The sequence below is a fragment of the Pezoporus flaviventris genome, unplaced genomic scaffold, assembly GCF_033815535.1.
Source record: "Pezoporus flaviventris isolate CSIRO_AGI_PZ_B2104156 unplaced genomic scaffold, CSIRO_AGI_Pfla_v1 ptg000006l, whole genome shotgun sequence".
In the NCBI taxonomy this organism is placed as follows: domain Eukaryota; kingdom Metazoa; phylum Chordata; class Aves; order Psittaciformes; family Psittacidae; genus Pezoporus; species Pezoporus flaviventris.
In genome coordinates, this window is record NW_026892554.1 from 806558 (window position 1) to 1085936 (window position 279379).

At 50.3% G+C, this 279379-nt stretch overlaps 8 protein-coding genes, 1 long non-coding RNA gene and 1 other non-coding gene across 22 annotated transcripts; 8 read left to right on the forward strand and 2 right to left on the reverse strand.

Annotated features, from left to right (window-relative positions):
- The first annotated feature begins 1259 nt into the window (after window positions 1-1259).
- On the forward strand, window positions 1260-23814 carry GOLM2 (golgi membrane protein 2). Of its 2 annotated transcripts, XM_061446517.1 has the most exons (10): window positions 1260-1747; window positions 7847-7901; window positions 9023-9125; window positions 10091-10181; window positions 11076-11220; window positions 11837-11917; window positions 12257-12355; window positions 13739-13912; window positions 18117-18284; window positions 22199-23814. In XM_061446517.1, exons 1-10 carry the CDS (start codon window positions 1421-1423, stop codon window positions 22267-22269), a joined length of 1314 nt encoding a protein of 437 aa, XP_061302501.1. In that variant the 5' UTR covers window positions 1260-1420; the 3' UTR covers window positions 22270-23814. The 2 variants fall into 2 exon arrangements, with proteins under 2 accessions (XP_061302501.1, XP_061302502.1); XM_061446518.1 differs by lacking the exon at window positions 18117-18284 and having other exon boundaries at window positions 1261-1747.
- Window positions 23815-32492: 8678 nt separating this feature from the next.
- Window positions 32493-67248, forward strand: CTDSPL2 (CTD small phosphatase like 2). Of its 3 annotated transcripts, none has more exons than XM_061446514.1 (13): window positions 32493-32720; window positions 50060-50268; window positions 53969-54107; window positions 54814-54963; window positions 55387-55602; window positions 56419-56497; window positions 56767-56878; window positions 57744-57830; window positions 62786-62848; window positions 62944-63023; window positions 65116-65242; window positions 66017-66112; window positions 66561-67248. In XM_061446514.1, the coding sequence occupies exons 2-13, from the start codon at window positions 50083-50085 to the stop codon at window positions 66624-66626; spliced, it is 1401 nt and encodes a 466-aa protein (XP_061302498.1). In that variant the 5' UTR covers window positions 32493-32720; window positions 50060-50082; the 3' UTR covers window positions 66627-67248. The 3 variants fall into 3 exon arrangements, with proteins under 3 accessions (XP_061302498.1, XP_061302500.1, XP_061302499.1); XM_061446516.1 differs by lacking the exon at window positions 32493-32720 and adding an exon at window positions 33454-33544; XM_061446515.1 differs by lacking the exon at window positions 32493-32720 and adding an exon at window positions 35947-36681.
- Window positions 67249-72537: 5289 nt separating this feature from the next.
- On the forward strand, window positions 72538-80742 carry EIF3J (eukaryotic translation initiation factor 3 subunit J). 2 transcript variants are annotated; one of them, XM_061446528.1, is made up of 8 exons: window positions 72538-72656; window positions 72731-72831; window positions 76884-76941; window positions 77165-77256; window positions 77584-77698; window positions 78727-78885; window positions 79178-79251; window positions 79772-80742. In XM_061446528.1, exons 1-8 carry the CDS (start codon window positions 72629-72631, stop codon window positions 79901-79903), a joined length of 759 nt encoding a protein of 252 aa, XP_061302512.1. In that variant the 5' UTR covers window positions 72538-72628; the 3' UTR covers window positions 79904-80742. The 2 variants fall into 2 exon arrangements, with proteins under 2 accessions (XP_061302512.1, XP_061302513.1); XM_061446529.1 differs by having other exon boundaries at window positions 72600-72656; window positions 79775-80742.
- Window positions 80743-81548: 806 nt separating this feature from the next.
- Window positions 81549-110412, reverse strand: SPG11 (SPG11 vesicle trafficking associated, spatacsin). The gene is made up of 40 exons (XM_061446496.1): window positions 110097-110412; window positions 108964-109145; window positions 107979-108206; window positions 107399-107597; window positions 107109-107246; window positions 105950-106413; window positions 105566-105711; window positions 104932-105064; window positions 104415-104570; window positions 102957-103135; window positions 102613-102789; window positions 102031-102102; window positions 101477-101604; window positions 100138-100313; window positions 99485-99692; window positions 98772-98975; window positions 97768-97874; window positions 96847-96992; window positions 96537-96698; window positions 95741-95807; window positions 95128-95293; window positions 94098-94303; window positions 93396-93504; window positions 92720-92879; window positions 91856-92113; window positions 91447-91647; window positions 91038-91145; window positions 90299-90461; window positions 89697-89911; window positions 88596-89337; window positions 87688-87830; window positions 86048-86246; window positions 85600-85737; window positions 85015-85148; window positions 84232-84339; window positions 83700-83868; window positions 83330-83418; window positions 82716-82871; window positions 82300-82451; window positions 81549-82138 (listed from the first exon to the last, which is right to left on the reverse strand). Exons 1-40 carry the CDS (start codon window positions 110306-110308, stop codon window positions 81958-81960), a joined length of 7281 nt encoding a protein of 2426 aa, XP_061302480.1. The 5' UTR covers window positions 110309-110412; the 3' UTR covers window positions 81549-81957.
- A 400-nt stretch (window positions 110413-110812) lies between these two features.
- Window positions 110813-115495, forward strand: CIAO2A (cytosolic iron-sulfur assembly component 2A). 5 transcript variants are annotated; one of them, XM_061446530.1, is made up of 5 exons: window positions 110813-111030; window positions 111959-112123; window positions 113567-113616; window positions 114168-114213; window positions 114938-115054. In XM_061446530.1, the coding sequence occupies exons 1-5, from the start codon at window positions 110904-110906 to the stop codon at window positions 114955-114957; spliced, it is 408 nt and encodes a 135-aa protein (XP_061302514.1). In that variant the 5' UTR covers window positions 110813-110903; the 3' UTR covers window positions 114958-115054. The 5 variants fall into 5 exon arrangements, with proteins under 5 accessions (XP_061302514.1, XP_061302515.1, XP_061302516.1 ...); XM_061446534.1 differs by having other exon boundaries at window positions 110815-111030; window positions 115028-115495; XM_061446531.1 differs by lacking the exon at window positions 113567-113616 and having other exon boundaries at window positions 110814-111030; window positions 115028-115495.
- A 4834-nt stretch (window positions 115496-120329) lies between these two features.
- ADAMTS7 (ADAM metallopeptidase with thrombospondin type 1 motif 7) lies at window positions 120330-158979 on the reverse strand. The gene is made up of 24 exons (XM_061446497.1): window positions 158875-158979; window positions 158006-158358; window positions 156464-156635; window positions 154193-154389; window positions 153104-153187; window positions 152315-152439; window positions 151190-151339; window positions 150216-150359; window positions 146343-146487; window positions 145758-145850; window positions 144782-144927; window positions 142274-142443; window positions 141913-142046; window positions 141039-141159; window positions 140300-140544; window positions 137683-137824; window positions 136101-136227; window positions 135070-135283; window positions 130707-132503; window positions 129994-130146; window positions 129421-129594; window positions 128655-128801; window positions 128357-128516; window positions 120330-121022 (listed from the first exon to the last, which is right to left on the reverse strand). Exons 1-24 carry the CDS (start codon window positions 158960-158962, stop codon window positions 120865-120867), a joined length of 5439 nt encoding a protein of 1812 aa, XP_061302481.1. The 5' UTR covers window positions 158963-158979; the 3' UTR covers window positions 120330-120864.
- A 554-nt stretch (window positions 158980-159533) lies between these two features.
- TRNAK-CUU (transfer RNA lysine (anticodon CUU)) lies at window positions 159534-159606 on the forward strand. The gene has a single exon. It is a non-coding gene; the product is annotated as a tRNA-Lys (tRNA).
- Window positions 159607-159797: 191 nt separating this feature from the next.
- On the forward strand, window positions 159798-180686 carry MORF4L1 (mortality factor 4 like 1). 5 transcript variants are annotated; one of them, XM_061446519.1, is made up of 14 exons: window positions 159798-159946; window positions 162799-162845; window positions 164184-164251; window positions 166047-166112; window positions 166534-166620; window positions 167157-167237; window positions 169757-169819; window positions 174963-174988; window positions 175579-175667; window positions 175951-176052; window positions 176882-176970; window positions 177751-177923; window positions 178268-178352; window positions 180028-180686. In XM_061446519.1, exons 1-14 carry the CDS (start codon window positions 159907-159909, stop codon window positions 180110-180112), a joined length of 1101 nt encoding a protein of 366 aa, XP_061302503.1. In that variant the 5' UTR covers window positions 159798-159906; the 3' UTR covers window positions 180113-180686. The 5 variants fall into 5 exon arrangements, with proteins under 5 accessions (XP_061302503.1, XP_061302504.1, XP_061302505.1 ...); XM_061446520.1 differs by lacking the exon at window positions 169757-169819; XM_061446521.1 differs by lacking the exon at window positions 166047-166112 and having other exon boundaries at window positions 159799-159946.
- A 12541-nt stretch (window positions 180687-193227) lies between these two features.
- Window positions 193228-224868, forward strand: UACA (uveal autoantigen with coiled-coil domains and ankyrin repeats). The gene is made up of 19 exons (XM_061446499.1): window positions 193228-193376; window positions 207496-207629; window positions 208118-208206; window positions 209167-209231; window positions 209823-209880; window positions 210372-210442; window positions 210540-210646; window positions 211605-211786; window positions 212224-212261; window positions 212670-212756; window positions 213876-213983; window positions 215040-215072; window positions 215568-215666; window positions 215861-215897; window positions 216562-216614; window positions 217986-220673; window positions 221241-221393; window positions 222241-222306; window positions 223024-224868. The coding sequence occupies exons 1-19, from the start codon at window positions 193320-193322 to the stop codon at window positions 223093-223095; spliced, it is 4197 nt and encodes a 1398-aa protein (XP_061302483.1). The 5' UTR covers window positions 193228-193319; the 3' UTR covers window positions 223096-224868.
- Window positions 224869-256563: 31695 nt separating this feature from the next.
- On the forward strand, window positions 256564-273568 carry LOC133265759 (uncharacterized). Its single transcript, XR_009742095.1, has 3 exons — window positions 256564-256675; window positions 270152-270329; window positions 271955-273568. It is a non-coding gene; the product is annotated as an uncharacterized LOC133265759 (long non-coding RNA).
- The last annotated feature ends 5811 nt before the right edge of the window (window positions 273569-279379 follow it).

Genomic DNA, 279379 nt, shown 5'->3' on the forward strand with positions numbered 1-279379 from the left:
CTTTAAGGTCCCTTCCACCCAAACCATTCCCTGGATCTGTGATTTTATGCAGAGAGATTTCTGAGCGGACTTGCACAAGTTGGTAAGAAACCAGCACACCTCAACCCCCGCTGTTCTGAGCTCTAACTCGTTACGCTTATACTGCATTCACATTATTGAGACAAACATTTCCTTCCCCACAGCTTTCAGGTTTGCACAGAAGGGCTGCACGGGGCAGAACGGGCTGAGCGGAGCCCTGTACGGCTCAGCTGCACCGCGAGCTGTGATTCGCCACGCTACATTTAGCACACGAACCGACACCGCCATCTGCAGCAAGCAGATTGGCGAATGAATTGCCTACCAGCACAGAAGCCATTAGAAGTGCCAATATGCAAATACTGGCATGCGAATATGGTATAGAGTGAGTGCAAGAAAGGGATATATACACACGGTGTGCCACCACCACAGCCGACAGGTTCTGCATGGTGCATGGTGCGTGCTGCACCTCAGCAATGTGGTTTGCACGTTATTCCTTACACGGTGTTCTTTTTCTTTCTTTCCGGAGGAAAACCGCTCCCCTTGGCTCTCCACATCCCCCCAGCACCGTCCTGCAGCCTGAAGGGCTCCGGTTGTACAAAGCGCTTCAAGCCCTCCCTCCTGCCCGAGGCGCCTGGCCACAGCAGTGCAGTGGAACCGATACCACTACGGAAAGGGGTGTATGGGGGTGTGTGTGTGTGTGTGTGTGTGTGTGTGTGTGTGTGTGTGTGTGTCCCCGTGTGTGTGCGGGCCCTGAGGCGGTGCAAACTCCCATGCCCGACTTTGTTGCCATCCGCCTCCCCTCAGGAAACGCGTGTCAGGAGACGCGCTAAGCAGCCAACACCGCTTCCCCCCCGTGGTTTCGGCCCAGCCCGCAGCCCCGGGTCCCGGTCCCGGTGCCGCAGGGGATGGACGTGTTAGTGCTGTTAGTGCTGCTGGTGGTGGTGGTGCTGGTGCTGGTGCCGGTGGTGCCGCTGGTGCCGGTGCCTTGTCCCTGTGTCCCGGTACAGAACCACCCCCGCCGCACCGCCCTCCCCGTCCCTCCCGCACAAGATGGCGGCGCCGCGGCGGGCGGAGGCCGGGCTCTCGCGGGAGGCAGCGGCGGAAGGGGCGGGACGCCAGGCGGAAGAGCCCGGTGCCGGCCGGCGCGGTGCGGTGCCGCGGTGGCGGCCTGACCCAGCTCCGGCGGCGCGGGTAGAGCCCGGCTCGGCTCCGCTCCGTGTCCGCCCGCCCCGCGCAGCCGCTTCGTGTCCCCCCGCCGCCGGGGATGCCCCCGGTCTGCCGGGGCAGCGCCTCTGCCCGGCGTTGGGCTCCCTGAGCAGCCCCCAGCCTGACCCTGCTGCTCCCCTGTGAGGCTCGGGCGGAGGCGGGGAGCGGGTGAAGGCCCCGCCGGGCGCTCTCCCCCATGGTGGGCTTCGGGGCGAACCGGAGGGGCGGCCGGCTGCCCTCGCTCGTGTTCGTGGCGCTGGTGGTGGTGATCGCCATCCTCGCCTTCAACTGCTGGAACGCCTCGTCCCGCCAGGCGCTGCTGCAGGAGGAGCTGGCCGAGCTGCAGAGCCAGGCCAAGCGCACCGAGGTGGCCCGGGGCCGCCTGGAGAAGAGAAACTCGGACCTCATGGGCAAGGTGGACTCCCACAAGAAGCAACTGGAGCAGAAGGAGGCCGACTACAGCCACCTGAGCAGCCAGCTGCAGGCCAGGGACGGCCAGGTGAAGAAGTGCGAGGACAGCAAGGTAAAGAAGGGGAGACGGGAGGCTCTGCCCGGTGGCCGGGCTCCCTGCGGCCCCGGGCGGGTGAACCGAGCCCCCGGAGCTGTGTCGGGCTTGGTCGCAGTTGGAACATTCGCAGTATGCTCGGGTTTCTGAAAGCATCCCAGAAAAGAGCTGAAAATGCCCAGCACGGGCAGTGTGTGTGCGGACAGTGGAAACCCGAGAGCCCGCTGATTTCCAGACTGCTGTTTTTAAATGTGTTCATTTTCCTTCAGCTTTCCTCGTCTGCTGACCTTATGTGATCAAAAAGCTGTTCACAGCCTTAAAACGACGGTTAGTTTGGCCTCAAGGAAAATGACACAAGTCTGACGCCCAGGTGCAGCGCCCTGAGCTCCCCTGGCACAGCACAGCCTGGTCCCTGCCTGTGCTTGGGGCATAAAACCCTGCTGCTGCTGAGGCAACGTGTCATTTTCCTTAGCTGGGAAGGAACAGGCCAGTGTGAAATCCAGCCTGCCCTGTTGTGTGCGGGCGGCATGGGGATTTCTTTTGTTGTGGAAGGGAGGAGGAGTTCGTGCATCAACTTTCATGATGATCCCAGGCAGCTGGTACAGAGGAGTTACACGGGCGAGCTCTTGTACTCAGCCGTGCACGGCAGCGGGTACTCTGTTCGTATGCAGTTCCCGGTTCTGCTGGGTGAACGCTGTTTCTCTCCATGGGATTTATGGAAATGCCTCGCTCTCAGCCTCGTTACTCTCTGAATTTGTTTTTCTTCCCCTTTCATGAGACACATTTGATGAGCAGTGTAAGAAAATGCATTTAATTGTCCCAGAAGCTGAATACGTGCACATCTCATTACAGAATGAGCCTCCTTCAAGCCGATGAACTTTGTGTTGAAGTTATGTTTTCTTTCCTACCGAACCATTAAAATGAACCCATTTGTGTGTTCAGCAAACGTGGCACTTTGAGTTTATTTTTGTTTTCTGAGATTGGAATAAAAAGCCTGATCAGATTTGTCACAGGGGACCAGTGCTCTCGGCTGGAAACTAATGCCACTAACACCAGGGTGAATAATCCTTGATAGTCTGAAATCTAGATTTAATTAATAAATAGGTATTCTATCCATGTCAAAGTCTGAGTAAGAGCTGAACCGAAATTGAAGCGGTTGGATTCCAGCCTGAACGATTCTGTGATTCCAGAGCAGTTAGGTTGTAACAAAGCTGTTTCCCCTTGCAGAAGGCAGAAAACCAGCAGTTTTCAAAACGTTTGGGTGTTTTGGTTTGGGCTTTTTTTTTTTTTTCATTGTTGGCTTTTTTGAATTGAACTTCCGCATGCAAATAGAGGACAAATAGGTATAGTTGTTCTTTGCTCTCTTAGTAAAAGCAAGCACCCAAAGGTGGGAGTAGCTTGAAAACAGTACAGGTGGTGGTCAGTGCCCTGAGCTGGAGCTCCCTTTCTTGGGCTGTTGAGGGTACTAAAATAAGGGGAGCTCACAGCTAGGCTGGAGAAATCAATGGAGGAAGGCTGCTGATGGTTGGTAGATGCATTAAAACTGTCTCCAAGCTTCAGGCTGTTGGAGAAGTGGCCAAGGATCTTCAAGGGGAGTACTGTAAGTGGATGCTGGTGGTGTGGCTGTTCTTTCTGTGGATGAGGTTGGGTTCCTGTTACTGAGCCTGCATTCATAGGGCAACGAACTTGTTTTGTGCATCATTGGCTGCCAGGCGTCCAGCTCCTCAGTGACATTCAAGTAAGCCATCAGTCACTGGGCTGTGTGGCAAGGCTGGCTTTTAATACAAGACATTTTGTACATTTCTGTAAGTCTGTGATGTTTTACAATAGGACACCAGGCAAGGAAATGAGGGGGTGAAGTGAGGGTGCCTGGCAAGGGTTGCTGGAAGCCAGAGCCTGCTCTGATGCATGATGCAAACCAAGGCGCTGTTGAGCTGCACCTGCCTGCTGACCACTTTGTTCTCAATAAACCTGGCCAGTCTTTGGACACTCCGAGTCAGGAGGGGACCAGGAGAAATGTGAGCAGTAAAATGCACCACTTAATTTTATTGTTATTGTGTGCATACTGCAGTATATGCCTTGGATCCTCATTCTTTGTTCTAGAAGCTGCCACTTAAGGCCAAAGGAGCCAGTAGCTTTTGAATATCCCCTTTTGTTCAAAATGTTCAGTGGGCCTTAACAGGCAAGAGCAGCAGCCTGGTTTATCAATAACCAGTCCCTGTCCCTTTCTCCTTTCCTCCCATGTGAACTCCTGTAATGTTCTCGGTGGCAACAATCCTGGCTGTTGTTTTTCCTTCTAAAAAAAAACCTTTAAGTGACTAGAGAATAAAGCTCTGCTTTAGGGATTAAAGATCTGTCATAGAAAGAAGTAGTGAGTAGAAGGTATAAAGTGTCTGACCAAAAAAGGCTTGAAGGATAACTGTTTTTCTCTGAAAATAGAATTTGGCAAGGATGTTCTTGAACAAACTGGGTTTTACCAACAATCCATTTGTGAAATGCAAAAGCCAGAACCAAACACCATCACTGGTAACTCCCAGGTAGCAAGTGATCACAGCAGGTCTTCGCTTGTTTCATACAAAAATCCTGTGAGAGATGCTTTTCTGGTGGTTTCTTTAAGGCTTTCTTTGCCTTGTGGTAATGCAAACTGGGTGTTCATTTCCCAGTGTTGAAGCAACTTGGGTTTCTGCAGGCAGCTTTCTCCTCACTCAGTGGTGTCTGTAGTCGAGCCCAGACCCTTGTGTGTCTCCTCCCTCCTGCCACGTTTGCAGCATGCCATTCACTGCACCAGGATGTTTGCTCTTGGGACCAAGTGTAGGAGTGTGACCTAGTGTCTTGTGGGGTTTCAGTTAGAAAAGAAAAAGCCTGAGTTCTTGGGGTTTTCTTCTCCTGTCACAATGTGATGAGCTCATGGTGGTCTCTTGGACCCCGGAACAACCAGAGGAGTTCTGGAGGCAGGCGGGCAGTGATTGCCCTGCTGTCTGGGAGGTGATGTGTGTGGGTACCATTAGTTTCCTTTGCAGCATACTGCTTCCCCCCCGCCATCACTTTGCACATCCCTTTGCAATAAGCTCAGTAAGATGAAGGGCAGGGATGTCTGGTGGAGAGCTGCCAGATGGCAGCCACCCAGTGTGGGGGGGTTCAGAGCTCTGTGGTTGCCATTGCGCCTGTCTCATCCCAGAGCTATGGCTGGTGCCCTGAGTGGTGCTTCACAGGATGGAGCTGTGGGGTAAAACATCCTTGGGAGCAGCTGGCTATGTTATTTGTTGCCAGAACTCCTTGATAGCTCCTCAGTTTGCAAAGCTGTGATACTGAATGATCTTCCATGCTTACCACATGTTCCTGATGCTCAGTGTCATCCCTGATGCTGTACTAATAGCATGGTCATAGCAGAGCCTATTCTGAAAAAGGCAGTTGGCAACATTAGAAGAGTCTTATGCAAAGAGGCTTTTGAGCAGCTCTCCTGTGCTGTTCCTGCACATGCCTTAGCAATGTGTTGGCATGAACACTCGCGCTGCTTGGACAGGCACCTTGGAGGGTGCTCTTGTTGGGTGAGGAAATGCCCCCCGGGGAAGTTACTGGGTGACTTTATCATTATCAGAAAGCAGCACCATCTGTGTTCTGTCCCCCCATCCATAGAGAGAAGCTCCAGCCTGCTCCCGACTTCCTCTTCTCACCTCAGCTTTCATTACAGGACAGTGTGTTACCCTCCAGGCAGCACTGGGAGGGTTGTCTTGCATGTACAGAGCTCTGGCATGCGCAGGATTTCCGATGTTTCTTCCCTGTGTGGAGCTCATCGGGCTCCAGAGAATTTCTTTTGTACATCCCAAGTGCTTTGGAATGGATCTGAGAAGCTGCTGAGAAACAGAACATACAAATAGGACTAAAGGGGGACACAGCTCAGAAAGAACTGGACTTGTGCCATGGTTTGTGGAGTGTGTTTTTTTGCATGTGTAGGTGGAACAGATCCCATGAATCATAAAAAAGCTTCTTCCCTTCCTCTCCTTCAGATGAGGGACATTTGCTGTCAGCTGAGCTGTTTTGGATATAAATCCTGTCACTTCTCTCTGGAACTCAACATCACCAAGATGAAAGATTGTGATAAAACTGATGCTATCTCCAAATCAAACCGTGTAGCAGACAGGCAGCCCACCCCCAGCCTCTGGCAAGCCCAGTGTTTTATGGGATGAGCAGAAGCAAGCCAGGAGGAAGACTTCATGTATGATGAATTCTGATAGCTGAAGGTTTGAAAACAGAATCTGCCACTTCCCTCCTTTGTTGGTAGATTTACTGGGCTCTGGGAAAGAACCACTTTAGAGCGGAGGAGAGGGAAGACTTGGTCATTATTGTCGGTGGCTTTGCAAAATAGGAAAGGTGCTTTTGGTTAATGCTCAACCATCATGGTTTGTACCTGTTCCCCCATGGCTTGATGGAGAGCTGAGTGCCTGTTGGAATAGAAGGGCTCAGTGGTTACTTCTGCCTGTTCTTCTGTGTGAAGTCCAACACAGGCTTTCATTTAATTGAGTGTTGTTCTTTGTGCATCCTGTAACTGGAGTGCCCTGAACCTCTTGGTGGGCAGAGCATGTGTGTGACTGTTGCTCCAATGTGTGGCTTGAACGTGCGGAGGCTGCTCCTCAAGCATCCCTGGGCTGTTCCCATTTTGTATGTGTTTCAGAGCAACGTGGTCAGGGATCTCTGGTTACCAGGAGATTGCATCATTTGCCATTCTTCCTAGTTTTGGGAAAAGCCTGTGAAGTGGCTGAGCCTTCCTCCCAAGGTGGGAGCGTGGTGGTGGTACCTCTTGGCTTGGTTCTCAGCCTGGGCCAGGGTTTGCTGCCAGCATTGCCCATGTATGCAGTGCTGAGCCAGGACACTGCAGTCTGGCACAGAGCAAGTGCTGGCCGGAGCACGCTGTTCCGTGAGGAGCCTCTGGGATGTGGCTGGAGCTCTTCCCTGGACCCGTGCCTCCCTGTACGCTGTGTTCTGCGGAACATCACGGCTTCAGCAGTGCTGGTACGGCCGGAGAGCTCCTGAAGGTGGAAGTGCTGCCTCAGCCATGTGGGATGCATTGAATCCCAGGGTCCAGAGTGTGTGCGTCTCTCAAAAAGCCTTCATGCATGGCTTTGTGTTTAAAGACGTGAATAATTTGCTGAAAGGGAAGGCAGAGGTGGGTGGGGAAGCCTTAAAGTAAGGACATGTCTCTTGTTTGGTCCAACAGGAAATGTAGCTAACCAACTCGGCCACTGAGCTTCAGGATCCCTGTGGGAATTGCAGTAGCCTGAGTATGTCCCATGCCAGAGCAGGGCTGCTTGTGCCTCAGTTTGCTATTCAAGAGGTAGTTCTGACCTTGCAACCTGAGAGTCACAGCCCTGTTTCAGCTCCCTTTCTAGAGTTACTGCTTACATCGATCATGAAGCTGCAAGAGAAAGAATTACAGCATCAGTGTTGCCTGATGAGTTGTGGGGTTTTTCATCCTTTCTCAGTATGTTCTACATGTGCATCTTTCTCTTTGTTTCTGCTGTGTTTTGTCTTTACATATGTCTTTGTGTAAGAACAAGGCAAATCATCTTTACTTAATGCACATGCATTTCTCATTTCTTGTAACTGCTATTTATTTCCTTACTAAAAATACCCAATGAAAAGCTGGTGTGGAAGGCTGTGGTGTCGGATTCCCTCTCAAAAATAAAGCGTGTGTGGTGAATATTTGGTAGCATCACATCACTGATTTACTTTAAATAGCCATTAGGTAAAGAGTGGCTGTGCTGCTGATGCTGTGCTTATTTTTATACCCTTGCCTTTGACACTGGGGATGCTCCGAGGCCTCCTGCAGTGTCAGGATGCAGTGTGCTTCTTTAGTGCTGACAGAATGGGCTTTTTTGGATAGAAATACGTTCTGGAAATCAACTGAAGTCCTTGTTAGCAAGGCCTAAAGACAGCGCTCAGGTTGCTGATATCACTTACAGGTAACTAAATATACATCCCTTGTGTTTACAGGAGCTCCACACGTCATTCTGATAATCCTTTATGTACAGTGTCTTTACAAAGCAAACAAACATGCCTGAGCCTTCAGCCTCTGACCTGCTGATGCTCTGTACTTACACCACTGTTTCTTCCTTTCAGATTAAGCTGCAGAACAACATATCCTATCAGATGGCAGACATACATCGTTTGAAGGGTAAGGAGCTCGTGGCTCAACGGTGGTTTGGCAGGCTGGGAAGTTGTGTGTTTTCACTGCCTGGGTACTGCAGAAAACATCTTAAATGAGAGACCAAGTGGTGCTGGAGCATTGTATAAAGTGAAATGCCCCATCCCTGGCAGTGTTCAAGGCCAGGCTGGACGGGGCTTGGAGCAAGCTGCTCTAGTGGCAGGTGTCCCTGCCCATGGCAGGGGGTTGGAGCTGGATGAGCTTTAAGGTCCCTTCAACCCAACCATTCTATGAAATGTCACTATATGTGTTTATTGCCTACTCTGGATAAGCAAAAGGTTGGCTTTTGCTCTACTGTCTGCAGAAAGAACATGTTCTGACACTGCTCGCTTCCAAGAGACTAGAATAATTTTCATGACCAAATACACAGTTCAGCCCAGTTTGGATCAGCAGCATTGTGATACTCAACGTTTGAGTTAGAAAAGGTCCAGAAAACATCTGCTGGGGCTGTTCTATGCAGCCATGATGACAGTGCCTGCAGTGCTCCTGTGTGGGTTTCAGAGTGACCTCGAGCAGCTGATGCCAAACTTCGAACACGCCTGCAGACAACATACTTGGCACTTCTGCCTCTGTCTCTGGAGGTGCTACTTAAAATAGCAGGAAGCATGACAATTATTTGTAGCCTGAGGACCAGGGAGAGGAACTTCCAGAACAACTGTGAAGACAGGAAATATGTATTGGCTTTATGGGTAGTGTGAAGGTACCTTCTGTTGTACACTTTCTGCAGCAGCAGAATATTTCATCATCACCAACCTAGTAGTACTTCTGTGTCACTCAGAATGGCAGAATCTTTCAGGAAATTAAGGAGATTTCCAACAGATGGGTGAACTAGCATTGTGTGAGTCTTCTGAGTGAAAAGGTAAAGAAAAACTTAGGGGTTTTGGCATGGTATGAGAATTGTTCTATAATTCACACTGACATCTGGCAAACACGAGTAAATTGGCATCTTTGTCAAGTTACTTAAAGGATCTTTAAAGTATATCTAGAAGGAATAACATAAAGCTTGAGCATGTTTTTAACTTACTTGGCAATACTGCCAGTTGTAGCTTCTTCTCTTTCTGTTTCGTGCTGGTTTTTGCTGTTTGCTCTAGAACAACTGGCAGAGCTGCGTCAGGAATTCATTCGCCAGGAGGATCAGCTGCACGAGTACAAGAAGAACAACACGTACCTTGCAAGGAGGCTGGAGTATGACAGGTAGGCCTTCAAGAACGGTGGTAACTGTGGGTTTCTGTGTGTGTACTGGAAGTCTGTGCTTAGTAAAAGTGCAAATTAATGCTATTTCTGCTACTCCTCGAACTCGCGTGTGCTCACTTGGTGATGTGACCGTGACTTAGCTGGTTGTTTGATTTCAGAGTTCTCTTTCTTGTGGTGTTCTGCTCCTCCCTCTAAAGTGACTCATGATCCAAGAAAAAGCTCACTTACTGGAGTTGTTCAGCATTGGACAATTTTAAGTCAATGCATTTTTTTCTAAGTTGGAGATCTTGGTTAGCAAATGCTTGGAGGAGTCCAGTTGAGTGTTCTATGATTCTCTAGGACACAGCTCTAGGAGTGTAATTTTATTTCTTTCACTGAAGTAGAAAGCATTGTGTAGATTGGAATTTGAAGCTGACCTCAGCCTTTGTTTGTACTCTTTATTCTTTACTCTTTGTATGGTGTTGAGTATTAGTGGGTTTGTGGGAGACAGGAGTTTTGTTGAATTGGGTTGATGGTGATGTGGCTCATTGGAAAAGTTGGGATCCTGAGCTGTGTCATCCAGATCCTGTTATTTGAGTTGGTATCAGTAACTGATAGTGGTAGTTGTGCATCTTCTTTGCTGAGAGCCATGAGGGGAGATCTTGCTTTCCTGGAGGAGTTAATGTGTGCTGACAGGTTAACTGTGGAGTTCGACTTTCCCGTTGCTTTCCAGGGTTTGGAGACACATTCGAGGCCTTTCTGTTTCTTTTCCTGTTTTACTGCTCTGTCCCTGTTTTTATCCAGTTCTGCTTGCTTTCTGTATTCAGTCCATTTCCACTCCATTCCAGGGCAAGACTGTTTGGACACTATTCTTGTTCTAACTCAGGTTTGGCTTTCTGTGCTGCTTCATATTTTTCCCCTTATTTTATTTATGGGAGAGCAGATGCAACAAATGAAATGTAACTAACAATGTGTTTCTAATCAAGTCTGCAGTGTGGGCAGCAGATCAAGGAAATGAGACTGCAGCATGAAGAAAACATCAAGAAATTAATGGACCAAGTTATGCGGGAACAGAAGGTAATGCACAGCAAAGTTTTGTTGGGTTAGAGTCTGATGTCCTGTTTGTTTGACTGAGCATTGCAGATATGTGGAGGCTTTGGATATTTCTTCCCTACCTTTTGGTTAAGTATGTTCCTGAGCAGCCCTAAATGAGTATCAGAGTACCCACATCTGCCTGTTCTGCTGTCAGTGAACTGAGCCTTGGAGATGGGGCTTAATTCCTTGCTCTGCTGCAGCCTTCCTACATGACATCATTGTGAAGGATTTCAGTTTCTTCTCTGTAAAATGGATATTACTTTACAGCTCTCTAGGGCAGGATCTGTGTCCTTACAGCCTTGTATAGGTTACTGCAAAGGGGAACCTGATCTCTGTTGAGGCCTTGAGGTGCTAACGTGATGCAAATAACAATGGCGTTTGAATGGTATCAGGGGTGTAATTATGTGGTGCAAGCTGCCACTAGAACACGGGCCTCTTTCCTACAAGCAGATGAAATAACCTGCTTTTCTTTAAATCTAGTTTCCTTACTTGTCTCTGTTTACAAACAGGCAACGATAAGGTAAAGTTAAAGTAGATTTCAGTCTTAAAATCTAGAATAGTTTCAGAGTCTCTGATCTGAGGCTCAAGGCCAGTGACACCTTAACCTGTTTGTTTTACACTTGAGCCACATACACCAATATAAATGTCTCACAGCCCCGCTTTATTTCACATTTTGTGTCCTGTGTCCATCCTGTCATCTCCTACCCCAGGAGTTGGGTTTGTAGGTGGAGGAATTCTGCTGTTGGTCACTTTGATGATCATGTCATTCAGAAATGCCGTTTTGCTTACCTAAAGTAATCCTGAATTTGAGGGTGTTTGGTTTGTCATTTTCAGGGGTGTGTTTAATGCTGGTTCCTTCTGAATTTGTTTTAACAGGACACACAAAAAATTCAGTCCAGTAAAGACACTGAAGTAAGTCCCAATAATGATGACCAGCCGATACCTAAGACTGTTCCAGAGACAGAGGATAAAAACACAGTAAAGAATGAGCAGCCTTCAGATCACGTTGTAAATGGCAAAGGTATCTGTTAGGTTTGTTATTTCTGATGGATAATGAGCCAGTCTGTGGTGTCCTCATACAGAATCCTGCATTTCTCTGAAGTAGAACAGTGAGTTATCTCGGGCTGAGCCAGGGAAGGAGCATCCTGTTGGAGAGCTGGTGGCTGGGGGTGAGAAGCCTTGAAACCACTGAGCAATGTCTAGCTGGGAGGAACAGTGGGAACCTCTGGTTATCAGCAGCTGTACAGAAGGCTCCTAATGAGTAATTACTGTGGTTGTGTCCTCCCTGAAGGCCTCGTTAAAAGACAGATGGGGGTTCCCTCTGTTTCTACTTGTGCTGCTGAATCAGCACATTTTGGTATCAGTTCAGTGTCTGTTCCAGTCAGCTTCTTGCAGCAGGCTTTTTGACCTCAGCTCCCAAGAGCAGTACGTCTGTTTCCCATCCTTTTCTGGAGACTGCACTGATTTTGGGAGTGCTGCTCCAGAGCAGTCTGCAGTGCAGCACAAGGAGTATTGTAGCTGTGTTATCAATATCGGATGTGTTCTGTGGATAAAGGACTTTTCTCCTGGTCCTAGAGTCTTCCACAAGAGGGAGATTGACTGTTAATAAGGCAGCCTATTCTATTCTTGTCTTACAGAGAAAATCAAACCAGGAGGAGATGCAGGAATGCCTGAAATAGAGGATAATGACCCTGCTAAAGCTGAAGACACTCCCACTGGTTAGAAGTATTCTCATACTTTCACGTTTGGGTTCTTGGTGTTGTATATATTCTGTTTGAATACCATGTGTTTCATAGTGAAAGCAAAGTTTTAAAATTTCTCTATGGTAATAATATTCAAGTGGGGTGTAAAATGGGGTAATTTTTACTGTGCTTTTGAGGTTTGAGTTCTCAGCTGAATGCTGATAACTTCATTATTTTTGTCCCAGAAATCTTGTATTTTATATTGTAATCTATGGCTTAAAACCAAGAAAACAACAACAAAGTTGGCAGGGTTGTTAGGGGAAGATCTGGTATACACTGCCTGTTTCACGCTTTTGTCCTTGCATTTTGTTTTAGCTTTAAAGAAGCCACTCATTTCAGCTCCTAAAAGTGAAGCTCATCAACCTGTGTTAAATCTTCCAACTGAGCAGCCTCATGCTCCAAATCTGGCACCAGGTAAAGATCTTTCTAGCAGGTGGCAAGTCAGCATTTTGTAGGAAACCCACTGTTAATGTCTGCTGCCCTGAGTGTCAGATGTGCATAGCCAGACCCTTCGTGGTGTTTGATGTGCTTGCAAAAAGCAAGCCAATGATCAGTCTCTGCAGGACACAAGGCTGCACGTGTCCTTAGTCTGGCTTCCTGTGGCACTGAGGTTCTGTGATCTTTTTATCCATCCCCCATTAATTTCTGAGTCTTTTGACCAACTTCAGCCAAATGTGAGAGTTACAAGTTTCAAAGAGAAGTGCTTCAAGATTTCTGCACTGGGCAGAGGAGAGTAATTGAAATTGGTATCTCCCCTTGGGGGTACTCATTACCCAGGGCTGCAACACATCACCGGGAGGTGATTGTAGATCTGTTGGTAGCCTGTTCTATTTGGAGATTAAACAGTGGTTAAGTTGCTCAATGTCCTCCTGCTCCTGTGAGCAGCTCACTTGAGGGTGACTGGGGGAGAGTTAGGATATGAGAGAATTAAAAGTACTGCGGTGACGGGTTGGAAGAATTGCAGTTAGAAAGGGCATGAATCCATATAAAATACACTGAAATTTAATGCTTGTGGATCAAGTCACTTTGCTTTAATGTCAAAGATAAGGTTAGATTCTATCTGCACCTTTGGCAAGTTCAAATACTGCCCTGCTAACAGCCATTCAGTGTAACATGCTTGTTACATGTGTGTGACACAGCAAACAGCTTCAAGTTTATTACGCCCATCCTTGGGCCCTTTGGAAAAAGGGGCAGCGGAAGCATTTCTGAATTTCTTTCCTTTGGCAGTGGCTGCATAAGCAGATGAGAGCACCAGAACTGGTGAGCTCGAAGCCTCTGTACGTTTTTAGAGTTTATTATTTCTAAATGTCAGATCTTTTAAATAGTTCCTTTCCTGTTGTTCTGAGGCAGTGCTTTTTGACTTTGATTAATGAGGAAACATTAAAGACAGCAAGTGAAGAGCTTGCTGAAGAAAACTTGGAGTTCAGCAGCAGCAGGTTGATGGGGATTTCAGGGGGGACCAGGGCTTTCTGTACTCCTTGGTTATGTGTTATTATAGTTATTATTTGCAGCATAACTGCTGTGACCTTCTGCAAGCTTCTTCTCATATCATAGCTCTGAAACAAGAAATGATGCTCAGTAGACTTGAAAAGCTGAATTTTACCAGGAGGATAAAGAAATACATGAACATATTATTGTTCTGGGCTTCATCAAGCACTTAAGTACATACAGAAAATCACCTGAGAAGGTGATGACTTGGATTGATTGTGTGTTAACTGTGAGGAATTCTCTTTTGCAGTAGCTTTACAGCCTGCATTTGGAACCACGTAAAACCGAACATGCTTCCTTGCTCTGTAGGTGTGCACAGTGATGCTGATGGAAACGCAGACATTGTCAAGCAGATCCCTCCCAATTCTCTCCAGCACTTGAATTTTGAAGAAAACATGGAAGGCCAGAAGGAACACAAAATTGAGACAGACCATATCAAAATCCCAAAGAGCAGAGTCAGTGACTTGCAGAAGATGAAGCAAAGTAAGTTGCTAATATCATATGCTTCAATAGAGTAAAATCACTTCAGTTTCTGTCTGTAATAGTGCGTGTCTGGGAAGTGGGAACCATTACAGCAGGTGGTCTTCTGGAGAGTAAGCCTGAAATGTAATGTGCTAGTGTGTAAAAGATACACCTTAATGAGGCATCTTTCATATATATATATATACATATATATATATATATATGGATCTGTATTCAGGCATTAAGAAAAATATTTGCTTACAGGAATTACACATGCTTTTGGAAGTTGCTACACATTTAAATAGATTAAGTCAAAACCTTTGACACATGTATGATAGTTACTTATATTCACACTATTACTTAAATGAAGTTTTGGACAGTATTGTAAGAGTTCAGCCCTTATATAGAGGGTCTTTGGGTGGTGCATTTGTACTGGCCAGAGGTTTGTCCTTCTCTGTGAGAAGTCTTCCAGAACCCTTCTCTTCCGTGCCTGCTCAAGGAAGGAGCTGATAGACAGGACCAAATCATGTGTGTGTTGTGTGTGATGGTGGTGATGCTGCTGAGGCTTAGTGGGCAGGCAGCAGGTAAGAATTGCACAGCCGTGCACAGCTGTGAGATGTCTCTGTCATAACACCGGGAGAGTATTACACCTACAGCATCTTCCTGTGGGAACGTCACACTGAAGTTTCCTATGGTATCAGTGGAGATACAACACTCCTAAGTATTAGTATACAGTATAGTATAGAGTATTCTGACTGGGTATACTGTAACCTAGTTATTTTAAAAGAACTAATTCTGATTGTTAAGCATTTGGGTGAGGAAGGGGAACTTGGAAGGAAGAAAAAACCCCTATGCCGAAAAATCTTTTTGGGTTGTTTTGTTGGTTTTTTTTTAAAGCCAAGTAAGATTTTTCTTTCTATAGCTATTATAAATTCAACTTCTTTGTGCTCACAGCTAAGTAGTTTCCATTTAGGCTTTGGTTTCTACTATTAAAATCATTCTGTACTCCAAGGTGGCAGGTTGTTACATCAAAGCAGCATCCTCAGAGCCATGAGAATTAGGAGGCTACAGAATCCTTTTCTCACAACAGAGGCATGTATGAATGCTGTGGATCAGATACACAGTGGTACAGAAATCCTGAACTGGTTTCAGTGACCAGTGAAGAGGATTCTGGAAGCTGGAGTCACTCTCGGGCACATGAAATGGTGAATTCACTTCCGTCACAAGTTTTAGCTTGGGCAGTTCCCTTCCTTAGAGTAAACCTGTAGATAATTGAAAGTGCCTGAGAGGTTTAAGAGGCCACCTGGAATGGCTTCTGAACCATGAACAACTCTGTAGTGTGATGGTACCTCTCTCAGAAAGACATCTTTAGAAAGTGAATGGAGGGAGGATGTGAGGAATTCCAGAGACCCAGCAGCTCTGAGGCCTGGAAAGGCACCAGAACAAGCCCTCCATCAGTTTAAACATGACAAGTGGTTAGCACAGATTTCTCAGGAACAGACTGGGACCAAGGGAAGGGATCTGAAAGTGTGTCTTCAAAGGAAAGAGAGCAGCAAAAGCAGGAACCTGGCTTTGTTGTAGGCAGATGAATGGAGACCTGGTCAGGAATAAACCACTATTTGGTGGGTGCACAAAAGACTGTTCCAGGCATAGGTATTGCTAATGGTTTTATTTGCAAAGCTTCTGTGAGGTTCACAAAGGTGCATCCTCTGCTTGGTGGTGGTTGGTATTTTGAGTGCTGGATGACCACCGATGTAGGAGATGCAGCTTCACAACATAAAAGCTGGTGAACATGAAGCAGTCTGCAATCAAGAACAGGGAAGTTCCTGCCCAGAGTGAGTGATGCAGTTCGGGCAAACCGATGTGGGCAACAGTGGGTGTTGGTCACTAACAAACGTTTGAAGTGAGGTTTTCCCCTGGGATGTGATAACAGGATGTCAGGATGATGAGATGCAGTAGCTAACTCTGTTTTACCTAGGCCAGCCTCTGGCTTTAAATATCAAAGATGATGGGAAGCTGGAAGGAATTCAGGGGAGAGAAAAAAACAGGGTTTAGTATGAGAGGAAAAAGCTCTGAAAAGCAAAGGGCTGAAGAGGTAGGGAACAGGCATCAATTTACTGTTGTCTTTCAGAAACAGATCTTTTGGGAAGGCTTCAGGGATTTTAATATCCCTCATGGATGTTCTGTTGAAGCGGGGATAGGGGTATTCCAAACTGATGTGCAGCCTGGCAAGCTGTGCTTCCACCCTGTATCCTGAGATGTACAACACAGTTTTATCCAAGGAGCTGCTTGAAGACCCTGTGCTTGCCAGGTGCCCACAGCTGAAGTGACAGAGCCTCGTGTTTCAGTGGTTGGGGTGTTCAAATGGATGTGCTGTCCTCCCTGGGAAAGGGGGAATGAAGGGACCTGGCTTTGCAGGCAGGAGCAGCGAGTGGGATGGCTCCACTGCAGGCTGCAAGTCGGTTATCATCACATTTCCTTTTCTCTTTGCTCCTTCATATTTGGAGTAGCTTCGATGTAACTATGCAGTGAGGGAGAAACTTTTTCTCTATCACCCATTCAAATAGCTGCTCCAGGTTTGTGGCAGATTTATTTCCCAGGGGTCAGCAGTGGCTGTTTGGAAAGGTCCATCAGTGACACGTCCATGCCCCTCGTGTGGAGGAGCCCAGTATGGCACACAGCTTCCACTGGAGGTGATTACCTGGCTGGGTGTTGGTTACTGAATGCTTCAGACCTTGTTGTGCACCCAGCCCCTGGACCAGTAAGCAGTGCTCAGGGGATCTGTCCTATCTCCCTGCTTTCAGAATCAGGGAATTTCTTCCCAAAATGTGTTTTCATTTTAAATTTTGATAGCGAGGTGCAGAGCTGGGCACACTGTTTTTCAGTGCACTTGGGTGTCTTCCATGGCTTGTTTTATATTTGACATGTGTGAATTGTACAGTTCTGTCTGCTTTTTATATAGGATGTAGTGGCCAAAAATACAAACAACAGCAAGGATTACTCGGCTGGGGATGAACAGAGAATAAGACGCTACACTTCTCATTTCTAAGCAGATCATAGTTTCTTCTAGTTTGTGAAAATAACTAATTCCTGTTTCTGTACACCTGAGCCTCACCAGATGCGATTCCTCTGCTTTTCCTCCCCATCCAGACAGCAGGGTGTTACTGGTTCTGTCCTGGGCTTTGTGGGCTGCCACATCGGGGAGTTTTCATTAAGAAATCGTTTCAGTTTTACATCTGTCCATTGCAACCCCAACCTCTCTTTAATCCTGGTGCTAAACTCATGTCCTTCAGCTTTAATTCCCTCTTTAATTGCTTCCACTGTGAACTGCTTAACATCTGCCCCTCAGAGTGTGTTCTCAGTCCCTTTCCAGCCTGTAACGATTGTATCGCACTTTAATCCTGTTTTGTTTCATTTCCACATTATCCCTCTGCACTTGGATCCTCTGCAGGCCCACTGTCACATTCCTGAAGCGACGGGCACGCAGAGTGAACTGCGTTGACTTGAACAGATCTGCTTGTACCCCATTAACCACCAGCTCTGAACTTGACATCACACCATTAATCTTTCATTGTGTGCTTGGGCGACTCTCTCGTCGTTGCGGAGCTCCAGCTAATTCTTGTGGCTTTTTGTGCATTGTTTCAGTGTCTGGAACTATTCTTAATTCTTTGCTGGGAGACAAAAATACTGGATTCAGAACATTTTGGAAACTGTTGAAGCCTAATAGGAAACCCCAGTGTAAAGCCAAATCAATTAGGTACTTAAAACCAGTCACTTCAGAGGCACCAGGCAGAGCTTTGCTGGGGTTTCAGCCTTGATGGTGTGGTGTGTGCTCAGCAGAGGGACCCGCATACAGGGTCTGCAGTCTGTTGCTCTGCTGTAAGTAGGAAAATGCTGGTGGTCCTCAGACATAAAGCCTGGGTACAACCCCCTGTGTCCGCTCTTCAGCGTGTTCAGAGAACTTGTGCTGGCGTTTGGGTAATGGAAGGTGGAGGTTTTGTTTGGGCTCTTACTCCAGCCCTTGCCTCTGAGAGCGAAGCTTGTGATGAGCCAAATGCTGAGGGACTCAGCATGGAGATATTCCAGGACTTGCTTCTCCCCTGTCCCCCTTCCTCCTCCAGCTGAAGCTACCCCAGCCCTCTCCTAACCTGCCGTCTGCTTTCATTTAGAGTCTCCCTGTTTCTTTTCTCTCTGCTTCTGACTTAATCCTTTGCCTACTTCACAGGCCGATTCTTTGATGAGAATGAGTCCCCTGTTGATCCGCAGCAGGGCTCTAAACTGGCAGATTATAATGGGGATGATGGTAACGTGGGTGAGTATGAGGCAGACAAACAGGCTGAGCTGGCTTACAATGAGGAAGAGGATGGTGATGGTGGAGAAGAAGACGTCCAAGGTGAGCTTGGGCCTTACCTCCATCCCATTGGGACAAAATCCATTCTGAGTTTCCTTGTTGAATTTGTGTAAAGCCTTTCTACATTGACCTGATCACAAACTTCCCATATGAAATGAATGGGCTTTAGGCAATCCTTCAATTTGGTCCCGCTCGTGCTTGAGAGCGACGCTCTGGCTGTGGGCAGTGAGAGGCTTCTAGTACCTTATTTTGGTTGTGCAGCTTCTGCTGGAGAGTCAAGACACTCAGATTTCCCAGATGTGGTTCCCACCTCCCTGGGATGCAGCCTTGGATGCTCCTAAAGCCATTTCAAACACAGAAGTGTCGTTTTTGTGACTACTCCTTTTGTCGTATCCACCCTGAGGCCATACACAGCAAGGCCTCAGCTGGGGATCCCCAGTGTGATCTTTGTGCCTTGTACACAGATTCAACAGGCTCCTGCTTTCCTCCTAACCCACCCTGCGAGCGGCTGACCCGCTGCAGCCTAACACCCACCCGTGCATGTCACCACCTCTGCATGCGCTGCTGAGCATCACCTCCATCGCTGTGTGCTGTGGACCCGCCATGCTCTCTGCCATCCTCCACCTATTGTTGGTCACAGTCTGTGAGAGGTTTGCATGTCTGGAGGGGAAAACATTTCCATAAGCATATATATTTCCATTGAGTGCAAAATAGAGGGGAACCCTCCACTCCTCTCCCCAAACCCTGATTGATGTTCTGTGGGCATCCTGATTTTTATCCTCGTAATGCAGTTTCTCATGGTAGTGTTTCAGACACGTATTCAGTTGCTGTCCAAGCATAATTAATGGGGAAAGCTGGTACAAAGCACCTGATTTCTGTGGGCACGCATTAAGCTGTGCAGTGTAAGCGGGTTTTTGGCCAGGCTGGTGGTTTGAAACTCATGAGCAAGCAAAAGGAAAGTGTGGATCAGAACCAGGGCAATTAGTGCACTTGGTGATAGAAATGAGACCTGTGCTGCTGCTGTTACACTCTGCTCTGAGCTAGCAGTGCATTCTGGTGTTACCCTCAAGCAGTGGTTACGGTTGTGTCACTGGCAAGGGTGGTCACTGCGTGTCTGTGTGTCCAAGCTCTGCCCTGCACATTGAAGTAGCCGGTGGCTTGGATGCTTCAGCTTTAGGTCAGTTCCCCTTGGTGAGCAGGGGGTGATGCTCTGCTCCTCACCGGGTCCTTAACTGGACTTCACAACTCTTGGCACTTAACCAAGGCCAGGGAACTGTTCCTGAAGCTCTCCCAACTTCTACCAGCTGCCTTAGTCAGCCCTTGGGCCTGTCTTTACCAGGAGTATGGGAAGAGGCAGGAGGAGGCCTCAGAGCTCCCCACTCGTGTCCTTGTTGGCATGAGGACATCACTACAGTGGCCTTTGTGGGGAAACTATGGGCTTTAGGTAGCAAGAGTTAATCCCATGTGTGTTACAGCTATTGCCAGCAATGTGAACAGTGTTCCTGTACACCATGTACAAAAGGGGAGGGAGGATACAGGCATTAGTGGAGGAAGAGTGTTAAAGACCACAGAGATTGTGCTCATGTAGCTTGTTGTGCAAGGGATGTTTGTAAAAATAAGAGCTCTTGATGAAACTGGCTTCGTAGAGCAGGCTCCCCATAGATGTGGTACCTGTCAGCTCACTGCTGGGCTGGCCTTACGATTGGACTTGGCGAAAACCTGTTATTTGATCCCCTGCCCTGTATCTGTACAGAGATAATGGTTTAGTACCTGGTGGTGAAGACAGAGTGACTTCTGGAATCCTTTTAACCAACAGTGGTCTGAGCAGTGCATGATACTGCCTCAAACCCAACTTTCAAGCCCTCTGTTGTGCTGTTCCCTAATGACTTGCTGTTGACTTGTCCCAAGGCACAAGTCACACAGCGCAGGGAGAGGTGCCTCCAGGGACAGTGTCTCAGGGAAAGTGTCTGTTCTTCACAGGGATGTGTGTGAGGGTGGGATCATGGAGGGGGTTCAGGAGCGGGTTGGACTCGGGTAGGGGAGGAAAGAAACAATTCCTGTCGAAAAATGATTAGGAAAACATCACCTGGTTCTGCATCAGGCTGGAACGAGGCACACGGCACATGCAAACAAAGCAGCTCCATCAAACATGGTTTCTGTGGCCACTAGAAATGTGTGGGCCTTGGGCTGAAGTTATGAGAGGCAAATACACAAACCTGAGGGATGTGTCCAGCCTGGCAGCCCAGTGTCCATCCCTGCCCCTGCCTGCGGGGATTTGAAGTGTTGGCTTCTGCTGTAGTCAGTGTGGTTTGTGGTGGCCAGGCAGGGGAGGAGTCGGTCCATGCATCAAGTGACAGCCTGTGCTGTGCGAGTGGCTCCTCACTGAACAGCAGCACATCTGTAGGTAAGCTTCAGGCTCTCTGCTGGGAGGAGGTGCCCACCTCGCTCAGGGGCTGGTGGATAGTTGTTGTAAGAGCGTTGAAGGGCTTCAGACAACTTCACACCAAAGGAGATCTTTGCTTTCCATTCCTGTGAACCAGCATCTTTGCGACCGTAAAGGCACAGCCCAGCTCTGAAGCACAGGAAGGGCTGTGAAAGGAAACAAGGGCTTGGTCAGTTCCTGGGGGAAGGAGGCTGGAACCCACTCGGGACAGAGTGGAGTTAGTGCAGGCAGAGGGCAGAGTATTAGAATGTGTTTTAAAACCTCACTTGAAGAAACACTGAATGTGCATTTCCATGATGGATTTTTTGCACGTGCTGCAGGAAATGGGTGTTCTGAGGCTGCACCAGGTGTGGGGGGGTTAACTTTATGGTTTTTCATGAGGCTCAAAAACAAAAATCCAAGGAGCAGAAATCAAGAAGCAGGGCAGAGTAGAGTGGTGGAGAGATGGGCAGTGTGGATCTGAAAGACAAGGTGGAACATCTTGGAGATTCCCAGCCTGGTTTGTGTGGGAAGGGACCTTAAAGCTCCTCCAGCTCCAACCCCTGCCATGGGCAGGGACACCTTCCACTAGAGAAGGCTGCTCCAAGCCCTGTCCGACCTGGACTTGAACACTGCCAGGGATGGGGCATCTTCACCCTTCCCATCCAGGACAGAGCTGTAAATCCATTGTAAGGATGACCTGAAGGATGTGGCAGCCTGGAGAGAGGCAACGTACTGGCCTTGCTCTGTGTTCCCAGCAGAGCACGCAGCTACTCTGCAGGTCAAGAGGAGGCATCTTGCCTGGTGGGTCAGGTGTGTATCACAGTGTAGGCTTGGGCCAGCTGTGAAGAGCAGAACATGTTGCTGGTTCTTCAGCAGTGCTGGGAGGGAGAACAGGGATTTCACTGGCAAGAGCCTGGAAGGGGCTGGGAGCTGCCGTTCCTGTTTTTAAAAGCCTTTCTCCAGCTCTCACCCGCGGGTTGGAGGTGGGAGATGGGAGGTGATGGTGTGTGAAGCACTGACACCAGGGCTGGCTTCAGCAGCAGTGGAAGATGCACCGGCCACCTCGGTGTGGAAGGCACCGGTGGTCCAGCCCGAGCAGTGGGTGGGAACAGTGTCACTGTAGCCTGGAGGGGGTGGTACCACCCTGAGGTGCACATGAGGTGCCAGCCTGAGCTCCAGAATGGGCTGAAAAGTGTTACTGGAGCTTTGCAAAGCAGCTGAGCGTGGAGCTGGGCTGTAGTGGGGGAGTTTGCAATCCTCATAGGAAAACTCTCAAATCACAGCAGTGAGTTTAAACTGTTTCATCACCTCCTGAGTTACTCCATCTCTGCAGCAGGGTTGCAGCAGTAGAGCTGAGGATGCTGTCCCAGGAGCCGACAGCCACCCGAGGCTCATGTGTGTTCTCTGTGTGTTCCCCAGTGAGTTCATTCCCAAACCCAGGCACACACTCAAGTGTGGATGTATGCCGTAGCTGCTTAGATGTCTTTTCAGTAGCATTACATCAGGTTTGACCCGAGTGCTTCATTTGTAGATGATGAAGAACGGGACCTACAGAACGACCTTGACTATGGCAAGCCCCGCTTCAGTGACGGCGTCCTGTGAGCTGTGAACAGGGACAGGACAAGGCTGCACCCGTGGGACCCGACGTGCTGCAGAACTGAACCATTCCTGCTTTGGGTTCCTTACCTTAAAGGGAGCTGGTAACAAAAAGCATCACATACTCAGCAGTCAGCGAGTACCAGGAGGCCGTTGTGTACATATGTGCATAGTTGTACTATTGCAGATTGTATTAAAACTACATTTTTGTTGTTACATTGAGCCAATTACTTAGACTGTTCCTTCTCTGTAATAATCTTGACACTTCCAACTGGCGTTATAAATACGGGCTGACTTGTTTCTGCCATTTAGAGAACTTTGTAAACTGGAGAACTTGTACAGTTTGTATCTCATGTAACAAATGCACTGTGGAAACACTGTACAGCCAAAGGACTCCTTTTCTACAGTACCTATCTGAGGGCCAGCACTCCCACCTTCCTCATGCGTGCCGTGTTGTGTTCCGCAGGTGAGCTCTCAGTTGGGAATGAGAACAGGATGTTTCAAGAACTGCTCCCTCCTCCATGTATCCGAGGGAAGTGCCGCTCCCTGGCAGCACGAACCACCTCGGTTCTGATCACAGCGACCAAATCTCATAGCTAGAGCTGGAAAGCAGCAGTTATTAGAATTGCAGTGCTTTGAAACAGCCTGAAATAGTTGTGTAATAGCTTGGTTTAAAAGGTGATAGAAATAAAGCAGCAGGGCTTGTAGGAGACCTGTGTGGATGTGCTAAAGAGAGCACTTGTGGTAGGGAGAGGCGGGCAGGTCTGTGCGGCTCTGCAGGGACGTTGTGTGTGCTCCTGCTGTCCAGCAGCATCCATCCTGTTGTCACACGAGTTAATTTGCAGTTTAATGCTTTGATGCAGGTCTCTGTTTGCCACGTTCCACATTTTGATTTGCTGTAGCAGAAGGTTTGCAAGTTCAATACGTTTTGTATTCTGTGTTTCAGCACTTTCTGAATTTCCTGGGAATGATTCTGTTGATCTGCACCTGTGGAAATTAAGGTTCTGAACCCAACCTGCTTCTCCAAAAGGGCTACTGTGAACAGGGGGCCCGGGACCCGGGCGGGTGGACGTTCTGTCTGTACTCAGGTTCTGATCTGGAGCCACAGCGGAGGTTTGCTCAGTGCCCGTCAGTGAACCTCCAACAAGCCACAGGTTGTACAATTCTTTATTAGGCTGCAGGGATCTCTGACCCCGGCTTCACATAGAGAAGAAATAAAACCTTTCAGCCTCTGGCACGGCATCTCAAGGGGGTTTTGTTTGAGGCTCGAGTTCTTCATTCCACACTTCTGGGAGGCAGATGGGGAAGAGCCCTCTGCATGGTGCAAAAACCAGACACTGAACCTGCTCAGCATTAGCTCCCCTACTAAAACCCCACGAGAAGCAGGAACTTGTGCCAGGGCTCCAGGAACTGCAGCCTTCTGCAAATGCTCTATTTAAGCTCTATGATTTATTTTTTGTCTTACAATGTAATTTCACCCTGAATTAGGTGTTAACTTGAATTCTTCTAATGAAAGCAACAGTTATGGGTTCTAATAAATTGTTTAAGGTATGAGAGGCTTCTGGTGTTTCTCTTTGACTTTTTACAGTTGTACTAACTTCGGGCTTTGTGGAAGCTGAGGTGCTTTTAGCTGCTTGCCTCTTAGAACACTAAACCCATTTTGTGTTATTCCTTTGACTCTGCTTGAGTGGGGGCTTGTGAACACAACAGATGCCCCCCTTTTCTGTGTCACAAGCAGAGTGGTCCCTTGGTGCTCGGGGCCTGGGTTAGTACATTTACCACCTTCAGTGAGGTGGTAAGTGGCAGGAAGGATCCTTAAGGTGATTCTGTTCATTCCGACTTTCTCTGTAGCTTGGTTACTGCTGGACATGATGCAGAGTGACAAAGCTGTTGGATAACTGATGCTGGCAAACAGGTGAATTTTATCCTTATAGTTTTGCTATAACTATTATATGTACAATCAGTTTATTACATAGAACTTTTCTTGTCTTCTTGCCCCAGGCTGTCTCTTACTTTATATTTAGAAAAGCCCCACATTGTTTCTTTAGGCCAGTGACAATAAAAATGAAAAGGACACTTATCCTTAGCTTCCTGTGCTGACCCCCTGCCCCTCCATCGCTGAAACGGTTGCTGCAGCAGCCTTGCGATGCACCCACTGGGTCTGGGCATGTACTTACAGGTCAGAACTGGTTGGGCAAACCAAGAAATTGGTGTTTTTCATAGTATTTGAAGCTGGTGAAACAGCCTGACCCTGGCCCAGGGGGATGCTTGGCCTCAACTCCTACACTTCGTGGGTTTCTCTATTCTTTGAGAAACTGATACAGTTTTATGGCTTATTTCATGATCAGCCAAGGAAGGGGCAATACAGAGACATGAAGGTGACACACAAGCATCTGTCTTGGAAGAAGATTTCACCTCTGCCATGGTCAGTGCCTCCTTGGAGAGCAGAAGGAGGGTGGCTGATGACGCACCCCCAGGCTCAGTGAAGGTTCACAAGGGGTGAGTGCTACCGCTTCCCTTTCCACAAGCACTGAGCTCCTCCAGCAGCAGCAGCTGCTCTGCCTCTGTGTTTTGGGAAGTATCTGGCATTAGCACAGCCCCTACAGAAGCAGCTTGATCTCGGTGGGTATCCTTTTAAGGAATCCAATTTAGGTGACCAAGCACTTTACCCTTCGTTATTCGGTGATGCAGTGCTTAAAGAATTTTATTTCTAAGGGGAATTGTTCTGTCAAATTCCACTTTGGTAAAAAAAGCCAATTCTGTGTTCTTTTGGGAAGGGGCCAGACTGTGTTGAGCAACACTCCATGCTCGGGGTGGCTGTAGGTGGCTTCCTTATGGCTCTTGCTCCTTTTTCCCCCAGCCAGCCCTGTCCCACCTTGTCCTTCCCGGGGCTCCTCCAGCCTGCAGCGGTTCCTCACTGCCCTCCTCCTCCCACTGTGCCCGCTTCCAAAAGCTGGGACCATGGCTCCAGGGCATCAGGGCGCTTGCTTCAGTGAGGAGCAGCATCTGGGCACTGCTTGAGCTGGAAGACACCATCTGAACCATCATGCTGAAGGTGCAGGACCACAGCCAGGCACCTTCATCCTTCAGGAGCTCCTCATCCTCCAGGTCAGAGTTGTTCTTGTGCAAAATCCTGCTAGCTTAACCCTATTTGTGAGTGCTGTAGTGATGCTTGAATGGGGATAACCTCTTTGGCTGTAGGTGAGCTCTTCCTAAAGCAAGTATCCCCAGAGGCAAAGTAGCCCCCAGAAGTAGGGCTTGCTTCTTTCCACATGGTGCTAAGGGCTGCAGCCATCCAGTGATCCATCTGTGCTCAGGAGCCACTTAACAGTTCTTCACATGTGGAGCCATTACCACAGTTCTCACCCAACCCCTACTGCCCCTCCTTTGAGGAGAGTGCAGGCCTGAAGACGTGACACAAGTGTGATAGTGCAGAACAGCATGTGTTGAACACAACCCAACCAATGCCTGTTTCTCTAACAGAGGGTGAACAAACACCACCTCACCTTTAAAAGCATTAGTTTGAAACAGTCACTGCTCTGCTGACTCGCATGAGGGTACCCAGCCAAGGGCCAGGCTCTGCTCAGCACCACTGGCTGTGTTCATGAGTGAAAGTGCTGAACGTGTCAGGTTTTGGTTTATAAATGGGACTGAGGTCCCTGTGCCGAGCCCGTACCTGTTTCCATGGAAATGGCAGCACACAAAACCTCTCCACATTCCCGAGCAAGCGACTTCCACATCTGCTTCCCCCAAAGCACCAGCCAGACTCTGACATGAAACTGGCTCCCGTGTTGGGTGGGACTGGTTCACACAAGGAATCAAACACGGCTCCTCACCACAACAGCTCAGAGACTTCCCAACGACAGACCTGGAGCTGAAGGAAAAGGGGGGAAGCATCAGCCGCTGGGTTGTGACTGCACTGGAGAACTTGGAATGATGTCAGTTGTTGCATGACCACACAGAAGGGAACGGGCTTCTCCAGACAGAGATCCGGCCCTCTGCTGCGGTGCTGGAACATGGGAGCTCCTGAGCTACGGGCTCCTACGTGCCCAAACCAAGGAGGGATGGAAGCTGCACGGGCTCAACAGCTGTTACATGTGGTGTGAAGTGTGAGGACAGCCAGCAGCCTCGTCCTCTGAGGGACAAGGAGCACAGCCCCGGCCTTGGTACCCAGGGGGCTAATGGGGATATTCAACCAGGGCAGCCCGTGGCAGCAGGGTGAGCTGCTTTGAACACACTGAATTATCTGCGTCCATGTAAACACCAGCATCTCTACCCATTTTCTAATTAAAGAGCAGCAGCATTGTACAGCCTTAAAGCACAGACTAGGCAGAAACTCATGAACATGCACCTGGCTGAGGAAAATACCACATTCCTCCACCACCCAGAGCTGGTACCATATCAAAGGCCAAGAAAACTCTTGCAATTGTCCCATTTCCTCAGGATTTCAAATGCAAAACTATGGAGCAAACCACCTCTGCATAAAGAACCAAACCTGCCACCCCCATTACAAAGGGCTGTACTGGAAAAGCACTCCCAGGCCGTGTAAATGAATGATGAGGTGCCAAAACGGTTTGCCCAAGGTTAAACTAAGAAACTACGTATTCCTGAGTCGGTTTTGATCCGGCAGCGCTTTGGGTTTATGCCCAGCCCCGAAGAGAAACCTGATGTGAAGAGGCATTAGCATACAAATGGGCTCCGAGCTTCCTTAGCTTATGCAAGGAAGCTTATTGCTCCATTGCAGCTCAGATCAATCAGGCTGCTGAAAATCAGAGAATAAATCTGTGTTCCAGTTTAAAACACAGGTCCTCCCCTGTACCTCAGAGGTACATGGGGAACTTGAAGCTGATAAAGGCTGAGCTTGCTGAGGAGGGGAAAAATCCTCCCACCAACCAGAATTCACTTCATGTCCTCTCTGCCAGTTTTCCCCACCTCCTCCCCACTTCCATGGCCCTTCCTCTCCCCCCCAAAAAAGGATTGGAAGGAAACTAACTACTGATAATGCTAAATACTCCATTTGCCTCTTAAGATGATTAGATAATTTGACTCAGTCTTCGAATGTAGTTAAGCGTGAAACCAGAGGGGTTCATCCTGCCAGGGGGAAACCTCAGCACAGGCACGGCCACATGGCTCCAAGTATCTCTGTAACACAGACAGAACACAACAGCGAGCCAAGGACGCTGCTGCCGAGGCTGAAGGATGCAGGCACCTGCAGGGAGAAATGAGTCCATTTACTCCAGCTCCTCCCAGCTGTCCCACCTTGTGGTTTGCAGTACGCAGCTTTGCTGAGGCTTTCCCAAAGTCACACGGATCCCACAGAAGCCAAGGCTTGCCACTGAGCCTGGTTTAGTTTAAACATTTGGAAACCCAAAGGAGCTGATGGTGATCTCCCAGCAAAAGGTAAAACCGGCTCCATGTGAAATAGATCAAACCCAACCACAGCCTTCAGGATTTTAGCAGCTGCAAAGAGCATTCTGCTTCAAAGTGACCAGATGGAAATGGACACTGAATAGCTAATGGTGTACTTTATTAAATCTCATAATTTCACATTTCCATACAGCCAAACCCATCAACAGTGAAAAACCCAAAGCCTGCAGAACAAAAGCTCTCTCCTAAGCAAGTGTTTGGCAACAGAACATTGTTTTTGGTGAATCACACCACGATGCACCTGGAAAATAGGCTGACTACACCTGACACACGTCACCATCTGCTTCTGCTTCACCTTAGCACTGACACACGCAGGAGACCCTCTGCATAAACTCAGTTATAACATGCTACATTGAATCTCCTCCCCCATCCAGTGTGGCCTGCCCAAGGGCAAACCAGAGCTAAAAGAGGAAGAGGAGCCAGGTCTTTGTCTGTCACTTGATGTACACCCACAAACAGGCACTTCTCTGCACACCTAACTGTTCCCTGCTCACTTCAAGCTCTCCTGGATTTGCCTGAACAAGTGTGGTGCAAACTGGTGGTTGTGGAGAGCCTGCCACCGCTCCACAAGTTCACTCCTTCGAGGATCTTACTGCAACTAAAGGATTTACACCCCCCCAACAGAGCACAGCAAAAGCAATTCCTTCAACTTCCACATGCCACCAGAAAAGCCCAGGTTTCAGCTGAACTCCTGACATTGTGTTACTCAAAACACAGTGTGCATCAACGCTGGATGCACATCCTCAAAGCAGTGAATCAACAAAAGTGATTAAGAACTGTCCAAATGTTCTTACATGTTCCCAAGGGAAGAGAATTTAAGTGCTGGAGTGTACAAAAGGTTTTGCTCTATATATTTCATACAACTGTTTTCTTTACATATTGGAGGAAAGCTGCATCAAAAAATGCTGGTTTACTTGAAATAAGTTCCTTGAGGTCCCAAATTCGTCACAGATTCCATTTCACTGTTCAACACCAGCCTCTGAAAAAACATCTGTACCTGGCAAATAACTACTTTACCTGTATTGTGGAGAATTCCAGCATGCCACAAATCCAGCTGTCACCTGCAGTCCTTACTCCAGGATACATACGGAACTTAAAGTAACCTGGGATCCAAGTATGGAACTTTCAGTTAAACCTTAAGTAACCTGGGACCTTTCCTGGTGGAGAAAGATGAGAATATTGAATAGGATCAAAACATCTTGCCACAGTTAACTAGGAAATGTGAGATTGGTGCATTACACCACTGTGGAGAAACAGCACTGCTCTGCACTAGCTAGAGCTTCCCAGCTCACTCCAGGACTCGGGAGACCAAGTTATTTCCCTAGTATAGCACTGGACCAAATAAAATAGAAAGGAAAAAATCCCAAAGCAAAGGAACAAACCCCCCAAACCCACCCACCCAGTCTATGTCTATTGACTGGAATGCAGTGGAATTTTCAGGCCAGCCAGAAACAGAGTGATGGTATTTATGCAAGAACTTCATGCCAGTGCAAACCCCATAACATTCTAACGCCTCAGCCTCTACTAAACTCCAGCCACACTAGGGTTCCCAGTGTGGATACCCCTCAGTTTAACCTCCTAAAGCTGGCCACTTGCGGGTGTTCATTTCTATTCCCACAGGATTGTTTCATGATCAAACATGTGCTAGATCAAACACACATAAAGGTTCACTTAAAGCCGTGCTTGCCTTGGTTTCTGTCGGAGGATATGGTGCCATCTGAATCCTGACTCCCATCAGCAGGATTGTCAGCAGTGCAAACAGGGAGTCTCTGGCTGGACACATTGGATCCCAGCCGTCACAGCCTGGGAGTTGCTTCTCATTTCAGGGAGGCACAGGGCTCTGTTTACCTGGTGAACAAAATTCATTCCCCTCAGATAAGCAAAGAAACAACAAATACCGGGAATAGGTAATTTAAGGAATATAAACCCAGACAAGAACTGGTTTGTTTATACAACAGCTCTCAGTCTGTCACAGCTGCTTTCAGTTTAGCAAAATAAACTGCACGGAACCACTGTACTCAAAGCGCGAAGCATCCCTGCAACAAGGATGGGGAGATACCAGAGAAATCTTAAAGGAAGAGTCTTAACCCCCACATTACTCAGGGAATCAAACCTTTTTCACCTGAAAAAGAAAAGGTAAGGCAAGGTTTAGAGTTTTAGCTTATGGAAAAGAACTCGGAGGGACAATGTGATCCCTGCACACGGGTCCTGACACACAGAGGACTCCAGCAGTGCATGAATCTTGCTGTGAAGCACTGCATGGCAAACCAGAACCTGAAATGAAATACATCCTCTAACTGCAGGTATCTGAAATACCAGAGAAACTGGTGAACTCACCAGCACTTGATCTCAACAAGAGACAGGGACGTTGCTCTAAAGCACATCAGTTTACATGAGCATATAAACACAAAGCCAATGGATCAGCAAGACTTGTGGGGGGGGAAAGGTGAGAGGAAATTATAAAACCTCGGTGAGTGGCCCTTCCAATGAACATTCCAGGTACACCATCTCAGGGGTGCCCAACGTCCTGGCAACTACACATCCTTCCCTTCAGTTTCTCTGTAAAGTGAGGAAGATACACACCTAGAACACCTCAGACAGAGAGCGTGAAACCCACTGCCAGGGGAAACCCCACTGCTGCTGAGCCAAGTGCACTCTCCAAGCCTCTAACGCTTCCTGTGTCCGCAGGCAGACACGGCGTTATGCAGCCTTTTGCCGTTTCACACACTGAAGAGCTGATGCTCTTCCCCTGCTACCCGCTCCAGTGTGGGGAGCGGGTTACAGCAGGCAGCCCTCTGAACTCTTGCCTTCACAGCACTGCCCATCAGCAATAGGATTTCACATGTTCCCACCTGGCATGTGGCTCCCAGCCCTGCTGGTCCAGCCCCCTTCCTGACATAGCTCAGCACCAGGTAACACAGTGAGAGCACAACACCTCTGCAGAAGGTAGGCTTTAATATTCTGTATCTCAGAGAAGTACAACTCGTACCCACAGAGATGAGTCTGAACCCTCAGTCATAGGCTTTAATCTCTCCTCTGAAGGGTTTTTGGCTCTCATTATAAATGCACGCAGCTGGTTTGTTGTTCACACACAGCTCTGCTTACTTCAGATCCTGCTGAAGGATTTCCCCTGGCAGCCACTTTCCTTCTAATTACACACTTTGAGGAAGCATTTCCACCTACCAGTTTTCAGAACTCCTACTTCCTAAGCACCAGTGAATGTCCTTTTAGGTTTATGCCGTGAGCCGAGCCATCGCGCAGTTATCCCGCCGTACTTTTCTCTGAAAGGACTGATGCCCTTTGGGCAGGTCTAACATGTCCACACTCACCTTTTTCACAGCTGATCGCAGAAAAAACACTCAGATGCTGTGGGTAATGAGTGTGCTTAGAAATTCTTCACTGCTGTAATGGAACAAGGCTGCCTGTTCCGAATGAGGAAGGCACTGTTCCACTGCCTCCTTATTCCCTCTTTCCTTAGGAAGCTGGGGTAAAATTAGCTTTATGTCTTCTGCTAAAGAATACAGAGTCCTGTGTTAGAATTCTAAACCAAATCTTGGCTTTGCAGCTGCAGATGTGGTTCAGTTTAACAAGCCAATAAATGTTTGAAGTGATTACAGAGCTGGGACTGCCATAATATGACCCAGGTTTAAAAGCTAAGAAGAGAGTCAACGGGTACTAGAACAGGAAACAGGCAGCACCTGCGTGGGGTTCTGCCTACTGCTAAGTTAGGGAATGAGGATACAAGCTACTTCTGTAAAAGCATGCCATTCTGAGCAGCACCTTGAGGAGTTATCCTAATGTAACATGCTTTAACCTAAGAGCTGAAGAGTCCTGTTTAAAAAGCTTCATGGACAAAAGCGATCCCCAACAGAAAGAAAAATCAAATCTACAGATTCGGCAGGGTTCCCATTACACACCTAAACCTCGCTACATCCTCTTAAAACTTCGCTGAATGAGACGGTCAAGCTACTTCATTAAGTCATTCAACCGCTAAAGCCCGCAGCATCCTCGACACTTCACACGGAAAAGGCTGCCTAAACAACACAACAGAACAAAGAGAAAGTGGAACTAGAACTTCACACTACGCCCCGCTGGGGCTTCCAACAGCCGCTCAAACCGCAGAACCAGCGCTGCCTGCGCTTGGAAGAGATGAAGCCTCATGAGCCCGGAACGCCAGCGGCAGCTCCGGCCGGGAACCAGCCCCGAGGGAAGGCCGGGCCGGCCGGGGAAGGGAGGGAAGCGGCCCCTGACCGGGGGCTGCCTCCCCCGGGGCCGCCCGCCCCTCCGGCTGCAGCGGCCGCGACCACCCCTCCCACCGCTTCCCGCCGCGCCGCTTCCTCCCCGGGGAGCGCAGGGAAGCTCCTCCCGGCCGCAGCCGCGCCGCCCCTCCGGGGAACGCTCCCTCCCGGGGGCCGCCAGCGGCGGCTTCCCCTCCCCTGGGGCGCCCAGCGGGAGCGCGGCCGCCCCCCGCACCTCACTGCGCGGCCGCCCGCGTCCCCCCTCCCCGTGCTCCGCGGGGCCCCGCAGCGCTCGCCCCTCGCCTCACCTCAGGGGCCGCGGGCGGGCGGCTCGGCCCGGCGCCAACAGAGCGAGGCGGCCGCTGCTGCGCCGTGTGAGGTACCCTGGGTCCCGGCGCCCGAAGCGCAGCCTCCCGGCCCCGGCGGCGGCTCCCGGCCCGGGGAACAGGCGGCCGGGCCCTCTCCTGCAGCCCCGCCGGCCCGCCCGCCGCCTCGGGGCGCCGCTCCCCGCGCCAGGCCCCGGCTTCCCTCCTTCCCGGCCTGCCCCGGCGCCGCCGTCCCCGGGCCCCCCGCCCCCGGCCGGGCTGCGCCTGCGCGGCGGCCCCTCTCCCCATCCGGGTCCCTCCGTGCGGTGTAGCAGGTCGGTAGGCGGGAAATGGCGACTGGCTGCTGAGCGGCGGCGGAGCGCGGAGCCCCGGCGGCGGTGTAAACAGAGCGGAGCCCGCGCGGCCCGGCCCTGCCGCCGGGAGCCCGGACACCGGGGCCCTGCTCCCCGGCACCCCGCACCCGCAGGTAAGCGACGCGGCGGCTCGGGCAGCGCGGGGTCCCAGCCCGGGATCAGGTGGGAGGGCGAGGGGTGGCCGCTACGGAGTGACCGGCGGGAGCCTCCCCTCAGGGCCTGCCCCGCGGCGAGCCCCTGCGCCCCGCGGCCCCGGCCGTCCTCCCGCGGCGCTCTGCTGCCTGCGGAGACACCCCGTCCCTGCCCGCTCAACCTCCCCGCGCCGGCCGCGGAGGCCGGACAGCCCCGGCCGCGCCGGAGCGGCGGCGCAGCCCGCCCGGGCCAGCCCCCTGCCTCCGGAGGAGCGGGCGGCTCGGCTGTCACCCCCGCGCCGACACCCCCCGCCTCCCCCTCTAGGCCGAGGCCTGCGGAGCGCCTCCGCCTCCCGGCCGCCCCCCGTCCCGTCCCGCCGCCCCGTCCCATTCCTCGCCGCGGGGGCTGCGTTGTGTGCGCCGGGGGCGCGTCCGGGCCGGGTCGGGCTGGCTCAGGGGGCGTAGCTCCGCGGGCTCCATCCCGGCCCCTGCTGCGCACGGGCGGGCCGAGCCCGGCTCCGCGGAGCGAGCGCGCAGGACGCGCCTGTTGCTGGCGGCAGCGCTGGACGCGCCTGTCAGCGGCTCCGGGGGGGGCGGCTGCCGCCCCGCTGCCTCCCGGGCGGATGCCGGGCACCGGCGCGACGCCGCGGGCTGCCCGGGCAGAGACCCCGGGCGGCGGACACCAACTTCGCGTGCTGTCACTCGTGAGGTGGGGCCGGCGGCCGTGCTGTGCCGGTAACGTGCGGGACCACCGCCATCTCAGCCCGGTATTGGCTTCCCTGTCAGCACCGGGAACGCGGCGTAAGGTATTGGCATGTTGCATGCCGCATTGATTGTCTGCTCGCTTGCTAAGGAGGACTGTGCAGCCTGTTGCTCGATTTTATGGTACTTGGGAGCGCGTGAGAGGACAGGTCTTAGTGTTTCTTTGTGGCTGTTCTGGTGAGCTTCAGCCTAGGCTATTTCTTCCTCCGTGATGATGGTTGTAGCACTTGCTCTGATCCCAAGCCTGTTGTGTCTGGTGGGGTTTTTCATCGTCTTCAGTTGCTTGTGATGCACTTCTCAGAGTAATTTTGAGATTGTAGTTATTGCCTTTGCCTTTCTTGATAAGTTTCCACTGTTCCAATACATTAGTCTGTGAAGAGGATCTCTAAGTGTAACTATTCCTCTGTTGCCTTCGACGAGTCGCAGCCTCTTTTGCCATTTCTCCATCAGTAAAATGGGGATAATAATACCTCAGAGAGTTGTTATACAAAGTAGTTAATGTTTGTAGAGGGCTTAAAAGACCTAAGTGTTATTAATTAAGCCCCATGACACATTAAGGTAACAGTTAGCGAACCAGGTTTACACATGGATGAACCGAGGCAGGAAGAGATTATGATTTAGCTGGAGTAACATATTGGATCTGTGACAATAGGAGAAAACAAGTTGTAACTACTTCATGCTGTAGGCACAAGCGAACCGTTCTGTTTAACAGATAAGTTTCCAAGATTATTTGCCTCTCCCTCACTCCCCCCTTCCAATTTCAAGCTTTTCTGCTTGAGGAGGGTTTGCCTGTGTGACTTCCAGTTGACTGGATAGCTCCAAGGACACTTGTGGCTTGCCCACTTGAAAGTGTTTCAGCAGTTTCCATAACAAGATATATGTTCTAGGACGCAGGCCAAATCCCAACTTAAATTCCATAAAACATTCTCCACTTTTCCCCTGAAAACATTGTGTGGAACTTAGTTAAGACTTGATCCTGTTCCAGTTGGTGGAGTACGCACTGAAGCTGACATTCCTGCTTCCTTTGAGAAAGTTCTGTAGTTAGCGAACAAATTCCCTTGTCAGTGTGTCCCGGAGATTTAATGGCACAGTTGGATCACTTCTCCACCCGTGGAAACACCCCACAAATGCTGGAGCTGGACTTGGGTTTTCATCATTTAAAAGTAGTTTTCCACCTTCAGACTTCCACCACAAGTGCTGATAACTCCACGCTGATGTGACCACTGCTGAGGGCTGAGGAGCGTTAAGCAGTTAAAAAGAAAAGAGCCTGCTGAATTCAAAAGGAAACGTAGTCTTCATCTTATGGAGTTTTTCCATGCTGTACTGCCTTTTCTTTTCTTTGATCGCTTGTTGTGCTGCCGAGGTCGACACCAGCAAAAACAGTGCTTGCAGGAGACTTTGAGAATCACGTTTTCTATGCAAATATTTCATTCCTGTGGAAGAAGCTTTTTCCATAGGTATAAGTGGAATAATAACTTGGAATGGTCACCTATTTTTGTAAGAACAGGTACTGACAGTCAAACAGAATTATTTTGGCAAGAGCTCGCCAGGAAAGCTCGAGCAGGGGGGGTTGAGGTGACCTCCTGAGTTCCCTTCCAACCTCCACCATTCCAGGAGTCCGTAAAAGCAGGATGTGTGGAGTAGGGCTGGAATTCACCAGAAGTTCAGAATTCATGTGCATTTCTAGACACACGTGTGCTCCGACAGGAGCTTGTGATTTCTTGCCCTTTTGAAGGAGTATCTGGAAGTTCCAAGACATCATTGTCATAGCTGCAAGATCCCAGCTGGAGCCAGTCGGTAGGGTATGGGTTTGCAGCTTTCCCTGTTCAAACCCCGTGCAAGTCCTTCCCCATCCGTGTGGTTTCAGCCTCGTCCCCGCAGGGGAGCCAGTTCTATCTGTGATGGTTTTTGACTTGGATCATGTCCCCATAGGACTATTAAGATCATCCCAGATTCAAAGGCTCCCCCTCCACACACACACACTTCCCCTGCCACTGCATCCTTATTCCATACTTTCTCAGGAACATTCCTCTCTGTCAAGTGCCTTTCTGATTCATTACTGTGACTAGATCAGATATGATGGTTCTTACTCCTATTAGCCCAGAAAGTAAAGGACGAAGTCTGAATGAAATTCTTTCATTTGCTGGCAGCTTCCATTACCACTAAGTGCTGGCACCAACCTCTTGTAAATTTTAAATGGGAGCTTGTTTTCCATCTCTTGCATATGAAAAGTTCCTTTGATGTTTATAGATCCCAGTTAAGTCTTCAGGAAATGCACATACCCACCTGAAGTGCCCAGCTGATGCATCAATCCCGGATTGCAGTGTTTAGAGCCAGACTGTTTAAATTGAACCACACTGCTGCTCCTGTAAGGGAGCTGTAAGCTCTTTCCAGGCTCGTTTAAAAGAGGAGCTGTCTCAGGGAGAGGGTTTGGTGGTGTCAGACCCAAATGAACACGGGTTAATTTGCTCAAGTGCAGAGTTGAGTGCAGTGTGGTGCATCTCTTCTGGTTGTTCAGAGGAGAAGCTCCCATAGCGCGAGGTACCCTGCAGCCAATGCAGCGTGCTGTTTGCAGGCTGAGCTGCCTCCATGGCCATTATTTAGTGTTCTAGAAAAATAAATATTTTACATTCACAGATGAAGACATTTTCAATAGCACTTGAAAAATTAAGTGTGAAATCATCCACATCTAAAGCAATCAGTCTCAGGGGCTGGATAGTGGCTTCCCAGTTGGCAGTCGTAACTTGGTGTAAATAGATGACTTCCCAATCAGATCGGTTTCAGTAATTACTTTGATTAGTAACTGAAGGTCCTCTTCACTACAGAGAAGTTCTTTCATTGCACCTCGTGATCCCAGGAAAATACTTATCAGGACAATCTGGTGCAAGCAAGTTGAGTGTCACCACTGCCAGCCCCACCAGCTGTGTGATCACATATTGGTCCTCATTGCCTCAGTTTCACTGCATGATGGGTCAGTATTTGTGGTGATGCTGTGGTCTGTGGGCAAGGGGAGAGGATGGGCAGCCGCTGGAGGACAGGCTTAATCCAGCAGCCACATTGGGTTCTGCTCTATTGTGACATAAGAAATCCACCTCCCCGTGGGGAAATGTTTGAGAGCTCAACCCCATCAGAGCACCATGCACCTGGCTAAGAAAGACCCTGAAGGGCAGCTGGCTAGCTGGTGAGTTCAGTGCAATGAGGGTGCTCAGCCCACTGCGGGGTGGGGATGCCTGAGGTGCATGTGTAAGAGGGTGGATACTGGAGGGTGCCCAAATCCTGTGTGCAGTCAGAGCTTCTTTCTGTTGGGTGAGGAGTCTGGTTAGAAGACATAAAACACTTAAAGTTACACCACTACAATAAATATGAATTCCAAATGCAAGTATAACATTATAATGAAAGTAAGGTTAACTAGAAGGGGCTGTTCACTGCCTCTGGAAAATAAGGTGTGCATGCTTAAAGTAGTACAATGCTAAAAAGTGGATCCTGCTATTTATTGCCGAAGTGCCAAGTGTTAGAAGGAGAAAAAAAAAAATCTGACTGGAAGACGTTTGGATTAGAATTTACCTATAAATAAATTACTTTATTTTATATACACAACCACACGCAGTGGCAGCACAGCAGGAGTGTCATTATCGGCAGCGTGAGGCTCAGAAGGTGATACTGCAGGGCACATTGGCATCCTTGAAGCCTCATATGCAAGGAAAGGAACCTGTCCTTGTTTAGGCTACGTTTAGGAATAGCTAATTTACGTTAATAAATGAACAGGAACTCCCATCAAATCAGAGCAGTTGTTGGAAGCTTCAGCTGCACTGATTCAGTGTAAATCATAACTGTTTACTTGAGGCCATTCTAAACATGATTGCTTTGATTCACCCTGTATTTTAGAAGGTGCTAATTAGCAGAAGGCAGGTAATTCAATCTAAGGATTAGACTATCCCACAAGGACTTCCCTGGCACAGCCATACCAGCCTAGCTAGTGGTAAAACCCCTACACAGAGGGGTTCCTTTGGGCAGCACGAGTTGTACTTACATGCACTGGGAGGCTTGCAGCCCTAGCTGTGGGTGACTAGGGAAAACCAGTATTGCCCCCTTCCTTTCACATTTCTAACAGGCAGCATTTGGTTTAGACACAGTCCAATGTAGATTTCCTCAGTCTAGATAGAGCTTCAGAAACACTCAGTATTTCCTGCTTGGTACCTGGGGGCTGAAGATGCTGGGACAGACGGTCTAATACAGGTGAACTTATTTCTTACCCCTGTGGTGGGATCCTCATCCACTGTAGTTTCCTCTAGGCTCTTTCTTCTGTAGTTTATGTCTTATATCTGGTGTTTTTGAAGTATTCACTGTTTCAGGAAGGAGTGGGCTGGCTCTGAAGGTTCCGTGGTCTCCTTTGTCCTCAATTCATTTCCCAGTACCCTTTTCAAAAGAGATAACACTACCCGAGTTGCTTCTTGTTTCTCCCTTTCCTAGGTACTTCTCTCACTTTACTGTCCTGGGGGAGCTCATTTAGGTGCAGCAGGCTTCCTTTTATCTGAAATAATGCCTTTGGGCTGTGGTGCCATGCCTGGTCACCTGAGTCAAATCCATCACCTGGGGGGAGATAAATCCTGTAGATGAGGGCTCAGCTTGTTCTCTTGAATGTGTGGCTGTGCTGCAGTCCTGTATCTGTGTCTGTCTGTGCCTGAGAAATGATGAAGAAGAGCATCTGTTAGCAGTTAAGAAATAAATTAGGAGTGTAAGAGCAAGTTAGCTATTAGTAGTTACATGGGCAGTGATTATATTTCTGTGTTTGCTAAAGGGAAGCTTAGTATGGACTGAAGGTTTAAGGTATGTTTTTGGGTGAGGGGTGGGAGGTACAGATAGCAGAAATATCTGTGAGAACATTAAAGGTACTTTAATATTTGACTTGTGGGCTTGGTGTAGCTAGATTTAAATATAGGATGTTTGATTGAATTACCTAGCTCAATTTATTTGACACCTTAAACTCTCATCAAGACCAAGTAGTTGTAATTAAATCACTTTAAATACACTTGGGAAAGCTGGTGCATTTTGCATATCAAGACAGAACTGAGGAATATTAAAGAAGAAAACAAGAAACATAATGGAAATTTGATACTTTTAATACTTAAAAATATAGATTTAGAAGAAGCTTTTGAAGACTTCAGTGTAGCTGCAGTGATACTCAAGCAGCTGTAGCTACTGGATGTAGAGTTATTTAATTTTATGTTCCTGGGGACTGGAAAGCTTACTAGCACTCTTAAGAGAAAAGTCTTTGAAAGCTCAGTTGGAGAAATGGGCTCTGTACATACAGATCAGGTGAAGAGGTGTCATGTTTAATTACCCTCTTGGACTTACTTGAAGGTGATTCTCTTTTGATACAAGCTGGGTTTATTATGTACCTGGAAAATGTTTGATAATGTTCACCCTCAAAGGTCCTGAGTCAGTTAATGTAATAGGGTTCCAAACCATAGAATAGCTTAAGACTAGAAAATAACCACTTGTCATCAGTGGTCCACGCTTGCAATGGTAGGAAGTTTATTCAAGCAGATTGCTCTTTGTACTGTCTCCTCTTCATGTGTTTTCTGTTCCCTTTTAGCTCAGGTACTGCGAGGTTAGAGGCAAGCCTGTAGCTGTCCATGTGCTGTTTGCTGGACGTTTGGAAGCTCTGTGCCTCAGGTAGCTGGGACTTTGTCAGCATCACGGGGGAAACGGATGGGCTTTTTTTGTTTGCTGGGTTAGTTTTATTTTTAAACTAAAGTAATCACTGATGAACCCACTACTGTTACATCAGCTTACTCAGAGCGTTGTCAGTCTTCATCTGTATTGTCGAGTACTGTGGTGTGGGAGGAATGGGCCCATAGAATGCGTCTGTTGGTGCCGAGGACCTGATGTCCATGTTGTTTGCATTTCTGGAGGCTTTAATGTGATCTGGTCCTGTGTGCTTCAGTGGTTGATGTGTATGCTCCAGTTCAGTTTCAGTCTGAGCACTCCAGGTGATAAGCTGCTTTGTTATGGGCACCCAAGCACTGTAAAAGAGGATGGTAAGAATTGTTTCAAAAGCCCACGCTAGACCCAAACTGAAGAATTGGTGCAGATTTGTGTCAAACATCACCTTGCTTTATGGGAAGGCAGAAGATGCCTCGCCACTTCTAAAGTTTTTGTTTGTGTTAAGCTCCTTGTGAACGGAGAAGCACATGGCGGTAATGGAAGAGGAGATAAATCTGATGCGAAGAGGGGGTGTAAAAGATGGCTAAAAGCCTTCAGTCAACCATCCCAGGATAGAATCAGATTCCGTGAATCTGTGCAGAGTTTCCTGGATGTCTGAGCAGATGCCTTTTCATCTGTTACGTGAGTTCATAGCTCAGCTCTGCTCTTCTCCATGAGGATAGATGGACACTCCTCATCGGGGTCTGCCCACAGGCTGCTGAGCTAACTTGGTTTGAGATAGGTGCTTGTTTAATCAGGATGGACTTGGTTTATCCTCTGTGTTCAGAGAGTTTAGAAAACTAATTTCTGTGTTATAACATAGGTGAAGCTGAAAGGATGAGAATGATTCCCCACACACACTTTATGTACAGGTTTTGAAATGTGGTTGGGAGTTTTGACCCCTGTAGTGGACAGGGGCAAAAGATGTTAACCTTCTACATGAATGGTGTGCTCAGCATTTTTCTTCAAACTCTGCTTTTGAGTTATTGTCACGTTGCATCATCAATACCTTGTTAATAAAATAGTCACAAGCTAAAATATTCCAGCTTGTTTGATATTGTTTCTTGAACAGCAGAGTTAGCACAGCCTGTTGCACAGGCTCCATTCCTCTGCCTTCCAGCCCCTCCTCTCCTGTAATTCTGCTGAGTACCCTGGCTGCAGTGTTTTGGGTACCCCCACCTCCCCTGGAGCCCCTCCTGCAGTGCCTGCACTGGCTTAGCTGATGGCTGTTCTGGGAGTGGGTGTGTGGTTGTTCCTCCACTGCCCAGGCTCTGCTGGGAGCTGGCCTTTGGAGGTAGGCTAGGAAGTGTAGCCAGAGAGGATGTGGGGAAGGGCTGGGCTGGGGCCCTTTGTTGCTTTTTGGACGTGTTAAAAGGGTCTGACCTACCTACAGAGCTTCTGATTTTCCTTGAACTTGGAGGAACTTAGTTTGAGATTTCCCTCCTGTGAAATTGGTTGGTGTCGGTCAGTGGGTTCCACGTTTCCCAGGGGAGGACTGGCACACACTTATGGACAGAGCTGTTGTATAAGCCTTATTTTCTCTAGAAACAAGGCTGTAAAAAATCAACTGTAACAGAAAAAGCTTGTTCATGTTAATGCTAAAGAATGCAGCCCATCAAAGAGCACAATAAGCAAATGAAACCCATGGCATAAAATACTGTTGCTTAAAAAATCTGTGATGGATAGCCTTAGTTAAAATAACGTGCTGGAAAAGGAAAACTTGAAACCTGAATAGTTTCAGTGATCGCATCAGCACAAGCCCAGCCTCATGCTGATAGTGAAGCGGATGAGGCTGTGCTTCCAAAGCAGCCTGGAGCAGTCAGGCTGCTACAGTCCCACTGACCAGTCCGTGGTACAGGCCAGGATGTGCTCCTTGGCCTGGGGAGCACACAGTGACACAGGTTGTATCCTCCTGGTGAAGCTCTAAGCAGGGGGACCTCCTCTGTCCTGCAGCTCTCTCCTGTGTATTGCTGTGAGCTGCTCTGAGCCCCATCCAGGAGAGCCCTGTGCCAGCAATACCATCTGACTGTGCCAGAGAGCTGAGCACTGAGCACTTGTGTTAAGTTCTGCAGTTAGCCACGGGAGGCTGTGGTGCAGCTCGTCACCCCCATGCCATGGCCTTGCTGGTTTACTGCTGTGGCTGTCCTTCCTCCTGCCAGGAGCTGTGTTCCACCTCTTGTTCCTGTGCTGGAACATTGCACTTTACTAAGCTGGCCTAAAAATATGGCTAAATGGAGGGTCCCGAGTGCCAGCATGGCCTCAGGCAGGGTGCAGGGCTATGGTGGTGTTTAGATGGGCTTGGGCTGTGCCAGAGCTGCAGCCTGGCAGCAGCAAGCCCTGCCATGGGGTGAGAGCTGAGTGGGGACAGGAGATGAGCCCCCTGTGCCATGCACAGTGACAGCTCCTGTCTCAGCTGCGCTCTGAAAGGCAGCAAAGTCAGTGCAGAACTGGATGGCTGGCTCCTTGAACTGCCTTTCCCTTCCTTCTGCCGGGCCACAATGCACAGGGAAAAAGTACCCCCTGAGCTGGAGGGGGTGCAGGGGAGGGAGGGCTCCATTCCTGCTGTTTTCATTAGAACACTTCTAAATATCAAAAATACTTTGCCATGATTTTGCTAAATTGTTTCTGCAGTGCTTCTAATGAAAAGTGTTGGGCGTATCATCGTATCTGGCATGTGGCACATGGGTGACAGCTAACTTGCTTCCAAGTATTTGCTATTTAAGATAAATTAGCTCTCCTCAGTATCTGGAAAACTCTTCCAAATTAGTGTAACTGCTTCGGAATGGAATGAGTGAACCACTGTCAAACAGACTGGCATTGCTGTGGAACATGGCTGGGCCCTCATGTTCTGTGGGATCCCTGATGGGGAGGGCAGGTTTCCTCCTCATACCAGGGAATGGTTGGAAGAAAAACCCAGCAACTGTGTAGGTTTATGGGTGGTATCAGCACTTCTGGTTCTTGCACATTTCTCTGCTTTAAAATCTGTAGATACAGGTTAAGGGTTGAGCGTGGAGACGGAAGCTCCAGCCGCCTCTGTTCCATTCAGCTTTACTAGTGTGACAGATGCGTGCATGTTTCCTCTTAAGGATGTAAACCTGCACCACAAGGCATCACTGACAGTCACATCAATAGTTCTGTAGCTCCTAACTTTTGCTCAGATGCAGCTTTCCAATGGAAGGCATGAGGCAAACTGTCTTCTTGCTCAACAGAGCAGTTCCCTGTTTGCTTCCAGAGCCATATCTGCTGCTCTACAGCCATAAAGTTATTTCATTACACCTCAGGCATGTCAAAGTGGCAGAGGTATGTTAGACCAAAGTGGAAGCAATTACCTAGGGAAATAAAGAAGCAGAATTCAGGGTAGCATCAAAGAATGGAAGATTATAGTGTGGATGCGGATCGGTTCTGGGTACAGGACTTCTGCTGCTGTCAGTGGCTTGTGCTTGTTACACTTTGTAATATTGGCATATTGAAACTTCCCATCGCTTCCCACTGAGTAGTCACTGAGGTTTGTTTTCTTCTTGTGGATTTTTCACCCAAATTATAATAGGGAAAAGAATAATGAAAGAAAATAAGGTGTGTAAAATAGCCTCGTTGGGATGGGATCATCAGACAGGTCTTCAGCTCATTGAAACACAATGTGATTCAAGTTCCTAATGTCTCAATATTGTGTTTTTAAGGTTGTATGTAAAAACATGCCATCCCTCACTGGTAAAGCTCTTAAAACCTGAGCACTTGTTTTCATATCAGTTTTAACTTGTGTATGTGCACAAATGAGCACATTCATCTCAGAGACTGCAGTTTGTAAGAATGAAGTTCTCCGTGTGAGGAACAGGCCAGAAAGGGCAATGAATGTGTCAGGGTTAAAGTAGCACCTTCATGGGAAAGGGTGAGTTTCAAATGTGTGCGATAGGCTGATGGGAATCTTGGCTGGGATGGCATTTCCCTGCTTTTAACAGCAGAGTTGGTTGAGTTTTGTGTTTTAAATCAGGAAAGCCAGGTGTGAGAGGAGCATGGCAGCAGCCCCAGGCAAGGCAGAGAGCATGGTGTAAGCTATTTGTAAAAGTTCTGAAGCTACAGAGTGCACCAAGGAAAACTGTTTTCCAGGGCAGTAAGAATGGTATTATCATTTAAAGAGGTTTTATCCTACAATAAAACCCCTCTGCTGTTTCTAAGGCCAAAGGAGCAGCCAAAAGCCTTATCTAGCCTTTAAAAGATAGCAACCTGACAGAGTCCTGCAGGATATGTGATTGTGGTTCTGATCCCACAGGGAGATTAAGGTGAAGAACAGCAAGATTAGGGTTTCTGGAGCAGTTAAGCAAAATGCAGCTCTCTTCTCTGTGTGGACCTTGCAAAAATTACTAGCTTCTCATAACAAACATGCCAGTTACTCTGTGGCTTCCACAGTCCAACGCAGACTCAGTGGGGCTTGTTACTGCTGTTGGGTGGTTTAGTTGGGTTTTTCTCAATTAAAAAGAGAACTGGTGCGGGGCAGCAATTAAACAACAGTCAAACCCTGTAAGTCATTAGGATTTGTCTGTGGTCAGCCAGCATCCTGGAAGGGCTGTTCAGGAAGTGTTTAGCAACCTGGCTCTACCACGGCTTGCAACAAGAAGGAGATGACTTCCAAAAATAGGCTTGCTCTGTGCCTGCAGCATGGATTAAGTGTCCGGAGTGCCCCATGTGCCTGGGGACAGCTGCTCCAGCCCAGCCCAGGATCACTGTAGTTCTGGGGGGATTTGTTACCCTCTCGGCTAAAACTCGGGGGCTGCAAACTCCCATCTCAAACCATCGCAGCTACTGGTGAGTGCCAGGGTCCGGTGGTGCCTAATGTCAAATTCTTGTCTCAGCAACATCACTCGTTGTAAATAGGATCTGTCTTCAGCAGCAGGTTTTGGGGTTCTGCTCTGGCATTAACTGTCCTACAGCTAACCTGGCTCTCCATTTCTCTTGCTTGGTTAACAGTCAGACCCAGAGCGAGAAGACTGAATTAATTACAAGCTGCAAAGAGAAAAATATCTTGGCCACGAGGGAATAAACTTTTGGTTCCAAATGAGTACAGTATATTCAAAACAAAGCCTCCCTGGCAAAACAATGGCAGAACAATGGTGTCTAGCAGTATGACTGCAGGGGTAGAAAGTGAAGTACCAGAAAAGCTTTCTCCTGTTAAGGCCAGTGATAAAAAGCCTCCTTTGTTGTTTGGCAAAGTCTTTCTTAGAAAGTGTGTCTTTTAGGGGAAGTGCTTGAGCTCTGGGAGAGCAGAGGGATGGGTGTGAGCCCCAGGCAGACACCCTGAGGAGCAGGGGTTCACATGAGGCGCTGAAGACCAGGGGCTTCAAGCATGGCTTTATTTTGGATTGAGATGACTGTAACCTGAAAGATGGGGAGGAGGAGAGAAGGTGCTTTCCATGAAAGATGGAAAGTGAGGGGTGCGGGTTGCATTGCATCTTCCAGCATTGTAATTGCCAGCTACAGTTTTGAGGGACCTTGTGGTTTCTTTATACATTTATCCAGATTTCGTAACCAAGCACCACCAGCTGAATAGCACATACTGTGCTCGGCTGTTTTCTAGAAGTCATTGTCTTTTTGTTTTGCTCTTACCTACACTGTACTGCAGACTTCCTCGAATCATGGTTTCCTGGTTAATAGTTGTCTCTTTAGCAGACAGTTGCAGAAAAACACACTTAAAGATTCGAGCCGTGGCCAGTAATCCAGTGTGTTGTAAAAACCAAAATACGTTGGCAGGAGTAGCGTGAAATTGCTGTAGTTTTCCAGGGAAGGAGAGTAAGTTGGTTAAAGAAAGGCCAAGAGTGTCTGGGGTGGGGGAAAGTCTCAACATCTCTGAACTAACAACAAGCATTTCCTTGAAGTCTGTGAAGCACTTTGGGGCCTGTCTGGATGAAAGGCTTTATCTGTAAGTCGCTTTCCTTGGCTTTGTTGTGAGTCCAGGCAGGTATCTCATCACACAAGGGTTAGCATTTGTCCCATATTTCTCCCTCCCCACCAGGCAAAGGCTTACCAACTTCTTGTCCATTTTCCATGGTGCCTCAGGCTTCACTAGCATGAGATCTTGTGTTTCTTGAAAGCATCACCAGTGTTGAATGGACTTGAGCCAGCTCCATGAGCACATCGTCTTGTTGGGATGTTTCTTCATGCTCGAAATCTGGGTCACGTCACAGTAAGGAAATGTGCTGATGAAACATGACTGGCATTATTTGTTTAAAAGGAAACGGAAGAAATACTTGGGTTTGGCTCCTCTTTCTGTGGATCCGTCTGCTGTGCTCCAGCTTGTGTGTCCTGAAATCCCTGGGAGAAGTGAGCAGAGTTTCTCAGCAGTGAGGTCCGCATTATCTGAGCTGGTTGATGGTGAGATGCTGAACCTGCCACTGGTACCTCACAGATTCAAAGCCAGACATCAGTTGTCACTGATGCTGTTAGATTTGGGGATGGTTCCCAGCTTTGTGTGTTTTGGGCACGTATCCATCTCTGTCTACAGCATACGCAGCACGTGTTGACACTCACTCAAAATCTCGAAAAAGAACAAGTTTTACTGCCTTCTTGGCTTTGTGTAAGAAATGTTTCAAGAAATGCTGTGGAAGGAATGCAGGAAGAACATTGTGGTGGTTAATGGGATGTATTCCACAGCATTTTTCAGCATGCTTTGTTTTGCAGTGTGAATTTTTCACACTCGCTGGTCATCAGCCCCGTGATGGCCAAAGCTGATGTATGGGCACAGGGAGCCTTATGCCGTGTAGTTCCATCCCTTGGGAAGGAGGTGTGCTATGGTGGCAGGAAAACATACTCCCTCAACACAGGCCATGTCCACAAGGGGAGGTTATTGTCCTCTGTAGCAGCAGAAGCTCTCTTGCTGAGGGTCCCAGCAGAGCTGATGTGATAGCATTGTAGAATCAGCCAGGTTGGAAAAGACCTTTCCCCCAGCCCTGCCGAGGCCACCACTGCCCCATGGCACTGAGGCCTCGTCCCCACGCTGTGTGAGCACTTGCAGGGATGGTGACTGCAGTCCTGCCCTGGGCAGCCTGTTCCAGTGCCTGAGCACCCTCTGGGGAAGGAATTGTTCCTCAGCTCCATCTAAACCTGCCCTGGGGCAGCCTGAGGCCGTTTCCTCTGGTCCTACACATTCCATCCTTTCCTCTTCCATTTATCTCTCACCCCCCAGGAGAAGCTCAGAGTCCATCTCAGCCCCGTGGAGCCGGGCTGGGTGAGTGCCCAAGCTCTCTCCAGCTCTGCATATCCCTTTTGGTGGTGCTGGGGAACTTGGGACCTTCTCCAAGGTCCACGGAGGGTTTGTAGCCTCTGCCTGGGAGAGGCCTGGGCATTGCAGTGTGAGAGAAACTGATGAGAAAAACAAATGCACCCTTTCCATCCAATGTTCCAATGTATCAGAAGTCTTAAACCCTGTAATTAGATGTGCCTCACCTCATTTTCCTTTAGCGGTTTGGGGAAAAGCAGGTAAAGCAGTAGTACTGCGTGTGGTGGGGTAGCTCCCCAAGTGAAAAGCTCATGGAGGCATGCTCTTAGAGAAGTGAGTCATTCACAGGAATGTCTCTCCTGTAGGTACACCCTACCCATGCCGTGCAATAAGAGCAGTACTTACAGGGTGGTGTGCCTGACAGCTTGGGGTGTGGGGATGCAGGAAAATGGGGATTTACTGCAGCTGTAGCTCCTCTGCTGCTGCTTTTTAACAGCTCCTTCATTCCTTATTTTCCTGTCTCACACGTTGTTCAGTGAGAATTCCATTTAGTCCTTCTTTGCTGTGTATTTCTCTTTTGAAGAATGAGGGTTCTCTTTCCCCCCACTTTCTGGGTTTACTGGAACTGTAGAAGGAATTCAGGAAGGAAGGGGGTTTGAGAGCTTAACACATATAGAACAGAAACATCAGCTGGGTCTTTAAATGGTCAGCGTATTTGCTGCTCGTGTATTTAGTTGGCTTCAGGTTCATGATGTTGTGATAATAGTTCAGTAGCAACTTTTCTCAATGAGGAGGAATTAGAGGGCTTCACAGAGGGAGGATTTTGAGCCGCAAGCTCCCGAAAGAGAATCTGTCGACAGAGAACTAAAGAGAAGTCATTTGGGGTGGTTTGCTGCGATCCCCCCATGCACTGACTGTTGGGCTGTTGTCCCAGTGCAGGACCCAAGCACAGCCCCGTTGGGTGGCTGTGGCAGTCTGTGGTCACACAGCCCTTCAGGGGCTCACACTGATAGTGTGAGCAGGGAGACCCAGACTGAGTGAACCCAGGGAAGGAAATCACCTGCGTGTTTAGACTTGAGTGCTTTGGCTGAGTATGTGAAGTGTCTTAGTCTGCATTGTGCTGCTTTCAGGAAAGAAACACGGCTGTAAGTCAAAACCCATCCATGCCAAAGGTCTCAGGCTTCAGGAAAGCAAACTTCTGTCGCTGACAGGATTGTAGGGAACTGTTGCTAAGTCCATTAGAGATATTTATAACCCCAGGCTTGATATCCAGAGTGCGAAATGAGCCAAAGAACTCTGGCAGCAGTGTACAGATGAGTTGAATGGTTCCTTGCTGGATAAATACATACTTGCCGTTGACAGACATTATATTGGTTCATCTTGTGCCTGCCTGATAGTTCCTTCAGTTCTAGAAGAATTGGGCAACTTGCAGTATAGCAAATGAAGCAATAGTTTCATTCTCACACTGGAATCTCACTGGTGTCAGTTGTCTTTGAGTGTCTTACATATTCCTCTTGCGTTTTAAGCCTGCTGTTTCACACAGTCACGTTGCAGGGTGTTTTCCAGGTTTTCAAAATGTGTAAGTAACATTTTAATGCGTGTGCTTTACTTCTTTGAAAATGGGAAATCCCACTGCGGTTTAGTGTCATTTCCTTAACTCCTAATTCCCCATGGGAAGCAGTTGTTCATCCTCTCTCAAAAACTTGGAGTAATTCAGTGCAGCTCTCTTCTCACCTCACAGAGGTTTATAAACCAGATAAATAAGAATCTCACTTGTGTCCACGTTTATATATTCAACAACTATTTCAGGGATGAGCAATCTCTCTGACTGCTGCCCTTGTGTGTAACACCCCCTTTGCAGATTGCTCCCAGCACAGAGGGCTGACTGTAGTTTGTGCAGTTGGAGTGGCTTGAGACCACAGGTGATTAATTAAAACTTCACCTGGCAGCGCTTTGTGAGACAGCAAAGTGGAGATGCACGTTCTGATAACGGGCAGGGTTGGTTCACGTCTTGCTATAGGAACGTTTCTCTTTATTTTCCGGGTGCAAGGAGCAGGGACAGGAAATTGGATGAAAATCTCTGGGATTATTTTCATTATTTCTCTGCATCACTTTCCTCCATGGACAGTGGATCCTTTTAAACAAAGTGCAAATATTAATAATGAAAAGATGCTCTCATGGACCTCAGAGTTTTAATGCTTCTGTTACTAGAGGACACAAGTTTGTGAGAACCAGTTTTTATCAATGTAGACTATGGTTTTCTGTTGTCTTTCCAAGAACCTCACATACGAGTCCACTTCCACTGTAGCTTTGTCATTTAGGAAACTTGACGTTCCCTGAAAACAGTTGTTGTATGATCTGCTGGTGGAAAGTGCTGCACATGTGCCTCTGAAAACTGAAATCCCATGTTTGCTGGCAGTTAAATATTGTATGTAACTGCAGTACTTCACTCCTGACAATACCACTTGAGCCCTTTTTCTTCTAAGCCTTCCAGCAGTGGTGTCAGTAGTTATTGTATTCCTCATTAGCTGTGAACAGCATTTGAAAGCTGTTATCCCAGTGTGTCTGAATCATTCCAGTGCCACCATTGCCTTTTCCTGAACAGAAGAGCTGTTGTGACATTGCTTGTATTTTAAATGTTACAGACTATTTATTCTGTCTCTTCAGCAGGAAGATGCCTGCTAAATGAACTTCAGAAAAGCAAATACCCATTCCCATCAGGATAAGCATATGCTTTCCTTTAAAAAAAATGCTTTTTGCCATGAGTTCGGCTGGGAAATGCTTGTTAGTTGCTTACCAGTGTTTCTGTGCAGTACAGCTCGCAGGGATTTCTTACTGCTGCTTTTTTTCTGCTCCCGATCCTGTCTGTGCATAATTTTAAGCACAGGAGTAGCCCCCATTCAGATTGACCTGAGTGTGAGCTTCGTCAGCTGGAGAAGTGTCCCTTGGTCCAGAAGAGCAGTTATATTTGGCTGTACCAGCAGCCCAGGTAAAGGTTAGAGATAAATGGGACACATTCCCTGGAATGGTCCTTTACTCAGCTTTAATAAATATCACCCTTGCACAAGTTTTGCTGTGGTTGGATCTTATCCCCAGATAGAGTTGTATTGAAGATCAGTCGTGGGTTCTGTTGCTGGGCTGCTGTACCCTCACCAAGCTGAATGCACGGTCTTATTTCATTTCTTCTTCTGTGAACACTTGACATGAATATAGATCTATGCCTCAGCCCAAATTTGGTGTGGAGACTTAAAATGAAGTATTATGAGGAGCACAGGGCTGGAAAGGGCTGCCTAGGTCATTTGGTCTAGTCACTTGATGCTGAAGACACCAGCTACCACACAATGCTCATCCTAAAAGCAGGTAGAATTTTTGTTCCTACTACTTGGGTTGGAGGGTTATGCAAAAACCTCATTGATCTAATGGTTAGATGTATCCCCAGCCAGATTATACTCATTTGTTCTTCTGCCAGTGTTATGCTTTAACTTAAATAGCTCTTCTGTTTGATTTAAATTAAGCCATCTACATGATGTAAAAGCTTAGTGCATCAGAACACTGTCAGTGTTATATAATGTTTTGAATTCATGATCTGGAGCTCAGTTCTTTTCTTCAATGACTAAAGTATTCCTGGTGTTTTTTCCTTTTATAGCTTTACATGTGGTACACAGGAAAATGAGGCTGAGAACGCGGAAAGCTTCTCAGCAGTCGAATCGGATCCACACACCACGTGCTTTGAGGGCAAAGAGGAAACACTCGGAGGTGGAGGAGAGCTTACCTGTCAGTGGAGGCAGGCCCGCCAAGAATGACACCGGCCTGCTGTCGTCCATCAAAAAGTTCATCAAAGGAAGCACACCCAAGGTATGCACCAGTGGGCTGCTGCTTTTGCTGTTTCACTGGGGCACGTTCAGTTAGGTTTGATTTAAAACGTTGCTATAAGAAATGGTTCTTAATGTGATGGAAGCAAAAGATCCTTGTCAAGAGTTAGAAGACAGCAAGCCCCTGTGGTGGTTGTAGCAGGTATTAAACGAACCAAGCAGACCTGCAAAGCCTGCAGGAGTCAGTGGTAGGTGTGTTTAAGGGAGCTCAGGAAGGCCCAGGATTTGCCACCAAGGTATTGCTTTGTGAAAATGTTCACTGATAAATTCAGTAGATAAAATTTTAAGTTCTGTTTGAAGCATTCCCGAAACTTGGGAATTGCCAGAATTGGCAACTCAGAAAAGCAGTTCTGTAAGCATGAAGTTGCTCAGTATTTTAGCCATTCGATTCACAGTTGTTTAGGAGTTCCTCAGTCAATAAAGGTTAAACCTCACAAGTTCAACTATCCTGACATTGCTGTGACTACTGTGTATTACTACAGTGAATGCTGCCCCTCAGTGGGTCAAACAAACGCTGTCAGGGCTAAATCACTACATCTCAGCTGTCTTCATCCAGAAACCCCAACCTTACCCATTTCCACCTGTTAGAGCCTGTTGCATGTATGTTTGGAGGGTGAAAATTTTACACACACACATATATATGTAACTTTGATGGGCTGAATGTAGCCTTGCAATTGCTTCCGAAACCTTCAAGAAACTGTTTTTCTTGTGTGTGAAGGGAGGCCCCCTGAAAGAGGAAGTTTAATTTGGTGGCAGCAGCCCAACCATTGCCATTATGTAGCTGTAAATTGTAAAGAAGAGTAGCCACGAAGTCAGAAGTGAATTAAAATGTATCCCAAAGTAACTAGATGAGACCTAAAAATGACAGTATGAAGTGTTTTCTGGGTTTTGACCCGAGTGTTGAAACTGTAACTTTGTAACAAGCTGAAGTAGAAATAACTTCAACTAAAGTAACAGTGTCTTCTTAAATTGTAAAACTAGAGTGAAAGTTCATGTTTAGTGGCGTGTTAACTACCGTAGAAACACTGAGGTACCCACAAAGGAGCACTGCAGTGAGGAGAAAGGGTTAAATCACTTACATCTTGGTTTTCATTACGGCACGACAATTAATCTCTTCTGCATTCACCATCGATAATGTAGCTCAGCAGTGCAACAGTTTGGCTGCAAAACCACTGCAACAAATGCTGAAATCTAAGCAAAACATTTTAGGCTGGAATTTTAAGATAAGGGAAGTATGTCTGCTTTTCCTTCCCTTTGTCTCTGGGAGGCTGGGTTCGCTTTCCCTCTCCCCCGCTTCTCTTCCTCTCCCAAAGCTCTGGATTACGTTTCGTTCTTTATTTCCTTGACAGGGTTTTTAATATAAAGTGTCCACGTTTTCCTCTGTTTCCTTTCATGTCCTCTCCTAGCAGGACTTGGAGTGGTTCCAGTGGCATTAGCATGGCACGATATTGATAGTGCCGGGCTATCTTCCAGAGTGCTAATGACTTAACCAAGTAGTCTGGAGGCTGCCATGGAAACGTTATAACTCTTTGCGATAGTGCACGGGTATGACTTGTGGAGCAGCTCCTTTCTGGGTGTGCACTGAGGGCATGTGGATTTACGGCAATAACTGTCTTTGGAACAAGTATATCTCGGTTGTGATCGTAGTCGCAGGTCGTTCGTTGTCTGGTGTGGTAAAGATGTGTTGTTGGAAATACTCCTCAAACAAACAGACCCTGAAAAAGCCTCAAGATATTTAAGTTGGAGAAACCAGAGACTATCATACGGCTCTGAGTGTGGATGGTGACAGGTCTGGTCTCGAGGTCCTTTACTAACACACAGCCCACTGGCAAGTCAGCAACAGCATGGAGAGCACAACGGTGTTTGTCATTTCCAAAGCGTCAGATCTGATACACCAGAAAAACCAGTACATGGATGCCTGTGGGGAGTGCTATGAACGTTCCTAAATGTCAACTTTGGAGACGTTGTAGAGGTTCCTCTTAACTTGCCTGATTTGGGGCTCTAGCACTAGCACTGTCAGACAGTGCACTGACCTCGAGCATGTCATACTTGAGACTCAGTGTAGCCCATTCCCTGATACACACGGGATTTCTGAACCAACCTAACAACAGACAACATGTTTGTGTTGGTGTGACATCACCGTGTTTCTTATGGCACAGTTATTGATCATAATGGGTTATACTGAGTTGAATAGATCATAGAATTCAAATAGATTGTTATATAAATACATAAAATAGGTACGTTTAATCCTATATCTGTCCAATTAAATTTTCAGTGTATAAAGCAAGTAGCACAATAACATCATTCTGATCTCACCATTGAATTCTATTGACCAGTACAACACAGACACAGCAGTGGGAGCTCTCTGACCACATTGTGACAGCTCCTCTTCGGGAGCATGAGAGGGGCCTCCCGAGTCAGTGAGTTCTTCCTGCCTCTGCTGGTACCTGTTGCCAGTGTGATTACTGGAGTGTTTCTACACTTGTTTTCCATAAAGCAGACCAAGAGCACAGCTCATTTTATGAAGGCCAATTGATAGCTTTTACAGGTGAATTTCCCTCATTTTCCCCAGTGTTGAACTTTTGCACAGATGTCCTAGGAGCTGAGCTGCTGTCCTGTTCTTGTGTCAGGTCAGGGAGACACATGTCAGCCCGCTTCCATGAGTGTTAGTGTTTCTCTCAGCCACTGTACTCTTCACATGGGCTTTAGATTAAACTTTCTACAAGATCCAGTTACCTTTTTTGGAGCACACAAACTCTTTTTTCTTTTTAAAGCTGTGAAACTGCAGCTCCAGGAGGGTAATTCTGTAACTGAAATGGAAATGTTCATTGACTTTGGCATGGTCTGTGTCCTCATTTATTTTGATATGTAATTCATTTTGCATTGTCTCACAGCTCACATTTCAGTGTCCTCTATATGGTTCTGCTTTAGATTTCAGATTGCCGTTTATTAAGCTGTAGTAAGTGCTTTGAGGGGAAAAGGGCAAGAAACCTGTCTTAGAATCATGGAAGAAACTCGTAGAATGGTTTGGGTCTTAAACATGTGTGTCTATACCTATACTCATGCACAGAAAACGGGCAAAAGTGTTTGGTTCTGTATCATTCATGCAAGTGCCACAGGGAAGAACAGCCATTTACTTAAGGTAAGAGACTCACTGGGCCATAACCCTTGTCTACAATGTTTTTAATAGCTGAGTTTTGCCATCTGATAGGGATTGGATAGCAGCAGGTTCTGTCCAGGTATACAACTGAGGAACCCATTTTGTGTAGGGAGCGTGGTGGAGACCTCCACATGGGCTATTGTAAACTTTACTTCCTGGATGCCTCACAGGCAGAGAAATCAAGTTCCATGTCATTTTAGTTGCCTTGTACCTACAGGTCCCAAGCTGCACAGCGCTTAGATATTTATAAATGGGCTATCCAGAGAAATAGAACTTAGAGACAGTTTTTCTGCTACAGAAGTTCCAGGTTTTCTTTCCTGATATTCTGCTATTTACCTTGAGCTGTGTCAGTTTAAATGGCCAGCTGGCCAGATACATGTTGCATGTTGTGCATCTGGAAGTAGAACAATAAATGGATCTTTTGTGAAACTTTCTCTAAGAGCTGACATTTTCTGGTAGTATCCACTGGAGAAAAGAGGCACTGTTCAGTATGTTCCTTTTTTATCTCCTTTTCTATTTTAAGGAAGAAAGAGAAAATCCTGCAAAAAGAAGTAGGATTGAGCGGGATATCGATAACAACTTGATCACATCCACACCTCAAGCAGGAGAAAAGCCTAACAAACAGATCTCTCGAGTGCGACGGAAAAGTCAGATGAATGGAGGTTTGTGAACACTCTAATCCTGTGTTGCTGCACTAGTTGTACAGACAGCACAGAGACCTGTTACTGAGAAGTAAATAACTTCTCTTTATTCCAGGCTCAGAGCTGTGTCTTGGAGCTCAGCCCCGAGATGGCAGTTTCTAGTTCTAGGATGTACCTTGCTGTGCATGCACACTTATGGAAAACCTTCACTGTTATGTGTTGTTTTGTAATGTGAAGATTTATTTTATGCCCTTTGTTATCTGTGATAACAACTAAAAAGTATTTTACTTCGTAACTGTATTTGATGTGTGTTTGTGTGTGGGAACCGTTAATTATAGGGAAGCTTGGAGGTTCCAGGCACTGGAGTTCACTGACACTTTCTCTTGCCTCCATCTAGTGGAACCCCACTGATACTGTCAGCTGTGTGCTGGGAAGGGTGCACAGCAGCTTGAAGTGTCTTCCATTATCAAGCTCATTTAAAGGATTTAAACTTGTGCTGTTTGTTAATGTGTAGCATAATTTCTATAAACAACAAGTGCTTCCTAAATTGTAGGGCTGAGACGGTGCTAAGTTTTTATCTCAAGACTGAGAGGCTGCTGCTTTGTTATTGCCCAAGTTGAACTGTGAACAAGAGGGATCTTTCCTATAATGAAAATGATACTGGTTAAAGGGAGGACGTGTGAAAACCAGAAGCGTGGTATTGTACCTCATGAGTTTTCTTTTACAGAAGCTGGAAGTTATGAAATGACAAACCAACACGTAAAGCAAAATGGAAAACTAGAAGATAATCCTGCCACGGGCAGCCCCCCCCGAACCACGTTACTGGGAACCATATTTTCTCCTGTTTTCAATTTTTTTTCACCAGCAAATAAAAATGGTGAGTATTATCTGACCAGCCGATCGTATTAAAGCTCAGAATGATAGGGGTTTTTAAGAGCAAGCTGTTTTGAGTGGCAGTACACTTAACGTGCTGGTTTACAGACCAGGAGTTACTACTACCTGATAAAGGGCTCCTTAAGTCTTTGAAGGGTTGATAATTAATAAAAGAAGTAATAAGTTTATATGCATTAGACTGTTTCTTTTACAGGTGTAAGTACCCAGTGGTGTATCTTTCATTTAAAAAAATGTAATAGTAATTGGTATTAAGTTCCTTGTCCCAAACATAAGAGGCCTTTTGGGTCTTATTTTTGTAACATGGGTCAGATGTGGCTATCTTCAATTATTCTGATCAGTAATATCAGCATTCTGATGGGTAACTTAGCCTCATAATGACTGTGAATGTACTGAAATCTTAATCCAGGAACATCAGGATCGGATTCTCCAGGACAAGCTGTTGAAGCTGAAGAGATAGTCAAACAGCTTGATATGGAACAGGTTGATGAGATTACCACAAGTACTGCAACATCAACCAACGGGGCAGCTTACACTAGCCAAGCAGTGCAGGTCAGGTCCACTGTCAACAATGGTTTGGAAGAGGTGGAGGAAACAAATGACCGGGACCTGCCACCACTTACAGGTAAGAAACCTGTGCTTGCCTTGCCCTCATGTGGGAGCTGTGTGTGATTGTACTCTCAGGGAAACCCCAACGCCTGCATTCTCTAGAAACTGATATTTCACATTTGCTTAGGGCGTGCAAACAGTAGGAACAGTGCTTTTTACTCTAATAGACAAACCTGGTTTATGCACCAGAGACACGATTTTGTCAAAGCTTATCTCTTATTCCCAGTACAGCTCAGTAGGCTTCCTAACACTTCCTCAGATGGAAACAAAAGATTCCAGAATGCATACTGAAGCCTGCCACCCCATTAGAAATGCACATCCTGGCCTTGCTGCTCAGAGAAGAGCAACTTGCAGCATTTTGGTCTCTTATATTAGAGCCTCCAGGGAAGCGAAATCAACCTCTGCATAGAGGGGCTGGTGTGGGATACATGAGTCCGGTCCAGACCTTGTGGTCTGGTCTGTTGCTGTGTTTCCAGAGGCTCCCTCAGCTGTGGGAGCTGCCGGTGGAAGAGCTGTGCTACCTCCTTAGGCTGGCACATGTGAGCATCCAGCCACCATCAGAGGCTGTGTGGGGTCTCCCAGATCAGCCAGGTCATGATGTTCTGTGGCATGAGAGCACACTGGGCTCTCAGGTGGCTTCCCTGGGAGCGGTGCAGGCCGTTTCTGAGGACACATGGGGACAGAGGGTGGGCTGCAGGGAGAGATTTCCACTGCTGTGTGAGGCACTGGCGTACCAAGGGCAGACTGTCACTTCTGCAGACTGCACTAATAAGACCAGCTCTTGTGGTGTTTTGTTTTATTTTTTGGTTTGGTCATTTTCGTTGAATTTTAGCACCAGTATCTCCAGACAGTGGCTACTCATCAGCCCATGCAGAAGCTACGTATGAAGAAGACTGGGAAGTCTTTGATCCGTAAGTGCTAATGTTTGTACTGCAAATACTAAATTGGTGGGTTTGGGTGTTGAAATAAGGCATTCTTATTTAAGTTGGAAGATTTTTATATTATGGAAATGAATTCCAAAAGCTCTTAACTCAAAAAAATAAATGTAGATTGATGTGGTTTTTTTTCAATTTAAAATACTTCTTGTGCAGCCTTAAATATTTGAAATATTAAGTGGGGCTTCAACATCATGTAATGAATTTGAGATACATATCTACAGCCAAATCTGTATTCTTTCCAGGTATTATTTCATCAAACATGTTCCACCACTAACAGAAGAACAACTGAACAGGAAGCCAGCTCTTCCACTGAAAACAAGAAGCACACCAGAATTCTCCTTAGTTCTAGACTTGGTAAGTGTCTTTATAAACACATTCCAAAAGCAGGGGCTCTGCAGCATTTCTGTCATTTTGCTTGTTGCTGAAATTAGAAGTGTTTGCTTTCAACAAAAAGGCTTTGTCAATGTTACACAATTTTCAGTTAAATATAGTTTGCATTGGGAAAAGATGATAGTGGCAAGAGCAGAAAGCTTGCTGTGCAGGCTGCGTGCTTAACATCCTGCCTGAAGAAAAGCATTACAACTCTTATTGTCTCAAACAAAGAGTTATCTGTCCCCATAAAGCTTTCCTAAATCCAGTGTGGGAAAACTGAGATGGAACAGCTGGGAAAATTCAGCTTCATGTCTTGCATCAAGATTGATCAAGAACAAATCTTCTAATTCTTACAACGTATTTATGCTCAGAGGTCACGAGTTGATTTTTCAGATATCCATAGAAAATATATTTGTCTTGATAATAATTTCTCTTTGTCTCCCTGTTCGAAAAGTTGTTTCAGAGCCTGTTAATGATGGCAGGAACATCAGTTTAGTTTATCATGCCCAGCATCACTTGGTGTGTCCTCCAGTGCCCGTATAAACAGATACATTATTCACAGTGATGGGTGCAGGTTTGACTGACAGGAGAGCCTACAAAATGAAGATATCTGCTTATAACTGTGCCCCCAGCTCACAGTTGTAAGTGATTTAAAAAACCCTGCAAGAGTAATGAATTCATTCGTTCTAAGAGTTCTTCAATCTTGACAGCCCTTGCATAAAAATATTTTCCAGACTAAATAAACCTACCTTAAAATGAGCATAAAAATCCAGAAACTCACTTCTATTTTTAATATTCCTTTCACAATGTTTTCTTTCCTTTATGCCATCTTTTCTTGTTTTAATAGGATGAAACCTTAGTGCACTGTAGTCTAAATGAATTAGAAGATGCTGCACTCACTTTTCCAGTTCTTTTTCAAGATGTCATTTACCAGGTAATTACTGTGCATGGACAAATATGGAAGCTTTTATTTTGTTTAACATAGGAATTCTTGCTGTGTGTATTTGTTACCGTCTTGTTGCAGGAGAGGTAAGAAACTGTCTAGCATTTAACAACTGTTTGATTCTAAATGTATGGGCTTTGGCAGATTGGATTGTCCTGGGTTAGAGGTGCTGCAGGTGGAGGCAGGAACACCAACAGTTTAGCCATTCCCCAGGAGCAGCTCCTCACCAACCGTTAACCTTCCTCCCTTGGCAGGGAAAAGCAGTCCACATTGGCTGGGCGTTTCTCTCTGTAGAGAAGACATCTTCAGCACCTGACACTGAGTAGGTTCTGTCCAGTCATCAGTCTTGTTGCACACTTCACCCATGCCTTCGTTACTCCCCGGTAGTGTACCCAGTCTGCTGGGTATTAGTGTGATTGGACTGTCCTGTGGGGACTGCAGGGTTCAGGTTTGTTCTGCCTCAGGAGATGGTTGCTGTGTGTGTCTTACATTGACCTGCCCTAGAGGAACAAGTGGGAAGGAGGAACTGTCTTCCAGCAACTACCAGAGATGCTGCACTGATCCAGGCTGTTGTTCTCAGGTGCTTTTGTGGGGTGTACGTGGGAGCAGCCACAGCTTCCCCACCATGTAGTTCACATGGTATTGGACCCCACTGTAGTGTCTTTGAAGAATGAGGCAGTCATCAGGCACCTTAAAAGGACACTTGTCCAGGTATTTTTCCTGATTCTAAAAGTGCTTTTCTTTGCTGTTGCATATAAACCCCTTTGGAATCGGGAATAATCTTTAAACATGGGTTTATCTTACCACTTTGTTGGTGATGGCCATGCACAGTTTCTTCCCAGGATGACCTCGAAAGGAGCCTTAGAAGTAGTTCTTTAGAGGCTCTTGACACTGCTAACAGCACCAGGAAGACTAAAGCTTCAGTTTTAACTTCCTTCTCTTAGATCTCAGTATGATTCAAGTACTTTCTGTCTATAACTGGGTCTTTTAGTGACTGTGTGTTTATGCTTTTGCCTTTAGGAAATTGAAGTCAATGGAGAGAGTGACTTACAATATTTCTAAAGCTTTATTCAGTGGCATTGTACACAAGCCTATATAGATAGCCCTTGACACAGTACAGCTACTGTGTGGGTCCTGGAGTTTTCTCTTAGCCCTCTCTGGAGTCCAGCCTGGATTTGCTGAGGAACAGCAGCTTCTTGCAGGCCTGAGAAAGTCAGCTGCTATCTTCAAGCACACTCTCCTGGTCGCTGTTTGGTTTTTCCTGCTTTTTCATCACACTAGACACTGACAAACATTCATCTCTTACTAGGTAACAGCTAATAAGCAAGATGAGTATCTTATGGGTACAGTTAAGTTCATCTTTCACTAGGGTTTAATATGCAAAATCCAAATAATCTTCTGTGACGAAAGTTGGAAAGAAGTTTGTTATTTCATGCCCTTCTTAGCGGTTTTAGTCAGTGAATAGTTGTTTACCAGCTTATAAAACTTTCTCTTGCGTATTTCTTTTCCTTATCAGTCTGACCAGCACCTCTGGACCAGCCCTGTGCTGATTTCATATCTCTGCATTTCCTTTTGGCAGTAGTTTCAGCTGGCAGCAGAGAAGCAGCCAACTGAGCTGTCCGAGCAAAGTAGAAGCCAGCAAGTTACTATATATAAAGGATTGTGTAATATATCCCACTGAAAAAATACAAGATGTGGAAGAGACATTGCTGAAGATGTTTTCCATTAGTATTATGTACCACTCCCATGTAGGTTTTCCAGAAATATTGGACAGTTCTCTATTCATTCTTTTTAAGAAAGAATAAACAGCACTTCTTTTCCTGCTGAATATCACATCAGGCCTGGTTAATACTGCAAATGGGAGCCTGGGTTCATAGCATTTCCATTTTCTTCCCTATCAGAAGGCATCAAGCCAATGCTCTTGCAGCAAGAGTATGGCAAACCAGGCCCTTTCCTGAAAAGATGTTCCAGACCTGGCCATCCCAGGGTACTGCAACAATAAGAACCAGGCTGACTCAGGTTCTAGAAGGTCTCTTATAAAATCCAGCTAAACTCCAGTGGCCTGGGAGTCAAGCACAAGTTTTACGTCCAGGAACTTGGCTCTCTTGGTGCTTGTTTCAGTGACTGCAGGTGATGGTCTGGTTTTAAAGAAAGGTTTCTAAAAATAGGGGTTTGTTTGCTCCAAGTGGTTTCTCACAACTTCCCTGGGGTTGCGCAGAAGAACTGAGCGTGGAGCAGAGTTCTGCCCACTGAAAAATGGCATTACTGTGATTCCAGCACTGACACCCAGGGTTTAAACCTCGGGTTGAGTCACATAGCTGATTTCTATTAAGAAAGCTAGCGGTGAGATGGGCACAGTTGGGCTTGCTTAGGTCAAGCTTCTGAAGCAATGAATTTGTTCCTGTTTTCTGCATTGAAAAAAAAAGTCTCTAAATTAGGGCAGTTTTTAAGGTCTGGGCTTAGTAAAAATCCAGTCTTTGTGCAGCTGAAGTTTTCTTAAGCACTGCTAAGTGCTGCCTTACATCTGACTGGAGAACAAAAACCAATGACAGTTCTTCAGCTGTAGACTTCAGACTTTGTACTCTTTGTTGTACTTTACATAAATGAGATAAGCAGCATATCTTCTGAAGCAATTTATCTCTTTTTCCTTGGTAAAGAGGTTTTGTTTCTGTTGCTGACTTCAAGTCCCAGGTACGAGATCGTCTCATCCCTTTGTTCCGCTCTGGAGCTGCCTTCCCCGCTCCCTGCCTGTAGTCAAAAGGCAGGTCCTTTCTGTTCTTCACTGGAAGGGCATCTTTACTGATCTACCTCAGAATAATTCCCTTTGACTTTTGTGATCCTTGAAAGATGTTCTGGAGCTCCATAGGTCAGTTGTAGTTACTGCATACAGGGTTACACATGTTCCATGTCACCTATAACTTAACTGCTTTACTTTGTTACTGCAGTGGAATGAAGCAAGCAATGCTTGGGAATTCTGGCTCTCCCTTTGAGTGACCCCATCTCCGTTTCTGGGAAATAACAGAAGAGCCATAAAGCTTTGGATCTGGAGGCCAGGAAGCATTGGTGTGTCTTTGGCACGTCCACCAGGAAATCTGGGCTTAGGTTGGGAAGACACTCTCTACAGCTACCTCAAAGGAGGTTGTAGTGAGGTGGGGATTGGTCTCATGTTGATGTGGCACTTAGTGACATGCTTTAGTGGTGGATTTGGCAGCATTCACTCAGTGGTTGGACCTGATGATCTTAAAGGTCTTTTCCAACCCAGTTGATTCTACAACTTCATTTTAGTTCAGTAGAGCCTCTAGAATTCCACTTCTGGCCCTTGAAGAGCCACAGCTGGCTGCGCTTCAGGCACTTCTGTCTGGTAATTCCAGGGATTTTGACACCAAGTGGAACATGTGTCTTGTTCAGGTTTTCTAACGCAGGAAAGGAATACTGTTTCCTTCCAGTTCCACCTTGGAAGAGCTCAAGTCCTGTGTATTTTGAACAAGGAAGACATTGACAGTTCAGGTGTTGCACATTTAGATTTTGTTGCCGTTGAAACATGGGATGAGTTGATTGCTTGGGGGGAAGAAAAATAACCTTGAAAACCTGCTACAGAGCTGTGAGGGGTCTTCGCATACACGTTGTGCATTTGTGAGTGACTTTGAAGCAGGTGACAGCATGTGTTGCTGTTGACAAACTTTCAGTCTTTAAAACCACTGGAAATTACTGTTAGGCTTCTATTTTCAAAAGTGATCTCTCACATTTACTCATGGCAGGGAGGGATGTGTTTTGTTCTGCTTTGGTTACTTGATTCTTGTGCTTGGGTCAGAGTTCTGTGCCAGGTTGGTGCCGCTGGGGGTAGTGATGTCGTTGCCTTACGCTGTGCCAGTGCCACAAGCCAGAGAAACCAGAGCAGTGAGCCTGCACCGGGGGCACTGTTAAATGAAGCGTGTGTCTGGGCAAGCGGCAATGAGAAATACAGGTTCTGACAGGAAAGTGGGTTTCCTGGATTTCTCGTTTGCATTCACGTCGCCTTCTTAGAGAGAGATTGATACTGCGATAGAGAGAGGTTGTGTTGAGATAGATGCCCATTTATAACCGCTTGGCAGTAATCTCAACTAGAACATCTTGCAACGATGCTGCGGTTATCCCAGGACTAAAAAACCAAACTAAAAACCAAGGCAGGAGCAGTGTCCACCCCTGAGGAGCCCGACAGCCGTAACTGATCTCTGATCTAACGCAGTGATTCTAAACCCGTGTAACTGGCTGCTGTGACTGATACAATTCCATCCAGCTGTAAAAGGAACAATAAATTACACAGAAAATGGGTTTATTTACATCAGCAGCAGTTGAAGTACTGGCAGATCGCTCAGCTGCCCTCTTTGGTTGCCAGGAGAGTTCGTAGGAGGGATGCTGAAGAGGCTGTTCCTGAGGTGACATCTGTGTTTCTTCCATAATGGGGGGTAAGCTTTTTAGTTTGAAATCAAGCCCTTGAAGACGATCTCCAAACCAAATACCATCCTCTCTACCTACTACCATTAGCAGCTGTTACCTGTGTGCGGGGAAAGCATTAATACCCTTTCTGTGCTGGCACACATCAGCTGGAAGCTGCTCTGGTGCTGCCCGGCTGGTGAAGCTCGTTCAGGATGCCTGCTCAAAGCAACCAGTTTCATTCTGGCTTGTTGTCCAACTTTTAGATTGTAGCTGAAGTTATTTCTAATTCCACCAAATGTTCCAGTGAATTTGTTAAGCCTGATTTTATCATCTGATGCTTTCACTTAGAGCTGCCTGGGCTGCGAGCTAATGCAGTATTGGTTTAGTTCAGTTATTACTCTGCAGGAAGTCAGTATTTGCTGTTTACCTTGTTCATAATCTCATTTTGACCTTGTCTTTACAAACTGGTACTTAGTGCAGGTGATAGCTGAGGTGTTTTGAATCTTCATTAAAGTCTATTTCTGCTGCAGGTGTATGTCCGATTAAGGCCATTCTTCCGAGAATTCCTGGAACGTATGTCTCAGATTTATGAGGTAAAACCCACCAGATGCTGCCTCTGAATTTCACTGTCAAATTATAGTCGCGTCCTTATACCCAAAATGATTGCTTTTCCCTCTTGAATCCACAGATCATTCTTTTTACCGCTTCTAAGAAGGTGTACGCAGACAAGTTATTGAACATACTAGACCCTAAAAAGCAACTGGTCAGGTAAACCCAGAAAACTGAATGTACCTGGTGTTTGTAAGCAAACTAAGTGCTGTTTCGCATCCAGTGTGCTGAAGCATGTGCTGATGGCGTGTGTCTTACTGAACTGGGTCTCTGTGGGTTTGTCTGGTCTAGGAGTGAGAGAAAAATGAAGTGATTGAGCTATTGCCCTGAGGGTAGAATGAATCCAGGCAGCTTCACACTGCCCTCTGGGGCCAAACCCCATAGCCATTTATTTGGTCTGAACTACTCAAACTCGAGTGATTGCTTATAAGTTGTGAATTGTATAGTTATCCTTACAGTCAGCATGGTTTTCTTTCTCACTCACAAAGTAATTTGTTTGTGGGTTTTCTATTGGAGCTGGTTTAGTTTTTCATTTCCTAATAGCGAGTGTGCTTGGCAGTGATGGGCATTTTGCAAGAACAGCTCCTTAGGGCGGAAAGATGTTCTGCTGGATGAGATTCTTCCTGTTATTCCTATCTAGGAGGTGGGATGTTACATGGGGAAGCTGAATCCAAAGAGGATTCCTCTCAGGGATTCACCTGCACAGGGTAATCCCAGTAAGGGCATAAACTGGACAGAGCCAGGCCTGTGTAAATGCTGCCCTTGGTATGTCACCGCAGCATTTTATTGTAATAGTTGTCAGGAAAGACTTGATTTTAATTACACACACAATAAACTAACCATTTGGACAGAGGTGGTGGCTGCATCCATTGGTTTTGCTGAGTAGTTTGGGCACACAGTAACTCATTTTCTGGATGAGTGTGAAGATAAACTGTTTGCTGGTTTTCATCCAGGAACAGTCATCTCACTGCTTGTTTTTGCACGGCGTGCACAGCACAATCCTGCTTTGGCTTTGGTAGCCTGACTGCCGCTGCCTTTTGAGCAGGCAGCTAAAACTGGGCTTTCAGATACTTCCAGTCCTGGGAGTGTCTGAGCTTACCTGCATCACACGGCCAGAGGGGATGCGCGTTAAGTGTGCATCCCTAGTGTTAAAAATCTTCCTCCAAGAGCCTAATATGTGTGATTCAGGACTGGGTTTAGAGCAGGAGAATGGTAATAAAATACACAGCCAGAGAGTCTTCTGAGAACGGCAGAAAGACTCACGTGATGCATGAATTTAGCTGTGATTCATGTGCCACCGAAAAGCTGACATGGAGGCATGATTCCCTTTGGCATCAGCCTCAAGGTGGACTTGTCAGCGCTCCACACATGTGACTCAGAATCTATATTTAAATTCATTTGCTGCCGAGGCATCAGCTTATTTTCCTCCATAGCAACATTAGGAACTCAACCCCTCTCTGAAATTGAGCACACTGTGTGCAGCTTCTAAAAGCTTCACTTAAAAATGCAAGGAGCCTTAAAGACACTGAGGTAACCCTGCGAGAGCCCACATCTGTCTGGTTTACAATTTGTTTCTAAGTTACAGTGATATTCCATGAAACGTGAGTGTTATTCCTGGTATGTTTTAAAACTGGGTCCTTGTAGTCTCGCCATCCATTTCTTGTGTAATAAGTGAAAAGGGAGTAGGCTAATGGGAAAGGAAGAACTCACTGGAATGTTTTGGCCTTGAGGCTTTTTTCACATTCTAATAACTGAAATAGGTTAATTGCAAACAGAGGTAGGTAACATAGACACCCCTGGTACGTGGTGTTCTGGCACGTGGTGGTGTGGGGAGGCCACAGGTTGTGACAGCAAAAGGAAGGGACAGTAAAAGCCAATAAATTGGCTCCTGTGCAGGATGAATCTCTGCTCTTTGGGCCTTGCAAAAGCGTTTGAGTGTGCTGGGTCCCTGTGTTGATCCATCACTAGAGGCTGGAAGGCAGGCTCTGCTCACAGATACTGCTTGCATCCGGGTGGAGCTTTTCTGGGTAAATACAAAGAGCTGCCCGCAGAAGGAGGCTGATGTAAAATCACCTTCAGTGGTCATTTTACTGGGGAAAAAAAGCTCCAAAGAGAATGGGAAAAAGGGAACAGTTTTTTCAAAGGAGCTGGTGGATGGGAGGAGGAGAAAACTGCTAACATCTGGCAGAGACAGCTCTTCCCCATGCCGTGCAAGTTGGTCTCATTCGTTAGTGTTCTGCTTTACTTGCAGGCATCGACTCTTCCGCGAGCATTGTGTTTGTGTACAAGGAAACTACATCAAGGATTTAAACATTCTTGGTAGAGACCTTTCAAAAACCATCATCATTGACAATTCACCGCAAGCCTTTGCTTACCAGGTGAGGATGGTGCTGCCGGGGGAGAGGTGAACCGCTGCAGCCTGATTTAACAGCTTCCACATGGCTTGTGAGCCAAACCCTAGCAAAGCAGCCAGGTTTGCTTGCCTTTCTCTTACATTTAGTGAAGAGCTGATCGAGTGCAAACCGTGTGACTTCTGATGAACCACGCAACCCGTCACGTTTGCTTCTCACTTAGCTTTTTGGCAGAAGCCAGCAGGCTGCCAAGTCTGGTGCTTGGTCTCTAGCGTGGAGTTCATTTCTTAATGCTAGTGAAGGGATTAGGATCAGATCTCTGGCTGAGGTGACCGCAGCTGTGAAAATGGCTCACGCTGAGGTGCTATGGGGTTACACACTGTGTGGGGGACGTTCCTGTCACACTGGGGACGACATGCAGAGAGGGATCCCCGACGTCTCACCTCCATCAAAGCAGCAGCAGAACAAAGAGCTCTTTGGCTCAGCCTCACTTGCACGCACACAGACAGCATCCACCAGCGCTTTAGTGTAAGAGTGCCTCAGAACAGCAGCGCCTTTCCGACCTGCAGAGGTTCGAGGGCTAGTTCTGTTTCAGCTTTGAGGTGGAAATCTGTGTAGTGAGGTATGCAAAGGAAGCAGGCATTTTGGAAGTGAAGTTCAATGCAAACTTCAGAGGGAAAATACGTATTAATAAACTTCAGCTTGAAACATTTTTCCTCAAAGTGCTATTTCACAAGTTACATTTTTAGACGAATTAAGTATAAACCGTGTGCTGATGGTTTTATTCTCTCTTTACGTTAGCTTTCGAATGGAATTCCTATAGAAAGCTGGTTCATGGATAAAAATGACAATGAACTCCTAAAATTGATTCCATTTCTGGAGAAACTTGTAGAGCTGGTAAGTGTTTCCTTGAGGTGGCTCTTCCCCACCCACTGCCCAAACCTTAGTTATCTCTTTTAGGTATTTTTATGGACTAGAGCAGCTTGCTCCAAGCCCCTGTGTCCAACCTGCCCTTGAGCACTGCCAGGGATGGGGCAGCCACAGCTTCTCTGGGCACCCTGTGCCAGCGCCTCAGCACCCTCCCAGGGAAGAGCTTCTGCCTAAGAGCTCAGCTCAGTCTCTCCTCGGGCAGGTTAAAGCCATGCCCCTTGGCCTGTCCCTGCAGGCCCTTGGCCAAAGCCCCTCTCCAGGTTTCTTGTTGGCCCCTTTAGGCAGTGGGAGGCTGCTTATGTTTTGTTGTATTAAAATGCCAGTGGTAGAAAGCTGACCTTGTTGAAGTAATGGGGTTTATAGGCGTGTCTGTCCTGAAACCCGCACCTTTGTTTTCTCTCTCCCCTCCCTGCAGAATGAAGATGTCCGACCTCACATCAGAGACAGATTTCGCTTGCATGACTTGCTACCCCCCGATTAAAGCCTTTTGCCACATTACTGAAGGGGGAGAAAATGCAGGACCCTTTTGGACTAAAACAAAACATTGCCATTACTGTTGAAATTTTGCATTTTTGTACCCCGTCTTGCTTTTCTTATCTTTGGTGCCCAACAATAATCAAGGGTTACAGGAAGAGACTTTCTATGGCTGAGGTTGAACACGTTCAGTACTCCACCGTACAAGCCCGTGGGTAGGCTAGAACAGAAGAGTCTTTAGAACTAGTGCAACTCCAACACGTTTTTGTATGTCCAGGACATCTGCGGTTTATAAAGAATTCTGTTTCTGCCACCAGCAGTTTGACCTGTAGAAACACAGGATTTTATGATACAACAGAGATTGAAAATGGACTCGTGTTTTCTCTCTGTTCGGTGCTCTAAGTGGGTTTGTAGCCACTTTTCTGTTACTTTTAAGATTCTCATTTCAACAGGAATGGCCAGTAAAAAGTTGTTTTATTTTTCCTGTTAAGGTTTATAACCTTTTTACATTTTTGACCTGTATTAGATTAGAATTTCATTATGCATTCCTTTTAGTTGAGGCGCTTCATAGTTTTTCTGGAAATAGCCAAATTTTCCTAGTTTTTTATTAAACAGTTGATGGCCGTTTTCCTGCTTTGTCTGCCTGCATACTGTATATTTGTTTAAAAATACTCTCTAGTTTTAGCCCATGTAAGTTTCATTTAGAAAGAGGAAAAAAACCCACCCTGCATTTATCTTTTCCTTTCTGTAATACTCTACTGTAGTTGGAATCTTTTCAGCAAATCAAGAGACTGGCTAGATAAGAAGATGTAAGAGTTCCTAATATTCAGACTGTTTTAAAGCGTTGGCGGCCCGTGCGCTGGACAGACAGTATCTCGCGGTGGCACAGACGGACAAGGAATACCTCAGACGATGCCGTGGGTGCAGGTCTGGAGAGGAGCAGCGGCGCGGGGCCGGGCGGCTGGGTGGCTGCTGCCTCCCCCGGGGCTGCCGTGCTGGGCTCTTGCCGATGCGCGTGGTGGTGCCGGTGCCGCGCGGCGGGTGCGGAGCTGTGCGCGCGGCGGGGGTACCGGCTGTAGCTACGCGCAAGCCCGGGGTACCCCCGCTCCGCAGCCCCTCGCTGCCGCCGTGGGCCCGGGAAGGGGCCGGCAGCCTCGGCGCCGGGGGGTTCCAGTGGTGAGTCCATGTCCTCCGCAGGAGGCTTTCGCAGAGGGTTTAGGTTGCAGACGTCGGACGCCTCCGACCGCATGACCACGGCCCAGGCGCGGACTGGTTTTGTGTGAGAGATGTCACAGAACGGCACTTTTTCTAAAGAGAAGTTTGATATTTTGTATGCTTGTTCAGAAAGTACAGTATTGGAGATTAAAGGTGGACAACTGCTAATGGAGAAGTATGTCAATTAATTTTTTATGTATATTACCTGTTTACTTGTACAATTTTATTGTACAAATTACATGCAGCTTCATTTTCAAATGAGTCCTTAAAATAAGGAAAATCTTTTTAGGAAAACATTTAATTTTTGTATTTTTGATTTTAAAAGGCATGAGTTATGTCAACTTTTTCCAGTGTATTAATGAAGATTTTAACTTTTCATCAGGTTGAGTGTTTTCTTACTATATTCTCTGTTGTGTATGTAGCTAGCACATTGTGTCACTGAACTGTTTAATGAACTTAGCATGTAGAGCAAGCCTGTTTTGTGGAAAATCCTTCTTCATTAAAAAGCAAACCATCATGGCAGATTTTCTGCAAAAGAAGTGAAAACATTTGCAATTCAGAATACTGATTTTTTTTGTATTTAAAGAAAGGTATTTTGCTTGCAGGAAAGAAATACTATGGATTCATTTTAATGAGAATCTTTTAAATGTATTTATCTCTAGGGCATCTGGGCATCTTTACGCTGTTTGTCTTATGTCTTTATTGAAATAAACTGTACATAACATGACCTTTATATCTGCTTCTGCACAGACGCGTGCTCCTGCACCCCCCACACCCCCCCCCCGGGTTTGTGGCCATGAGATGGTTCTCAGGTGTCTCTGGGTTCTGAAAGCGGTCGGGGTTTGGATTGCTCCATGCTTTGCCAACTCTTTCTTTGGCTGTTCCTTACAATGTGAACCTAAACCTGGGATTTTTAACTCTTTAACAGTGAATCCCTGCTTGCTGTGGAATTCTGCCAGCTGCCTCCCGAGTCATTGCCGTGACAGAGCTGCTTTAAGATTCACTGCTCAGCCAGAGTGAAACGGGTTTTGCGGAGCAGCTCGTGGCTCTTCTCTGCCGGTAAAGAGACCATCGTCTGTTCAGAGCGTGTCCCTGGGCACGGGGGTCCTCTCTTTGCCTGACCCCATTCTAGAAGTGCTTTCTTTAGTTGAGGAAACCAAAGCACACGTTGCACTTTACAGCTGTGTCTGTGTGGGGAAACGCAAGCAGAGGGTTTAGTTCTGTATCGCTGCAGAGCAGAAGTAACAGAGACTGCTGAATAAACATAGGAAGTAGTGATACTGTAATGTGCTGCAAGTTGGTATTTATCACCCTGAGCTTGCCTTGCAGAATGAGTCCACCTTCCCCCAGATGTAAGTTCCTGAACACGTCAGACACCTTGGTGTGAAGGCTGTTTGCACGCAGCACAGGTACAATAACCCTTCAGGTTCTAGTTTCACCTGATTAGCCTTGAGGGGAAGCTCAGCTCTACCTCTGCCCTGGGTCCGGATGGACTGTGTGTGCCAGAGGTGACACGGGTGCTGGGGAGGCTCCACTCCATGCACTGCTCGAGTCTTGCAAGCAGACTGCATGCATGCATGCAGCAGTCCTGCAGCTCTGTCATTGATTCCAACCCTGTGTAATCTTAGAAAACACAACATCCTATTTCCAAAGTTTGTCTCGTTTTGTGGTCTTTTCCTTGAGCCTGGCAATCGTGTGTTCCTTTTGCATGTCCATGGGTACCCTGTTGGAGGTCGGAGCATTCTCCGTTCTGTCAGCAAAGTAACGTCTTTCGTGCTTATTTTGGCAATACATGGTCAACGTGTTTGGGGTTTTTTAAGTTGCTCTATAGCTAGAACAGTGTGCACCTCGGTGTTCCTAGCCTCCTTTCCACCACTGATTCATTTCACCTTCCATCTGGGTAGGAAAATGTGTCATTACTTTTGGAATGTATCTGAAAGGCTGGAACGTGTCAAGACCTGATTGAAAGTCTCCCAAATGAGTGCTGTGGACCACGGGCACACTGAGGAGGGAGACTGCCTTCAAACAAAGCCCTTGAGCAGCCACAGCTGGGGTGCAGGAGGAGGATGAGGCAAACCTGGGGCTGCTCCTGCTGAGAGAAGCCAGCATCCTTCCATGGCACATCGTCCCCTCCCTGTGTGCAGCTCTTCCCAATGGATGCCCAAGTGTGAGACCAGGAAGTTGTGGGTGAGGAGAGGCCAAGTGGGTGCCTCCGGCAGGACCTTTAGCAGCAGAGTTGCTTGTTCAGTAAAGAGCCCTGTCCAGAAACACAAACCCGTTGTGACTTTACCGGGTAAATACCCAGATCCCTTTCTTTTTCCTCCTGGCTCTGCCCTCCTCACAGCGCTGCGTGGCCAGTCGTAGCCTTTATTCTTTGCCTGAACAAACTTGAGTCAATCAGCGTGTTGAAGTAGATGATGGGATTTGGAGCTTGGCAGTTTCTACAGGACCCAAGGCAAGCCCCAGCCCGCACCAGCCCTGTGCCCCTTGGGACTGTTCCATGTGAGGATGGGATTAGTGCTGAGACTGCCCAAGTATGGGGAATGAGAAAAGAGAACTGTGCCTTCATCCCCCACTCGCTGCAGCGCTCCTGGGAGGATGTGGAGAGGAGACCTTTGCAAAGCTTGGATTTCCACGTGAAATGAATGCTTGTGTGTTGCAGATGGATAAACTGGAACCTAACCACAGTCAAAGCCTCGGAGCAAACATTCACATCCTGCTGCTGGTTTGAAAACCGACAGTACCTACTGTGGGAAACCAGCTCAGAGGGGGGAGTCTGTGCCAGCAGGTGCCACGGGACACAAGTCACTCCTCTGTTAATGTCTGCCACTTATGGAGAGCACTGGGTTTCACAAGCAGTATTTTTCTGGTGAAGGGACTTCCTTGGATGTGTGTGGCAGGATGACAGACGGCACCTTTGATCCGCAGTCAGGCCGCTTCCATATTTCATGCCATGAAACTCCTTATCAAAGACCAACACCTGCAAAACTGGAGCAACCACAGTCACACGGGCAGGGAGGTGAATGGCTTTGGGTTTAGAAGTGCGTCTTCCTGGGAGAAGGAATCCCTTGTGTGTCTCTTCAGACCAAGAGACTGCTTTGAGGACTGGAGTTAAAAGGGACTTTCAGATCCGTTCTGTGAGTAGAATAAAGCTGGAATGGGATGAACAACGAGAAAACCCAGGATTGCAGAAGCATTCCTGGGCTGGCTGAATGCAGGGAGGTTTTCTCTCTCCTGCCTTCCTCCCCCTCCCTGGGTCACATTTGTTACCTGCTTCCACCCAGCTGAGAGCTACCCATGATGGGAGAAAGAAGAGACAGCGAGATGGTGGCAGGGAGGCTCCAGGGCTCCAGTCAGTTATCGGTGCTGCCGATGGAACCTGAGTGAAGCTCAGGGGTGCCACAGGGCTGATAGCAAAGACTTGGTGGCAGCAAACCCACGCCTCGGGTTCTTCACACCGGGGTCCTGAGCAGCTGATGAGAAGCAGCAGGGATGCAGCACTTCATCGCTCGTAGTCACTTAGTAAAGGCAAAGGTAACTTTCAACCCCCTCCCCAGCATCACAGGCAGTGGCTGTGGTTGGAAGCGAGCGCAGCTGCGGTGCTGTGTGACCTGGCACTGCCTGGGTTGTCTTGCCCATGTAATAACTCGTTTGCTTTCTTCTGTTTGATGCTTGCAAAAGTGCCATTGCAGCGATGGGCTGCATGGTGTCAAATACAGCTGGGAGAGAACTCGTGTTCTGTGAGGTTGTGCTGCTGCTGCTGCCTCCCTTTCTAGCACAGGTTCATAAAGGTCTCTATGGAAGAGTTGGGCTCTGGCTCCTGGATTTACGGTTTGTAGCTGATCCTCCACTGCACACTCTTGTTCTCTGCAAAGACTCCTCCATGTCTGCTTTCAGCCTTTGAAAGGGAAGGAGAAGAGGGCTCTCTGTGTGCATGTGTGTTTTAAAAGCTAAGGATACTGGAGGCCCAACGAGAGAAAAGGAGATGTGCTTTGTAATCGGTACAGCGCATCCTCCCGAGCTGTTCTGCTCCAGGCCTCCTTTTCCATGTGCTCTGTGGGCATCGTCTGTAAAACAACCACAAGGCCCCATTGATCTCATCTGTATCAGTTTCTCCTCCTAAGCAGAGATGTTGAGACCGGGCCGTTTGCTGCCCTCCGGGGCCGTTCCCCTCCCTCCACGCTGGGCTCGAGCAGGGCTTTTGGCCTTTGTGCCTTCATTTCCCCACCAGTGCAATGGGAGCAAATTCCTCACTCGTTGAATTGACTTCAGGCGTGCTGCGTGAATCCAGGGCACGGCTTTCACCGTGTTCCGCTTCCCTGCGCGCCCTCCCGGCGGCGAGGATGCCGCTGGGATGTTCGGGCTCTGGTTACCGGAGCCGCAGCTCCGTGCCTGCTGCTGTGGTGCCTGGCAAGCGGCTAAACCCGAGCGGGGATCAGCCTGGAAGCTTCTCTTCCTCCCTGCCTCGCACACGAAACCCTTCCCCGCAGCGCAGGGAGCCGGCTGCGACACCCCCAGCTCTTACGCGTTTGCTGTCGCTTGAGGAGGGAGAAGGGCCCGCACCGGCCGCGGTCAGGCCCGGCTCCGGACTCACCGGTATCGCTCCCCTCAGGCCGCAGCTGCCGCCCCGCCATAGCGCCCGGGGCCCCTCAGCCCGCCCGGCACCGACCGCGGCCCCCGCGGTGGGCGGAGCTCCAGCGGTCCGCCACCGTCCCGGCGTGCCCCGCGCGCGGCTCCGGCTCTGCCGCTCTGGAGCGGCCGCCTCACCGTGCCCTGCGAGCGGTGGCGGGGAAGATGGCGGCGGAGGCGGTGGACTCGTGGGGTAGGTGCGGCCGCTGCCCCCGCCGCTGCCCCCGGCCCGCGCGCCCCGCGCTCACCGCGCTCCTCTCCCCACAGATGCCGACAGCTTCGAGGTGGTGGAGCCGGTGGCGAAGCGGCTGGTGCCGGGAGTGGCCGGGGACCGCTGGGCCGGCGAGGATGAGGAGGACGACGTGAAGGTGCGGCCGGGCCGCGGGGCCGGCGGGGAGCGGGGCCGCTGCCACACGGTGCCTCGTGTGCGGGGGCCGCGGGCCCGGCGGCGCGGCCCGGCCCGGGCTGGGGCCGCGGGCGGGGCGGGGAGGCCCCGGCGGGGGAGGTCGGGCGGCCGCGGCCAAGCGTCTGCGGCGGGGCCGCGCCGGGCCCGGGTGCCGGCGCCCCGAAGGCCAGCGGCGGCCGCGGGTGACAGTGGCCGGAATGCCGGGGGAGGACGCGTCTGACAGGGCCCGGTGGCCCCAGTCCCTGCTCCAAGCGCGCGGAGCCGCCCGGGGTGCACCCCCGCTGCCCGCGGGCCTTCCCGGGGAGGGCAGGGCGGACCCACGGGCGCTTTCTAGGCCTGAAGAGGCTCAAGGGAATCCACCTGCTGCTTCCCAGCTGCCTGGCTGCTCTGGGGGCCGGCCGCTCTCCCACTGCCTTCCGCAGCACTTCAGACCCATTGCTCTGAGTGGGGGTGAGCTCCTGGGCGAGCACTGGGATGGGATTCAAAGAAAGCTTTAAATTGGAGCTTCTGTGGTTGACCAGAGACTTCTGCGGTCTCCTTTCCCCCCCTTTTGCCTACTTCACACACACACTTTGGGCTCATCATTTGAAAAGGCAGCAGCAGCCTTACTGTGTGGTTGTGGATTTGGTAGTGCCTGAATTACTTAAAATCGGTTTATTAGATGACAGGGGGGTTTGCTGTGTTTCACGAGTGGTGTCTGCGCGGAATCAGGGTTAAAAATGTGCAGATGTTCACTTCTGATGCTTCCAAAAGCCTGTTCCAGCTGCCCCTGCAGCTGGAGGCCGCAGAAACCTCGGTTTGTGCCACGTTCATCTGGACAGGAGGGAAACGATGCCAAGCAGCATGGCAGGAGCGAGTGCGAGGAATGGAAACATGTCCACTGAAAAGGCCTTTCTGTTCGCGGCGCAGCAGTGGCCAGGCCCTGGTGACCTGGGTGCTGTTGGTCACCTCTCTGGAGCAGTGCTGCTGCTCGCAGTGTGAGGCCACTGACTGCCACCGGGACCTCTGACAGCAGCAGCGCCGCTGTCCTTGAGCGTGGGCTGAGCTGCTTCTTGCAGTCGCTGTGACAGAAGTGGTTCATCTCCTCTCAGAAAAGCAGTGAAGGTGTTGGTGTGAGTTACAAGCTATCCATTTTCCTCCTTCAATGTAGCAACACCCACACTCTTCAGCTCCCAAAGGTATCCCACTGCAGCAGGCAAAGTAAAGGTGTCTGTGTAGAGTAGCTGCAGTGCTTTGTAGTGTGGTTAAAGTGTAACTGTGGGTGTATATGTGATTTCTCCATGTAGGTGTGTATACACACACATCTCTTAGAGACATTGTTTCTGTGAGGCTTTTCCTCCTGCCTTTGAAAGTGAGGAACTTCTCTGCCAGGATAGAATGTGTCCAAGAGAAGTGCGCTCTCAGGGGTTACTCTTCAAGGACACCTCTGCCTTGGGCTTTGATAAGGACGCAAGGTTCTCGCACATGTAGTAAGAATGCAACTACTTAACTCTTTGAGAGGAGTCACGGCTTAGAGCTGGGGCTGGGGCTGGAGAGGAGTGGTCCAGCAGAGAAAGCTGCTCTGTTCTGCTTTGATCTGCTCTTCTGCAGAAGGCCTAAGGTCACAGAGCTGCGCCTGTGGTGGTTCTTGGGCTCTGGCTTCCCTGTTTGCACCTTGGGAAGTGGCTGTGTAAGATAAAGGACACGGTCTAAAGCAGAAGCTCTGTGTGGTTTCTGAGCAGGAGCGGCTTTAGGGTTGGTATTTCACAGTTTGGAATGGGGTTTCTATATTCAGATCCTGGCGTTTATTTTGGAAGATTTTTCAGGGATGAACTTGCAGGAACTGTTCAGTTGGGAAACTTTGGCTTCCCCAGGTTTAAAATTAGCATCTTCATCAGTGACAAAACTCTCTGGTGCTTCCCAGAGGATGGGCCTTCAGCCAAGGAACTCTCATCTCACTCCTGGGCCATTCTGTGTGTAGCAAAGCCAGGGCCACCCAGACACTGAGCTCTGAAGGGAGGAGAGCTCATGGGTCTGGTGGGAATCTGTGTGCTGGAGGGGCTGTTGCTCCCCAGTTCTGTCTTCTGGGTTTGGGGGGCAGAATGTGCATTATTGTGTTTGAGGTACATGTGATGGAGCACAGGAAGCCATGAGAGAGCTGCTCTCCTCAGGGGCTGGTTGACAGGACATGATGTTCCCAGGAGCCTCACTTCAGTTCAGTGCAGGTGTGCATTGCTGAAACACTCTGGGATAAAGACATCATCTTTGAGTTACTTCGTATCAGCGCGAAGATACAACAGGAGAGCAATTTTCTTTCCCTCCTAGGAAGTTCCCTGGAATTCCAAACCACAGGAATAGGTGTGGGTGCTCCCCTGCCCCCAGTTACAAATACATTCAATTCAAATAAGCTCTGCCATCATGTCCTGTCCCTGCGCAGGCACGTGGGGAAGGGGTGAGCCTGTCCTCGCATGGAAGTCCTTGCCCATACTGGTGACATGCAGTAGCTGCCCTCAGCCCCTTTACCCCACGGGCAGGGTCAGGGTGCCCTGCTCTGGGGTTTTGCGCTCTCAGACACTTGACTTTAGGACCGGTGAAGGACAGGGCAAGGGCTGAGGCAGCAGTAATGGAAGGAGCTATTTAAAAAGTGGGTGTAACAAACTCTTAATTAGATGTGAGCTAAAGTAATGCTGCTCCAAATTCAAGTCAGCTCCTTGGAATGGGGAAGGAAGCTGGAGCCCTCCCAAGTGCCAATTAACTGGAGTGAGCTGGTGGATGGACTCGGTGGCTCCCTTGCTTGGGTCAGCACATTGAAGTCCTCAGTGCTTCCACCACTGCCTTCTATTTGCTGTGCTGTAGCAGCCTCAGAATTGAATAACTCACTTGATTTAATCAATTATGTGCATTGCTGGGTGAGGTGAGATCACAATGTTCAGGACTTAGGGGGTTTAAGCTTGTCTGTAATGATGCCCTGACAGTGTGTGTGATTTGGGGTAAAGGAGGTCTTGTCAGATGCCATCTCGTGAGCCTGCAGGTTGAGTGGAAACCAGTAACTGAAGTTCTGAACTCCTGTGAGTTTCTTGCCTTTAACTTGTGGTGCGAGCATCGTGTGGTACTTGGCACGCGCCTTCAGATCCAGTTTAGAGCAGTGATTTCCACATGGAGGATACAGGCTTGAATTTGCAGTGGGGTTAGGACAAGAATACGGATTCCCATAACTCTGGTCTAGGGAACAATCAGGAAGAACCTGTGGAATTACTGCTGTAGAGTCTGCAGGTGACATTGGCAGGTCAGCTCTGTAGACACAGTGCTTCTTCTGTATTTGTTTGAACCATGGATCGTCCATTGGGCACAGGACAGTGGCCAGGAGGTGAGAGATGGTGGGCATAGAACAGTTTGGCTTGGAAGGGACCTTAAAGCTCCTCCAGCAAGCTGGGACACCTTCCATTAGAGCAGCTTGCTCCAAGCCCCTGTGTCCAACCTGGCCTTGAAGGTTGCTGAAGGTGAAAGCTGGAGGCAGAGTTACTGCAGACACCACAGCTGAGACTGCTTGAAAATACACCTGAGGACGTGGTGGCTGTTGGAGAGCATTTGAATGATTTATTTGTGGGAAGAGTCTGTCAATAGCTCCTTGGCGATGAAGGAGCCATCGGTGTGGTGACTGTTAGGGGCCGGTATTCCTGTATGGCACCAGGTCCCCTGCATCCCCTCTGCCTGCTGCTGCTGCTTCCCCTGCTCCCGCAGCGCGGTGCTGCCCGTGAGTTCCTGTGGGTGCTGATGGGACCGTGACCTGTTTTTGTGACTCCTGACATGAGCTTTCTGATTCTTTAACCAAAAGCTGCTGTTTCCAAAGTAAGAACTGGTCCTGAAGCCTCCTGATCAGCTCCAAAAGCCCTTGTACAGCTCAACTTCCTCCCCACTTCCTCACTCCATACATAAGATTAATGGCTTTAAAGAGGTGGTGCATGAGCTGCTGCTCTTCGCATTTGTTACCTGAACAAGTATCTGTAAAAATCTTAACTCAGACTCTTTTTGTAGGATAACTGGGATGATGAGGAGGAAGAGGAGGAAGTAAAGGAGACAGAGGTAAAACAAGGTAAGACTTAAAGCACACGTGGCTCTGTGCACAGCAGAGCAGACGCTGGTTTGTTTGGAGTGTGTCTGAAGAATCAAACCCACTAAATGGGGTTGGTTTTGTTCTGACAAAGTGTGTCCTGGAGCTTCCTGGGTTCGGATTCCACTGATGGAGCTCCAGGGATGACTGTGCTTGCTGGGAGTAAGCCCTGGTTGTTGAGAGCTTTGGTGTCCATGTGTTACAGAGCCAAAAGTCTCCGAAAAAAAGAAAATAGCAGAAAAAATAAAAGAAAAAGAAAAGCTACAGAAGAAGAAGCAAGAGGAGCTTAAAAAAAGGGTAACTCCTGTTTCCTTCTGGGTCTCAGAGATGTAGAGGACAGGGTCAGTTTGATTCTTTTGAGGTTGAACAAGCCCTGTAAAGCTCTTGACTATGATAAAACAAACCTCAGTCCTGCACTGACTAACACGGGGGGGGGGCATCAGCTTTAATATGTGTAATTGGGCCAGCTGCTGAAGCAATGCTCATCTCTGCTGCTCATGGTACAACGTGCAGCGGTGAAACACACAACTGAGGCGCTGCTTCCCCCTTGCTGTAGACTGCTTGTTAAGCGATGTGGTGGTGTTACCCTGCTCAGGGGCAGCGTGTCTATGTTTCTTACTGCAGTTAGAGGCCCCAGAGGAGCAGAAGGAGCTCACCCCAGAAGAACAGTTAGCAGACAAGCTACGACTAAAGAAATTGCAAGAGGAGTCAGACCTGGAGTTAGCAAAAGAAACCTTTGGTAAGTGCGAGTTGGTGCAACTGCAGCAGCCCCAGAGGGCTGTCCCCTGAAATCAGCCTGGTGGGGGGTACCTGCAGAGGGAACTGAGCAGGATCTGCCTGTTGGCACACACAGGTTGTGTGACTGAGACTAAAGAGGGGTTGCACTGGAACTGCTGGAGGCACGTCTCGGTGAGGGGGACTAATTGGAAGAACCACAAAACCTGCTTTAGCACAGGAGGTGCTTTTCCTTAGCAGGTAATAGTAGGAGCCCACAGGAGAAAGAGGTGGCTGGCTGAAGTTTCCAGCATTGCACTTGGACGCACTGGTACTTGTGGTAAAAAGCTGAGTGAGACGAGTGTGTAAAAAGAAAACCCAGAAGTGCTGTCTCTGAATGTTCTGAGTGCTTTACAAGAGGGAGCTAACAAGGCTTTGGAGGACTGTGGCACAGCAGAACTCGCTCCAGTGTGCTTCCCTTCAGGCAAACTGTGGCAGGCCAGGAGGAGGGAAAGCCAGCCAGGTCAGAGCAGTGAGATGGTGGAGACAAAGTAGATTTAGAGCAGATCAGCCTGGTTTTGTGCTCTGACAGCATCAGCAGAGATCCTGACTCACAGCAGCATCCTCCACACATGAAAGCGTGTTTCCTTGATTATAGTGAATTATCCAGCTACTACTCGGTGGAAATGCTTCTCTGTGAGTCCTTGGCAGAGTAGGGGTGGGAGATGCACCAAAACCAGCTGCAAAGAACCAGCTAAACTTTGCACTGGGGAGCTCAAGACAGGAATTCTTTATTTAAGGGAAAGGGGCTTCCTCTAGAGTGCATTACTCCAGGGAATGGGAACAGCTGGTGCAAATTACTACATTTTGGAGTAAAACACCTTTCCATAGAGGCTCATAACTGGGGCTGTTGGCTTTTATGTGGTGGAAGCAGTGAGCAGAGCTCAGCTTTGGCTGGGGATTTGGACCCGAATGTCAGCGAGGTTACTGCTTCCTCTGGTGTCACCCCGGGGCTCACGGCTGTTTGTGTAACACCTCTGTCTTCCCGTGCAGGTGTAAATAACACTTGTGGAATAGATGCCATGAATCCCTCCTCGAAAGATGACTTTACGGAATTTGGCAAGCTACTAAAAGAGAAAATCACACAGTACGAGAAGTCGTTACATTACGCCAGCTTCTTGGAAGCGTTAGTTCGGGACGTGTGTATTTCATGTAAGTGTCATGGGAGCCCAGGACACCCAGTGAACACCTGACTCCATTCCCACAGACTGTGTTAGGGATTGTCTCCCTGTACAGGAGGCTGCTTATCTGGGGACCTTCAAACATTAACTGTGATTCCAGGGACCAGACTCGCTCAGCCTGTGTTCTGCTGATTTAAACCAAGTAATTGCCCATCCTCATCAGAGATGCTTATTTCTACGTCTTGCAGGGTGGTGTTGTTGGGTTATTTAACTGCCTTTGAAAACAATACTGACACAGAATCCTTTTTCTTTTCCTGACTTAGTGGAAGTTGATGATTTGAAAAAGATCACAAATACGTTGACAGTACTATGCAGTGAAAAACAGAAACAGGAAAAGGTAAGGCTTCTGCGTGGTGGTAAGGGCTGCAAGGGCTGGGCTGGTGAGGGCAGTTCTTGGACACTGCTTCAGCTGCTGGGTATGGTTTGGGAGTAGCAGGAGATTAAATGATCACACATCCACCCTGGCCTTGAACACTGCCATGGCTGGGGCAGCCACAGCTTCTCTGGGCGCCCTGTGCCTCAGCACTTTGATTCCTTCATTAAACTGGTGATTTCACAGAGCTGAACACCAGATGCTGCATTTACCTTGTTATTCTACTTGTTGAGAGCTGGGTAAAACAGGATGACAGACAAAACATGGGCAAGTCCATGAGGGAGCTGTGGGGTACCTGAAAATACCACAGCTGTGCTAGGAATGGACTGTAATTGATGGCATTGCAGGGTGAAACACAGGGTAGGAGTCATGCTCATTGCGTGGCTGTGTGAGTGCTCATACCCAGAGACGTGAGGTGTTACTGGAATTGGGGTACTGACTCATTGCTATGGAGCTGAAAGTCAATGTGCTCTTCCTATTTAAGCAGAATAAAGCCAAAAAGAAGAAAAAAGGTGTTGTGCCGGGCGGTGGTTTAAAGGCTACGATGAAAGACGACCTGGCTGACTACGGAGGATACGATGGTGAATATGTACAAGACTTTGAAGACTTCATGTGACATTTATCTCCCTTTCTGTTGTTTTTCTGTTGCCCGTAATCCCTTAAACATGTAGCACAACTTTTCTTCCTTTAAATTCTGCCAAATGCTACAATCAGAATTGCAGTATCTGTGCTGGTGGTTTAAGTCCAGATGGGTGCCTGGTCACGGCTTAGACCCAGGATGGTTCAAAGCTATGTAAATTGCAGTAAACCCCCCCAGATTCTCATACAGGGTAACTGTTGCTATTTGACTCCACAGTAACAGCCACTAAATTGGAGTTTCAACAGGGGACAATGTTATTCCCAGCAGGGTTCAGTGACTTGGCCTTACCTAAGTGACCTGTGCTGAACCAGCGCAGTTTGCAGCGAGGGTGTGGTGTGCACTTAGTATTACAATTGCTTTGTCTTACGTTAGAGCTTGAGGATTTGGGGTATTGTGAAGGAGAGCCACTAACTTCAGTGTGAGGATCCTGCACTCGAGACGCTGCTCGAGTGGGCATGGGGTGGTCATGAGCCAGGGGGGTACCTGACCGGAAAGGAACGATTTTGTGGCTTAAGTATGAAGTTTAGTTTCCATTCATCTGGATTTCTACTAACGCAGCAGTATGGGTTTGGGATTCCTTAACAGTTAATTGCCTGGTTTAAGTGTAAAAAAACCCAGGACTTCCTTTTGGGCTGTCCTGGGTTGTGGTAGATCTTTCACAACTCGGCCATTTTCTTTCATTTAAAACCAACAAAAACTTGCTTAGCAAACTGCAAGAGTTGCTACAGTTGGGCAAATTGTTATGTTAACAATTACAACATCTGCAGTGTTTTATAAAGCAACTAATTTAATAAAAATCACTATTGAGGACCTCACCCCGGCTGCCTCTGGACCCGTTCTGTTAGTGTCTTAAAATAAGAGGTGGTGGGGTTGCGGTGCTGGGACTAACCGCAACAGCTTGGTCTCATTTCTCTGACAAGACTGACTGGCACTGCAGTTTGCAGTAGGGCTCTGCTCAGGCTTACTCCTCCCTGCCCAACATTCTCTTTCTTAGAGGCGCAGTGACCTGAACTATGGTGGTACCTGTGTGCCCCATGGCCATGGCCATGTACAACCTCCAGAGCTGCCCTGACAGCTTTGAGAGAAACACTGCGCAGGGGAAGCATCGTCACTGTGTGCAGCAACCAGGCAGAGGCTCTAAGCTGTAAACTCAAGATCTTTGCTAATTAGCTGGGTTGCCATGGCAATGGTGGTTTTGCTGGGGTAGTGTTTAGAGATAGTGGGATCCCATTGCTTCATTTTACTTGGAAGCCATCTGTCTGTGTGATGCCTCCAGCTGTGAGCCCTCCCCCTGCTCTGGGCCAGGAGTTAGTATCTGTGTTAGCCAGGAGCTCTGCAGGCTGCTGTTACTTGGGGCATGTACTGAATGCAAGCTGAACCCCAGTTTCTGCCTGAAGCAGTGTCCGAGTCTTACCTTCCCTCCTGATTTGCCAAAACACCTCAGCAGCAGAGTGCTTATTGCAGCTCCTGACCCAGTGTCAGAGCCAACCACCCACCCAAGCATGGAGGGGGAGTTAGGATCCGTAAGAATACATCACTACATTTTACTCCCAGCAGCAAGTTAGTATCTGCTGTACAGCCCTAAGGGGTTGTACAAGGCATTCTCTCGATCACTAAGCAGTCTGATCAGATGAGAGCCAAAGCATGGATTATCTGGGCACGTACCTCAGCCTTCCAAAGGAGTTCACTAACACTCCCGCTGACTCCATCACCATGTACGGGCCTGCTCCTCCAGCTGGTTGCTGGTTTGGACACCATTCCCGTGGTGAGCCACAGCCTGACATGAGTGGCTGCTGGCTCCCTGTGGTTCCAAGGGGCCATCCCTGGCTGCAGGGGCTGGTTACTCACGTGTTTTGTAAACAGATTTATTATACAAAACACAGTTTTAGGTTAACCCAGCCTCAGCCCTTGCAATATTTACAACCAGCACCAGTTCTCTGGAGCAGCCTCCGCGTAGCAGCGCACTGCTGTAAGCAGATGGATAAAATACCTGTTAAAGAGTCAGTACTAACCCTGCGGGAAGCCGGGCTCTAGTTTGACAACATGTCATTGAGGCAGCAGCCAGTCTGAGCGTCCTTCAGGAGCGTGTTCACCACGTCGTAGAACTTGTTGTCGTAAGCCAACCTGTAGTACGTGTAGATGTCCTCACAGTACGTGAGCAGCTTCTTCAGGTTCTTCAGAGCAGCTTCAGTAGGTGGGTGTTGTTTAACTCTGAAAATAATTGTACACATACTTGAACTAGAAAGGCTTCACAGTCACCACTAAGACTGATTTGCTACAGACCTCTAAGAACTGAATTCCTAAAATGAGGCTGTGCTCCTCTAAAGGAGCCAGCAGGAAAGAACATTCCAGCTTGTCCACACAATACTCACTTCTTGGCGATCTCCTCAAACATGCTGGGCTTCAGGGGTCTTTGTTGTTTGAAGTCTTCTAAGTATGTGAAGTCTCCCTTGGTGACCACTTGCTGGTACAGAACTTCAGCCCAGTCCGGCACAAACTCATATGCCTCGGCCACAATGGCTGCCTGCAGGGGAACAGAGCTGCAGTGACCGAGCAGAAAGAGGTGGTTCTGGCACAGAGACATTCCTGTATTTAGGATACTGAAAATACTGCAGGTCCCCATCAGAGCTGTGCTTCTGTTTCCAGGCTGGCTCCTGAGTGGGCAGTATCATGGGGTAACAGTCACAGGCATGGTGGCCACGTGGCAGAGCTGAGCACTGTGCTCAGGTACCCGCTGTGTAAAACAGTCCTGGTCAGAAGCAGCAACGGATGAGGGAGCTGAACTCACCTGGTAGAACCGAGGCAAGGCCACGATGGAGTCCATCAGCTCCTGCCTGCTGAGGTTGATGAGCATCGTGCTCTGACCCGTGCTGAGGAAGTGCAGCTGGAGCGTTATGAGCTTCGTCAGCCGCCGGCAGCGCAGGGCCTGGCGCACACAGGAGTCCTGTAAACACACCAGAAAACAGGAGCTTGTTTTTCAAGGGAAGTAAAATCTTCCTGACAGCAAGCATGAGTTCAGCGTTACCCAGCACTCCATCTTCTAGACCACTGCAGGGTTATCACTGTGAGCCTTAAACAAAGCTTCACGCACCACCAGAACTACTTCCATCATAACCACACTAGGTTTTAAACTCATTATACTGTTCTACTCCTGCTAGTTAAGCTCATGGCCACTCCTAAAACTGGGGAACCCAACTGTAACCCTAAAGTGTAGAGCCTAAGGAAGGAACAGTCACCTGCTTGTGAACGCAGCAGGGCTACCGGGGGCAGGCCACAAGGGATTATTCCTCTGCTCCTCTTCTCCTGGGACAGGATTCCATATCCCTCCCTAGCACAGCTTGCTTTGTCCTCCCTGTTCAGCTCACTCCTTATGCGCTCCCAGTTCTGTACATCTCATTTTACCTTAGAATAACTTTCTGCTGCATCAATGAAGAGCGTCAGGGCTTTCATCAGCAGTTTCTTTAAATTTGCAACATCCCGAAGAGACTCCTCTGAAATGGGGAAAAAAAGAACCAATTATTTATAATGTGACAAAGTAAGTTACAAAAATACCTCCTGGTACCAAGTGTGCCCCCCGAGGGGTGCCTCAGAGCAACAAAAGTCTGACAAAAGATATTTTGTACTAAAAAAGCACAAAGAAACAGCACTGACTGCTTGGTTAATGGAGCAAAGCCAGTGCTGGAAGCCAAAGGATGTTATCAGGACCAGACCGGCCATCAAAACCGGTCACCCTGCATGTCCTCCTGCTGAAACAGACTTGGTTTCCACTCACCCCAGGGCTGAGATTCAATGAGTTTGAGCTGTATGCAAGCAGCAGCCTCGTGATTCTCCCCGATCTCTCGACACATGCTGAAGCACAGGGCTATCATGTTGTGCTTCTCACTGTCCCCGGGCCGGCAGCGCTTGATGTAATCCAGCAGAGCTGTCTTCAGTGTCCCACTCTGGTCAGATGAAGGGAAATCCCATCAAGATTTGAAGAGCCTTTGTTTTATTCCCATTTTAGTAAATATTTCTGATTTTAAAAACCTTTAACTGGAAGTAAATCCAAAGCAGGACATGAGATCTGAGTGACAACCCAAAGCTTGAAGTTTCAACGCTGCACTTGGTGCACTGGACTAATTTGAAATAGTTGAACTAAAACCAGAACAAACTCCAGAATTAGCTTCTTCCTGCAAAACTTGATGGAGATTTCCCATACTCTAGCAATTAAAATCCCCAGGTAACTGCACTCTGTTGTGTAAATACCAGTTCTGACGCAGCCACACAGTTCCTCGAGCTTCCCCCCTTTGTACCCCTCCACTTACTGGGTCTAACTTCTTCCTCATGAGCACTTCGAAGTAGTGTTTCTCATGCAGCAGCTCAAATATGTAGGTCATCTCATTGTACCTGCCAATTCCAGTGAGAAGACGAACCTGTGGAAACAGCAGTGAGAGCCTGGAGCCCAAAGCAAACAGAAACCCCACTCTGAGCAGTCAGGGCCATGGCAGGGAGGGGGCTGCATGTGGCAGTGCTGGGCTGGCCGATACAGATACAGGGCACAGTGAGGGGCATCAGGCAGGCAGATGCTCCCTCAGAGCCATGGAGTTTTAAGTTTTCAACCAACCAACTGCATCCTTTTTCCTGTGAGGTGAAAGGATGTAATCTGACCAAATTAAAATAGGCAGTGACCCTTCTAGCAATGACACCTTTACACTGGGCATGTCTCCAACTCCCGGAGTCCTTCCAAGGCAGGACATAAAGATGTGCAACAGCCCAGTAATGCAAATCCTCACATTTGACCAGCAGCTGAATTACTCTGACATTGCCGTCCTGATCTACTTCCCTGCTGCCACTTCACCGCTCCCCTGTCTCCTCCTCTGTTTTCCAGAGAAGTCTTTTAAGAGCTTTTGTGACCTGCACACATCAGACCAAACACCCACTTTTAGCTTCTAGGGCCAGGCAGGACAAGGCAGCTGTCCAGAGGAGAAGGACTGTGTCCATTCCGGCCCCCAGCTCCCCCTGCACTGCTCACCAGCAGTTACTGCTGATGTGCACATGGAACCCTCTGCACACATCTGGATAAACACACAGGGCATCAGGACCCGTACCATGACTCCGTACTCTTCATTAGGTGCCAGATACTCATCCGTGAGCAGCCGTGCTGCTTGGAGGACTCGAGTGATCCCCTCCATGTGGCAAGTCAAACTGAAGCAGTTGTGAGCCACGATCAGCAGTTCTGTAACTGAAGAATGGAAGAGCTCAGGTATTTATTAACTAATAAACTGAGGGGGTTAATTCCTGTGCCTCACTCCACTGAGGCTATTGCTGCTGAGGACACACAGCCCTTCCAGTTACAGACAGCAGAACTGGATTAGAAAGTTGAGCTGTTATGGTCTGTCCTGTGCAGTTTCAAGTAGTAACAGTTTCTATAACAGCGTGCATCCAGTCTGGCTTCTCAAGCTGTGGGAAAGTCTGGGTTTTTCTGGATCGTTTTCTGACACATTATTTTATTCCACACACAAAACTTCCAACCTCCTCCAGCAGAAGCAGGCTGACAAACGTGTAGGAATACACCAGCATGCCACTGCTACCAGGCAGCTCTGCATCTGTGCTCTGTGCTGTGATTTTAACCCAGGTAATGCCATGTTCAGTAATGCACTGCTTACATCAAGTATTAATTGCCATTTACTTACTGCACGACAGTTCCCCATGAGGTACGGAGGAAATCTTATCCAGTAACTTCATGCCAACCAATGTATGATCCTGGCAGAGCTTAGCAAGCTGTAGGAATGCCTGACTCTCAGCTGCTGGGTTCACAACCTGTTTCTGTCCTGTGTCCACAGAGAGAGAGTGAGTTATGTCCCAGGTGCTACTTGTTAGGGTGAGATTAGCTACGTTAATAGAAAAACAAACCAAACAAACCACTCTAACTTCACCCACACTGAACAAGTATGCAAACGTTTTATACAAAACCCTATGTAAGGTACACAAGGTTTACAAGCCTTGTACAAGAGCTGCCCAAACATTACTGACTATAATCAACACTCAAATATCTCGAGAGCGAGGACTGTTTTGCAGACACAGGAACACCACACTTACAAACCAAACCCGCTAACATACAAGACCAAGCTTCTTTACTACCTTTCCCTTCTGAAGATGCCAGTAGCTCCTGCATGATTTCCTCAGCCACCAGCTCTGCCACGGTGCTGGGCTGCAGAGCCTGCGTGGTGATGAACGCCTGCGCCTTCTTGCACCGCTCCGGCTGGCGGGATGACAGGATGGCACGAAGCAGCTTCTCAGGGTCCTGGGCTGACATCTCACTGTAGCAGCAGTTCAGCTCCTAAGAAACACACATGCACTTAGAAGATCCTACACAGCAAAGGGTCCAGTGCAGAACATCTATTGACTTGTTAGCAATGAGGTGATGCAGGAGAGGAGAGCTGGAGAACAGACAGAACCCAGGTTCAAAACCTGCAAACATCATCTGTCCTTAGGTCAGGTAATGTTCACCTGGGTAACTTAAGTATTAGTGCTCTCCAGATCAGGGTGACATGTAACTATGCTGCATTTGAAGTTTAATACTCACAGAGCGGTTGCCATGAACAGAGGTATTTTCCTAGCCCAGTATAAACCTTAACACTTGAAATACATAGAAGAAAGACAGGAGCATGTCCTCCCAAAGGAAGGATTGTGTTTTACTGAGTAGGTTTCACTCCTGAGGTTCTTTCTCCTCTTCTCTACATACCACAAGCTCACAGCGAAAAAGACATCCTCGTTTTCACACTGGCTACGTCTGGCAGAGGTGAGGCTCTGTAAATACTCTCCTGTGACATACGACAGCTTTACAAGTGTACAGATTCGTTGAAAAATGTACCTCCTAAACACAATGATCAGCTCTTAATTCAACAGTAGGGACACATGCAGCTTCAGGCTAGAAGTATATGAGTGGTATAAAAGGCAACAAGCCAATCATACAACTACGTAGCAGCACAAACCGAAAGCCCTCCCTCTGAATATCTGAGGTATGCAAAATTCTGTAGGAAAATCAAGGAAGCTCTGTGATAAAGGCAATTCTGAAGTCTTCAGCACACAAACTGATGCTTTTTATTCAGGAAAAGCTAATGCTATGTTTCAAAAATATGAGCAAATACCATGGAAAAGGGTTCTGTACCCTGAAAGAAGTGTTCAGCAGCACCTCTGAAGCAGAAGCAGAGTTGGGCTGAAGGCAGTTCTGAATGTCAAGGAGCACAGAGGCAGCAAACAACAGTCTGCTGCCCCTCCTGACACTGTCTGGGTCAAACCACTTGGAAGTTATTACCCACTCCTCTGAGCAGCCTCTGAGTAAGGAGCTGTCACTGTGGAGCCTGCAGAGCACTTCTGTGCTAAACTTCTAAGGCAGCTGCTATCTCTGTGTCTCCTCCTGGGTTGGGGTTCATTATGAAGGCAACCCACAACAAAGGCCTGAAGCAAAGTGTGAGATGAACAACATCTGCTTGAAAGATTATGAAAAAGGCACATCAAAGAGAGCCAGGCTGCAAGCTGGCCCAGAGGAGTCAGAGCAGGGGCCTGGGGAGCCTGGGAGGCGAGTTCATCCCAGCACTTCACACCTAGGAAGCATCTGGCCATTTTTCCACACAAAGGTTTGGCCATTTCCCCCTCTGAAGCTTGCTGCAGGCACCCACTGAGTACTTTCACCACTCATTATTCTTTCCTCCAGAAACTTCCACAGCACAGCTTGATACAAACCACATGTTTCCTCAGTAATCTTACTAGACACATACCTTAGAAAGCTCATATAAACAGAGAACCTGTCTGCAGTAATTCCTGCCATGGACACATTCTTCTATAAGAGCCTTCAGGCTGATAACAACTTGATCATCTGGAGGTGGAGCCACAATGTGAGTCCAGTCTTCTAAGCCTGATGCTGGAAACAAAACCACTGTCAATTCCTTTCTCACAAAGACTGGTAACACCAACAAGCTTTATCCTTGGAGCTAGGCTCCAGATATCTGCAGCAAATACATAACACTTCCTCGGTCTTTGAAAACTGAACTCAATAATACCTCGGATGTACAATTTCTAGGCATATGAGAACATAAGGGTTCAGCAGCTTAGGCTTCATTTATTCCCTTCTGTTTCTATTAAACTTTACAGATGTTAGTATCAGAAAGTAACGTTCCAGCTGAAAGCTTTCTCATTCAGACTTCACAAATATGCACAGAGTACTTTATATATCAACATTATCAGCCTTAGCCTTGCTATTAATACAAAACACTAAACCCTTTACAATGTACAGAGTATTCAGAGAATCATTACTTAAAGCATTTCCTTGTTTCAGCTCCAGAAACACGCTCAAGATTTACTAGCGTCTGTCTTCCAAAAGCAGGAACATTGATGAAGCTCAGTGCTACTTTATCAGAACAGAAATGTGAAGTATAAAAAAATGAATGGTTATGAGACTATAGAAACTGTTTATAGAAGCACCCTGCCTGCAGCACATACAAGCAATGTACGTTACAAGGCTTCAAATTCCTTTCACCAGAAGGTTTATGAACCAAGGAGATAACCCACTGCCACAGAGACCTTCTTTCCTGCAGAAATGCTGAGGGAAATTAACACTGTCACAGAAGAGGAGAATCCAGTGGAACCCAACAATGGTATTACTTGTGATGTGGCTGAAGTTACTCACCACTCAGAACTCTGCTGTGCTCAGATGTGCTGCTTTCAGATGACTTCTCTCTTGCTATAAGGAGAGTCTGAATATCTGGGTGCAGGTTCTCTAGATCAGCCTCCCCTGAGGCCAGGGCTCTGCAGTGCAGAACCAGTGAAACATCTCTGCTGTAGAAGTGGAAATACTGGCAAACACGGCTGGCTTCATGCACGCTGCCTTCATCGAGGAGGCACCCGATCAGAACCTTGAGTGACTGCTCCTCATCACAAGTCAAGGTCTGCTGAGACTCTCTGAATGCAAGCCCCTCTAGTTTTAAGTACTCTGGTCTGTTGAGAGCAGGTAGCTTTGAGAAAGAAAATTCCTTTGCTAAGTCATCAAAGGTAAGATCTGGGCTCACAGCAACATGGGAGGAGAATCTTGATGTGCCTGACCCCTCAGCAGTGGGTGACGGTTGTGCGATGCGACAAATCCAGATCTGCTTCTCTATTGCCTCCAACTCATGCAATGACACCGAGTCACTCTTGGCAAGCCAGTGGCCAGCCAGGGTAAGCAACAAATGCCTCTCCATGATGCTGGTTATCTTCTCATGAGCTAAAGACTCAAATACCGTGTTTGCCTGATCGAAAAAGAAACGAGATGCAGCTTTGCTGGAGACCGAGTTTTTCATGAAGCTGTCATTACATTTCTTCCAGAATTCAGTTCTTGTCTGGGTTTGGTGCCACAGTCCAAGCTCTCTTAAACGATGCAGATCTCTTAGAACCTGCAAAATTCACAGAGAGTTTAAATACCCGTCTTTCCAAGAAAGAAAATTCACACTGGATGGCCAACATAGTGAGAAACTGAACTGAGATTCAGTGTCTCAATATGCAACAAATCCACCTATTTACTCACCAAATAAAACTGACTGCATAGCAAGGGAAAAGAGTAAGAGAATAAGGAAAGCTACGCTGTCCCTTTCAGCTCAGCACCCACAGCCAACTTGTCTGCTGTACTTGCACTTAAAATAAAAAGTAATTTCAAGAAAAAAATGGTTTTCAAAAAGGCTGAGAACTAACATTCTCAACACTGCCAGTACTGGGAGGAGTAAGAGGTGAGTATCGCTATTTAACTCTGCTGTACCTCTTGTGTAACTACGCTGTCCACGGGCAATTCAGCCAGTGCTGCTACCTCCCGAGCCAGTGAGAACATCCCTTTCTCTTGCAGCTGCTCCAGAATCGATCTGCACTCACTCTGGAATGTCTCCAGATCAGAACTGGTTAGGATGGAGCGATTAATTGCTATGGAGGAATCCTTCAGGATCTCACTGAGTGCACAGAGTTTCTTCACGTAGGGGCCTGTTGTAAGAGAGTAGAAACATCTAAAGGCTTTTAAACCTGAGGAAATAACTGCTGCTTATTTCAGCGTGCAACCCTGCCAGAGGAGCACAGATCTTACACTCTAAAGCTTTCACGGGACTGAAAGTCAGCTCTAAATCCATAAGTAAAATACTTCTGCAGATAATCCGTGCACTCCTCCACAACACTTACACATAATCACTCTCCCAGACTTACACACAGTTACACTTTCACGACTGCAACTCACTGTAAGGACCAAGTCTGGTTGTGTGAATCCTTACACAGTGTGAATACACTTAAAGTAAATATTTTCACTCACTCCAGAAACACTCTAGGTGGTCTTTAGATTAAAGAGGTACACCAGCTAACAGAGGAAGCCGTATTTACCATCAAGCAGAAGACCATCTGCTGCAGCAAGCAGCTGTAAGAGCTTTCCCAATTCATATTCCGTTCTACATTGCTGCATCATCAATTCAAGAAGAAACAAGGTTTGTGATTCCAACCACTGCACAGGGAATTCTGAGGCTGCTGGCTCATCTTCGGTTTTAAGCTGTGTAGATAAAATCTTTTAAGTGTTGGGTTTTTCTTTTTTTTGCAACCATACTCTGCATTTTGGTGGGAATTGTGCTGGAAATGGAAGGTACTGGATCTGCTTCCTCCTTTAAGAAGAAATGAACTGCCATTGCTAAAGGGACAGCAATCTATTACAGATGCAAGTTTGACTTTGATCCGAAAGTAGTAAATTTTATGAAAGGGTGACCACAAATTACTCCTGATAATCATGGAAGAGATAAAAGATGCAAGAGGGATCAGAAATGGATAGATAAAATAAATTGCTAGATCAATAGCTCCTGTCATACTTCTGTATACTTGATAAGCATATATGCTGTGTGAGCAGCACACAGGTAAACCGGTGTAGCTCTAGCTTGAATTGCAGGAAGGAAAACCAGTAATGACATGAAATGTTCATTACCAGGATATTCAGGGAACTAGAAAACTGTGATGGAAAGGGAAGAACTGAAATCATTTCTGAAACATCTTGGTCACTATTTTCATATACAACATTAGATCCCATTCTAGTAAGGGAAGAGTCAAGCAATGGCATTTAGAGAAAATGAGTACTTACTTTTGTGAAACTTTCCTGAAACTTGTCCAGTTTGGTTTTAGCTTCACTGTATTTTTTACAGTTCATACACAGTTCATACATCTCCAGGATATGCAGTAAAGGGGAATCCTTCCAGACACAAAACCAGGTTAGAATTCTTTCCTAAAAGTACCTCAATAAATGTAGCCTTTATCTTCCTCAGTAGCAGAGCAATAAACTTCCAATTTATTAAAACTGCATGCAAGGCTGATACTTGATTTGAAAATGTGTAATAACTGGAAGAACTTCCATTCAAGATTTTCCTACTTGATTGGGATTTTCAGTGGACTGCATCCAGGTTATCCAGGCCACAAACAGCAAGACAGAGGGAGAATCTGTGGGCTACCTCTTCAACACCATATCAGATACACTTAAAAAGACATTACCATACCTTTAAAAAGAGCTGGAAGCCATTCAGAAGTGTTCTACTTTTTTGCTTTCTTAAGAACACTTTCCAGATAACTGCCAGGTCATGAAGATCCCATTCATGGTTTTCTGCTGAGCTCTGAATATGGTTTGTTGCTTCAGCTCTGGTAGCATCATCCACAGCAGTAATTACCCAAACACAGAGACAATGAAGAATGTTTGCATCCTGTCAGAAGACAGAACGATGGTTTATAGAATAACCTCATTATGTACTACTTGGTGAAATGTGTCATAATAGTCACAATTGTTACAAACACTGAGAAAACCCCTCAATGAATCACAGAATCATATCTACCATTGCACATGATTATGCACAACCATCACTTTTTCATTACTTATTCTTCTAAGAGATGAATAACTTCATCAATACTCACTTGGAAACATGCTGCTAAGACACTCAGAATGGGAGCCTGCTCTCTCAATCCTGCAGTCAAAAGGTAACGTGAAGGGTTTGAGTTCCCCTGACACTGAAAAAGGATTTGGAAGAGGCTATCTGCATATCTGCCCTTAAGCACACTGGCAGCACTGCTTCCAGCACTCCCTGCAGCAGGACACACACCGGGTAGCTTCTCCAAAGCCAACATCAAGTGATCTTGTAAAGTGGGAGTGAAATCTTGAAGGACAGAAATGACCTAGGAAAAAAGAACCAAAAGCATCTATACAGAGTGAGATCCAAAGAGAAAGAGTGGGCAGAACGACCAAAGCATTAAATACATAGAAAATACAAACCATTCTTCAATTCTGACTTTTAGAACGATTTTGGAGACCTAGAGAAGTGTTCTGTCTAATAAAATACTGAAGTTCATCCTCCTACATGAAGCTAAAATGCCTCATAGAACACTCATTTCTGTCATATCTCTCATACTACCAACACACCATGAAAAGTGTCTGGTTAGTTGCTGTTGTGTAATCACATATTTTTCAAGACCACACTGAAAAGATCCAGGTTAAATTCCTAGGCCTGCTCGTTATCATCTTACCTGGAACTCTCCATTAGCCTCCTCACATTACCCTTCCCAAATTGCTTTTCATTTTTACATGCTAGTAATATTTTATTAATTTTTAAATTACATTCTAAACCAAAAATGGAAGATTTGGTTCCTCTCTGTGTTATCTCCACAACCTAATATTCCCTTGTTAAAAGAATCTATTTTTTTCCCTCTTTTTCTCAACATCACACACAAAGAACACTCTTGACAAACTCTGTCTTCCCTTAAAATCAGACAAAGGTAGCTTACCTCATCTGGCTGGTAGCTGTACAGCTGGCTTTGGATGATGAACTGCAGCCAGTCATTGCATTTGGCACATTCCTTCAGGTAAGACGTACTCAGTCTGATATTATGGAGTTTACAGAACTGCATTACCAAAGACCACTGCCTTCTAGAGTCACTGCATGTTCTGTATGGGATTTAAAGAGCTTCAGCTGTAATAAACTCGTATTTATACCAGACGTTAACAATGTACAATCTCATCACGTGGCCTGAGATCCACTGCCTGCAAATGGCCACACCAGCACTTCCATGGACTTCACCACAGATTAAGTCACATTCCATTGTGGGAGCTCCAGTCCTGCACCCTGTGGACATTCCCACCCACCACAGCAGATACATTGCCCTACCTGGACAGTGCTTGTTTTGAAACTAAGTCAATGATGTTCCCTTCTCAATGTGCTGCAAGAACTCTGTGGAGCAGCTTGTCCAACATGCTGACTGCACCTCCTTATTCTTGCCACATACCTCTACTACCTCTAGTATTTGAAATACCAGGACAAGACTCTAAATTCAAACACTGTTGTTCAGTTTACTGCAATAAAGCCCATGTGGATATTTTTTGTATTATCTGAACACACAAATGGTAAAATTCAGTGCTCAATTCCATTTGCCAACATAATCCTTTAAATCATGATTTACTCACTTCATTATTCCTTGCTGCTCAACTGCATCCCAAAAGGCTTCTTCTAAGGAGGTAAGAATTTCTGCTGCAGTTGCTTTGTCACCATCAGCCAATTTTCTTAACTTTTCAACTGTTTAAAAGAACATATTATTATTTCTGGGATGTTATTTGGGATTAGAGTAAGGGTAATATTTTCAAAAGTACCAAATAGTTTCCTAGTTAGGACAAAAAGACACCTGTGGACCTATGGTTAGAAATTCAAGTTTCTAAAGGTATTCCTAGGATAAATCCTTAGTAATAATTATTATTATAAATTTAATAATTTCATTAAAGCTTTGAACATCTGATTTTACTGCAGCTCTAAGATAGTTTTCAAGTATGAGAGAGAAAAAAGATTTGGAAACGGCCCCTTGTTTAATCCTCTAGTTATATTATTACATTAGGCTGAACCTTACTAAGTATTAAACTAAGCCTTCACCAGCTGTTGCATAGTGTCTGTTAGATACTCCTGCAGGTCTGGCTGCATGTCACATTACAGTCCTGCACTGTTTAACGTGCACTCAAAGTCAGTATGAAGCAGGAATAAAAGAGCAAAATTCTCAGCCCTTCAATGGACAGGATGCTTTTACTGCATTCCTGAGAAGCAACTTTCAACCCATCCCTGCTTCCCTTCCCAACGTATACAGAGTACCCTATCTGAAAGCAAACAGAAGACACCCTTACCCAAAGATTCTCTTATTTGACTGTGCTGAGAATCTTTATGTCTTGTTCTGTAACTGAAAATCATGTTTGCAACTTTAACATCAACCCTGAGTTTGAGGCTGTCGAGACCGAGTAATTCCAGGAAACAGGCACAGGCTGCTCCTACTGAAGGTGCACTGAAGAGAGAAAGAGCTAAACCATAGGCTTCATTCCCTGCCTGCTGAATCCTGGAACAGAAAGAGCAACAGTTAGCACGGTGATTTGCAACCAATTTCCAAACATGAATGTTCCTCCCATAAACAAGTACTTACAAGATTTACTAAATGTACAGCCTTTAGTAGCATGAAAGAAACTTACAACCCGTAAGTTTCATATCTATATTAATAAAAAGTTTCCTATTTATATTTTAGAATCTTTGCTGTTTACATAAGTGAAACTGATTTGTATAGAAATGAGGAAAAGAAACAAATAGTGACTAATACACAGCTGCATTCTAGGCATTCTAGAAACAAAGCAATTTGTTATGATGTAATTCCTACTAATTTTGAATATACTTCATAGTAAATTTAATATATTCAAGCAAGATGTGTAATTTGAAAGTATCCTTTTGACCACATGGTTTTGAAGCTTCAGCCAGAACATTTAATTCCTTCAATCTCCAGTAGATTTATCTTCTTAATCTCCAGTAAATTTGTCTTATTAATTTAACTATATGAAAAGTCAAAGGGACATCTTGTTTCTAAAGTGATCTAGAGGCTCAGGTCCTTGGAAGAGAAGCCTACCTGTGTTTGATATGACTGGAACAGTTTTCATCCCTTGCTTTCACTGTGCAGATTTATTTAGGCAATTCAACACAAAGCTCACCCTCACTCAGGTGATATTTGATTTTTATCCTACTTGATGCTAGACTGAATAGTCTCCTACGAGACCCAAAATTTCAAGTGATGCCATGCACACCACCTGATGGCTGTTGGCAAGGATTAATGTTACTCCATGTGCTAGATTATAACTTCAAAAGAACTGTCTGACTGTCATTGTTGAGAAGACTTACAACTGTTTGGGGGATTTGCTCTTTACTAACTGCTGGACCAAAAATGTCCCAAAAGCAAATGATGGACGTCCATGGTGCAAATAGTACAAAAAGTCCAGTCGTTCCATTATAGCATATTTGTTCACCAGTTCAGGGGATGAAAAGTGAGGAAAGTCACTTGATGCATCTAGAAAGAATCATTATTATTATGAGCTGATAAACAGTTGGATTACATACAGAAAATGACTTGCAGCTGCAAAACATGAGCTGACAATCAGGCACCCCTCCTCTTGCCCTAATTCAAATCTCAGCGTACCCAAACCCACTGAAATTCCGATTCTCATTGTAAAATCAGAACTCTGGATCACTTATAAACCCTCAACTTGCTTTTAAAAGAAAATATTGCTTTTCTGTCTCATAATATCTTTAGACAGAACTCTGTGAAGAGCTTAATGGAGAAAGGGAACTTATTGAGGACTTAATTTCAAAACAAATTTTAGTAAATGACCCTATTTTTTTTGGTAAAAGAACTGGCATTTTGAGTAAGCTTTATCTGCCAAGTCACTTCACTGGAAGGTGTTTTATCCCAGGTGCTCAGGCTAGGAAAGCATAGAAAACTTGAAAAGTAACATACCTGACACAGCAAGAGTATTTGCTGACTGCCAGCCAAACAGTTTAGTGGGATCAAAGGGCACTAATGACTGAAAGATTAGAAAGAAAATATATTGAGACAGCTTAAGATTTTCACATCAGACTATGGAACATTTTAGGGAGCTACAGTAGCAGAGAATCAGGAATGGCCTGTGCTGCTATCCAGCAGTGATCTGCCTTGTGCAGCTCTCTCTCAAAGGCGCATATTTATCTACTCTGCATGATCTGAATACAAACAAGTGCAAGGAAAGATGTGAACTTTGATCTAGGGCAAAAGGGGAAGAACATGCTTAAGTGTTTTCTAAACTGTGATCTTAGCAAGGCCAGCACTTCCCTAATAATGAATAATACATATTATTTCTTCCAGCATTCAGGTTTTCTCATACCACAGATCTGAAGTGAAAGGCATTTGCCCAGGAATGTGTTAGGACATTCCAGGAGACACTATCCTTTAATCCTAAATTTCAAAAAACATTTTAACTTCTGTAATACTGAACAACCTACCCGCTAAGTACAGCAAGAGTATCACTGCTCTCACATGCCAGATTGCTGCAGTTAAACACTGTCTGTACCTGTCTGGGGAACAGGGGGAAGCGACTCACACTACTTAGATACCATTTAAAAACCTGTTCAGAATGAAGCTATAAACTTTATCTCCAAATGAAGGATTCCAAAGAAACAAAATGTGGTCCCCACCCTCCAGGCATTAGCTGAAAATAAGCTTCTCTTAGTTTACTTTTGTTCTGCCAAAAAGCACTACTGAGAAGCACTCTGTGTACCTGAACAAGATGGTAGAGAGAGATGTCAGGTGGCAGAATTCCATGAGGAGTACACGGTGGAAAGAGAGCAGCTTTGAGCTTGGGGTAAGGAGTCAATGCCATTTTTAGGAGCTGTGGATCAACCTTCTTTAGAGGATTTTCCGTATCTTCATTCTGAAGAACCTGCATTGCAAGGAAGCAAAATGATTCTGTTAGGAAGGAGTAACTGCATTAGGATCGTAATAAAACAATCTCTGAATGCACCAAACTACCTCATGGGAACCTGGCATGTGGTGGCAACACAGAAAGTCCCATTTGCTGCACACAGTACCTGATCAATACCTCCGGGTGCATACATTGTAGTAGCAAGTGCTAACAGTGTACGTCCTTCCAGCAGCATGCTACTCACACTGGCTTGGTTACTAGGAATCAGGATCTGAGCATTTGCTAGACTAGCCTGAAAAATCATCTTTGGATCTGAAAGAAAAGAAGAAAGATTTAATTTCATGCAAAACGAGTACTACATCATTAAATCATGCATTACAACTGTTCTGTGACCCGGAAAAATGCTAGGGTTTTGTTGTTAACAGTTATTTTTCTCAATTTACTTATAGACACAGAAAAGCTGTCCCAAATTTTACTAAGCTTTTCCCAGTTTCAAACCACAGCTTAACCTACACAGGTGGATTTGGATTGAGTCCCACAGTTCAGTGTTGTATTGGTTCAATTCTTTATCCTACACTGCTCACACTTCCTGAAAAAGCTTCACTTGGGCTTATTTTTATCATTTGTCAATGTGTGGCTCTACAAAAGCTGAGATGTTCCACAAAAAAGTAAAAGGGCACAAATTTTATTGATTTTCAATGGCAACAACAAAACCCCCCAAAAGCAAACACATAATCCAAGAGGCAGTGAACTAAAAATGCACCACAAGAATTAGAAGAATCTTTACTTTTAACATGTATGGATTTTCTTATGAATTCTCCTGTTCAACCTGCTGGGAATGTAACCAAATTGGAGGTAATGATGATCATACACAAAAAATTTCTCACATATCTACAGCCTCCAAATCTTTATGTCCAGTTTAAGCAGGAATTGTAATCCTCAATTTAGAGATGAGGAATTAATGCACATACAGATGATTTGCCATGGACATGAAAAGGTCTGCAGTAGAGCAGATAATTAAACCCAACTGTGCCCCAGACTCAGCAGCATAAGCATGGGACCAGGTCCTGCATGGCTGGACTCCTACCTTGTGGGTTACTGGCAACCCCTCGACACTGCACCAGGAATTCGAACCAGGGATGTGCTTCATGCAATTCCTTGTTATCCAATATTGGGCAATTTGAAGAAGTTAAACTGGAAACGAGTGAAATTACAGGATTTGTAACCATCCTCTGTCCCAGTATAACACTGCATTAAAAAGTAAGAGCATCTAACTTGCTCCTACAGTGGCTTATTCCATCCACTTGGATGAAAGAGCCAAATCACACCACCCTTCTCCACAAGCTGTGCAGCTTAAGCCCATGTGGCACCACTGACGTCTCCCTTCTCTGTTCCTGTGCTTGTTTGCCTCTGTAAATCAAACTAATAATTTCCAGACCTGCCAACCCCAAACACTTTCTAAAGAAGGGACCTGACTCACAAATACCACTCTGCACAGTCTTTTATGCAAACTAAAATTGATTATACAAACAAACAAATCCCCCCCAAAAATTATTGGCTTTTTTTGTGGTCCATTTCTATTTTCTTAATAATTACACTGTTACAGTGGAGTTACAGCTACGAAATTTTAACTGCAAGGTACTCATTAAGAGGAATGCATTCATATAGTTGCAATACCAAATATTGCTTTATCCTTCCAACCCCAGCTAATCCTTATTTAGATGCAAACCAGCAATTTCTTTATTTGTGAATGTATCAAGATTGAACTCGTACTTGTGCTCAAGTGAGAGTTTCTGAAGAACCAGCTGTCCTGGTGCCTTTAAGATTCTATTGCTTATAACATTATACTAATGACAACTGTAATTGTTTCCTTTGATGAGTGATGCACAAATTCATATTGATGAGATGACCTAAATAAAGCTTCAGAATACAGCACGAACCCTCACACAGTATTTCACTGCATGACCCTGCTGTGACCCAAGCAGCCTTTCTTGCCAAACACAAGGGCTGAGGAAACTCTCACTGCCAACTATTAGAAGTGTTTCATTATTTAAATATTCACAAGATTTGAGGGGTGAAAAGCCTTCATACCTGTAATAGTCTAAGTAAGTGTATAACAGATACTGCAAATTATGTTCTAAACAGTGAAGGACGAAACGAGCGTGGAAGTCCAAACCACCTGCAGCACTGTACTTTGGAACAGGGTGAGGAGTTTGCAGAACTCCCCCGAGGTAGGACAGTCTCTGGAGCAGAAGTTCAAAATCTTCCAACTCAGAAGAGACAAAAACTCCATTTCTATCAGGAAAGAGAGAAAGCACAGGCACTGATGAGACAGTTACCTCTTCAGCAAGCTCTGAGGGGTGTTTTCAGTTCAAAATAACAAAGCAGACCTTTCCTTCTTGGGGAAGTACCTTCACTACTGAGGTAAACACAACATGCCAGAATACCTCTGACAGTATCAAACAATACCACAGTTACTACAGTTCACCGCAGAGAATGAGGCATAAAGAGTGACATGCTCTGTGCATTAAAATGGGCATCAGAAATGTAATCACTGTGAAAGATCAAAGGGCTGATGGAGGATTTTTATTGCTCTCATGTTTCTCACTGTTTTCAGATAACAAAGTGCAAGTACAAGACTAAAATTCAATTTATTAATGGATTTGTGCTGCTTAAAAAAAAGGCACTAAATACAATATAAAAATCAATACATATCAAAGATGTTACTAACATGTACTGCTGTAAATATCTGATTTTGGCTTCAGCTATGACTGGAAGCTGTACAATGCATCAAGGGCACATACCTTGCCAGCTTGTTTAATATGTCATTCCTCATGTAGCTACTACATAACATGTTCCTGTCAATGATGTCTGGAGTAAGTGGGGGCCAGTTAGCTTCTCCACACAAGGCCTGGCTGCGCTCAGATTCTTCAATCCAGGAACAAATATTAAGCCAATCATGCTGGGCTGTCAAGTGCATCCAAAGGACCTCGGGATTACATGTCTTGAGCTCTGTGTTTTGGAAAGGCAAAGTGATGAAATCAGCACAGACACCACCAAGGGAAATAGTGACACTTATACATGCACATATTTTTAATGAATGGTTGCAAATATCACGGTGAGATTAAGTATGCTGTTACAGCTTGCTAGAGCTTTAGGTTGGAAAAGCTGAATGTAATACCACAGTGTAATAAGCTCTACAAAATGTAGCAGAAGATGACATTTAAAAGTCCCTTTCAGCTAGTTCCAAGTTTTTCCCTACAGGAAAAACACAGATCCCTGCCAGAAGACAACAGAATAAAACCACTTGTTTCACCCATTTTCAATGACAAAAATTGAATGAGCTACTGTGGTAGCACAAACTTTATTTGTATCAGTGCCACTCCTACACAATACTAAGTCAAAGACACGTTTTTAGTTCCAAATTCTTCTGAATCCTCAGTAACACAACACTTGCCTTGGCGTGGTTTTCTGGGGAGAAGAATCATTTCCTGAATGAGCTCATCCCACCACTGGGCCCAGTTAAACATCACTCTGACTCTCCTATTGGGTACCCGACGTCTATCGCAACTCAAGGAGTCCAGAACAGCTGAATGTCCAGAAATGTCTTGTTCCTTTCTCCAGTTCTTGAAACTGCAATGAAGAATTGCAGTAGAACCTTCTTTAGTACTCTTTTAAAAACAGTCTAACACATAGATGATGATCCTGCCTCTTTACTCTGCTCCTGTGAGACCTCACCTGGAGCATTGTGTACAGTTCTGGTGTCCTCCACATAAAAAGAACATGGAACTGTTGGAACAAGTCCAGAGAAGGGCCACGAGGATGATCAGGGGCTGGAGCACCTCCCGCATGAAGACAGGCTGAGAAAGTTGGGGCTGTTCAGCCTGGAGAAGAGAAGGCTGCGTGGAGACCTCAGAGCAGCCTTCGAGTATCTGAAGGGGGCCTATAGGGATGCTGGGGAGGGATTCTTCATTAGGGACTGGAGTGATAGGACTTAAACAGGGGAAGTTTAGATTGGATCTAGAGAGGAAATTCTTTCCTGTTAGGGTGGTGAGGCACTGGGATGGGTTGCTCAGGGAAGCTGTGAATGCTCCATCCCTGGCAGTGTTCAAGACCAGGTTGGATGAGGCCTTGGGTGATATGGTAGGGGGGGTTGGAACTGGATGATCTTAAGGTCCTTTCCAACCCTAACTATTCTATGATTCTATGCAAGGGTCAACAAATTTTGCCAGTCCATTTTGAAGAGGGTTGTTCTTCCCCCTGAAGAGGGACTTACTTCAGCTACAAGTCTGAGAATTCATGCGAGAGCAATGAGCAGAGAATTACCTCATTTTTCCCAAACTGGCATAGCAACTGATAAATACCATGACATTTTACAATTAACTGTAAAATGATTTTTCAAGGAGATTGCTTTATTACAGCAATCAAAACTAGAGCAAACATTCCATTTGAAACATGTTTCATTTGATTAATAATGCTAATTATATCATTTGTTATAAAAATACTTCATTTATGGAGGTGATGACATGAACAGAAGACTGCTGTTACACTGATAACAGTACATCATGGCTTAGTCTGGAAAGAACATGACAGCAACTGATTGTTACATTAATGAAACAAGTAATCAGTTCCCACACTGACCCTTGGTTCTGCAAATGAAGACCAGCATGAAAACAATTAAATTACAGAAGACTGTGTTTGTTAGTGCAATAAATCATAAGGAATGAAGAAACCAGCATATTATAAACCCTATTAACATTATCAATTAATAATGAGAACCAATAAGCCCGCATTACCTGGCAAGAGATTGAATCTCTCTATTTTCTTGGGAGGATTCCGAGTAAAAGCTTTCAACCTGATGCACAAAGTCTATCATTTTCTTCTCTTTCTCAGAAAAATAATTTTCTTCTCGTAAAATTCTCACCTTTAATTCAAATGAAAGTATAACCTCCAATTACAATTTTTATTTACTTATAAGATATTAAAGTTGTAAATGATCCTGCAAGTGTAAGCAGTTAACCAACCAACTGTAGGAAATAAAGTTGGAAGCATTGAGTGAATACACTTAAATAACAAGAGGGCCAGGACTTCCCAGTGTGTGCAAGCAGATGGGAACTAGATCAGAGCCAGAACACAGAAATGACTTCTTAATCCATTTTTACTTTAACTGCAAATACAAAAGAGCACAGGCATGTGAATGGCATGTTCCAGCGACTGCACTGTAAGGATGCAGGGACAAACCTGCCTGTTCCCATTCTGAAAGCATGATCAATACAGTTATTTCTCTCAGCATAAATACACAGCAGACTTCAGACCTGAGAACATCAGTTGGACAGAAAACTACACTTACCAACAGATCTCGTACGTGTTTATCAACTGTGTAGAAACAGATCTTACGCAATTCCTCCTTCACATCAAAGCCCTAACAAAAAAAAGACACTCATTGTATGCAAACTGTACAAATGCAGTGTGCAGTGTACAGAAACTGTACAGTGACAGAACGAGGGCATCTGCTCGCTTTCCAAAGCACATAACCTTTTAAAGGCAAACTGTGATATTCACTTCACCAGTTACCACAGATGGCATAACCCAGGGGTCTGCCAGATGTCTCCAGCATGCCTGGATATGATATCAGGATATGCTGGATATGCCTCCAGCATGTGTATCCTTTACTACCTGACTTGCCAGAATCACCTTTACACTTTGCTGATCATCACATCAGTCAATACACACAAATAGGCTCCTCAGCATGCTGAAGGCACTAGTGAGCAAACAGTTCTTTAAAACAAGTTAATTTTCACTGTAATACATGTATCTGGCAGAATTAATGCATCCATAAGACACCTAAATGCTTCCCATCCTCTCAGCACTCAGGTATTTCATTAGTCACCAAGAAGGGTTGAGATCAGCATGCTTACTGAACACCTCTCACCATGTTTCTTAACAGTTCTGAGGCCTCTCTGGTGTTGTCCTTCAGAAGCCGGTCATAGACCAGGTTCAAACCTGTCTGAGTAAATTCCTGAAGACTTTGAGCAGGATGCTGATGCTTCCGGAAGAAGGTCTGGGCCTCTGGCATTTTGTTGTTTAAGATGGCCTCAGCAATGACTTCCTAAAAAGGGGAAAAAAAGGAATGAACTGATATCAATAATCTTCAGGGTTACAATCTTTATAAATCCTACATTGATTTTTTTTCCACATTTTAAATACATTTCCATATCAGTAATTTCCTTAAATATACTTAAGAAGCGTTATAGGAAATTGATTACTCATTTTTACCTCTGGGGTCAGTTTTTCCCACATGTGGCTTTCTTCTAGTTCAGGCAGCTCTTCATCAGGATCACTTCCTGTGTGCACGGGCTTTATTTGTGGTTGAGGATATTTTCTCAGGAATTGTCTCAGTTTAATAACGTAATCAGTTAAAATATCTGCAGCCTTCTGCAGGAATTCATCAGGTTCTGTCAAAAGCATCCAAGACACCAGTTAAACAGAAATGAACAATACAGCACTTTTAATGCTTGGCAATGTCGAATGTGCTCTCTTGACTAATAAGCAGGACACACCTCAGAGGAGAGAGCTCTGCCCTGCAGTGTGACCTGGGCAGGTACTGATACCTCCCACCACTACCAGCACACTGCCAAGACAGTCACAATTCTCCAGAGGCACCCCCTGTCCTCACTGTGTGTTTTCTCCTTCAGGGACAAGCAAACAAGAACTGAATTTTTTTATCAATCCATCCCATTATTACCAGGGTAAGTCCCATTTAAAATGCAGGGACTTTTCAACTTAACATTCATGCAGTAAGAAACAAAGACTACTAAAAATCACGTAGGAAAAAAGAGATGAACAGTTACTGGTCTGCACCATTTACTCTCAGAAGAAATAAGGTCTGCTTTAACATGCAGAGCCTGTTGGTCCACTGACTAAGAAGCATTGCTGAGGCAGCAACCCAGACCCAAGCAGCAGGACAGCATGCTGTATGGTGGGACATGGCACCCCCTCTCAACAGCTTTCTCTAGCAAAACAGAATTGCCCTCTGGAATGCTGCCATTTTAATACTCACTAGCTATGAGCTGTGGCTCTATTCTTGACCCTTTCAGGCTGTAGTGCAAAGAGCAACCTTTCCATAACTGTGAAAGAGTAAGCACTCCCACACTCCCACATCCAGTCTGCAACCCACCAGACACTGCCTCTTGCTCCCAGCCACCCCTCGGTTATCCTGGGATGTGTGACTCTCTTGCCACCCAGCTGATCGGACTGGGAAGTGATCCAGATAAAAAATAACCTGGTAGGCTATTTATTTTCAGCTGTATCAGTTTCTTAAACTGGTCTATTCCATTCCACAGCCACACAAATATTTTGCCAGAGTATTTTCAGTGGTAGCATTGAGAAAAGCAGGAGCAGCTGAGGGCTGCTCATGCCACTTAACAGCACTGCCACCAAGCATTTAGCAATAGCTGCAAGTCCCATCATGCCATTCTTAGCCATCCCAAAAAGATCCTGTTGATAGTATCCTGGCTGACCTGCGAGCCTGACTGTAGCTGTTTGGGCTAACACAGATACTCTAGCCAGATTAATTTCTCATGTTTCCCTTTAAGCAACATCTTTCATTCACTTCTTTCTAGCACTTTGTTGTAGTTATTTCTAGGCAAATCTAGGCTTTTTAATATAAAAAATTTAGTGGTTCTGACAACTAATGACACATTACTACATATGGTTCAAAATGAGTAATCTCACCCTCGGTGTGCACAAAGATTTCGTCCAGTTGCTTGGTGAGGAAAGTCAAGGTGAGGTTTAGCAGCTGCTCAGAAAAGTGTTTGCTGTGAGACTCTGTATCATTTTCCTTGATTGCTGAGCAAAGCAAGTTTAAAGCTGGCCTCAGCTCTTCCAAATCTGCAACATTTACACAAGAAGTTAAACCATCTGCATCCCACCATATGTCTGCTCACATAGATTTAAACTTCCAGTGGAAAGTCATAAAGGTATGCTACAAAATGTGTCAAACAATGTATGTAACATGCTTTGCCTTCACATCAAGATGCTTACAATGCATATGCCAATACTAGAACACAACCAGAAAACCCCTTACATTATGTATCATTTCTCCCTTATTTTCCAGAAGCAGAGAAGCTGCCATATAGCATCATCCAAACACACAGAGGCACAGGCAATTCAATCTGTTCTTACAAACACAGCCATAAATACCAAGGCAATTCAATTTAAACCTCTATGTAGCTGAAAGTTTTTTACTTACTTTTCAGGTAAGACTGGGATGTGCTATGAGGAGACTGCTCAGGTCCAGAGCTGGGTGCAGACAGACTGAAAAGACTTTCTTTGCTTTTTAAAAACAAGTTTACTGTGTCTAGCTGACGATTTTCCAAACCTGCCTAGACAAACATGCAGCAGAACATTAGCTATGTATTCTAAAATACGGACTGTATGCTCACTGCTAATATTTGTACTTCAGACTTGGTGACCAAGTGAACATGCAGAAAAAAAGAAGACATTTAAACTATGAGAACCTGTAGCCCAAAATAACAAGGTGACCTGGTAGGTACCTGCCATGCTCCTTTAACAGGCTTTGCAAAAACCCTGCCCCCTATCTTCAGAGGCAAAATGTTAATTCAGCAATCTATTACAGAGTTTGGTTTGGGATATAAGATAAGTACTGTGAGAATCAGCACTCTGAATACTTCCTTTGGGTTACTCACCTGCATTACTCGTTATTTCAATGGTTTATTTAATAACTAAACCACTAATTTGTGCCCCTAGGTTACTGAGGCATACTTTTAATTGCATCTAAACCCACCATTAACATTGCTAAACTGAATTCATTACTTTAAAGAAGCATTTTTGTCATCTGCAAGACACAAACCAGATTTCTTTACCTCTAGTGCTTGTATGGGAATTGAACACCGAACCCATCCATTGAGGTGACAAACAGCATCTACAACTCCAGCGCTGCTGTAGATCATCAGTCTATTCAGAAACTCTTCTTGAGTTACACCAAAGAGAACCAAGGACAAACCATGCTCTGAATGAAAGAATGAAACCACAATTACAAATAAATCAGCAAGGTGCTACACAGCAGGATTTCTATCTAGTACCTCTCTTCCTAAATAATGATGCGAAGGTGCAGTAGCTCCATTTAGATTTCACCTCAGCAAGAATGCATTAAAAATCAGACAACAGGGGACAGAAAAGAAGAGCACTAAGAAAAAAAAGGCTTTTATCAGAAGGCTACATGAGAAGAATTCTATAAACCCCCTCACCTGTCAGAAGCAGAGATAGTGGCACCTCCTCGCTGCAATCCACATATACACTATTTTTGCCAAAGCGGTAATAGGTCACATCTTGTGACTCGAAATCCCAGACAGCAAGAGTCAACCCTCTGTCATTTGTCAGTACTACAAACAGGGCTTTAACTCCAGTCACCAATTTACACTCCAGTTTCACCACTTCTTGTGGTGTTTCTTTGGGGATTTGCTTCCATTGCTGTGGTGCATTCCTGGGGTTTGTACCACTGCTCTGTGACGGCTTGGACAGTGCCCAGGTAAGAACCCATGGAACAAAAGATACCACTGTTTCAGAATCTTCAGAGATTTCAGGATCATGGTCTTCAAGATGGTTCAAAAACTGATACCAAGGTAAAGTCAAGTCGTTCACCATATCCGGAGAACCTGGTTTTCTTCTCCTTACTTTATCATACAGCGAGGATAAGTGCGCCTTCCAGGACCTGGGGTGAAGAAAGAAGTCACCTACAGCACCAGGTGTTACCCCAAGAATAATGAGTTCTCAGTTAAATAACATGTATTTTAAGCTTATAGATTCCACACAGCACCTTGCATTTTAACCTTCACATGTCCTGTTTATTTCTATGTAAATACTGTTTGCAGCTGAGCTAAATGATCACAGCTGCACTAGCTGACAATGTCCCTCAAGCTGAGCATTTTCAGCAGAATATTTTCTTTTCTCCACAGAAAATGCCCCATCAGTTAAAAAAAAAGTAAGATTAAATTAATTCCATAATTGAGTATTTCTTACATTGGCATCTAGTTATAATTAAAACATTTTATCAGTATTTATGCCTCTAATACTAATGGTCACAACATGGTTAAAAAGTTTTACATGAACACAAAATACGCATGCGCTCATCTGCGCTAAACACACAACTGTGAAGTACCTGGAATACAAAGATCTGTCAATACTGGTTCAAACTAAAGGTAACACCCTAAAGAGCAATTACTGTTTGGAAGCTGCTGGATGACATACGTAAAGTTGTCTCGGCCCATTTCCTAACATCAAAAGATTTAAAGCAAAATGAGCTGATTTTACTTGCCACAACTCCAGTAAAGAAGAGGCAGCAGTTTGTTATCAGTGATGTAAAGGAGGCAAACCCCAGCCTGGTATAGAGGTATGTTCATTATGTACCTGTCTGTGCGGAAAGGCAAGGACAGGAGCTGCATGCTATAGTCAGAACTAGCAAGGTCATCCTCATCAAGTCCTTCAGGAGGCTTCACTGGAAGTTTTTCAGGATCCCTCTTACAGAGCAAATGCTCAGGGAACTGTCTGAAAAGAAATAAATGTTAAACTTCACCTCTATCACAAAGCCGGAACTCAAATTAAAAAGCTCAGCACCTCAACTACTACAATACCAAGGTCAGGCACTTTTTGTTAGTTGTACTCAAACCTTTCACTCAGGAATTCTGCTACAAACACACCTGAAGTACATGTTCAGATCCACCAGGATGGCACAGTGGGAGGAACTGATGATCACAGCAGCACTGAGATCGTGCGACACTCTCACTGCAGTGAGTGGCACTGCAGTGGTTGGACTCGTGGCCTCACCCTTCACGTCCCCCTGCCACAGTGCTACATTGATGCTTCCTAGATTTGCACCATCAAAAGAGTCAAAGATGTCTTTAAAAAGTGTCAAAGAAAACACCAGGCCTGAGACTGAGCAACAAAGAGATGACATAGAAGTGGAAGAGGGCGACCTGCTGCTGACTTTGTGGTCCATCTCTGCACAACACAAATGTGGAACCCACCTATCAAAACACCGTTACTCTGGTGTGAAACAGATTTCCAGTGGCATGTTGAAAAACTACATTCGATACATGACTACAACATTTTTACAGCAACATCTGGCACTTCCCTACACACCCCTTTATTGAAAGCATCTTCTAACCAGACGCTCCAATGTCTTTCAAGAAATTTCTGCTTGACCCTGACAGAAAAGAGAAACAACTTTGTACTTCCAGATCATTTACACTGACAGCTACTCACTGCCACAAAGGATACAAATCCAGCCAGAGCTATCCAACAGGAACAGGATCCCTCTGCAGAAGTGGACATCTGTGATTCTATCCAAAACTTGTGGAGGTAAATCAAGGGTAAAGCAGTTGCTCGTCTCTAAGGATGAGTCTTCTCCACGAAAGGCAAGGTGCACAACAATGAAGGTATTGAGCAGCAGCGTGCACTTGTTGTTTTTAAAAGACAGTATCCTCAAAGAGAAAATTGAAGACAGACCTGTAAATGTAAAGGTATTTTAGGATTGTAATAGTCTGGTACCTTTTATTTGTAAAGACAGCTCAAGAAAATTGCAGCTCAAATTCATTGCCTCTGCTACCACCTTAATAAAAGCTGGCACGGAGGAAGACACACATATGACTGCCTTTGGTTTAAATCTCACTTTCTACACCAGCAGCACTGATTTTACAACAGCTGCCTAAAACAGTGCTGGATTTTTATGTAGAGTACTACAGAGAACACAAAAAATCACCACATAATGGTCAGCACTGAAAAGAAAAGCTGCATTTAGAAATAAAAACACTTTAGCCAGAGAGACTGTTTAACATGTGGAAGATCAAAGGCCTGCAGTGACTGTGCATCCTAACTGCACACTACATGTGCTAATCATAGAACATGAGCTTGAATGCATCCTTATTCTTCGCAGGGTTAGTGAAGACCCTTCTCTATTTCCTTCCCATCAGTTTCAGGATCAAAGGGGAAGTTTGAGCTAGCAGGGTGCATGATTATCATTCATTAAAGTGTACTTTAATTTCATCTCACCCAAACACCTCACCTGACGACAGTTTCGTTCCCCCCAACAACGTCATCTTTGAACACAGAAATGTCACTATTACTTTTCACTAGCACTGCTACTGATCACTTCAAGTCAGTGGGACACGTCCCTCCCGTGCAACACTACCGCCTCCGTTTTTCCACCAGGAGAAGCAGAATTAGAATACTTTCAAATACAGAATACACATGGAAATGTACTCACTAATGTTTTTAACTTCAAGGAGCTTTCTAAGCGTATCTTCCTTACAACTGTGCAGGGAAGCCGGGTTGTATTTTCCATCTTCAAGAGTGAACTCATAGACAAACAGTTCATGACTTTTACCAAGAGCCAGTATTTTGGTCTTGCCTGCTTGCGGATCATCTTCTGTGCTCTCCCACATGAAGCTGAAGATACAACAGTCAGTATGTTTATTGACCTCACTCTTTCCACCTTCCATACACTGAACAGTTCTGGCTGATGTACATTGTAACCTTAACCTTTTGCAGTGCAGATGCTGCCCCTACCCCATCCCTCCCCAACACTAGAAGGTATTTCACCCCAGCAGAGACTGCAATGCAAGACAGCACAGGAGGAACCCCTACTGCTCCTCCTCTCAAGAATACAGGGGATTTCTATCCTTGTGTGTTTCCTTCTTTTATTCATGCATGAGTGTGAGCAGAGCTGCGCTTCGGGACCTGGACGAGGAGCACCAGCACTGTCAGCTAGGGAGAAGCAGAGCATTCTGCCCATTCCCATATGCTTTGCCTCCCCTTGGCTCAGGCTGACAGACTCTCCAGGTGTGTCTCCAACCCCCGCTCTCCTACAAGAGGGAAATGGGCAGAGGAAGCACGGAGAGGCCCCTCAGTGAAACCCCCCGGCAGTGCTTGTCACCAGACACACCAGAATTGCCGTGTGGCCGTGGGTTTGACTCAGCATTAGAAGCTACCAAAGCAGATGAAAAACATCATGTGATTGCCGGCTGTCCCACACAGGAGCCTGCCCCTGCTCTCGGACAGGGAAGTCAGGGCACCATGAAACTGTTCACCAGAAACTCGACAAAACCACACACATTTTCTTCCTTGCCTTTTTTCCTTTGCCATCTCCCACGATGGATACACCCACAACTGAACAAACAACTCGATATAAATCAACGCCCCCTCCAGCAAAGGGATTTCCGTGCAGAGCCTCCCATTCGAGGCCAGGCTCCCTCAGCCCCCCTCAGCCCCTGCCCGGCGCCTCCTCCCTCCCGGGCAGCGCCCTCGGCCCCGGGGCCACCCCGCGCCTCTCACCGAAGCGGGGCGGTGCCGGGGACCCCGTCCGGCCTCCCCTTGCCCTGCCCCCCCCCCGCCACTTACTCAGCCCAGGCTCCCGGGAGGACGCTGCCGCGGGTCCGGCCGCCTCCGCCCGGCGCCAGGGACTCCAGGTAGATCCCGCCAGGGACCAGGAGGCTGCCCAGAGCGTCCTGGGCCCTGCTCAGCCGGACGCGGGCCGCGTCCCGCAGGGAGCCCCGCGCGTCCCGGGACAGGGGCGCCAGCAGCACCCGCAGCTCCCGCCTCGCCCGCTCCATCCCCTCACGGAGCCGCCGTCACCGGCCTACCGGCACCCCGCCATCTTGGGCGGGACGCCCCTTCCTTCCTCTCAGCTGACGGCGCTCACCAGTCCCGCGGCAGGACTGCAGCTCCCAGCAGGCCCCGCGGGCCAGCACCGCCGGGCGGGGCGGCAATGCCCGCTGGGAGCTGCAGTCCTCCTGAGAGGATGGCGCTGAGCCCGGTGGGACCGAGGCAGGCGGCTGCCCCCGGCGGCCTGCGTGCAGGCCCTGCGCCGGCGGAGCCGCCTGAGGAAGCTGGAACCGGCTCCCTCCGACACGGTCCGTTAGAAGCTTGACCGCTGCCAAGCTTGCGGCTCCCCGGGGCAAAGCGCGGCGGGGCGGGGTGTTTGTGCGGGAGCGGACGGGCCTGACGGCTCCGCGGTACCGGAGAAGGGTCAACAACAGCGGGACACCGGGAACAGCACCGGGCGCACCGCAGCCCCCCCCAGTGGGGGGAGCTTCTGTGGCGTGGCCCCGCCCATCGCTACCAGGCTCCGCCCCTCAGGCGCTCCCGCTGGCGGAGGACGGTGGCCGCGAGGGTCCGTTTCGCGCTCTCCCATGGCGGAGCGGGAGGATGTCGCTGGTGCTGGGGCTGCTGTCGCACACGCTGAGCAGGGTGCTGCGGTACTCCGGGCTGCGTAGGGGCTGCCATGCCCCCCGGAGCCACGCCATGGAGCAGGACAAGGCGCTCGAGGTTTACGGTGAGTGTCGGGGGGCTGCTGGGGGCTCCCTCGAGCAGGGCTGGGGCGAGGGGGCTGTGGGGCGGGTGGTGAAGGAGCGGGGCGCTGCGAGGGGACAGGGCGGCCGCGGCTGCTGTGCCCTTGGCGGGGTGAGGTGGGGGGAAGCGGGGCCCTGCCCAGCCCCTGTGGGCGCTGAGGGGGTGTGTGTGGAGCCCTGAGGGGCTGGGGTGAAGGCGGCTGCTCTGGGGGTGGGGCTGGAGGGCAGGGTGCTTGTCCTGCTTGAGGGCTGGAATCGCTGTCAGGGCTGTGGGGTGCGGAGGGGGCACCCTTGCGGTGCTGGGGAGCACCATGTAAGGGTGAGCTTCCCCCAGCCCCACGGCCAGCCCCCGGCTGCGGCTGGATGCTGTGACCTTGGGACGGGGCATGTGCCACGGTCCCTGTTAGTGGGATCCTGAGCAGGGAGCGTGCTGGGAACTGAATCCCTGCTCCCTTTGAGCGGTGGGTGCTGCTGCCTCTGCTGCTTCCCAGCTCCCGGGTGAGCGTGCGGGAAAGGGCTGGGCTCAGCCCCTGCACTGGGGGCAGTTTCCTTGGTGTTTCATCGCCTTGGACAAGAGGAGCTGGACACACCTGGAAAGGCAAGTCATTCCGGAAGGGTCAGCCGGTGAGCCAGCGAAGGGGAGATTGCTGTTACTGAGTGACTGCGGCTACCGTAAGATACAGAGAGGTTTTACCTCTGGAAATGCTGCGTTGAGGATCCTGGAGGATTCCAAACGCATCGTCGAGCTGTGAGGCACTGCTGGGTTGTAGGCAGTGAGGAGTTTAGGCAGCACCCTGCGGCTTTATGTAAGAAGAATAAAAGGGGAAACAGTGGCAAACAAACGGCAAAAAAGGTGATTCCTAATAAAAGAGCCTTTTACCTTTATTATTGGTCACTTGTGTTCTGCTCTAGATATAATCCGTACTATCCGGGACCCGGAGAAGCCGAATACTTTGGAAGAACTGGAAGTGGTAACAGAAAACTGTGTTGAAGTGCAGGAGATAGGAGAAGACGAGTATCTGGTTATCATCAGGTTTACACCAACAGTACCTCATTGCTCTTTGGCTACTCTCATTGGTAAGATTCCCATTTCATTACATCTGTATCAGCGAGTGTAAAGTTAACTTTAGGTTGTTTGAGTAATGCCGGTCTTGGTTAAAATTGAGTATTGCTTTGTCAGCAGTTTGACCATCTTGAGAGCCCTGCTAGCAATGAAACAGACACAAAAGCAGAGGAAATATGGGGACACCCATCTGTTTTCAGCAAGTTAGGGAAACTCTTCAAAGAGAAGCTCTCAAATCTAGTGGGAAGTAGCCCAGAATTCCTTCTTCATGTTCTCCAAATCTCTCTTATCTTCCCCTTACCTGCAGGGCTGTTCTTCATTCCCACACACGTACAACAAACCCACGCTGCAAAACAAGGATACCAAAGAAGGCTCCGAACCCTTAGGAGTTTGGAAGCCATTAAATTGAATGAGAATCTACACTGGCTGCTTTTCCTTTTTTTTTCTTATTTATGCAGAGATTGCATCTGGAAAATCATGTCTGAGATCTCTAAAATGATTTGTTTAAATGTGCCAAGATTAACATCTCTTACCATTATATATCAATGCTGAGATATCCCAGTGCGTCTTAAAGATTTAAGGGAAAATAAGTCTTTAATGTAATGCAGAAGTACATGTATTTATGCCTTAATAAACCTTTGCAAGTTTATGCAGAAAGTAAAATAGGCAGTAAAGCATTAGCATGCCAAGCACTAGGAAGTTATTTATAGGCTGACCCTGTTCGGAATGTCAGTGGGTTAAGGCTCGGGCCTGAGGATCAATGATGCACATACCAGATCTTAAACATTGTGCTAATCGTGTTCTCAGCACTTAAATGTCCACCAGGTCTGTGGTGGCTGTTTGATTGTGAGTTGTTATCAGTATCCTGTGACCTTTGAAGCACAGCAACTCCTGCTATTACATGACAGTGCTGTGGGAACTGGTTAAAAGAGCTGGGTAGTGTATGTAAAAATGGAGGCAGTAAATAGTTTGGGTTTTGTTTCCCAAACTTCTCTGTCTGTACAAAGTACTCTAATTGAGGAGTATTTTCTCTTCTGGGGAGTATCTTCTATTGCTGGTACCACTGGCTCAGCCCAAGGGCAAACTGGAGCTGTGGTGTGGCTTTGTCTGTGGGTAGCTCATTGCAAAGCCAGGCCTTGTGGGGAAACTGCAGTGGGCTGGTGCTGGGGGTGTCCCTGAGCTTGGATCTCACTCCCAGAGATGAACTACAACACTCCTCTGCTTTCCTGTGTCTAGGAGGTGTTTAGAGACCTAAGCTTGTCAGGCGGGTGTGAGCTTAACTGAGAAGCCACATCCAAAGGGTCAAACCACAAACTTCAGTCACCTGTGGCTTGTGCTGCTCAGAACACAAAAGAAGGTTGTCAGTTATACTGGTTTTTTATTGTTAAATGTGAACTCTCTGAAAATGCACCTCAAACCTTGAATTTTAGAAGAAAATCTCTCTTTTGTTTAAACAGGCCTTTGTTTAAGAATAAAACTTCAGAGATGTTTGCCTTTTAGACATAAGGTAAAGTACCTTTTCTAGAACTTCCTTTAAACTACATGAGTGCATGCCAAGCTCTCTTTAAGAGGGTGTATGCTGCAGGGTCAACTAACTTCCAAGCTGTGGGGTCTTTTTAGAGCTTGTCCTTTGCCTGTGGAGGGAGGGGATGTTGGAGCACAGTGTAGCATCTGAAGGGATCTGCGAATGACTTGGTTCTTTCCTTTACAAAAGACCATTTCTTGCTGCACTTCTGAATGCTGGGCTTCAGGGGGTTTCCTCACCTCAGCAGCTGTCATTTGGGTTCTTGCCTCTTGGAAGAGGGTAATTTCAAATCCAGAGTTTCAAAGAACGGAAGTGTTAGTGCTGCTGCTCTGAGACGAGGGAGGAGGTTGTCTTGTGACTGTGTTGCGGTGAAGTCTAAGCTCAGCTCTTGCCGCCGATCCCCTTCCATTGTCTGTACACTTGTATCAGTGTGCGTGACAAACACTGCATGTGTGCTGTGCAAGTTTTTCCTCCAGGAATGAATTTATTCAGCTGTTGATGTGTGCATCTAACACTCCTGCTCTCCCCTCCAGCTGGAAATCTACATAACTGAAGGTACACATTCCACTGAAGAAGACAGTAAGTGGAGCTTGTGAATGAGTGCTGCCTCAGCCTTGTGTCTGTGTGCTTTTGAGAAGTCCTTTTCTTCCCCTACCTTACAAACCTTTTGTAAATGCATACACTGTCAAAGCTTTAAAGTGAACCAAGCAGAAATCCCCCCAGTCTGTGCTGCTGAATCATTAACATGAAGAACCGCCTGACTGGTTGATCTCACTATCTTAGCATCATCATACAAAAATACGTGCTTCTCAATCGGTGTTTAAAATAAAGCTTAGAGGACACTGGAATTCTTTCAGAGCTGTGGCCCATCACCGTCTGAAGGAGCTTTTTACAGCCTTTGGCCAGGCAGTGTCCCAGGACTTTCTGTTCTTAAGCATCAGCTGTCTTTGCGTGGCAAAAATCAAGTTTTTTTGATTCAGTGACTAGAAATAGAACCTGGGCTACTAATTAGCCGCAAATTTCACACTTCATTCAAGATACGCCATTAAAGCATCTGACGTTCTTTTCCTGAACTAGGAAAGTAACAAAAACCTTTGGTTTCTGGTGGTTGTTTCTGTGACTGAGCTTTCATTTGCTTTGTTCCCAATCCCCTATTAACCCTCTGTCCTTTGACTGCTGGCTCTTGAGCACCCTCATACGCCTCTTCTCTTGTCATCCTTCTACTGTGCCTGGCACAAGCTTCTTATACTCGGCCGTGTAACTTGAACTTCCAGTGCCCTGTCAGCTCTTGTTCTGATTTCAGCTGGGGCATTATGCAAATAACATCTTCCACCTAAAGAGAACACTGAGAAGAAACTGCTTCTGACTTCACTTCTCATGTGGTGTTTTGCAGTCAACAAGCAAATCAATGACAAGGAGAGAGTAGCAGCTGCGATGGAGAACCCGAACTTGCGTGAAATCGTGGAGCAGTGTGTCACAGAGCCTGACTAGCAGCCGGGGCAGCCACACTTACCATTTTGATACATTTCTTAAAGTATCTTTGTTAAAAAAAAGGAGGAAATAATAATAATCAAGGCCTTGAGTTTAATACTTGAGTTCTTTTTATCTTCCACGTTTTTTTAAAAGGAATTGTTTATAAGATAGATTTAAATTATGACAAATTAGTCTTTGGAATAGTGAAGTGTATAGTGTTCAGAACTGTGATTTCTGGTGTCCAGAGAAGTATTTTGTGATTAAAAACAGAGCAACACACAGGCGTTGCCTTCTGACAGACATTGTGATATAAATGCAGTTTTGAGAGGGGAATTTCTACGTTGTTTCAATCACTGCACTGTAAAAATAAAAGAGATTCTTGTACTGAGATGCTGCTTTCTGAGCTCAGAGACTTTCTCTTGAGGCTTAGGTTTAGCTTTCTGTTAGAGAAGGAAACATTTCGTTCAACTTCCTCGTGGGTGAAGCTGAAATGAATTCAGAAAAAGAGTTTGGAACCAAAGGACTGGGCTATTCAAGGTAGATCCTTACTGGGGCACTGTTCCTGCTAAATATTTGTGCTTTTCCAACTGTTAAGTTCATGTTTCTGATTCTGGAGGCTTTGCTTTCTCGTCACCTGAGGGTAAAGTTTTCCTGCAGGACAGATCTTGCCAGTTTGACCCTGCTTCGTCTTAACAACTTCCCTGTAAGGCAGAAGGTGACAGAATCCCCCAGCCCTTCATCCCTCTGGTTCCCAGTGTCCTGTTCCTTGTTGCTGCTCCCTCTCTAATCTGATCTGGGGTGTCCCAGCTGTTGCCAGCTTTACCATTTGCTCACTGGGGAAGTTCCCCAGGGTTGGTTTCCATCGCAGCTGTGGATTTGACCATGGATTTACCTTTTCCTGATGAATTGGGCAGATGTTCCTCACTCAGCTTCCTCCTAGTGGGAGTGATGTTCAGCACATGCTGATGCTCCTGTGCAGCCACAGGAGCCCCTCGGTGGTACATGTCCGGTGAACTATTTGGCTGTCCCGGGGTATGTTTCCTGGTCAGTGCATAGTAGTCCCTCCTGCAGTGGTTCATGAGAGATTTAGTTCCTTTATGAAACAGGGACTGTTTGGTGGGCTTGAACTTGGTTACACACTGAGAATTCCTGGGAGTTCAGTGCAAATGTCTGCTGAGATTTCAGGGATTTGTAACCGTTTTAATCATAGAATCATAGAATGGTTAGGGTTGGAAAGGACCTTAAGATCATCCATTTCCAACCCCTGCCATGGGCAGGGACACCTCCCACTAAACCATCTCACCCAAGGCTCTGTCCAACCTGACCTTGAACACTGCCAGGGATGGAGCATTCACAGCTTCCTTGGGCAACCCATGCCAGTGCCTCAGCACCCTAACAGGAAAGGATTTCCTCCTTAGATCCAATCTAAACTTCCCATTTAAGTTTTAACCTGTTACCCCTTGTCTTGTCACTATTACTGATGAGCCACATAATGCTTTCCTCAAGGCATGAAAGGATTGAGCGGGCTCCAGCAGTGCTGAGCGTTACACAGCGTGGGGGAGAAGGAGGGAGGGTCGTGTGGGCAGGATTTTGGGTGCATGAGGAACATGGGATGTTTCTCCAAACGCGGGTAGACAGGCCGTGTCCCCTGCCCTCACTCGCTATCATAAAGTGGTAGAATAATCCCTTCATGGTACCAGTATTTTGCATTTACAATAAGGAGAAACAACTGCAGAGGGCAGCAGCAAGTCACAGAGTGGTACCACAGCGGGTAACTGCGGCATCCCTGCCCCTGCTCCCGCTGCCCACCTCGGTCTACACCCGATTCCCAGCTCCCTGTCCCCAGGCTGGCACCTCCTGGGGCTGGGAACCACCGTGGGGAGGGGTTGGTGGAGAGGCTGTGGGCAGGCTGGGAAGTGGAGGAGCCGATGGTGGCAGTGCCTGATCTGAGCTCTGATGGTTCCTGCAGGGTCTTGTCCCTCTCTGCTCACGCCCGTTGCAGAGGAGCCACGTTTCACAGCAGGCTCCTGGGGCATGCAAAGGGGTTTATAGCAGCTTCTGGACAGGGCTTGGAGCAAGCTGCCCTAGTGGAAGGTGTCCCTGCCCGTGGCAGGGGTTGGAGCTGGGTGAGTTTTAAGGTCCCTTCAACCCAAACCAGGCTGGGGTCCTGTGATTGTTACTCTGGTTTTCCAGGCAGCACATCACAGATCTGAAAGCTGGTTTCCAGCCCCAGATCACCAGGCTGCAAGTCCAAAGGGTGTTTGTGTCCTCTCTTCCTGCTCACACCTGGGAGGTCTCCCCATGCCTGCATGGCAGCAGGGCTGTGTAAGTGGATCACGTCTGCCAAACCTTTACGTAGCCGTGGCTACAGAGATGGGGCTATTTTTAGCATATGGATATCTCTAAATATTTACATGCAGTTGCCTGAGCTTTCCTAGAGCTCAGATGCAGGTCGGCAGCTGCGGGTCCTGGGGATGCGAGCGGTGGCTGTGTGAGCTCTGTGACCGGGGCCCTGCGGGTCCTTCCTCTCCTCCCCTCCCTCGACACGCTCGGCAGAAGTGGTGGCTGCGAGCGAGCAGAACATGCCGTGCCATAGAAAAGCCAAACCAAGATAAACCAGCTCAACTCTTCAAACCCTTTCCTCGCTGTCCTGCCTTTGCTTCCCCGACCCTCCAGGCTGCGCTTGTGAAACCTTTCTGTGTCATAGAACCATAGAATCATTACGGTTGGAAAGGACACACAGGGCTAGAGGGTTTAAGAACAAGGGAAATTAAACCATCTCTTAGCTGAAGAGACATGGAAGGATGGGGTGAGCTATTCCTGGTCTTTGCCGCCTCCTCCTGTGCTTGGGTCCACATCCCTCACCCGTCACAGAATCATTTAGGTTGGAAAACACCTTTAACATCATCGAGTCCACCTGGTTGTTGGTGACCCCTCTGGCACTTTGGGGATTGGAACACTTCAGCTGAGACCATCTGGTCCGGACAGAAGCACTTGGTAAGGGTTGAGGGCCTGCGCAGCGCAGGTGCTCTGATAGAGTGACCCAGATGCTGCTGGAGATGCGGAAGTGGTTCAAGTGTTATTGTTAACGTGAGACATAAACAACCTCCTCCATAAAACGCTGCTTCCCAGCTAACGAGCTCGTGGTTCCTTCCTGGCTCCAGCTCTGGAAGTGTCTGGAGCTGACCAGGGGAGGCACAAAGTCTGATTTCTAATCTGAAGCCAAAGCTTCCGGCTCCTCTCAAATGAATAAATAGAAGCAACAGCAAAACATGAGCTACAGGTAAGTGCCCTAACGTCTTGTGCAGGTTCTCCTGCAATGCTGCAGTCAGGAGGAGTCTCAAAGTGTTTGTGAGCATCATCCTGGTGCCGATAGCTGGGACGCTGCTGCCAGTCACCCGTCTCCCAGTCACCCGTCCCCCAGTCACCCGTCTCCCAGTCACCCAGCCAAGGTGGCTGTTTAAAATCTGGATAAATGTACATTCCTGCCTCAAACCCCGCCCTCAGCCCCAGTTAACCCAGTTGGAGTTGGCAACCGGACTGCAAGAACGCAATTCCCTGCAACCTCCCACAGCCTAGTGGAGAAACCAGCTGGTTTTCAAACAGCCCAAGTGAAACCCAGCGGCCAAAGGTCGGGGAGACTTGGACACCCCCATTGCTAGAGCTCACAATGAGGGGAATCCCCCCTTTACTGTGTGCCAAATGAAGCATGTGAGCTCCGCAGCGCTGCTCTTCAATGGCTCTTTCTGAAGTAATGAACCAAAAGGATCTTAGAATGACAAAGTGAATGGTGCTGGTCACTGTGCATCCTGTACCGCTAATGAGGAGCATGGTTTAGGGCTTCCCTTCTGTCTGGGCTCTTTGGGAGGCACGGAGGGGAAGGCTCTGCTGGGGTTCTCGGCGTGACCGGTGCATCAACACATTGCTTGTGCTGCAGGGACCTGCTCTGCAGACAGGTACTGCAGGAGATGCTCACCAGGACCGTTACCACTGCAATGAGCTGCTTTGTAAAGCCATTGTAGGCACGCATACGGCACAGAAGCTGGAGCCTTTCGGTCCGCCAGCATCTTCCCCATCGACCCAGCTCACGTTTTAATCACACAACCCCCAGCTGCAAACCACAGCTTTCAATGATGCTCAGATACAAACTGATTGCCCATTTCTGCTGCAGTGAGAGTACCACCCCCGTGCTGCTGCCAGGGCCTGAACTGGCTGCACTTACCTGTGCTTTCAGGGACAAATCCCCCACGGGAAAGAGAAACCCTGAAACCCTGCTATTGCCTTCAGGAACTGTTCAATTTAACACACCCATGAGCTACAGCCATTAACCCCCCACAGTGGCTGTCCCTTAGCATGACCTGGGAGTGTGACAGAAGCATGGGTCGGATGGAGCCGGTGCGAAGGAAACCAGGACTGGACACAGGCTCTTGTAACGTACAAATTTACACCACGTTGGAAAGGAATCAAACACAAATGGTGAAGTCATGGCTTGTGTTTTACATACAAATTACACGCAGGAATTTCCCGTTCTGGGAATGTTGTTCCTGGCAGCACCCTGAGCTGCAGGCCCGATGCTGGGCTCCAGCCTTCAATACAACCAGGATCCCCCTCATGGACTCCCAGTTTTGGCCATTCTCTTAGCCTGAAGAGTAACACGGAAAGGGATTCCTACCTAAATGCTCCTGACCCTCCTCCAGGGACCAACCAGAGCAAATCCTCCCAAAGACAGGAGGGATTAACACACGGCACTCCCTGTGCCGGCCGAGTGCCACTCTTCATGCAATATTGGATATTCTAGTTAAAAAAGTCAGCTAAACTTAACAGAGGTGAATCTATATATGCAGGAATAAAGGGGTTTAGCTTGTAAGAACACAGAAAAACACCTTAACCAACCATTCAACTGCTACACCACAACTGCATACAGAAACCCAGGCATGTGTGTGCTCTGCTGCTCAGCACCGGGGCAGAGCAGCGCTCCCCTCCTTCACAAACACACCCACTGTGGGACTCCAGACCCATTTGTCATCTCGCTCGTGCCTTGGGGTCCCTGACCATACCTGGGCAAGGATACAGGCAATGGCTTCAGCAGAGAAAGCCAGCAGTGGGGAGATGAGGGGATGGAGCCTCTGCACCTACCACGAGCTCTGGCCTCATGGGGGTAACCGAAGCCAATGTTTTGTTCCTCTGCTCTGTCTCCACATCTTCAGTGACGGCTGTTTAGCTTCAGTGCGTAAACATTTTAATGCAAGTTACAGAAATGGGCTGTCGGCTTCAAGTCCCTTAAGGAATAAAGGCAATGCTCTAACCCGAGCAGTCGCTGCGCTGCTGGAGCTGGGTGCTCCTTCAGACACCTAAAATAACAATAAAGGTCAGGGGTTCGTGCTGGCCTGCCAACACCATCGAGAGGCGGAGAGTGTCAAATGATAGCACCATGAGCACGGCTGAGAGGTCTCCCGTAACTATTGCTGCTTTCGGTTTCCCATCCCCAAAGCAGCAGCGCGACCCTGGCAGAGGGTCCCGGCTGCCCCAGCACCCCCCGTGGGAGCGGCGGGACCCGCACACCCAGCCCACGCCAGACCTTCCTTTCAGCCCGATGGTTGAGCACCGTTAGTGTAGCACAGATACAAGAACCGAGCCCTTCCCGGGTGGCAGAGCACCGTCCGGCACAGCCGCCGCTCCGGGGGCACCCAGCTCCCTCCTCCGCTGCCCTGGGAGCCGCCGTGGGTCCGGGCGCCTCTGGTCCGTGGGACGGTGCTGTCACCTCCGGGAGGCCCGCTCGTCCCCGCGGTCCCGGGGCCCCTGCTGGCGGCAGCTCCGGCAGCACTGGACGTGGACCGTGGGGAGGTGGCACCGGCCCAGCAGCCGCAGGGTCTGGCAGAAGGCGAACGTCAAACGGTCGCGCTCGCAGGCGAGGCCTGGAGGGAGGCAAAGGAGGAGAGGACGGGGTTGTGAGTGGTGTCACCGGTGTCGGATGTGAACTCTGCTGTGTGGTTGGCAGAGACGAGGATGGACGGCACCGACTGCAGAGCCCACCTTCACCCGGGTACCAGCATCCTCATCGTCTCTAACTGCCAGCAGGAGCACCACCTGCGCTGCTCTCTGCAGCATCTTCTCAGGGTAGCAAAACCATAAGGGTTCGAAGGGATCTCTGGAGATCGTCTGGTCCAACCCCTGCCAAGGCAGGGCCACCCAGAGCAGGTTACACAGGAGCCCAGGTGGGTTTTGAGTGTCTCCAAAGAGGGAGATGCTGTGACTCCCCTGGGCAGCCTGTTCCAGGGCTCTGCCACCCTCAGCATAAAGAAGTTCACCCTCATGTTGAGGTGAAACTTGTGTTTTGGTTTATGGCCATTGCTCCTCATCCTGTCAGTGGGCACCACTGAAAAGATGTCCTGATCTGCACTGATGAGATCCCCTCTCAGTCTGCTCTTCTTCAGACTAACAGGCCCAGCTCCTGCGATCTCTCCTCATAGGAAAGATGCTCCAGACCCCGGAGCATTGTTGTGGCCTCCACCGGCCCCTCTCCAGTAGCTCCTTGTCTTTCTTGTTACTGGGGAGCCCAGAACTGGACACAGAACTCCAGACGTGGCCTCGCTGGGGCTGGGTATGGGCGAGTGGGGCTGAGCCCAGGGCTCGCTCCTGGTGAGGAGGGTCCGTGCTGGAGGCTGGGGAGAGGTGACAAACTGCAGGGCTGTCTCCTCCCAGTGCCAGCCCTGCCCCAAGGGCGGCAGAAAGGAGAGACCTCATTGTCCTTCATTGTGTTTGTTTTGAGAGCCTGCAGCGTCTGGTTCCCTTCCTGCAGGTGTCAGCCCCAGCAGCTCCCAGCTCCATCACCAGCCAGGCCAGGCTCACTCAGGCAACAGAGACCCATCACCACCGTTGTAAGAACATGGGGTCAGCTTGGTTTAACTTTTAACTTCCTCCTTTTCTTCATACCAAAACGAGCGTGCACCTCACCGGGCCTGCAGCACCTCACCCCGTTGTGTGAGACATTTAACGTGCATCAGCTCTGATTTTACCTCCCATACAAGTGATCAGTATAGATGACAGTTTGTGTCTCACAAGGTGCTCCCCTGAGCCATCACCCCCCCCGTCCCCTCCACCGCCTTTCCCTGGGCACCCTCTGCCTGGGACCGTGCGAAGCACACACAGAGATGGGGCAGAAATGGGCTTTTCTCTTTCTCAGGACACTTTCCAGCTGGGCAGCACGGGGATGGAGCGGGGGGGCTCTCAGTGACCATCACCTCTCACCATCACCCCTCTGTGAACAAAGGCTGTGCTCAGGGAAAAGCTGCTGCCCCGATTCCCACAGGGACGAGCCGGCCGCAGCCGCTGATGTGAAGGATGCAGCAGATGCAGAGCAGAAACTTTTCCCCCGTTGGGATTTCAATCAGAGCCCTCCCCCCCAGCCCCTCTGCAGGGAGGTCGCTCCCCAGCTCTAAAATTAACCTCCTGTTTCAGCAGAGGTATTTCCTCTCTTCCTCTCCAGCGACAGCTCTTTCTACCCAGCAATAGCACCTCTGTGCCCCCAACAAACCCCTTAACACAGTGCTGCTGGATCCAACAGCTGCCTCCAGGTCGGGATCGAGCTCTGGATCCCAGCCCCGCAGCAGACTCCCTGGCTGGGGGTTGCTCCAAGCCCTGGGAGCTGCAGGACAATGAGGATTTATCCTGCTGGTTGAGCAGAAATCACTGTGCAGCCAGAGCAGCTCAGGAAAGGGGAAGAGCTTGCTCATGTGATGCTCCATTGGGGTCTCAGGGATGGAATTCCCCGGGAGCATCCCTGCGGCTCTGCGCAGCATTCTCTGAACCCCCAGGACCCTTCTGCACTGGGACACTGGAGCACACCAATACATGGCTTGGAGCAAGCTCCAGTGGAAGGGGTCCCTGCCCGTGGCAGGGTTGGAGCTGGATGAGCTTTGAGGTCCCTTCCCATGCAAACCATTCCATGGCTCTTGACAGGCGCTGGCACAGCTCCCTGACCTCAGCCATGCCCCCCTCCTGCAGCATTCACTAATCATTTACCCTTCACCGGGGCATGACCGCTGGGTAACCCCCACCTGCCCGACCTGAGCTTCCCATGGGATTTATAACTCCCGGAGGTTCAGGTTGCTGGGACTGGAAGCGATATCGAATAGGAGAAACAGAGAACTCGGGCACGGGTGCCGGCAGGCGCAGGCACGGCCGTGCTGCGGGGGGTTAGTTGTTCACTGCAGTGCACGGAACAAGTGTCACGGCACCAAAACCTCCCCAGGGTTTAGAGCGCCGTTAAAAATCCCTCCTGGAAGGCTGGGAATGCCGCCGGTGCTCCGGGGGGTCAGTGCCTGCCCCCTGCCAGCACCGCGCTGTTTGCAGGTCACTGCTGCTGTGCCTCGCTGGGCTGGTCCCCGCGCACCAGCCCTCCCTTATCGCAGCAGCCTTCCTAGAAAGCTATTTATGGATCACAACCAAGCTGCCTCCTGCCTTCCCTTGAAAGAGCTGTGAGGCTGCTGGGGCCGCTCGCTGCTTTCCAGGACCAGGGCTGATGGGTTGGCTCTTCTCCGATCCCTTTCCAATGCGACAAAACCCTGGGTGCCCGCAGGAAGCTCGGGACCTGCCCTACCGGGGCCATGCACAGCGTGAATAAACCCATCGGTGTCCTGCCGGGAGTTACTGCTCTTTGCACACCACGTTATCTGAGAGGGTTGAGCCTGCTGCGGGGGACCAGCAGGGATGGGCTGAGCACGGGCTGGGGAAGAGGCACCACCCGTGGCTGGAGGCAGTGCCACAACCCCTCCATCACCTTCCGTGGGCGCCGGGCTCCCACGTGCTGCCATGGCACGAGGTCAAGGGGAGCTGCTGTCCCACATCAGGCTCTGGTCCATGCGGCGCCTCAGCTGGATGCGCGCGGGGTCATGCTCAGGTCTGAAATCCTGGCGGAGCTCCCGAGTCCTCCCTGGAATCTGCTCTTGGGCAAGGGAAGCTGTAATAAGCACTTCATCTGTCAGCTCTCCACAGAGGTCCCTGCAGAACCGACCCACCTTGCAGTTAATCCTTTTACTGCTGGGTTTTTTCCTATTAATTTTTTTATGCAATCCTAACACTTCATTTGAACACGGGCTCTCTGAGCCTGTGCCAAATTCTCCTCTGAAGAAATAGCTTAAAGCAGGGCTTTAGCATCCAGGCTCAGTCAGCACATTGGAGGCTGAGCCCCCCACTTTCCTGGTTGTTTTTTCAAGTGGAAGTTGCTTTAAATTTCATTTCAGCTCCTGCCGTCCAGCCCTAAAGCATTTACTCCTGTGCTGGGGCCAATAAACTTCCTGGAGCAGGTTGTGTGAAAACAGGGATAGGTCGAGCTCGGAGCTGAGCTCAGCACAACCAGGAGTTAAGCTGCTGACCTCTGCCCTTGGGGATGCTCCCAGAGCCAGGGCCAGGCTTTAACAAGCATTATCCCAGGCTCCTGCCCTGGAGCTGCGGTGCCCTCCCCTGGGAATGAGCCCTGCCGAAGGCAGCACTCGAGCTGCCAGGTTTGCCTGCATGGTGTCAGCCCTCCCGCTCCTGTCACGTCTCGCTCAGCACCATCACAGAGCTCCCACTGACCCCCCGTAGCATCCAGCCTGGGAGGAGGAAATGCTGGTGCTCTCTAAGATGCTGAGGGGATTATCCGGTTTTTAGAGTCCCTGGATCCAAGAGAGAGGAATTCTCATGTCCAAAGAGCTGCAGCCAAGCCAGGACTCTCCCTTCACTCCTCATTGTGTTCCCCTTGCTCCTCACGACTGCAGGGAGGGGGAGCAGAAGCAGCTCTGTGAAGCGGGTCACTGACCATGACCTGCCCGGCTCTCCAGAGCCCCAGCCGCTTTGAGCACGCTGCATCCAGAGCTTCCCAGAGCCGGGCCAGCTCCGGGACCCACCAACGGAGTCTTTGCTCCTCCTGCCTTTCCCTAAACACCCAGGTCAGGGAGGGGAACGGAGCCTGCCAGCAGCCCTGAGCCCTCCTCCTCTAGTTCAACACCGAGGGAGACCGACTGCAGGCAGGGCCCCAGAGCCTAACTGCGGTGGCTGAGCAGGGTTCATCCTCCAGCCAAGTACCTGTGCTCCACTCCTTCACTTGTGCCTTTGCTTTCTCCGTTTGCAGCACTTCAAGGGCAGTATCCTCTCTGCTGCAGGTCTGTCTTCGGCCCCCAAAAATACGCCCTGGATGTACTCTGGAGAGCTGTCAAAGCTAAGCAGGGGTTAACCTTGCGGTGTTGGGATTAGGCTTTGCCTCCTCCCTGCCAGGCTGGGCAAGAGGGTCCTGGCAGAGGTGTCCCCTGGGCGCCTGCACAGGATGCTTCATGTCCACACACAAGCACCCAAGGCAGAAGGGAAGCAGATTCTTGTACTCTGCTTAGGTCCATTGTGATTTACATTCAACAAAACCCAGGGAATCCTCTCCCAGGCATCCCTTTTCCACTGGCACCTCTTGTTAGCAGTAAGTAAAGGGCTCAACTCCAGCAGCACCTCTCCGTCTTGCCACTTGGACACAGACCTGTGTGCTCAAATGACAGAGAAAATTGGAATTTGCTGCAATTACTCTGAGCACGTATTCCCCGTGGACAACCGCAGCCACAGGCAGAACCATGGATAATTTCATTTCTCTACTCAAAGCAAGCAGGAATATAACATTTAATTGCCAATTAGGCTTGAAATACAACCAGAGCCTGAATCATGAGCCCAGAGCAGCACAAACAGCAGCAGTTGAAAAGGGCACCAGGGGTTTGCCCTGGTGCTGAACCTGCCTTGAACGCTGCCAGGGATGGGGCAGCCACAGCTTCTCCGGGCACCCTAATAGGGAAGAGCTTCTGCCTAAGAGCTCATCTCAATCTCCCCTCTGGCAGCTTAAAGCCACTCCCTTTGTCCTGTCCCTTCATCCTCCTCCAGTGTGAAGCAATTGCTTCTGTTTGAGATCTCTTTGACCTGCTGGATGGGCCAGCGCTGGTTTCTCCGAGCACTCACGTGGGACCTGCTGCTCCCTCCCTTCCAAGGCGGCCATAAACCAAAGGGTAATCCTTCAGCACAGCAATCACACTGAGGGCTTTCTTCCAGCTCCGACTTACAAGAAATGATCCGGTAACGGGAGTGACCGATGTGGGTGTGAGCGCCCTGCTCGGGCCCGGCCTCGCCACGGTGCAATCAGACAGCAACAGGCTTTCCTGAGCCAGAGCTGCTCTTATCTCCCCGCAGCCCTGCCCAGCCCCAGCAAAGCCGTTCCAGCTCCCATTGCCCTGGCTGTGCTGTCGGGGACAGCGATGTCCTCCCGGTTCTCTGGATGCCAGTGAGGAGCAGCCGGGCATTCCCAGCTCCCGAGAGCAAGGTGAGAGCAACAGCTCTCAGCCCTCGTGCAGGTTTTCCTGCACTGGAGTTGCATTTCTTTGAGCTCCTTGTCTTAGAAACGTCCCTGGTCTCTCCCAGAGGCATCATACGGAGGTATCTGAGTCCCTGACGGGCTCAGTGCTCCCCAGGATCCATGTGGGGACATGGCCAACCCCAACATCTCTGCTCACAGCTGGGTGCAGCTGTAAAACACAGGCACATTTAAAAATACCCTCTGTGTAACCTTCAATTCATTTATGTGCTGGGAACAGAGCGGGACCCTGCTCTAATGAATTCTGACCTTTCACTGAGGAGAGCTGCTGGCCGGCGAGAGGTTCATTGTGCTCAGTCTGTTCCATCGCTGTCTAAACTCCAGCTGCTGCTGGTTCTAACATTTAAACTCGACTGGGGTCACTGCATTTGTGTGTCCTGCAGGAGCACGAATGCTCACAAAGGCAAACGTGATTGTGCTGGTAGCGGTGCACCTCATGTTAGAGGAGATGGAGGCTCCTTGCGCTCCTAGCACAAACACAAGGATCACTCCAGCCTGCATTCATCTTGCGCAGTGAGGATCCCTTGGAAGACAGGAAAGGGCTGGAGTTTATGCTCATGCCTTTTCTGGGAGCCTCTGCCTGTGGATTTACACATCTGTGATTTCCTGCCATGTGAAAGTCTTGTTCCTCTTCATGCTTTGGCAGGAGATGTTTGTATTTCCAAGAGGCGTTTCCTGCCCTGGGCTGCAGCCAGAGCATTTATGTCATCCTTAATGCAGGATTTTCACATCTATTTCTGTGCTTCCTACACATCTGAGCGGTTTCTCTGGTGCAGCCTTGGCTGCGCTGCGTGGCTCCACAGCTCCCATCAGCAAGCCCTGCACGGAAATCTGCCCTTGACAAAACCAGCCGGAACCACACATCGTTTCTGGAGCGAGCCTGAGTAATCATTTCCTAAGTGCTGAACTCCCCAACAGACCTGCAAACGCAGGAGGGACACGCAGCCAAACCAGCAGGAGTGGTTTGATGGCTAAAAGCACCCTGATGGCCAGCAGTCAGTCTCCAGATCCCAGGTAACCAAAGCCAATGCTTCTGCCCTCCCCAGGATAGGTGTTAGGGGAAACGCAGCTGGATACAGGACAAAAATAGCTGAAAGGATGAGGATGGATGTCCCAGGCTGCAGAGGGGGACCTGCATGGAGGTGTGCATCCTCGTACCAATGACATCTAACCCTCTCATTACACGGCGTTCCTTTGAAGTGCTGTGAACCCCCTGCAGCCCACAGATTTCTGGCTTATATAGAACTGCCTGGTGCCCTGGGATCTACCTCTCTGAGTGACAGCAAGAGGAGAAGCCAAGTGAGTGCCTGTGGCACGGCCAAGCACTGCGGCTGCAGCCAGGTAAATGAAGCTGTGAGCGCTTTGCATGGCTCTCATGGCACCAACTCACTGCAGGGGCTGCACAGACAGACCCAAAGATGCTGGAGAATGGCTGCCCCTGACAAGCACATCCCAGCTCACACTCGTGCCAGTAAAAAACCACACTCAGCCCCTTGAGACCCCAACACTCCGGACGTTTATAGGCCGTTATAACCTTCCCACTTAATTATCGATTAGCCGAGCCAGCCTGACACAATTCATGTACAAAGCATCCCCTCCAGCTTCCCACAGACATCGCCTTCCAGAGGGCTGACTGCTTTTTCCTTCCTCCCTCACCCCCTTGCTGCAGGCAGCTGCAGCTCCCCATCGGGCAGCACCTCAAGCACAATGTGCCCATTGCCCTTCCCTGTGCCTGGACCCCAGGCTTGGCTGTGGCACCCAGACTGCCCCACCCCGGGTGCTGCTGCTGCACGGGGAGCGTAACCACACTCTAGACAAACAAAAGTTCAGCTTCCAGGACGGGCAGAAGGGCCATGGGGTGCTGCTTACCTGGCTCGGGGCTCTCGCAGTCCTGCGGGTTGCACTTCTGGGTGCTCTCGGGCCAGGGCTCGTGGTCGCAGAGGCTGCTGTCCTCCTCGGCCAGCCCCGTCTTGGTGTTGATGCACTTGACCTGGCGGCGCTGGATGCCCCCGCCGCAGGGAGCCGTGCACTGCGGGAGCAGGGCAGCCCCGTCAGCCCCGGGGGAGCCGTCCCCACGCCGTGCAGAGGCACCCCCAGTGCCACCGGCCCCCGCGGCAGCCTCCGGCTGGGATTTGAGGGCCGGGTTCCCCCCCGTTGCTGCGCTCACCTCTCCCCAGGAGCCCACCAGCCAGGTGGTGCAGGGCTGCGTGTTGCAGGGCCGGGTGGGGTTGGGTCGCAGCGGCTCCTCGCAGCGCCCCGGCTCCGGGCACGTCACCAACCGCTCCTGCTCCCCGCCGCCGCACGGCTCCGAGCACTGCCGGGACACGAGCCATGGGAGGGGAGGCGCAACCGGAGGGCAGCGCGCTCCGTGCACCGGGGTCTGCAGGAGACGCCCCGCAAACCCGCGCTGCGGGTGCGCAGCCCCCGCTTCCCACGCGGAGCGCTCGCTCCGCAGCCTCCCCTGCTGCTAGGGGGTGATTTCCTTCTCCGTGCTTGAAAGCGCTCGGGAGGTTCCTGGAGGCAGGAGGACCGAGCAGCCCCACTGCAACTGCGGCTGCAGCCCTGCAGGCACGCCAAGGGACAGGCTAAGCCTGCTGCATGCCTGCAGCAACGACTGGGGCGGCTCCAGTGAGGCCCATCCCGGCAGGCAGCTCTGCCCCAGGCACTGCGCATTCCAGGCCAGGCTGGATGTGGTTCTGGGCAACCTGGTCTAGTTGAAGATGCCCCTGCTCACCGCAGGGGGTTGGACTGGATGAGCTTTAAGGGCCCCTTCCAACCCAAACCGTTCCATGGTTCTATGGCTTGTTCTGGGCAAGCAAATGCGGAGCACTGGCTGAGCATGCTTCAGGGCAGAGAGGAGAAAGAAGTGCTTGAACCCAGCATGCGTTGAGCACTGCCCCCCCGGCCTCATCCCCCTGCCCAGCAGCCCCCACCTCTCTCCAGGAGGACGTGTACCAGTCCAGGCACGGCGCGCTCTGGCAGGGCAGCTCCGCGGGCGGCTTGTACAGGACAGCCTGGCAGTGGAAGGGCCGAAGCAGCCGCTGGTCCCTGGTGTCGATGCAGTGCACGTCCCGAACCTTCGTGCCTCCGCCGCAGCTCCTGGAGCACTGCAAAACAGCACGGGCGTCGGGCAGGGAAGGGCAGCGAGGGCTGGTGCAGGGGGATCCCTTTGGCGGTGGGAGCTGACCCCAGAGACACGCTCTGCCTTGGGCTGGACTGGGGTGATGCTCAACCTCTTTCTCTAGACCAAGCTGGAGGAAAGCACATGCAGCTCTGAGTCTGTCGTTACCATCCCTTTGAACACAACTGGTTTCCAGCTGTAACAGCAACAAAGTCTTTACACTTTGGATAACTGATGATTCCAAGAAACAGCAGCCACCCAGAGCAAAGAGGTTTGTTCCCCATTACTGAGCTCACCAGATTCACCCAACCCCACTGCAAATGCCCCCCGGTAGTGCAGAGCAGCCACGGTTTTCCAGGACCCCACCGGCTGCATTCCCACTTACCTTGCTCCAGTTCCCCACACGCCACATGGAGCAGGGTCTCAGGGAACACCTCCGAGCAGGGACGGGTTTGTTGGCAGCGGCGCAGGCAGCGTCACTGCCGGCGCTGCAGCGCACGGTCCTCCAGATCGCACCCACGCCGCATGTGACCGAGCACTGCAACACAGGGGATGGGCTCCTGATGCTCTCCTCTGCCGCCAGCCCCAGCGGGGCTGCTCCCTGGTGTCCCCCACGCCCTGTGCCTGGCTCTGGCCAAGGATGGAAACCAGTGGCCCAGCAGAAATGTTCCTGGGGACTCGCAGGCATCGGGAGGGCGCCAGGGAAACCGGGGCGTGCGGAAGCAGGGCTGCAGGATGATGTGGAGAGAGGAGCTTTCCCAGACACTGTGCCCAGCCCTACCTGGCATGGCACAGGGTGCCCAGAGAAGCTGTGGCTGCCCCATCCCTGGCAGTGCTCAAGGCCAGGTTGGACACAGGGGCTTGGAGCAAGCTGCTCCAGTGGAAGGGATCCCTGCCCGTGGCAGGGGCTGGAGCTGGGTGGGCTTTGAGGTCCCTTCAACCCAAACCATTCCCTGGTTCTATGATTCTATGCAAACCCAGAAGTGCCTGCGTGAGCCATGCATTTTCTGCATGCAAAAGCAATGCCCCAGAGACCTGCCAGGAGAGGGACAGGTCTCTCACCTCCACCCCAAACACATCAAACAGGACAACACATACCTCACTCCAGTTCCCAACCTCCCAGCTGGGCATCACAGTGGCTCCCATGGTGGTCAATGGTAGAAGCAAAGCCTCCTCCTTCTCCATCTTTTCATCCTCCCAGGGTGGCAGGGGGACAGGGCTGGGCTGGGATAACTCGTGCTCCCCATCATGGAAAGCAAATGTCCCTGAGGTTGCCCACAGTGAGAGCTCCCCTGATGTGGTGCTGCTGAGTGGGGCCCCATGGGAGCTGTGCTCTTCATGGAGCGATCCCAGCTCTGGGTGCTGGGGCACCCCCATGGTCCACCATGCTGGGGGGGACTCGGAGGCTGATGCTCCCACTGGGTGCACAGGAGGGCTGTGAGCTGGAGCTGTGGGCACGGCTGGTGCTTGGGCATCTTGCTGGGTGAGGCCACTGGAGGTGAGCTGGGTGGCTGCTCCGGGCATGGCAGGGGACAAGGACACTGCTGCTAGAGGGGCTGTAGTGGCCACCAAGGGGGGCAAGGTCAGGGAGGTGGGGAGCTCTGGCTGCCCCACAGAGCTGCCATCAGCACCCATGGGATAGGAACTTGCAGGGAGATGGGTGCTGCCAGCACCCCTTCCCATCTCCATCTCCCACCGTGGTCCCTGAGGAGTGGGGAAGGAAAGAGCCGCCCGCTCTGTCCCATGGGATTGCTCATCAGCTGCTGGCACTGTGTGTGTGCCCACTGTCCCCTCTGGCATTTCTTCCCACCCTTCCTGCCCTGTGGTCTTGGGGGCAGCACCATCAGCATCACCAGTGATGACAAGATCCATTTTCCTTGAGCCTCCATGGGCCCTCCGTGCAGAACCGGCCACGTGGTGCTCCTCACTGCCGGTGGTACCCATCCCCTCGGTGCTCACGTGCCCCTCACCACGGCTCCCCGGCTCTCCATGGCTGTCAGACGAGGCTGTGCCAGCTCTGCCCCTGCCAGTGGGCAGTGGTGGGGAGGGATCAGCTGGGGAAGGAGCCTGGGGAGCGAGGCCCTGGGCTGGAGCATCCTGCCCAGCGCTGGTCCTTGTCGGCACAGCTCGCCAGGGTCCATCCACGGGCGGGTGGTCATGGCTGTGACTCGTGGTGCTCTGGGTGGGTGAGTGCTCCTCAGCGTGGGGCACGAGTGTCACATCCTCCTCCTCCCCCCCAAAGCTGGGGATGGTGTATCTGGGAACAGCAGTTTCCGCATCCTCAGGGCCCACGCTCAGGAGGTCGTTGACATGAAAACCCTCAGGCTCCGTCTCTCCTTCACCATGCACGGGAGCAGAAGCGTTTGCTTCGCTGGTCACCAGCTGGTCCTCGCTTGCTGCTCCCCCTAGGACAGGGGTGTGCAGGACATCAGGGGGCATCTCATGGGGCCCCTCCACATCATTGGTGCTCAGCCCTGGCTTGGGCTCCCCACCTTTGGTCTCCTTCTCCGTAAAGGGATAGTAAGAGAGATCCTCATGGAAGTTGATAAAGTTATAATCGTAGTAAAAATCATCAACAAAGACGTTTCCCTTTCTGGCTGAGAAGTCCTCCTCGGTGATGATATTGACATCATTGGACTCCGGAATGCTTGGAATTAAGGGGTTAAATTTAGGAATGTGCTTGCTGGGAACATAATGGATTTCATTAAATATCTCCCTGCTGGAGGACCCGCTGCCAGACCAGTCCGTGCTGGCACTGTCCGATTTCTTCTGGCACTGTGGCAAGGAGCAAATAGTTTCCGAGCTGGGTCTTTCTGCAGGGTCACAGGCGGCTCCAGTGCTGTTGCTGCAGTAAACAGGGCGCCTCTGGGTCCCATTGCCACACGTGGCAGAGCACTGGGAAAGAAGGAGAGACACCGGTGTCAGGGATGGGAGCACAGCCAATGCAGGGTGCAGCAGGAGGAGCCGGGAAGGAGCCCATGCCCCTCACCAGTGCTCACCTCTGAGATACCAAAGCAGGTGCCCAACCATCCCACGTGCCACAGTGCTTTGGGCTCAGCGAGAAGGGGCTCCAGGTCCCTCTACCACACTCCCACCACCCACCTGGGTCCCAAAACATCTCCCGTGCCAGTCCCACCGATGGCATGGAGTCCCCTGCACCAGGAGTCAGGAGCAGGAGGTACCGGTCACACCAGTAAGCACTGTTATTACTGCCCACATCTAGAGGCAGGGCTGTCTCCCCGTTAGAGACCATCCAGGCAGGGCTGGAACTGCAGGGTACTTTGCTCAGGGTGATCCCTGACCTGCACTCCAGCCAGAAATCATTTTCCCGGGAGATGGCCATGGTGAAGGGCACGGGGTGAGATGATCTAATAGGTCTTTTGTGTGCCCTATCACCATGAATTGCATCTCCTCTTCTAGAAGAGAACTTTGTGAAGCAGGGAATAATAACATGGGTGTAGCCCTAGTAGGGAAAAAGCCAGGGTCAATAAGGAGCTTTGTTGAGGGCAGCCCCTCCTACAGCATAAGAGTCTCTTTGAGATTGCTCAGAACAGAAAAAACCCACAAACTGGAGGGGACGACAGCAAAGTTTGCGGCTGGTAAGTAAATCCCAGTGCTACCAACATCACGTGGCTGCACAAGCCACCGGCCCCTGCAGTCTGGGTGACAGAGGCACAGAGCATCAGTCACGTACATCAAAGCGCCTTGGACAAGCCAGCCAAGGAGAACAAATGGTCAGCAAGGCAAACAAACCCAACGGAGCTGAAATCCCTGCTGTCTGGATGAAAATGGACGGGCTGAGGCAAGGATCTGATGCACAGCCACCAGCAGATGGAAAGGAAGGGGTTGGGGTGGACTGCGCTGGGCTGGCCAGGAGATGTGCTCCTCAGGCGATGCATCCTGCTGGGTTCTGAGCCCTTCTCATCTGTGCTCAGTCACCGGGACCTGCCCCACTCCCTGTGTCTGTCCCGCTGGGTGTCCACCCGTGGCACATCTCCTTCCAGGTAGCGGCTGTCCAGAGGCACCACGGCAGGGTGCATGAGGCACGTGCTCCTGCCAGGAGACAGATGCTCCCTTTGTGTATTAATGGACAACAAATAATGATCCTGGCTGCACTGGTACCCTCTTTGGCAGGGCCATGAAGCTGGGCACACATCGCTTGAGGGTCCTTTTGAAGGCACTGAGGGCCAGTGTCAGCACTTGGTTGAGCTACCCAAACCTCAAATAACCCTTTAGGCTTCGCAGGCTGCCCAGGCGCTGCTGGTGCCAGACACAGGCTGCCCCACAGGTCTGCAAGTGGGGAGAGAGCAACGACCCCCTTATCATCACTGGGCAGAGAACCGTGCTCCTGGGGAGCTCCCAGGCCCCTCACAATTCTCTGCTTACCAGAGTAGGCAGAGGAATGGAGTCTTCTCTCCTTACCCCGGTAGCGGTGGGGTTGGAGAAGGAGGAGGGCTCCCACTTTAAGTGAAAACAGGGCAGAAAATGCCTGCCATCTCAGGATCTGCAGCACATTGCCTGGGCTCACAGGTCCATCAGCGCCAGCACCGCGGAGGACAGCTGGTGGCTTCTGCTGGCTCCAGGCTGCCTCAGCCCTGCAATTGTGGCTTTTGGGGGGCCCTAGGAAAATATTTCTCACCAGCTCCCATTTAACCTTCAGGTTTCTGTTCACTTTTTGACTCCCTTTGTTTCTTAGCAACAAGCTCCCTTCCCAGGCTCACATTTCTCCCCTGGTATTTGCCTTCACACTGAACACTGGCAGCGTCTGCTTAGATCAGCAGTGGTAATTTTCTGGTTAAAGCCCTCAACCTGTGGCTAAGCTGATGCACAGCAATATAGAAATAAATGGAGGCTAGCCGGGGTGCCCCAGGGCTGTGGTGTTTTATACATGGGGCTTTTGGGCCTTCTCCTCTCTTTTATAAACAAGGTGCTGAAAAACGTGGGATGCCCCCATCATTCCCTGGCAGCATCACTGAGGGGTCCCTGTGTGACCACCCCTGCAGCGGATGCACGCACATCGCGGTGCACCCAGATCCTGGCTTGTCCTGAACAACGTGCCTCAGGCAAGAAATTGTTTGGCACAAGCCTTACAAATAAGGGGAAGAGCTGTGGTGCTGGAAAATACAAGGAAGGGATGGAAGCCTCTTGTTTCTGCCCTCCTTGCAGCAGGAGCACGGAGCGCGGCCACCACCCTGACGGAGGGAGCAGTGAGGTTTGGAGTCGATGGGGCAGAGGCAAGCAGCCCGGTGCTCCTTCCTCACTCTGAGACCTCCCTGTGCAATGGAATTCCCGTCCCTGTGAGCTGGTGCTGAGGCATGAGCTCACGGGAGCACATCCATGAACTCTCCCACCGCTCCCAGCAGGCTGAGGATGAGGATGTCGGGGGGCACTTTGTCCCCAGCTCCCACCAGCTTTGTAAGACACCAAGACCCCCCCCCCCCCCCCCCATGCTCCTCCTCACCTCGGACCAGTTCCCCACGGCCCACTGGGAGGGACAGGGGACGTGCCGGGGACAGGGCGCGGTGGCGTCCGGCTTGGCGAGGTGCTGGCAGTCGGCATGCCGCAGGGCCCTCTGCTCGTCCAGCCCCACGCTCTGGATGCAGAGCACCGTCCTCTTCATCAGCCCCGCGGGCCCGCAGCTGACCGAGCACTTCTGCCACTCCCCGACCCACCACCTGGGACACGTGGAAGGGAAAGGTCTGAGCCAGGAGGTGCCCGTGGGCTTTGGCAGCCTGCAGCGGTCGGCTGGGACACGGGGGAGTTAGTTATGATCCCAACGCAGCGTGCGCTCCAGCCCAAGGGCAGGGAGCGGAGACCGAGAGACAGGGATCACAGAATCATGGAATCAACCAGGTTGGAAAAGCCCTTCAAGCTCATCCAGTCCAACCGCTCCCCAGCCCTGCCGAGGCCACCACTGCCCCGTGGCACTGAGGCCTCGTCCCCACGCTGTGCGAACACTTGCAGGGACGGTGACTGCAGCCCTGCCCTGGGCAGCCTGTTCCAATGCCTGAGCACCCTCTGGGGCAGGAATTGTTCCTCAGCTCCATCTAAACCTGCCCTGGGGCAGCTTGAGGCCGTTTCCTCTTGTCCCATCCCTTGTTCCTTGGGAGCAGGGACCGACCCCACCTCACTACAACCTCCTGTCAGGCACTTGTAGAGAGCAATAAGGTCCTGTCTGAGCCTCCTTTTCTTCAGACTTAATGGATCAGCCCCCGTGTTGGTCCGGGGATGTCTATCTACACGGAGAGGCCCCGCCTGGATGGTGCCTTCCCATGTGGGCAAGGAACACACCGTGGTGGTCGGGCAAGCACAGGGATTTGCAGGGTCCGGGATCCATTCTCAAGCATGAGATTGAGGAGAGGTGCAAACCCAGGGGTGCAAATCACTGCACACACCCTGCTGCAATGCAGCGCGGCAGCTACCGAGGTCCCCCCGCTCTGGTCACCCCCGGGACATCAACACCTGGCCAAGAAGGAGCGAGGGGCAGCAGACCTGGCCGGGCAGGGCTCCTCGCTGCACGGGCGCTGCTGGTCGTCGGGGCGGGTGAGCGCGTCGCAGTGCCGCTCCTCCACGATGCCCGACAGCTTCTCCACACAGTGCACGACCTGGCGCTGCACCCCTGCGGGCACAGAGGAACATCAGAGCGGGCACCCTGCATCCCCTGCCAGCGGGAGACAGGGCACCCACGTACACACACCCACACACACACACCCACCCCTGCGGGCACGGAGAGACATCAGAGAGAGCACCCAGCATCCCCTGCCAGTGGGTGACAGGGCACCCACGTACACACACACACACCCCCCCCCACACACACACACACTGAGGCTTTGGGGCTGTGTCCCAAGAGGAGCCAGCTGGCAGCAGCACCGTCCTTTTTGGCAGCTTCTGCCCCAGCTCACGGATAAATCACTGCCAAAGCCTCGTGTCCCCATCTGCAGTGCTTACACGGTGACATTTCCCCCTCAACATGCTGCCTGCTTCCATCCTCCCTCTTGCAACACGTACTTGACCCCTGACTTGGAGAGCTGCAGCTCTTAACCACTGCCAACAGCTGAGATTGATGCAACCCTGCTGAAGCTGCTGAGTTGTGCTTGGGCTCAAGCTCTTGAGAGCTCATAGGGCCAGTGGGGCTGGAGCCCTGGGGCTGGCCCTGCAGAAGCAGCTCAGTCTGAGCTCTCCCAAACCCATGTCTCAGCTCCCGCCATCACCCAGCCCAGCGAGAGGGGCTCAGTCAACTCCAGCTGCTTGCCTGCAGCTGGACATCCTCACCCAACCGCCTGACCTGGGTTTCCCTCCTGTGCTGGAAGCCAAACCTTGCAAAGGAAAGCTGGTTTTAAATGAATTCAAGTGCCCTCCGCTCCCATCCTCCTCCACTCCTCACACTGCAGCGCCCATACAAACCCACAGCAATAAATTCAAGCATAAATGCACGTAAAACACCCCACCAGCTCCTGCTGCACTGCAACCCTCCTGCTCCAAGCAGGAATCCACCCCTGTCTCCCAGGAGCAGGCAGGAAACACCTCCCAGCGCTCTGTGCTGCCTAGAAAGTGTGAGTGTGCTTGAATTCCCTTTTTTCAGTGGCAGCAGCTCTTGAGGAAGCCCTCACTGGTCTGAGCCTCCCCTCTTGCAGTGTGCTAGGACCATCCCTCTCCATTGGCTACCCCAAAAGCTGCCCTGGGGACCCCGGGATGCCCAGTGCGGTGGGATGGGGGGAACGCAAGTGTCTGACACCGTGGGTCAGTGCAGGAGCCCAGTGCTCTGCCTGCACCAGGCACCCTCCCATGTTTCTCCCCATAAACCCCTGTAAACGTTCCCCCCTGGAGAGACCCAGCCAGGCAGGAGCCCTTCCAGCTCCCTGGACTTCTCTAAAGCTCCTTTGTCTGCATCACCCTGACACCAAGGAATACCCGGCACAGTAACAGGACACCGAGGCAAGTGCTGCTGCAGCCTGGGGTCCCGGCGCTGCAGTGCAGTGACCGCAGCAGAAGTTGCTGTTTTATCCCCCCATCCAAGACCTCCTGAAGGAGGAGGAATTCCTAAGGCCTCCTCGTGGCTGGGAGCCGGACTCACCGGTGCCGCACGTGGCGGTGCACGTGGTCCACGAGCCAAAGCGCCAGAGGAACTCGGGCTGCTCGACGGCGTTGTCGCTGTCGGCGGGGCGCTGGATCGTGTACTGGTACCGCACGCCCGGGTTGGTCTCCTGGAAGAGCAGCTGGGGGGGGAGGACAGCGGTCAGGAGGTGGCCCCAGGACCTGCACCCCAGGACCATTGCATCAATGGGGTCAGCGAACGGCTGAAGCAGCGGAGGAGCTGCCCCTGCTCAGGGCGCTGGGCTTGGGGCAATGTCAGGTAATGATTACAAACAATGAGGACACTGAGGACCACCAGGAGCTTGGTTTTGTGTCTCCCCTGATGAAGGGCCTGGAAGGATTCCCCTGTAAACAATGCTACTGATGCAGGCAGCCCCAGCCAAGGACCTTCTCAAGGCTGAGCAGGGTGAAGGGCCCAGGATGGCCAGACATCCTCTTCTCCATCCCTTACCCTGCAGGCAGCTGCGGCAGGAGGTTTCGCCTGCAGGCTGAGGCCATGGGGCAGGAATGACCCTCCTGGTGGCCAGGAGGATGCTGAACATCTGCCTCTCCATAACCCTTCCTGACTTCTCCAGCAAGGGGTAGTAGAGCTGGAGGGAGGCTCTGATTGCTCCCAGCCCCACGTGCTGAGCTGATGGGGGCTGCCCCAGATGGATGGACATCTGTCACTGTTATGCGTCCTTTGGGATAGCAGCACCAGTCTAGCCCAGAGGAGGAGGACTCCGATCTCCTCGCCTCCATGTGTCCCAGGGAGCAAACTCCAGTGATGGCTGGAGGCGACACACGTCCGAAGGGATTTCCCTGATGGCCCCAACTTGAAGCAGGCTCCTGCTGCTCTCAACACTCACCAAGCGGCTCCTGCAGCTGACAGATCCTGCCCAAGCACCTCCCGCACCCGCTCCCAAAGGCTGGGGGTTTATCCGTGGTTTTCTTAGCCTGAGTTCTCCCATTATTGCCAAAGCTTTGTTGTTGTTGGAGCTGTGGCAGGAGTGAGGGCGTCTTTCCAAAACCTCTCCATGGATATTGACTCGTTTTTGTCAGAAGGTTTTAATTAGCTCACGAATCCCAGAGAGTGCTTTGGGGGTGCTGAGCACGGCAGCATGCCCAGCACCAGCAGCACGCCCAGCACCAGCAGCACGCCCAGCACCAGCAGCACGCCCAGCACCAGCAGCACTTGGCGGCAGACGAGCCCAGCATCCTGCTCACATTTCACCCTGAGCCTCTGCTGAAAGACAAGCGAGAGGCAAAGACTTTGGCTGCTCAACGTGGCCAAGCTCCAGGGTGAGCTTGCGGGAAAGGGCTGATGCTGATGACAACAGGGAATGGCTTTAACCTGCCAGAGGGGAGACTGAGCTGAGCTCTTAGGCAGAAGCTCTTCCCTGTGAGGGTGCTGAGGCGCTGGCACAGGGTGCCCAGAGAAGCTGTGGCTGCCCCATCCCTGGCAGTGCTCAAGGCCAGGTTGGACACAGGGGCTTGGAGCAAGCTGCTCCAGTGGAAGGGGTCCCTGCCCATGGCAGGGGTTGGAGCTGGAGGAGCTTTAGGGTCCCTTCAACCCAAAGCAGGCTGGGATTCTATGTTGGCTCCTGACAGCCATTGACAGGCAGAACCCTCACCCCTGACCATTGCAGTGGCCATTCCCAGGGACAGCAAAGTCCCTGCACTGTGCTGCCCCCCCCCCCCCGACAGTTATAACCCCTGCAAAGCTCATTGAAATTTAAACCCAGGCTGAAAAGTGATTCCCCGGGCAACTCTTTTCCATGGATACAAGGTGAAAAGAGAGAGGGATTAGCTCCCAAAATAAAGCCATCTCCAGAGAAGCCCCTGAGCTGTGGCTGCTGCAGCGCAGGAGGGGATTAGCAAGTTGGACTCATAGGAAAAGCATTTGCAGGATACACCAGGTGGGAATTCAAGAAGGGAAGAGGCTTGAAGCAGGACCAGCCCCTGGGCAGCTGCCCAAGCTTGGGGAAGCAATTTTGCCTTCGGAAGCCATGGGCAGCCTCCCAGCTGCAGGAAGCAAATGTGCAGAAAGAGTAAAACTTGACATTTCTGGATTTCAGAGGACTTTAAATGATCCTTTGGGATTTCTGCCTTCCGCCTCAAGGGCTTTCGTGAGGAATCAGAGCTGACCTGCAGCACCCGTGTGTGGGCCATGGAGCATCACCCCATGGGCTGAGCTCCTTGCCACGGTGCTGGTGGGAGCACAGCATTGCTGACGGAGCCGCTGAGCCGCCCTCTGTCACCACAACAGCTCCCAGCTCTCACCACCTCCAGGCCTGCCAGAAGCACCACGGGCTCTTCCCCGCTCTTGATAAGATAAGGGAAAGGCCTCAGGAAATGGGCTCTTTCTCCTCATGCTCTCTCTCCGGTGTAAATATTTTGAGGAATGCTGCAAAGGGGGCAAGGCGTGGGCTGGAAACGCTCCCTGGGGAGGCAGCGGGGTGCTTGGCTGCTCCCAGCGCTGGCTCCCAAAGGAATACACCCTCAGTGGCAGGGGAGTGCCGTGATGGACACCAGCAGCTCATGGGAAGGCAGGAGATCCATTGGTTCTGTCCCCTTCCCACTGTGCATCCCAACCACCAGCACCGCCCAGAGTGTACCTGGATCCACACAGGCTCCACAGTGGGCCCTGGCGAGGTGAGGTTCTCCCAGTTTCCTGTCCTCTTATAGGTGAAGGTGGTTCCTGCCACCCTGTAGTCCCCGTTCCACTGGATGGTCCAGCCTCCATTCAGGAAATACTTCTCCGGGTCCTCGCTCCGCAGTGCCAAAAAATTCCCGGCTTCTGCGACTTCTTCAATGCGGATCTCGCGGGCTCCCACGGGGATGATCCCAATGTCAACATAACCTGGGAATGGAACCGAGTCAAAGACGCGGCAGAGATGATCCGTGCCTTTAGGTGGGTCCTAGCATCCCCTGGGTGTCAGCATCACGCCAATGCTGACATCTCTGTAAGGCACCAGCAGGCACTGAGCCCGGCTGGTTCCCTGCTGGGACAGCCCAATGCACAGTGAGGCATTTCCCACACGGGCACTGCAAAGGCATTTACCACACCCTGAATGTGTCCTCGTCAGCACACAAAACCCCTTAAACCTCTCCAAACCAGCTCCAGCATGCACAGATTTGGTTTCAGGCCTCTAGACACAAAAGAGCCATAAGGAGATGTTTTTCTTCCAAGGAGCAAGAAGCGGAACGCCAGCGTCACACCTCCCCATGCTGCTGCTTGGGTCTTACCCCATCCCGATTGAGAAGCTGGGATTAAAAACCAGGCTGCAAACAGCAGCAGCGAGCCTGGCTCGGTGTGCAACACAGCGCGTCGGGGATGGAGCCGAGCGCCCTTACCCAGCCCCTCGCTGTCCTCGAAGGTCTTCTGGACCGTGTGGCACGTGGAGCCGTCCCCGTGGCACACCCCGCACCGGTCCTCCACCGCGTTGGAGTCGATCTCGTAGTCACAGCCCACGTTCTGCAAAGGCAGCGCCGTCAGCACCCGCTCCCCGTGCACCCCGACCCGCTCCCACCGACAGCCACCAGAGAGGGAGAGGAGGACCAGCCTTGGTCCTCAGTGCTGGGGAATAAGGAACACAGCGATGCAGCCACATCGACTGCAATACGGGTTTCTCCAGCATATCCTCAGGCTCCTGCTGCCCTGCTCATACACAGTGAGGGTCATAAGGATCATGTTTTTACCTTTTCCTACCCAAGCTCCTGGGCAGCAGAGCCTGTCAGCTCAGTCAAGGTGGGAAAGCCCCTTGGTCCTTGGTCCTGCTAGTTCTGTTTCAAAACACTTCCCAAAACCCTTTCCTATATTCTGCTAAAACTCCCTACACGTCATGCCAAATGATGGAATCACAGAATCACGGAATAGTTTGGGTTGGAAGGCCCTTAAAGCTCATCCAGTTCCAACCCCCTGCCATGGGGCAGGGACACCTTCCACTAGAGCACTTTCTCCAAGCCCTGTCCAACCTGGCCTTGGTTGTGCTCAATTTCCTCAAGGGAAATTACATTATTATTATTAACAGAGATTAAATAAGTCTTTACCATGGATCTCATGGAAATAAGGAGACTTTGGAAGTGGTGAATGACAAAACGAGTCAGCTCAGCCCGTTGTTGTGTGCGAGGGCGAGGATGGTGCTCACCCAGTGGATGGATAACAGCATCCACCTGCATTTCCTGAGCCCGGGGGGTCCTTGGGCTCCCTGCCCAGTGCGGCACCCACCTTGCAGATGCCATTGATGCAGAGGTCGCGGCTGGCGTTCATCTCGTAGCAGGGTGTCCCGTCAATGACGGCGTCCCGCAGCTTCTCTGCGAAGTACTCGTGCTCGGGGCGGCAGTGCAGCTCGCAGGGGTTCACTGGCAACGCAACAGGCACAAACAAACTGAACCCCAGCAGCTGGGGGCCAGCACCACAAAGAGAACCCAAACCTGCAAGCCCAGACATCCGTACTATAGGGTGTAAACACGCTGCCAGGCCAACCCTGGACACGCACGGCAAAGTCAAGCCCTCGGCAAGACTCTGCCTTGGGTTTCTCATTGGGGCTGCAGGCAGGAGCCTGGCAGAGGGCTTTGCCCTCACTCACTGTTGTTGGGCACTGGTGTCCACTTGTAGAACTTCCCTTTGTAGAGCATGGGGTTGAACTGGCTGCACTGGAGCTGGCGGAAGGAGGGCTTGTCGGGGGGACACAGCCGGACGTTGCAGATCCGGAACCGCTTCCGCTCCCCCAGGCAGTACCTGCCCCCGTACTTGGGCCTGTCCACAGGGGAGAGGGAAAATCAGAGTCACAAAGGGTTTGGGTTGAAGGGACCTTAAAGCTCCTCCAGCTCCGGCCCCTGCCACGGGCAGGGACCCCTTCCACTGGAGCAGCTTGCTCCAAGCCCCTGTGTCCAACCTGCCCTTGAACACTGCCAGGGATGGGGCAGCCACAGCTTCTCTGGGCACCCTGTGCCAGCGCCTCAGCACCCTCACAGGGAAGAGCTTCTGCCTAAGAGCTCAGCTCAGTCTCCCCTCGGGCAGGATAAACCTGTTTCCCCTGTCCTACCAAATAAAGACCGACCACAAGGGGAAACTCCCTTTTTATTCACAGCTAAGGGAGGGTGGGTTTGTACCTGCCGCTAAGGTTTGATCAAGCCTGAACCCACCTGGAGTCAACAGGGAGCTCTCCCAGTTATAACCCACCCATCGCCCTGCTGCAGTGTTGGTGTAAGGAACCTGCCTGCGAACCCGACATCCGCTCTGGGAGGATCCCCAAACCACAGAGCAAGCTTCTGAAACCCATGGAGCCATGGCCCACGTCCTTCTTCTCCCAGTCAAAAGTAACAACAGGTTTTTCTCAGATGCCAACAGGCTCCCAAAGTACTGCCACTGCCTCCTGATGCCTTTTCCTCGTGTCACAGCGCTCGCCATGGCCCACATCCCCACGACCAGATGAACATTACCTGGCCCCTGATCAGCAGGGTCTGGGCACACTTTGCTGAAGAGAATGAAGTTACTCATTACTTTAGGGCTGTGTTTCCATGCCCTGCCCCAGGGAAGGCCTGCGGGAGGAGCCTGCCCAGCACACACGTTTGTTCACTCCATCCAAAAGGCAAAGCTGAGGATTCAGCAGCAGCGGCCAAAGCAAACAACTGCCCCGGGAAGTTCTGCTGCTTCCAGTGTTTGCTCTCCTGCCCGCAGCTGTGTTTGAAACACTCCATCAACTACAACAGCACTTCTGCCACTCAACTCATGTCAAACACTAACCCAGCCCTTGACCTGGGACCGAGATGACAGCGCTTCTTGAGACAGCCCGACTGCATGTGCTGAAAACAACGCGCCCAAGGAAGAGAAAGCACATCTGGGCTCTCAAGAGAGCCTGCTCCCGTAGCTTTCAGAGCTCCTCCAGCCATTGAAAAGCCACTGCCCCTGGGACGATGCTCAAAAGTCCTTTTCTCTCCCATCCCCTGGGAGAAAAGCACTCTGACAGCCAGGGCTTTGGCTGAATCCAATGCAACAGTGATTTGGTGACCAAGGGGGCATCTGAGGAGCATATGGGGGACCCTAAAAATCCTGGAAGGGAACAGGCTGCTCCTTCATCACTGCCTGGATGCTTCCAGGGGGGAGCCAGTGCTGGCTGTGGAGGCAGCAGGCTGGGTGGAGGCAGCCTCCAGCCGGGCACAGACCAAAGATCCCTCCTGGAATGCAACGGGGTGATAAACAGCAGCGGGATTTGTCAAAAGGGCTCTGAGTCAGGCTCAAAGAACGACTGGTTTTCTTTCCTGTCGCTAAAGGACACTAGATGTGTTTTGTAACGGGAAGCAGGGAGTCTTTGCTTTGTTTGAGTCATTGCAACTGCTCCCTGCCTGCGGGAGAGGCTTGTAAGTGGAAGGAGACAGAGCAAACTGCCCTCCCAGAAGCTTCCATTGCCCAGTGGTGGGATAACCCTGGGATGCCCATAGCACTTCAAAAGCACATCATTCAGACCAATAACTGCATGAGCACAGAATCCCAGCCTGGTTTGGGTTGGAAGGGACCTCAAAGCTCATCCAGCTCCAACCCCTGCCACAGGCAGGGACACCTTCCACTGGAGCAGCTTGCTCCAAGCCCCTGTGTCCAACCTGCCCTTGAGCACTGCCAGGGATGGGGCAGCCACAGCTTCTCCGGGCACTCTGTGCCAGCGCCTCAGCACCCTCCCAGGGAAGAGCTTCTGCCTAAGAGCTCAGCTCAGTCTCCCCTCGGGCAGGTTCAAGCCATTCCCCTTGGCCTGTCCCTACATCCCTTGTCCCAAGCCCCTCTCCAGGTTTCCTGCAGCCCCTTTAGGCACTGGAGCTGCTCTCAGGTCTCCCCTTCAGGAGCCTTCTCCTCTCCAGGCTGCCCCAGCCCAGCTCTCTCAGCCTGGCTCCAGAGCAGAACTGCTCCAGCCCTCGCAGCATCTCCATGGCCTCCTCTGGACTCGCTCCAACAGCTCCACGTCCCTCTGGTGCTGGACACAGGAGTGCAGGGGGCTCTCCCAGAGCGGAGCAGAGGGCTTTGCCGTGCTTCATGGGGCGATAAGGACACGTTGGGTTCCTCTCCTCAGCAGGGTCCCATGGAGGGGCACAGGCTCACTTACGTGGGGCTGCTGCACTGCCTCTCCGCGCTCTGCACGCCCGCGCCGCAGCTGCGGGAGCAGGCAGCCCAGGAGCTCCAGGAGCTCCAGCCGCCGTTGATGGCGTCGGGACGGAAGCCCACGGGCACGCACTCGCCATTGAAGCACCACTGCCAAGGGACAGAAAGCAAGGTTTAAGGATGTAATAACTGACAGTGAGTCAGAGAGCCCGGCCGCGGGGAGCAGGGAAGCCCAGCACCCATGTTGCTGCAGGAGCATCCGTGCTTCTTTCGCACAGAGGTACCTGGGGTCAGCCGGGATGTGCCAGAGCCTCGCACACCCCTAAGCCATGGGGAATTCGGAGAAGTTGGGCTGTTTTGGGGACTTGTCTGAGGGAACACAGCCAAAACTGTCCTGGGACCCCTCAGCCAGAGGGGAGAACCAGCAAGGCACAGCCACAGGCAAAGTGGAGGTGTCACAGGGAGCAATGTCTGAGCCCGTGGCCATTCCTGGTGCTCTGGGGCCAGCGGAGGGGACACCGAACCTGACCATGGCAGACATCTACAGCTGGTTTTGTAACCCTGTAGTTTTATGCTACCTTGGGCAGGAAATGCCTGTTCCAGAGGAGCAACGTGTGACAGCTCTGTTCCAGGGGGGCCGTGGTACATCCTCACCCACGCAAGGGTGACCAGAGCTGGCTGCAGACACCCGGTCCCCTCCACACCCCATGCAGCACCCACCGAGCTGTCATGGGTGCTCCTGGACCCCTCCACACCCCAGACGTGGGAGAGGAGCTTCCCCTGCAGGGGTACAAGTTCTGCAGAGGAGCACCCACCGCTGCAGCAAACGCAGAGCGGGACAAGCCCTCTGCTCTCCTGCCATGGTAATGAACTGCGGGTTCCACCCTCTCGAGGCGTTTTCAGCTTCCCTTGGGCAGAGCAGGGGCAGTGGGCTGAGCTGGTCCCTGTGTGCAGGACCAGGGGGCTCTGCTCCCCATTACCTTGTTCTCCCCGCAGGCCGTGCCATCAACAGCAGCGTCCAGCTTGGAGTGGCACGTGTTCCCCACCGTGCACCACAGCGTGTTGCAGACGCTCTGCGGGAAAACACAGACGTGCAGGACGTGGTTACTGCAACGGCATCAGCAGACCTCAGAGCAGCTTCCAGTATGTGAAGGGGGCCTATAGGGATGCTGGGGAGGGACTCTTCATTAGGGACTGTAGTGACAGGACAAGGGGTAATGGGTTCAAACTGAAACAGGGGAAGTTTAGATTGGATCTAAGGAGGAAATCCTTTCCTGTTAGGGTAGTGAGGCACTGGGATGGGTTGCCCAGGGAGGCTGTGAATGCTTCATCCCTGGCTGTGTTCAAGGCCAGGTTGGACGAGGCCTTGGATGAGATGGTTTAGTGTGAGGTGTCCCTGCCCATGGCAGGGGGGTTGGAACTGGATGACCTTAAGGTCCATTCCAACCCTAACCATTCTATGATTCTATGATTCGTTTAACTTGCAGGGAGAGGACACAAAGCCCCCACCCTCAGAGCTGCACCAGCCCCTGTTACATCGGGGGGGGACGGGACCCATTGCTTACGTCCATGTCGTCGCAGAAGGTGGAGTAGGCGCCGTACTGCAGCCGGCACTGGTGGCCCACGTCGTAGAGGACACCCGGGGGTACCAAGGGGTAGTCCAGCACCTCACGGGCTGGGGGGTCATCCAGGCACAGCCCCCAGCCCCGGCTGAAAGACAGAGGTCACAGCAGCATCACCACCAGCCCCGCACACCCGTAACAGTGCTCCAGCAGTGCCTAATGGAGCACCCAAACATTAACTCGTTGATGTCCCACCACGATGAGGAGCAATTAGTATTTCTGCTGCTATGACCCCGGCTCTCAAATCAACCCCAGAGTTGCTCCAGCACACGGGTGGGCACTTGGGGTACCAGCTCCCCGAGCGATCACCCCACAGCCCCTGGGAATAGAGGGTTATGGGGAAGACAAGGCAGCAGCAGCTTCCCCATGCAGCTGCCAGGCCGGGGCCTTGCACCGTCCCCTTTTCCCCTCTGAGATGCCCCTGTCAGAAAGCCAGAAATACCATTTTTTCCTCGGAATAACCCCCTGGATTTCTGCTCTGTGAACAGGCCCTCAGCCAGGACCCTGCCTTCAGCATTCAAGGCAAGAGTTCTGCCGAGCAAACATTTCACTGCTCAGCAGCAGGTGCTGTCCCTGTGTTCATACATCACCCTGACCCCAGAAACATCCCCCCGGAGGCCACAACCCGCGTGTCAATGCCCTGCTGATAGCAATGAAGTTGATTGCCAGCAGCAAAACGCATTCACCCTCATATCTGCTGCTGCAAACTGTGCTCGCACTGCACTGCACAGGACTGCAAAGGGATATTAGAGCTGAGCCACTGAGGCGGCTGGGGGCAGGCAGCCAGGCTGCAGAGCCGCAGGGACAGCCCTGCACGGGGCTCGCTGCTCCCAGTGCTTTCGCTACGATACTCCACAAACACACAAGACACTCTCACTAGTTCAGCTTCCAGTGTTGATGCAAACAAGGCTGTTTCCAGCAAGGCAGAGCCCCTGGCGAGCGTTCCTCAGCAGATTAGATTACTTGGGCTCGTTGTGATTGGGAACAGGTTTAAATGAACGTGAAACAAGACTCTTTTTTTAACCCAAACCAACAACACAGAAACAAGGGTCAGCAGTATGGCAGAGCTCCTGCTTGGGGGGCTGGCAGTCCCATGGGGTGATGCCCAGCTGAACCAGCACCCCCTCCTCCCTTCCCATCCCACCCCAGTGAAGTCCACACTGGTAAACAGCTCACTTGGTGGGGACAGCTCTTCAAATACCTTATATTGTTTCATAAGCAGCCTCCCTTTTGGAAATATCAGATTGCTTTCAGCAGTCCAGGGCCCTGACAGTCTCTATTCCACGCTCACAACAGAGGGAGCATCCTTCCTCTCCCAGGCAGGTTGGAGGGGCTTGGAGCAAGCTGCTCTAGTGGAAGGTGTCCCTGCCCGTGGCAGGGGTTGGAACTGGATGAGCTTTAAAGTCCCTTCCAACCCAAACCATTCCATGGGTCTATGACACTGGTGTTCCTCAGGACGAGTTTGTCTATTCAGGTACTAGCACATGGGATGATGCACATCATCCCCAAACCACCACAACCCTCCTTGTCCTCTGATCTGCTTTGAGTCACTTTGTCTTGTCCCAGCTTATGGGACAGATCTCTGCCCCAGCATGGGGGGTGATTGATTTGCTGTCAGCTCTCCAGTGCTCTGTTCAAAACCTATTTCTTCATTAAATATTTTACAATCTTCCTACTGGTGCCTTCCATTGGCCAAAACACATTCCCGAGCCAGGAAAAACTGGCAGGAGTTTCCCTGTGGCTTGGCAGGGGTATGCAGTAAACCACACTCGGCACTGAAACCACGCAGGGTCTGCCTGCTTCAGTCCTTCATTAACGAGCCCGGTGATGGAGGGGATGGCAGGATGATTAAACCTCCATATGGGAGCAGGCTGGGAGGATCTGCAGCTACAGCTGAGAGCAGGATTAACATTCCAAAAGCTCTCGGAGAACGGGAGGAAGGGTCCAAAAAGCCAAGACGGAATTCAACAAAAACAAAGTGGAGTTTGGGAAGAATCAGCTGCACAAACAGGGACTTGGCAGAACTCAAAGGCAGGGGAAGACCAGTCATCCCCAGGCTCCAGGGAGCGGCTGGAAGGAGCACATGGAAGGATGATGGTAGAAACCAGCAGCACTGTGCAAAGGGGCTGAAAACCTGGTTGTCTGGACTAGAGAAAAAGCTGAAGGGAGATGAGACAACCTGCAGCTGTGCCAAGGCTGCTGCTGAGATGAAGGGAGGCTGCTCTGTGCCATTGCATGCCTGTGGTGCAGGCATGAGACACTGGATCCCGTTTCATAAGGGTATTCCACCAGGCAGGCTGCGAAAGAGCTCATGTCAGTGTGAGGGTGGAGAGCAAAGAGCCCACAGCATCTTCTGACTCCTCTGAGGGTTAGAGGGGGAAACCATGGAACACCAAAAAGGGCTCAAAGATGCTTACATGTGCTTGTAAAATAATCAACTTTTGTAAAATAATCAGCATCATCTGAGTGCCATTTCTGTTTTCAAACGCGAGATCCCTTCCAAGCACATCCAGCAACCCCAGGTCAGCTGGGTCTCATTTTCTGGCTCATTCCTTCCCATTCTCCTGCCAACATCCTATTATAAGGCACTCATGTCTGTGCTGGCTATGAGCCTCTCCCTTGCCTGGGGGATGTCACAGCCGGTGGAAGATGCCTGCCAGGATCTGCTCCACTCTCAAGGAAGAGCTGCCCCTTCTCTGGGGACAAAGAGACCCAAACCCAAGCAGGGAAGCATCCAGCTGCTCCCTTTCTTCCCCCTCGCAGCCCAAGGTTATCGCAAGCAGGAAATGCTTAACTCCAAAGTGAAGGTTAAAAGCAGAAGGCCAAGAACACTGAATATGAGAAAGCTCCGTTCCACCAAGAGCCACAAATCAACAACTGCTCCCCCTGCGTGGAGCCAGGGCCATGTGTTCCGGGATGGGATCTGGAAATGGAGCTCAGCCCCGGGCAGCCTCCCCGTGGTCCTCACCCAGCTCTGCCCACCGCTGTTTCTTACTGATGCTCCCACTGTTTTCTAACCATCCTGTAGCAAGGAAGGAAAACGATTCCCCAGTGCAAGGCACTGGCTGAGAATCACACATCTCTGGGCTGCTTTCCTAGGAACTTCATAACAACAGGCTGAAAACAGCCACGGGGTGCTAAAAATATACAAATGCACAGAAGAATCTGGCTCAGTCTCGTTCCCTCACGTGGTGCCTCCTGCCTCCATGCAAACATCAGCTGCGGAGAGCAGCGAAGGAAACCTCTGGCTCTATCTAAGCCACTGCCCAAACTGCTCTATCTAAGCTCTATCAGTGCCACTGCCCAAACACTCGCGCTGCTGCTCTGTTCAAACCCATCCTTCACCGCAAGGCCTGAGGCAACCAAGGGAGACAAAAGCATCCCCTGACTCCTGGCTCAGCTCCCACTCACAACCCCAAGCCCTGAGCCACCTCCAGCACCTCCTGAGGGAGGAAGAAGAGGAAGGGAGGACAAAGAGGAAGGGAGGAAGAAGAGGAAGGGAGGACGAAGAGGAAGGGAGGACGAAGAGGAAGGGAGGACGAAGAGGAAGGGAGGACGAAGAGGAAGGGAGGACGAAGAGGAAGGGAGGACGAAGAGGAAGGGAGGACGAAGAGGAAGGGAGGACGAAGAGGAAGGGAGGACGAAGAGGAAGGGAGGACGAAGAGGAAGGGAGGACGAAGAGGAAGGGAGGACGAAGAGGAAGGGAGGACGAAGAGGAAGGGAGGACGAAGAGGAAGGGAGGACGAAGAGGAAGGGAGGACGAAGAGGAAGGGAGGACGAAGAGGAAGGGAGGACGAAGAGGAAGGGAGGACTTACTCGAGGAATCGTGTGATGTACTCCCGGCTGCAGCGGGACCAGGTGAGTGGGGACGTGTCATACAGGAGCTGTGGAGACATGATGAAAGGTCTTTTCCCAACTGGCTCACAGTCATTGCTGCTTCCATCATGCTGAATCCCAAAACTGTGTAAGAGCACAGCCCCACAAAGGAGAGGTGAGCCGCACGCCGCTACAACCGCGCAGCCTCTCCGCTCCCAGCACAACGACACCCAGCGCCGGCCACCACAAACCATCCCTGCTCTGGGGGACTCGGACACCGACACTGGCCCTGCCTGTGGGGGACACTCAGTGACAGCAGGGACACTGCTCCGACCTCTGTCCCACGCTTCGGGTTCAGCTGTCTTAGTGAAAAGTCAGCCAAGCAGGAAGTAATGGGAATATGGAACGAGATCAGGTTCATTAAACTGATCGGGTATGGGGTTTTACCACACAAAGATACTTGGAGCAAGCTGCTCCAGTGGGAGGCATCCCTGCCCATGGCAGGGGGTTGGAACTGGATGAGCTTTAAGGCTCCTTCCAACCCAAACCACTCTTTGACTCTGTGATTTCATATTATTTACTATGATGTTCAAGTGATCTGGTCAAAATGTAATTGACATTATGGCAAGCAAATTTCCGCTGCTGCTTCTATACACAGGTCCTGTTTTAAAGCTTCCCAACGGGCAAACCTCCTCTCCAAACCCTTCAGCATCGGCAACCCGGGATAACAGCCAACAGACAAAGGCGGGTTCTCCAGGCTGCCTTGCCCTGGGTGATTTTCCTCAAACCTGGAGCAACCGAAAACTTCAACCTGAAGCGAAATTCCCCAGCAGAGCTCTCACGGGTACGGAAGGTCTGCACCAGTGAGGAGCCGACGGCAACCTCCTCCCGGCTTCCACCCGCGCCTTCGCGAGCCCCGACTGAGCAGCGCAGGGGACCGAGGGCAGAGGAGAGGAGGAGGAAGCTGGTGGTACCTGTGTCCGAGCTCATGGGCCACGGTGAAGGCCAGCGGCAGCCCCGTGTCCTCGTTGATGTTGCAGCTCCTGTGGGGCTGGCACATCCCCGCCACGTGGGACAGCCCCAGGGTCTCGCAGGGTCTGTTCATCGCTGCGCAGATGTCCTTCCTTGGGTGACCGACACAGACACAGAGCAGAGAGGGGGGGTGAGGCGGGCAGGAGCACGGGATGCAGCCCAGCCCATGAGGGAGACACACGCACACGGGCCAAACAGAAGTGAGAATGGAGACATCCAACGTCTTTCCGCAATGGAAAGATTTACGACCTTTCCCTTCCCCTTTACTCTCCCAGTGTCCCTGGCTTATTATGAAGCCTGATTAATGGGAAGTGCTAGCCAGCCTGGCTACGTTATTCCATTGTGTAAATAAAGCTGATGCTGGGAATAATGAAGCAATTACTACGTTGCTTGGGGAAGCACATCCCAGGAGTGCTGTGGTCCAGGGCAGAGCAGCTCCAGCCACCCAGGAAGAGCAACTCCATTGAAGTGCAGGGCCTTAAGTGCTTTATTTCTGCTACAAAGCAAACTGCCTAACGAAGATAAAAGTGCTGTGGGTTGTGAATGATCACACAAACCACCGGGATACCTCCAGCAGCCAAGTCCCTGCAGCCTGAAACCATCAAACTGCTTTTCTTTGACTGCAAGGTGTAGAAACTTGGCCAGAGGTATGAATTCCTGCGAGCTTCATGGGGGGGTCAGGGGCCTTCTCAGAAGCTCCTCTGCCAACCTACATTAGCCTCCAAGGGAAAAAGGAGAGTTAATCCCTGTGTACATCTCCTGACAGGATCCAGCCATTCTTGGGCTTGGCAACAGGGCCATGGGGAAAACCTGGTTCGGAAACCTCCACTTCTACTCAACCGGGAGCTGTCTCCGGGTTTAAACCTGAGATGCGAGACCAGTTCCAGCATGAGGAGCAGGCTCCCTTCAGGTTTCATGTCACACATCTGATGGGCAAGTGTCCAGGCAGGGCTTAGGCACGGAGAGCAAGTTTCCAACAGCTCCCACTGAGATGTCCCCCTGCCTGCAGATGGTTCTGGCTGCCAGAACAGCACCTGCAGCATAAAATCAGCACACGGGCACAATACCTTGTGAGCAGGACTGCGACGTCGTGGTGCAGGGGATGGGAATCTCCTTTGACGTTGATGCTCTTCTGCCATTTGCAAAAGCTTTTCAAGGTGTTGTCTGCATGGTGGGAGATCTTCAGATCCTCCTGCCAATGTAAATAAAAGTCTGCTGTGATATTGGTGCTGGATCCCGCTGGGTTTTAGGATGCAGCAGGGAAGGGTCTGATTTCAGACTCAGCAGAGTGGAATTGGGAGTAACTGCCATGAGGATGGAATTGCTCCATAGTTATAGGTTGTAGGTGGGGTGGGAATACAGTGCTGAGTGGGAATACAGCGCGGGGTGGGAGTACAGCGCCTTTCTGCTTTTTTGTCATCTCTAATTCAACCAAAACATTAACTCATCTGGTAATGGGGGTTAAGAAACACTGCAGGAAAATATCCCATCCTGCCTGATGGCAGAGGATGCAGCTGAGCCCATCTGAGTGGCACCAGGATCCCTGAGAGCCCCCGCTGCAGCTGGGAGCACAAACATCCAGTGATTCACATCCCCCTGCTACCGGTGGCGATGCTGAGTTACCATGAATTATCCTGGGAATCAGACCTCAGAGCTCCTCTGGCTGTGCCCCTGACCTCACCATAGCTGCAGCCCACAAAGACAAGCAAGGCACAAGCACCTGCATTTCTCTTACCCGAACTCATCCAGGCCATGAAGACAGCACAAGAGGGAGGTTACGGGCTTTCAAGGCCAGCTCTCAGTGTATCCCAGCCTGGCTGCCAGGCTGCCAGTGAGTCACTGTGTTTTCTCCTTACCTCTTCATCCTCCAGCAGGATGAGTCGCACTATGGCAATGTTGATGGGGTTCCCAATGCTGGCGTGGTGGAACAAACCTGCCACCTGCAACAGCAAGAGCCAAAGAAATAAAGCCTGAAGGAAAGACCTTGCCCTGTGTCACTGCTGGGAAGGGCTGCAAGGGAGCACAGCTCGAGGGGAACACACCGAATGTTGCTGCCAACATCTCTGGGAATTCCCCGGAACAAGACCAGATGCAGACCTGGACTAAAGCATTTGGAGTGTGATGATACCCGTGCAAAATTGATCTAATCTGTGTAGCACATTGAAACTCATCCAGGAATGCCTGGGGGAACACCTCTGCCTTCAATAGAGGTGTTTAACATCTCAAAGAAGGCCTGACCTCCCGGGGTGCCTTCATCAACCCCAGAAACCCGGGGATGTTTCTGAGGTCCTCTGCCCAATCTCACCCTCTTTTCTGGCCGTCAACCAAAGCTCTCTTCTGAAATGCAAATAGGTGCTACCACAGCGGCAGAAGAGCGAACAGACTCAACCGACTCACCCTGGTTTATCTGTTTCCTTTATGGCACCAGCAAGTCCTTACAGATTCTCAGTGGAGACCCCCACAATCTGGTTCTCCTTCCCTTAACCGTCCTAAGTGGCACCTTCCCAGGAACGCTGTTCCTGTCTCTCCTGCTAACCAGGCCAGTGCTGGCACTGGATCCCTCTGCGGGTATGGCCAGCCCTGAGTGCGAGCGAGTCTGAGCCTAAGCTCCCAGCTCCCTGTGGGTTTCTCCTCCTCTAAGGAGGTTTCCTTATCATGCAGAGGGTCATGGGTGGCCCTCGGACAAGTTTCGGGGTGGTTTCAGCTTCATCCCTGTGCCCAAGTCTCCCTGCACTGAGATTCTGGCCTCAGGCTCACTGACACCAACCCATCCTCCCATGGTGGATGCAGCCCTGAGCAATGCAGAAAAGCCACTGCGCGGGTGGGAACGGCCTGTCTGGAGAGAGGTTTGCTGAGGTCCCACCAGGGATGAGTCCTGGCAAGCCCAGTGGTCTTTATGCCTCACAGCCACGTCCCCGAGGAGCCATGGGAGGAGCAGGACTCACCATGTTCATCACGGTCAGCACGTACTTCTCGATGCTCTCGCTCCCGTGGTATTCTATCATCTTGGTGTCTGCCACCACCAGCGTTTCCACCCACTTCTCCTTGCTGATGGAGCGCTGCTTTATTCTTCTCCTCCGGTGCTGCTTCTGTTCCCATCTTTCCCTCCGCTTCTCAGACCTCTCCAGGCTTTCCTGGGATTCTGAGGGATCAAAGGAGATAAAAAAAAGACTTTGTTGTTTTGATGAAATGTTTGCAACTTTGCTAAAACCTCATCAAGAGATGCCCGAGCGTGCACCACCGAGAACCAACCCCCAGCGTTTGTGACTGTCACCCCAGGCAGAGACAGTTCCCCAGTACCATATGCTCTGCACCCCTAACACTGGACTTGATGCCTTGAGCCAAATCCCAAAGCTCATCAGTGTCCTGGGCAGGCTGGGGTGTTGCAGCACTGCACAGAGTCCCTTCAGCCACACAGAGACAGAACTCTGCTCCTTCCCATAGATAAACAACAGGAACATTCATGGGGCTGAAAGGGACCGGAGGAGAGCTCGGATGCTCCTCACGCACACCAGCAACTGGGAATTCTCAAGCAGAGACTTTTCCTGTGACACCGCTCCAAGATCAAGGTCAGGGTCAGTCCCAAGCTGGGTAAAGGCTTTACAAACCACATCCCACACAGTGGGAATTGCTTTTATGACCAGTTTCTACGGGCTCAGCCTTACTTTAACAATGGACTTTTACATTTTAGGGACTATACTGTACGTTAGCTGTGAAAGAGAGTTTTATCCCCCAGCCTGAAAAATCCCAACTATCTCGATAATTTGATGCACTGCTAATACCACTGTGACAGTTTAATCACAACAGCTTCCTTGGAGCTTGTTCCCATTGTGTCCTTTGCTGCTAAGCTTCCAGCCAGGACGTGAAGGTACTGCAGAGAGGATGGGGCAGAGGGCTCCCAGGGAGGCATTTTCCCTTTGAGCTCCCTCTTAAACTCTTGTCCAGCTGCACACACAGCCTGCCCTCGGTATTGACAGAAGCTAAATAACACCTAACAGCCTAACACCAGCTGGCTGCACCGTGCTTTGCAAAGAAAGCCAGCAATCCATCACACAAAACAAAAGGCTTGCAGTAATTAAAGCCCTGCAGACTCCTGGTTTCCTGCCCAGGGCACACTTCACGTCCACTCTGCTAGCCCAGATTGCAAAAGGGATTCACACGGGCTCTATTACACCCAGTGAAAGTCATTTACCATGAGCAGACTTCGAAGTCTAGAAGGAGCCCTTATGATAGTTACCATAGATTAAATGATAAACTTAGATTAACAGAAGAATGCCTGAAAATAACCTGATTACAGGAAAGCCTGAAAATAACCTGATTACAGGAAAACCAAACCAAACCACCAAACCCCCTTTTGTGAAAGCAGGGAGCCCTAAGAAATGTGCAAACCAAGATGCACTGTGTGAAGATGCAGCTCCACTCATGCAGATGAGGAGCAAAGCGCCCGTGAGCTGCTGGGGATGTGCTGAATTCCTCAGTACATGAAATCTCGGCTTTGGGAGTTTCTCCAGCCCATCTGCTCTAGACAGAGGAGCAGGAACCAGCAGGAACCCTCTGCCCCACACAGACTGACTCTGGGGCAGCGACTGGGTTTCACTCCCAAAGTCCAAGGCCCCAGCAGGTCAGAAACCAGCGTTTGCAAGGAAATGGAACCAAACCCTCAGTCTCCACGGCACGGGGGGCTTTGCAGCAGGGCCAGAGGAAATGAGAATGAGAGGCCTGAGGTTCAGCACGGGCTGAGTCAGGTATGTGACAAACGTAAGCAAACACAGAAAATGGGCAGGAGAAAAATGACCCCAAGCCTGTGTGCAGCGATGCCTGTGGCTCGTGGGTGAGCTCTCCCATGATAAAACTGCCTGTGGAATGGCTGCATTGGCACCCCTGGGGCCAGGGGCTGTTCCACATGAGCAGCTCCAGGCTGTTGGACGCTCACCCACCAGCAGCATCGTAGTGGTTGTCTATATTGGGCTGAGGGTTTTCTTTCTTGCCAGCCTATGTGGCAAAGGGAACCTCCAGCAAAACTCAGACTAAGAGCCGTGAGTGTCATTGATGGGTGCTGGAGGTTGAGATGGGAGCTGAATGCCAGGTTTAATGAGTCTGTGGAGGCGATGCAGTGGGTTAAGGCTTGGACCTGCTCCCTTTATGTATGAGGTGCTTCATATGAATCACAGCTGCTGCCGGCTCACTGCAGAACTGCAAGAGGAAGGGGACCTTACCTTGCACACCGCAAGTCTCCTGTGGAGCTGGTGGCCTCCTGCCTGCCTCTGCCCCCAGCTCGGGTGCCTGGCGCTTGTATATCCTGTGGGGCTGTGCTGCTCCATCCTCCCGAAAGCTGCTGGACACTGGCTCGATGAAGTAGTCCTCATCCATGAGCCGGAACACACCTTTCTGGCAGGGAGAGACAAAGTATCGCTGTGAAGCTGTCTGCATACAGCACAGACCCACATGAAGAACCTGGGAATGGAAGAGGGCTTGCAACTGGTACTATGGCTATATTAAGCTCTAAACTCCCAGACAAAAGAGAATAAACCAGCATGGAGCAATCGGTAAGACAGCAAAAAGCTAAAGAGATCCCATCACAAAGTACAGATGGGTGGTGAGCCCCATGGGTGTCTGACAGTGCAGAGCTCAGGGGATGCAGGGACGCTGAGAAATGCCTCCTCCAGAGAACCAGGGCACACATAAAGTGTCAGACCATTCCCACTGCACCTCTGCTGACCTTCCTGGAGACCTCAAAGGATGGCTCTGACTGCAGTGCAGCACCAGCGCTGCGAGCAAGCATTGCACCAACAGAGGTGTTTCCTGAGCAAAACCCCCTCAGATGCAGCCGGTTGCTTCGGGCCGTTGGCAGCACCACTTTCCCGACACAGAGCCACAGTGATTTCAAGACTGGGTAGAGAAGGTTTAAAGCAACTTCAGGCTGAGTTCTGCTCACTGTTTATGGGCTGCAGACCCTCTCACAGCCTTGCGCTGATGCCTCGAGTGAGCGAAGAACTTCTTCTGCTTCATAAAAGCCAATAGTAATCCCCAGCACGATACTGTTCATTTTCAACACACTTTACAGACCTCAGTGATGGTGTTCACCAAACACCACAATGGAATGGGTGTTTTCAAGTGACACAATAGACGGGTAGCAAATTATTCAGTAAGTAACTTCTTCTTTTGCTCTCCTGTCTGTGTTTAATTCACAGAGCAGTTTAATTCTGGATGAGCTTTAAGGTCCCTTCAGCCCAAACCAGTCTGGGATTTTATGGTTGAAGTCTTGAACTTCCCTGGCAAAGTGCTGACACAACAGCTTTCCTTGGGAAAGGCCGCCCAGCTTTCAGCCACACTTCAAACCCATCTGCAGTGGAACAGGGCAGTGGAGGTGCCCACAAAACATGGTTTCCCTGCACAGGAGCTGCGCTATCTAACGCCCCCCGGGCACCCAGCAGCTGTGCTATCTAAACCCCCCCGGGCACCCAGCACCTTGCTCTCAATGTGTTCCTCATCATCCCACATTTAGTACTAGAAGGCGGAGGTGAAATGAGAATTGCTCTTTGGGAATTCGATCACAAACAAGTAAACACTCCCGGAAAGTTCCCAAACCGCTGGAATCCATGGGAAATCTACAGTCAGCTCATCCACAGCTGCACCGAGCCTACGGGATGAGGATCCCGACTCACTGCTGCCGGGAGGAGCTTCGCTATTGCTTTCAGCAGCAAAGAGGCTTTCCCACAGCTCCTGCTCTGTCCTGTGCAGGAGGGATCTGTACTCACCAGGCCATCGCAGGTGCTGAGCGCGGCCGGACCCCCCTGCAGCGCCCGGCTCCGAACCTCCCCGATCATATGGCAGGAGTTGTAGGGCTGAGACTGGATCTTGGCGCTGGCGATGCCCCCGAATCGCCTCTCGGTGACGAAGCCGGGCGCCAGGAGGTTGTTGTTGAGGCTCAGGTTGAATTTCAGGGGTTGTCCTTTGTAACGCAGCTCATAGAAGGCAGGAAACTTGCTCCTGGAGGAAAGGGACCTGCGGTGGAGGGCTCGGTGGGCCAGGTCATAGGACAGGAAGGAGCCGCTCTCGTCCACCTTAATGGGATGAACGATGTCGCTGCTGGAGTACGGCGGAACGGGCTCTGGGGAGGAAGGGGTCCTGTGGTTACCTTTGGGGCTCATCTCCCCTCACGCTGACCCCCCGGGGCAGCCCGGTGGGGTCTGGTACCCAGACAGCAGCTGGACCTCGTAACTGGTGTCCCCGTGGGGGCACAGGCAGAGCCCCACAGCCATGGGGCGCATGGACCCCGCTGGGTCCGGGCCGGGCTCTCTGGGAGAGGATGGAGGCGGGTAACGGGGGTCCCGCAGCTCCCGTTTCCACACGCACATTCCCGTTGTTCCGTTACAGCTGCGGGTTAAAAGAACCCAACCCAACCCAGCCAGCCGAAAACCACCAAACCCCCTCCAATCCCGGTGTGAAACGGCGTTTGGAAGCCGGCCCTGGGGGAAAAGCATCCCCCGGCACTGGGCACTGCCCCGGCTGGGTGGAAGCGAGGGAACCGGGGGGAACCGGGGTTCCCTGCCCAGCCAACGCGCCGACATCCCCGCGCGTCCCGCCCGCTCCCGCATCCCGTCCCGTTCCCCCCCCCGCTCCGGACCTGTCCGCTCGGTGCCTCCGCCCGGCTGCGCGCCCGCTGCCAGCGCCAGCGCGGCGGCGAGGCTGAGGAGCGCGGCCGAGGCCGGCATCGGTGCGGGCGGCGGGGCTCGGCGCGGCGGGGCTCGGGCACGCCGGTGGCGGGGGGCGGCCGGCGCCGGGAGCGGCTCCGCCTCTCGGGGTGTGCGCGGAGGGGGCGCGGGCAGCGGGAGCCTCAGCCCCACGGCGCGGCCGGCGGCGCCCCCTGGCGGTGCCGGTGAGGAGCTCCCTCACCGAGCCCCGGAGAATCGGTGCAAGAATGAGAAACGGAGCCGGGGCCGCGGCTTCCCCTGCGGCGCCTGTGCGTGCGTGCGTGCGTGCGTGCGTGTTAATTACCTTAATTGCATTTCGCAGTGGTAATGAGCTGGCAGCGGAGGAGCGGGATGGTTTGGTGCTAATTCAGCAACCCCTCGGGGCCAGCCCGCGGCGTTCCCGGGAGCGGCTGTACCCGCTGCCGCCGGCCCCGGGGGATGCAATCGCTTAATTAAAGCGATGTTATTAAGTATGCAAATGAGGCCTGAGCCCCGCGCGAACACGCTCCCTGGCGGCCGCCACGGGGAACGGGCAGCACTCGAGGCGGGGGGGGCGCTGCTGAGTAGTGCGAAGGAAAACCGAGCAGTCAGCGCCCGGCTAGCTCAGTCGGTAGAGCATGGGACTCTTAATCCCAGGGTCGTGGGTTCGAGCCCCACGTTGGGCGCATTGGTTTTTTTCCCCCTTCTCTTTTTTGGTGCCTTTTCCCCCACCCTAGCTCTCTTCACGGCCCCCGCAGCCAAGCCCGGCAGCAGAACCGCTATGGCACCGCTCCGCAATGCGGCTGCGGGCGCGCTGCTCCCCGCCGCAGACTCCAAGCCCCGTCATGCCGCGGGGGAGCGGCGGGAGCAGCGCGGCTGCGCGGCGCGGGGCGGGGTGGGGGGGGCCGGGGCCGGCCGCGCCGATCGCGGCGGAGGTGGTGAGGCCCCCGCGGGGAGGGGGCGGGAGGAGGCAGAGGCACTTATAAATGGCGCCCAAGCAGGACCCCAAGCCCAAATTCCAGGAGGGTGAGTGCGGGGGGCGGGCTGGGGTGCGGGGAAGGAGGCCTGAGGGGCGGGCGGGAGGGAGGTTGTGGGGTCCGCGTCCCTGAGGGGGCGGCGCGCCCGGAGCCCGGCGGGTCCCGCTCCGCGCCCGCTGTTAATGCCGGTGGGCCCCCGCTGCCGCCGGTCCTGGCCGGGGTGGGTGCGCCGGGAGGAAACAAAGGGAAGGGGCTGATGGTGGGGAAAGCCCGGTGAACCCGCCGCGGCTCGGCCTGTGCCGCGCTGCGGGGCCGCTGTGGCGGAGGAGGCTCCGCGCAGGCCGCCGGCTCCGGCCTGACCCGGTGCGGGCCGGGCGGGAGGCGGCTCTGCCCTCGGGCCTTCCCTTTGTGCCGAGCCGAGGGGATGCAGAGCTCCGCCTCGCAGTGCCCGCGGCCTCAGCCGGGCTCTGTGGCTCCTCAGCGCGGAGCGCGGTGCGGGGTTGGCTCTGCCGCTCAGCGCTGACAACGAGAGAATACGTGGGGAAGGAACGAATTCCTGCGGTCTTTGTCTGCCTTCCTGTGCCTCTGCCCGACCGAGAAGAGGTGGGGCCTTCCTATCCCCTGTTATTCTAAATAGGCACCGTTTTCCTGCGGCCGTAGGCATTCATTGGCGTTAAAGCTGCAGAAATCTCCCAAATCTGCCTATTTTTTATCTTTATTGAGCATCAAACGTGGTTACTGTTTAACCTTCCTTGCAAGAGAGCTCAGTGATGGATCCTCATGCAGGAGGATTCATGGGAGCAGCATTTGGACTGCAGGTTATGATGGAATCCATATTTGCAACAAAGCAGCAGATTATTGCAAATTTTTAGATGAATAAGGCTTGGAATTATGCTTTTTAGGAGACTTATTTTGCAAACATTGTGGATTTTAGGTAATCATTGTGATCGATAGTACTCCATGTAAAAGAAAATGATAGAGAAGGGTAAATAGAAACCAACATCCTCCTTTCTCCTCTGCCCGGCCCTCACTCTGGTTTCCAAGCAGGGCTTCCCACACGGGTGTGATTTGTCTTTAAAAGCACAGTTTGCAGCAGCACCACTGGAAGTTGGCCACGCTGGGCAGCTGGAACAACGCTGTCCCTGTGTGTGCTTCGTGGCTGCTGGCAAGGGGATGTGTTCGGTCCTGCGTCAGCATTCCATGCCACGCAGTAATGCCAATGGAATTGTTAACCTGCAGAAATAATCAAGATTCTAATGTATGATTCACATTATAATAATAAATGTGCAATTAAGTGAGCTGCAGAAATGAAACCTGAGTAAAAATCCAGGCTGAAATTATGCTCACAGCTGTAGGAATGTGAGCAATCTAAATTTGGTACAGAAGGTGTTTTTAGGTGTTTTTCCACGCTGTAAATGTGTTTTTGATTTCAAATGCAACATTAAAAGGGAGAAAAGTGTTGTGGATAAATCTTCCTGCAGGCCTGAAACTGAAATGCTTTATTGTCCATTGGTTGCGACATGACCAATGGAAATGATTTTAATTGCAGATTTTGTAGCTAAAGGCACATGAGGGAGCAGGAGGTAGACTTTGAAGTTGTCTCTGTTGGCTTTTTTCACAAAGCAAAGGGTGAGGAGGGGGCTGAATTTGTTGTGGAAACCTGTAAGAGCCAGGAAAACCTAACTGTCAAGCTGGAGGTACAAGTACCCCTTGAAATGAAGGGTCTGATGCTTTTATGTAGACATGAAAAGTGAGATCAGCATTGGTGCAGCTGAGCTGGGAGCTGTAAGTACTTGAAGTGTTCTGCAGCTTGACACCAACTTCTTTCTTTTTTTTTAACGCAAATAGAAGAGTCTCAGCTGTCAGATTTAATTCTGAGTTGCTTAAGGCAGTTTTCGTCATCTTCTGATGAGAATTCAGTGCTTTCTGGTCTGTTCTGAAGGTGGTAGTTAGCCTGACATCAGTGGGAAGGCTTCATTGGTAAAGGGCATTCAATTTCTATTTGCAGAGCGAGTGTCTCTCAGTGGAGGGTAGTTTTAAACCTATAGCCCAAGAACTGGTCCTTCCTCTATCCTTGTTGTTCCTGAGCTTCCCACAAGGAAGAGGGCATGCAGGGTTCTGTCACTGGTTAGATGGACTCTTCTGAAGGCTGCCTTCCTGATAAGTACCTGCATGTGTGTTCTGCTCATGGTGACTGCCACGGCTCTTCTGTCCACAGTGTCCTGGGCAGCGTATTATGCAAGCCTATCCCTCTGAAAATGAGGCACTGCAGCTTTCCAGAAGGAAACATCTGTACTCAGATATCCTGTGTTAAGTACATTCAAATTCCCACAACGTAACCACACAATAAGACCTTGCCATTAAGGAGAAAAAAAAACAGACTGAAGAACAATCTCTTCCCACTTAAAAACCACAAAGTGAACGTTTTTTTTCTTGCTGTTGCACAAAGCTGGCATTCTGTCGCACACATCGGATGGAGGAACAATGTCAGGGTCTCTCTTCCTGACTTGCTGAACTAGAAATCCCAGGTGGTGAACTTCCTGCAGGAAAAGGAGCACTAAGGACACTTCATAGAATCACAGAATGGGTTGGGTTGGGAGTTCCAACCCCTGCCACAGGCAGGGACATCTTCCACTGGAGCAGGTTGTTCCAGGTGCCTGTGTCCAACCTGGCCTTGAGCACTGCCAGGGATGGGGCAGCCACAGCTTCTCTGGGCACCCTGTGCCAGTTCTTCACCAGAGCTCTGATCCTCTCTTGCATGAGAGTGAATCAGCTTCTCAGATCAATACCTGCCTTTGCATGTCCAGGTTGATGCTGGGTTCATGCTTTGTTGTACTTGATGTTTTACAGAAATGGCACCTTGGTGGTGTTCTAAGATGTTTGTCTGCAACTTTCTTTCAGGTGAACGGGTGCTTTGTTTTCATGGACCTCTCCTTTATGAAGCAAAGGTATGTGTGCTCGCTTGCTGCTGCAGGTGGTTCTCAGTGCTCAACAAGAGAATAAGGAATACCTCACTAGATTGGATTAAGGACTGAAACTAAAATGAATGAAAACCTGGTAATGTAGAAAACAGGTTTTAAATCCTGGAGCTCTGTGTTATTTCAGAAAGCCCAGTGCTACTATGCAGTTATTCTGGTGAACTACTAAAGGCTGGGTGGGCTTGTGTGCTGAACATCCTCTAAACCTGTGCTCCCAGAACACTGGAAAGCATTTGTGCTCGTAGGATGTGATGCTGGTGCTAATGCCTGAGCTAATAAGCTGCAGTTTGAGCTTCCTCAAAAGTGTAGATGACTGAGTACAATGAGTGGGCTTCACATGGGACCACAGCGCAGAAGGTAAGCCAGCTGTGTCCTGGGCTGCATCAGAAGAACAGAGACCAGCAGGTCAGAGGAGGTGATTGTGTCCCTTTGCTCTCTGAGACCCCACTTGCAGCACTGTGTGCAGTTCTGGTATCCTTAACATAAGGACATGGAGCTGTTGTAGCAAGTCCAGAGGACACCACAAGGATGATCAGGTGCTGGAGCACCTCCCATATGGAGACAGGGTGAGGAAGTCGGGGCCCTTCAAATTAGAACAAAGGGCAATGAGTTCAGACTTAAACAGGAGAGATTTAGGTTAGATATAGGGAAGAAATTCTTTACTGTGGTTGGAATAGGCTGCTCAAGGAAGTTGTGACTGCTCCATCTCTGGCAGTGTTCAAGGCCAGGCTGGATGGGGCTTGGAGCTACCTGCTCTAGTGGAAGGTGTCCCTGCCCATGGCAGAGGTTGGAGCTGGATGATCTCTAAGGTCCTTTCTGGCTCAAACCGTTCTGTGGGTCTACTGCAACTCTTTCTACTGAAAACAATGTTCTCTCTGTGGCTGTAGAGATCCATATCATTTATTTTACTTTTGAAGACTCCTCTACTTCAGCCAGCTTACCTGCCTGTGAGGTAGGGGCCTGCATGTGAGCTAGCTCTCTAGTGAATGGCTTTGGGCTAACTGGGGGTAGGGAAGTGGCTTGTTTACTCTTCTGGTCTTCCTCAGGGGTCTCTGATCCTTCTTGTGAATGAAGGTGTTTCTTTGGACAGCTGAGCAGTTGCTCTTGTGCCCACCCAGCCCTTCCATATTTGTAGCCAGGCAGTAACCTGTGGTAGAGAACTTACTTTTGGCTGGGAAATAACTGCTGGTATTTCAGTCAGTTGCATGGAAATCTTTGCATGCTTGAACCCTGGAAGCTGAAAAAGCAAAACTCATTCAGATCTCTCTGTTCTCTTTGATATTGACTGAACTTTCTTCTCTGTTCCAGTGTGTAAAGGTTGCCATAAAGGACAAGCAAGTGAAATACTTTATCCATTACAGTGGTTGGAATAAAAAGTAAGTATTGCATAAAATGAAAGCAGTAGTTAATTTCCTTTATGGGAAAATGAAGCTTTGTCAGTTGGAGCACAAGCTTGATGGATGAGCCCTGCTGTGTCCCTGCTGTTAGGAGTTTGTTTCTGAAATAGACCTAGATGGTTTTATGCATCAGCCAGTGATTTATAGCAACACAAAGAAAACATTGTCTAACTAACCATTTCCTCCAGAGCTTTGCTTGTAGAGACAAACCAGCTCAGGGCATCAGGAGAGTGCTGGGAATGCTTTAGTATAGCAGTCTGTTTGTTCTAGTTTGAAAATACCCACTGTAATTCCCCCTGGCAGAAATAGCTCGTGCAAAAACTCCCCTGTTATGTGTCGTACGGGAGACAGTCCCTGCTGAGGTGGAGCAAAACTCTCTGCTCAGATACACAGTGTGCTTTACTCTTACATCACTTCTGGCAGCAAAGGTTTGGAGGAACATGCGTTAGAGAAGGCTGTATTCAGAGTGGGGAAGGCTCCCTGGTTTAGCCCTTCACAGGAGCAGGTTTAGTCTGTGTTTCAGTTCTTGCCTCTCATGCGAAGGTAAAGATATTTTCCCCCTTTGCAAAATGGTAGGATTCTAGGTGAGAGATTGCTGAATAAATGTGTCTCCATGAAATAAATGTCGAGCCCACACTAAATGTGAACCCTTTCATGAGCTTGTTTCATTTATGTACTTGTGTTTTTTTTCTTTCATTTAAATTCTGTTCTGCCATGAGGTTTTGAATTTAGGCAAAATGGAGCTGGTTTTCTTAGTAATTAAAAGCTTCAGCTCTTCAGACTGTACAAGGCTTTCAGAGAACAGCTCCCTTGTTGGGTTTGTTTCATTTCAGTGCTGCAGACTCCAGTCAGGACTCTCAGTCACTGGTGTCTCGATCTCACTGACATGACTAAAAGCTGAACTTCATGTTTTAGTGTGTAACTTGTTCAGATGCACCCGCACACCCTGCCAGCAGATAAATGTTTTGCTGTAAACACCTACAGTTCCAGGAAGTGTAATTGGTTCTTCTGGAGGCTGCTGTCTGTCAGTGAGGCAGCATAAATGGGATCCTTCCTCCCCTGTCCCCCTCTGATGGAGGGTGCTGTAAGTGATGCCGTGATTCCTGCTTTCCTTGCTTGCACTGTTGGACTTTATTTGCCTTCAAGCTTCCAATTAACTGCATTAAAAGTGGCATTGCTGCACGATCAGACAGCTGGGGCAGTGTGACTCCTTACCTTTGGTTCCTGTAATTATGGTCCTTTGTTACTTGTTAATTGCTTGACTTAATAGTTTTTTTTTGCAATATCAACAGTTAGGATCCCAGAGAGTTTCTTCATTGTACAGATAATGTGCTGCAGTTATATAGCACTTCTTTTGAAGGTCCCGTGCAGCTGTACAGGCAGGAGTAAGATAAGTAGTTTAAATATCTAACTAGAGCACTATCCTAAGCACATAGTCTTAGAGGGGTACAGCTGGATGGGGGGTTCTCTGTAACTCTTGGATGCTAAGCTTCTCTTGCCTTAATGCTCCTGGAGACCTTGTACTCCTGTAGTAGTATTGGTTTTCCCACCTTGATATTCCAAGACAAGAGTTGTTGCCATGAAATGAAAATGACACAGAACTTTTCAGGTGTAAGATTTAGTTTGCATCCTTCAGAATAACTTGGCCACTTTTAATGTGTTCTATTTGAAATAAGTTTGCAGATTGCTTAGATGATCCACTCTTTGTCAAGTGGAATTCTTGCTCCTAATGGCAATTTCCCCAACACCTGTTCTCTTAAATCGTTCACTTCAGATTCTTCAAATATTCATGCCATCTTGGTTTCCTTCACAGACAGAAATCAGAACTCTTCTTCTTACAGTAAGATATTATTGCTGAATTTGTTAACCTATAAAATGTTGGACTAGTTAAAGGAAACTTGCTTTCTAATATAGTTATGGCTACAGGTGTCCCATCGTTTAGTAAGTGTAGGTTATTTTTTTTCTTTCCTGAGATGCTGCTTTTAAATGAAGGACATTCCCCTCCCTCCTAAATTGCCCATCCTTCAACTTTGGGAAACTTTGGAAATGACTGAGGGTCCCACTTCCCTAGAAAATGTTACAGCTGCAGTCAGTGGGGAATGTGTTTGGTAACTTACACTTCCAGTTGTGCCAGTTCATGACCTGACACCAAAGCAGAGTTCAGCCTCCAGTTCTGTGAAGCTTTTACTTGACTGTTGGGTGTAGAATGCAATTGTGTCATGGTTTTGAATGATGGTTTGATTTCTGGATTCTTATTTCAGCTGGGATGAATGGGTTCCAGAAAGCAGAGTGCTCAAATACGTGGATACCAATCTGCAGAAACAAAAAGAACTTCAAAAGGCCAATCAGTGAGTATGTTTTTAGAAGTCCTTGGCAGTAAGTAAGGTTTTTTATAGAGCTTCAATCCAACAAGTGTATATCAAGGGAAGTTAGTGAGTTTAGAAATGAAACAAAACACTTTCAAAAGGTGTTCCTATGTTCATCTGCTGTTGAGATGCTTTGGCTCACAGAGGTGCTCTGATCAGCTTCAGGACACCTATAAGTACTTTGATTTTTATGAACGCTAATTTGTGTTTCTATAATAGAAACGCTTTAATTGAGAGCTTGGTTGATGTTTTCAGCAGCACTGTGCTGCTTCCACATGATTCAGAATGAGGATGGTGGGAGTGGGAGGAAATGGCTGTTCACACTGCCAAGTATTGTATGAAGAAGCCTAAATCTTTCTGATAATGAACTGAATTTGTTCCTGCTCCTGACACACTGTTTCACAAATCCATTTACTACACATTCTCTAAATGTTTTGCATGACCTGGTTTCCTTTGAGGGGAGAGAAAAAGCTTCTTTTCCCATTAAAGTTTGATTTATGGATTAATTCTTTTCAAAGGGAACAATATGCAGAGGGGAAGATGAGAGGTGCTGCTCCGGGGAAGAAGACTTCTGGGCTGCAGCAGAAAAATGTTGAAGTGTAAGAAGCTTTTGTTTTATAAAACCCCCCAAAGCCAAAACCCCCTCCAAACTTTTACCTGCCAGTTTTACTATTGATCTTTAAAGAGGGGATTTTTAGAATGGGTCTGCAGGCTGAACTACATTGCTTCAGACACAACTCATACAAAAGCCGTGTCTCACTTTTGTGATATCAAAAGGCCTTTGTTGAATTACTTTATGGAAACTCTCTTCTTAGGTTGTGCACTCTTCAATGCTGAATGAAGGGACTGAGTAGACACTAACACTGCTTTTTTGCACTCTGTTCCTCTTAAGTTAGTGAACTGGCACTCAAAGTGGTGAGTCCTCATAAGACTCGTGTATCTCAGTGAAGTCACTTTCTATAGAGAACATTACAGTTCTTCCAGGCTGCGCAAGCAGTTTGGCATAAAATCCTTAATGCCTTGCCTTCTTACTGTGCAGTTGTTCAAACTGCATTGCAAGAGTCTTGATTTTGCTGTTTTTGACAAAACTAAACCCATGTGCTATTAAAAATGGTTTGGAATCATAAGAGACCAGAAGCAAGCTCAGACACTCCTTAGAAAAAGGGATCTCAGGATGTGACTGTCAGATTTCTTTCATTCCATCCTTTTTGTTTTTCAGAGTAGGCTTCTATGGTGTGATGTGTAGAGTCTCATACAATCAGTACAGCTCTACTGTACTCACGTGCCATGAAACTCTTCTATTTGGGTAGTACTTCACTTAGTGATGTTCATCATCATCATCATTACTATTGTGATGTTCTAACCTGCTGACTTCATTTATGATTCTAGTCTTCATGAGGAAGCTGCTGAAATGACATCAGTTCTCATGAAGAGCATTTGGCAGCAGCCTCAGATTTCATGTCTCATTTATGGGCAGCTTCATGCTCTGAAATGTGTATGTTTGATCTGGTAGTAGGTACAGAAACATGTTTTTGCTCTAGATCCTGAATGCAGATTTCACATTGGCATTATTGGCAGCCTGGGCAAGGCTGGAAATTGGCTCTTGATCCTGGAATGAGGAGTGATGGATCTGGCTGTAATGCTGTGTGCATGCTCCCCTGTGGTCCGTCACTGTGGGTGCTGAGGTGCTTTACCACCACCAGTTTGGGGTGCTCCCTCAGCACAGGCACCTACTGACCCCTTTGGCTTTGAGGCTGAAAAAAAACAGAACAAATGCCTGTTTAGGCAGTTCCTAATGAATGTCATTAAAATCTAATTGAAATAGATCTAAATTATGACTGTTGCTAATTTGGCTGCTTAAGGGGTTGCTGCACCTGAGCTGTCTGCATTTTAGTCAGTGGGCGTAGGATTAATTTCATGTGTAACTTTGACACATTAGTGATGACTCAGTTGTAAATGTCTACAGTTTGCATTACAGAGAGCATCCTGACAGTAACTTCAGGACTGAGTTCCCTACACTGCCAGCTTTAGTCATCTTGGTAGTTCAGACCGATTGCAGTGGGATGAGTTACTCTCTGGCTGAGTAAATGTTAACCTGTGCTTGGAATCAAAGTTGGCTTCATCTCCTCAACCACACCTAATAATGTGGCATCCAAGGGAGACCCACACACCAAAAATGACTTGGACTTAAGCCTCTGTGTGACTATAAAGCTTGAAAGCATGTTGCCAGGTCTGTCTTTACTCTCTGGTTGAAACCAGCTGGGGAAAGGGAGTGGCTTTGCTTTTTTGCTGTCATCACTATCCTGAGCTTCCAGCACAGCAAACCAGACAATAAGTTAATTCTCTGAAACTTCTGTTTCCTGTTAATTGGAAAAGTTAATTCCTTGATGGTGGGTTTTCAGAGTTGCAAAGGAGAAGAAGGAAAACTCCTGTCATTAGAACAGCAGTCTGGTGTTGGGAAAGTTATTTATGACAGGGTCCCATACGCTTGTTGCACTGATCTTGCTCCTAGTCTCTAGCCATTACCAGCATCCAGTGTATCCTTCTAAATTAGGCCTGTGATGCTTTCCATGAAGTCTCCCTATTTTTCTTCTCTATTTGAAGGCTGAGGGAGAGGAAATACTTTGACTTACCCTAGCATGATGCAGGGCTGAGGTACTGATGTATTATTGATCAAACTACTGGTGCTTATGTCCTGCTACAGCTAAAGGCAAGATGGCTTCTGAGGAATCTCAAAATCCAGTTCCTGAGTAAAACTTGTGGATTGTTCTCTTGTTGTAAATCTAAGGGCGTTGTAGATACATAAAGTACTGGTGGTGGGGAGGGGGAGAAACTGGTCCTGCAACTATTCTATTTAGGCCTCAAAATTTACCTTTTGTAGCATTCTTGGAGGATGGAGCAAAAGGGAAGGTAACTTAGAGGTTGAAACTCTCTCTTCAGATAGCCAACTAGTAGTGGAAAGGAACTAGCAATCTAAGCACAACTTATCCTCCAGGAATGTTCAGTAAGACTATAGTATGCTGCTAAAAAGGTAAATTTTTGAATCCTAAATAGATTCTCTTTAAGGCTAAACACAAGGTCTGACATTCTTTCCTTAACTCAACCCCATTGTGCCTAGATTTTTCAGACGAGATGGAGCGCACACAGTTTGCTGTTTGGAGACCCCTACAATCTCGACGCGGTGAGTTAAGGATGGATTGTCAAACCAGGATTTTCATCCTGAAATCCAGATCTCCTTCCTTTCATAGATTTCTTTTAGAGACTCTTAAAGTCCTAAATTGTAATAATGTAAGCTTTGGTAGCGGTTAATGATAAGTACTGCAGTGTGTTGTTTGGGGTGGTTTTGTGTTGGTTTTTTAAGCCAGTATGGACTACCAGACTTCAGTCTCTCTGAAATGTCTGCCTTTTCAGTTGGGGTAGGGTACAACATGAGGAGTCAAATGCATTCAGTGTGTCCACTCTTTAAAAAGTGAGGACAACTGACTTCAGATTTGGAAACTGGCTTGTTCTAGAACATTGCATTGCTCTGCATGCTCACTGCAGCCTGGTTTCTGCTTCTGTGGAAATCAGTGACAAACAACACAGTCCTCTGGAAGTCTTGGAGCGAGACTGCTACAGGACAGTGTTAGAACTATGAGGTGTTAACTTGCTCCTTAATGTGCTGTGTTTTTATTGTTGGCTGGAGTCTGTTCAGAGGCTTTTGAGGTTTGTAAGCAAGATTGGAACAAACAGAAATATGCAAATGCAGGTTGTGTACCTGTGTTTTTTAAATAGCCCTTCATCTTAGGATAACCAAAAGCTATCATAGAGAAAACTTCTGTATGGTTATAGCAGGTGGCTGAGAATGAAATACAACCCTACAGCTACTGGCTTATCCAGACTTCCACATGTAGCTCTGCTGAATTCCAGCGTCTAAGAGTTTCTGCTTCCTTTCATGGGCTTACTGTGATTAAATTACCAAAACCAGTACACAGTCAGAGTTAATGGGTGCTTGGCAAATAAGAAGGGCAACTGAGAGTGTTCTGGAGGGAAGATAATGGCACTGAATACCAAGTGTGAGAACAGCATCTGTTTTTAAATGATCTATCTGCAAGCAGTCTCGTCCGAGATGCTCTCAAAACAGCATCTCCGCTTGGGAGTTACTGTGTTTTCTTGTAGCAGAAGTCCTGTTCTTCATCTGAACGTGTTTCTCAAAAGCATATGCTCTTGCTGCACGTCTCGTGGCATCCTCTGCTGTCTCTGGCACTGCCAGTAGCTCTCACAAGCTACTTCAAGTCCTCCAAATGTCAAGCAGCATATGAACGCTGCCTCCATGCCAGTTGTCTGGGGCTGTAACAAAACGACAGCGGCTTAAGCTGGAGATTTTCCACACCTCTTCTGCTCTCTAATGGCCACCAGTAACACGTACTTAGGGATAACCAAGTGAGTCACGTCTGGAATGGTGCTCTTCCCTATATACTCTTCTTGCTTCTAGCAGCCTGTAATTAAGGGACTTCAGAGCTGGAGGCTGTAGCCATGTGATGGGTTTAATAACCTTTTGTAGGACTGTGTTACATTTATCTATTAGTTGCTGAACCCTTTGGACTTCTGGCATCCTATCATCTTGTCACAGCATGTTCTCATTTTAATTCAGTGCTGTGTTGCAGAGGAGAGGAAAGATGACTCCTCCTGCCTCTTTAATGCCTGCTGCTTTGGGTTTTGGTCTTTCATCTATCTTGAGGAAAGATTGATTAGTTCTTTGAGCATCACCTCTAGCACATTTCCCCTCTCTTTCCTGCCCAGTTGTCACCTTGAGAAAGCTCTTGTCTGCCTGGTTGCTCCTGGCATAGAAACTGTTGTACACTGCCAGCTGTTCTTTGTTCTCTTTACGTCTTCCTCATTTTACTGTGTGGCTTCTACAGGTAGGTTCCTGATGAGGCACAGGAGACGTGTGTATGTAATCCTGGCTCTGGTTTTTATCCTTTTGCTACTAGTGTTTAATTGAATCTTCATAGGAATCTTGCTTCTCACAGCTAAGGCAGTGACCAAGCTGTTTGAGCAATAGCAGCTGATACTGTGCTTTTTTACAGCATACTTCTTTCACACTTTTAATATACTTCTTAATACCATACACCTCCTATTAGGAGAGGCTTTCTGATTTCATATAGCTTAGTTTGCTCTATCAGTAAACTGGTGCCTAATCTCCTTTTTCTGGCACTGTTGAACTCAAATGCCAGAGACCAAGTGACAGCTACCTTCATCCTCTGGTGCTCAGACTAAACCAGCTGTTGCAGGGAGGTTCTAACAGGCCTCCAAGTCCCTTTAAAAGGTGCATGGATTTTGGCAGAGTAAAATACTTGTTATGGTCCACAACATGTTTATCTACCTGCTCATGGGCTCCTACCTATTGTGGAGTATGTAAACCTTCCAAAGTCTTGGGGTTTGTCCCTGGTGTCATTTGTCTGTGCTGTATTGTTTTCAAAGCTGGGTTTATTTCCTGCAGACAGTTCCCAAGACACCTCTCAGGAGACACTTCAGACGCTTCAGTTTAGAGCTCTGAGCGTTAATGCTCACTCTCCTATAGACTCACAGAATGGTTAGGGTTGGAAAGGACCTTCAGGTCGTCTGGCTTCCTGAGGTGGTACGTGAGGTTCTGGGACAGATATGTTTATCTTTCCTCTGATCTGCAGAAGGGTGAAGTGCAGTCTTCTCTATGTTGTCTTCCCTGGCAGCCTCCTCACTCTTGCCATTTGATCATGAACACAGTCCTGGTTTGGATGCTGAGATTGGAATTTCAGTGTTATGCTCTTGTGGCATGGGCTGCTTATTTTCCTTCCCTAACCCTGACCTGTTTGATACTCGGGATTTCACTGTTGTGAGCTGTTCTGTGAACTGTAGCACTCTTTGGTTTCTACTGCTTCTCTTGTTTCTACACCATTTCAGATGTCAGTAGTTCAGTTATTTTTGGCTTTCTAATTCAGCCTCACATGTTGATCCCTACCACTTGAATATTCTTGTTAGAGCTGTGTCTTGCCCTGCTGAAATAAAACCCTTGAGGAGAGCTGGAGTAGCTCTTGCTGGAGCTGATTGCTAGTGCCCTGCTTTGAGGAGGTGACGTCTGGCTGCAGTGGGATGCACCCCTCACGTTTGAAGTGTGAGATCCTTGCTCCTCTGCTCAGTCTTTTAACACTCCACAGAAGCTTTCTTGAAACTTCCCATGCTGCTTTTTAGTTGTCAGTCTGTGGGGGAAAATGCCAGTCAGAGGAGAAATGTGGATGAAGAACAGCAGCTGAGCTGGGCTGAGAAGTCAGTGACAGCTTGATGCTGCTTCTGTGCAGCAGTATCAGGCTTGCTGTTTGTGATGTGATTGTGAAAGGGCACAAAAGGATGTGTTGTAACCTATCCTAGGTATGCTTCATCTTGTGTCACTTCAGGACCTGCATTCCATTTCTTCTTGCAGGAAGACATTATCTGCCATCATGAGGAATGTGCATGGTACTCTTCAGCTGTATGTCTCAAATAAGAGTCTGCTGGTGTGATTAATGGGCTCTAGTTATCTGACATGCGCTGCTCATGTCAGGCTGCAGCTCTGTCAGTCTATAGGCTGTCTATAGCCTCAAAGATACAGATGCTGCATGTTTTCCTGCCGTGCCTCTGGTGCTGTGCACACAGCACCCTGCACAGCAGCCTTCACCTCGTGCGGGTGTTGTTCCAGGCAGCCTGCTGTACAGGCAGGAGCCTGCCACATGCTGATGTTTTCTCTCTAACCGTAGCTCTTTCTGCTTGTTCCCTAACTCTATATTCTAGACTTTGCAGACAGATGGCTGCTTTGACTTGAAGCAGAGACATATGACTTGAGATGTAAGGAATGAGGTGGGAGTGCACAAGCAACTGCCTAGAATGGATTGCGATAGACTTTGTGCTCCAGTAACGTAGATGTGGTTTACTATCTTAATTGCAGTAGTTCTTTAGGTACTTTATATAGCCTGTCTGTTCCAGTTTAAGACAGTGCTTCTAGACTAATGCTTGACATTTTTACCTTGTGATTTCACTTCTGGAAAGAACTGCCTGTTCCTTCTTGTTTAGGTTTGGAAGAAAAGACTTTCTCTTCAATACACAAGTCCATTATCAGTGACTTAACTTGGCAATTGTTCCTTCTTCCTGAATAGGAATGGTCTTTATTCTGCCCACAGTTTAAGCCTAATTAATGCTTGTTTGACTTGAAGCTTGAAAAAAGTCTGACACTTGCTATCTGCAGACCTTCCTAGAAACTCTGCCTACTTCCTGACCCAGTTCAAAGCCTGGATACAGAAGTCACTTGAGATAATGGTGAATTTCCAAGGAAATAATCTTGCTCTGGTAAAGAGTTTTATCCACGCAGTCTGCAAGAGGTTTAACTGGACTCCTGTTGATAATGAGCAGATTGAAACATGATGAGTAGTAGTCCTCTGAATGAAAACGTTCTGGATAGTATATATACAAAATTCAGGTAACAACAAAAATACCTCTTATAGGACAGCTTAATTTGGTCATTGATACTTCTGACCTACCTGAATATCTGCATGTTGTGTGCATTGTATTTCAGGTGTCCTTCAGGTTTTGGAAGTGCAGCTTTTAGTTTAGAATAAAAGCAAAGGCTGAGGGTAGACTTTAGAGAGTGGGGAGTGTGTGAATTGCAAACAGTAGCTGCCGAGAGAAGCATTTGGAAGAAAAGACCATTTAGTGTTGTTCCAAATGTTCCTAACAAGTGGCAAGTGTAATTGTGGCCTCCCCTGAGAGCTGGTGATGGAATCGTAACCTTCCTGCCCATAACTCTGAGAGTTCTAGTTAAACTTCCCTCTGCTGCTTAGCAGTCAAACTGCGTGGGGTGTTTTCAGTGCTTCACTGGAAGCTAATTCAGTTGCCTCGAGATATCTGACGATTCCCAGCACTTGGCCCTGAGTGATCCCTGAAACACAGAAAGAAGCCACCTACAGATCTGGTGCGGTTTGCCAAGAGCACTTGGGAAGCAGGAACCATCTGTAGATGTTGCTTGCAAAGTGTCAGTACTGGTTTTAAATCCTCAGGTGTTCCTGGCCTGTCTTCTGGGGGGGTGTAGGTTTATGTTTAGTGATTCCCCAAAACCAGGTGAGTTCCAGCCCTGGTACATGAGAAATCCTGTAGTGTCAGAACTGTGATGCTAAGTCAGAGCTGACATTTTTCAGGTGCTTTTATCTGAATACCCTGTAGGCCACTGAGCATCGCTCATTGTTCTGCACTTAGGGGATGGTTTTTTGGCTTTATTCTCGTGATTCTTTTAAGTACCATTATCTCTATATTTGCAATAATTTGTGTTCTTCTTGCAGGAAAACAAAAAAGAACAAACAGAAAAGTAAGTATGGCTTTCTTTTGTATGGGAGTGGATATCCTTAGGGAAGGATTCTTGCCTGAGGCAGGTTTAAGGTCTTATTCCAGCTAAGTTTACTTACTCACACCTTGTGTTGTTCCTCCTGGACTTGAGTTGTCTCTTCCTCTTGGCCAGGAGGAGTGCATCCTTTCCTGGTTTGTACACAAACTCTTTGGTCCAGAGCTCTTGCAGACTAAAAGCAAAGCTTAAAAAAGCCATGGATCTGTTGAAATAATTTCACAAGTCAAATTTATGTTTTCTTACTGAGGTGGAGACGTGAAACATCTGCAAAGCTGAGCTGCTGGCTCCAAAAACTCTTCCCAAGAGCACTGCAGATGCTGACATTGGTTTGGTGTTAGTGCAGAAACCTCCATCTTCAGATAAGTGTGAAGACAGCAGTTTAAACTGTCACAAATGAGTGGCACTGCCAGAACACAGCTAATACTTAAAACAAGTGAAGATGTGACCTGAGAGATATGAGTCTTGCTTTTAAATCCTTCCTCTAAATCTTTACTGGTTTTTTCTTACTGACTTGCCTGGTTCCTTCAGCAGTGTCATGTGTGTGTTCTGTACAGCTCCAGGCATTGGAGAGGGGAGCAGTACCAGTGAGACTCCTCAGCCTCCGAGGAAGAAGAGGGCTCGAGTAGATCCAACCGTTGAAAGTGTAGGTATCCCTCATTCTCACAGGGTAGCTGGAAGGTTGCTTTGCTCAGAAAGACAGCAGTATTACAGCCTGCAGCGTGGAGTGCTGCAGCTTGCAGGACTAAGGTTCCCAAGTGGCCTTGAAAAATCTAAGCCATTTCCTTGTTCCCTGTGGAGCCTACAGGAATGACTGCAGGAATTCCACAGACCAGTTGCGTGTTTCAGCTGTGAGAACAGGGAATAGGGGTGACTCCAAGCTTGGGCAGGTGTCTGACCGTGAGTTGTCTGGCTTCACTTGTTTGCAGGAGGAGACATTTATGAACAGAGTTGAAGTGAAGGTGAAAATCCCAGAAGAGCTGAAGCCGTGGCTGGTGGATGACTGGGACCTGATCACCAGGCAGAAGCAGGTAATGTGGCAGAAGAGCAGAGCTAGAGTTTCATCCCCTCTTCAGGTGCAGTGTAGGGAGAGCTCTTGTACAGTTTGACAGCAGCCTCGTGGCTTTGCTTGGCAGCTCCACGCCAGCTGGGTTTTAACCAAAGGTCACCTGTGAGTAGGACTGTGGCCCCCCAGAGTTGCATGTGGAATAGGCTTGGTCTAATCAAGCTCAAGCTGGAAAGGCAAACCATTTTACTTATTTAAGCTTTAATTGTGTTCAGTCTATGCATGCTTGGCCACTGGAATGTTTTGAGCAGTTTACTGAGCTGGTGGAGGATTGGGCTGTAGGCGCATCACGTGTGGTGCCTCTTTTACTTCAGCTCCTTTCTGCCTTGTTTACCTGTCACTCCCTGCCAAGTTCTACAAGTACCTTGAGTTGTTCCACAGCTCTGACAGCAAGTTGTCACTTAGCAAAGTGAGTCAGCTTCTGCCAGGCTGGATCCATGTATAGCTTCCTGAGAGAGTAAATTAAACTTTGCTTTCTGTTTTAAGCTTATAAACCACTTTCATGAACATAAAATGTATTAATCATTACTTGTGAAACCACTACTAAAATTGGCAAGAAGCATAGAAAACAATACTGGTTTTCATTGCTTGCTAGACTGCAATTGCGTGCTCTAACCTACTGCTGCTCCCAGGTACTCTCTCCATTCTTGCGATCCCAGACACAGGAAAACTTGATTCAAGTCCTGTGTAGATAAGCAAGTTCGTCCTTGTGTGCATTGGCTTAAATTTAGCTTGCAGATACAAATATTTGCATAAATTAGACCATTGTTTGTTCTGTTTTCCTGCCTTTGTAGCTCTTCTATCTTCCTGCCAAGAAGAATGTGGACTCCATTTTAGAGGATTATGCAAACTACAAGAAATCGCGAGGAAACACTGATAACAAGTAAGCAGTGGCTCATTCAAACCTTAAATACTTGTTCTGCTGCTGTGGTTGGGCCTGTGTTTCATGGAAAATATAGGAAGGTTGTTAAACACGTCCCAGCCCCACGTCCAGCTTCTCCATCACCTTGCATTTGGAATATGGATTGTAGAAGTCTGTGAGGAGGCAATTCAGGAATGCATGCTGCTTTCTGGCCATTATTTCTGCTTCCCCCACTTTCCCTAAGCCTTTTCCTAAAGGAAGCTGATACAAGGCAGTGAGTAGTTTTCCACCCATTCATTTGAGCTCTGGCTTCTCATGGTGGGTGAGCACCCGCTCAGCAGCACTCGCTGTGTGCAAGCTGGGCAGACTCCTCTGAAGAGCTACCAAGCAGATGACGTGTTTCTGTATGAGTGGACTCTCATGGAGGTAGAGGGGTGGGGGACAGGGAGGTAGCCAGTGACTCTTAACACAATCAGCTGGGCAAAGCTAATTGCTTTGAGTGATAGCTTTGAAGATCTTGTTTGTAATTATCCAGCAGTCCTGACAGCAAGCAAGGGGCGGTTATTCCTGAAGGAAGCTTTCCTCTCTAAAGGGGGACAAACTAGAAGTGTGAAGCTGTCCTCTTCCATGCAAGAGGAAGCTCATTACTGACTTGTCAGGGTGCTTGAATGTTCTTTTATCCCATTGTCCTAGTGTCTGTTCTGAATTTGTTTGCAGGGTGGAGTGTGGGTTGTACTCCTCAGCCCTGCAGTCACTGCTAATTCCTGCGCAGTTCCTTGCAGTGTTTTCTCTCTTGCCCAGGGAGTATGCTGTCAACGAAGTTGTGGCTGGAATTAAGGAGTACTTCAACGTCATGCTGGGAACTCAGCTCCTCTACAAGTTTGAGAGGCCCCAGTATGCTGAAATCCTGGCAGATCACCCAGATGCTCCCATGTCTCAAGTGTATGGGGCCCCTCACCTCCTGAGGTTGTTTGGTGAGTAGCACCTCCGGGGGCTGAAGAGCAGCAGCCACAAGTATCCAGACACTTCCTTTTGCCATCGTGAGCCTCAGTGGGTGTGAGCTGCAGACATTTAACAGGTCACTGAGAAGCCTCTGGTTTCATTCTTTCCTTGCTCCGTGTACCTAAAATGTCCAGAGCCATTCAGGGCTTTGGAATGGAAATGGATTTCCAGCAGTCTTGTGATTTTGAGTGAGCTTGTATATGTTGGAATAGATTCCTGGGCTGCTTTTATATGCAAACTGCCAGGTTGTGGCCTGTACTCAAATCCTTGTGATGCTGTTGTTCATGACTAATGAATGCTACTTCTTTTGACACAGTACGAATTGGTGCTATGCTTGCTTACACTCCTCTGGATGAGAAGAGTCTGGCTTTGCTCTTAAACTATCTGCATGACTTCTTAAAGTAAGTATTTGGACAAGCTTCCAGCAAGAAGGAAGTTGCTCAGTAGGCACAGGCTGTTGTAATGTGGCCTGTTTTCAGTGTGCACACCACATACATAATCCTGGGCCTGTGTGTGGGGCCTTCACTTAGGAGTTCAGCTCAGCTTTCTCAGGCTGCTGTACCATGCCCTGTTAGGAGTGGTTTTAATTCCTCTGCAGTTACACTGAGGTTATTGCTACTTAATGTGTGTTTATGTATCTATTAGGCTGCACTTTTAAACTCTCCCAGCCTGTTACTTGTTTCAAAAGAAATGCTTCACCATTTACTTGTAGCTGCTGTAAAAAGCAGCTGACAGTTACAGCAAACTGTTAAATTACCCGACAGTTGCTCAAGAACACTTGGGCAAATGTTAGAAACTGATGACCCTTACGAAGGTTATTTCTGGGGCAGACGGTGCCTGTAGCTTCAGCACCCTGTGGTGCTGCAGACCTGTTATATTTAGGATGAAAACTCCACCCTAAATGTTAATACAGGATTTAATGTGAAAGCCTTCTAAACCAAATCATCAGCGAGCTGATTTCAGGCGGGTGATGGAAGGTTTCCTCGCTGCTCTCAGGGTCTGTGGGGTCAGTGCTGCTCAGTTCACCTGGAGGTGTTTCCTGAATGGGAGATTGGAGCTGGAATTAAACCCGAGTTTAGTGCCTGAAGTGTCACACCGTGTCCCACACGTGTGTTCCACGCTGTTGGAACCTCATATGGTGCTTTTGCAACGTATCTACATGTGTATGAGGGGCAGGGCTGTGGTACAGCACTGCTGAGCCGTGTGCCAGCTCCTGGCAGCAGTGCAGCCTTTTGCCTTTGCTGTCCTGGCAGATCCTGCTCAAGTTTACTAAAGCCATAAACTTCCATGTGTGATTATGTCATGCAGAGATGCTCTGAGTTTCCATCCAAGGCTTTGTGGTTGCCCACTTACAGTGTTTGGCAACATTGACTTGTAAATAGAACAACAGTGGACCGGGTAGGCTGTTGGAAGCTGATACAGAAACCACTCAATAAAGCAGAGGTGGCTCCAGAGCAGAGGTGGACTGGGACAGCCCGAGCACAGGGCAAACCTGCATAGAGGTGGTCCCAGAGTCAGGGGTAATCGTTGTCTTTTGGGGCAGTAAACACAGGTGCTCAAGAGCTTCACAGAAGCATGAAGCTGGTGACCAGAAACCCCTGAGCTACAGAATGGTTTGGGTTGGAAAGGACCTTAAAGATGCATTCAGTGAGCAGGAATGGCCTCCCATCACGCCTGTCTGCTGCTGCTGGCCCTCGGTTTGCTCTGGCTGGCCTTGGTCAGCCATTCAGGCTCCCTCTTTGTGCAGGGTGCCCAAGTCCGTGTCCCATCCCCCTGAGTACAAGCAGGAGTAAGTGAACTCTTGGTACAGCAGCTGACTGACCTCAAACGTGAGCTGTTTGATGCTGTTGATCATGCCCCCTCTGTGCTCACAGGGCTGTTTGACAGCTTGTTTGGGATTGAGGTTTTGGCAGGAGCTGTCAAATCTTCATGTGTTTTCTGCAGCTGATTCCTTGGTCAAAACCCGTTAGGTTTGTACTCTGGAAATGGTTTGTGGTCTCGGCAGACGCCGGACGTGGTGCTGAACAGCAGACTTGAGGCAAGGAGGTCATTTCAGCTCTTTATTCTGTTCCATAGGTATTTGGCCAAGAATTCCTCTGCCCTCTTCAGTGCCAGTGACTATGAAGTGGCTCCTCCCGAGTACCACCGGAAAGCCGTATAATGCCGCAGCGACACCCCGGTCCCTGCCACTGCCCACTTCCACACCTCCTCCTTCACCCTCCTCTTGCACAAATTATGTAGACGTCAAGTGAATAAAGTGGTGTGTGTCAAATGGAGCTGGCCTGTGCAGGGTCTCAGGACCTCTTGCCCCGAAGCTGGGAGTTAACAGGAGCTCTCTGGTGTTTCTGGCTCGCTGCTGGTGTTTGCCTCCGTGGGATGTACAAAGGATGCGTTGTGAACCTCGTTGTGTGAGCTCTGCCGTGCTCGTAGGTCTGTGCTGAGGGGAAGGTTTGCTTCACTAACCCAGACTCAGACCCAGGGGGATTTCACCACCCTCATGTGAGCCAGTGCTGCTGCTATGGATTCATCTGACTTCAAACCCATTTACTTTCTCAGTGTTGGAAGTGAAGTGTCTGGTCCATAAACGTGTGCTTTGATTTAGGTAGTTGAAGGACTGTGACTTTTTATATTCTAACAATAGGAAAATGAATTCTCATTGTCGTGTCTTGGGAACGTTGCTCTTTCACAGAAGCTGTTTTACAAACCTTCAAATAAACTTTTTTAATCTCAAATCTTGGACAGTTGTGTTTGCATCATTTAGCCCTTGTGGCAGTGACCCAGCACGTGTGATCCGTGCGCTGAGTGGGGCAGAAAGCTCTGCAGTGCTACCCTGGAGCTGCTGTTCTGATTCAGAGGAGCAGGAGCTGAAGCCACGCACCCAGCTCCAGTGGGTTCAGGGGGTTCTCAGGGATCGCTCTATAGTCCGTAAGTAGTGATCTGTCGGTTGCTTTCCCATTCCCATTCTATTCTATCTGCGTGGTGGCATCTCCTGTGGAAAGCTGGAGGCCTGTGGGGGTCACTGTGACTGGCACTGCTCAGGCTGCCCGTTCAGCGCCGGTCTGGAGCTGTTGCCATTCCCTGTACTCCTGGTTCTTGTCTTGGCAGCGCTGCGAGGGCTGTGGCAAAAGGAGGTGAAGACCCGGCCATGAGCAGCCTGAGCTGCTGCTGACACTGAGGACCTGACGCTGCTGTTGGGGGGCGTGACTGCCCTGGGCCGGTTTGTGCTGCTTTTGGCTTTGACTCTGGCATCGGGCGTGTAACCCTCATCTCTCGGTGCTGCGGGCTCCCTGTGAGCTTACACCCCTCTTCTGGGAGGGTCGCTAACGGCATTAGCTCTGGGTACAGTGTGCCTCACCCTGCTGCGTGCGGCTGCCCTGTCTGCCTTTTGTTTCTCTTGGTTCCCTGGGTCTTTCCTAAGGGAGCCTGGCTGTGCCGGGGCATCCCGACGTTGGGAACTCGCTCTTCCAGCGCTCTGTGTGTGGGAGCCATCTCCTGTTCAGGTCTTCTGGCTGCACCTCCTCCTGCCCTTAGGCCTGTTGAGAGACTCCTCTGTAAGGGCTCCTTTAGGTCAGGTTTCCAGTTTGGGAGCTCTGCTGCTCTCTTCATTACTGAAGCCAATGCCTTAGCCCCAGAGGAAGGGAGCTCGCAGGACCCAATTCACTGCATTGGGCTTGTGCTCTGTGGCACGTCCTTTCCTACCAGGATCCTAGATCTGGAGCAGCCCTCGAAGCGCCTTCATCTCCTGTGGGCAGCAAGGCCCTGAGCTCCCTCTGCCCCTCTTGCCCAGCGCGCAGCGTGGTTTGGGAGCAAGGAGCGAGGGTTTGGGTCAGACCTATTAAAAGCATTGCGTGCCTTGGCTCTGCTCTCAGTCACCGCTATTTCCAGGCAAAAGCCCAGGCTTTAATCACTGTTATTGCAGGAAACCGCAGCATCAGGGGAGCAAGAACGGCCCCGCCGCAGGGCTGGTCCCGGCCTCCGCGCCTGTGCCCTGCCCCGGGGGCTCCACCAGCGCTGCAGCCCCGGCCCAGGGTGCTTCGTGCAGGGGCTGCTTTGGCTGCAGGAATAGGGGGGTCCCAGGGTTTGCTCGTGCACGGCCCCATGGGCCGGGGGTTGCCTGCTCCTGAGGGCTCCTCCTGGAAGGGGGAGCTCCTCCCAGCCTGAGGCGTTCATCCTCCCCTCCCGGGCAGCAGTTTCAGGCTAAGCTGTTAAAGCCCTGCTGGAGCACAGGCTCTGTTCGTTGAGCTGAAGGGCTGTAACATGGGCCTTGTACCCGTTGGGATACAAGCATCCCGTGCTCCGAGCGCTGAGGGGCACGTGTGGCCTGGCCCAGGGAAGCAGTGACCGGAGCACTGCAGGGACTCATCTCCCCCCTCAGCCAAGTCTCTTTTGAGCTTCCTATGGGAAAGCGTGAGTGGGGCTGCGCCAGTGTCTGTGTGTGTGGTTCGTGTATCCCCAGGGAGCTGGAACCACAGACTCATGGCTTCTGCCTCCTTCTTGGTGCTCAGCGCCAGTGATGGAGCTGCAGGAGCTCCAGTGGCTGGGGTCCCTCCTGCTCCTGCACATGGCAGATGGGTTTGTGGGAGGCTGTGGATGAGCAGTGGGCACCAATGTACCCCTCAGGGTGACTGCAGCTCTGGGGGGGGGGAAGGCAGCGCTGGACAGCGGCTGTGTTTCAGCCACGTATCCTGCCCCGTGCATTGTTTCACCTTTTTCCTTCCTTTGCTCCGTTCTCCGGGCGGTTTCCTGCAGCGCAGGGTGCAGGGGACGGGGTGCATCCTCGCCTTGTTTTCCTGCTGCCGTTTCGACCCTGCGCAGGGCAGGGTTTGTGTCGGATGGGATCCTGGTGCTGCTCCACCCTCGGGGCAGATGGCTCACTGTGAGCTTGGCTCCACTGGAGGGACGGGAGAGGGGAGGAGGGAGCAGGGTGCTCCCAGCGCTTCCCCCAGCTCGGCCGCGGCATCCCTGCAGGTGAGCCCGTGCTTTGGTCCTGGGGCTGCGGAGGGGCCTGGCACATCCCACGGCGGCCCCACACGTGGCTGGGCCCATGGGCTGGAGCTGCCTCACGCGTGGGGTCTTGGCTCTGCCGCAGGATCCGGGTGCTGGCACTGCCGGGGCCAGGGGCGCGGGAGCTCACGCTGGGAACCGGGAGCTAACAACAGGTCGAGCCCAAGTCCATCAGCAGCAATGGGCTTCCGTGCGCGGGCACTGGCGGGGCTGTCCAAGGGCGCTGCTGCCGCCTGCGGAGCCAGCCAAAGCTTTGCCCTGTTCGGTACTGACACAGAGGGGAGCCAGGGAGGGAAGCAGTGAGGAGCCCGGAGAGCCCCCGCCGCGCCCCAGTGAAGGCGGCTCCGAAGCCTCCGGGCCCCCCCGCGGGCTCTGCTGCCTCCCGGGCTGTCAGGAGCCGCAATCAGCTCCTCTCCACGGAAATGGGGCTGCTGCGGGGCAGCGAAGGAGCAGGGGGGGCCTGGGGCTGCCAGAAATCACCTCCTTGGAGGGTCCTCCATTGGCTGCTGCCGGCGCTGCCAGGTTTCCATCTCCCTTTCCCTCTTCCCCCCTCCTTGGCACTTACACCAGCCCTGAGAGGGAGCCGGTGTGCGGCAGAGCCGGGCTGCTTGCCGGGATGGTGGAGCTGGGGAGCGGGACAGGGTCCGTTCAAACCCATTGCCCTGTAGGGAGCCAGGGCGTGGGGAAGGCGCTGCCCTCCCTCTGCCCCACGGCCAAGGAGCTGTATTGGTGAACATGGACCCAGCTGAGGAAGTTCTGGCTCCTTCAATAGCAAAATGAGACGATGCTTAAAAGCGCTGCTGTGGTGCCCTCAAACCAGCTGCTTCTCGCTCTGGTCCCTGCGCTGGTGTGGGTCTGGTTCATTGGCTCTGTGCTGATCCTCCTCCCAGGGCAGGATCAGGACCTGCTGGGGCCTTCCCCACGTGCTCCTTGGTCCCTCACGGGCAGCACTGAGCCCTTGGGAGCGGCCGGGAGGAGCTCCTCGTGCTGGTTCTTTCTCATGGGACTTCCACATCAGAAGCTCTTCCCTGTAATTTGTTCTGATGTGGCTCAGCCCCAGCTTAACCTGTGCAGCAGCTGCAGCCCCACCTGCCGCGGGTCAGGAGCCACCGTCTCCTGCTCATCATTTCATACCCATTCTTATTCAGCCTTGTTCATCGTTTTAGTCACAAGGAATAAAATACGGCTCCCAGCGCAGCATCCGCAGGGGGTGTAAGGATGCACAGAGCTTGTCTCACCCCCTGCTCGCGAGGGCCCCTCTGCTTTCCAGCACTTGCTCTTCTCTTCGCACAGCAGAGGTACTTCCAGTGCAGCCAGCTGCATGGGCCAGTGTGGGGTTTTCCATCCTGGGAGAGCTAATGGTACATAAGCACTGACTGTGATCCAGAACTGGGGGCTCACAGCGGGGGTCGGGTTTATTCTAATGAGGGAAAGCACGGGTACCCCAGAATGATCCCAAACTGGTGCCTGAGCCGCTCCTCTGAGCACGTGAGGGGTGAAATCAGTGCTCCTGCTGCAGGAGCAGGGGAAACGGAGGTAGGAGGAGAAGGTGCTGAAGGAGAACGGGCTGTAGGACGGGGGCCTCGTGTCTGGCAGCTGCGGTCCGGTTACAGACCCATGCCATGGGTTGGGGAGGATGGGACCTTAAAGCTCCTCCAGTTCCATCCCCTGGCACGGGTGCTGTGCTCGTGCCGCACTGCCCACCCCCTGTAACCAGGCCGTGCGGTGTGGAGCGATGGGGTGCTGAGGACACGGCACCCGCTGGCATGGCTCTGCCTTTGTCACGTTGGGGATCACGTCTGTAAGCTGCTCTAATTCTGGATGTGAGCTCCCTGCACGCAGGAATGAGGGAGTGCAGGTGTAAAATTAGCTGCATTATTTATGGGCTGGCGGTTACCAGTGCTCCATCCATCGCTCTGCCTGCCCTGCTCCGTGCCAACCGCCGTCCTCCCAGCCCAGGATTAGCCTGCCATCGAACTCTGCTTATCCGGGGGGAGGTCTATGGGGAAAGGATGCCATTCCTGCGTTCAGGAATTGATCCGTATTGGGATCAGTTAAACATAGTAGCCTTTCATTCTCCATGGCACTGGCTGGGAGAGCTTCCTCCGTGATGGGACAGGTACAAACAGTGTGTTTCCAGTCACTGCCACAGCTGGGGGGAAGGTTATGTGAAGTAACACGGAAATGTTAATCAGCATTAGCTGTAGTCCACATTCCATTAACAGGAATGCTAAATGTGCTGGGATTAGGGTGGCCACAGGCTCTTTTCCTGATGTTTGGGTCTTGTGCTCCAGCTTTTCCTTACGATAAGAGTGATTGTCTTTTCCCCCCGGGTACCAACGACAGCACGTCAGGATCCAGAGCCGCTCTGAACCGGCACAGGCAGCAGTGGACACTGCCACCACGCCGCGCTGCAGGGGCTGCCTCGTGGTGCAGAAGCCTGCAGAAGGAAAGGAAAGTTCCTATCACTTGGTATTAGGCTGTTCGGTCCCTGGTCTCAATGCCTTTCACTGTCTGCTTTCTCCTGACCCGCATCTACCACGTCTTTGTAGTTAATACTGAAGTAACTCACGCTCCCCCTGTTACCATCCAGCTGCAAGCGCAGGGAGGATGTGTGCAGGGCGCGGCCTGCTCCCAGTGGCATCTGACGGGCTGGATTCCTGATGGATTCCTTACTGCAGTGATTTATTGGCGCTTCCATTCCCTTCCACCGGCCGCGCAAGGGGGAGCGGAGCGGTGCCGGGCAGGGCGCTGGCTGCAGCGGCCCCTCTTGAACTCTTGCAAGGAGGAGTTAGGGTGGAAGCTGCCCTGTTGGCAGGGCAGAGGCTGTTTTGTCGCTGGAGCTGCGATGCTCCCTCTCCACCCGAGCGAGCAAACAGGTCCCTTTGAATAACAAAGCACGAGCGAGACGAGCACTGGCGCTGGTCGGCGCGGCTGGAGTCTCTCCAGCTAAAACCAGCCCTGAATTTAGGAGTCCTAAGCCCCGAATCTAACACAGAAACCAGGGCAGCGAGCCCTTGGAGAGCCGGGGGGATGCTCGCAGGTTTACGGGGTGTCTGGGGGAGCTGGAGGAGCTCTTGACTGAGACATCGTCTGGTGTGCGCTTTGAGTGCGCCCTGCCCGTGAAGGGCAGAGGAAAGGGCTCCTTTCACAGCGGTTCTCAGGTTCTTTGGGTGCTTTGTCCTCTCCTTTGAAAGGACAAGGCAGAAAACCCTCCCTGAATAGCTCTGCCAGGGCACGTCAGGCGTTACCCAGGCACAGGTATCCCGTTGCCCGGTGCTCCGGCTGTCCCCTGCACGCTGTGGGAGGCACAGGAGCCGGGATGCTGGGGGCTGCCTGCATCCAGGGCTGCTCCGAGGCTGCGGACTGCTCTGCAGCAGCTCAGCTCCCGGATCTCAGTGCAGATTGGAGCCCAGCGTGAGCCCAAGCTCCTCTCCAGAACCCAGTCCTGCTCACAGGACACTCAGAGCCCATTCCCACTGGCCAGCGTGCAGGAGGAGGATGTATTTTGTACCGTGCACAAAGAGCACCATGAAGTGCAGGAGCTGGCAGTGCCAGTGCGAGGTGACAGCCACGCGCCAGCCCCACGGGTCACCCCAGGCACTCCTCCCTGTGTTTGTGCATCCCATCTCCCCTTCTCCTGTGCTGCTGTGGCAGGTTCTGCTGCTGCCTGAGCAGCACGAAGGATTCAAACCTGGTTCCCTGCTGACCAGACCAGATGGAGAGCGAAGTGTGGCAGAGATAATGAAGCTGTTTGGCGAGGCTGGGGGAGCTGTGTAGCGTTTCTCTGGCTTCAGGAGATGCTGCTGCTTAGGATTGTTGTGGGAAACACCATGGTTGCTATTATTATACTGCAAATCCATGCCTGGATGGTTGCTAAACTGAGACCCTGCTTGCTTTGGTCCTCATCAACCTAAAAATGAACCAAGGACCTCTCCTGTGCTGACAGGAGCTCTCAAGAGACACAGTGTGAGGCAGCTACTGAAGGTCGAGGGGCTCTGGTTTCACTGTTGATCCATTTGAGCTTAGCCAAGGCTCCGAGCTGCTGATGGTCCAGCCTGGGACATCATACAAGGACCAGAAGCTCAGGAAGAGCTTTCCCTTTGCTACTGATTCCATCACTAAAGCTTTGGAAACTGCGTTGGCGTTGCCTTGGAGCTCTGCTTTCCAGGGCAGCCAGCCAGTAAACCCAGCCCAGCGGGGACGGAGCAAGATGTGCCAGTGACAAACAGCTACTGGAGTAGCTCCTCTGGGCCAGGCTGGCTCTCCACACACAGAGCATCGTCCCCCTGCAGACCCGTCTGCAGCCCTGCTCGTGTTCAGGTGGATTTGCAAGCCCTGTTTTCCCTCTGAGACACCTTTTCTCTCTCTCTTTTCCACTGCAAATGAACCAGTTGTTAAACTGGAGTGTGGTTGCTCCCTGCTAGCCTGTTCTATCAGGAGCATGAAGGCATTTGGGGCTGGTTAAGTTCCGTTTGATCTCCACATTCCTTTAGGCTCCTTATCACTTCCCTTTATCACTTCTGTTTGTCTGTCCTCCCAGTTACCATATTTATGGTACAGCTTTATCTCTGTGACCAAACCAGTCCACTGCTTTGTCCCGCTGTTGTTATTTCACTGGGTACCACCCCAGAAGCGCTGGTGAAGGCACGGAGGTGCTGAGGTTCTCTCTGCCTGTGCTCTGAGCCAAGGCCAGGATGAAGCAGCCCCTGGGGCTCCCCATCAGCTCTCTGCAGTGAACCAGCCCACTGATGGGTGCTTGTCAGGGAGGGTTCACAGGGTGAGCTCAGGCTCTCCACGTTCCAGATGCTTGCTCCGTGGTTCTGCCTCCAGAGCCGTTCCTGAAGTGCTTTGCTGACCCTGCAGGCTCGCTCTGCACAGTGTTTGCCGTTCCACTCGCTGCCATTCCTCAGGATAATGCGGCATCTCGGAGCCCCGGACACACGCTCCTGTGCTGCTGCATTATTTGATTGAAGCTCCCACCGCTATTGCTGGTAAGCAGAAGCAGCAGCAAACCCCACTCGTGTTTGTGCTGTGGGCAACCCGAATGTAGCGGCAGTGAGTTCCTGCTGCATTGTGTGAATGTGAGGAGTTCTTGGCACGTTGCTTCACCCACTTGTTTCTAATTCCGTCCCCGCAGCGTTCACATCCTCGGGTACAAGCACGGTGCGTGGTACATGAACCCAGGCACAGCTCTGGGGTGAGAGCTGCAGTCTGTGTGACACACTGACTTGGAAACTCCGCTCCCTTATACTTGTTGCAATGTGCTGCTTAATTAATACAATTCGTCACACGGATGCTGCGGAGCACAATGCTAAACACAGGTTTACTGCTGCCTCTCAGAGCTGCTGCCCCATCACAACTGCATTTCCCTGAAAGCATATTTGCTTTCCTGCAGCAGCAGAGGTGCTTGGCAAGGCTTGGAGACCCAAGATAAGCTTTCCGTGTAAATCTTTCCTAGTGTTATTCCAAAATCTTCCCCTTAAAATGGGAACTGGAGCCCCACGGAGCCATGAAAATCAACTGAACCCCGTCCTGCAAACACGCGTGTGTGGGAAGAGCTGTTCTGCCTCAGCCTTCATCCACAGCCTGCACTTCACCCGCTCCTGCTGCCAAAGCAGCTCCCCTTCCCTTGGGGGGTTTTCTCTCAGGGTGTGTAATGACTCCATAGGACAGGCTGTTCTGTTGGCTCTCTCGGCAGCAGCCCTGGTTTCTACACCCACTTCTCACCTGATGGACAGCTTTGGAAAGCCACATCCCATCTGTTCCCGTTCCCATTGCTGCCCTCTTGGTTGCACGCAGGCTGCTCTCCATGGGCGCCGCTCTCCATGGGCGCCGCTCTCCATGGGCACTGCTCTCCATGGGCGCTGCTCTCCATGGGCGCTGCTCTCCATGGGCACTGCTCTCCATGGGCGCTGCTCTCCATGGGCACTGCTCTCCATGGGCGCCGCTCTCCATGGGCACTGCTCTCCATGGGCGCTGCTCTCCATGGGCGCTGCTCTCCATGGGCACTGCTCTCCATGGACGCTGTTCTCCATGGGCGCCGCTCTCCATGGGCACTGCTCTCCATGGGTGCCGCTCTCCATGGGCCCTGCTCCGTGCACAGAGCTGTTTCCGTGCCTGCCTGCAATAGCCGCTGGTGACACCCGGGAGCAGCCAAGTTGGCAGCCGGGCTCCTGTCAGACTTGGCTCCCCAGAGGCTGGCACTGGCTTTGTTTTCCCCTGCGCTGGGCACTGGGCCAGGCTGGGTCAGGAGCACAGTGTGTAAACCCTGGCTGCACGGAGGCTGCTGCCTCAACGTGTTTCCTCCCTGCTCCCTTTCTTGGAACCCAGAGCAAAATGGGGGTGAAAGGAGGAACACGAAAGCTTGGGCGCCGGGTTGCTGCGGCTCTGTTGTTGGATGCTTCCTGCTGCTTGCCTGTGCGTACCCACAGCTGGGTCACTGGGGAGCTGGGAGAGGAGTGCTGTGTCCGGTGGTGGAGGATGCCCTCAGAGAACAAGGCCTCGCTGTACCCATGCAGCAAAGGCTGTGACTCCTCATGGAGCAAAGAGGGATACAATTACATCGTCCTCCATGCGTGTCTGGCATGGAGATTAATTTATCTGCATGATGGAGGCAACAAGTGGTGCAGGAAGCGGCGGGGTAATTCAGGTAGGAACAGAAAGCGAGGAGCGTGTTTCCCTTTCAGTGATGCTGGGGTTTGGGTTCCACGTCCTGGCACAAAGTGACTGCTCAGTGAAACGCCTGGGGAAGGGTGACACGTTCAGGCTGATCTGCTCTGCCTGAGAACCACAGCTCGCTCAGGCTCTCCTGCAGACAGCTCTTGGTCTGTGGGAGGGTGCTCCCAGCCAGCTCCTGTGTGGCTGCAGGGAAGAGCTCCTGGAGCAGGGCAGGAGGTCCTGGAGGCACAGCTGGTATGGAAACCTGCTGCTCTGCTGTCTCATGAGCTCACAGTCGGTATCGCCCTGCTTTGAGGAGTGTGTGACCCGCTCAGCTTGGGCTGGTCTGGGACTGATTCAAATACTTCTTGATGGCGGGTAAGAGACTTGTGCAACTGCTGCTCTTCTAATGAGCAGAAAGGCTGACTTTGGCACTGTGACTCTGAAAAGCCTCCACCATGGCGAAGCCATCCTGAAGCCGTTCCTTCCCCCTATCTCACTGTACCATTTGGCTCCAATTAGCTGTCTCGACTGCTGCATGTGCAGGCCAACACCGCTGCTGTTTCAGAGGGACTTGCCAGAGATTAATTAGATCCCAGGCCTGCTAGAGACTGGGCCAGCAAATTGTGTGTGCCATGAAGTCAGTGCTGATCACAGACACTGCTGGAATAAGCACAGCCCCTGTGCTGCTGCGAGGGCAGGTCGTCACAGAAATGAAACGTTAGAGCAGATGCAGCCTGTGACAGTTTCTGGGCTACGTAAGCTGCTTGTTTAGATCAGGTTTAGCCATGGTTACTGAAAGGGCACTGAGTGGGTACCACATTGTGCAGCCCGGCTGTGCTCAGCAGCGCTCAGGCCACCCTTGGGGTGTGGATAGCACAGCCTGCTTTGTGTTGGAAGGGACCTTAAAGCTCCTCCAGCTCCAACCCCTGCCACGGGCAGGGACCCCTTCCACTGGAGCAGCTTGCTCCAAGCCCCTGTGTCCAACCTGGCCTTGAGCACTGCCAGGGATGGGGCAGCCACAGCTTCTCTGGGCACCCTGTGCCAGCGCCTCAGCACCCTCCCAGGGAAGAGCTTCTGCCTAAGAGCTCATCTCAGTCTCCCCTCGGGCAGGTTAAAGCCATTCCCCTTGGCCTGTCCCTACAGGCCCTTGGCCAAAGCCCCTCTCCAGGTTTCCTGCAGCCCCCCTTTAGGTATTGGAAGACTGTTTTAAGTCTTCCCTGATTTGGGAAGACAGTGGAACAAAGCTCCAGCAAGATCTCTAGATTTCCATGCCGTCTGCCAGCAGTGAGGTGACCTTATCTAACCACCCTCAGGTTGTGCTCTGCTGTTTGTGCCCAGGCAAAGCAGTCACAAGCCATAGCAGATCAGCCTGTATTGACTTGTCTCACAGGAGAGCTGGGAGAAAGTGTGCAGACAATGAGGCGAGAGAAGCCAAGAACCAGCAACGGAGCGACGGTGAGAGCGTACTGCAGAGTAAGCAAGGATATATCTAGCTAATAGCAGAGAGGGGATGGGACGCGGAGAGGGGTGATGTAGTGGGAACTAGATGCCAAGAATGTGAACAGCAGCAGCTTGAATCGATTTGGAGACCAAAGAGAGGAGTCTGGGGACAAAGGCTGTAGTGGATGTGTCCAGAACCAGGGACCAGTCCTGGTGCTGTGGCCAGAGGCAGAGCATGGACATGTGCGTGGACTGCAGGGCTATGGCCCTGCCTGGACTGGGCAGTCCCAGGTGGGAGATGCAGAGCGTGCTGTGGAGGCAGCGAGATGAGCTGGGATCCCTCCTGCATCTGCCTGACCTGGATGCCAGTCAAATGTGCAAGTCAGCCCCTAGTAATTTAACGTGAAACATCTTGTTCCTGCGCTGACACGTGCGGCGCTGGGGCTGGCAGATGGTGTTCCCATAGGGAGCTTGCTGCTTCAACAGCGGCAAAAACAGGGGAGGCTCCACTCTGCTTGCTTTACCCTGCACAGGGTTGGCCAGGGAGAAACACGGGGTGACTGGAACCAGCTTCCCCCACCATGCAGCCGGCAGGAGGAAGCTGGTTCCTGAGGTTGATGCTGTCCTCTTACCGCAGCCTCCAAAGAGCAGAGACCAATGTGTGATTGTCTGGGGACAGGGAACGGCTCTGGAATTGGTGAGCACTCAGAGCTGCTATGGGCAGCTCCTTGCACTGACATTATAGCGAGGAGTCACTGCTTTCCCTTGTCCTGGAGTGACTCAGGAGGAGCTTCCTTTAAACAGCATAAATACAGTGGAAGGAGGAGAAAGCTCCTGAAAGCTTGGTCCTGGGAGTTGCTATTTTATAAAGCTGAAACTTTCAGTAATGAAACGTCATTTTTAACAAACCAACTCTCTGTGACAGCTCGTTGGGCAGTGGCTCCGACCCGGACACCTCAAACCAGTCCATCTGCCCCAGGCTGTGCTGGGGCTGGGGCTCAGCTCTGCGCCTGGATTCCTGAGCGGCCACGATCAGTGTTGGCTCACGTCAGTGCAGATCCTCAGCAAGCACCCTTCGGAGGAGCTGTGCCTTGGGTGCTCTCGAGGGATCTGGTTTTCAGTTCGGCTGAAGGGAGCCCATTGCCACGGGTGGAAACAACGGGGGGGTCCTGATGCCACCCGCTCCAAGCCGCTGCTGTCCCTTTCCCCCCCCGTGTCACTGTGGTTCGTGGCTGGATTGCTGTGTCAGCAGTGACAGGCTGCCTGCATGCAGGGGTGCTGAGCGGTGTCAGCCCCTGCTCTGCTGCTGGCCCTTGGCAGCGCAGAGGCGTCCCGGGGGGAATGGAGGCGGCTCCCGGAAGGACAGAGGCTGCCGTAAGCGCGGCTCCGTGGGGAGAACCCCGCTCCCATTGCACGGCACTGAAAGCAGGAGCATCTGAAGGGCTCACCGCTGGATTTCATCCCTTTTAGGTGAGGCTAGGCTGGGGTTCGGATCCTATGGGATTTCGGTGCTTCCCGGTGCCCTGGTGTGCACGGAGTTCCGCTGTGTGCTTAAAGACAGTTCTCTCTCCCCCTAACCGGGCCATCCCTAGGGAAACCCCGGTGTCTGAGCACGCATCTTACCGGGACTGGTTAAAACGCGGGACCGTGAGCTCTGCCCGCGTTACACACCGAACGGCTCAAACCCAGCCGCAGCGAGCAGCCCCTGCGCCGTAACGGAACGGTCCCAAACCCCGCCTGACCCCAGAGCCCCCCGGCGCCGGCTGCGGGGTGAGGCAGGAGACGTTCCACAGAGGTGGGGCTGAGCAAAGCGGGCACCGAGCAGCGACCTGCCCCCCTCAGACGTTCCGTCCAGGCCAGGGACTTCCTTTCACTGCTTCAGACGCTGCCTCTGCTCCGCTCGCGGATGAACCGCCCGTTAACGGGGGGGAGGTTTGATGGCGGCGGCCCCGCCACCGCCTCCCTGGTACCCCTGAGGGGGCGCCCCCTGCCGGGTGGGCGGTCCCGCCACGCCGCTGCTGCCACACCCCCCTCAGGCGGGCTTTAAAAGGAGGAAGTCCCTCCCCTCGCTGTTCCGTCTCGTGATTGGCCACAGCACCCGCGCGGGCGGGTGGTGATTGGCTGTGGGGTCCCGGGTGGGCGGGGCCATCGGATAGGGGTGCCGCGGCGGGCCGGAGCCGCCCCGTCCCGGCCGTGGAGGCGGCGGCGGGTGCGCGTCGGGGCCGGTTCGCGGCCGCCCCCCCCCCACCCCGGGCCCCGCCATGAAGAGCCTCAAGTCCCGCCTGAAGAAGCACGAAGCGGTCATCGGGGGCAGCGCGGTGGGTGCCGGCGGGGCCGGGCCGGGGCAGCGGGGGGCAGAGTTCCACCCCCAGGGGGCTGCGGGCCCTGGGCTCCTGTGGGGGGAACGGCGGCCGGGCCCTGTGGGGATGGAGCGGAGGGGCCGGGCTCCGTGAGCGCGCAGCTCCGGGGAGGGGGTGGGCTAGGGGGGTCCCTGGGGTCCGGATGGAGCCAGCCCTGGGCAGGCGTGGAGCGGGGTCCGGGGGGTGAGGGAGGGCGGGGAGCCCTGGGTGGGCTCTGCGGGGTGCGGGGGTCGTCCCAGCGCTGGTCTGGGGGGAGAGCGTGCCCCAGCCTGGCCCCAGGCTCCTGCTCAGGCTGCCCGGAGTGCCCGGTGCCTCGGGAGCCAAGCAAACCACGTTCCGGCTGCCGTCGGCTCTGCTGTCTGGCCCGGCAGACATTAACACCTTCCCCCTACCCCGTAAGAGCCTCGGAGCCGGTGTGAGCTCCGGCTGGCAGCCTGCCCCGGGGCTTGCCGAGGTGCGTGTGCACGGCATTGCCCGGAGCTCGTTCAACATCAGCGGTTTCTGTGGCAAAATCGGAGCCATCCTCCCAGCGCACAGGAGGAGGATTTGCTTAGGAAGCTCTCAGAGTGGCTGGTGACTTTACACACCTGGGGTTTGTGAGCATCCAGTCTAAAACTGGGTCTGGGGGAGCTGCAGCCCCTGGCAGCCGGGTACTGTTGTGATGGTGCAGATGGCTGTGCCTCGTTCTCGGTGGCTTCCAAAATTCAGGGCAGTGTTAACCAGCTTTAAAGGGCTTTATTGGTTTTCTTTTTCACTTCATTCATCTCTGCCGATGGCCTCAGATGAGAGAGGTCTTTGTAACCGAAGGAAGCTGTACTCGGAAATAACTTTGTGTGGTAAATCATCTCTAATTGCGACCTCTCAGTAAATCCTTCCCTGGCAGTCTGCTGGGGCAGTTGCACTCCGAAGCTTACTGCTGTCTGCTACCCTTGCCGCTGGCTACGTAGAATAGCAGAGAAGGGCAGGTTAATATGATACACTGGCTTTTATCAGTCCTCTCTTAATATATTAGCTATCTTTGAAATCCTCCTGCACGTTTGTCTTGGATCTGAAGCTATTACTTGAATATAATAGCTCATTTGAAAGATATGTAGCTACTCAGGCTCGTAAACTGCTGACCAAACCCCTCTGACAAGATGACAGCTCCTGTGGAAGCATCACCGTGCCCAGCACTTCCCTGTGCAGGGGAGTGATTCACAAGGCTGTTATGATAATTTGTAGTGTGGAGGCTGGCGCTGGCTTATGTTATTCTTTAGCTGTCCTATACTTTAGAACTCTTTATTAGCTTAAAATAAGCTTACACTAATTAACTGTGGACAAACAGATCCCTATTTGTGTCTGAATAGGCGTGGGGATCTTTTACTTCATAGGGGAAGGCTCAACAGGCTTTCCTTTCAAAGGAGGTTTGAGCGATCTTAATACTTGTAAGGGCTGAAGGTATTTTAAAAATCTCTCTTTCAGTGGGATCCTTTAAAACAGGTTTGTTCCCATGGAACACTTCCTTAGCCTCTTTATTACTTATTTTGGTTACATGATCACTGCCTCCTCAAACACCAACTTAGAACATACTATGGGGGGGGAGACTTCACACCCATGGGTGGGTGTTAATAGTGAGGCCGAAGGGGGGTGATGGGGTCTGTGTTTGGAATTGGGGAATGGGGAAGCTGGGTCTGTGTTTGGAACTGCTGGGGAAGGAGGAGAAGCGGGTGGGAATCCTGCCAGCGGGAGCCACAGGGATCCTGCTGGAATCCAGCGTAAAAGAGTTCCCTGTTTGAGAAGTTCATCCCTCCCTCCTGTCCCCACCCAGTGCTATTTCCTGGGGGGTGGAGAGAAACTTAATCCCTTCATTGTGCCTCTGAACGTTTTCCTCCAGGTTAAGGTGGTAGTTCTGTGTCCTCGGTCTTCCAGTGGGGACCTGCGGGACATGGCTTTGCCTGTCTTGTGGTGGAGGGGAGCCACGGAAAGCGGCAGAAAATCAAAGTGATAGTTATTACCAATTCCGCAACTCTCCAGAATGTTGTGTCTGAAGATGGAATAATCTGGTTTTGCCAACTCCATCTGGCTGAGGGGGCCTGGAAAATAATCTGTGCAGCCTGTTCGGTGTCTTCAGTGCTCCGAATAGTGAGAGGAGCGTTTGTTGTTTGCAGTAGTGGGGGCTGGAAGCTTTAATATCAGGTTCTGTGGGGCACAAAGCCTTGAGGGCATGGTCCTCATGTTGGATCCGAGATGATGCCTCATGCACCAGTATTTACAAGGTAGATTTCAATTAACATGGTCCTGTTGAGGTGACCATGGCAGCGTGTGCTGCTACTGTTTCTGAGAGTCCAGAATACATGCTGAGTACATGCAGAATCCTGCCCTGTGAGGGTGCTGAGGCGCTGGCACAGGGTGCCCAGAGAAGCTGTGGCTGCCCCATCCCTGGCAGTGCTCAAGGCCAGGTTGGACACAGGGGCTTGGATCAAGCTGCTCCAGTGGAAGGGGTCTCCCTGCAGAAGTGGGGGCCTTCTGGATGGCTTGCTTGAGGATGCTGCTTGCTGTGAGATACAGGATTCCTGGCAGTGCTTTGAGCAGGGCTGAAGCTGTGTCACTGAGCAGGTTGCATCTCTCTGGAGCTGTTTGCATCCTAAGGTAAGACGTCAAAGGCAGAGCTGGTGCGAGCTCCACGCGTGCTTCCGAGATCAGCAGCACTGCCTGGAGCACCTGCAGGTAATGAGAACGAGCAGTAAAACCATGCAAGAACTTCCATCAGGCCTTTCTCCTTTGGGAAAAGTGATGTTGGGCTCTGTTTTAATTAAGAGAAACTGAACATCGTGTGTAATTAGCGGAAACCATTGTGTAAGAGACAAAGGTGGACATCTGAGCACTTGCCTTGGTATGAAGAGCTGTGGTTATTCACGTAATAGCTGAACAAGTTCTGAAGTTAAGTGGCAGATGAACAAGGTTGTGTTGTGTTTCAGTGGTGACTTTTCCTCTGTGTAAGGAGTGAAACTCTGTGGGTCGACCCAACATGCAATTAAACAGCTACTGTCAGCAGCAGAGGGGAGGTACCACCTCATTTGACCTGACTGTTTCACTAAGCGAATGGAAGGATGCTCCTTGGGTCTGAATTGGCCCCTGAATGAGCAATGCTACATCTCTGTGTACAGCAGAACAACTTAACAATGATTTGTGTGATGTGGAATACACGTTACTTCACTCCTTCAGTTAGTGGAAAATAGATGCTTGGTAACCTAGTTTTAACCAAAGATTCAAGATCACTTTTGTGTTGAGCTTCTTAAGCAAAAGACAACTTGTGCTGCTGTTTGTAAACGAGCAAGATTTCCGCGGTATTTTGTGGTTCCTCTGCCCTGGGCAAAGGCAGTGGTTTCTGTCAGCCACACCGATCACAGGGCTGTGATCCATCAGCAGGATTTTCCCAGCATCGCTGCTCTTGGCTGGAGCAGAGTTGCTCTTCCCTTCCCTGTCCCTGTGTCTGCTGAGGGCAGCCTCGGGTAACCGGATGATGCCATCTTCAGGCAACGTGGCCACAATAAGTGCCACTAATATCCAAATGGCAGGTACTAGGCTGGCTCTGGTTACTCTTCAGAGTCTGTCTGGGTTCCAGGAAGCTTTATTAAGGCTCCTGGTAATGTGTGTGTTCCTTGGCAAAACAACTTCGAGATTCATTTGCGTTTCAAGGGAATTGGTGCTTGTTTGTGTGATGTTTGTGGCTGATGTTGGAGCAACAGGAGGTCAGGCAAGGCAGTTTGAGCTCGGCAGAAGCCCTGTGCAGCAGCCTGTTTCCAGGTGCCCTGTGGTTCGCAGGCTCCCCTGACAGGGAGCATTTATCAATGCAGTTCACTTTGGAATGTAGCTATTACAAATATTTTCAAGGCGGGAGGTGCAGGAGGGCCTGTGTGCAGGTTCAATCCCCTTGCTGGTTTGGGCATAGTTCTGCAGATAAGGCTGGCGATGTGGTCTGAGTTCATCTGACCTTTTGCGCAGATACAACTTCTGTAGTACTCTGTCAGTACTTAAATATTGATATTTATCAGCAAGCAAATGCTTATGGTGTTGGAGGGGACTGGACTTGGCTCCATGGTGTCATTACTGAATGGTGACCAGACAGGGTTGAGTCAAGCTGTAACGTGGTATTCCCTCCCCCATGCATATGTGCTTGAGGCTGCTTCCTGCTCCAGGAATGGAACAGTCATGTTGTGTTTCAGCCCCCCTAACACTTTCTGCTCCTTTGTTGTTAACAAATGGAAGCAAAATCAATCGGTCCTCACCGGGGAGCCCGTAATTTCAAGCTAATGCCTGGCCTCGCTGCCCGAGGAAGGGCTGTGTGTGATCTGCCGCTTTCAATGCAGACAAAGGCAGCTGGACTCTGACCTGCTGCTGCTTTCTCCCTGCTTAAAGGGGAAGCTCATCCTCCAGGCATACTCCGGGGTCAGGGGCAGCGCTGGGCTGCAGCAGGACCTGGCCTCTGGGGCTCCCTCTTGTTTTGTGGTGAAAGCTGTGATGCTCTTGTTGCCGTAGAAGGGTGCAATGTTCTTTGGGGTGTGCAAGTCTGGCCCGTTACCTTAAGATGTACTTAACAATCTGTCTTAAGAGCAGCTGCAAAGCCACTGGCTTGTTTCCAGAGCACAGAACTCGTTCTGATTGGTTTTATTGGTGTCCAAGCCGGTCTGTATCTCAGGGCTGAGAGCTTGAGGATGGTTTATCAGAAAGGGCACTTGAATTCTGTGCTGGCAATGAGACATGAGGAGGTTGTTCAAAGCAAAGCAGAAAATACCTTCAGTTGTTTTAGCAGACTTTGCCTCCTTCAGGAGCTCTTTGACACTTCCACTGCAGTGCCTATGCTGCTGGAGTTGGTGCTGGCGGTTCTTCCTCCTAACTGTGGAAAGAGCACAAGGTTTTGCTGTTCAGTACGTGTTTCTCTTTGCAGACAGAAATGTGTTCTCTGACACGGATTTGGAGCCTTAGGACTGTTTGGCATGTCACAGGGAGAGCTAGAAGAAGATTTGAATACTCTCTTGTTAATTGGTGATTTGCTCTTGCAGGGCTGTGCTAACTTGTACTAGGGAGGGTAAGAACAGGGTGAAGTCAGCAGTGGTTGAGGTTATAGAAGGTTACTGTTTGTTTTCCTTCAGTCTGTTTGTTAGGAGTAAATTACCTGGATTAATTACAGGCTACAGTTACATTTAAAGCAGCACAACTGTTGAATGCCTTCTTGGCAGGAAGCTTTTGAGCAGTGCAGGCCCAGAGCAGCCTTAGGAAGGCTGATGGTTTTGATTGTTTTGAGCCTTGCCCACTCCACAGTGTTCAGTGACTTTTCAGGATGCAGAAGTTGCAGTAAATGAGGTGGTAACACAGCGTGCTACCTGTGGGTGAAACAAGAACCCTGCGTTGGCTCTGTTTTCCCTTATGCAGACTAAACAGTGCATCTTACTGTGCGCTTTTAAACTCCAACACGTTTGTGTGTGAGTACAGACGCGTCCTGTAACATACGGTTATAAAAGATAAAATGCCGTTCTTTCCCCAGCTGAGCTAATGCTTCCCCGGACCTGGAGCGTGCAATGCCTGTCTAGGCAGCTGCTGATAAGCCCAAGTCTATAAGGTGGATGGATATTGGCTGACGTGTGCCTGTACCACGGGGGAAGCTGCATGCGGGGAGCCCCTGTACAAGAACGGATTGGTTAGTGTAACTTAGCCTTTCATTCTGTGAGCCTGTGCACGTTTTAACTAAATCAAACCACTTCAAAAGCAGCTGTCCCAGGGTGTGTCTGTTCCGAGCACAAACGTACCCTGACCTCTGTGGAAAGAGCAGGAAAACTAAACCATGCGGGTGGAGAGATGTGCCGGGTCTGCCCTCACCCTGCTCACCTTGCTGGGTGACACGGCTATGTTTGCCGTGTCACTCTGCCTTGCCAGCGAGTGTCTCTGTAGGAAAACTGCATGAGACCTGACCTGGGAAACAATATCTTGGGATAAGGATGGGCCTAAAGTTAAGAGTTGTGTGTCTCTTCTCTGCCAAGGATGATTCTGTCTCATGGGCTTCACAGAGTTCAGAAACTGCAGCTTTCAGAGAATCCCAGGTAGAAGGGACCTCAAGGACCATCTGGTTCAGCCTTTCTAGGCAAAGCACGACCCACACTGGATGTCCCAGCTGTACCCTGTCCAGCTGAACCTCAGCAGTGTCCAGTGCTGGGGAGTCACCTCTTCCCTGGGGAGATTATTCCCGTGGCTGGTTGTTCTCATGGGGAAAACTTTTCCTCTTGTGTCAGTTGGAATATCTCCAGGAATAACTTGTGCTCGTCACCTCTCGTCTTTGCCGTGTGACCCCTTGTAAAAAGGGAGTCTTCTTTGTAGCCATCCTTTAAGTGCTGGAACATGGTGATAAGATCTCCCTGACCCTTCTTCTCAGTTTTAGAACTGTTTCCATAAATTATGGCGTTAGTGCTGTTGCCTGGAGAGCTTTTAGGACCATTCATTCGGGAGCACTTGCTGTGGGTGGTGATGGGCAGCGCATTACCAGAGCTCTTTGCTCCCGGTGATTTATGTGCTTATGTCACCGCTAATGGCATTAGAGGAGGAGGTGTCTCATTGGGGTTTCGTTAATAGGATTATGTGCTGGGCAGCAGCGCCCAGGAGCTGTGCTCACTTTCACAGGTTCATGTCAGCTTCCAGGCTGAAAGCTTTAAGAACTGCTTTGAATTCCAGCTGGTGTTTCTGAAGCGAGCTGGGTGACTGCTGAAGGTTGGCCAGGCTCTATTTAAATAAGCTCTTTATGTCGTTACTGTTGCAGCTCTGTGGGCAAAAGGCTCCGAATGAGCTATTCGGGCTGGGGTGGATGCTTCCTGAGCAATACTGTTTCAACGGCAAGTTAACTTGTCACAGTATTTTTCACCGCAACATGTAGTCCCGTGTGTCTTGGGTCCCTGGCTCTGTGTTGCTTTTTAAAGTGTATGGAGTGTATTCTCAGATGGCAGCTGCACCTCAGTGGCTGTGCTCACACTGATGAATGACTAGAAACATCTCCGCTTGGTGGCCTGAGGAGCCTTGTGAGCTCCTTTCTGGCTGCTGGGATTTCACTCTGGAGAATATTTGGGTTTAGAAGAGCTGCTGGGATTAAAGGGTGCTGGGGATTGCTTTCCAGAGGCCTTCAGGTTGGGGTCCTCCTTTGCCTGTCCTGTTTGGGCCCCCATAACCCCAGTATTCTCTTCTCTTGTGTCTTGGGATCACTACTAAAGCACTGTCCTTGCTCCGAGTTCTTTGTGGGGGACACCAGGGTGGGTGGTGTCTGTGCAGTAAGTTCTGCACACTTCAGGACACTACCCGCTCCTCTTGTGGTTGAGAGGGAGAAGATGCTTGGTAGTTTCAAGCTCAGATTCCCTAAGTATGCTGCTATGTTTATTACGGTTATAGGATATGTATTTACCAATAAACTTCAAAGGTTAACCCCACTTCTCCGGGTGTCAGCAGTGTACAAATGTGTATTTTCTGTAGCCTGTCGGAGCTACTCTTGCTGGCAGCACCCCGTGGCTTTCGCTGCCAGCCCTGGTGTGTCCTTTCACTGCTGTTGGTAGCACTAGAACATCTTGCTCAGTGAGGGCAATTAGTGGTACCAAGCATGCCCTGAGTGTAAATACCTCTGTTGGCTGTCGCTAGTGCTCTCACTGCTCTCATCTTTAAACACTTAATTGTAATGACGGGTGAGGAGCAGACTTGTTTTTGAGGGTTGTAATTTAAAGCATGTCCTATAAATGTTGAGTCTGAACTGTGCTATATAGTCAATAAACAACTGAGAGTGGTGGTTATCTGCTGCCTGCACTGGTGCTGGTGGAGAGTGTTGCTGTGCACACGGGAGGAGGATGTAGTAAGTGTGATGTGGTGGTCCAAAGATAACTGCAAGATGAGAACTGCAGGTAGATGAAGTTGACTTCTGATCTGCTAAATACCTGGTAAGGTAAGGGGTTTCAGCTTCAGAGAGCAGAAGTAGGTAATGGTTCATGCAACATATAGTAAAGATGCACAGTTCCTTACTAAAGGGTGTTGAGGATGCTAAAAGCTGACTTGGACTTGAGCAAAAACTGGGTAATAAAGCAATTCATTCAGAAATACGAAGCATGTAGGTAGAATCCCTCCAGCCCAGGGAGTTTAAATCGTTTACTGAATGCGAGGAGAGCACTGGCAGAAGTGTTCTGTGCATGTTCAGTTGATGTTCTCCCTGAGCGTGCTGGTGTGAACGTGTCTCTGCATCACTCCCGAAGGCGCTGCGGTCCCAGATGGATGCACAGAGCGCGTGCAGACACCCAGAGTATCTGCTTCATACACAGCCCTCAAACTGAGAGCGCGCCAGGTACAAGCTGATAGGAACGAGTACTGCTTTTGAGCTGAGCAGCGTGGTGCAGATGGGGTGCTCCCTTGTCTTTGGGGACCCGAAGTTGGGAAGAATTCCTGTTGAGCTGAGCTTGGAAAAAAGGTGCTCTGTCTTAACAGCAAATGAGCAATATTGGCCTTAGTTAAGCCCATGGTGTGTCTGGCAATTCAGCACTTTGAGATCTGCACTGCTGGTGTGTCTGGTGATGGTCTGGATACATAAAGGGGCTGCAGGAAAGCTGGAGAGGGGCTTGGGCCAAGGGATGTAGGGACAGGCCAAGGGGAATGGCTTGAACCTGCCCGAGGGGAGACTGAGATGAGCTCTTAGGCAGAAGCTCTTTGCTGTGAGGATGCTGAGGCGCTGGCACAGGGTGCCCAGAGAAGCTGTGGCTGCCCCATCCCTGGCAGTGTTCAAGGCCAGGTTGGACACGGGCTTGGAGCAAGCTGCTCCAGTGGAAGGGGTCCCTGCCTGTGGAAGGGGTCCCTGCCTGTGGAAGGGGTCCCTGCCTGTGGCAGGGGGCTGGAACTGGGTCAACTTTGAGGCTTCTTCCAACCCAAACCAGCCTGGGACTGTGCTCCTCAGGCAGAGTGAGTTTGTGCAAATATGAATGAATGACTTAAAGCATCTTCCCTGAGAAGATCCATTTATTGGGTCACTCCCAGTCTTGTGTGTGTGGTTTCCCTGGCTGTGCACCATGTTTCTCTTCTGCAGACTAAACAGCAGGTTGCTTGTCACTCTGACCTGGTCCTCTAAATATTGCACTGGGGAGACCTCAATTTGAATTTCCAACTTGTGAAAGCAGACTCGGCATCCTCCTCCTGTTAATCATTATGCTGTCTCGTGAATGTTTTCACAGCCTCTGTGACTCCTCTCCTAGAACATGTTGGGAGACAGACTGGCAGCAGCAGTAAACTGAAACCGGGTTCTGTTCGGATGGGTTTCAGTGCTGGAAAAGGAGGATTTCTTTTAAAGCAAAGGCATGTGTGTTTTCTAATTTAAAATCGGTTACATTTCTGTCGAAATAGGCTCATGCATTCCATCTGCTCTGCGTTGTAACTGTCTGAAGTCTGATCCCGAGTCTGCTCTCGGCTTTGTGGAATAGGAAAAAATTACTCCTGCGAGTATTTCGGTCCTCCTGTGTTATTAGTGGTGCTAAGCATGACCTTCCTTAATGTCAGTGGGCACTTAATTTGACTAACGTGTTTGTTATTTTAGAGGGAGCGTTTGCATGTCTGCAGATCATAACAACACTGTAGTACAGTTTCCTGCGTGCTTGTCTCGTTAGTTAACATGAAATCTCAATGCGTTACTCAGGGCATGAGCATGCGGGGAATGTATTAATAGCGATTGCTTTCTATATCGCTCGGCTATCAAGTACTGCGCTATCAGAAATAGATCTGGGCTGATGAGACTGCCTACGTATTGTTTACAAGATATTTCGGATCTGGGCAACATTTACTTGTGAGTCTGAGTCACTTGAGCAGTCTGTTGCAACGCAGAAACGGAGGGCGGCTCTGCCAGGGCTCTCCTGGAGCAGGCAGCTGGACCACGGAGGGCTCCATCAGCCCCTAGCCTGGGTTTCTGCAAGAGTTATGAAGTCTGAAGATGATCCTGAGGATGGGGAGAACTTGCATGGGGATCCAAGTGAAGTGAAGGATGGAGCAAGATGAATTCAGGGCAGAGGAGAGAGCACGTTTCTCAAAGCAGCCTGCTTGAACTCTGCCTCAGTGCTTTGTGAGCTGCCCTGGCTTGTAACTTGATGTGAGATAAACTGATCGCTCCTGGCAGCGGGACGCTGTGGGTTTGACGATGACTTGTTGGTTTTCTTGTGCAGCTAAAGACACAGTAGGTATCCCGGGTCTCGCGTCAGTGGCAGCAGCTTGCAACTGCACCAATGCAAAAGCTTGAGTTTTGTAACCGACAGGTTCTTTTTAATTAATGTGTAATATGTGTCTTTAACAACTTGTCCTGTGAGGAATTTTCCTTACGTGTGAGCTGGTTTGGCGGCAGGATTCGGTTTAGTACATCGTAGGAAATGGTACCATTTACTTAAATGTTGCAACCAAAGTGGGGGAAAAACCATTAAGATGATGATTTATTTAAACACTGCTCTTCTTCACCTGAAGATTTATGAAATGGGCTCAAGGAATGGCTGGTAAAGGGTTTTCTGCAGATCTGTGTGAGTTTTTGCTAGCAGGTGTGTGCTGTAGGTGTGGAATGTGGCGATCTAAACCCAGTCGCAAACATGCAGGATGCGATCCCTTCCCTCCAAGGATGCGGAATGTGTCACATGCAAAAGAATTCCGAGGGGCAGAGCTTGGTGCTCGGAATGTGCAGTTCCTAAGGTATTTAACATAAACCCGAAACCTTGCCCAAGAAGGCAGCTCGGCAGAGGAGGCTTTGGTTGAGGCTCCAGGGAGGGCTGCTTCCCTGGCACTGTGTGAGAGCAGTAACGTCATGGTGTGATGCTGCATTACACCGAGCAATCTGGCTTGGCTTTTAACCTAATGCATGTTTCTATTGATTGACAGATGGGTTCTGTACTTTGCTGGATAATGCTGGGGCTTGTAATTACGTTAGCTGTCTATTTTTACTGCTTCAGGTCACTTTTAGCACGTATTGTACTGAAAAAGTGATTACTATGGCTTCATGATTAGCGTAATCTTTCTTTATCATGAGGATGGGGAATAGGGATAATGATGGTTACAGCTCTGTTATCTGGATCATTCTAGAGGCTGGTAATGGGGTTTTGGTGCTCCTGTTTTCTGTGTCTCCTCTTTAGCCTAGCAAAGCCTGGCTCTGGTGCAAGGTGAGACCTTGCACAGCTCTGGGTTCTGTCCACTGACAACTGTCCACTTGGCATTGGCACTGTTCTTTGTGGATCTTCCAGACTTTATTATGTTAAATCCTGGAAGATTTTCTGGTAACGAAGTCATAAGGGGAATACAGGTCTGTCTTGATGGAACATCACTATTTATTTTTAACATGAAAATTGTACAGCTTTGGGGGTCTTTTAATCTGTTCTTGTTTTCATATGATAACTGTGAAGGCTTTTGAATAGTGGGTTTGGAACTTCAAGGAGGTGGAGAAGGGTGTTATGATGAACCCAGCATGAAGGATACAGGGTTGACGGGCTGCTTTCTCACTGCACGAAACAGAAGTGTCTTCAGCTGCTCTATTATGGAAATGATGAGGTTTATCAGTTTTAATGTTCTTTGTTCAGTGAGGTGTGGAACTTCTGATCCACAGTGATAAGTTACTTCATGTACCTGCAGGCTGCCTGTGTCTCACTGTTATCAGTAAATTCCTCTGCTGTGTACAGTTCTGTTTGAATATAATATTCCTTCATAAGCCTTTTTCTTCTGTTAAAAGCTTTGTGACTATCAAGTCATCGGTGTCCAGCTTGGCTGTGAGGTTTCGGTCATGGAACAGAAATTCCTGAAGAGTATAAAGCCATTCAGAAAGGGGGGCTGGCAATGAGGCGAAGCAGCTCCGTGTTTTGGGGTGGGATGCTTGGCCTGGGGCTTGAATCTCTACATTTGGAGTAAACAAGGAGGAAGTGGGGGGTGAGGAATGTCTGAGGCTAGATGTGCAGTGGTCTATTTATAACTGACTCCTGCTTCCTCTGCACTCTACATTGCTTTGGTAATTGCAGGCAATTGAAAGCTAGAAACTTTGAGTTTCTTTCTTCAGCTCAATTGATGTTCATCTCTTGAATAGCACACTTGGCTAAATTTTGCCCAGTGGAGCAGTCTGACACAGGAAAAGCTGTGTCCCATCATGTATTTTTAGCACCTCCATTTGATGTTAACATCTGAAACCTGCTTGGGATGTAATGGAGCTGGTTCAGATCTACTTTTAAGACTGGCCAAATTGAATGAGTTGTTATTAAGTACCTTTCTGTGCTGGTGCCATGTGTGTACCTATGATGACTCGCAGCATTTCAGCATTCAGCTTCGTGCTGTGCAGGGCTGGGGTCTCGACTGTATCAGACCTGAGGCACGTGAAGCGCAGGGGTGTGAAGGGATGCGCTTCCTGGCAGCATCCTGTGGGTCAGTGGCATGGGAAGCAGCAGCAAACTGCACCCTGTGAGTGGATGGAAGCGTGTGCCGAGGAAAAGCAGGAAGCAGATTGTGAGAATGGGCAAGGTGAAAACTGGGCTCTGCCTTTTGCTTTTCATTGTATTAGCTAGGTGTTGGACATGAAAACCAGTGTGACTTCAGTAGAGCTGGAGGCTCAGCTGTTCTTGATAAATCTGAACAAGTTTAGAGGGCTAAATTTAGTACATATTTCATGTCTTGCTGAGTCCATGAAACCCGTCTGCTGTTGATTGCACATTTCATAATGTCCTGCTTAAGTATCATACCAAGCTCACCTGTTGAGTTCTCCATGGTACTTTCACTATATAAGGGTTGACAGGGGGAAAACTGTAGCAGCTGTGATTTATCTGCCCACTTCCTCATGAAATCACTTGTAATGAACACTGAAAAGCTGAGACTGAAGATGACTGCTTGGATTGGAAGCTGTTAGCAGTACTATTTTGGGCTCTGTTACTTGCAGTTACTGACTTATCTGTTCCTTTGTGATGCATCTTGTTTATTAATTTGTAAATTCTGAGGCATGTGCAGATATTTAATATGTGGAAGTGAAACATTTGATTGTCTTATTTAGATTCTTGCAAGTCAAGTAACTGACAATAAGGATGAGCAGGAAACCCTCCTGTTTTCATTCAGTTAATGGAGTTAATTGCCTTGCTGATGTGAGAGCAGTTGATGTACCTTCCCTGAAGGGCATGAGACAAAGAGGAGACAGCTTGTCAAATCTATAGCTGCTGCAGAAAAGGAGGGGGGAGCTCTTAATGTGCAGAGTGGAGAGATTAAACAGTGATCACTAGGCATTAGGAAAGATGCTCTCTGACACAGTGAAGGAAGGACTGAAGTGCAGGTCTCCTTGGGCACTCTACCCTTCCTTCAGTGGAGCTCTTGAGAGGTATTAGAACACCAGGCTATAGGTGATGCTGTGTGGGGCTCCCTCTCTGCATGACTTCTGAAGTCCCTTTTAGCCCCACTGTGGGGTTCTTGAGATACTGCAAGTTGCTCTTCTCTGAACTGTGTACATGTACAAGTGCACATGGTAGCCCTTCTTGTGCTCTGTGAAGTCCTTAGTTCATCACAGCCCTATGGAGCATGTATAGGAGAATGTATTTGTTGGTCAGAATGGAAGTATCCATGATGAAGAGGAGAGAAAGCGAAGACACAGTGACAAGACAACTATCCAGGCAGTTTTGTGTGGCACACAGAGGGGCTAGAAGGAGATGGCTGAAGGCAGCCTAATATGAGAAACCATCCGAAATCATTCATTTTGGAATGAGGATAGGGACCTGCTGTGTGTGGCTTTAGTTTTAGGCCTAGGAGACAGAGCAAAGAATGAGGAAAACGGAAGAGGTTTGATCCTCAAGGTCTCCTTTAGGATGAGAGCAGCTTAACCAGACAGTCTTGGAGCACTGTACATGCAATGCCAACAACCTGATTGAAATGCTACAGTGAGATGGTACATGAATAACTCTAAACATCTTTAACAGGTACGACTCTAATTGCAAACAAAGGTATTTTTTCCGTATTCCCCCAAATGCATTTGATCCAGCCTTTCATTGCAATCCCTTAGTAGATCAATAGTGTACTGTAAGCTCACTTGCTTTTCTGTTCTCTTACACAGCTGAACACAGACTGGAACAAATACGATGACAGGTTAATGAAAGCAGCCGAAAGGGGAGATGTGGAAAAGGTTTCATCAATCCTGGCCAAAAAAGGAGTCAGTCCCACCAAACTGGATGTGGAGGGGAGATCTGCGTAAGTAACTCCCAGTGCTCTAATAACGGTGCTGGGAAGCTGCTGAAGGCTATTCAGTTCCTAAATCTTGCTGCTGCTCTAAAGCCTCTTCTTTTAATACATAAACCTGTGTAGTACATCGTGTTAGATTAGAATCTCATCCAGATTGGAATACCAGGTAGCCAGAATGTGACATTCTCATAAACGGTCCTCACTTCAACAAGAAGATGAGTATTTAAATACTTGCTCTTGCCAGATTTGAATATTAAGGAGACATGGAAGGCATATTGGTTTTTCTTCTGGGTCTCTGATTCAATGGTTACTTCTCAGGAAAGCTATCTTGTTCCTTAAAGTAGTATCTGCAAGACTCTTGGCTGGATTTGGGTGCTGTCCAGAGTTGGGTTTGTACTGTGTAATGATTTCAGTGCACAGCTCTGATTTTCCTGGTTAATATTGCCGTGTTTGTGTGCAAACCAGATGGGTTTCAGCAAGGTATTTTCTATTTGCAGATTCCATGTTGTAGCATCAAAGGGAAACCTGGATTGCTTGAACACTATCCTTATTCATGGAGTTGATATCACAGCCACAGATGCTGCAGGTAGGCTTCCTTTTGCATCCCAGCGCAGCTTGCAACAGTTCTTGGCTTGGTTTTCACTTTGGAGTAGAATTAAGCTGAGCTTTGGGATAGAGTGTTTTCCTCCTTTCTGTAGCAATGGTAATGACTCATGGCTGAGCTTCTAGGAAACTGTCATGTCCTGTCCTGTAAGTTATTGAGCTCTGCTGCATTCATGAACTTGGGGTTTGTGCTGCTCTAGGTATGTTCTTCTCCAGACTCACTTGTGAGATGAGCATTTCTGCTTCAGAATCACAGTATATGAACAGTTCTAAATGAATTTTTGTTCATTTAAATACTAAGTGTATTTCACTGAGCCTTGTGAAGTGCTGTACACATTGAGGATTGGAGCTAAATGATGTGGTAGGTGTTTGGGCACCCATACTGAGCCCTCCAAAATCCAGAGCGTGGCTGTGCTACATTCCTTTGGGATTTGCATGTGTGGTATCGGAGTTTGGGTGAAGGTCTTGGGGAAGAGGTAATTAAAAAGGTGCTAATTTTGCCTTGGATTATTTAACATGGCTAATGAATATTCTCCTATTTTAAGCTCCAATAGCTGAAATAACCCAGCCTGCTCCTTTCATATGACAGATCAGCTTTGTAAATGCTTATGTGGAGTCATTTACAGTACTTTGAGATTAATTTCATTATAGAACTTGACTCCTTGGTTGCAGTTTCTCTAAAGCAAGAGAAGACTGTAAAAAATCAAGTAAATAGGGAAGAGATGACCTGGCTATAGCAATGACAGAGCTGAGGGAGGGCACAGGGACTGTTGTAGCTGAAATGATAATGCTTTAGTGACGTACAAATGAACGTCTTATGAATGATTGTTCCAAAGTTAGCAATGGACTTCCTGAGAAGCAGCACAGGCATGTTGAACTGTGTGTGGTGTTTCTAAATGCATGTTAACACAGATCCCGAGTTGATGCTGATTTCTGTTTTCAGGTAGAAACGCACTGCACCTCGCTGCGAAGTACGGGCACGCTTTATGTTTGCAGAAGCTGTTGCAGGTACTGGAAATACAACTTCTCTGGTTTTATTCTTGAGAGGGGAAAAGGTGCTCTTAATACACTTCATTAATGAAACAATACTGGGAGGCTGCTTTAGGTTTGTGTGATATTTGTGTTTATCTGCATTTATTCCTGGTCAGTTTGTGCTCATTTGAATCTTCAGCTTTTAATGTGCTCTTCTTACCTTGTGTTTGTATGATGCATGTCTCTGTGCAGATATAAATGGCACATTCTCTGTGGAGTGCCAGAGCTAGTAGTGATATTGGTAGTGAAGGAGTCATGACGAGTAGTGGGAAATCTTAGCCAGAGATTTTGAAACAGAGAATATCTGAAAGTGTTTGTGAAAAGTCACTGTGGGATTGTGCATATTCTTTGCATGGTCTTAATTCTACAACTCTTGATCAATGTGATGAGAGCACGGAAGTGCATGTACCCATGGCTTTTTCTTTCGTGTATGTCACTGTATTTGTAAACTACAAACACATTTTCTTCAATTGCTCTTTAATGCTTTAATTCAAACCTCAAAACATTTAATGTTTTGGAAGTGCAGTCTGAATCCTAATGGATAACTGGGGTTGCTTATTTTAACAGTACAACTGTCCAACGGAGAATGTGGATCTCCAAGGAAGAACTGCTCTGCATGATGCAGGTAAAAGGTTTTGCTTTTCTGGTAACTGTAGTATGAAACCTAGCTTGAATGAAGGAATTAATTTTCAGGTGGGTCAGATTCTTATCTTTTAGTTGTGACTGTAGTAGGAGAAAATGCTGTCATTATATTTGTCCTCACTAGCAGCCTCTTAATGGTTTTAACGGGTTGTAGATCTGAGTCTCTTCTGGAGCCCATGAATTGTCTAGTAAAATCTCAAGTATCCTGAGCAGTGTTATAGAGCAATGATGTTAATAGGTTGAGATACCTCTACTCTGCATTCGCACTGTGCTATGCAGAGTCTTGAACGGTCGTGTTTGTTTTCTTTAACATGCTTTTGAGATGGTTGTGAGAGGACCCAGTCACAGAGCCATGTCATGCTTTAAGTTGGTTGCATGAATTTTTGTGAAGCAGATACACCCATGGAGGTGTTTGGGGTTTCACAAAGGCTGCTTTCAGCAATGTAACCTACTCTTTTCTTTTTCTCTCGAAAGCTATGTCGGACTGTTCCTCAAGCATACAACTACTGTGTGATCACGGGGCCTCAGTGAATTCAAAAGACGGAGTAAGTTGTGACTAATAAATGTTGCATTCTCCTGCACAAACCCTATTGGAATTCTTGTGCTTTCCCTCCTTCTCTTAGTACTTTTGCCTTTCTTCAGGATGGGAGGACACCGCTAGTGCTGGCCACTCAGATGTGTCGTCCCACGGTTTGTCAGCTTCTGCTAGACAGAGGAGCAGATGTAAATGCCAGGGACAAACAGAACAGGTAATGCATGCAGGGGCTTGTCAGAGCGCCCGCTGACATTTAAAGGGTAATAAAAAGCTGTCACTTGGCTTTCAGGCTGCGGAATAAATATGCTAAATTCAGTGGAAAAGAGCCTGCGTTTTAGTTCCAAAGTACATGTGCCAGTTCAATAATGCAGAGAAGCATGGCTTTATTTCGCTGCTTATTCTTGCATCCTAAATACATACAGGCTTGTGCTTGCCAGCAGAGGAACTGCACTTGGTTGTTTTAAGGGTTTGTCTGTCCAAAGCTGTATCTTACACCTTTTGGGATCAACATACAGAATGGGTCATGACAAAGGTGGCATTCTGACAAGACGTACTTGAGTCTCATTGGAGCTCCAAAGGGACCTAAGGACCTTGAAATGTTTAACTTCTGTGTTCATGGAGAAGGGGCCAGGGGAAGGATTTTCTATTTGTAGCTGCTACGTCTGCCAGTTGTTCTCTGGGAGGGTGACTGCCTGGTGGCCAGTGGACACGAGGCTGCTGTGGGACAAAGCATGGATACTTGCACTGTGTGCTCTGAAGCTGGCAAGTTATTTTTAAGGCATTGCCAGGGCTCTCAAGCTGCACTTGGCCCACCCTGAACTTTGTCTAAACTTCTTGTCTTGTTTGTTGAGTCTATTGAGATTTCTATCTAAATAGAGAGGAAGCCAAAGTCATATGAGTTCAAAACACTGGGTGGCTCTCCCACAGGCTGTAGGTTTATGTTGGGTTTCATCAAAATACTTCTATTACAGTGGGTTTTGGTTGCTTTTTAACATATTTATCCATTAACAAAATAACTTCTTAAAGATTAGTTTCCTCTCTTGATAGAGAAGAGATTCCTTGACTCAAGCTTCTGTGATTAGACAGAAGTGTATGATGGATTCTTTCTGTGATTGCTCTGTTAAAGCACAAGCACCCGAGTCTCTGAACGCGCTCTTTCTCCCCATCCTCAGGACTGCCTTAATGTTAGGCTGTGAATATGGCTGCAGGGATGCAGTGGAAGTGTTGCTCAGAAATGGTGCGGATGTTAGTTTGACTGATGGCCTTGGTCATGACTGTGCTTACTATGCCAGGATTGGGGACAATATTGACATTTTGGCTTTAATAAAAGCTGCCGTTGAGGATTCCAGCAAAGGTACGAACACGTGGCTGCAGCAGCTTTTTGTTGTCCTTTCATTTGAATTGTGTATCTTCCCACTGCTATGTCTTCAGGAGCTATGGTTTTGGAGGGCAGCCGTAGTCCTTTGAACGCACAGGTGATACCCTGCCTGTTTGGGAGGGGAAAGAAGGCTTTGGGGTTTTGTTTTTAGTAAAGCTTTTAAGGTAAATGCAGGCTGTGATGCGCTGAGGTATTAACAGTGCTTGAACCTGGCATTGCAGTATTGATCATAGGAGTTATTTAGGCTCACCTGTAGAAGAACTTTGCACTTGTGAATGTTTCCATGTTGGTTTAATTGGGTTGCTGGTGAATCTAATTATTGAAATGATCAAAAATAGGTAGAATTAGCTTGAAAGTGTTGCAGGAGCCTGAAATGCGTATTTTAACTGCCTACTTTTGTGGTGCTTTTTTAGGAAGAGATACCATGAAGAAGGGGCAGCCCGAACAAAAGGTAAGGCTGCTTGTACTAAATGTCTCTAAGGCAGTATATTCCTGGGGTTGCTGAGAGGGTGATTAAGATCGTGCTGTGATGCAAAACTAGTTCAGTGGTTTTTGAGTTCATAACTTCGTCTGTAGCTGGGAAGATTCCCACTGTAATCAGCTGGGGTGGCTATTTCTGTTTGAGAAATATGTGATGATGTGCATATTTGGGATTAGAGTTTTGACAAGCATCCCATTTTCTGTCTGGATGAGATCATGAGTGACCTCTTGCTGAGAAGCAATCTGTCCAAATGCAAATGCTGGTAATAGTGCCCCCCCAGCAGGAGCTGGGATGGAGGCAGAGCTCACTGTACCCAGAAATGGATGTCTGCAGAACGCAACAGGAATGTAAATTAATACTTTACTGTTGCAATAACAGATTACTAATGTGCCACAGAAGTGGAATCGGCTGCATGCGCAGGAGGAGGTGAATGTCAAGCTGTATCAGAAGGAACATAACGCTCAGGTAAGTGAGAAGGATTTCTCTGACTTGCATATTCCCATGTGCATAATGAACCAGACACACTAAAGACAAGATGTGCTTGTAAGGAGAGCATTAGTGATTCCATTAAAGGTCATATATATTGCTGTTTACTTAAAACTTAATTGCACAACTGTGTAATGTGGCAATTGTGCAGATAAGCTGTTAACTTCAGGAAAAACATACCTGTTTGTGTAATAAATAGTTGCAAGTCTCTTCATGTCTTAACTTTTCCTGACTCTTAACCTTCTGTCTACTTCCACCTGTAGTGAAATCAGAATTGTAAGCCAGGAAGGCTTATTTTTTAACATTCTCAATGCATCTCACTAAAAATAACCTGTTATAATGGTTCTACCAAGGGTATTGATTTTTCTCATCTCATTACTGTGTCATTACAGTTCTCAGAAAGGTAAACAACGTTTTAAGCTCTGGGGAACAAACCACTGAGAAATAGAGGCCTGCATTCTGAAATGCTTTGTAATTAAAGGATAAAGATCTCTAAAGGCAACTTCTCTGCTTTGAGCTAAAGTAGTTGCCCCAGTTAAGGTGGCGCTTATCAGGCAAGAGTTAAAGAGGCTTTGTTGTTTGCATGTGAGCACTGGACTGACTGATGGGGCACACACCTACCACTTTCACATGCTGGGTTTGTTACCTGTTACTAGGGTGGTTCTTGGGGTTGTTTGGAACAATTAGCACACTGGAGGGTTGCTGTGCTTCATGCTGGTTGAGGCTTTTTCATCACACCTTTGGCTGCAGCACCTGGGTTTCAGGAACTGTTTTAACATCAGCTATTTTTACTTGTTAACAGACAGCAGATAAGCAGTCTGAGTGCTGTCAGCATCAAATGTAATCTTGCTCTGCTCATACTTTCAAAGCCTGTATGTACCCTTACAAGAGAATGATTTATCTGGAGCTTGTGCATATGTAAACCTTCAGAATGAACCAGACCTGGAGTAAGGCCCCAAAAGCATTAGGGGACTCACTAGGCAAGGCTTGATGTCTCTAGTGACTGTTCAATCTGCTGGTTCAGATTCTTTGGTTTTCCCAGGGTGTGTAGTGTGGTCGTGTGGTGCCTTGTTTTAATTTTATATCTTTACTTCTAAGGAATTGGAGTTAGAAAATCAAGATTTGAAAGATCGAATGAGAGAAGCGCAAGAGGAGCAAAGGATGCTGCTGGATAGAATCAGTGGGCTACAACTGCAGCTGAGTGAGGTAAGCCTAGTGTTGGAATGGAGGGCTGTAATAGCTACCCAGTGCTGACAGGGGAGGCTGCTAGAAGTAGAAAGGAAAGCACACGTGACTGGGATGTGGTCTTCACTGCTTTCCCGTGAATCATTTCTATGTGTCACTGTCGTCTTCTTCTGCTGCAAAAGCCTTTGGTCTTGTAATAATAATCAACATCTGAGGATTCAGGATCTGACCTGTTACAATGTCATTCAGTGGTGCTCGTAAATGTGAGCAATAACATTTATGGCTGTACGTATGCAGCATAATGTGAACTGTGAGGTGCTCTGGCCAGTTGTAATGGAGAGCAAACTTCACCTCCGCAACTAAATGTAGGTGGTGTGTTACACTTTATCATAGCTGCTTCTCATTTTACAGCTCTTGCTTTAAGTGGAAACAAGAGACAAGTCTTTAATTGGTAAAAACAGAAACAAAGGTTTTCAATAGGGGATTTCTCACCCACATTCGATTTTAAAAAAGTTCCCTCCTCTTAAAGGCACAAATTTGACAGTAGAATTAAGGAAGAAAATAAAACCAAGGGCTTTTTTCCTCTTTGGGGAGGCTCACACTTGTTTCCCTCATTGTATTTTTGTAGAGGTACGCTTTAAGAGGGTGCAGCTTCCCCTCAATGTAGCACACAGATAGAATATTTCTTACTGGAAGAATATTTCTTACTGGAATCATCTTATCTGAACTGTTCTTCTAAACATTTCCTCAATAAAATGAACTCCTTTATACTCGCTTTCCAAAATCAACAAACTTCTACTGACAAACTGCTCTCTTCTGCCTCAGTAGTGTATGATCTAGATATCTGAAGATAGTCCAGTTGTCTTGTATGCACGTCAAGAGACATTGCTCTGTCAAAGACTCTGAACTTCTGTTTGTCCTCTCTTCCAGAGCTTAGATGGTAAAGCAAAGGGGAACAGTCAGAAATGTGAGGCATTAAAACTGGGGTAGATTTGTCAGCTGCTGAACTGTGTTTGAGCCCCTTATACCTCATTGCAGAAATGATTTGTGGGGGGATTTTCTTTGTTATTTTTGCAGGAGCAAATGTTTGCAGATGATCTTGAGAATGAGGTACGATATCACCTGCAAGCGATAGTCTCTTCCCTACTTCCAGTTCTATCGCATTTAACTGATGGTACATGAAACTATAGAGAAAAGCAAAGCTATCTGTAAATGCTAAATGAAATATCCACTGGTACGTGCTCAGCTTATACAGCTGCACAGCACTTCTGTTACTACAAATAATATATGTAATCCCTATGGCACCTTTAAAGCAGACTTAATAGTATAAATGTCTTTAGTGACTTTCAGTAATGCAAGGTTAATAAATGTAAGTTAAACAGTAGCAAATAATGGTGCTTTATTCCCTTGACTCATTGTTCAAGACTCCTCTTGTGGAGGAGCAGTGGAAGAACTTCAGAATCAAACATTTAAGAATCCTTTTCAGTGCTGGTCTTGGTTGAAGTTCTCCCTAAACCTTATAAAAGTTGCTTAGTTGCTTGAGTTCTTATCAATCTGTCTCTCCTCGTGGCTTTGGCTACTTGGCATTCTCTCCTTCTCTTTCAGAAGGATGAGCTGAAGAAAATCCTAACCGCCAAGGAAAAACAGCAGGAGGAAAGTTTAAGGACTATTGAAGCTCTCAAAGCTAAACTCAAGTATTATGAAGTATGTGAATTGATTTGAAATGTAATACAGCAATTGGTATTTATTGTAGTAAATACTTAAGCAACTGTTGAAAGGCTTAAGTGGTTATCTCCTTATAAAAGCTTCCCTGCCCTTTAATCCCTAGTTTAACATAGAGTAAAACTTTGAAATGAGTTTTCAGCTTTAATTTTGTGTTTCTTTGTGTTTGCTTTTAGGTTGATTTTGTGGGATCTGGGAGTAACTTTGCTAACAGTAAGTATTTAGTTATTAAATCTTGCCATGTGTGATGCAGTGTTAGCATATAGATAAAGGGTGTGCTTTTCCTGTTCTCTCTTCCTTTTGTTGGTCTTAACTATAGCCAAGCACAAGCTGTGTGTCCACACTTGAGACCTCAGAATCCAGTCAGCTTCAGCTGGGCATGCACATGAGGCACTATCGATCAGTCTTGCTTAGGAGTGACTGGTCTTGTGAAATGTGCATTTTAACTGCTGCATCTTCTGATAACATGAAAAACAAGCTGAGCAGGACCTGTGCTCCCAGCTGAGCTCCTCTGTCTGTCCTTCACGTCTTAAACAACACTCGTGTCTAGCTTAGGACAAGAAAACGATGGTCTTTTGTGTCCAACTTGGTCACAGGCCTGTCTTGCACCTGTGTAACTTAAAAATGTCACTTAACCTGTCCTGAGCCACGGTGAGAGCTGTTTGCCTGCCTGTCAGGAAGGGTCATTCATTTGGAGTGCAAGGGGATGCTCTTCCCTGGTGTTCATGGTGCTTTTCATGACTGTTCTGCGGAAGGTTTTACTGAGCCCGTTACAGTCCCACTGAACAGAATAAAAGGAGGAAGGAAAATCATAGTTTCTGTGACTGTGTTACAGTTTTTAACCAGAGACTAAATGGTGTTTGCTTTGAAAACCTAGGAAAAGAAGATTTATTGCTTAAACAAGGACAAGTGTTTGCGGGGGAATCACAGGTAATAAATATATTGCTGCTTGAGTGAGTTCTAAGATATTTGTGCTTGGGAAAGCTAAATGTAGTTATAAATGTCTGTATATTAACCTTTGCTTTGGAATACAACGTTTCCCTTAGTACTTGCTTGGTTACGTTTAAGTGCTGGTGCCCTCTAGAGCTACACATGTGACATAGCCCTGAGTGCTGGGTGCTGAATGGTCTGTGACGAGCATCCTTACAACTCAATCACACTGCCGGACCAACAGTGTAAAGGGCAATTGGTTTTCACCTCCATAATTCTTCTTGTCTACTTTTAATTCAGTTAAAATTCAGGAAACTTGATGTTCCTGCCAGCTCTGCAACAATTTCCTGACAACTTTGGTGGCTGATAGCTAGCTACCTTGTAAAGCAGCAATTCAGTTATAAACAAGATCCATCAGACCCTGACAGTGAGTCATACATGACAGGGACTGGTCCTAACTGACAGGCTGTTCTTACACTTGAGTGATGCTTTTGGAGGTGAGTGATGGCTGGAAATAAAGCTGTACATCCTGGGCTTTCTCACTGGGTCTCACTGACAGATATTTTTGATGTTCTGCTGCTGACACAGAGAAATCCAGTCTTTTCTGCTGTGTTTCACATAAGGTTATCCCTGTGGTCTTGGGATTTCTTTATCTTTAACTCAAGTTTAAAATGAGTTGATGCGTAATTCTTCACATAAAAAGAAAGGAAAAAGGGGGTGGGTGGGTGCAAAAAGCCAACTGACCCAAAAACCCCAAACCATGTCCCAGGGAGGAATTAAGCTGCTTTAAGCTAGTCTAAGCCAAGCTTCCAGCCTGCCTGACAGCTGCATGGTACTTTTTGGCCCTTGGAACATGAACAAGTGGTGGGTGGTAATGCAAACCACCTAACGGGAGGGCAAAGCTGCATTGTGAGAGATCCCTTCCTGGATGGTAAATTACATGAGTGTGTCCCTCAGTGTTTTTAGAGAGAAGTTTCCATCAACCATGAGTGTCTGTTCTAATTCCTTTTAAAATTATTCTCCCATGCTTGAGGGCCGGGGGAAATCCCTTCATAAATGAAATTTCTTCTAGCAGATGGGTGAATAAATATGAAGAATATAAGAAGGAAAAGGAAATGAATACACTACGCCTGAACTTTAGTGTCGGTGGGTCTGGTGGTTGGGAAATGGTAATGTAGGGCTCTGTTAAAGATTTTCACTGTTAAAAGCTGAAATACACATGTTCTGTAATATGGGCAACAATAGAGGAGCGTGTTCCTAAGGAAAAAAGAAATCTCAGGGCTGTTTTATGCTCATCTCACCATGGCTTTAAGACAGTTATGTACGTGGCTTGTGTAAACGTGTATCCGTTTTGTGCCAATTCATCTTCAGTCCAGGTCGATGCTGAGACCCCTGGAGCTCTCCCTGCCTAACCAGTCACCCACTTCAGAGAAGGAAACTTTAAAGAAGGAACTTGACAACGTGAGGACCTGCTATGGTGCCGCAAAGGAAGAAATCAGCAAACTGCAGCGAGAGCTGTCTCACAAGGTATCGGAGTGTAAAGCTTTGGCATCAGAGTGTGAAAGAACCAAGGCGGAATCTGACGGACAGATAAAACAGCTGGAGGATGCTTTAAAAGATGTGCAGAAAAGAATGTTTGACTCGGAAGGCAAAGTTAAGCAAATGCAGGCGCACTTTCTTGCTCTGAAAGATCACCTGACGAACGAAGCTGCTTTGGGAAACAGTAAGCTAACAGAGGAGCTGAAGGAGCAGTTGAAAGAAATGAAAGGCAAGTATGAAGGAGCCTCTGCTGAAGTGGGAAAACTGAGGAACCAGATTAAGCAGAACGAACTGCTGGTGGCGGAATTCAAGAGAGATGAAGGCAGGCTGGTGGAGGAAAATAAAAGGTTGCAGAAGGAACTTGTGAAGTTGGAGATGGAACGAGATAAAAGGGGAAGAAATGTCACGGAGTTAGAAGGGCAGCTCAAAGAAACAGCGGCAAAGTTGGCCCACTCGGTAACTTCAGAGACATTTGAAAACATGAAGAGTTTGCTATCGACCGAAGTGAATGTGAAAGCAAGGAGGTTAGCAGAGATGGAAGGAGAGCATGGCAAACTGCAGGCAGAGATTCTGCTTCTGAAGAGGGAATCCGAGAGTCAGAAAGCGAAACTGGCTCAGCACGTAAAGCCGGAGGAGCATGAGCAAATGAGGAGGGGGTTCGAGAAGAAAAATGAAGAGCTTGGGAAGGCAGTTTCTGAATTGTCACAGAAGAACCAGGCTCTGCAGAAGGAGCTTGAAAGAGTGCAGGCTGATAACAAGGTATTTAAGCAACAAATCCAAATGCTAAAAACTGAACTGAAAAGCCAGAATGTGCCTTTAAAAATCCATGAGGAATTGAAGAAAACAAACGATCTGGCCGTCAGTGACCTGACCAGAAAGCTTTTTGAACTAACAAAGAAGTACAATGAAAGCAAAGCAGAAGCTGAAAAGTTGCTGGCAGAGAAGAACAACTTAAATGAGAACATGAGCCACTTCCAAGCTGTGTACCTGTCTCCAGAGCAGCACAAAAGAGAGGTGGAAGCTTTAAAATGCAGCGGTATGGAGCTGGAAAAGCAGCTTGCTGAGCTTCAGAAAAAATATGATGCTGAACAAGGCAAAGTGTGCAAGCTGGTCTCTGAAAACACAGCCCTGAGAGAGACTCCCGGGGATCAGTATGTGTTGGCTACAACACATGAAGAGGTTAAAACAGCCTTGAATAACACCCTCGAAAAAACCAGTAAGGAGCTGTCAGATCTAAAGGGAAAAATGGAAGAGGTAAAGCAAGAACTCCAGAGGGTGAATGAAGAAAATGGAACCTTGAAGAATAAGGTAAAACTCTTACAGAATCAACTGCAAACAGAGTGTATAAGTTTGAAAGACCATGAAACTGCAGTGACTGCTTTAAATAAAAGCATGCAAGAGCTTCAAGAGAACAACGCTGCAGTTAGGGCTGAGTATAAGAGGGGTCAAGAAGAAATTTTACAGTTGCATGCAGAAATTGAAGCCCAGAAGAAGGAACTTGACACAATTCAAGAGTGCATTAAGTCCAGATATGCCCCAGTTGCCTCCTTTGAAGATCGAGAACAAAGCTTTGAAGCCACAGTGAAAGAACTAAAAGCACAGTTGGAGGAACAGGCGCTGAAGTACAGAGAAATGGAGGAGGAAAACCTGAAGTGCAAAGAGGAGAATGAGAAGCTCAGAACCGGTGTTCTGTCCATCCAGAGTGACTTGCAGCAGAACTACATCCTGGCTGAGAAATCCCATGAAATGGAGAAAATGTTCACAAGCAAAATGGAGGAGCTGAATGAGCAATTGAGGGACTTGCTGCAGGAATACACAGGTGAGAAAGAGAAGGATGAGCTGCAGGAGAGCACCGAGCAGCCCATGACCGTCCAGGCTGGGCATCTTTCAGCAGAGCAGATTGAAGCCTTGAAGAATGCTCTTGGCCACACTGTAGAGGATCTGAGGGAAGCCCTCAGAAGTAAGAAGGAATGTTATGACAAAGAAACACTAAAAGTAGGACAACTGCAGCAGGAATTGTCAGGTCTAAAAGAGTCTTCAATCCCTTTGGTAGAATATACCCAAATGAAGGAAACATTAGAACAAGAAATTGTAGCAATGCAAACCAGCTTGAGAGAAAAAGAAGAAGAAAACCAAGTGAAAAGCAAGGAAATCTCGAAGCTGCAGTCGGAGGTGCAGCTTACTCAACAAGCTTTAACAGACCTGCAGAGGAAAGAAGTGATTGACGTGTCGGAATACGAATCCATGAAGAGTACTCTGGAGGCCCAGATTAACAGCGTAGCTGAAAGCTTGTCCAATATGAGTAGAAAGTATGAGGAAGCATGTGAGGAGGCTTTGCAAGCTAAAAAGAGTGAGCTTTCTTTAAAGGATGAGAAGGAATTGCTTCAGTTACGGAGCTGCAGTATTGAGCAAGAAATCAAAGACCAGAAAGAAAGGTGTGATAAATCATTGACAACAATTATGGACTTGCAGAAGAGAATACAGGAATCTGCAAAGCAGGTGGAAGCCAAGGATAACAAGGTGGGATATGGCAGTTAAGCTCTGGATGCTTTCAGTTTAGGGGTAAGGAACTAGACAGCAAATGCAGCTACTTTAGTGTTCGAGCATGACTGTGTGTGCTGAGCATTAAGTACATGGTGGTGTGGGTGTATCTGATGGTGGTCTGAATACCTAGATGGAGCCAAAAAGAAGGCTGGAGAAGGGCTTTGGCCAAGGGCCTGTAGGGACAGGCCAAGGGGAATGGCTTTAACCTGCCCGAGGGGAGACTGAGCTGAGCTCTTAGGCAGAAGCTCTTCCCTGTGAGGGTGCTGAGGCGCTGGCACAGGGTGCCCAGAGAAGCTGTGGCTGCCCCATCCCTGGCAGTGCTCAAGGCCAGGTTGGACACAGGGGCTTGGAGCAAGCTGCTCCAGTGGAAGGGGTCCCTGCCTGTGGCAGGGGTTGGGACTGGATGAGCTTTAAGGTCCCTTCCAACCCAAACCAGGCTGGGATTCATCAGACTTCAAAGAGTGTTAAAAAATATTGGTTTTTGTAAGTGATACATCCTTAAATTAGGGGTTTTTTTTGTGTGTTTTTTTCTTTCTCTTAAAGATTACAGAGCTGCTTAATGATGTGGAGCGGTTAAAACAAGCTCTTAATGGCTTGTCTCAACTTACATACACCACTGGGATTCCCTCAAAGAGGCAGAATCAGCAGGTTGAAATGCTCCAGAACCAGGTGAAAACACTGCAGCAGCAGCTTGCTGTAAGTAATCCTGTTCTCACGAGTTTTGTTCTTTTTTCTCCTCCTTGCTTCCCTCTAAATCTTCTGCTTCTTTCTCCCCATTGGATTTGCACCATTTGGGAACTTTTCCAGGTAAAAAGGACACAGACAATTTGGAATCTGTGCTCATGAGCTACGCTGCTGTAGTTTGTGCCAAGAGCATTTCCATATGCAAGTTCCACGCTCATATTTTCTTACAAAGCCCACCAGCCATGTATATTCTCACTGCAAAAGAAAGTGAGGCGGTCCTTCCTTAATGGATTTGATTCCATGTTCCCTTGCCTGCAAACACAGAAGGGTGTTGCTTATCATTAAGTGTACTAACAGTAAATGGGAATACTTCAAGCGCTGCGACTGCACACAAACACGTTTGTGGCCCCTGTGACTTCAGTAAAGCTCCTAATGAAAGCTGTTCCTGTGAGCAAGGTTAGTTGTAAATCTGTGCAGAAGCAAGATGTGTCTTTAACAGTGTTTGTGAGGTTGACCTCACGAATGAGGCGAAGCATTCTTATATTGGGTGGTTTAAAACAAACAGCTAATGCTGTTGGTGAAACAAGTTTTCACCCTGGCGCCTGTGCTTACCATGCTAGATCAGTCTGCCTCTGCCAGCCTTCAGCAAAACTGCCTTGCTGCAAATCAGCAGTAACAAAAGTAAAGCAGTGACTTTCTTCTTGATTAATGGAGGGGATACAGCTAACTTTAACCTTGATATTCTGCTTCGGCTAGTCTGTAAGTACACAAATCCAAGCTCCCAAAGTTGGCAAGAGGCAAGAGTAAATGTTAAAAGAACTCAATGACTTCACCTCTTCTTCCTCTCTTCTTTTTATAGGATGCTAAAAGGCAGCATCAAGAGGTAGTTTCTGTTTATCGGACCCATCTTCTCAGTGCTGTACAGGTATGATAGTCCCAGGGTCAGATTGGTTTACTGTCATCTCAGCATAAGAGGTTCTTGAGACCCACTTCTAGCTGCCATACTGGAAGACCTCAAACGTCTTCAAGTACCTGTTTTGATGTTGAGAGTTTTAATTTAGAATGAACTGATCCAACAAAAGCAAACACACCCCACAGCTCTAGACTTGGGCGATCTTCTTACTACTCTTTGTCTGTGTGTAACTCTATATAACCATAACCTGCTTTGAAGGGTGGTGGTGTCTGGTGGTGTGAGCCTGTTATTTAGTTCTGCATCATCCCAGGTAATGCTGGAGACAAGTCCAGTAGAAGCTGGAAACCTAGTGCAGGCTTACCCAGTGGCTCTCACTGAGCAAAGAGCTGATCAACTCATTCCAGTCTTATGACTCCAGATACTTGAGCATGCAAAAGAGGGAGTGCTCCCACAGCAGCAGGCTGTGGCGTCCAGAGGATAGGAACAGTGATTTCTTCCCCACATCATATTTTCATGGAGGAAACTGCTGTGTCAAAGAGGCAGCTCCTTCTTGTTTGAGGGGAAAAATAAAAGTATTCTTAAAGTACTGCAGGTTTTCCCAGTGAGTGGTGAAAATGCAGCAATGATTTAAGTCTTTTGGGTGATTTTGAAGAATCTCCTAATGTTAGTGACGGATAGTTGACACTTTATGGGATTTTAATTGTTCTTTTAACTGTTTGCTTGCTCCAGGGTCACATGGATGAAGATGTCCAAGCTGCTTTACTACAGATCATTCGGATGAGGCAGGGACTTGTTTGCTGACATGTTAGTGCCATTGCTCGTGAAGGCTGCTGCATTGTAGGAGTGCTGTGGTTATGGGAGTGATAACCTTCATGAGGTTTATATAGTTATGATAATATAGCTGCAATTAGGACCTCCAAATATGAAACAACTTACAAAGCTGAAACATTTTCTTCATATAAAATGGTAAAATAGGGCTACTGAGTTTCAGATCTGACACTTATTAGATTAATAAAAGATGTAGAGCATCTTTTAAAGCTGGTATACAAGCTGACTGTCAAAATGATGACATGGTAGTTAAATCCTTTTAATGTCTGATTGACCACTTATTAAAGCAGGGCCTATACTCATAAACCTGTTTATCCTTGAACTCTCATGGTATGGTTAAAACATAAACTGGCTTCAAATGAGTTTGGCTGAGTATAATAGCTGTACATATCCTTTAATGATTAAGAGAAAGTGGCTGTTTTGTCACATAAGCTGATCAGGACATACTACAACATGTTTAGTGAGTCAGCTGCAAAGGTAAAGGAAAGGTGTTTAGGTCTATGTTGTAACTTGGCTGGCCAAGTTACAGACTTTATATTTAACTATAAGCTTAAGCTGTAGTGCCTTTTGCTTATTGCAACATTTAAAATCAGGTTTTCCATCAAAACACTAACTTCTATGTTTGCCTCCTCTTCCCCCCAGGATTTTTCAGGAATGCTTTGTAATATTGATTACTGTAGACTAAAGCAGTGGGACTGGAGTGGCATGGTTTGTAGAGCAGCATTTTGAGCTAAACTCAATAGTCCTGCTCCTCTATAATTTCATTCTTCATTAGGCTGATGGGTGCAGACTGAGCAGCTCCTGAAGCTGCACACTAATCAGGTATTGGATTTTCAAACACTATCTCCTGGCAGTTTAAGGTATTTTCCTCTTAGCTGTAAATTGTGTACTATAATCTTATTTATGGGGAAAGATGCAAATAGTAAGGATTAATCGAAGGAGAATTTTGATCTGTTTGGAATCTACCTATTAAGCCTGACAGGGCTTTGTTTTTAACTGAAGGATAATGTTCCCATAAGTAAGTTTTGTGAAAGAGAACATGAAATTTGGGACTATTCAAAGGAAGTAACTGGAAGACAAGCCCAGTAAGGTTTGTGATTCTAATAGAGCGAAGAGCGTAAGGGCTGTTGGTAGTTGTGTTAACCTCAGTCTGTGGTTGAAAGCATTTGCTTATAACCAGCAAGTTAGGAACCTGGCATCCTGATGCAGAAGAGAGAAACCTCTTCCATGTTCCTGAGAAGTGAGGACCTAAGTCAGAGCGTGGAGTTCTCTGTTTTGCAGTGACTGAGCTTCCCCCCAAGCTGTGGGCTTAGGTCCCATTGTTTTAGTGGTGTTATGTTTGTTTCCTTTTTTATCCCTTTTTGGGCAGAGTCTTAAGGAATTGAAGAGACAGCTGCCACATGGAGGAGGATGCAGACATAAGGATGAACGTGCAGGGCAGTTTTTATTATATAAATACACTTAATATATTTACTAAATATGTGTCTGTAGTTAAACAGATCTACCGCTGCTTTCCTTTAATTTCTTAGAGGGCTATTACAGAAAACATCTCAGTATATGTGTTACTTTTTAGCCAAATTCTTTTATGATTGCATTACTTGAAACTCTTATTCGAGAGCCTTTGTTTTGATATACTAACTCCGGCGTATTTTGATACTGTATGGTCCTTCTCGAGGGAGTTCTATCTATGTTTTTCTAAATTTCTCCCTTCCTGCATCATCAATAAAGTGTTTTCTTCTTTTTCTTCTTGTAGTGGTCAGTTCTGTCGAAGGTAAAGAAATGCAGTCTGGGTAGTGAAGGGTCTTGAACGCACTCGAGTGCTCCCAAATTCCAGGTAACACGTTTGGGGTGTAGATGTCCACTCCGGGGTTATTGGGTTTTTCTGTTTCCAGAGCTTCATAGTTTCACAGAATCCCAGGTTGAAGGGATGACCCAGACTGGATGTCCCAGCTGTACCCTGTACAGCTGAACCTTAACAGTGTCCGGTGCTGGGGAGTCACCTCTTCCCTGGGGAGATTATTCCAATGGTGATTGTTCTCAGTGTGAAGCTGTGAACTTTGCATGAAGGTGATGGTAAAGCCTGGGCCGTGAAGCTCCCATGGCAGTGATAATCCATGTGCTTGGTAAAAACATCCGTGAGGCATCTCCTCCCTAGTGAGGAAGCTTTCAGTACTTGTGCATTCATGGACAAACATCACTGATAATGGAAGGAAGAAAGGAGAGGAGGGCACAAGATTGTCAAATGTAAATGAAATGCATCCAAGAGGTTTAAGGGATTTTAGGAGCTGCTCCGTGCCCCAGTAAAGCAGCATCAATAAGGTAATGCAGCCCATAACTGATTGTGGGCACAATGTTCCTATTATGCAATACCACTTTTTATAGCGAGTATGGGACTTCCTTTCAGGTTTGGAGTAGCAGCCTTTGGAATCTCTCTGCATCCTGGGGAGTTCAGAGGGATTACTGCTTCTTTTTCTTAATCTAATGCCTGCATTGCTCTGCCAACTCAGAAAATTAACTTTTAATAGAAAAAACATACATGTAATTGTGGCAGCTATTACATCAGAAGGATTTTGCATTAAGTGCAAAAGACTGTGAGCATTTAAGGGCCATTAAGTTGTGAAGCTTTCTCTTGTTGGACTCGGAGCCTTCAAGCCAGCCCTCCGCTGTGAAGGGTATTTATTTTTACATTTGCAGGGGATGCTGGATGATGGGAAGGGAATACATTTGAAAGGAAAATAGGACATGAAAATGTGAAGGTTTTCCACTCGCTGAACAGCTAGTTTTATTTCATAATAATTAGTTTTACACTTCATTAAATGTTGGGATTTGTGCTTATGTGCTCGTAGGATACAGTGGGGAAGACTTTAAACGTTCTCAGCAGGGCATCAACTTAGTTTTATAATGTAATGGGGGCAGTGCAGGGTAAGATGGGATCTTGCTCTCATCTTGAGGGTCAGGTGTAGTGTAAGAATTATTCTGGGTGCAAAGATACTTCTGGTTGGTGTCTTTCTTGCCATGCTACTTGCTGGGCTTTGGTTGTGTAAGATGCTGGCTTACATACCCATGAACAAACTTGCAGATGGTGAGTATAGACTAAGAAAAGTCACAGTGTGATCTGGTTAGGGCAGACTTGGACAAGTAGCTTTGTCTTCAAGCGGCCTTGAGCTTTACGGGTAGGGACACCTGTGCCTTTGGGTTAGGGAAGCTCTCTCTAAACATCACAGCTGTGAAGAAGGGGTGATCTGACCATGTGGGTGTAGTCCAACTGCTGAATTCCTCTGAAATAAGCAAGGATGGCAGAGGTGAAGTCAGCAAGAATTCCCTAGGGAGAGGTAGGAATGTGGGAGGAAGAGAAGTGCCAGCTGTGGGGTACCGGGATAAAAACCTCTGCAGAATGTGAGGATTGAGCTTCAGGGAAACAGCCAAAGCTGGCTTGGTTTTTATTTGTGTGTGTATAGGAGGCCAAGGACTTAAAAGGAGCACTTGCTGCAAGCAAGAACAATAGCCAGGTTTTTAGAAGAAAAGGGTTGAGAAATACCCATTAAGTATTTATGGGCCTGGCTTGAACTCATGCAACTGGAACACATTCCAGTTGGTGAGCTGTTATGGGGATATACTGGAAATAGCAGGATGGGTGCTGAGGTATGATATTAAAGCTCCCAGAGCATGGCCTAAAATCAGAGGGAGCAGTGTCCTCTAGGCTGGAGAGCTACAGCAGGGAGAGAAAGAGCTGTCTGTGGGTGGACTCGGTTCCATCCCAGCCTGAAAAGCTCTAATTTTAGCTGAGGAAAGCATTCACAGGCACTTGGCCTTCCCTGCTCCGACTGCTTGTGTGCAATCACAGCCCGGAGAAGCTTGTGAAGATGCTGATTGCTGGTGGTGCTGGTGGTTGGGAGACACCAAGAGACCCGTCAAGTGGTATTTAAGTAGTTGGCAGCCTCCATCTCTTGGAGCAGGGCGCAGTGTTGGCTCGTCAGTGAGGAAATGCAACATTGCTACTAGTGTGTTAGAGCTGGAAAAACACAGGGAGCCTCGGCTGAGATCTGCATGGTACCACACGAGGAAATTTCCTTCAGTAAGATGGGGATATAAATGCACTTCTGGCTTTTGCACATCAAATCTGAAGTGGAAATTACTCCAGCATATCTGCTCCTATTCACAGGATGCTGAAGTGATATATGCGTGAGTGCTTTCTGATGCTAGCATGGCATGTATTGGAACCGGCCACGGAGCAGAGTGCTCTGCATTGTGCAGCGTGCTCGGGGGAGCCACCAAGCTGGTGAGTTTAGTTGCCTGAAGATGTGTTTCTGCTGAGGAACCCCCTCCTCCCCCAGCAGCACTGCTGCAGTATGCAAACTGCCCCATGGCTGCGACTTCTTGCCTTTAGCATCATGCGTTTACCTGCGGTGCGTCCCTCATCCTGCCTCAGATGGGTGAGGATGGTGAAGGGCAGTTTGAAACAGGGCAGGGAGAAAGCCTGATCAAGAGGGAGCTGCTCTCTGGTCTTACATCTCCCTACAGCAGCCAGGGGTCTGGCACAATTCCCTGCTGCTGCCTGGGCAGGAGACCTGGAGCTTTGCACTGGCTCACAAGGGAAGCGCTTGGCTGCAGATGTGCTAACTGAAAGGGTAGGCGATAGGTGTGAGAGCTTCACGTGCTGACCTCGCAGGAGCCAGGAATCCCAGCATCGGCTGTTCAAATGGTGCTATCCCTGTTGTCTTCTGCCCGGAAGGAAATCTCCTTGTCTCCTCTTGGGACTCCTGGGCTGTTGGCAGCTTGCTCTGATCCGAAGCTCACCAGAGTTATCGAATTCTTATAGACGTGAATAGGAGACAACTGTGTGTAGGCATCTGAGCTCTGGAGTCTGGCACACTCGAGCTGTTGGAGGTTTCCCTGGAGGTGCTGTGTTGATACCTTCCCCGCACACAAGGAGTGGGTGTGATGTGCTCGGCGAGCAGGGCCTTTGGTGCTCAGGCCTATTTCTGTACGAGAGCTGAGGCAGCGAGATGGTAACCCTCTGCTTGCAGCCTCCTCCTGCCTCAGGCAGTTGGGTCTCTCACGTCCTACTGTTGCTGGAAGGCAGAATCGGTGGGCATTTAAGTGGTGAGACACTGAAGAGGGGGAGTGCTTTGGAAAGCAAAACCTCACAGGAGGTGAGGGTGGAGGGAGAGCAGGGTCTGCAAAAGGGAACAGGGCTCTCCAGGGGCCTCAGGTTTACCTGGGGAGGGTGAGGGAGTACAAATCCATGTTAACGTGGGCAGCTTTGAGGAATCCTGGCATTCCTCTGTTGCTGTTCCCCCTCAGAATGAGGCTGTGGGCTGCTCGCAGGGGCTGCGTCTGCCTGGAGAGGACAGAGATGTGACATTGCACTGGACAGCTTCAGCCCCTACATTCCCTGCATTTAATCTGCTTATTCTTGTGAGCTGTTCTAGAGCTGAGGACTCTGGGGATAAAGGAAGGATGATGCAGAGCTCTCAAACTACTGGGGCTTCAGCTTGCGGGTCTGGCCAGAGGATGCTTCCTGTGAATCCCAAAGAGCCCAGGCAGGCTGCAGCCATTCCCTTGACCTTGGCAAGGCAAAGTGAAGGTATTTAACACCCTGCCCCGCAGCCCCAGCCCTGAGCCACACACCCAGCTTGGCTGCCTCGGGGCTTGTGGCATCTGATAGAGTGTGTGATACAGAAACTTCCCAGGTCACCTTTGCAGTATCTCATCTGCAATTGATGGGGAAGCCAGGGACCCATTAGAAAGTAAATTGCATGGAACAAATAAACCAATCTGCTTCTGGAGTGCTCCTGTGCCTTTGAACACATGGACCAGCTGCGGGGGGGGGTTAAGGGTATTTTGATTCATCCTAGTTGAGTTGACCTTAAAAACAAAAGGCAACAGCTCCACAACCACCCCATCCAGTGCTGTGGGTGGCTGCTGAGGAGGTGTCAGCGTTTAATCCCCACCAGCCTGCCCCAGGGACACTGCAGTTATTGCCTTGCACCCCCAGAATCCAGGCTCTGGTGGTTGCTGGTGCAGCTCCTGTGGCTCGGCCATGCCCTGGGCCAAGAGCAGCCAGGAGAAGTCTCAGAGCTGCTTTTGGCTGCTCTCCCTTTGCTAGCGTGGAAGGAAGGGAGGGAAGCCTGAGCGAGGAGCATCACCCTGGTCAGGACAACCTCATCTGCTCCTCTCTGTCTTCCTACCTCTTAAATCTGACCACGCTCTTGGCCTCCCTGCTCCGAAGCAGACTTCCACCGCTCACTGATGTCTGTGCTTGCTGCTGCTGCCTCCGGGGTTAGGCAGCGCTCGCAGCCCGGCTGTGCTCCAAGTGCTCCCACTGCGGGTTAGGGACGGCGAGCAGCGTGCCTGTGCCATCGCATCCCTGGGCAGCCTGTATTTACCTGCCTCCAGCGTGAGCCCCTCATCTGAGCCGTGTCAGACTGCTGGAACAGGCAGTCCTGGGCTGGGCCGGGCCGTGGGGCTCCTGCCAGCTCTGGGGGAAGTGATGGTACCTGTGCTGGCACTACCTGTGCTGGCACTACCTGCCCTCTGCAGTCAGAGCTGGGCTGAGGACAGGGCTTACCTGGGCTGGTGCAGAGCCCGCTGGGGTGCACTTGCTGTGCCAGCGCTCCTGGAATGGGTTGGGACTGCTTCAGGGAGTTTACGCTGGGTCAGCAGCCCTGGGCTACGTGCTTATGGCACGTGTGTGCCCTGTGTCACAGCCCCGAGCTGGAAAGTGATGGAAACACATGGAAGAGGGGCTCCGGTGCAGCGCCTCTCTGGCTCCTGCATTGCAAGCTGGGTTTATTCCTATTCTCCTCTCAAATCCGGGTGAGATTTGGAGGTGATGCTTTGTTCTGTGTGTGGCTGGGTTTGGCCATCTCGTTGCTCCGATGACAGCTTCTTGTCATCCTTTCTGGGACCAGGAGGAGGAGGAGGAAGGCTGCAGCTTCCTAGGCCAGGTAAAGAACTAGAAGGGGCTGTAGATCCTCAGCGGCAGAGCTGCTGTTCCAGCTGCTGGGCTGTGTCGGGGGCAGAAGACCTCCTGCTTGCCCCGTCAAGGCTCCTCTCAGGTTTGTCTCTAAAGCTGCGCTTCCCTCTCTCAGTTTCAGGTGCATTTAACTGCCATGTAGTTACAGAGCCGCTGCCTGCGGGCTCTGGCAGAGAAGCTGTTCTGCCCTGTGGCTGCGAGGGGTTGCTGCCAGCTGCCTTTCCTAAGTGCCAGCGTTCACCCTGCACGGCAGAGACTGCACAACGAGTGTGCCAGGGGCGGGCACGCAGGAGGGAGGGCTCCGGCTCTGCCTCAACACAAAGCACTTACCCAGGAATGCGCTTATCTGGTGCCTTCCCATCTCCGGCATGAGGTGCTCCTGTATCTCTGTTGAAATGGATGCCCTGGAGAGGTTGGAGCTGCTGCAGATGGACTTCCCTTTGGCTACAAGAGGGAGTAGGGTTACCTCTGGCTGCAAAGTGTGAACGTGGCTGTCCTGAAATCCTGGGAATGTGCTCCAGGGGCACAGGAGGAGCAGAAATGAACGGAACAAGCGGTCCGGAGCCGGACAGCAAGGCAGCTCTGAAAGCAGGCCAGGGTTTGATGGGTGTTCTTGTGGCTGGATGTGGACCCCCCTGAGGCTCGGCACTGAGGGTTTGATGGGTGCTGAGCTCCACAGCACCCTGAGCTGCATCTGGCCCAGGTGCAGCTCGTCTGCAGGGCTGTGTCTTGTGTGCCTCCGACCAGCTTAATGCTTAGTGTGGGACCTATGCTGCCCTGGGCTGCCACTGAGCCCATGATCTAACATCCCCCAAACCACGGGGCCAGCAAAGCAAGCCTCAAAGCTGTGTTAATGCCGCTTGTGGGAGCGCAAAGGACAAGTCTCTGCTCAGTAACTGTGGGTCATGGGAAGCTCGGACTAGGGGGGCCTGGCCATGCAGGCAGCTCCCAGCTTCTGGAAAGAGCCAGGTGGGTTTTGGAGTCCTCAAGTGTTGCCTAATAGGAATATCAGACAATAAGAAGGTGGCAGAAGTCCTGGCTCTTACAGCATCCAAGGGGAATGAATAGGACATGAATGCTGTCAGGCAGAAGCAGTTATGTAGGAAGAAGAGTGTCTGCTGCGTGGCATGCTCCGGTCAGGTGTTGTGGAGAGACGATCCTTCTGTGAGTGCTTGTGTTGGCACTGCAAAGCTTGCCACGTTTGCTATGGAAATGTGCATGATGCGAAGGGAAAGAGGTGGGGGATGCATTCCTTTAAAGGAAATAGTTCTGAACTCACAAAGAGAATTCCCATCAATAACACAGGAGAAAGAAGGGCTTCTGAGTGCCCAGGGGAAGGTGTTTAATTGTGATTTAAAGGTCGCTTGCCCCATCCTGATTGGATTCACTGGAAGAGGATGGGTGGCTGAGCACTGACTTGGCAGCAGAGCAGCTCGGGCCGATGGGAAGCCGTGTGCTTTGGGGTCACTCCCGGGTTTGAACGCTTGCCATGTACTGAGCAGCTGGGTTGTGCCTGCTCTGACACGCTCCCCACGGCCGGGATTTGCACTCCCGCAAGCCCTGGCAGTGCCGCTGGGAGCATCTCGGGGCTGAAGGCTCCCGTTCTGCTTCATCAACTCCTTAAAGCCCTGCTGAAGCCTCCCTGACCCTGTGCAGGGTTCACGTGGGGGCCTCCCTGTGTGGGGTGAGCTCTTGAGAGGCTCACAGGAGCATCGCTGAGCACCTCTGCCAGTGCACGCGGGTTGTGCAGGCTCCCGCTGGGCTCTGGCTCTTGGCACGCTGGCGATGGGGTGGTGATGGCCCTTGGAGGTTGCAGCGTCCCAGCTGCTGCTTGATGGCTCTGGTGCTCACCACCTGTGGCCCGAGCTGGTTCATGGCCGGCTCTGTACCCGTTTTCATGTGACGCCGACGTTGTCCTTCAGCAGAGATGCTGTTCCGCACTCTCAGTGCTTGCTGCTGCTTCATCTCTGCGTTTCTGAGTAGCTCTGCAGTGCTCCCTGGGTGGTGAGGCTCTTCCAGGCTTGGGAAACCTTGTTCTCCACAAGCACTGGCAGCGGCTCAACTTCATCTCCTCCATCTCGAGCTGCTCTCAACAGCCTGCTCCGTGTTGACTGCCGTTGATCCCCAGGCTGAGCCGCGGAGGGCTCCGGTGTGCGCTAGGAGGGGGCTGACGCAGCCGCTCCAGTGCCTGCTCCCGCTGCTTGTGGGGGTTCTTTACGCTGCCTTTTGCACCGGAGGTGGGCAGGTCCCTGGAGGATGGATCCGGAACCTCCTGTGGACAGCAGAGCCTTGCTGCTGCCCTGCCTCCGGGAGCCAGCCCCGCGCAGGCGGCGGGCGAAGCTCTCCATGTGGTTCTGCTCCTCTTTCCCATCTATCTCCATCACTCCAACTGCTCTTTGAAACCCGCTCTGAAGTGTCACGGGGGGGCTGACCTCAGTACTTCCGACAGAATCAGGGAATGATTTGGGTTGAAAGGGCCCTTAAAGCTCATCTGGTTCCAGCCCCCCCTCCCCCTGTCGCTTGAGCATTGCCCTCTAGGCTGGGCAGCAGAAACAAGTGATTTATTTTCATTATCCCCTTTTTTCCCTTAATGAAACCACCCGGATTCCACAACGTGCTCTGGAATGTGCCGAGCAGCAGATGGCTCCGTGCTCTCTGCGAGCACCCATCCTCTCCATAGCGAGGAGCACCGACGTCATGTTGCTCAACAAGCTGCAGCAAACACTATTTTAATCCACCCTTGGTTCCCCTTCTCCCACCCGCCGTGGTCTGTTGTTCCACTCGGTAGCTTGCCATAACCCATCTCATCCTGCCTGCCTCTGATTGGAAACACCAGACGTGGCTTCATTACAAGCTCCGTGGCTTCCCTCCGCACTTAACATACCATACAAATTGTTTGCTCAACTTTGGCACCTTGCCTCCCAGGCATTCGTGTCGTTTGAAGGGTTTAAATCAGCTCTTGGAGCCGCTCACAACAGGCAACAGGAGGCTGTTAGCTGATGGGAGCCATGCTCGCTGGCACTGCGGGCCCTCACAGGGATCGCGCTGTCACGGAAGCCCCGCGCTGCCTCTGGGACGGAGCGATGCTAAACCCCAAACCCTGCCCTGGGAAAACTCGTTTATGGGGAAGAAGTGGAAGGCGGAGACGGTTCCAGGCACATGTTCCTCGTTTTCCTTTATTGCTTTAACATGTCCTCGCTGGAACGCGCCCCAGCGCAGCGGCGGCTGCCAGGTGTACACCTGGCTTGAGCCGCGGAGGAGCAGGGCGCAGCCTTTCATCTGCTCTTTGCCGTTATGATTGGAACCAAGGCTTGGCCCCACATCAGACGAGGGGAGCGCTGAAGCCCGTCCTCCGAGCTGCTTTCTAGAGGAAGCCTCACAGGGCTCTATGGGGCTGGGGGAATTGGGTGTTTTCCTCCCTTTTGGAGCGGTCGCATTGGGTTTGTTACACCGGCAGAGGCAGGAAGCTGTTGTGTACAATACGGCAAACAGAGCCAGAGCCAGCCACGGGCTATGAATTAGTATGGTAATTCCTGGGTTTATGGTTTTGTGTTGACTCCAGATCAAGAGGAGAAAAGGTGCAGTGAGGCAGCTCTTCAGTGAGGAGGCTGCTGCCGTTAGGCTTTGGTGAGGGATGCAGGCGCCGTTAGGCTTCGGTGAGGGATGCAGGGAAGCGTGAACAGGATGCTCCCGGAAGCAGATGCTGGGTTCCAGTGCTGGCGATGGGGGCTGCTCCCCTCTTTGCTGTGTCAGTCACTTGCGCTTCCTAGAAGCCAGGTTTCTGGAGGGGAATCCAAGCTGCAGCACCACACGCTCAGCGTTCCCTCCAGCCTGCTCTGGGTTTGCCTTCTCCCATCGGCCGCCAGCGGGCCTTGCTTCCCAGAGGGCAAAACCAGCTCTGGATTGAAGGGGAATCCTCTGCTCGTTTCAAACCAATTCCAACTTCATTTCGCTCTAAGCTCAGGACCCCTTCCCCTGGTGCTGAGGAGCCATCAGTGGTTTGCACCTAGCAGGTGCAGCAATATTTCTCTTTCCAAAGGGTTTCCAGAGCGGATTGCACATCTGTAACCAAGCTTGGGCTCCCCTGCTCGTCGCCTTCAGACACGGCCGTAATTAAATGCAGATATTAAAAGTGAAGCCGAGTTTATGTTCCATCATTCTTTGGAGAATGACCCCTCCTCGATGCTTGTTTGAAGTCTCAGTTAACCTTTAATCATCTGATGCTGAGCCTGCCTTTGATTTTGCCGCTGGAAATGAAATGTATTCTGCAAAGCCTTTGGGAAGGGAACGCGCCCGCGCTGCGGCTCCTGCTGTGCTGGGGGGAGCAGCTGAGATCTCTTGGGTGATAAAGTGGAATAAATCACAGAACCCCAGCCTGGTTTGTGCTGGAAGGGACCTTAAAGCCCATCCAGCTCCAACCCCTGCCATGGGCAGGGACCCCTTCCACTGGAGCAGCTTGCTCCAAGCCCCTGTGTCCAACACTGCCAGGGATGGGGCAGCCACAGCTTCTCAGGAAAGCTTTTTCCATCCCCATGCTTGAGCTCTGCCTCTTCTACAGCTGGTATCCAGCATCAGAGGAGCAGCTCCAGCGCTGCTCAGAGATGCAGGATGCTGTGGTGCAGGTCTCGGCTCTGGAGTTTGCTCAGGTCTCAGCTACGCTGAGTGGGTACCTGAGGAAGCACTTGCAGGTGTTCAGAAGAGCAGGACTGAAAGTGTGGAATCTTCAGCCCGTTCCATGATAAAACCAGAGCCAAAAGCCCCTCAAGGCCTCGGGTCTGTGTGTGTGTTTGTTGTGCCTGTGGGAGGTGCTGGGTAACCCACCCGCAGCTCTTAGAGAAGCTCGGCTGTGCCAAAGAGCGAGCTGCAGAATCCCCCCTGCCCACTCCCACCCTGGTGCATGGTGTGGGACCAGGGCTGGGACAATCCTGCCTTGCACTGCGGGCCCGGCTCAGCACCGGCGCTTCCCATCCGAGCCGGGAATCCTGGGGCTGCTCCACTGCATGGGCACGGAGCCCGGTGCCCTGGGTCAGACCCGTGCAGCCGCGCCGTCGCCTGAGCATCGCGCTCCCAACCGCTCCAGGTCCTCATCCCGGTGCCAGGGGCTGCTCTCCACCCCAACTCCTTCCCCGTGACCCTCACAGCTCCTCCCCACCGAGGAGCAAGCTCCAGCTAAAGCCTGGTCACTGCTGTAAGTGGCTGTCAGCAGGGCCCGCGCCAGGCGATGCTGTCAGTGAAACCCTGCTCATGGAGCGGGGAGGGATGCGCGCTGCTGCCCAGGGCTGCGCCTCTGCCCCTCCGCATGGAAGAGGCTTGACCATGGGGGGACAGATCAAAGGGAGGGCTACAGTGGCTGTGCACCCCCCAAAGTGCTCTCTTCCTGCCCTGTTCACTTCCCCGTGGATGTGAGAGTAGAGGAGGGGGGAAACAAGAGGACGTGGGGCTGGATTTGGGGAGCTCAGGCTTTGTCAGTTGCTGCGTTCTTGCCTCCCGGTGCTGGCTGGACCTCGTGGGGCATCTTTCAGCCCTGTCGTGGGCTTGTGAGCCCTGGTGAGAGCTAGGCGTGTGGGATCAGCCCTGTGAGGGGCACATGGGATCAGCCCTGTGAGGGACACATGGGATCAGCCCTGCAGCCCTGTGAGGGACGCATGGGATCAGCCCTGCAGCCCTGTGAGGGGCACATGGGATCAGCCCTGTGAGGGGCGCATGGGATCAGCCCTGCAGCCCTGTGAGGGATGCATGGGATCAGCCCTGCGAGGCTCCCACAAGCCAGCTTCAGCTCATGGGTTTGAAAACGTCCACTTCCCCCACACTGAAGGCTCTGCATGGTCCTGGCTGTCCTGCTGCAAAGCACCGTGCGTGCTAACCTGAGAAGCTGCGGGAGATGCTCAGTGCTTCGGCCTGACCGCAGGCAGGTTTTGGTGCTTAAATCTCTCTCGGCTTTGGCTCCCTGTCTGCGTGCTGATGACAGACGCAGCACTGTGCCTGTCCAGGGGCTTGGGAGCAGAAACACACTGGAGGTTTGTGAAACATCGGATGTGGTAGCAATGGGGCTGGCTCGTGCGGAGGGAGCTCTGCGGGCATCCCAGAGCACCACACTGCCCTTCTCGTGAGTGCTCTTGGTTTCTTTTGCTCCCCTGAATGAACTCGGTGCAGTGACTCCCGTGTTAACACCGGCTAGTGCAGTGCAGACTGCAGCAGCTCCTGCTTGGAGCTACCAGACCCGTGCTAATTCTCTGTGCTTGAAGGCAGGGTCTGAAGATGCTCCTGCCTCCCCACGCACCCTCCGCCCGTCCCTTGGGAGGAGCTGGAGCCCTGGGCTGCGGATGGCACCGGCACCTGCAGATGGTGCCAGCGCCGTGGACAAGAGCTGTGCTGCAACCCAGAAGCTGCTCCTGGGGGATGCTGCGCCCGGTGGTAAAGGTGACACTGGGAGGAGAGGGGAAATGGAGAGGAAATCTGAAGCGAGGGGGTTCCAGTGAGGTCTGGTCCTGGCCCTGTGCAGGGGAGGATGAGGGATGCAAAGGAAGCAGCAGGATTTGCTCTTGAAGGCACTGGGGAGGGTTATACCTAAAGAAGGGCACATCCACTGTCGGTCCCGTGGCCGGGGGCTGCACAGCAAACCCCTCACCCATCCCACCTCGTGTTCCAGCTGCTTCATGGGCACCTCTCCTGGGTCTGAATGTCCTTGAAGGCGTTTTAATTAACCTCTCAGTCTGAGTGTGAAACAGCTCAACACAACCGAGGGTAGCGAAGCAGGCTACTGGGTTATTCTTGCACTGAGAAGCCAGAACGTCTGGAGAGCAGCAGCATCTCTGCCTTGGTTACCATCTATCACAAGGCTGAAATAACTGGTCTCCTAATGCCCAAAGATGTCAGATTTCATTTGTTTTCCTGTTAAAGTACATGCAGTTGGTAAGAACTTGGGGTCAACAACAGCTTGCAATGGAAGAAATCCCTGGTCCCTCCTGCTGCAGGGGATGTCTGCTCCCAGCACAAGCCTGGCATGGGAGTTCTGCTCATACTGGAACCAGTGGGCTTGCTCAGCGGAGCACAGCCTCTTAGGGAAGCATTAACTGCATAGGGTTGGGATGCCTCTCTCTCTTCTAGAAGAGCTGAAACCTCCTGCCATGTCCCCCCATATCAGGACCTCGTCCTACCAGAGGCAGCATCCCAGGAGGAAGCTGGGACCAGCTGGGTGAACTGATGGTGGGTAGCACCCAACCAGCTTGTGAGGACCTGGCTTTCGTGGTCAAAACACACTCACTGGCCGTGCTCCTGCCATGCCACACGTGTCCAGCACGATTCCTCTGCCGCATCCCAGCTGATGGCACCATGTGTGGAAGGGATGCTGGATGGAGGCTCTGATCTGGCTTCGCACCAGCCTGCGGATGTGATTTATTCTCCACGGCCGGTCCAGCTGGCTGCCGACTGGGGCAGCGGGGATGGCGTTTCCCTTTTCAAGTCCCTTTTCCGTGGAGAGCAGTTTTCTTCCTAGGTGATAACTTTACAGAGCAGACTAATGGCCACGTGTTGACGAACTGCTGCTGGGAGCCCATCTGGAGCTGACCTGCGGCTGTGGGCAGCAGCTGGGGAGCGAAGACAGCAGAGGGAGCTGCCCCAGCAGCAGTGGAAGCGCTTGATCCCTTTTCTCTCCCGCAGGCCTGTTAGCTCTTCAGGATCAAAGCACTTCACATTTGGGCCCTGTACTTGAAGAAGCTCAAGTGTTTCCACTGCAGACATCAGTGCTGCTGGCTCTGCTCCCTGCCACCCAGCCCCAGCTCCGCTTTGCCAGCGTTCTCCTTGAAACTGTAGTTTACAGAAATAAAACCTAGATTAAAGGCAGTGCAGCTGCCCTGAGGTTTGAATCCGGGCGGGTATGATGTGGTGCCAAAGAGAGGATCGCTCAGGAGCGCGGATTAGAGCCGTTTGTTTCCAGAAAGACCTGGCCTTCAAAGCCAGGGAATTTTCCCAGCTATAGCTGGTGCATCTTCAGCTCCGGGGCTCTGCTGCTCTCCCATTGCTCTTCCTTTGGCTCCCACCTTCCCCGTTGCTGCTCTCACCAGCTGTGAAAACTTGGATGCTCTAAGAAATGCGATTCTTCCTGCGCTGTTTGGCTTGTTCTGAGCCATTCTCATGCTGCTGAGGGCCAGGATGCTCCAGGAGGGGTCAGGAACCCCAGCTTTTAGCTGCTGGGTCTGGGGAAGGAGCTGCTGCAGTTGTTCTGCGCTGTGCTTGTGCCATATGGCAGCATCTCAAAGCAGCAGCACAGGGGCTCATGTGCCGGCCTGCACACGGAAGGAGGAGAGCTCCTGACCTGGCTCTAACATCCGTGCTCTAATTGCCAGATGGAGCAGTCTGCCGTGAAGGGGGCTGGGGCTGTTCACGGAGCCGTCTGACCGTGGAGGTGAAGCAGGGAGGGTCGTGGCGCTGTGGAAGTGATGGAAACAAGCCTGTCCCAGGTCACCACCCCTGCCAAGGCTACTCTGAGCCTTGTCCTGCAGTGTGTGCACCCCAGGAAGCGGAGCTATGCCCCCTGTCCAGGGAGTGAAGGGCAAATCCCCTTGGATTGCAGGTGCTCAGCATGGGCTTGGGTCCTCAGTCTGGATGCTCAGCCCCTCGGTCTCCATCCAAAACCCTGCTCGGAGGTTTGTGGTCCTGTATTGAACTGAAGCTCATTGTTGGTATCCGGTGCTGGTGCATCCCATAGGGCTACAGCAGAAGTGGGTGCTGGGTTCCTGACTGCAGGTTACACCACGTGCTGTTAGTAGGAGGCACCAAAGGGTTTGTTTCGACAAGGGCACAAAGGCAGCAGTCCTGAGGGGGTCTGGATGGTGACCCCCATCGCACCATCCTCAGGTCACCAGACTGAAGCCATTGGAAAGATACTGACCTGTGTCTGGGAAGGGAGCTGGTCCTTTGAGCAGGCTGCTAGGAGGATGCTGGCAGCCCTGCAGTGTGTGGTGGTGATGGATGCTCTGATGGACTCGGGCTTTACTTATTAATGTCCCGTTTTCGCTTGTTTGTCCATCTCCTTAACAAGGTCATGGCTGTAAAACCAGGATAGCATCCAGGAGGGATCTCAGTCTTCCCATTAAATCTCTCTTACGGATGCAGCCTGGGTCTTTAACAAGGAGCTCAGCCTGGCCCAGAGGAAGGGTGAGCACTGGGTTCCCCATGGAATAGAGAATTCCTTCCAACAAATGAGGACCTGCTTCCCTCTGCGTGGAGCCCCCAGGATGGTTTAATTTCTGTGTCAGTGCTAATTGATTGGAAGCAACAATTTTGCCAGACAAAGCTGTAAATTAGTTTCAAATGGGGGAAACAGGCCACCCACTGCCCAGCTATCACATTGCAGCAACAACAGTGAACACAGAGCAAACCAGAACCCAGGGAAGGGAAACCCAAGTGAAACCAGATTTCCACTCATTCCCTTTCCCCGGGAAAGTGGAACCAGATGGTTTGTGGCTTTGATAATAAGCGAGGCTGATTCTTTCAGATACAGCTTAGGGTAAGCATCACACAGAGGGATGGGCTGGGAAGCAAACCCTCGCAGGCACAAATCCTGCCCCTGGAGCCTGTCGGCATGTGAATCCCTCCCAAGGAAAACACTGCAGAGAGCTCTTCCTCATAGCAGGAGCTGTCCCTGCTCACTGCCCCGTCCCAAGCACCAGCGCTGCTCCCGCACTGCACCCACACACAGGGACCCTCCTGTTGGTGCCCATCCCGGCACGGAGCCTCCGCCAGTGCCTGTGCAGGGGGCAGAGAGCCAGGGATGCTCTGAGGGCAGCGCTGGGGTAACGGGTGCATCCTGCAGCTGAATGGGGCTGAGCCAGGGCCTGTCGGGGCCAGGAGCGCTGAGGAGCCCCGCGTGGAGCTGGAGCTGACTCAGTCTGTGCTAACCGGGAGCTGTGGGGCCCCGGAGTGGGTTCGTGCTGCGTGGGGCCGCGTTAAAGCACCAGTGACTGCGCAGTGTCCCTGGTTTACGGGGTCAGCTTTGTCAGTCATCAGCTTGTGTTGCCCTGGGGGCTGGCTGGGAGCAGCCTGCAGGTCCTGCCAGAGGCTGGGTGTGCTGCTGAGCATCACCCAAACCTTCACCTGAGCCGGGTCTGATGCCCTGGCACTCACCCAGGAGGTGAGAGATCTTCTGGGTACAGACACCGTGGTGTTTTGTTCCCTCATGGAGCTGAAGGAAGGGACTCATCACGGGGAGACCCTGCTGAGCCCAAGAGAGCCCTGGCTCTGCTGTGCTGCCGCCTTCGCCTCAAAGTCCTGCCCCAACAGGGACACTGGCAGCAGCGAAGGCTGCTGAGTGAGCGTGAGACCCGATTCCAAGTTCCATGTGGTTATCCATGTATTCCCGTCGCATGGAGAGCCCTGCTCCTGGGGCAGCACATCGGTGTGCTGGAGGCAGATGAAAAGCCTGGTCTGTGGAAGGCGGATCTGGGCATGGAAACCCTCATGTCCTGGGGGAAGTCCTCCCTTCAGCAGCGGCTGTGGAGGGGCAGGCGCCTGAGGGAACATTTTCCACCTTCCCCCCCGCCTTTTGCTGTGTTTTCCGTTTGGTTTTGGACTGTTACCTTTCCCAGGCTGAAGTCTTCCCACCGCCGCCTGCGAATTGGCTTGGCAGCGACTCCCTCGTGCTGGGGAGCAGCAGGTACGCGGCGGAGCAGAAACAAGGAGCTCCTGTTGGCAGCTCTGGGGAAGGCCCTGGGCTGCCTGGCGCTGGGCTCAGGGAGCTCCGGGGGTGTTGTGCTTGGATGAGGGCTCTGAAAAACCAGCAACAAATAACTGCAGTTTCCTCTTGGCCTTGTGGTGAGGCCAGAGCCGGGGCTGCGGCACCGCCGCTGCCTGCTGCGATGATGTCCAGGGCAGCCGTCTCCACCTCCGCCTGCAAGAAGAGCTGTGCAATCACCTCTGAATCACTGCGGGTTGCTTTAGCCGCAGAGGCAAAGTCTGACATCCAAATGCACACCAGAAGGCGGGTAGGAAGTGCTGCACAGACCTATGTATGTGTGTGCTGGGCTCTCCTGGTTGCGGAGGGGGTTTTCTTTCTCTTAGGATCACAGCCTGGTTTGTGTTGAAGGGACCTTAAAGCCCCTTCAGTTCCAACTCCCTGCCACGGGTAGGGACACTTGCCACTAGAGCAGCTTGCTCCGCTCTGTCTCTGCGCTCCCCTCTGGAGTGGGGCAAGACTTCCATTGCCATCCCGCCTGCCCTCTCCGCTCTGGCTCTGTGTGTGATGGCTTTTAGCCTTCCCGGGGGCTGGCGATGCTCTGCCTCTCGCACCTCCCGCATCCCTGCCTGCTCAGCGCCGGGTCACGTCCTCGGCAAGAGCCGTGTGTAAACTCCCTTGTACTCAGAGCCGGGCTGTGCCTGTGTCGTGGTTTAAGCCTGACAAGCAGCAAAGCTGTTCCTCTGTTCCTTTGGCAAAGCGCTTGTGAAACACAGGATGACACAGCCTGGGAGACGCATAGGAAATTCCCATCACAACCGGAGAACACCCCGTGGTCCTTGAACTTGTGAGGACTAGCAGCTCTCATTATGCATGCGGCATCTTCTCCCTGGGTGCCGGTGGAATTACAATGCCGGGTTCTCCCGGGCTAATCACTGTGTTGAACAACAAGATTGATTGCTTTCTCCTTTAATTATTTGCAGATCACTGAGACTTTGCAAACCGCTCCAGGTGACACAAACCGCGCTTTAACGAGCTGGCATTTGCCCATCCTGGGGATTTTTCAAGCCTCGCCACCAGCAGGGCTGTGGGAAAGGAGCAGTGCAAACATCCGTGTCCTCTAATGACCTGCCTTGCATGCATGCCTTATCGTCTGCCCCGACGCGATGCTCCGGGGAGCAGACGGGGTGTCTGGTCCTCGTCCCTGAGCCCTTTCTCATTCCTGCGGATGAATGCAAGCACTTAACAGCTTTCGGCTGCCGATTTGCACCTCAAAACCGTCGGCAGCAAATGAGCTGGTGAGACCCGGGCCGGGGCTGCTCCCCCGGCTCCAGCCCCTCCGGCAGGGCTGCCCCAGGCCGGGGGCTCTGGGGGGTCACTGCGTGTCCGTCATCCCCGCTGACCCGGAGCGGGGTTCCGCCGTGCTCTGTGCCGAGCTGCCCGGCAGCGCTATTAAACCTCGCAGGGGTCACGCTGGGCTGCATAGGCTGTTACAGCGGGGGCTGCTGCGGGGCCGGGGGGAGCTTGTGCTTGTCGGGTCACATCCTGCAGGGAGCGGCTATTCCCGGGTCACACAGGAGCTCTCCTCGTGCTGGGGAGCACGCATTGCTCTCGGGCTCCTTCGCCTGCCGTGGGGTAAATGGGTCAGGACACGGGGCTCACCCGGGCCTTCAAAGCCACGGCAAAGCCGTCAGCATCCTCCAGAGCTGAGCACCACGGGGCCACTTACTGTCCCTGCAGATGCCTGACAGGAGGATGGAGCCAGGAGGCGCTGGGCTCTGCTCCCAAGGAACAAGGGATGGGACAAGAGGAACCGGCCTCAAGCTGCCCCAGGGCAGGTTTAGATGGAGCTGAGGAACAATTCCTGCCCCAGAGGGTGCTCAGGCATTGGAACAGGCTGCCCAGGGCAGTCACCATCCCTGTCACCATCCCTGCAAGTGTTCACACAGTGTGGAGACGAGGCCTCAGTATCATGGGGCAGTGGTGGCCTTGGCAGTGCTGGGGTAAGGGTTGGACTGGATGAGCTTGAAGGGCTTTTCCAACCTGGCTGATTCTGTGAATCTGTGGAATGATTCCATTCCGCTGACCGAGTCCCTTCCAGCACCTCACTTCCATCTTCAGGCTCCAGACAGGTACAGGAAGGAGCCATGAGGATGCTCCCAGGTCCCACTGGGAGCTGGGGAAACCGTCCCAGGCCAGGTAGGAGGATGCTGAGTGCCATCATGTCCCTTAACTGCTGATTCTTTCCACTGAAGAAACAAATGAGCTGTAGGGCAATGCACGCCTGCTATACATTTCCATTTAAAGCACAGCTTGGTGCTGATTAGATCTGGAAGTTACATCAAGAAAGGGGAGAAAATAATCAGTATTATTTCATTTTCCCCTCGTCCTTTTAACAGATGGAGCTGCACTGATGGGATGATCTGCTCCCTCCCTGCAGGACGAGTTGTTGGTGGAAGATGTCTTTGTGGGCTCGAGCTGGGCGCTGGCTCCTCTCTGGCAGTGAGGATGATGCTGTTTGTTCCCTGTGTGCTGAGCGGCTTCCGCCAGCCCCAGGAAGCAGCCGGGCACGGTCCAAAGCTGCAGTCAGCACCGGCGACTGCTCCTGCTGGTGACAGCCTGGCTCCGGCTGCGTTCAGTCGGGCTTTTCTTACATGAAATCACTTCCTGGGAGTAATTACATCAGCTGGTTATGGCCTGACCGGGCTCATTAGAGCAAAGCGACAGCTCCTTCGTGTCACCGGCAAGGAACACGGTGTAACTGCAGGGACTGTGCAGAGCTGCTCGCTGCCAGTACCCCGCCTGCTGCAGGAGGTGCTGGGTGAAGCCATCAGCCGGTGCTGTCCTTTGGCTGCCCGGTCCGGGGGGACACGAACTCCAGGTTCCAAGAGCCCTTCCAGCTCCTGGGGCTGCGGCTGTGCTGGATCCGTGTGGAAGGGATCACAAGGAACAGGACATCGTGTGCCGTCAGCCTGCAAGGGCAGTGTTGGAGGCAGTGACTGTACCATAGCGCAGTGCTGCTTCCCCGGGCTCTGCTGGTGTGCCTCCTCGAAGGGAGGTGTGGGAAGGGCCACAGGGAAAGGATGGATTTATCTTGCACCCTCTTTCAGTTCTCCTCAGACAAACGGAGTCGCGAGCGCTGCCCGAGCCTGTGGTTTGGTTTGGCTGCATCACTGGGAAGCCGTTGGATGTGGTTCTGCTCTCGAGGGCCTGGGGTGGGAGCTGGAGGCCTGGATGCTGTTCTCCGCTCTGGCACGGCTTTGCTGTGGCCTCCAGCAGGTTCCTCCACAGCCCCGGGCCACTTCTTCTACTCTTTTGCCAACGTTTGCCTTGTAAGCAACCTCCTCGGAGCAAACCCACGTCTGTGCGCGCCCACATCGAGCTCTCGTCTCGTCTGACGCCACGTACGCTCCGTCTCAGAACGACTTGGGTATCTAAATGCTGCCTTGCTATTCCTGTGAGCATCCAGAGCTGCCTGGAATTTAAGCCCTTGTTCACGTGTGATTTAACCCTCGGTGTGTTTAATGGCTCGTGTCTGCCTCCATCCCTATATATATTCCATATGTATTCTATAGCAGCACTGAGGTTTTTCAGATCGTGGGCTGCAACCTCATGTCGTTATACATCAATGTGTTCTTCCATCCTAAAGCTCTAGATAAGCCAAAATCACAGCGCAGCAAGAGCCAGAGGTACTCCCAAAGTCCATCCTTCCACCCCTCTCATGGTGTCCCAAGTGTGTGTTGATGCCAGTTCTCACTGCTGCTTAGGACTAGGATCACAGTGGGGGATCTGCTGCTTTCCAACGAGCCCAAAGCCCAACAAACCTGGTTGCAGTGGCTGAATTTCATGTGAAAACACCACAAAGTGGAGTTCCTCATGATCTCCATCCGACAGCCAGCCCAGCAGGCTCAGTCCTCTCACACACCAGCCTCTGTGCACCCCGTGATGGCTATAACCTGAGTCTGGAGTCTGGACCGAGCACCAAAACCAAGAGGGATCTGCATGGGTTTGAGTTTATTGTGGACATCTCACCAGGTTCCAACATCCACTTGTTCTGGTAACTGCTTATTCCACGTCTAAATTACAGCAGAGGACACTCCTGCTGCCGTGCAGGCTGCAATCTTCCTCTGGCTTTATGTACTGCCACGAGGTACCACAGCCATCCCAGGGGACAAGCTGAACCTGCTCCCAGATGTTTTTGCAGCTGGAAGGAGAAAAGCCTTGTAACGCTTAAGGATAAATCGGTTTCAAAGCGGTTTTGTAGCACATAAAATAATGTTTTAGAGAGAGAGAACAAAGGAGGCCAAGGGAAGGATGTGGAATTCCTCCAGTAAATTGCTCAGGGAATTCTTGTTCCACTCTGTTTCTACCAGAGGAAAAACCTGGCTGTGATCATGGTGTTACCCTCAGCCAGGGAGCAGCCAGGGCTGGAGAGCTGAGCATCACAATCCCAGCCCCCTCGATGGCCCTGCCCCTTCATGCCATGCTGCGGAAGAGCTCAGGAACCAGCATCCCCATAGCAGAAAACTTAATCCAGGTTATTCCCAGAACGTGGGATTCCCGGGGAGGCAATGAGGAGGGAGCAGCGCTCCTGAACAAGCCTTTCCCTTGTCTCTCCCTGGTTTGAAATGTAAGTTTGGTTTCTAAAGTAAAACAAAACAGAGAAAGAGAGCTGGGTTTCAAAGCAACGTTTTGACTGGAAATGTCACTTTGTTTTTCACTGCAGAACTGCAGCGAGATGACATTTTAAGTCAAAATGTTAATGTTTTGTTTAGACATCTCCCATGGGAGAATTTGAATGCTTCATCCGAGCTGACATTTGCCTGTGAAAGAATCCCCAACCAGGGTTTTCCTGCAAGCAGGGGCAAAGGTTTGCCAGGGTGGGGGTTTGGAGAGGCTCTGCAGATGATGCGCTGTTAGCAGGGGTGTCCCCAGGTGTGTCATTAGCCAGGCAAGCGCCGGCTGCTCCTCAGAGCAGGGAAGGAGTGGATTGAGCGCTCCTCCGGCAGAGGTGAGCGGGTCACCGGGCTAATGCTGTGCTATTAAGCTGCTGCATCTCAACCAAATCCTCTGGCACTTGAAATAATGAGCTCTGCTAATTCAGTGTGTTCTGTACGCCCGTGCTTCGATGGAGAGATCCTGCCTTTGCTGCGCTCATCAGGCCGTGCGGTGCATCCCGAAGCCTGTGGACGCCGCTAATTCCAGGTTTGCTTGGCTGGAAAGCCCCATCTGCAGGAGCACCCCCTTGATGGCCCTCTGCAGGGCTTCAGCTGGACTGCACCGTGATTTCCAGGGAGAAGGGAACGGGGAATCGAAGGCACTGAAGAGGATTTGTCACCGCGCCGCTGGAGCTGGGCTAGGGGTGAGGTTTCCTAATCCCACTGTGCTCCCGTGGCACAAGGGCACCGTTTGCTCTTATGCCAGGGACATGTCCATAGCTGAGCGGTTGTGATGTGTAGGAGTAGGTCCTGGGCTGCCCTCGGAAGGATGAGGGAGGAGGGAGCGGGGTGAGATGGGGAGTGACACCTCTTGCACTCCGAGCCCATCACAGGGAGGGAGCAGCTCCCTACTGCACGGGGCCGGAGTGATGCCAGGAGGATGGGCAGCATGGGGAAGGTCCTTCCCTCTGGCCACCACCCCGGGATGCCCCTTGCAGGAGATGGAGAGGGGCAGCACATGCAGGAGGTGCCCACGGTACTGCCTGCTGTGCTGGTGTGTGCCTGGTCCAGGGTGCCCTTGCTAGGAGAAGCAGGTCCATGGCTCCCAATGAGCCTGGACCACTTCACCTCTTCTTCCTCCCTGTTGAAAGGGGGCAGCTCCAAGTCAGACACCAATTGCAGGGCAGGAGCTGCCTGGTGCTACCGGGGGTCTGGGGTGAGAGCAAGATGGGAGCTGGCCAGAGCATCTTTAAAGCACCAGCTCTGGGTGGTGTTTGCTCGTGGTACCTCTGCTTTGAGGTACTCCACTGTTCTGTTACCTGCACCTAGTGAAGCAAAAAACCCGCCCCAAACCAGAGCCTTCCCTGCTGCCTGCTTTTCCCCCTGGCCCAATAGAGAAAACACTGAGTCTCTGAAGACACCAGTTCGTGGCTCCAGAAGCAGAGGACGGATTTGTCCAAGGCCTGCCTGGTTTGGGAGGATTTGGCTTCTCCACACCCAAGGATGCAGAACTGGCAGCTCGCCGGCACCCGGGAGCCAGGATGGTGCTGAGCCTCTCAAGGGGGGAATTAAAAATACATGGGTTCTCATTCCCAGACACCTTGCCTGGGGGTTAGTGCAGTGTCTGCTGCTGTCTGCCCCTTCACCAGAAAGAAAACAGCTTTCAAAAAGCTTTGGTGTTTGCTTCTGTCTTGGCAGCATCTCCCTTGGGGGAGTGTGCTGGAGGGATGGGATGGGATGGGATGGGATGGGATGGGATGGGATGGGATGATCTGCCCATGGGGGGCTGCAGAGGAGGGAGCACAGGGGGAGCTGCTGCAGGAATGTATTGAAATGTGGAGAGGATCTGATCCTGGGGAGGCAGGCAGAGATCAGCCTCATCCCTCTGGCCACGTCCTGGGGACAGGGAGGCACCGTGCATGCAGAGACACAGAGAAACAGCTCTGGGGTGAGGGAACGTGGTTTGGGCACCGCTTCAGGCCGCCCATGGCCCATCTCCTGCACAGAGCCACGCTTGCAGCCTCTAAACCAGATTCCAGTTTGGGGCTAACCAACGCTGCCAGCACCGAAACCCACCATTGCCCAGCCCTGCCCTGCCTGCTCTCATGCTTCCTGGTGCAGTGGGAGCATCCCAGCCCTCTGCTCTTCCCAAAACACCGGTTTTCCATGTCTGTTCCTGTTGTAGTGTTGTAACAGCAGAATCCCTGCGGCAGGGCAGCGCTCCGCAGGCAATCCCTGCTGGCAAAACACACCAATGCCCACAGCATGCACCGCGATCAGGGAGATAGCGCCGCGCTTGGCCTTCCCCTGCCCTGGTTAGTTTGGAGGTGCTGGCAAACACTGAAATTACCTGTAATTATTGCTCCAAACCAAGCAAACACCTCCCATGTTGGAGCAGCGGCTCCGGCTGCGGTTGCTGATGCGCGGTGGGTGCAGGACCAAAACCCTGGAGGCGTGATTCCAAGGAGGCTTTTGGCTTGTCCCCTCACTCCCGCGGGTTGTCAGGGCTGCTGTGGCCGCCTGCTTGTGTTCGCCGGGGTTTTCCCCCATCCCCTTTGGGGGAATCCTGCAGGAGGGTGGCGGTGTTGCTGTGGCAGGGCTGGGGCCCTTTTGGTTCTGGCACATCTCTTAATTTCACTTGAAGGTCCCTGCGAGCACGGGGCACGCAGCACGTGGCCGTCAGCTCGCATTAACCACGCAGCAGGGCTGGCTGCATCCCTGTGTGCGGGAGCTGCCGCAGCTCCTGCCTCTCATGGAGCACAGAACCATGGAAGGGGTGGGTTGGAAGGGACCTCAAAGCTCACCCAGTTCCAAGCCCCTGCCACGCATCCTGCCCGCCCCTCCGGCAGGCCAGGAGGGTGACGTTCCCAGCTCCAGCCGGACAATCCCGGTTTCCCATTACCCAGGGAAACCACAGCCCCGTCTGTACTTTGGGTTAATTGCTGCTTTTCTGCAACACTTCAAAGGCTGTTTCTAGCCGCAGTATGCAGCACGTATTATTAGATTTGTTTTTGGAATATAATGATAAACTGTTGCCATTATGGAGGTAGACATAATTATCTGGAATCTATTTTAATCTATTCTGCCTTTTAAATATTCTATGTTCCCTTTTAATAAGAGGTAGCATCCACCCTTTGATGTTATAGCGGAGGTGTAGAAAGCTCTCCTCTCCTTGCTGCAAATGTTAATTGAATAGCCTGCCTTTCTCTTCATTAGCTGCATTAGCTTGCATTAACACCTTTTAATATCTCTTTAAAATCTTGTTCAATTTACTTTCTTTAATCTTTTCCTTTCCCAGAGTGTTGCATCACTTTGATCCTCATCTTCTTCTCTTCTTTGATGACAACTTTGCGTTTAATTTGTATCTGAATTGAAATGGAAATTTCCTGATTCCCTAGAATTCAGCATGTATTTTACACCCGTCTGGCATCTGCATTAGCAAGTGGTGCTGCCCAAGTGGGATGGGGATCCGGGGCAAGGAGGAAGGAATGCAACCATCAGGATCACTGCCCAAAAAGGCACCCGTTTCCCTGCCATCCCCTCCTCGGCACACAGCAGCTTCACACTCAGGTGCCTTGAGGCTCACAGACAGGGTTAATAAAGGGCTTGCTCCCAAGGGCCTGGCTCCCAGACTCTGTGCTCTCGGGCATGCCAAGCTGTGCTGAGCTGTGCCAGTGCTCCCACGGAGCGCCCTTCCCGATGCTCATCCCAGGGTTTCCCTTCTTGTTTCTCACATAGACAGCGGTCAGGCTGGCTATGCTGAGGGCTGAATGGATGTGTGACGAGGCCAGGAAGGTGCATTGCTCTATCTGCAGCTAAACATCAGCCATGGATGCTCGGGGTACGTAGGGGTGGTGAATTGGGCTCCTCGTGCCGAGCTGCTTGGGTAGAGAGGCACCGAGTGTTCTGATTTCTTTTACTTGTTAGGCTTAAAGTGTAATAAATCAGCTTGCTCTTTAGAAAGAATGACCAAGTTTTTCAAGACTTCATTCTTGATTCTCTTCATCAGAGCACTCAATACCTGTTAAAACAAACTGGTGTGGATCTGAACAATAACATCCGAGATGAACCACTCTTTTCTGATTGCCTTGAGCAGCACTTGTCGAGCCCAGAAGAAGAGATTGTTGATTGATCCATTATGCACACGCTGGGTTTCTTGTTTTCTGCAAATGTTTCCTTTCTCTGTGTGCATTTGTGGTGTCCTTCACTTGAATAACGTTGATGTGGGGAAGCCCATTACTGTGGGCTGCTGGGTCACACGGCCCAGGGCTTGTTTTGCAGTGGTTGCTCACATCCCAAATGAATAAGGGCTGAGTGTGTGATCCTCCCTTTTATTTCTCCAGCCTGAGCATGGGAAACATGGCAATTGCCTGTGCAGTGTCAGGCAAGTGACTGGGCTCTTCATTACCCACCCTGCAATTGCCCTTCGTGCACAGGATCTCGGTGCCATGTGTGTTATCCTTTCCATACCAGAGCAGCGTAACGTGGAGCTCAGTGGGATGCTGGATGTGCTCCAGCCTACCCCACCACCTCATCCAGCTCCTTCCAGGCCCTTTATCCACATCCATCCTGGCAAGCCCAAAGGGATGCTTGCTTTTCCAATGAAGCTGTGCACCTTTGCCGTGGCTTGATGGTTAGGGGGGATGATGTTGTCCCACTTGAAGCTGACAATTGATCTCTTTCTCCAGCATGGAAATGAATTGACCTCAACTCTCTGTGGAGAAGGCGTTGCAGTCACAGAGGACTGTGCTGGACCATGCTGTGCGCTCTCATTCCACAGCTCTGCCTCGGAGAGATGGGAATTCACGGGATGCTTTACATCTTTTCCCCTTTTAATCCCTGTAAAGGAAGTTCTAGGGTTTTGAAGCATTGCTCTTTTCTTTCCCTTCCTTTTCTGGGCAGAGCAGCTTTGCTTAGAGGCTTGTGCTTTGCAGATGCTCCTGGGGAGGTTTGGCACTTCCAAATGGCTGCGTTTGCACCCGCTCCCCGTGATCCTCCGCTTAAACCAGAGGCAGCATCTGACAGCAGCTCCCAGGCTGGCCGAGGAGAGCTGTGTAAGGTGGAAGGATGGAGGGATGTGTCTTCATGGGCTCACTGCTTATCAGTGAGGGTAATAAATTCCCTGGCTGGGGAGGTACCTTGATGTCAGGTTATGGAGCACGACCTCACCGCAGGCACCGGTCCCTGCAATGGGGGGGAGTATGAGAGTATGAGAGTATGAGAGCACGTGGTGGATGCCATTGGGAAAGAATGAGACAAACTGTGTGAGAGCCAGCGCTCGGGGAGGCTGAGCCTTGCACCGCCTGATGTCCCATCACCAACCAGGGCTGGGTAGGGATGAGGACCTGCCCCCAGCATCACCTCCAGCAGATCAGGGAGTTGCTCACTTCAGTCTCCCTGCTCGGTGGCCCAAGGGTGCCGGGTGAAGGGGTGGAGGTTGTATATGGACAAGGCAACCTGCTGTTTCAGTGCTGTAGCTGCGATGAGCCTGGTGTGTGCAGTGCTCTTTCGGCTTGCTGTGGTCCTCGCTGTTGCTCCGGATCCCTGGAAGAGGAAAACAACCTGGAGCACTGCTGGTTTTCCTCCCGTACATCCTGGGAGGGTCTGGCTCTACACCACACTGGATTGAAGCGGACCTTTATCTTCCTGCTTATTCATCCCATTTCCAACCCCCTCATTACACCTCGTGCCCTGGTGAAACCCTCAAGCTGTGAAACCCCAAACAAACCCCAGCCTCCGGGGCACAGAGGGGCACAGGGACGGTCTCTGTGGGGCTGTGCACACCTCGGGCTGCCCTTCCTGAAGCACCAGCAATAGGAGTTCCTTTACATCCCCTCTGGAGAAACCCAAACCCCAGCCTGGCGTGGCTTGTGCAATGTCCCATAACGAATCACAGCAGATCCCAAAGCCCAAGCCTCCCGTTCCAAACACAGGTTGCTGCCTGATCCTGCCCTCTGGGGCTCGGGCGCTGTGCCCTGCTCTCGCGGGAGCTTTGTAGGGAGGAAGCTGGAGAATCCAAAGCGATTTCATGACGAGCATTAAGGAAAGGTCTGATGACTCCGTGTCGTGAGAAGCTTCCCCTGTGACGCTGCTGGGGCCGGGTTGTGTTTCTGTGCTCGGTGGTGTTTCTCTCCCGATTTCCAATAACAAAGGAAGGCTGAAACCCTGCCTCGGTCAGGTTTAATTAGTTTCTAGGTCTGAAGAACAAAGAGCTCTGAGGTGTTGAGGACCACATCAAATTAAAGCTGCGCTCGCTGCGGAGGTGATGATGGGGAGCTGGCAAATTGGACCTGCCAGGGATGCTCGCTGCCTGTTGGTATTTCCACGCTATCATCTCGTCTTGTGGAGGGGCAATGGGAGCAGGCGTGGGATGCTGCAAACCTCTTCCCCTTGTGCGTGTGTGATGGTGAGGGCTCCCAGCACCCTCCTGCCGCTGCTTTAGAGTGCCTTAAACACTTTAAACACTGAAAAATAGAACAGGATCTTCTGTGCCAGTGAAGTGATGGGGTTTTAAATGCTGGTAGGCTGTGCTGGGAAGCTCCTGGAGGAGGCTGGCTTGGGGACCTCTTGAAAGCAGAGGCTGCAACAAAGCAGCTCCTCAATTTTTATGGCTCTAAGGAAAGGAGATTTGAACCCTGCCATGAGACTGTGCCCACATGAAGGGGAAATAAACCCGGTCCTCCATGTGCTTTGGTCCAAAGAGCAGAGAGCACCCAGCCCAGACTGGGCTTTACTGGAGGATGTCTTCTACGAGGGTGGCTTTACTCCAGAGGCGTATGCACAAGAATGATGACTATTTCCCATTATTCACTCCAGTTTTATTTGCTCATGACTGCGGCGAGCTCGGGGTGAAACTTTCTGTGGGCAGCGTCTGCTTTAGGTTGAAACTTCGTGTTTGGGAAGGTCTGGCGACAACGCCACCACATCTGAGCGCGCTGGGAGGGATGGGTCTGCTTTGGCAGGCTTGAGAGGCAAAACAGAGCACACGCCGCAGCCCCGCTGCCGTGCTGCTCTGCACCATGGGCTGCGGGCTCTGCCGTGGCTGGGATACGGGGGGCTCAGCTCTCTGACCCGCTGGCTCGCTCGTCTTGCAGCTGTGATGTCCCTGGTGCTGCTCGTGGTGACTGCTCGTGCCCCGCTGCAAGGCGGATGGGGTGAGCTGGGCTCGCCCTGCCGCTGGGGAGCAGTGCGGTGGCCACGCTCTGCAGCAGTGATGCTAGTTAGCATTGATGCTCTGTGCTCCCTGCGTGGGTTCCCTCCTGCATGGGGGGGAGGAAGAGAGCAAAGCAATTGGAAAGCAGAGGGATGAGGAAAGCAAGAGGCGAGCAGGCGATGGGATGCCAGGAAGAGCACCCGGGAGTCCTCCACGAGGCTCCTAGAGGAAAGTGCAATACTCTTGTACTGCTCAGGCTTGCAGCAAGGAGAGAAAGTAGCTCCCAAATGTGGGGTTTTATCAGATAGAAGCAAGAGCTGTAAATAACCAACCCCTTTTGTTGTCTGGGGTTAATCCCAGCCTGATGTGCTCTGTTTCCTGCAGGGTTTGGGTTGGGCAGGGGTAAGGATCCTCCTGGCACGCTCATGTGCTGCATCCCTGGCCCAGCTTAGGTATGCACTGGATTAGCTGTGTGGGTGATGCTGTTCAAAGCAGCAGCACTGTTCCCTGGTTCCTTGGGTGAGCTCCTCGTAGCCCCAGACCCCCTCTGCCTTTTGTTCTTCCTTTTGATTTTGCATTTATGTGAATGCTGAGATAAGGGAGTCAGGGCTGACCTGTGCACGTGCCTTCCCTCCTGGAAGGACCTAGGTGAAGCCCTGCATGAGGACTCCAGGGGCTGTGTCTCCGATGCAAGTCCCAAGAGCCATTTGAGCTAAAACATGCCCTGGAAGGAGCAGAACAGAAGGACAGGGGGGTCTGGGACCCAGCGAGGTTGCTGTGTGCTGGTGTGCAGCAGGATGGACCATGCTCTCCCAGCATCAGTGGCGTTTGGTAGCTTAATTTCATCTTTTGGCCTGGGGAAACTGGGGTCTGCTCCAGCCTTTTGTGAGCTGGGAGCATCTCAGGACCAGCTTTGCTGTTCTGCTGCGTCGCTGCTGGCCATAGCCCAAGGCTGTTTCCCTGGGAATGAAACACTGATGCTGGCCAAGGGGACCAGGGTAGGCAAATACTCCATGGGGAGCAGAGGGTGGGGAAGCTCAGGATGCACCTAAACAGAAGCACACCACTGATATTTGTGTATCATTGAATTTATTTTATCCATCCTAAGCTTCTCCTCCTCCCTCTGCTGCAGCTCAGTCCTGCGGCAGGAGAAAAGCTCTTTTCCCATTAAAAGCTGGGCTCGGTTCTCCTGGGCTGGCTCTCTGGAACACAGCACTTGCACTCAGCTGCAAGGCTCGTTGAGCGAGGACCCGTTTCTTTGCAGATATTTAAATGGAAATCGGGGAGGGTTGTTAAGCAGAGAGCAGTGAATTTATTCTGGTCATTTATTATTGATGGGTAACATGGCACTGTTTTAATAATGTTCTCTGATCCTGCTGCAGCACAGCAGTGTGGGACAGGAGCAGGCTCAGGGGAAAACAAAGCTCTCTGTAGGGACAGGCCAAGGGGAACGGCTTTAACCTGCAGAGGGGAGACTGAGATGAGCTCTTAGGCAGAAGCTCTTCCCTGTGAGGGTGCTGAGGCGCTGGCACAGGGTGCCCAGAGAAGCTGTGGCTGCCCCATCCCTGGCAGTGTTCAAGGCCAGGTTGGACACAGGGGCTTGGAGCAAGCTGCTCCAGTGGAAGGGGTCCCTGCCCGTGGCAGGGGTTGGAGCTGGAGGAGCTTTGAGGTCCCTTCAACCCAAACCCATTGGGGACCCTATGAACCCTCAGCAGGCGCTGGGAAGCTGCAGGCACCGTGATGAGCCCATGGCTCAGTGCTTCCTGCCACCAGGCACTGCCTGCAGCAGCCTTTGTGCAGCAGCCGCCGTGCCTCGCCCAGGAGCAGGCAGATAAATCCCAGCGCCGGGCTGGGGCTGGGTCTCGCATGGATGAGGGGCTGGGTACGGCCCCCCCGGCACGGGAAGGGGACGTTTCCTGGGGTCCTGGCGCACAGAGCCCGGGCAGCAGCGGGAGCCCCGGGCCCTGCCCAGCCCGCACCCATCGCCTCGTTAAAGCTCCCGGCAATACTGGGACCCTCTGCCTGCGAACGGACCCGCGTCCTCGGCGCCGGCTGCGCCAGCAGAGCGAGCAGCACCGCCCGCGGGGCCTCAGCCCTGGGCTCCGGCTCTTCCTGCAGGGAGAAGCCTTTGGCAAGACCACAGCGAGGCCTCGTTTGTCCCTGGGGTTTGCTTCTCTTCACACTGTGGCTGCTCTGCTGCTGTCCCTGCGAATGAGCCCTTGGAAAGCATCCGCTCCTCCCACGTTTCCACTGGGTTTCCCCGGGGCAACGGGACCCCGCTGCCCTCGAAGGATCCGAGGTGTGTGCTTTGGGGACAAACCCCATCCGAGGTGAGCCACGACACCTCCAGGACTTGGCAAAGCTCCTTATTGTGACACCGAGCCGCAGTGTCGCTGTGCTGAGTTCACTCTGGTGGTGATGTACAAGGGGGCTGGAAATGAAAGGGAATATTTTGCCTTTGTAAAGGAGAGGGATCGTGTCTGCTGTGTTAAATTCAGAGGCCTGGAGGTGAAAACCACCCGTGTTTGTGTCTGTGATGGAAAGCTTCCTGCGAGTTCATCCCATGTAACTGGGATGAGGGCTCTTGCACCGTGCACCATCACCATGCCGGTCACAGAGTTGGAATGGGAGCGGAGGGGTGTGCAGAGACACAGCCCCTCATGTTGTTTGAACACTGCCTGCAACTCCCAGGCCGGGCCATTAGAGATTAAAGAGATGCTGTTAATCTGCGTTGGAAATAAAACAGGACACACATGAGCTCATCTGCTGGGGCTGGACCGCTGCTGGTGTCAGCTTCAATTGGAATAAACAAGCGCCGCTCGCCTGTGCAGAGCTACTGAAGGCAGAGCGTTGCTGCGAGCAAGAGGCTGCTCCGCTCCCCAGCGAGCGCCACTTGCCCAATTCCTGCTCATTTTGAAGCAGCGGCGGCTGTGGAAGCGAGAGGGTACTCAGGGGTACTCATTACCACTCGGCTTTGCGAGAGTTTTCCTCCAGCGCCCATAAAAACACTTCTCGCTCTCGCAAGGGATTCCACATCAAATATTCGAGCAGATTACACCGAGCGCCACACAGGGGAGAGGGGAAAAAAGGGGTCTAAACTGTTCAGTTGCTTTAATAAAGGAGCCAAAAAGTTTAACACAGAGAAAGGGGGGGGGAGGCTGCTGGGTGCCAGCACAGCCTCTGTTTTGAAGTGGGTGCTGCTCCTGCTGAGCCAACCCGGGGCACAGGTTATTTATTCCCTGCAGCCAAGAGCAGGCTCCTGGGCAGGGGTAACGTGCACGTGGCTCTTCCCGGAACCTCCGTGCACTGCTGCCTTAAGGAAACAAACCAGGAGGCAGGTGAGTATTGCTGCCCCGGGGGAGAGGTGGTGTTTGGAATGGGCTTGGATGCTGCTGGTCCGCACAGAGACATCTGCTATCGCTGGCAGTGCTCAAGGCCAGGTTGGACACAAGGGTTGGAGCAAGCTGCTCCAGTGGAAGGGGTCTCTGCCCATGGCAGGGGTTGGAGCTGGAGGAGCTTTGAGGTCCCTTCCAACCCAAACCAGGCTGGGGTTCTGTGTTTCTGTTCTGGACTGTGGGGTAGGCTCCTGCATTGCACACATGATTTGCAGCAGGGCAGGAGATGACTCCTGGGACCACTAACTTTGATTTATGGTGTAGGTGCTTGGTGAGCTCCCTGGCCCCTGCTGCCTGGGTGCTCCTTGCATCTCATTTGCACCTCGGTCCTTGCTGATAGTGCATCTCAGGCTGAGGAGCCCGGGCAGTGCTGCTCACAGCCCAGCTCTGGCTGATGCTGGGCTCAGGGAGCTCTGCACTGGCTCCAGCTGAGCCTTGTGAGCACCTCTGGCACTCACCAGCACTCGTTAGGGAAACGGCCCTGATGGGGAATTAACACAGCTGAGCCAAGTCCTCGGCTTTCACTCGAGTGGGCAGGGACCAGCCCTGACTGGATAAAACAGCTTCAGACCTGCGGCTTCTGACTGTAGCACCATCACGGACTGGGACCTCTTCAGCCATTTCTTCCTGCTGTGATGCTCTAACTCCTCTCTCCCCACCAGGAACCTGGGATTGCTGAGCCTTGATTTGTCCCAGGTAATGGGGCAGGGGGTGAGGGTGCTCAGCAGCTCTGGTTTTACAGCAGGATGTGGGGAGATGCAGCATCCCTGGTGGCAGGGACATGGCTTTGCCTGGCAGCGCAGCTCTTCTGGTGGTGTCCTGCCACAGGAAAACATCCAAACCCTGCTAAAGCTCCTGAGAGCACAGTTTTGCTCCACAGGCACCATCTCCCCTCTCACAAACACGCTTTGCTGCTTCTCTCTCAGGTTTTTTCTACTGTGTAGTTATTTTTCTCCTCTTAATTGCACTGCAGAGTGTGACCCTGGCTCGCAGGGGGGAGATGCTCCATCCTGTGACCCCAGTGCTGCTTCTGGGGAGGCTGTGGCATCCTGGATGACAGCAGGGCATGGGTGCATGCCCAGGGGTACATTACTGAGGGCTATTTTTCCTTCCTGTGCAGCCTGGAGGGAGGGTGCGTGGTGCACGTGTGGTCCCTGAGCCTTCCCCCCAGCTACTTTGTGTTCATTAGAGATGCCTTGTGAGCTGGTGCTTGGATCTGGGGTGGTTGTGATGCCCAAAGCCACATAGAACCTCTCTGGGGCAGAGGAAGGCCCTCTGGGAGCGAAGGCTTGGGGCAAAGCCACCAAACCCACCCGTTTGGAGGGCTGATTGCAGCCGGCGTGGCTTGGATGTGGTGATGAAACGGTTGTGTCCTGCCATGAATAACCCCAGGGCTTCATTTCGCAGCCCCGGGAGCTGCTCACACCCTGTGGCATCATCTGGTGGGTGACAAGGTGTGGCCCAGGGTGGCTCTGTGATGATGGGGCTGTTTGCCATCGCATGGAGGAAGCAAGGGAGGACCCCCCAGTTCCCTCCTCACACCCTCAGCACCTCTTGTAGGGTCCTGGCTGCCCCATGGTTGCAGCCTTTAACTGCTCAGGGTGTTCTTTCCCTTTCCCAGTGTTTAATTGCTGGATTCCTCCTTGCCAGCAGCACCTGCAATGGAGCTCGTGAGTCACAAGCCACCCACGTCGAGTGTTTATTAACCCACAGGGCTTTCAACACGCCGCATACCAGCAGCGTTACCCAGTGCCGGCCTCCACCCAGCCCCGTGCTGGTGGGTGAAGGGAACAACTCTGCCCCATGAGGACGGGTGTGGGTATGGGCTGGCCCAGTGCCATGGTGCAGGTGTGATCCCTGGGCTGGTGCCAGAGACATTGCTCCATGATGCTGTGCAGGGATGGACTGGGAGGACCAGCCTGCAAGCAGGGATGCTGTGGGGCAAATAACCCAGGAATCCCAGCCTGGCTTGGGTTGGAAGGGACCTTAAAGCTCATTCAGTTCCACCCCCCTGCTGCAGGCAGGGACACCTTCCACTAGGCCAGGTTGGTCCTGAGGAGCAGCATGGGTTGCTGTGGTTTCGTGCTCATAAGCAAATGGATTTGTGGCTTCAGTCAATTGACTCATAGCTGAAGCGTTACTTGGCAAGTGGAGGAGCGCTCCCGCTCTCACCGCCGCTCCCCTGCATCCTTGCTGGCAAGTAACCCACCACGAGCGACAGTTTAGGCAGGATGTGGCTGCGGTTTCTTTTGCTGCTGTTCTTTTCGGGGGGGGGGGGTCTTTTCCCCCCTTCCAGCTGAGATCCCCTCTAAAGCAAACAAATCTCTGTGGTTGGGCAGCTGGCCGTGGCTCCGGGGGCGGAGGCAGTGATGCTCTTGATGCTGCCTGCTCCTGGGATGCAGGTGGGGAGCAGTGGTCCATGTTGGAGGGAGCAGCAAGGTCACATCCTCAGCCTGGTGTCAGTTCTACAGGGTTTCTGCCCCTGTGCTCTGTTTCCCCTGAGCATCCCTCAGCTTATTCCTCTTTTCCTTTTCTCTGCCTTAAATTTTCCAACCCTGGCTTTTGCAAAGTGTCCATGATGGGGTGCATGGGGTTTGGGCTTCGCCTCTGATGGATGGGTTTCTACACAGTGAGGAGGAAGGGGAAGAGGAAGAGAGGAGAGCAGCAGAGGGCTGGCAGTTTGCTAGGCCAGCAGCTGACAGGTACAGAAACGTGCTGCGCTTTGCTGCACGTTCCCATCCACAGCGAGTTCTTGTGAAACACTGATTTCGAGAGCAAGTGGCTGGGGTGGCTGCGGCTCCCGTGCCGGTGCTGTGCCACCCCTTGCGCTCACCCACACCTCCTGCACCCCAAACCCTGTCTGTGTGAGCCAAGGGTTTGCTCCTGCAGGGGAAAGCAGCGTGGTGGTGCTGGGCTGGTGTTACCAGCTCTGGTTTGGAGCTGGGTTTGGGGGGGGTTTATTCTGCAGACCCCCTTTTGCCTGGGCTGCCTGCTGGCAGCAGAGCGCAGCACTGGGGTGCACGGCTCCGCAGCACCAGCCGTGCTCCTGCCCTCGCAGCACCAGGGCTGCCAGTAACCTGGAAGGAAGTGGTCTGTGGAATGGTGGCAGCGTGGAGTGGTTCAGGAGTGCGGCCGTAGCTGGAGGCTGTGCCCGGGGGAGCCCATTGATTCCCACCACAAGCCAGGCCATGAGAGGAAAAAGCCATCCCAAGAAACACCCGTGCCATTAACCTTTTAACACAGACCTGGAGGGGAGCAGGAGGTGGGAATGGCCAGAGCTGAGCCCTGGGGCTGGGTAACACAGAGAAGGCTCCTTCGGGTGTCCATGTGAGGGTTATGAAGTCTTTATTCCTCCTTGTTTGTCTTGTATCAGAGCAAAGCCAGGTGCTGGGGAATCCTCCTCATCCCAAGGAGCCTGCATGCGCCCGAAGCCTCTCCCCTCTGGGATGCATCGGGCAAAAGCCACTGGTCTTACTTTTCAGGGCTGATTTTCTGGAAGTGCTTTATTTTATAGTCTGATGGTGATGCAGAATCCCAGGATCCAGGACTGGTTCAGGTTGGAAGGGACCTTAAAGCTCCTCCAGCTCTAACCCCTGCCACAGGCAGGGACCCCTTCCACTGGAGCAGCTTGCTCCAAGCCCCTGTGTCCAACCTGGCCTTGAGCACTGCCAGGGATGGGGCAGCCACAGCTTCTCTGGGCACCCTGTGCCAGTGTCAGAATCTCCCACGTTAGAATTATGGGGGTTTGCTGGGGTTTTGTGTTTTGCTTTTTAATAGAAGATCCCGATATTAAATTACCAGGAAAGCGTGAGCAAGTCAATGAGCATCTTGACTGAGCATCTTCTGCATCACTGCAGCCACTGCTGCATCAGGCCTGGCTTGGTGTCTCCTCATCCAGCTCCAAAAAGCCCCCACTTAAATCTCCCTATGCCTCAGAACACCGGCCCTACCAACAGATGGGGCCCTGCTAACTCCTTTCCCTGGTGCCATTTAGTTTCTTGGGTGGCAGGATGCAATTTGTGTTTGAGTTTGGCTTTCTAGTGAGACTCTTGGCTTGTCACTCTCAAGGCACAACATGCTCCTTAAATAGCAGGCTAAATTTCTCCACCTAGCCTTGAAAAATAAAGCACTCCTCTGCCAAATGAAAGGACATATTCCAGTATTCTTTGTTGTTGCAACAAATTGGGTGGATACTGTCAGACTTCTGTATTCTGGGAATACTTCCAGAGCCTCTCTTTGTGAGCAAGTCGGTTACCATGTAATTGTCAACTTAAATTGCAGTGTTGGATAACTCAGCTTCGCCTGTAAGATAATCCCCCTCTCGTGGCCCCAGCACAGCGAGGGCAACGCGCAGGGCTCTGCTGCGAGGGGGCTGCAGAGCCTGAGGTTTGCCTGAGGGGTCCTGTCTGGGTGTGTGGGGCAAAATGGGTTGGGTTAGAAGGGACCTTAAAGCTCATCCCGTTCCATTCCCTGCCGCAGGGATCCCTTGCACTAGAGCAGGTTTCTCCAAGCCCCGTCCAACCTGGCCTTGCATCTATGGTGGCATCTTTAAATGCATCGCTGCCCATGCAGGAGGGATGAGGGCTGGGGTGGTCCCTCCCCGCCTGCTGCCTCTCATCCGCGGCGGCGCGGAGATAAAAGGTTGCTTTCGATGCGATGGGAATCGTCTTCGCCCTCTTCCTTCCCCTTTCAAATTGGCAGCTCGTTTTGTTGTGTTTGTTTTAGCCCGAATCCCAGCGACAATTAGTGCTAGGAGGCTAGATTAAACTGTTTTTACTTGTTTTCCTTTCCACTTTGATTTCCACCTCCTCCAAATTCCTAATCCTACTGAATATTTCATCTCTCGTAAGTCCATCAATTGAAAGTCTCCCAGCGGGGCGCTCAGGACCAGCTCTATTAGAGCTGCTTTGCTTTAGTTAATGCTCCTCAGCACCAGGCTGGGCTTGCTGTGCAATGTATTTCAGACAAGAAAACCACAGCATCCGCTGCAGCGGTGGCTGGGGAGCGGGGCTGTGCAGGGAGTGATGAGAAAGCAGAGCACCCCCCGTTCCCACCTTGCGCCTTCTCCCTGCGCAGGCAACTTCTGCAGGTGGAAAACCCCTCGTGTGGCCACGGATGGGAGATCCCATGGTACATGTGGGAAACTGCCCGCTTGGAGGCGGGTGGGGAGCTGGTCACTGGGTTCCTGCTGGCCCCGTGGTGGCTCAGCCAGCCCGGATGCGGGTTGCAGCTTGTGAAAGGGGTTTTCTGGGGTGCGGGAGAGGTGATGGGGGAAGGTCCTGCCCCCCTGTTTGAGAACCCCCATCAAAACTTGCCTCTTTGCCTTTCACTCTGTGACAGTGCAGCCCCTGGATGCTGGATTTACTGCCGGGCTTTTGCCCTGCACTTAAATTGCTGACGGAAAAGCTTTCAGATAAGGAACTTCCTTTCTTCTCCTGACAAAAAGGCATTCTCCAGCTTGCTCTGGGCTGCCCATCGGAACAGACACGTTCCCACTTCCACCGCTTTCCCTGCCTAGAAAGGGAAGCTGGGGACAAGGTGCAGGCTCTCAAGAGTCAAGCCTGCGCTGGAGGCTTTAAACCTGTCCGTGTGCTCTCTGATGATATTAAATGTGTTTGTAATGATGCCTGTTACCCCCCAAATGGCCACTGGCTCCACGGCATCCCTATCAGTTTGCAGGGGTGTTTCTCTAGGAGGACTCTGGCTTCTGGCACGGCTTCTGACACGAAGCAGGGCTGCAGCAGGCCCTGCCAGCAGGTCCTTTGAAGCTTGCAAAGCCTCAGTGCTCTTCACCTGGTCTGTGTGCTCCTCATCCAGAGCCCCGAAGTGTCTGCAGCCTGGATGGGAAGAGCTCTCACTGCAGAGCCAGCAACGGGCTCCAAGTGCCTCTGCCAAGGGAGCTGCGGTGGCATATGTTCGCTCTCAGAGCAAGGTTGCACTCCTGACTCATTACAAGATCCTTCCCCCGTTTTGGGGCATATGCAGGAGAACCGGGTGCCAAGGCGGCAGCGTGCGGGGGAGCGGAGAGGGCTGGGGAAGGCTCCGGAGGATGTTTGCTCTTGTGCTTCTGTCCTTGATGATCCTGCTCTGGAAGCAGCGCAGCCTTGGATGTGGGTGAAGGCAGAGCCCGGGAGCCCCGCGTGGCGCTGGTGGGATGGAGCCCACCATCCACCACCCCATGGGGCTTTCCCCTGGGTCTGGTTGAGGCTGACCCCCCCCCCCCCCCCTTCCCGACACCTCTCCCACATTATTCCTGCAGATAAGAAGGATGAGGTTTGCTCAGGAACCAGGTCCTGGGATGGGTGGGAGAGGGTGGAGGAAGAAGCTGGCAGAGCCCTTGGTGTGGGAATTACGCCGGTTGCTGATGGGCTGCATTAGACCCGGGTAATTCAGCACATTCCTAAATAATGGGTCTGGTGGTTTTGCAGGATCTGTAGCCCATGCTAATGGCTCATTGCTGAACCATAAGTGGTTGTGTTATACTTTGGATTTATTGGAGGCCAAGGGATTAATTTCCTGAAATATATGGTCATGATGTTGAGGTTAAATTAAGATCTCATTCAAAAGGATTCTTTTTATTATATTTAATTTGTAAGCCCTTTCCTATAGCCGTTTTACAGCTATTCCTCCCCCTCCCTTCAATGTTCAGTGTCATGTTTCCAGGAAGAATCTTATTTCATGCCGACTAATAGCATTTTTCAGTCTAACCTTTTACAGTTCCTCACCGTTCGAGTTCCTCCAGTCTCGGTTGTTTATACACAACAAGGTCTTAAATCCTCTCTTAGAAAATAAAGATGTTGATGCAAAAGCCACACGAGCGTCTGGCAGAGCTGAAATCCACCCGTTCTCTCCTCCTTCCCCACGTGCCACCCCCTTCAATCTGCTCTAACTAAAAGCCCTTTTACTTCAGCGCTTGAGCACTTTGATATAATGCGTGTTGAGTAAATCTTACATGACGTTTTTACTCTGGGTGATCTGTATGTAAAGCTGAGCTGGCTCAGGGCTGGCCTCGCTTCGCCCTTCTCGATGGTGCTGTTATTAAACTGATAAATTAACTGTGGAAACCGGAGGCCGGTCGGGAAGGGGATGGGGCAGTCGGGAAGGACGATGGTCTGGGTGCTGCTGCTGCTGGCTCCGGAGCAGCAGAGGCTGGGCAGGGAGCATCATCCAGAGTTCCCTCTGCTTCTCGTGCTTGCTCTGCTGCTGGATGCCCTGAGAGGTGGCAGAAACTAGCTTGTTGTTGTGTGTGGCTCTTTGCATGTCGTTCCTGTGCTGGGTGAGAGCAGCAGAGTATGGGATGATCTCTGATCCCTCTGGAGTTCAGGCTGAGCCCCCCATGCTTCCTCACTGGGCTCTGCTCATCTGGCATCCTGCAGGTTGGCAAAAGGCTGTGTCCTGCTTTCCCAGATGCATTTTCCCCTCTTCCCTGACAGCCAGGCCATACATGGGTGCCCCTGTGCACAAAGCACAGCAGAGGAGGTGGGAATCAGCAGTTTGGGAGGAGAAAGGGGGATCTGATTGACAATGGGACACTCTGCAGGAGATAACCCAAGGTCCAGGCAGGCTGAGGGCAGTGGGTTGAGGTCCAGACAAGCATGATCACCATGAAGCAGATGTGTCAGAAGCAGCTTGAGCAGGATGGGGAACAGCAGGCTCCCCCCTCCCCAGCCACCCCACAGCCCTGGCAGAGTATCCTCCTGCTGCTCCCAGTCCCCTCAAGACTCTAAAGCTTGTCCTTCAGCGCCCATCACCTCGGTTTCAAGGCCGTGCTGTGCCGTGCCCTGCCGACCAGGGGTCCAGGAGCAGGCCAGCATCCCCCCCGTGGGACCCCCGCATCCCTGGTGCAGCACCAGCACCACCGCAAGCCCCGTTCAGCAGGAGATTCCCAGCCCAGGTTCCCTGCACTGCTCCCGCCCCGAGCTGTCAGCTCCGTCTTCTGCAGGGATTTTCTCCTTTCTTTCCCCTCTTTTTCTCCCTCCCCCTCCACAAGTGCTGATGGACAAGCTGAGTAACCGTATCTGCTTGTTACAGGACATCTTGAGGCTGATTGCGGAGGTCAGGACTCAACTGGAAAGACCGCAGCGGGTTGCTGACTGGCATCCACGGTCCAGATAAGATAAAAACAACTGATGACAGCAGGGAAGTGAAACAGTCATCTCAGCACTTGGATTAGTGCCCGGCAAAGAGGAAGGGGAAAAAAAACCCGAGGAGGGCCGGTGGGGAGGGGAAGGGGGTGGATTAGAATAGAAACTCTGGAAAAAGCTATCAGGAGGCAGCAGATTTGGGTGTTAAATATTTATGAATTAGCGGCACTTGTCGCGTTCTCTCTGAGCCAGGATGTGCCGAGGCAAATGGAGCGCTGGTGGGAAGAGCAAAGGAGCGGAGGAGCGTCGGGAGCGGGAGGCAAGGTGACCGGCTCCGGCGGTGCCGGGACTCGTGGTGAGGCAGGATCAATCCGGAGGAGGAAGGATAAATGCGGTGCCATAAAAGCGACTGTTATTAGTCAAGAAAATGCTGCTGAGGAGCACTGGAGTAATTAAATCACAATCGCTTGCTGCTCAGCTGAAGTGACATTGGAAGAGGCTGAAGGTCTGTGCTGAAGAGAGGAAGGGGGCTCTCGGTTCCTCTGCTATGCTCCGGTTCTCCTTCATCCCAGTACAGACACCCCAGCAATGGGAGAAAGCCCAAAGTGCCCCCCCTGAGCCTGTAAAGCTCATTTTCACCCAGTCAGAGCCACTTAATTACAGAGGGATGTTTATGGAATGTTTCATAGGGCTCCTGGAATCTGGCAGCGCAGAGGAGATGCAGTGTCAGGGTTTGGAAGTGTGGGTGTTCCCGGTGTCACATTGCAGTGGGCTTCCCTTTCACCAGGCAGGCTGGGATGACAAACTGTGTGTGCAGCCTTAGGTAACGGGGTCTGAATTTTGGTGGTTTTCCCCGTTTTTTGTTTCAAAGTTGCTCTGGGTTTCACATCATGAAACATTCTGAAACAAGGTCACAGAACCATGGATGGTTTGGGGTGAAGGGGCCTTAAAGCTCCTCCAGCTCCAACCCCTGCCATGGGCTGGGACACCTTCCACTAGAGCAAGCTGCTCCAAGCCCCCGTGTCCATCCTGGCCATGAATGCTGCTGGGGATGGGGCAGCCATCGTTCTGCTGAGCATCTCTAATTTGTGTTTTTCGCCCCATTTTGCTGTCCCCACCTCGCCCTCCTTTGTGGAGAGCTGCCCAAGGCCTGCCACCATCCAGCCCTTGCACGGGAGCATCTGGGCTGGAGAGTGAAGGACCAAACTGTGGCTGCCTATCACTGTGATGCTCATGGCTCTGCTCACATCCACGTGAACTTTTCTAAGGGGAAAGCAGAAGAGGAGAAGCTCCCATTGCTCTTGTTGGCCACTTGACTTTATTCTGCGCCAGTTTCAGCTGACAGAACAAGATCTGCTGTTCATCACCAAGAACCGGGCAAATCTGGTGGGAAAAACACTGGGAATGGTGGAGAAGAGCATCCCTTCCTCATCCACCTTGAGGATGACCTCCGGCGCTGCAAGGAGCGGAGCAGAGGAGTTGGTTCCTCTTGCACCAGGACATCAGTTTTGTCTGACCGGCTGTAGCAGGAGTCACACAGCAGAGCACAGCCCACCAGTGAGGAGAGCCCGCTGCCAGGGAGCCACTGGGATCCAGCCAGCCTCTTGTGCTGGGGCTCGCTGGAGCCAGCTGGAATGGGAGCCCATGGCCGGTGCCAGCACCGACCCTTCACCAGGACTCGCCGCGGCTGCTGCCAGCCCCTGTTTGGTCTCATTACATGGGGTTAATGGGGACAGCCCGGCCGCCAGCGACTGCTCCTGCTTCTCACCCAGCTGGGATGCACCAGGGATCAGTTCCTTTAATAGGAACCAAAATGCCAGTTTTTCCTTCTAGCAGCAAAGACATCCCGAAATGAGCATCATCCGGGGGTGTCTCCCCATCCTGGTGATGGCCCAAAAGTGTCACCCCCGTTAACCTGTGCCTGCCCCATCCCTGGCAGTGCTCAAGGCCAGGTTGGACACAGGGGCTTGGAGCAAGCTGCTCCAGTGGAAGGGGTCCCTGCCCATGGCAGGGGTTGGAGCTGGAGGAGCTTTAAGGTCCCTTCAACCCAAACCAGGCTGGGATCCTGTGGTTCCCTCACCCCTGGGAGGGCACTTGTCCCATGGGGTGACTGTGCCAGTGGGATGCTCCTCTGCCCACAGCCCCCCCCCAGCCTTGGCAGGGGTTAAACAGCCCAAGGAGAGAGGAAAGGGCTCTGGTGAGGCAAACAGTAAAACTTCCACTGAAGTTTCTTGAGCAACTGGCATTTGCCCATAAGTGTACTTAAGCAGAAAATCACCAGAAAAGTGCTATAATCTGACAGATTTTTCACAGGCTTAAATATTCATGAATTAGAAGAATTGGCAGAATTTTCTACATTATTAGCTTTCATCATGGCTGCAGGAGCAGTTGGTGCACTGGCTGCTCTTCAAAAACTATTAATCTAGTCTGTCATCACAGCAGCCATTTTTTAATTAGCTCCTTTACTGAGCGATCTGGTGCAGGAGAGAGACGGGAACATTTAAATGGTATTAAAGTTTTAAAGGTGCCCCTTTCCATTTTTAATTGAAGCTCTGCAGTGGGGGGGACCAGGGAGCCTTCGTTTCAATGGTTAACGTCTTATTTTAGCCTGGAAAAAGAAGCAAGTCTTGGAAAACTGAGCCGCTTCCACCAGGAGGAGAAAGCGCAAGGGAGAGATGGGGCTTTGAATCGAAGCTCACCGCATTCCTGCCCGATGAAATCAGACCGAGCTGTTTGTGTGTGTGTGTGTGTGTGTATGGCAGAGGCAGGGATGGGACATGGCACCGTGTGCTGCCGTTTGGTTTTGGTCCCCAGCACGTTCGTGTAAAGCCTCCTCCCGGCCACGCAGGACATGCTGCTGCATCCCTTTGTGGTTCCCTGTGCCTGCGGGGAGCAGGTTTGAAGTAGCTGCTTCCTAAAAAGCAAGGGCCCTGCAGTGAGCACGTGTGAGCTGCTCCCGCATCCATGCATGCTGCCAGGGAAGCCCATCTTTGGCCCCAGCCAGGAAGCACGTGCAGGCTGCGAGCTCAGTGCTGCCTTCACCAGACACGGGGCTGCAGCAGTGCTGTTGGCATTCAGTCTCTGTGCCCCATCTCTGCCCTTGGCAGTAGCTGAGCTGCGTCTACACCTGCCCTCGTATCCTGGATTCACCAGCCCCTGAATCATGGCACGTGTTGGCTTTGGCCTGCTCCGGAGGGAAGCAAGCTCCAGAGGCAGAGGTGCCTGCTGGAATGTCCTCCTGGGAACACCTGGCCCAGCTCCGGGGTTAGCAAGATGGATGCTCTGCGGCTTGGTGGATGGCACAGACCCCTCTATCCCATCCATCCCGTCCCCATCCCTGGGTGCTGTGGAGCACACGGAGAGCTGTTCTCTGCCCTGTTGCTGGTGTCAGCCCCAGGCAGGGAGGGCTCAGCTCCAGACTGCTCCGTGCGTTCTAAGTCTGAGCTTTGCTCTGATAAACTTTAGCACCCGTGCACTTGGCTCAGCCTGGGTTGAACCCTGCTTTGCTCCCAGTGCCAGGGTTGTTGCTCTCCTGGCTTGTTATTTGCATGTGAAAACACAGAAAAATTATGTCTTTATGGTGGTTTTAAATGTGCCTTTTTTGGCATCAGTGGCTGCGCCTCTGATCTCTGCTGCTCGTTATTGCCAGAGCTTTAATTTGTGCCTTCCAGTGCCAGTGTCCTGCTGACTGGGGAAGGGAATTGCTATGTGTTTCAGACTTTTTCCCCTCTATTGTCATGTAAAGTGAGGAGTGTAAAGAAATTGGCAGCTAAAATGCCAATGCTGCAGCTATAACCTTCCAAGAAGTTGCTCTTTGTAAGTCCTTCTACCACGAGGAGTCATCTTAAAGGCGGTTTTTCTTTTGCTTGCCTCGATATCGTACTTAGGGTTTGAAAGGAGCAAGACAGGCGCCAGCAGGTTACCAAAGGGTGTTCATCAATATCCAGTGCTGCGACAGGAGGAGACAAATCGCGTCCCGTTTTCACTCTGTTCCCAGCTCCAGGCGAGAAACCCAGGGTCCCATTTAGCCTGGAAAGCACGAGGGTTTGGGGTGTTGGTTTTCATTGATGATGTGGAAGAGGGGATGTCCCGGACTTGGAGGGTTCAGGTGGGTTTTAAGGCTTTCTGAGAAACTATTTCTGTCTGACAGTGTGGATGTTTGCAGGGGAGAGGCTTTTTGGTAGCGGCTGTGATCCGCTGTGAAGCTCAAACTCTGCACGGAGATCCTGATTCTGAGGAATAGGGTGCAAAACTCCTACTCTATTCCATAGCTTCAAGGGAGGAAGGATGGGGAAACATTCCCAGAAAGTCTCTTGTTTACAGAGAGTGGCTTTTCTTGGAGTTTTCTTGCTTTGCTTTGGTTTGTGGTTTGGGGTTTTTCATAATGAACAAGCTTTCTGCCTGTTGCTGTCCTGTGGTTTGGAAAAGTAGATCCCGGCGGGATCCATGAGGGATCTTGCAGGCAAAGGCTTGCGGAGGGGGTTGAGAGTCAGGACACAGCTTCTGCTGCATCCCCTGCAGCTCCAGTCTCCCCTGCGCAGCCCTTGCTGAGGGGTGTGTCATAGAATCAGATTGGGTTGGGTTGGAAGGGACCTCAAAGCCCATCCAGCTCCAACCCCTGCCACGGGCAGGGACCCCTTCCACTGGAGCAGCTTGCTCCAAGCCTCTGTGTCCAACCTGGCCTTGAGCACTGCCAGGGATGGGGCAGCCACAGCTTCTCTGGGCACCCTGTGCCAGCGCCTCAGCACCCTCCCAGGGAAGAGCTTCTGCCTAAGAGCTCAGCTCAGTCTCCCCTCGGGCAGGTTAAAGCCATTCCCCTTGGCCTGTCCCTACATCCCTTGCCCAAAGCCCCTCTCCAGGTTCCCTGCAGCCCCTTCAGGCACTGGAGCTGCTCTCAGGTCTCCCCTTCTCTTCTCCAGGCTGCCCCAGCCCAGCTCTCTCATTCTGGCTCCAGAGCAGAGCTGCTCCTCAGCCTGCTCATCCCATGGAGCACTGGAAGCAGGCAGGAGGTGTGGAAGGGCAGGGTCAAAGCCAACCGCTCTCCCCATGCTTCATGATTCCGATGAGTTTTTAACTCTGCTCCACCATTTGGGATTTGCAGTCACTCGAGGGAGGCACGCACCCCTCTTGGCAATTATTTGTAATTGTTCCCTGTGAGTTCTTCAACAGAACTCTCTTTACCAGTACTCAAAGCTTCCCAAAGCATCGCGGCGCTGATAGCAGGCTGCAGCACACGCAAGCCCATTAATTCAATTTGCTAGATAGGATAATTTATTAGCAGAATATAGTCAATATGTTCTTTAACATGTAGGGTTGGCCCGTGCTTTCTGCTGTGTAGTACTCATCTCTGCTATGTGCTGTTTACGTCTGGGGAGGAAAATGAGCCTGCGCATTGAAATTCAAATGCACATCTGAACCAAATGACTGGGTTGGTGGCAGATTACCCCTCTGAAATCCCAGCATCCCGCCGTGGGCTTCTGCGGCGCTGCAAGTAGCTGGGAAGGAGGAAACCACCGCTGAAGTGTGTGGAAGTGATGGGGAAGGGCAGGAGCATCGACTGGGGCTGGGCTTTGGAGCCTCTGCCCAGGCTGGAGGAGGGAGGGCAGCTTTACAGCCAGGCTTTGATTTACGCAGCACGTGGTTCTGTGCCGCAGAGCCCCTCGGTATGCAGGCCTGCAGGACACCATGGGGCCTAAAAGAAACTTGCACGTCTATTAAATAAGAAAAAATAATCAGCTTTATTTTCCATGTTTGGACAATGAAGCCATATGTGTTCCTGCTCATTAAAGCCAGGTTTTTTTCCGAGGAGCTCCACCGCAGAAACAAGCATGGGAGCTGACATAATTAAAGGCTTCTTTTTCCCCCTGCCGTAGTCCTCTGCTCTTTGAAGAGCTCGGGGATCCCTGCGGAATGCTCTGAACTCTGCAATATTTTGATAGCTGCAATAACATAATCAAAAGATGCTTTCATGAAGGGAGCACCTTGTGTGCATGGAGGCCGCCCCTCTCCCCCCACGGGCCGCTGCTTTAATGGGGTCCAGAGCTCCAGCACAGATGGGGAGCTTTATTTTCCGCCTCTTTTTCCCCAGGGATGCTGCCTCGTGCGATGCTGAAGGAGCCGGAGCATTCTCCTGCTTGGTGCAGGCCCTTGCCCGCCCGCCCCGAGCCTGGTGATGCTCTGGGGCCTGCAGCCCACCCTCACCTTGCACTCGGCTGCCCTTCAAATTACTGCATACAGCAATTCTCTTCTGCTTGAGCGTCCGCCAGGTTGGTATTCATCCTGAACTGCTCATTAAAACACTTCAATTTCCCCCTTTCGTTAGCTAACCGGCTCATCTGTTCGCATGAATCCTCCTCTCTGTGCCCAAGCCATTCAAATCCTGTTTTTCCCTGCGCTGTCTCTCCAAGCTGCAGCCCCATGCGTGTCCGCTCCACCTGAGTTTTGGCAGAAAGGGCTGTTTGGAACGAGGAAATTGGGGCATTTCTTTAATCATTAGGCTGGAATCGTTAAGCTTTAATCGGGCCAAATGAGGGTTTTGGATCCTGCTGCCTCGCATCAGTCTCTAATTGTGTGAACTCAGTTGCTCTCAAAGCAAAGCTGTCCCCAGGCTCTGTCCTCCCTGGAGGTGCACAACGGGCACTGTGTCACCGGTGGTCCCTGTGCTGGGACCCTGTAGCTTGGTGGCAGTGATGCCTTTGAGCCTTATTGCTGCTGTGAGCTTGTCTCAATGCAATGGGGGTCCCTGGGCTGGTCCATGGGGACCCTGCCTGGCCCAGAGCATCGCAGCAGTGCCAGCGTCACCAGTGTGATGGGTGGCCCTGTAGCTACAGCCAAACAACCTCGCTACCTTTCCTCCCACCGTGAGGGGTTTGAGAGGTTGGGGTTGTCCCCATAGAAGCTGAGCCCACTCTTTCCCTTCCCTGCGTCATCTCTGCTCATCACCACTCTTCCTTGGGTGCTTCTGTAGCAGTGCTGGCACGAGGGGAGCGGTGATGATGCATGGTGGCATCTGTGCCAGTCGTCTCTGCTCTGACTAGTTCATCACCTCTTGTCTCCCATAAAAGCAGCTATTCACAATATAATGTGAATGAATTCTCATTAAAGCCTGCTAAATTACTCTGAGACAAAGCACGGCGCCAGTGCACGGGCTGCTCTGCCAGCTCTTCACAGCGTGTTTAATTCACCACAGTCTTTGCCTTACAGATTCAGGAGGGTGCTGCTCAGCACCCCCATGGCATGGTGGGGGGGTCGGCAGCATCCTCAAGCCCACAGCATCCCAGAGCTGCACCGCAGGGCTCAGCCTAGGGCTGGATCTGCCTGTTCCAGCTGGGAATGGGAACCCCAAACCCACCCCTGCCTTGGGCAGAGCGCAGCCAGGGAAGTCACAGCTCTGACTGCATCCTCCCCTTGCCCCACACTTTGCTTTTGCCCACATAAAGCTGGAGGCAGGACCACAGCCGGGTGAGACCAGGGCCAATCACATGGGGGGTGAGTTGCCACCCCGATGGGCACACTGTATTGTGCATCACCCGCAGTGTCGCACCACGCAGGCTGAGAGCAAGCCGCAGCACTCTGTTGCACTAAAAGAGCAGAAATCCACGTTGCTGATACAAATTCACAGAATTTACCCTTTTTTTCTTCATTTACTGCATGTGTTTCCCCACGCTCTGAGTTTCCCGTAGCTCAGCTGACTGCGCTGACTTTCCTCCCACTCACATGTTCATACCAAGACAAGGCAAGTGAGAGGAGGACGGGTTGGTTTTGCCCTGATAACTTCCCCAGCACAGCTTATGTAGCCTGTGGGACAAAGTATGGGGGTTTTATAGTTCATAAGCACTTCCCCCAAACCATCTGAGCCTCGGTTCATCTCAAATCTGGCTTTTCTCTACAGCAGGTCCCCAGGAGGTGATGCTTTGGAGACAGCTCCGGAAGCTTGGTCATGAACCTGTGATGACCAACAGCTTTCTGATGGTGGTGGAGGTAGGGAATCTTCTTCTATGGAGCAAAGCCCACATTGGGGCTGGATGTTTGCGGCTTTCAGTGATGTTTTGCTGTCTTGGGTGCACTTGAGATGCCTCCTGCAGCCGTGGCCAGGGAGGGAAACCTGTGTGCTGAAGTAAAGTGAGATCCTGGGGTGCGTTCAGGCTTTTTAGCTGCAGTCAGGGCCGTTGGGGCTCTGTCGGCTGCTGCCTCAGAGGTGCCCGATCCATCAACACCTCTGACAGCTCAAGGTTTTGCTGTGGGTCTCCCTTGCACTTCAAGCCATGACTTTGCTTGATGGTTTTCCCCCCGCCCCCTGGTTTGGTCTGGGACTGGTACCCAAAGTGAGAGTACTGCCAGAGGTGCTGCATCCCCAGCCTAAATCCCTGTATCATGAAGCCGCCTGGCCAAAGATACCCAGATTGAGTCTGCCCAGTGCAGGGGACAGCGACAACCCCTTTGTCCCCACCCCAGCTCACCCACCCGGCTATTATGGGTTCTCACAGATCACTTGGCACGGGGCCGTGGTGTGGTATGGCCGGGTTTGCACTGTAACCTCTTATTACAAAACCCTCAGCGCTTCTCGGGATTGTTTCGCCTGTTATCATCTTTCCCACAATGCGCTTGCATGATCCTCTCTCAGACTTAACCACATGGCAACCACATCACATAATGCAACTTCTGTTCTGAGATTATTCATATTTCCCCCCCCTTCCCCATTGTTGCTTTGCCAAGTTTTTCTTCTCATTCTGAGAAGCTGCATTTAAAAGAGCAGTGTCTCCGGTGCAAGGACATGCTTAGGAGGCAGCGTGAGCAAATCAACTCGACAAGTGTGTTCACAGGAGTCAAACTGGGGAGGGGGAGCTGTGAAAAAGCAAAACAAAAGCCCCTCCAAATGTCTATTTTTATTTTATTTGGTTCCCTGGAATGTCTCATCACATGGAATAACAATGCATCCCGGCACGGAGACTGCAGACAGGCTCCACTGAAAGGGCAGCTGAGGGAAAGATTGCTTTATAAGTAGGTTTTTATATGCAATCTATCACCAGTGCCAGCTCCCAGCAGAACAGGATAAACGACAAAGAAAGGGCTGTGCTAACTGGAGTGTGTGTTTGCAGTCGTGCTGCTGAGGAGAGCTGCCTGTGTCCCCATATCCCTGTGTCCCCATATCCCTTGTGACACGGAGGGGATGGGGCCTGGGTACTGCTCTGGCTCCAGCTCCAGCTTCCAGGGGAGGATGCAAACGGCTCGGATCTGGTCCAGAGGGGAGGGAGAGCAAGTGAGGTCTGGGAAATGTGATTGCTGTGAAGTTGGGGAGGAATGAGGTTGTTTAGTCTGGAAAAGAGATGTCTGCAGAAAGAAGCGTTTTCTGGCCCTTTGGCTGCGCAGGGGCCGTGGCAAAGAGGAAGGGGCTGATGCTGTTCCTGGGCCACCAGGAGCTGCTGTGGCCAAGCCCTGGCCTTGGGGCTGCAAAACCCCATCAGTCTGAAGAGCACTGGGACAATGGGGAAGTGCACCAAAACCAAAGCTTCCCATGTGTGGCAGCCACCAAGCACTGCCCGCTTCCTGGCACCATTCCCCATGTCAGTGCTCAGAAGGGACAGAAGATGGTGAGCATTTCTGCCCTGCCCTCGTGTAGCTCAATGTTTTACCGAAAATTAGCACTTCCCAATTAATTTCCCTGGGAGCAGCCAGCTGATGCGCTGGTGCTCCACTTGAGTGCCCTCGGTGGGATGTGGGGAAGGCAGCACCTGCAGCCCCAGTGCATTGGGGCTGAGGCATCCTTTCTGGGATGGACGTTTCCATCCCAGGTTTTGCTTCGACTTGACGTTTAAACATTGTGAGCACACATGAGCTGCTGTGACACGTCCTGGCCCAGCAGCCTCCATGGAACTGCTGCCATCAGAAACACCAGTAGGTGCTCTGGGTGCGTACCAGCAGTGCAGATGGAGAGGGACCGTCCTTCCTGAAACAACTTCAGCCTCAAAGACCCTTTTTGTTCCTGTTGCTCTGGAGCTGGCTCTGTTTTAGGACCCAGAATTTCCACTTTGCATCTTTTTCCTTACAACCCTCCCCCCCTTCATCTTTTCCTTCCTTTCTGCATCTTTTCATTCTTGAGTCATGAGCCGTACAGGCCAGTTTAGCATAAGAAATGAAATTAATTCTCAGGCTCAGGCTCCAAATGTAAATTTGTTTATTAATAATTTAAATAGATTTATTTATGCAGTTTGATATTTTTCAGGTTCATGGAAGCAATTCATTCTTCTCGCCCCGATGATCAACAGACGCTGTCATTAAACTCCTTTTTATCCCCCCATCCTCTTCTTCCATCTTAGCTTGCTAAACAGATCGGAGCCCACTGGTCCTCGCGGGCTCCCAGGGAAGATTTCCATGAGCTAATGGAAGTAAATAATTCATTTGGCTTTATCTTCTATCTACTTCGGACATTTCCTCCCTGGAAAAGGGATGCATTTTCCTTCCAATCGTTTCCAGTCTCCACCATATGAAGAGCTTCTGTCAGATGCAGAAGCCTCCAAGGAGAGCAGCAGCATCCAAAAATGCCACGTCAAGGCTGGAGGAGATCATATGGTGAATGTTGAGGTGTTAATGGCAGCCACAACATCATGCTCTCATCCAGAGCGGGATAAACGGCAACACCAGCTCCATGGGATGTGGTGGAGTATCTGAAGCAGGAGTCACATGTATTTACTTAGAATTAGATGTGCCCGAAACGAAACCCTCCATCTGAAAACCCACAAGCCCAAGCCCACCCCATGACAGCTTTTGGCACCTGGTTTTCATCTGCGCAACGGCTCTGCCCAGCCCTCGGGGTAGGGATACCACAAACCCCTGGGGATGTTTGAAATTGAGATCCTTTTCCTTGCGGTTTGGACCCCTCTGAGATGAATCGAACTTCCCATCAATCTGGATTTGCTTTCCTTCGGCTGCGAGGCGAGGTCCCTGCGCCGAACCCTTCAGGCTCGCTGAGCTGCTCGCTGCCGAGCTGAAACCTCATTGCGAAGGCTCAGCAGGTTTTGCCCCGACCCCATCGACGCGAGGCCTCAGCGCTAGGACAAGCTCTGGGTCCTTGCTCACTGGAGCACCGGGGATGTGCACAGCGCTGGAGGTTTCCCTTTCATCCCAGGCTTGTCAGAGCCACGGAAGATGCGGGCTCTGCTGTTCCGAGACCCCGGCAAAGCTCCGGCTCGGCGGCGGTGCGGCTTCCCCATCGCCCCCCCTTCTGCTGCCTTTTGCAGAGCTTTAGCATTTCTCTTTTATCTCAGTCTTGCGAGCTTCAAAGGCGCCGTGAAGCCAAGTTCTACCTTCCTGCAGATGGGGATTAACCAGCTCGTGCTTCCCATGCTCGTCCTGCAGAACTGGAATTGATTTAGTTTACTTTCAGGAGCAACTACAGAGCAGTTCCTGCACAGATGCAAACCCAGGTTTCTCAGAGGCTCTTTAGCATCCTGGCTCAAAGGCCAACACCACCATCTTCAGCCTTTGATTGCAGAAGTTCATGCAGATGGAAGCCCTTTTCCCCCTTTGCCAGCACGGGCTGTTCTTGCAGGCAGGAAGCGGCAGGAAGCTTGCAGGAGCTGTTCTGTAGGAAAACAGATTGTGGTGGGGAGCCCAACACAAGAGGGACGTGGAGCTGATGGAGCCAGTCCAGAGGAGGCCATGGAGATGCTGCGAGGGCTGGAGCAGCTCTGCTCTGGAGCCAGGCTGAGAGAGCTGGGCTGGGGCAGCCTGGAGAGGAGAAGGCTCCTGAAGGGGAGACCTGAGAGCAGCTCCAGTGCCTGAAGGGGCTGCAGGAAAGCTGGAGAGGGGCTTGGGACAAGGGATGTAGGGACAGGCCAAGGGGAATGGCTTGAACCTGCCCGAGGGGAGACCGAGCTGAGCTCTTAGGCAGAAGCTCTTCCCTGTGAGGGTGCTGAGGCGCTGGCACAGGGTGCCCAGAGAAGCTGTGGCTGCCCCATCCCTGGCAGTGCTCAAGGGCAGGTTGGACACAGGGGCTTGGAGCAAGCTGCTCTAGTGGAAGGGGTCCCTGCCCGTGGCAGGGGATGGGGCTGGGGGAGCTTTAAGGTCCCTTTCAACACAAACCAGGCTGGGATCCTGGGATTCTATGATCCCCAACCTGGGATAACCTCTGGTGGGCACATACCCTGGGACATAGGATGGAGCTGGCGGGGAGCTTCCCACACAGTGCAATCCCTGGGCATCTCTGCAGGACCAGTTTGTTCTTTGCTTAATTTCAATTACCCTTGATGATTTATTGCCCAGCTGCTGGATCTCAAACAATGGCCCGAGCTTGTGAAAATTCATGGGGGTGAATGCTTGTAACTGTGATTTTGTAGCAGATAATGCTCCTTGTGCAGGTTTCCATGTGGTCCTCTGCAGGGAAATCACCGTGGTTATGCAGATGCTTTCCCAGGCGGGCTCTGGGCTGCATCTTGGGCACCTCTGTGTTTCCCTGCTGCCTTTCCCTATTGCTTGGATCCGTCCCTGGGGTGCAGAGCATCAGGGGTGCATGTTCAGAGTGGGGCTGGCCAGGGCTTTGCTCGCTAAGCAGCAATGTGGTGCCATGCATGGAGGGAGCAGCACAGTGCACAGCACTGGTTCACGCTTTTTTTCCCAAGGAAAACTTAGTTTGTGTGTTGTTTTTGAGGCAAAACCTTCTCAGTGGAGGCTGATTTTTGCAGTGTTTGTCTGGTTTGCTCTGTTTTGTGGCAAAGGATGAGCACGCTTGTGCTGGTCTGAGACGGCACAAGCTCCCGCTGCAGTATTTCATGTGAGAGAATAGAAGTTAGCTGATAACGTTATATATAATGTTAATAATATATAGATAATATTATCTATATCATAATAAAGGCTGCTGGTCCCTGCAGGAGAGGGATGTGGGTAGAGCTGCTGGCAGCGGGACCCCCAAGCATAGGATGTTAGGAAGCACCTTTCTTTAATGTATGGGTTTTCTTCCCCACAGGTGGAGAAAGGAAGGGCAGCGCTGTGCAGCCCTCCTGTGAGCCTGGCTTCAGGGGAATGGGACATTGATTTATGATCAAAGGGGGGAAAAAAAAGCAAAGCAGAATAAAAAGAATACTTAAGACTTAAAACCAAGGAAATCGTGTTTCTTCCTGTGTAGGTGTTACCTGGGAATCTTTCAAGTTAAACTTAAATGGAATTAAGAATGAGGGGAAGATCGCCCTGGGACTGGTGTGAGCCATGTAGCCCTCTATTAAAATGAATCCAGGCATTGATCTGTACCATTTATTAATAGCCTGGTGTGGGGAGAGGAGCCATAAACAGCCTCAGCACCAGCCGAGCATCCACCGCCACCGGTCCCACGCTGCTGCCACTGCGCCGCTGTGATTTGATAATTGTCCTGAGTTGTGATGGCCAAACCCCACAGAACCAATTAGCCACTGTCCTCCCTGACCTGGGCTTTCAATGATGGGGGGGGACACGGGGGACCTAAAGACTTAAAACGAAAAACCAAGAGCAAAGACCTAAATCTTTTTGGCTGCCTGATTAATAATCCTGTCAGGCCTATCACAGGCACTAAACAGTAATGCTGGTTGCAGCTGAATTTTTTATACTTTCTATTAATCTTTAATGATAGCTTGGTCACCTAGTCTCTTTTATCTTGTCAGATAAATGTATGGTTAACAGGATAATGAGATTTCTAAGGCTCTGTTCTAGCTTACAGCCATGCAGTGCATGGAGTGACCCCTGCCCCTGCCGGGGAGCGGAGTGGAGGTGATGGTAATTGCTGGATGTGCTGTGAATGTATTGGAAGCTGATGGATGGTTTAAACTTTGATTTGAGGTCAGGAGGTCCCTTGGCTCTGGAAGGCAACTGTGGTTTTATTACTTGCAGGATCTGATGGGGATGTAATTAGATTTAGCTATTGCTTTATTAATAAGTAATTGTTCCTACTATTGCTGTGGGTTAGCAAATACATTCCACTGATAATTTAGGGCATTGATATGGCTTTATTTATTAATAAATGGGAATGTATATTAGTGCAGAACTCCGTCTGGCCACTTGTCCCAGAGTGAAGGATTTGTTCTTTATTAATTCAGTAATTAACCTAATTCTGGGAGCTCGGCTCTGCCATGGAAAACATCCATGTGTCAGCTGCAACGCCAGCGATGGGCTATGGGGTGAGACCCTGGGGCTGAGGGCAGATGGATTTGCTGGGGGCATGCCTGATGTGAGCATCCTTCTGAGTATCCTTGCCAGCATCCAGGTTTGCTCACAGCGCTGTCTCCGGGTTATCAGAGCCCTCTGGACACCTCCTGCATGCTGAGGATGCTCTGCCTTGTGCCATCAGCCCCTGAGGTGTTGATGGTCATCATGGGAGGGACCCCAAGCCCCTTCCACCTCCCCAGGTCTGCAGTGCTGCAGTGTCACAGCCCCTCAGTGCACAGCTCAGCATGGGAGATGCATCAGGCTTCTTCCTGCTTTTCCTTTCCCTTCCCCTCATCCTTTCCCTTTGCAGAAAGCGCTGGGCTAACATGGTGATACCCACAAGGTGCCCAGCCCCGTTTCCAACCCCACTGTGTGTGCTCAGTGGGGACACACCAGAGCCGATCACTCCCAGAGCCGAGTGCTGTGTTTTGGTAGCAGGATGGCTTTTTGTTGCTTGGCTGCTCAAAGGAAGCTCCTTGCATTAATTATGTTCCCATGTAGAAAGCTCTGGCCTGTCATATACTTTCTTTTTTTCCCTTTTTTTTTTTTTAAGCTCTGTTTTTCATAAAGTGGTCCTAAAATGACACGGAAAGCAGCTGCTTAAGCAATTGTGCCAATTAATGGGTCTCTGAAATTAAAACGCCTACACAGTCTAGATGAGATTTCTCCAGGAGGGAATTCAGCAATTGTCTTCATGATAATCAGGCTTGACTTGTCTTAGCACACATTAATAAAAAAGCAAATGCATTCAAAGAGATGCCCTTTAGTGGAGAATATCCACAATATAGTAATGAGTCTCCAAAAAAGGGGGGGGGGGGAAGGAGGGATGCTGAGCTGGCTCCAGCCTTTCCTTGGGGGAGGGAGACTTGTAATTCATGTCATGGACTCGCTGGATTCTCTCGCTGCAGCTGCTGAATGTTAAATCCTCACTGGCTGCTGAAGCAGAGCAGTGGCATCGGCTGAACAGATGGGTCTGAATGGAGCTGGGTGCACTGGGGCTGCGGGAGGGTCGATGGGGATGGGGGCTTGAGGCACGGGGAGGGGGCATATCCTATGGGAGCTGCTGCTTGTGCCCTGGGGTTTCTCCATCCCATCTGGAGGGAGCAGAGGGACGGGAGGACAGGGGAAGGGGTCTGGCAGCAGCAGT

Bases quoted from the DNA above. Each gene is read 5' to 3' on its own strand.
- GOLM2 (XM_061446517.1), top strand. From the start codon at position 1,421: ATGGTGGGCTTCGGGGCGAACCGGAGGGGCGGCCGGCTGCCCTCGCTC. The intron at 1,748-7,846 runs GTAAAGAAGGGG...TCTTCCTTTCAG, and splicing joins AGAAGTGCGAGGACAGCAAG to ATTAAGCTGCAGAACAACAT. The intron at 12,356-13,738 runs GTAAAGATCTTT...CTTGCTCTGTAG, and splicing joins TGCTCCAAATCTGGCACCAG to GTGTGCACAGTGATGCTGAT.
- CTDSPL2 (XM_061446514.1), top strand. From the start codon at position 50,083: ATGAGGCTGAGAACGCGGAAAGCTTCTCAGCAGTCGAATCGGATCCAC. The intron at 56,879-57,743 runs GTAAGTGTCTTT...TTGTTTTAATAG, and splicing joins TCTCCTTAGTTCTAGACTTG to GATGAAACCTTAGTGCACTG. The intron at 57,831-62,785 runs GTAATTACTGTG...TTTCTGCTGCAG, and splicing joins TTCAAGATGTCATTTACCAG to GTGTATGTCCGATTAAGGCC.
- EIF3J (XM_061446528.1), top strand. From the start codon at position 72,629: ATGGCGGCGGAGGCGGTGGACTCGTGGG. The intron at 72,657-72,730 runs GTAGGTGCGGCC...CTCTCCCCACAG, and splicing joins GGAGGCGGTGGACTCGTGGG to ATGCCGACAGCTTCGAGGTG. The intron at 79,252-79,771 runs GTAAGGCTTCTG...TTCCTATTTAAG, and splicing joins AAAAACAGAAACAGGAAAAG to CAGAATAAAGCCAAAAAGAA.
- SPG11 (XM_061446496.1), bottom strand. From the start codon at position 110,308: ATGGAGCGGGCGAGGCGGGAGCTGCGGGTGCTGCTGGCGCCCCTGTCC. The intron at 99,693-100,137 runs GCAAGTGTTGTG...TCCAAAACACAG, and splicing joins CCCCAGAAAACCACGCCAAG to AGCTCAAGACATGTAATCCC. The intron at 98,976-99,484 runs GTATGTGCCCTT...CTTTCCTGATAG, and splicing joins ATATTAAACAAGCTGGCAAG to AAATGGAGTTTTTGTCTCTT.
- CIAO2A (XM_061446534.1), top strand. From the start codon at position 110,904: ATGTCGCTGGTGCTGGGGCTGCTGTCGCACACGCTGAGCAGGGTGCTG. The intron at 113,617-114,167 runs GTAAAGTACCTT...TCTCCCCTCCAG, and splicing joins GTTTGCCTTTTAGACATAAG to CTGGAAATCTACATAACTGA. The intron at 114,214-115,027 runs GTAAGTGGAGCT...GGTGTTTTGCAG, and splicing joins ACATTCCACTGAAGAAGACA to TCAACAAGCAAATCAATGAC.
- ADAMTS7 (XM_061446497.1), bottom strand. From the start codon at position 158,962: ATGCCGGCCTCGGCCGCGCTCCTCAGCCTCGCCGCCGCGCTGGCGCTG. The intron at 152,440-153,103 runs GTAAGGAGAAAA...TTACATTGGCAG, and splicing joins TCCTGCTGGAGGATGAAGAG to GAGGATCTGAAGATCTCCCA. The intron at 130,147-130,706 runs GTATGTGTTGTC...CCTGTGTTGCAG, and splicing joins AGGTTGGGAACTGGAGTGAG to TGCTCGGTCACATGCGGCGT.
- MORF4L1 (XM_061446519.1), top strand. From the start codon at position 159,907: ATGGCGCCCAAGCAGGACCCCAAGCCCAAATTCCAGGAGG. The intron at 174,989-175,578 runs GTAAGTATGGCT...TGTTCTGTACAG, and splicing joins AAAAAAGAACAAACAGAAAA to CTCCAGGCATTGGAGAGGGG. The intron at 178,353-180,027 runs GTAAGTATTTGG...TCTGTTCCATAG, and splicing joins TATCTGCATGACTTCTTAAA to GTATTTGGCCAAGAATTCCT.
- UACA (XM_061446499.1), top strand. From the start codon at position 193,320: ATGAAGAGCCTCAAGTCCCGCCTGAAGAAGCACGAAGCGGTCATCGGG. The intron at 193,377-207,495 runs GTGGGTGCCGGC...TCTCTTACACAG, and splicing joins CGGTCATCGGGGGCAGCGCG to CTGAACACAGACTGGAACAA. The intron at 209,881-210,371 runs GTAAAAGGTTTT...TTCTCTCGAAAG, and splicing joins AACTGCTCTGCATGATGCAG to CTATGTCGGACTGTTCCTCA.